The 288358-nt window shown below is 40.4% G+C and overlaps 3 protein-coding genes and 1 long non-coding RNA gene across 6 annotated transcripts; 3 read left to right on the top strand and 1 right to left on the bottom strand.

Moving 5' to 3' along the window:
• Positions 1-31835: 31835 nt before the first annotated feature.
• On the top strand, positions 31836-72486 carry LOC134350139 (uncharacterized). Its single transcript, XR_010018830.1, has 3 exons — positions 31836-31954; positions 69736-69815; positions 72408-72486. It is a non-coding gene; the product is annotated as an uncharacterized LOC134350139 (long non-coding RNA).
• A 90-nt stretch (positions 72487-72576) lies between these two features.
• On the top strand, positions 72577-139472 carry LOC134351155 (uncharacterized). Its single transcript, XM_063057269.1, has 5 exons — positions 72577-72592; positions 79375-79475; positions 114878-114947; positions 134475-134552; positions 137296-139472. The coding sequence occupies exons 1-5, from the start codon at positions 72577-72579 to the stop codon at positions 137679-137681; spliced, it is 651 nt and encodes a 216-aa protein (XP_062913339.1). The 3' UTR covers positions 137682-139472.
• A 9010-nt stretch (positions 139473-148482) lies between these two features.
• pcsk2 (proprotein convertase subtilisin/kexin type 2) lies at positions 148483-230577 on the top strand. The gene is made up of 12 exons (XM_063056130.1): positions 148483-148910; positions 167187-167291; positions 182818-182931; positions 184870-184978; positions 186164-186201; positions 200961-201037; positions 206661-206749; positions 209612-209787; positions 216146-216361; positions 216569-216669; positions 219282-219509; positions 227380-230577. Exons 1-12 carry the CDS (start codon positions 148725-148727, stop codon positions 227873-227875), a joined length of 1935 nt encoding a protein of 644 aa, XP_062912200.1. The 5' UTR covers positions 148483-148724; the 3' UTR covers positions 227876-230577.
• A 1454-nt stretch (positions 230578-232031) lies between these two features.
• Positions 232032-256853, bottom strand: LOC134350138 (filensin). 3 transcript variants are annotated; one of them, XM_063055082.1, is made up of 8 exons: positions 256419-256853; positions 251802-251862; positions 247579-247674; positions 243729-243809; positions 239135-239355; positions 236429-236499; positions 233294-233428; positions 232032-233179 (listed from the first exon to the last, which is right to left on the bottom strand). In XM_063055082.1, exons 1-8 carry the CDS (start codon positions 256772-256774, stop codon positions 232533-232535), a joined length of 1668 nt encoding a protein of 555 aa, XP_062911152.1. In that variant the 5' UTR covers positions 256775-256853; the 3' UTR covers positions 232032-232532. The 3 variants fall into 3 exon arrangements, with proteins under 3 accessions (XP_062911152.1, XP_062911150.1, XP_062911153.1); XM_063055080.1 differs by having other exon boundaries at positions 232032-233428; XM_063055083.1 differs by lacking the exon at positions 233294-233428.
• Between the last annotated feature and the right edge of the window lie 31505 nt (positions 256854-288358).

Here is a 288358-nt window from a genome sequence, read left to right as displayed (position 1 = left end):
TGAAAGGTGCCAGTTAGAGGCCTGCAATATGAAGAAGAATCCCACCCATGCTGCTCATGGACTGTTTGTCCCACTCCAATAGGGAAGAGGCTATATAGCATCCAGGCCAGGACTCCCAGGCTCAAAAATATTTGCTTTCCCCTAGCAGTAAGGCTGGTCGACCCTTTCACCACTACCCCATCCCACTGTACCCCCACCACCTGTCATTTACTGTCAGAGTTACCTAATGTTCAGACACTCCAGTACCGAGTGTCACTTTATGTACATACAATCAATCTATGTATATAAGCTAACTTATGTATTTATACAGTTTTTTAAATCATGTGTTTTTTTAATTATTGTGTTCTTTTGTGCTGCATCATACCCGGAGAAGCAAGTATTTTGATCTTCTCTGCACTTGTGTACTGGAAATGACATTAAACAATCTTGAATCTTGAATGCTAATTTAAACCTTGGCCACTGAATATGTCCGTGTCCATGTGGCATCTGCCTTCTGCAGCTTGATGAGTGAGGTTTGACGTCAGTGTACGAGCAGCCTTCAGTAGGTTGAGAAGGGTGAACCCATGAAAAGCACTTGGCCCAGATGGGGTACCTGGCCAAGTCCCAAAGACCTGTGCTGATCAATCAGCTGGAGTGTTCACTGAGATCTTTACCCTCTCGCTATGGTACCCACCTGCTTCAAGCAAGCTTAAATTATATCGGTGTTCAAGAAGAGCATGGTGGCCTGCCTCAATGACTATTGCCCATTAGCACTTACATCCACAGTGATGAAGTGTTTTGAGAGGTTGGTGATGAAACATATCATCTCCTGCCTGAGAAGCAACTTAGATCTGCTCCATTTTGCCTACCATCACAACAGGTCAACAGAAGGTGCCATCTCATTGGCTCTTCACTTAGCCTTGGAGCACCTGGATAGCAATGATGCTCTTTAACAATACTATCATCCCCTCAAACCTAATCAATAATGATGCATAAATCAGGATGCTCTTTAACAATAGTATCATCCCCTCAAACCTAATCAATAAGCTCCCAAGACACTGGACTCAACACCTCCTTGTGCAGTTGGATCCTGGATTTTCTTACTTGCAGAACCCTGTTTGGATTGGGAACAACATCTCCTCCATGATCTCCATCAGCACAAGTGCACCACAAGGCTGTGTGCTTAGCCCCCTGCTCTACTCACTTTACACTTCTGACTATGTGGCTAAGCGCAGATCCAATGCCATATTCAAGTTTGCTGATGACATCACTGTCGTAGGCTGAATCAAAGGTTGGTGATGAATCAGCATGTAGAAGGAGGTTTGAAAATCTGACTGAGTAGTGTCATATTAACAACCTCTTAGTCAATATCAGCAAGACCAAGTAGCTGATTATTAACTTCAGGAGAAGGAAACCAGAGGTTCATGAGCCAGTCCTCAATGAAGGATTGGAGGTTGGAGAGGGTTAGCAACTTTAAATTCCCAGGGGTGACTATTTTGGAGGACCTGTCCTGGGCCCAGCACATAATTGCAATTATGAAGAAAGCATGGCAGAACCTTGAATTCCTTAGGAGTTTGCAGAGATCTGCCATGGCATCTAAAACTTTGACAAACTTCTATAGGTGTGTAGTGGACAGTATACTGACTGGCTGTATCACAGCCTGGTATGGAAACACCAATGCCTTTGAATGGAAAATCCTACAAAAAGTAGTGGATATAGCCCTGTCCATCATGGGAAAAGTTCTCTGAGCCATTGAGCACATCTACATTAAACACTGTTGCAGGAAGACAGCATCCAACATCAAGGACCTCCACCACCTAGGTCATGTTTGAAATTTGGCCTGTCCCCTAAAACCCTCACTAATTTTCATAGATGCGCTGTAGAAAGCTTCCTTCCAGGGTGCATCACAACCTGGTATGGAAGTTGTCCTGTCCAAGACCGGAAGAAGCTGCAGAAGATCGTGAACACAGCGCAGCACATCACACAAACCAATCTTCTGTCCTTGGACTCACTTTACACCGCATGCTGTCAGAGCAGTGCCTCCAGGATAATCAAGGACACGACCCACCCAGCCAACACACTTTTCGTCCCTCTTCCATCCGGGAGAAGGCTCAGGAGCTTGAAGACTTGTACGGCCAGATTAGGGAACAGCTTCTTTCCAACTGTGGTAAGACTGCTGAACGGATCCTGACCCGGATCTGGGCCGTACCCTCCAAATATCCGGACCTGCATCTCGGTATTTTTGCACTACCTTACTTTACATTTTTCTATTTTCTATTTATGATTTATAATTTAAATTTTTAATATTTACTATCGATTTGTAATCCAGGGAGTGGGAAGTGCAGAATCAAATATTGCTATGATGATTGTACGTTCTAGTATCAATTGTTTGGTGACAATAAAGTATAAAGTATGTTCTTGAGATTTCTTTCTTTCCTTTCTTTCCTTTCTTTCTTTCTTTCTTTCTTTCTTTCTTTCTTTCTTTCTTTCTTTCTTTCTTTCTTTCTTTCTTTCTTTCTTTCTTTCTTTCTTTCTTTCTTTCTTTCCTTTCTTTCTTTCTTTCTTTCTTTCTTTCTTTCTTTCTTTCTTTCTTTCTTTCTTTCTTTCTTTCCTTCTTTCTTTCTTTCTTTCTTTCTTTCTTTCTTTCTTTCTTTCTTTCTTTCTTTCTTTCTTTCTTTCTTTCTTTCTTTCTTTCTTTCTTTCTATTTTTCTTTCTTTCTTTCTTTCTTTCTGTATTTGCACAGTTTGTCGTCTTTTGAAAACTTCTTGAACACCCAAGATGGTGGGGTCTTGTATTGATTCTGTTATGGTTATTATTCTATGGATTTATTGAGTATGCTTGCAAGAAAATGGATCTCAGGGTTGTATATAATGACATATATGTACTTCAATAATAACATTTACTTTGAACTTTGAGAAACCCTAGTTCTGGGTGGAGGCAATATAGTTTCATGCCTGCCCTACAGTTAAGCTCCATATCAGAGAGAGCTTGTTAGAAGTGAGTTGTAGCATTATAGCAAGAAAGACATTGTAGAGTGACATAACGTCACTTGACAGCGCTCTACAGAGATTGAGAGTAGAGTGGTGAAATTCGGCCTGTTATGGACCCATTAGTTAAGATCATAACCTGGAATGCCATTATGAGCAGTAATAAAATGGAGAGAAATTTCTGCAGCCAGCTAAAACTATTATTGATAGTCATTTCTCATAAACTGAGATCTGAAAGGTATTTGCACAAAACAATAAAATAAAATATATCTGTTGTTATTAATAGCTTTTACTGAAGAAAGAAAAATTAAATATTGCTGCTATGAATAAACACAAGTCTGAAATAATATTCACACTGTTTTTCCATTTGTAGTAGCACAAGGGCAATTCAGTAATCTGGTGTGGGGCCCATTATCTTCTTAATGTTTGGGGAAAGTACTTGGGAATGTTTGATACTTCAGGGCATTAGTTGTAGGTTGGATGTGCCCAGGTTATGTTGGCTTCACCCACATAGCATACACTAAAACTGGATAAATAGTGGCTTCAACAGGAATTATTACAGTGTTTGATCTTCCTATCTGCCTGCACATGTAGCCCTCAAACATTTGGAAGCCCATCTTCTTCAACTATATGGGGCATTTGGCCTGTATATTTGAAGGTACTGTTATTCATTTATTTTCAAGATTGCTTCTGATTTTTCTCATGGACAGATTAATGTGAAAATTGTGCTTGCAGGTTCTGACCTTTTCTGAAAGAAAGTGAAATATCACATAGGAAGAAAGAAGTCACAGCTATGCATCCTAAATGGTTTGTTGCATTGATGGTGTATTTTGAAAGCTAGAATTTGGTATGAACCTGTCCAGATATTTTAGGAATGTTTATTACTAATATTGATGCAATGTAAGGGATTTCATATATGTGCACTCTGATGTAAATCTGTCTGATCTTTGCTCTTATGTACTTCTGGGAAGTCTGCCAATATGCATTGAAGAATATCCAGCAAAATTTTGAGGTTGGATTTAAGTACATTATTTTCTCGTAAATGTGTGCCTGATTAAAACATACTTGAGTTAGTGATGCTAAACTTTGGGAAATATGGATACTTTTATAATATATTAATGATTTAAAAAATTCTCCATTTCCAATTTTGCTATTGCTTTGTGCATCTTTATCTCTGTAGTGTTCTGTGGTCCAAAACAACCTCTGAGATCTCCACACTGTAATTCTGGTAACTTGCCAGGAGGAGTGCAATTCCACAATTTTCACAAAGCTCTGCATTAGCCAGAACAATGTAGCCTGCTGGATGATGATCCATCCACCATCCTAAACATTCATTCCCCCAGCACCAGTGCACAATGACTGCAGTGTTTACCATCTATAAAATCCACTACATTTACCCAACCTGTGCTGCTCTGACAGCATCTTCCAAATCCTTGACCTCCATTGGTAATATAGACAAGTTAAGTCAAAACTAATCAAGTTTATTGTCACATGCATAAGCATAGGTGTAATGAAAAATTTGCTTGTGGGTGCATGACAAGCATGTAGATTCAGACAATACAAAAAACAGGAATTATATCTAAATTTTACAGGATAATAATGAAAAAAAAGACTGCAAAACAAGACACTAGTGGGGATAAAAAAGACAATCGGAGACAAATTCATAGTACTGCAAGAGGTGGTCTACAGTGTTTGATTGCTGGGCTACGGTGATTTTAGGAAAGTAGCTGTTCCTGAAATTAGTGGTGTGGGACTTCAAAGTTCTGTACCTTCTACCTGATGGTAGCATGACTCAAGTGGTAGCGATCCTTGATGAATATCATCTTCTTGCTTAAGTGCTTCATCTAGATGCTTTCAATGCAAAAGCATTATGAACATTAGAACTTTTCTACTTTGATGTTCCTCCCAATGCAACACTAATGACCAAATATATCACCATGTAACCACTGCTTTGACAAAGTTTTAAGTGTTTAATGTAAGACTCAGTACATATAGAAAATTGTGCTACTTTGCAACAGTCAAATCTTCTAATGTACATTCAAACTTCCTCTTTCCTACCCACCTCTCCTTCACTTCTGTTCTTTTCCAATAATTTGCCACATTCCCAGCTCAATCAGTTACCTTCACTGCACAATTATGACCTTGAGTTAAATTGAATTGACCTTATTTCTTATGTCCTTCACATACGCGAGGAGTAAAAATCTTTACGTTACATCCCCGCCTGAATGTGCAATGTGCAAATTATAGTTATTTGTAATAAATAGTATGTACAGTAAGATGTACAACAGAGCAGTCAATATAGCTTAGAAATATAATTGTGTCAGTGTGAATTAATCAGTCTGATGGGCTGGCAGAAGAAGCTGTCCAGGAGCCTGTTGGTCCTGGGCACCATTTCCCGGATGGTAGCAGCTGGAACAGTTTGTGGCTGGGGTGAGTCAGGTTCCCAATGATCCTTTGTGCTTTTTTTTTACATATCTGTTGCTGTAAATGTCCTGCATAGCGGGAAGTTCACATCCACAGATGTGCTGGGCTCTCTGCACCACTCTCTGCGGAGCCCTGCGATTGAGGGAAGTACAGATTCCATACCTCGCACTCATTGCCAATAGGAATTAGATGAAAATTGTTCAAAAAATGGGTTCAATAATCTTAAAGGGTTTAGGGATGACCCGAGGTTATGAAAGGCTCAATGAAATTGTAAGATCTTTCTTTATGACGCAGTTAAAGAGGGAGAAATATAGACAGGTTAAGTGAGTGGAGCACAACATTGGTAAATTTGAGGTCATCTACTTTGGAAGGAAATATGGAAGATCAGCTTATTATTTAAATGATGAAAGATTGCAGCATGCTGTTAGGCAGGTGGATGGAAATGCTTGTGCATAAATCACAAAAGGTTGGTTTGCTGGTGCAACAGATTATCTGTCAAGAAGGCCAGTGGAATGTTGGCTTTCATTGCTAGTGGGAATGAATATAAGAACAAGGAAGTTGTAATGCAACTATATAGAGTACTGGTGAGGCTGCTCTTGGAGTACTGCATGCAATTCAGAATCAGAATCAGGTTTATTATCAACGACATGTGATGTGAAATTTGTTAACTTAGCAGCAGCAGTTCAATACAATACATAATCCAGCAGAGAGAAAAAAAATAGAAATAATAATAAAGTAACAAGTAAATCAATTATGTATATTGAATAGGTTTAGAAAAACATGCATAAACTGAAATACTGTATGTTAAAAAGAAGTGAGGTAGTGTCCAAAGATTCAATGCCCATTTAGGAATCGGGTGGCAGAGGGGAAGAAGCTGTTCCTGAATTGCTGAGTGTGTGTGTGCCTTCGGGCTTCTGTACCTCCTACCTGATGGTAACAGTGAGAAAAGGGCATGCCCTGGGTGTTGGAAGTCCTTAATAATGGACGATGCCTTTCTGAGACACCACTCCCTAGAGCTATCCTGGGTACTTTGTAGGCTAGTGCCCAAGATGGAGCTGTCTAGATTTACAACCTTCTGCAGCTTCTTTTGGTCCTGAGTAGTAGCCCCTCCATACCAGACAGTGATGCAGCCTGTCAGAATGCTCTCCACGGTACAACTATAGAAGTTTTTGAATGTATTTGTTGACATGCCAAATCTCTCCATCTCCTAACAAAGTATAGCCGCAGTCTTGCCTTCTTTATAACTGCATTGTTATGTTGGGACCAGGTTAGATCCTCAGAGATCTTGACACCCAGGAACTCGTAGCTGCTCACTCTCTCCACTTCTTATCCCTCTATGAGGATTGGTATGTATTCCTTTGCCTTACCCTTCCTGAAGTCGACAATCAGCTCTTTCGTCTTTCGTCTTACTGATGTTGAGTGCCAGGTTATTGCTGAGGCACCATTCCACTAGTTGGCATATCTCACTCCTGTACACCCTCTTGTCACCACCTGAGATTCTACAAACAATGGTGGTATCGTCAGCAAATTTATAGATGGAATTTGAGCTATGCCTAGCCACACAGTCATGGGTTTAGAGAGAGTAGAGCAGTGGACTAACCACACACCCCTGAGGTGCACCAGTGTTGATTGTCACCAATCACCAATCTGCACAGGTTGTGGTCTTCCGGTTAGGAAGTCAAGGATCCAATTGCAGAGGGAGGTACAGAGGCCCAGGGTCTGTAACTTCTCAATCAGGACTGTGGGAATGATGGTACTAAATGCTGAGCTATAGTCGATGAACAGCATCCTAATGTAGGTGTTTGTGTTGTCCAGGTGGTCTAAAGCCGTGTGAAGAGCCATTGAGATTGCATCTGCTATTGACCTATTGTGGCGATAGGCAAATTGCAGTGGGTCCAGGTCCTTGCTGAGGCAGGAATTCAGTCTAGTCATGACCAACCTCTCAAGCATTTCATCACTGTAGATGTGAGTGCCACTGGGCGATAGCCATTAAGGCAGCCCACGTTATTCTTCTTAGGCACTGGTATAGTTGTTGCCTTTTGAAACAAGTGGGAACTTCCGCCTGTAGCAGTGAGAGGTTGAAAATGTCCTTGAATACTCCCGCTAGTTGGTTGGCACAGGTTTTCAGAACCTTGCCAGGTACTCCATCGGGACCTTTTGCCTTGTGAGGGTTCACTCTCTTTAAAGACAGCCTAACATCTGCCTCTGAGACAGAGATCACAGGGTCATCAGGTGCTGCAGGGATCTTCACAGCTGTTGTTGTGTTCTCCCTTTCAAAGCGTGCATAGAAGGCATTGAGTTCATCTGGTAGTGAAGCATCACTGCCTGGCCTGCTGCGTTCACCAGCAACTTTGATGTGTGTTGCTGCCATTCATGCTATTGGGTTTCGCTTTGTAGGAAGTAATGTCTTGCAGTCCCTGCCAGAGTTGCCTTATTTCTAATCTCCTTATTTTAGAAGATATATTGGGTTTGGAAGCAGTGCAAAGGAGGTTCACCAGGTTGATTCCAGAGATGAGGAAGTTAGCCTATGAAGAGAGATTGAATCATATGAGGCTATCCTCATTGGAATTCAGAAGAATGAGAGGGGAGAAAAATATACAATTATTAAGTTGACAGATAAGATAGAAGCAGGAAAGTTGTTTCCACTGGTAACTGAAATGAGAACCATAGGACACAGCATCAAGATTTGAGGGAATAGATTTAGGACACAAAAGACAAGAAACTGTTTTTCCTAGAGAGTAGTGAATCTGTGGCATTCTCTTCCTGGGAAAATAGTAGAGGCTACCTTATTAACTATATTTAAGACACAGTTAGATAGACTCTTGCACAGCAGGGGAATTAAGGGTTACAGAGAAAAGGCAAGTAAGTGGAGCTGAGTCCATGGCCAGATCAGCCATGATTATACTGAATGGTGGATCAGGCTCGATGAGCCAGGTAGCCGACTCCTGCTCCTATTTTTTATGTTCTTAATTCCTGAAGCAAGTCTGCTGCAAAGAATGAAAAAATATATATAGTCCATTTTAGAACATCCTAAAAGGTTTTACATCCAATATTTACTTTTTTCATGTTTGATCACTGCAGTGTAGAAAACCCAGCGGCCAAATGGTGCACAGCAGGTTTCTCCTCCAGCATTATTATCAGATCACCTGCATTTATTAGTAATATTGTTTGAGAAGTAAAATTTGGGCAGGACTTTGCAGATAATAATTAACCTGGCTTTGTTCAAAATGGTGCTGTGGGATTGTTTATGTCCATTTGATAGAGATGACAGGGCTTGCTTTGATGTCACATCTAAAAGATGGCACATTTAATCGTGTAGCACTTCTTCATTGCTGTGCTATTCGGCAAAGATATTGTACATAAGTCTTTGCAGATGGGTTTGAATCTGTAACCATCTTAACAATACTGAGCAGTGCTGAAAGATGAAAAAAATTCAAATTAGTTTGGACATTTGATATACACCATGACTCAATTTTATGTTGCTGATTCAGCCACGATAAAATATTCAAACAAGTAGATGGGCTCTGACCTACAAATTTATTAATCTTGAGGGAACGTCTGACCATCTGTTAAGGTTCTGCACATCATATCAGAAGCTCATGTGGTCAGGCTGTCATTTGAGATCTGTCGCTTCAGGAATTAATAGCTTTGCTATATTTTACTGCGCTGAAAATAGGACAAAGATGCTTTCTTTGCCTTTTGTCTGACTCTGCAAGGTCAGTTGTTTTACCATGAAAATGTTTTTAACCCAGTCCTGGCCGAACTAAGTTGCTCTGTCATTTCCACTCAAGGCAGATCTTTATGAAGTGTTACCACTTTTGGGATATAGGAATTAGATGTCATGCTGAATCCTTGCAAAGTTGTAAGGAAGCAGAGGCGCGCTGTGCTTTCGTTATAATTGCACTTGAATGCTAGCAACCAACGGCAAACCATGAAGTGGATAGGCTACAGCATCAGAAGCCCACACTGGGTTCCACTCCTGTACCTAGTTAAGTGGCTACTGAGTGTCGATAACAGGACCAGATATTCGGATGTAATTCTAACACCTTCAGTCAATTGTGCCTCTGTTTCTGTAAAGAGTCTTTGAGAAGATATTTTGATTTAACCATTGTCCAGGAGAAAAAGCAGGAAATTTCCATAAATGTCACATGAACGGACAGATTTTGGTATAAATAATAAAGCAATGTACTTGCCAGCCATAACTTTTCACTTTCTCCAGACTCTCCTTGGGGTTTTTACACTGGTTTGCAGCAGCTGGCGAACTAAAATGGGGTTGGCCCTTGACTGGGATTGGAGAGTTGTGTGATCAAACCAAGTAGCAGGAAGATTCTTTAGCGTATTGGATTGAAGAATTCTTATTGTGATGCACGGAACCTAACCGGGAAGTACCAGTAAAGATATTAATTCAGTGCGAAGAAAACAAAATAAAGAGAAGGAATCTACGACTAAGGATGAGAGGTTAAATAGAAACAAACAATAAAAACACATTAATTTCAATTTTTAAAAAAGCAAAATCAAAACCAAAGATGTATTTTACATATTTTTAAACTCCAAAATAGCTAAAACCTGAAGAGCTCCGGAGGAGTGTGCTCTGTGCTCATAACATTACATTTCCACTGTCATGCAAAATGTTTGACAGTAGTGCAGACTTGTAAATTTAGTAATGAAAACTGACACTTAAATTTCAGTGACAACTTCTCTCATTTTCTGGTATGTTTAATAGGAAATACCTGAACTACTTTCTCTGCAGTCATTTCAGTGAGAGCCTCTTGTTAAGGTACTGGCGTCAAAGCTTCTGAACAAGGAAGCTAGCTTGTAAATCAACTTCTAGATTTGTTGTGCTTTCTTTTGCCTGTGACGGAAAATTGTTGTCCAATTTATTTCAAAAGAACAGTGAAAGATGGAAGACTTGCATTGTAAAATGCAACCCATTATGCTTTTTAAAGAAGATCAGATAAGTGTTAGTCCGGGACTCTGGAAAAACTCTAGTTTTATTCCTTGCATAGGCTTACCTGACTGGTCAGTGATTCACACGAATGAGCTGACTTTGTCACTATTAGGAATGTATATCTGCTCATCAATGCATCGAGCATTAATCCCAGATAAATCAGGGGTCATGACCTGGAATTTAGAAGGTTATGGTTTGATTGAAGTGTTCAACATAATTTTGGGAATGGATAAGATGGATTAATTAATAGATTTCTATTATTGGTGAGCCTAACATTGGAGGCTGTAGCGTAACAGTTAGAATCAGGGTTCTTATAGGAAAAGTTTAAATAAGCAAATGTTGTTGTAAATTTAGAACTGTCTGCTACCATTGACAGCCAGTACTAGGTTAACTGTTAATTTTATGTCTAAGATTAGTGGGTTTTCATTAATCATTGATTTCAAGGGATATTGAGAAAAGGTGAACTTTTAGAGTTTGATCTTATATTTGTAAAGCTATCATTAAATGATGTAACAAGCTGGAGGAACTAAGTGACTACTCCCGCTTCTATGTTCTACTGTCATCGCAAATTCGTCAGAACTTGATTTATAAAAAAGGTCAAAAGACAGCAGTGGCCTTTAATGGCTGAGAGGAAATATACAGATTTCCCACTGTTGTTGAAACTGGTAGAATCATCATCTGTTACATTGACGCACAAGATTTCCCATTTTTATAGCTGACATTGTTTCATCTCAGCATATGGTCTCTTTGCATCACATTGACTGTGTAGCCATGACAACTTGCTTATGTAATCATGGTGGGAGGGAATCAATCAAGGGCAATGGAATGATCCTTTCAATGTGGTTCTGATTTTAATCGAGACTAAGGGTACATTTTTGAAACTTTTTTATTTTTCTAACAAGAGATGATCATTAGTTCAGAACATAATTGTTTATCTCCAAGGTGCAGCATTTTCATTTCTGAGCCAGGAATTGGTGGCTTCAAGGCACTGTGTAGAGCTCTGAGCGTGACAGGCCAGGCTGACAATCTTTTTTTTAAAGCATATCTTTATTGCTTTTACAGAATGAAAAGAAAACATAATAGATCATCCATAGGTTTGAAAGTACAACAAAGTTAAAGAAAAGGAAAGAATAAAATACATAACAAATCAAAAGAAAAAAAACACACACCAAAAGAGCAAACACTCCGCCATTTAAAAAGAAGCAGTCAATTCAGTTTGTTACTTTCATCATCCTGAATATTGTTCTCCAGAAACTTGTAGAAAATGTCCCAAATTTCCTGAAATTTGCCGTTTGTTTTTTGTGATGTAGCTTATCTTTTCTAGAGCAAGAGAAGAAGTCATTCCTTTCAGCCATTGTGAGAGTCCACTGGTTGTTGATTTCTTCCATGAATAGGCATGCAGTGTTTGGCTTCTAAAAACAAATATTAAGCAGAGACCTTGCATTTTTGGAAGTTACAAAGTCCTTTGGATAAATATTCAGAATACATAATTTAGGATCAAGGGGCACCTTTTTTCCAATAATCTGACTAATCAAATCCAGCACCTTCTTCCAGAAACAGATTATCCGGGGGCACTCCCACATACAATGGAACAGAGACCCCTTTTGGTGGTTACATTTAATGCATGTGTCTGGAATGTTGGGGTTAAAGTGATGCAACCTGACTGGAATAATGTACTGTCTGGTTATCCATTTGTATTGTAATAATTGAGAATGAATGTTCACTGATTGAGTTTGAACTAAGGAAAAAGCTTCTGACCACTCTTTTTCTGACAGATTGTCATGCAAATCAGGTCCCCATGCTTGTAGTATATTGTTTGATGACTCTTCGCATTTACTTGCAAACAAATCATATAATACAGACAAATGTCCCCTAGCTTCAGATAATTTCAGAGTGATGTCTTCTAGGGTAGATAAAGGAGGGAGCTTCAAATTGTAACCTTGCCTGGACATAATAAAACTTCGCAACTGAAGGTATTTGAAAAAGTGTTTTGTTGGAATTCCGTTTGTGGTCTTGAGGTCTTCAAATGACATAAATGTATTGCCATTATAAAGATCAGACACCTTAGCTATGCCTCAGGTCGACCAAGTTTTAAAACCAGGGTCTGCTGTGCCAGGCCGGAAGCTATCATAACCAAAGATAGGAGTAGACTGGGATAACTGTGATGTCTCTCCCAGATATGCAAGAGCATCATGTCAAACCATTATTGTATTTTAAGGCTGACAAGCTTATGCATTTGTGCAGTTGTCCCTTTGTTAGAGGTGCTACTTTCAGCTGAAATGTAAAACCCAAGGTTATATCTTTCCTCATATTAGGTTAAAAAAAAAATCCAGTGGCAACTTTTTGAAAGATAAATGGATGTTATCACACACGTGTGCTGACAAATAATTACCCATTAAACAACTGCTTATGTCAATTATCTGGCTGTTGTTAAGTGATGGTGGGAGCTTGTTGTGTGCAGATTGGTTGCCCTGATTCCTACTTTCACTGTGATAGCAAATCAAAACTACTTTATTGGCTGTAAAGCCCTGGCATGTTGCCGAAGGTACAATGCAAATGCAGACTCTTCATTTATTGATGCATTAAAGAGGAAGTTTGATGAGAGAAAAAAAATTAGATGGATGTGTAGGTTGAGTAATATAAAGAGACTCACGTGGAACCTAAACGTGAGCATAAACCAGGTAGGCTGAATGGCCTTTATTTGTGTGGTAGATTCTGTGTAATTAACAGCAAGGTGACAGGGACAGATGGCTGGAAAATGGATATGGACATTTTTTGTTTCCACAACACAGTAACAATATTGTATTTGTATCAGGAGAATTATTCTTTTCAATTATCTGGCACTTACTGCGCTGTTCTACTGAAAGGCCTGACGATGTTCTTTGAAACCTGCTACATTAGAGTCTTTGATCTTGAATAGTGTTCCAAAAAAGAAGCTGCTGTGTTGAATGAGGGCAAATTTACATCTGTCATATTCCAAATAATTATAGCACTTTTAGCTGAAAGATGAAAGCATTACTCTAAAATGCTATGCAGCCTTATTCTATTTTGTTAAAGAAATTGCTTTGAAAAGACTGTAGTTTAGCTCAGCTTCATGCATTTAATCAAGAATGGAAAATAAGCACAGGAAAACACAAAAGATTGAAAATTTCAAAACTCCACTGGTATCACTGCCTGGAAAACAAAGTTATGTTCCAGGTTTGCTGGTTGTTATCCAGTTTTCAGGGAAGCTATGCGAAGAGTGAACTCATTCCTTTGCGTGATTATAAAGTGACCTACCCAGAAGGTGCCTCCCTTACTCCTGAATTAGAAGATTATGGGTTCAAATCCTGCTACAGTTGCTTGAGTATGAAATCCATGCAATTGGGCAAGATGAATGTGGGCTCAAGGGGAGTCGGTCAACTCTATGTCATTTTTTTGCCTCATAGGTACTGTAAATATTGACAGACCGGATGTGGAATGCCAAATGTGTTACCTTTAGAAAGGGTTTTTAGGTAAGATCCCCACCTACTCTCTTTCAAATGGGCTTAAATTATTCAATGACACTGTATGGAAAAACAGTGGCCATAAAATCTGTTCACCATATTAGTTTTAATCTCCAATCAACACAACAGTAAAAATCAACACAACAGTAAAATGTGGTCACCCACATTGTTACGTGTGGGCAATTTTGCAAATTGACTGCTGTGCTTTCTACGTTACAACACTTATACTGGACTTCAAAGAGCACTTCATTCACTGCAAAGTGTTTTAGGAGCTTTTTTGAAACTGTGAATGAATTTTCTAAATTTTTTGGAAAATCTTTCAGTTTTGAAGTATTTTGCTAATATGCTGGACCAATTGTGTCAGCACTTCACTCTTAATCTAGATGTAAATGCAATATTGGAACATGGATCTCACAACTGGACTCCATGTGATTATTCTTTGCATTTTCGATAAGACCTCAAAGGATTCTTCTTTCAGGTTCCGTATGTGTCACAGCAGCAGTTGGGCAAGATGAATGTGGGCTCAAGGGGAGTCGGTCAACTCTATGTCATTTTTTTGCCTCATAGGTACTGTAAATATTGACAGACCTGATGTGGAATCATAACCCAAAACATTGACGATTCCTTTCCATCTGCAGATGCTGCCTGACACACTGAGTTCCTCCAGCAGTTTTCTTTTTACAAAATCCCAGATTGCAGTACCTTCATTTTCTTACGTTTTCTATGTGTTGATAGTGTTTATTTGCAGTGCTTTCTGAGGGAGAGTGCTTCAGGGGAAAGTGACCATTTCCAATGCAATCAGTAACAGTCAACCAGTCCACTGCAATCTCCCATTGCTCTAAGCTTCCTGTATCATCCTCAGAGCATGTCTTTCACTTGTTGCTTTGTAACAAATCCAGTTAATGCTTTCACTAGTTGTTGTGGTTGATAGTCTGTATTTTTTCTAAATGTTTGTCATCTAGGGGAGCTCCAGATGGAAATACTATCTCCTCACTGTCAATCACACAGGTACACTGCAAGAATGTGTGCTGAGCCCACTGCTCTACTCTTTCCCATGAATGTGTGGCAAGGTACATTTCAAACACCATTTATATATTTGCCGATGACACAAGTGTTGGCATAGTCTCAGATGGTGATGATGAGGCATATAGGAGTGAGATAGATCAGTTGGTTGAGAAATGTGATTAGTGAGTCCTAGGGACTGATTGTGGCCTTCAAGAATAGGAAGTCTGGAGAACATACCATTTCTTGTCGAGGGGCCAATAGTGGAAGGGGTGAGCAGCTTCAAGTTCATGGGTGTCAACATCTGTGAAGATCTATCCTGAGCCTAACATGTTGATGCAATCTTAAAGCAGGCTCACCAGAAACTATTTCTCATTAAGAGTTTGAGAAGATTTGGTATGTCACCAAAGACTTTAACAAATTTCTACAGGTGTACCATGCAGAGCATTTTATCTGGTTGTATCACTGTCCAGTATGGAGACATCCATGCACGGGATCAAAAAAAGCTGAGGAGGATTGTAAACTTAGCCAACTCCATTTTGGGCATGAGCGTCTTCACCATTGAGGACATTTTCAATAGGTGATGTCTCAAGAAAGTAGTATTCATCATTAAGGACCCTTACTATCCTGGACATGCCCTTGTCTCATTGCTACCTTCAGGGAGGAGGTACAAGAGTCTGAGAACATACACTCAACATTTTGGGAAAAGCTCCTTCTCCTCTGCCATCATATTTCTGAATGGTCCATGAAGCCATGAATGCTACCTCAATTTTTGCTCTTTTTGTACAATGTATTTATTGTTTTTCTTTCTTATTCTAACTTACATAAATTCTTTATGCATTGCTTTGTACTGATGCCACAAAAAAACAAATTTCACAACATAGTTCAGTGATAAAGATGTAATTCTGATTCTGCTTCTGCTTTTGATTCAAAGCAAGACCAATCAGTGCTTCTGGAATGATGATGAATCCTTGAAGAGGACATCCCAATGATATGTTGGGTGGTAGATTATTTGGCTATTGTTAATTACTCACTCTGAAAGTAGGTAGAGCAAGAATTGGAAGGATTTGCTTAATATATAACAAAAGAATAAATTACAGGAAAATAAATTGGGGAAATGAGCAGATGGAAGTCCTTTGATAGCTAACAGAAAAGCCAAAGTGAAGATCAGAACTGCCTTAAAAAAAAAAGCATTACTTGCACACAAATCCTAACAGAGCTGTTACTTTGGTGCCAAATTTTTTTTTTTGAAGTCCGGAGGAGCATCACTAGTACAAGATAACTCACAAAATGGGAGATTATTTTATAGCAGAATAACCACCTATTTCTGGATCTTTCAGATCTATGGGCTTTGTAGTTTTTACTGGGGAAAAATATCTACATGCATAATATGGTGTACCCTAATTTAAGTTCATTTTGCTTTATATTTAACTCTCCTATGTACATCACTGGGGACAACTTGTTGGTGACATACTGAAAAGTGAGCTTCTGAATGGAATGTTGTTCAAGCACTTTCAACAGTAGCAGGTATGCTGTTGGGTGTAGTGATAGATACAGGTGGTTTAATACAGTGGAGATAAACTACTTATTTATTTGTTTTATGGAAAAGCCTGCAAAAAGTAGTGGATATGGCCCTGTCATTCATGGGTAAAGTCTTCCCCACCACTGAACACATTTATATGGAGTGCTGTCAGGGGAAAACAGCATCCATCTTTGTGGAGCCCCATCATCTAGGCCATGCTGTCTTCTCATTCTTGCCATCAGGAAGAAGAGCCTCAGGACCCACCACTACCAGGTTCAGGAACAGTTATTACTCCTCAACCATCAGGCTCTTAAACCAAAGGGGGTAACTTCATTCAACTTCACTTGCCCCAGTACTGAACTGTTCTCACAACCTAAGGACTCAATTTCAAGGACCCTTAATCTCATGTTCTTGATATTTATTGCTTATTTATTTATTTATTTATTATTATTATTATCATTATTATTTCTTAGATTTTCTTTCTTTTTGTATTTGCACGGTTTGTTGTCTTTTGCACATTGGTTGTGTGTCCATCTTGTGTGTGGTCTTTCATTGATTTTATTGTGTTTCTTTGTACTTATTGTGAATGCCCACAAAAATGAATATCAAGGTCATATATGGTGACATATATGTAATTTGATAATAAATTTACTTTGAACTTGTTTCACTTTTTCCACTGTTTTCCACCTTGATCTAAGGTAAAGCTTTGCCAACTCTCTCCACTCAATGGATGTTTCCTTAGAGTGGCCTGAGCAGATTCTGTAGAGAATTTTTAACTATGCTTAATATGAATAAAGTAATTAAGAAAAGAATTGTGCATGGAATTTATTATTTGGTTCAGTCCATTAATGCTAATGCTGAAGACTGTCACCATTAAACATTAATGGAAACATTAGAAGGATCTGAGAGAAATTTCATTAGCCTTTGGTGCTTTGGTGCTAATGGAGGGTGTTGAATAACAATGCAGCCTGTTGGTTTTAACAGGGCATTCTTTAGAAGTGTAAAATATTGTTAACCTTTATCATAAATCAAGGTTTGACTGTGCTCTTACTTTCAGATTCCCATGCTGTATAACAGAAGGTCAATGTGCAGTGCTATGGAGTGAAGAGATGCAGATTTGAGGTGTTGGACATTCTCCCTTGATTGACTATCCTTGGAATGGGACCTCAGAATCTGTATCAAGTTTAATATCACTGGCACAGGTCGTAAAATTTGCTGTTTTGTGGCAGCAGTACAGTGCAATAATTAATAAAAAGTAATAAGTTGCAATAAATCTACACAACTATATATACATATATAAATTAAATAAGTAATACGAAAAGGGATCAAAAATAGTGAGGTGGTATACATGAGTTTATTGTTCATTCAGAAATCTGATAGCGGAGGGGAAGAAATTGTTCCTGAAATGTTCAGTGTGTATCTTCAGGTTCCTGTACTTCCTCAATAATGGTAGCAATGAGACAAGGGCTTGTCCTGGGCTATGGGGGAGTCCTTAATGATGGATGCCGCCTTTTTGAAGCATCGCTGGTGGCTGCGGGATAACTGTTCCTGAACCTTGTGGTGTGAGTCCTGAGTCTCCTGTACCACCTTCCTGATGGCAGCAGCGAGAAGAGAGTATGTCCTAGGTCGTGGGGGTCTTTGGTGATGGATGCTGCTTTCCTGTGACAGCACTTGGTGTAGATGTGCACAATGGTGAGAGGGTTTCACCCATGATTAACTGGGCCATATCCACTACTTTTTGTAGAATTTTCCACTCAAGGGTGTTGGTGTTTCCATATCAGGCTATAAAGCAGCCAGTTAATACACTCTCCACCACACAAACTTTGTCAAAGTTTTAGATGTCATGCTGAATCTTCGCAAATTTCTAAGGAAGTAAAGATGCTGTCGTACTTTCTTTGTAGTTCACTTACATGCTGAGCCCAGGACAGATCATTGTAAAATGATAGCACCAGGGGATTTAAAGTTACTGACCCTCTCCACCTCTGATCCCCTGATGAGGACTGGCTCATGGAACTCCAGTTTCCTTCTCCTGAAGTCAATAATCATCTCCTTGGCCTTGCTGACATTGAGTGAAAGGTTGTTGCTGTGGCACCACTCAGACAGATTTTCTATCTCCCTCCTGTATGCTGATTCATCGCCCTCTTTGACATAGCCCACAACAGTAGTGTTGTCATCAAACTTAAATATGGTATTTCAGCTGTGATTAGCTACAGTCATAAGTGTAAAGTGAGAAGAGCAAGGAGCTGAGCACACAATCTTGTAGTGCACCGGCGTTGATGGAGGTTGCGGAGGTGATGTTGCAAATCCAAATCGACTACGGTCTGCAAGTGAGGTACTGAGGCCGAGGTCTTGAAGTTTGTTGATTAGTTTTGAAGGGACGATACATACATCAGGATGCTATTTATTAACTGTAGTCAATAGTAACATCCTGATGTGTTTATCTTTGCTTGCCAGATGTCCAGAGAAGAGCCAATGAAATGGCATCTGCTGTGGGCCTGTTGTGCCAGTAGGTAAATTGGAGCAGATCCAAGTCACTTCTCAGTCAGGAGTCAACTTAGACAGGAGCTGATATGTTTCATCTTCAATCTCTCAAAATACTTCATCTCGGTGGATGTAAGTGCTACTGGATAATAGTCGTTAAATTGAATAAAATTAAATTAAATTAAATTGGTATAATTGAAGCCTGCTTGAAGCAGGGTTGGTACCTTAGACTGCAATGCGAAGGGTTAAAGATCTCAGTGAACATTCCAGCCAGTTGATCAGCGGAATTCTTTAGTACTCAGTCAGATGCCCCATCTGGGCTGGATGCTTTCCTTAAAAGCTCTCACATCGTCATCAGAGACTGAAATCAGAGGGTCATCAGGGACTGTGGGAGTTTGTGATGGTCCCTCCATGTTTTTACTGTCAAAGTGAGCACAGAAGGCATTGAGCTCACATTGGAAGTGATGGCCTGTTATCACCGGTGGTGGTTGATTTCACTTTGTAAGGGGTGATAGCTTTCGAGCAGCCTTCATTGAATCAAGTTTAGTCCGGAGTTGCCTCTTTGCCTGTAAATTGGCTTTCTGGAGGTCATAACTGAACCTCCCACTACTTTCTTGGTTGCTAGACTTGAATACCTTTGATCTGGCCCTCAGCCGATTATGGATTTCATGGTTCATCCAGGGCGTCTGGTTGGGGAAGACTCTGAATGACTTTGTGGGGACACACTCATCTGTGACTATTTTTATAAAGTTTGTGACAAGCGTGGTGTATTCATTCAGATTCACAGACAAGTCCTTGAACATGGCCCAGTCCACCAATTCAAAAGCAATCCTGTAGCACTGTTCTGCCTTTTGCAGCTAAATCTTTGTTTTCTGAATTTCTGGAGCCTTTCCCTCTACCTGTATGCAAGTAGGAAAAGGACAGTCAGGGGTTCAGATTTCTCGAAAAGTGGTCTGGACGTGAAAAGGTATGTATTCCTTATCTTAGTTAACAGTGTGTTGGGACCTTTGGTGCTACAAGTTATATGCTGATGGTAACTGGCCAGGGATTTCTTCAAACAAGCCTAACTGAAATCCCACAGTATCATATGAAATGCTTCGAGATGGACTGTTTCCTTTTTGGTGATGATATCATGCAGTATCTCAAACACCACATTATAGTGGTATATAAACTATGGGCTGATAAATAGAATGATCTGCATTTGATCATTAGGTGTTCAAGGTCAGGGAAACACAAATTTGACAGAACTGACACCTTGGAGCACCACAGAGAAGAGTTTATCATGAAACACCCACCTCCACCTCTTGCCTTTTCTGAATCAGCAATTTGGTTCATCCTGTGTATCAAGAAGTCTTCGGGTCAGATTGCAGTCTCTAGCATACTCTGAGTAGGCCATGTCTCAGTAAAATACAGAACTCAGCAGTTCCTTATTTACCTGCAGTACTGCACCCTTGCCCTTAGGTCCTCAATTTTGTCTACTGAATCTTTCAGAAAATTGTTAAATATGTAACTCATTAAATCGGTTCAATAGTACGTTGCTAAAAGGCAAATCACATGCTGAAGATTGCAGTGAGCGTAATCCTTTCTTTTTAAATCTTTTTATTAAATTAGTACACAAAGTGTAAAACATATAGCAACCAATACATTGTTAGGATATAAATACAGTGAGCATAATTCAAAAGTGGTATATTTAGAAGTTTTGTACATAGCCCACGGACCATCGCTGTGGTTCACTGGTGCCACCTTGCGGGTGATGGGATGTTCTCAGTGGAGTAAGTGTAGTGAGGTTAAGTTACAGAATTTGTACAGCCACTCCATATTCTAATGCTCAAATTAAGACTGAAGTACTTACAGAGGTTGCAGTTTTAATTTTTTGGGCTCAGCATGCTCGCCATAATTAAAGAACAATTATGCCAGAATATATGCCGCTTTACCTGCCACCTACAGTAAGTTATCTTGGACATTTGCTGCATTTGAATGAAAAATGGGGATGTTAAATAATGTAATTTCTCTGCATCACCAGGAAATTAATGGATTGAATTTATTGCCACTGAGATTGATATTCCCTAATTAGATTCATTATCATGTGAAACCAAGATCTAGTGTATTTTTATTCTAAAATACAAGAAATGCAGACGAACACGGAGATACTGAAAAAAGAATTCGATCTGTGGAAAAAAATATTGCCTTCTCAAAGCTGATATCTAAATCTGATGAGATTTTGAGGAGCCAAAGATATGGTATGCTTTTGTGTGGGTTGTGAGTTCACTGACCACAAAATGGATCTGGTACATGTTGAACAAAGTGTTAGAGCCTGATCCAGCAAATTACAAGGTTCTATAGTACAGATCTGAAACAGCTTGTTGTTTGCCATTAGGCTGGTTCTAACAAGCATGACAACAACTCATGCTTTAATAACAACATTAGAACTCTGAGCACAAACATAGAAAGTCATTTTTATTGACTGAAATGAGCAACAGGTGCAAGCTTATAAAGTGTAAAAAAATGATAAGTTTACCCTAGAAAGGTGTGTGGTTTTAAAGGCCACTGCCTTATTCTGAAGCAGGTTGTTTTCATTTGTTTACACCTCATAATTAGTTAGAGGTGTAAAGTGATTATCACTGATATTTAACCTATGTCGATAAACGTATTGCATGTCCATGTGCAATGGCCCCTATTTTCATCTGCTAATGTGGCTTGAAATTTAGGGCAATGAAAGTTCCCGATTTCAGTGCTTGCCAAAGTGGATCTATTTAGATTAACCCCACCACCCAGCACTGAATCTATTGCCTTTTAGGTTATGAATCTTAAAGTGCTTTTCTAGGCATTTTTTAAATGAGTTTCTGCAACATTTGATGTCCTTGATAACCAGCAGTGTCTTTTGATTGTAAAAAGACAAAAGGATGAACAATTTTATCTTTGTTTGAACTCAGAGAGGCTGCTGCGTCTGAACGTGCCGCCATATTATCATCGTCAGTGGCAACATGAGTACCAATCTGCCCCAATAGTCATATATGTAGTCAGCAGTATTACCAATGATTAGGATTGGCCTTTATTCTCCTTTGGAGACATTAATTTTTCTGAAATCAGAGGTGAAAACCTACTAAAGCAAACGTGAGACACTTGAGGGCTCCTGCAGTACTCACCTGATTATCTTCATCACCTAACCTCTTTTTTAATGCAGGCATTTAAAATATCGATTGATTGCCTACTGTAAAGTGAAATGTCAGTGGAATGGAATACAATGACACCAATTACAGATGAAGGCTCAAAATCTGTATCTTGTTCTATTCCAGTGACTGACACTTCTGTAGAAAAGCATCCTGGACATCCCACTGGGACACAGTATGAGAGTGAGGAGCCCTGCCATGCCTCTAGTTACCTGAATAATAATTAAAAACACAGCACCACAGCTGAACACTTTCTTACCACCAGGGTGATTTGCTCATTTGTTTAATTAAATGGATATTATGATCTTAATTTCAAGTGTTATTATTTAAAATCCAAATAGTTTTAATTGTTCTCTTTTCCCAATTTCCTAAATCAACCCACAGCCCTAACTTTGAAAGTTGAAATATAGAAACTGATTCTCACCAATCAGCTTCCTGCTGACCTCTGATGTTGTGCTTTATTTTGTTTCAAATCCCCCCGGCACAAACACGGGTTCCCATTGATCTGCTTCATTTTACTGCACTCAGGTAGGTTCAGGCTTTACTTATGTTATTCACTGCCTTCATTTGCCCTCACAGGCCAGCCACCACTGCTGCATGTGGGTTGGATAAATATGATGACATGCCAAAATAAATTAAAAATACGATAACTGGTGTAAGACGTTCAGGCAGTATTTCAATTGCTTTGCTAATGCCAGTTCCTACATCTAGCCTGACCTGGTCTCATTTGAATAAATATTCAGAGTACTGGGATCAGTGGCATGATTCATACCCTTTTTACTCGAGCTGTTTATGGATTTACATACAACGAATTACAGCACAGAAGAAGGCCACTTGACTCAATATTCCTACTAATGTTTATTCTCACACAATACTCTTTCCATATCTTCATCTACCCTTTCAGTATAATCCCTAAAAGAGACCCAAGGGTAATAGGGCAAATGCATTTGGCATCAAAGATCAGATTAACCATGATGTCACTGAATGAACAGAAAGCTTTGAAGAGGATTATGGCCTATGTCTTTTCTTGTGTGTCGTGCCATCTTCTTTCATCAAATAATGTACTATTTTTGACCTTCTGTGTATCATTCATGAAGTTTTAAGTATTTCTCAGCATCTCACCTGACTGCAATGTGGTCATCATGCCAGTATTTCCTGATTGTTGTGTGGCATATTGTAAGACAATTTCTTGACCTACCCACAAGCCTGTGGAATGACTATCCTCCCTCTTGGGAACCAACATCCTTTGATTTGGAAAAGCATGATGCTTCGTTTTGTTACCATAAAATAGTGCCAATAGTGCACTACGTCTTTTGCATTATCCTCCTAACATTGCCCTCAAGTTTTTTTTCTCTTGAGATTATCTATCTTCCTTTCAATGGTTTGAATCACCTACTAGTATGGTGATTCATACTAGTAGCAAATCATACCAGAGAAACATTTGATAGTCTTATAGCAGCAGGATAGAATCTGTCCTTGAGCCTGCTTTTAGGCTTTTGTATCATCTGCCCAATGAGCAATGGCAGAAGAAGGAATGTTCAGGGTGAGTGAGTTCTTTAATTATTCTGGCTGATTAATTGAGACAGCAAGAAGTATAGACAGAGTCCATGGATGGTAGGTTGGTTTCAGTGATGTGCTGAGCTGTGCTCACGACTCTCTGCAGTTCCCAGCAATCATGGGCAGAGCAGTTGTCATACCAAGCTGTTATGCATTCAGTTGGAAGGCTTTCTATGATGTATCAATAAAAATTAATAAGAGTCAAAGGGAACATGCTGAATTTCGTTAGCCTCCTGAGGAAGCAGAGGCTTTGGTGAGTTTCTTGGCTTTGGATCTATGAGGCTGGACCAGGACAACTATTGGCAATCTTCACTCCTAGGAACCTTTGTTTACTTTTCAAGCTCAGCACTGTTGATGTAGAGAGGAGCATATGCAACACCCTTCTTCCTGAAGACTGTGAGCAGCTCTTTTGTTTATTCTGACATTGAAGGATTGTTTTTTGTCATAATACCATATTATCTCTCTATCTCTTTCCTGTACTCCGACTCATCATTATTTGGAATACTGCTCACTATGGTGGCATCATCTGCAAACTTGTATCTGCAGTTTGAGGAGAATCTGGCCATACAATCATGAATATATTGGGAGTAAGGACAGACCTAAGGATGCAATGTTCAGAATAATCATGGGAGAGATGTTGCTGCCTGTCCTTACTGATTGCGGTTAGTTGGTCGCAAATTTGAGGATCCATTTGTAGAGGAAGTAGTTAACTCCTAGGTCATGGAATTTGGAGATGAGTTTGCTTGGATTATAGCATTGAATGTGGAGCTTTAATCAATAAGTAGGAGTCTGTCATCCAGGTGTTCCAGAGATGAGAGCAGGACCAAAGAGGTGACGTCTGCCATAGACTGATTTTGACAGCAGGCGAACTTCAGCGGGTTGAGGTTATCTGGAAGGCTGGACTTAATGTATGCCATGACCAACTCCTCGAAGAACTTACATGTAATGATTAACCTCTTAACGCAAGTGGTAACCACAGATTGAAGAAGGGAGAGGTTAAAATGTCTGCAAGTACCCCCAGCAACTGATATGTACAGAATCTAAGGACACAGCCAGGGATATCATTGAGACCAGAAGCAGTTTGTGTGTTCACCCTCCAGAAGACTGATCTTACATCCACAATGGGGACAATGGGTTCAGGTGCATTGGAGGATAGTTGCCTTGAGGATAGTGACAGACCAATCCCTTCTGTTCAGTCTGTGTATATAATGTATTAGGCTCACGGGAAAGGGAAGTGCTATTGTAATTATGTTGCCCATTATAACATCTAAGTCCCTCATCAACTGACGGCTGGTCTGGGACTCTATTTCAGAATGATACTGTCACTTAGTATCTTATAGATTTACAAAGGTTGTAATTCGATTTCATGTGAAGATCAGGGTAACTTGATTTGAATGCTGCAGTTCAAGACTTCAGCAGGGAATGGCTCTCCCACTTCATCCATGGTTTCTGGTTTGGGAACACCCAGATTTTCCTTTTTGTTACACAGTCCCCAACACACCAAACCATGGGCTGCATCCTACAAGAGTATTTTTGAAATTTACTTCTTGTCAGATTTTGAAATGGTGAGTAGGCAGTGCCATTTATCATACTGTACAAATAATCCGTGGAAAGTTGCTCCTGATTTCTCATTAGAATGATAAATGCACTTACTGAAGATGGAAAATGCTTAATGTACCTTTGAATGATGGTTGTGAGCTCTCCTTTACTTTGCATGGGGGAGGCCAGCTGATGCCTCCTTCAGTCTCCTTCATTTACATGAATAACACAGCTCTAGCCATATTACGTGAGCAAAATAAAAACCGACCTTGATTTTATGAGCCCACATGCAATTATTTTCACCCAGATTATGACTCAAGGAAAATAGACTTAGAGATCAGGAAAAGTTTTTAGCACCTTTTACATCCTCTAGAATCACAAAAGTTTTAAAAACAAACTAATTTAGTAGCTTTGAAGGATAGTTCCTTATGTTGAATTGGTAAAAAGGCCACCGATTTGCATGCAGAGAGAAACAAGATGAATGACCAATAATTTAATGAAATATAAATGAAGTGACAAAAATGAGGACATTTTAGATCACTCGATCTGACAAGCTAATACGGTTCTGCAAAGTATTTCTGGTATTCCTGTTTTTTTTAATTTAGTTTTTCCACTATCTGCAATATTTTGCCTTTGAATTGCTACAAATGATGATGGTTAAAGAATAAATCTTGGCAAATGAGAACGAGAAAACAGGCCTCACACATAACAAAACAAATCACATCCTCCAAAAGTGACCTACTGTATAACCTCCCACCAACATTAACGGTCCTCAAGGAGACACTAGAAAATGTATTCAGAAAGCCAATCAGCTTTATCACCCATCTCAGCATCGAGAAGAGAGGAAACAGTTATCCTCAACCAGGACTGCCTAAGCAGAAGTCAGCAGGAATGTCAGGGATTCTTAATATTATGACATAGGATATGTTTTTGGCCACTTCAGAGGCAACTATGCTTCAGTTTAACAACTCATCTGTGAGTGGAGTTGCCAACTTTCTCACTCCCAAATAAGGGACAAAAGTAGCAGTTAAATACGGGACACTTGTGTTTACCCCGAGAAAGACTACCATGACCATGAAACCTTGCGCGGGCACCTGTGTGCGCATACGTGACGTGCGCATGCATGTACGTGCCGATTTTTTTTCTACAAATCAGTTTTGGTTTAATCTTCCTGATTCTGATACACTGTACATACATTATTTCTACTTTATATAGGCTGTGTACTTATCATATCATTCCTGCTTTTACTATATGTTAGTGTTATTTTCGGTTTTATGTGTTATTGGTATGATTTGGTAGGTTATTTTTTGGGTCTGGGAATGCTCAGAAATTTTTCCCATTTAAATTAATGGTAATTGCTTCTGCGCTTTACGCCATTTTGGCTTATGAACGGTTTCATAGGAATGCTGTACCTTAGCGGGGGAAATATAAGACAAGGGTGGCCCCGTATGGGACAAACCAATTTAGCCCAATATACGGGATGTCCCGGCTAATACGGGACAGTTGGCAACCCTGTCTGTGAGGCTCCACATTTGACTGGTTAGCATTTTCTTGGCTTTATACTGAGTTGATTAACTCTCTGTAGTACACTTGAACCCATGATCTTTAAATTTAAATTCATTGTTTCTAAGCAGCAAACTATCAAATCATCTGGTGAACAAAGGATCAACTTAAAGAAAGGTAAAATGCTGTTTGAAACAGCTGACGCAGAACAAAGCTGCTTACTTGATTGGCACATCTTCCAACACTCCGAACATCAACTATTGACTGGGTGTACAATCCACAAATTACCATGTATCTAAGATATTCCTGCAGCACTTCCCAAATTTCTAATTTTCCCAAGAAGGACAAAGGAATAACACCAACAGCATGATTGTCTCCAAATCATACATCTGGAAATACAAGATTAATGAAGTTGTTGATAGTACCTTAGGTGAAAGGTATGATATCTTGGTGAAATGGCTGAGAAGTGGCAGATGCAGTTTAACCTCAATATGTGTGAGGTGTTGTTTTGGAATTACTAAAAAGACTAGCGTATACCAAATAGAGGGCCTACAGAGTATCAACGAGCAGAGGAACCTTGGTGTACAGGTATAAAGAACCTTGAAGGTGGATAATATTATGGTCAAGAAGGCATATGGAATGGTGGTGTATTTTGAATTCAATAATGGAGTTTATACTGCAACTTTATAAAATATTGGTTCGACTAAAGCTAGGTTTCTGTATGCAGTTCTCGTTGCCATATTAGATAAAGAATGTGATAACACTTCAGAGGGTACAGAGGAAATTCCCCAGATCATTGCAGGAGATGGGATGTTTCAGTGATGAAAAGAGACTGGAGAACTTCTAAGCTTGGGCCTCTGTCCCTCCCTCTGCAACTCTAATCCTCAGCTTCCATATCAGGAGACCACAGTCAATATAGATCAGAAATAACATCTCCTTGCGGGCTCACTTCAAGAATGTGTGTTTAGTCCACTACTCTCTGCACTCTCATGACTGTGGTTAAACACAGCTCAAACACCATTAATAAGTGCACAGATAAAACCACTGTAAAATCTCAGATGACAACAAGGTGGTACACAGGAGTGAGATAGATTAAGTGGTGTTGCAACAGCAACCTCACTGTCAGTGTCAGCAAGACCATGGAATTAACTATGGACTTCAGGAAAGGGGAGGCAGTAGAACGTGCGCCAGTGCTCATTGGGGGTCATCGGTGGCAAGGATGAACAGCTTTAAGTTCCAGGCTGTTCTTGTAGAAACATTCCAAATGTTAAAAGGCCTGAACAGATTAAATATGGCAGAGTTATTTCCTATGTTAGGGAAGTCTAGGACAAGAGATCATGACTTCAGGATTGAAAGATGTCCACTTGGTACAGAGGTGCGGAGAAATTACTTTAGTCAGAGGGTGGTAAATCTGTGGAATTTGTTGCCACGAGTGGCTGTGGAGGCCAAGTCATCAGGTGTATCTAGGGCAAAGATGGATAGGTTCTTGATTAGCCAGGACATCAAAGGGTATGGGGAGAAGGCAGGGGAATGGGGATGACTGGAAGAATTGGATCGGCCCATGATTGAATGACGGAGCAGACTTAATGGGCCAAATGACTTACTTCTACTCCGATATCTTGTGGTCTTATGGTAATTAAAACCTACAAAAACTACAAATTTATAGAGGGAAGTGTTTCAGAAGCTGATTGCAATTTGGAACTTCATCAAACAGACTGATCCTTGTTCCATGAGTCTGTCTGCATTAGGTCTGTCTTCATCACTGGCTTCATATCAAGTGCACTGTAATTCCAAGATACATTGAACTGCCTAAACTACTTTCTCATTAGGGGCCAACCTCTTCCCAATCAACAGTGCTAACTGATTATATCAGTGTGTTTTAATGAATTCTGGAGGCAAAGTATGATGCACTGATAATTGTCTAGTCCCAATGCATTAAGATTTTAGACCAAGATTTAATTTCAAAGCAATCTTCTGTTATAATATTAAGAACAATTGAATACAGTACTCTTCAACTATAAATCAAAAAAATAAGCAGAACTACTTGTGACAGGGAAATTACTGTCACGAAGTGGAATAAAGCCTGTTGTATAACAGTGAATGAACAACACTGTGTTGGAGGATTTATTGATTTCAGACCGATACCTTCGTATTTACAATATAGCAAAGGTAAACCAATAATTATCAAATGGATTATTGCAAAGAATATAATAATGTGTATTTAGTTTCCTAAATATCAGTACAGTTATAAACTGAAAAATATACTAACATGTGCTTAGTGGCCACTTTATTAAACACCTGCTTATTAATGCAAATATCTAATCAACTAATCATATGGCAGCACCTGAATGCATAAAAGTATGGAGGCATGGTCAAGATGTTCAGTTGTTGTTAAGACCAAACATCAGAATGGGGGAAGAAATTAGGTATTAATATTGAAGTAGTAAAATGGATTCAACAGTGGCTGGATGGGAGTTGCCAGAGAGTAGTGGTGGATAACTGTTTGTCGGATTGGAGGCCGGTGACTAGTGGTGTGCCTCAGGGATCTGTACTGGGTCCAAAGTTGTTTGTCATATACATTAATGATCTGGATGATGGGGTGGTAAATTGGATTAGTAAGTATGCAGATGATACTAAGATAGGTGGCGTTGTGAATAATGAAGTAGGTTTTCAAAGCTAGCAGTGATTTAGGCCAGTTAGAAGAGTGGGCTGAAAGATGGCAGATGGAGTTTAATGCTGATAAATGTGAGGTGCTACATTTTGGTAGGACTAATCAAAATTGGACATACATGGTAAATGGTAGGGCACTGAAGAATGCAGTAGAACAGAGGGATCTAGGAATAATGGTGCATAGTTCCCTGAAGGTGGAATCTCACATGGATAGGGTGGTGAAGAAAGCTTTTGGTATGTTGGCCTTTATAAATCAGAGCATTGAGTATAGGAGTTGGGATGTAATGTTAAAATTGTACAAGGCATTGGCAAGGCCAAATTTGGAGTATTGTGTGTAGTTCTGGTCACCGAATTATAGAAACATGGAAACATAGAAACATTGAAAATAGGTGCAGGAGTAGGCCATTTGGCCCTTTGAGCCTGCACCGCCATTTATTATGATCATGGCTGATCATCCAACTCAGAACCCCGCCCCAGCCTTCCCTCCATACCCCCTGATCCCCGTAGCCACAAGGGCCATATCTAACTCCCTCTTGAATATAGCCAATGAACTGGTCTCAACTGTTTCCTGTGGCAGAGAATTCCACAGATTCACCACTCTCTGTGTGAAGAAGTTTTTCCTAATCTCAGTCCTAAAAGGCTTCCCCTTTATCCTCAAACTGTGACCCCTTGTTCTGGACTTCCCCAACATCGGGAACAATCTTCCTGCATCTAGCCTGTCCAATCCCTTTAGGATTTTATACGTTTCAATCAGATCCCCCCTCGATCTTCTAAATTCCAACGAGTACAAGCCCAGTTCATCCAGTCTTTCTTCATATGAAAGTCCTGCCATCCCAGGAATCAATCTGGTGAACCTTCTTTGTACTCCCTCTATGGCAAGGATGTCTTTCCTCAGATTAGGGGACCAAAACTGCACACAATACTCCAGGTGTGGTCTCACCAAGGCCTTGTACAACTGCAGTAGTACCTCCCTGCTCCTGTACTCGAATCCTCTCGCTATAAATGCCAGCATACTATTCGCCTTTTTCACCGCCTGCTGTACTTGCATGCCCACTTTCAATGACTGGTGTATAATGACACCCAGGTCTCGTTGCACCTCCCCTTTTCCTAATCGGCCACCATTCTGATAATAATCTGTTTTCCTATTTTTGCCCCCAAAGTGGATAACTTCACATTTATCCACCTTAAATTGCATCTGCCATGAATTTGCCCACTCACCCAACCTATCCAAGTCACTCTGCATCCTCTTAACATCCTCCTCACAGCTAACACTGCCACCCAGCTTCGTGTCATCTGCAAACTTGGAGATGCTGCATTTAATTCCCTCATCCAAGTCATTAATATATATTGTAAACAACTGGGGTCCCAGCACTGAGCCTTGCGGTACCCCACTAGTCACCGCCTGCCATTCTGAAAAGGTCCTGTTTATTCCCACTCTTTGCTTCCTGTCTGCTAACCAATTCTCCATCCACATCAATACCTTACCCCCAAAACCGTGTAGGAAAGATGTCAACAAAATAGAGAGAGTACAGAGAAGATTTACTAGAATGTTACCTGGATTACAGCACTTAAGTTACAGAGAAAGGTTGAACAAGTTGGGTCTTTATTCTTTGGAGCTTAGAAGGTTGAGGGGAGTCTTAATAGAGGTGTTGAAAATTATGAGAGGGATAGATAGAGTTGACGTGGATAGACTTTTTCCATTGAGAGTAGGGAAGATTCAAACAAGAGGACATGAGTTGAGAGTTAGGGGGCAAAAGTTTGGGGGTAACATGAGGGGGATCTTCTTTACTCAGAGAGTGGTAGCTGTGTGGTACGAGCTTCCAGCAGAAGTGGTAGAGGCAGGTTCAATATTGTCATTTAAAGTTAAATTGGATAGCTATATTGTCAGGAAAGGAATGGAGGCTTGTGGGCTGAGTGCAGGTTGGTGGGACTAGGAGAGAGTAAGCGTTTGGCACGGACTAGATGGGCCGAGATGGCCTGTTTCCGTGCTGTAATTGTTATATGGTTATATGGAAATGTGATCAAAATGACTTTGACTATGGAATGATTGTTAGTGCTAGACGGGCTAGTTTGAGTGTCTCAGAAACTACTGATCTCCTGGGATTTTCACACCCAACAGTCTCTACAGTTTACAGGGAAAGCTGTGAGAAACAAAAAAAATATCCAGTGAATGGCATTTCTGTGGGTGAAAAAGCCTTGTCAATGAGAGAGGTCAGAGGGTAATGGCCAATCTGGTTCAGACTGACAGGAAGGTGACAGTACCTCAAATAACCGTATGTTACAATTGTGGTGTGCAGAAGAGCACCTTTTAACACACAAGTCAAACCTTGAAGTGCATAGGTTACAGTAGTAGAAGGCCGCTGAGTTTAAATGCTCATTTTTAATATTTAATTTAATATATAGATTAAACATGTTAAAATAGCTCTCATTTTATTACAGAAAAGTCTTGATGGATTTTGGAATTCCAAGAGAAAACAACAGTGTTAACAGCATCAATTTCAGAAGAAGAAACATGAGCCCTCGACTACTAAGTAGTCAGGGAAAGCTGCTCAATAGCACCTGCCAGCCAAGCGTCCAAGATTTATCTGCTGTCATGAACTCTGGAAGGAGCAATGATCACTGCAGGACAACCGTACCAAAACAGAAACCGATTGGAAACACACCTCGTCAGAGGGAAATATGTGAGGTAAGCATTTAATAATGATAACTGTATCACTCAATAATAAACATACTGTTTTGGTTACTGTTGCGGGGGGATGACCTCCCAGGGGAATGCCATAGAGACCAGGTTAATGGCACTGAGCAAGCGTCCATTGCAGCATGGAAAGAGGGAGAAGAGGGCAATGGTAGTGATAGGGGACTTGATAGTCAGAGGAATTGACAGGAGATTCTGTGGACGTGAACAGGCCACCCAGGGTGGTATGTTGGCTCCCAGGTTCCAGGGTCAGACACATCTCAGATCACATCCACAACATTTTGGAGCGGGAGGGGGAGCAGCCAGATGTCCTGGTACACATTGGTACCAATGACACAGGAAGGAAAAGCAAAGAGGCTCTGAAGAGAGAATTTAGAGAGCTAGGGAGAAAGTTGAGAAGAAGGACCTCCAGGGTAGTAATTTCTGGATTGCTATCTGTGCCACATGCCTGTGAGGGTAGAAAAAGGATGATTTGGCAGATGAAAGTGTGGATGAGAAGCTGGTGCAGGGGGCAGAGCTTCAGGTTTTTGGATCATTGGGATCTCTTCTGGTGGAGGTATGACCTATACAAAAGGGACGGGTTGCACCTCAACCCAAGGGGGACCAATATTCTCACAGGCAGGCTCATTAGAGCTGTTGAAAAGGGTTTAACCTAATTTGACAGGGGGAAGGGAACTGGAGGGAAGGGAATCAGGATAGGACGGATGGTTAAGAAAGCAAAGACAGCATACAATCAGACTGTCAGGAAGGGCAGGAAGAGGACAGGAGAAAATTGCAGCCAGCGGAGTGAGTATAGTCATAGTCATAGTCATAGTCATAGTCATACTTTATTGATCTTGGGGGAAATTAGTTTTCTTTACAGTTGCACCATAAATAATAAATAGTAATAAAACCATAAATAGTTAAATAGTAATATGTAAATTATTTATGCAGGAAATAAGTCCAGGACCAGCCTATTGGCTCAGGGTGTCTGACCCTCCAAGACAGGAGTTGTAAAGTTTGATGGCCGCAGGCAGGAATGACTTCCTATGACGCTGTGTGATGCATCTCGGTGGAATGAGTCTCTGGCTGAATGTACTCCTGTGCCCAACCAGTACATTATGTAGTGGATGGGAGACGTTGTCCAAGATGGCATGCAACTTGGACAGCATCCTCTTTTCAGACACCACCGTCAGAGAGTCCAGTTCCATCCCCACAACATCACTGGCCATACGAATGAGTTTGTTGATTCTGTTGGTGTGTGCTACCCTCAGCCTGTTGCCCCAGCACACAACAGCAAACATGATGGCACTGGCCACCACAGACTTGTAGAACATCCTCAGCATCGTCCGGCAGATGTTAAAGGACCTCAGTCTCCTCAGGAAATAGAGATGGCTCTGACCCTTCTTGTAGACAGCCTCAGTGTTCTTTGACCAGTCCAGTTTATTGTCAATTCGTATCCCCAGGTATTTGTAATCCTCCACCATGTCCACACAGACCCCCTGGATGGAAACAGGGGTCACCGGTACCTTCGCTCTCCTCAGGTCTACCACCAGCTCCTTAGTCTTTTTCACATTAAGCTGCAGATAATTCTGCTCACACCATGTGACAAAATTTCCTACCGTAGCCCTGTACTCAGCCTCATCTCCCTTGCTGATGCATCCAACTATGGCAGAGTCATCCGAAAACTTCTGAAGATGATAAGACTCTGTGCAGTAGTTGAAGTCTGAGGTGTAAATGGTGAGGAGAAAGGGAGACAAGACAGTCCCCTGTGGAGCCCCAGTGCTGCTGATCACTCTGTCGGACACATAGTGTTGCAAGCACACGTACTGTGGTCTGCCAGTCAGGTAATCAAGAATCCATGATACCAGGGAAGCATCCACCTGCATTGCTGTCAGCTTCTCCCCCAGCAGAGCAGGGCGGATGGTGTTGAACGCACTGGAGAAGTCAAAAAACATGACCCTCACAGTGCTCGCTGGCTTGGCCAGGTAGGCGTAGACATGGTTCAGTAGGTAGACGATGGCATCCTCAACTTCTAGTTGGGACTGGTAGACGAACTGGAGGGGATCTAAGTGTGGCCTGACCATAGGCCGGAGCAGCTCCAGGACAAGTCTCTCCAGGGTCTTCATGATGTGGGAGGTTAATGCCACCGGTCTGTAGACATTGAGGCCGCTGGGGCGCGGCATCTTCGGCACAGGGACGAGGCAGGACGTCTTCCACAGCACAGGAACCCTCCGGAACCTCAGGCTCAGGTTGAATACATGGCGAAGTACTCCACATAGCTGAGGGGCACAGGCTTTGAGCACCCTGGTACTGACACCATCCGGTCCTGCAGCCTTGCTTGGGTTGAGACGTTTCAGCTGTCTTCTCACCTGTTCAGCTGTGAAGCCCACTATGATGGTTTCGTGTGGGGAAGTGGTATAGTCATGAGAGCAGGGTGAGGGACTGTGAGGAGGGGTAGGAGGGGAGAGTGGAATATGTGTTGGTTGGGGGCCGACAACAGATGACTCATGGGATGGGCAGGGGCTACAATGTCAAATCTGTTAAAGAACAGATTAAGTTCGTTGGCCCTGTCCACACTGCCTTCAGCTCCTCTGTTACTAGTTTGCCGGAACCCAGTGATGGTCCTCATCCCCCTCCAGACCTCTCTCATACTGTTCTGCTGGAGTTTCCACTCAAGCTTCCTCCTGTACCTGTCTTTAGCCTCCCTGATCCTGGCTTTCAGGTCCTTCTGTATTGCCCTCAGCTCCTCCCTATTTCCATCTCTAAACACCCTCTTTTTAGCATTCAGGATAGCCTTAATGTCCTTTGTTACCCATCGCTTGTTATTTGAATAACAAAGGACAGTTCTTATCGGAACATTGCAGTCCACACAGAAGTTGATGTAATCAGTGATGCACTCTGTGAGCCCATCAATATCCTCTTCATGTGGCTCACAGAGTGCCTGCCAGTCTGTCACCTCAAAACAAGCCTCCTCTGACCATTTTCTCACTGTCCTCGAGGTTGCAGGTTTACTCTTCACCAGAGGCACATAGCAGGGTTTTAGATGCACCAGGTTGTGAGCTGACCTTCCCAGTGGGGGGAGGGGAGAGGAGCTGTATGCATCCTTAACATTAGCGTCCAGAGTCCTCTCCCCCCTGGTTGTACAGCTCACATACTGCGTGAAGTTGGGCAGTGTTCTAGCCATGGTAACATGGTTGAAGTCACCCAGGATGGTAATGAGGGCACTCGGGTGCTGGGTTTGTAATCTGGCTATGATGGTGTAAATGATGTTACACGCCGACGTCGGGTTGGCAGAGGGAGGGATGTACACAACAACCACAATATCAGTGCATTAGGGATGCAGAATCAGAAAGGGTAGCAAGTACAGTATTCAAAGTGTTATATCTCAATGCACACAGTATAAGAAATAAGGTGGATGATGTTGGTACACTTTTACAGATTGTCAGGTATGATGTTGTGGCCAACACTGATTCATGGCTGAAGGATGTTTGTAGTTGGGAGCTGAATATCCAAGGTTACATATTGTATCAGAGGGATAGAAAGATAGGCAGATGGGGATGACGTGACTCTGTTGGTAAAGAATGGCATCAAATCATTAGAAAGATATGACATAGGATCAGAAGATGTTGAATCCTTGTGGGTTGAGTTAAAAAAATGCAGATTTTTAACTACAGATTACAACAGGAAATAGAAAAGACGTGTCAAAGGGTAATGTTATGATAGTCATGGGAGATCTTAACATGCAGGCAGATTGGGAAAATCAAGTTGGCAATGGATCTTGAGAGTGAATTTGTTGATTGCCTATGAGATAGTTTTTTTAGAGCAGTTTGTCATTGAATCTAGTAGGGGATCAGCTATACTGGATTGGGTGTTATAAGGCGATTAGGGAGCTTAAGGTAAAGGAACCTTTAGGAGGCAATGATCACAATATGATTAGATTCAGCTTGAAATTTAATAGGGAGAAAGTAATGTCTGACATCGCAGTATTTCAGTAGAGTAAAGAAAATTACAGTGGTATGAGAGAGGAGTTGGCTAAAGTAAGTTGGAAGGAAATGCTGGTAGGGATGACAGCAGAGCAGCAATGGCTCGAATTTGTGGGAAAAATGAGGAAAGTGCATGATAGACGTATTCCAAAATCAAAGAAATACTCAAATGGCAAAATATTATAACTGTGATTGACAAGGGAAGACAAAGCTAATGTAAAATAGAGCGTACAATAAAACAAAAATTAGCAGGAAGATAGAGGATTGGAAAACTTTTAAAACCAAGAGAATCATTGGGATGGAAAAGATGAAATATGAAAGCAAGCTGGCATGGTGGACTGAAAAAGCTTTTTCAAATTTATTTTAAAAAAAAGAGAGCTGGCAGTGGATATAGGACCGCTAGAAAATGAGGCCGTGGCAATAATAACGGGAGACACGGAGATGTCAGATGAACTAACTGAGTATTTTGCATCTGCCTTCACTGTGGAAGACACCTGCAATGTGCCAGGTGTTGAAGGGTGTAAGGGAAGAGAAGTGAGTGCAGTTACTATTATAAGGGAGAAGGTGCTCAAAAAGCTGAAAGACCTAAAGGTACATAAATCACCCAGACCAGATGAACTGCACCCTATAGATCTGAAGGTGGTAGCAGTAGAAATTGTGGAGGCATTAGTAATGATCTTTCAAAATCATTGGACTCTGGCATGGTGCCAGAGGACTGGAAAGTTGCAAATGCCACTCCATTCTTTAAGAAAGGAGGAAGGCATCAGAAAGGAACTTATAGACCAGATAGCCTGATCTCAGTGGGTGGGAAGATGTTAGAGTCAATTGTTAAGGATGAGGTGACAGAGTACTTGGTGACACAGGACAAGATAGGACAGAGTCAGCATGGTTTCCTTAAGGGATAATCTTGCCTGATGAACCTGTTGGAATTCTTTGAGGAGACTACAAGTAGGATAGATAAAGGGGATGCAGTGGATGTTGTACATTTCGATTTTCAGAAGCCCTTTGACAAGGTGCCACACATGAGGCTGCTAACCAAGCTAAGGTCCATTTTATTACAGGAAAGTTACTAACATGGTTAGAGCATTGGCTGATTCGTAGGAGGCGGCAAGTGGGAATAAAAGGATCCTTTTCTGGTTGGCTGCCAGTGACTAGTGGTGTTCCGCAGGGGTCAGTGTTGGGACCACTTCTTTTTATGCTGTATGTCAATGATTTAGATGATGGAAGCGATGTCTTTGTTGCCAAGTTTGCAAGTGATAAGAAGATTGTTGGAGAGGCAAGTAGTGTTGAGGAAATGGGAAGGCCCCAGAAGGACGGATTAGCAGATGGGCATGAAGGTGGCAAATGAAATAGAATGTTGGAAAATGCATGGTCATGCACTTTGGTAGTAGAAATAAATGTGTAGACTATTTTCTAAATGGGGAGAAAATCAAAAAAATCTCAGATGCAAAGGGACTATGAAGTCTTTATGCAGAACACCCTAAAAGTTAACTTGCAGTTTGAGTCAGTAGTAAGGAAGGGAAATGCAATGTTAGCCTTTATGTCAAGAGGTCCAGAATATAAGAGCAAGGGCATGATGCTGAGGCTTTAAAAGGCACTGGTGAGGTCTCACCTTGAGTATTGTGAACAGCTTTGTGTTCCCTATCTAGGAAAAGATGGGCTGGCATTAGAGAGGGTTCAGAGGAGGTTCACAAGGATGATTCTGGGAATGAAAGGGTTATCATATGAAGAATATTTGTTGGTTTTGGGCCTGTACTCTCTGGAATTTAGAAGGATGAGGGTGGATCTTATTGAAACCTTTTGAATATTGAAAGGCCTAGACTGGGTAGATGTGAAAAGATGTTTCTCATGATGGGGTGTCTAGGACAAGAGGGCACAACCTCAGGATGGAGGGGCGTCCATTTAAAACAGAGATGTGGAGAATTTTTTTTAGCCCGAGGGTGGTGAATTTGTGGAATTTGTTACCACATGCAGCTGTGGAGTCCAGGTTGTTGGGCAGAGATTGATAGGTTCTTGATTGGCCACAGCATCAAAGGTTACGGGGAGAAGGCTGGGGAGTGGGAGTGAGAAAGGGAAAAAAGGATCTGCCATTAGTGAATGACAGAGAGACTCGATGGGTTAAAAAGCCTAATTCTGCTCTTATGTTTTATGGTCTTATAATAATCATTTAGCAACTGCAGTCTAGGTGAAATAATATTTTGAATACATTATCATTAAAAAAAATTCTTTTAGAGTTATATCTCCAGGCAGTGACACAAGCTAGTTACATCAGTTCATTGTACCGTGCCTCCAAAGTTCACTCTATTGACTTCAATAGAATGAACTTTGGAGGCAGAGTGAAATTCTGGAGTAACTATGAAGGCAGTTTATAACAGGACAAAGGTAAATTTCTAAGCAATTCTCTTTTACAACAACTTAAGGACTTGCTGATTTTATTATGCATTTATTTATTGAGATAGAGTACAGAATAGACTGTTCTGGCCCTTTGAGCTGCGCTGTCCAGTGACACCTGATTTAACTGTAGCCTAATCATGGTGCAATTTACAATGACCTATTAACCTACTAACAGGCATGTCTTTGGACTGCAGGAGGAAACTAGAACACCCAGAAAATAAATACCATGCATTCATGGGGAGGACATGCATTTGACATAAGAATTGAACTTTGTACTCTGACACCTCAAGCTGTAAAAGCATCGCATTAACCGCAATGTTACTGTGATGCCCATTTATTTGAAGTTTTTTCAGTATTTTCAGGAATAATTTTTGTTAGGGAAATCAAAGATGAGCGGACATGGCCTAAAATGAAGACAAACCATTTAAGGGAGTTTCCATATTGGCAGGATGTTAGCTGTTTGGAATTTCAAATAATAATAATGCCTTTATTTATAGAGCACTGTTAACAGAGATGATGTTATTCAAAGTGCTTTACAATGGGATAAAAGTACAAATGTGAAAATAAAATAAAAATAAGCATGAGAATAGATAAGAAAAGAAGTTAGTTAAATAAACAGGTTTTGAGTTGCCATTTAAATGTGTCAAATGAGTCTGCATCCCCTATAGTTTTAGGTATTAAATTCCATAGTTTAGTTCAGACATGGTCCTGTAGTCCACAACAGCCAAGCTGGAATATGTTGTGGAATTGACAGTACCATGGGAAGATGGTGTCGAAGAAGCTTATGAGGGAAAAGACTAAGTACTCTGAACTGGCAACTGAAGCTGCCCAGAATGGCTGGAAGACCAGGATTTTCCCTGTAGAAGTGGGATGCAAGGGATTCGTTGCTACATCTACGACCAGCTTATTGAAGAAGATGGGGGTGAGGGGTCACTCCCTCCAACAAGCAATCAAGTCCTTGTCAAATGCAGCAGAAGAAAGCAGCAATTGGATTTGGATTAAAAGGAAAGACAACAACTGGGCTGCAAGATGAAGACAGGAAGGTATGGAACTGAGGGGGGTGTATCTGGGACGCCAGGTAGCACCATTGAGCCCTCTGGGGGTGTCGTGGGCTTATCATCGAAACGTCAAAGAAAGAGGGTGCCCACCTGATGACCCCGATGACGTACCACTCCAAGCCCACTGCCAACATCGAGAGTGCCGATTTACCATAGGGACTGAAACATCAAGTCCTAGTAGCTCTTCCACAGTGTGGTTCAAAAGAGCTGACCTGCCAGTTATCTTTGAGGGCGATTGTTTAAGTTTAAGAGATCAACAGAAGAAAACTCGATGGCTCAAGCCGGATTATAAAACGCAAATGATTCTGTGATGTACTCCAGTTCCAGACCATTAAGAGCTTTAAAAACAAGTAAAGGAACTTTAAAATCAATTCTAAAAGATACAGGAAGCTAATGCAGAGTAGTTAGCCCAGCAGTGATGTGCTCCCTCATCCTGGTTTTGGTTAGAAGTCTAGCAGTGGCAATCTGAATGAGTTGAAGTTTGTCAATAGATTGCGTTGGAAGGCCATTAAAAAGTGCATTGTAGTAATCTAGTGTATTCGATATAAAGGCATGAATTAGTTTTTCAGTACCATAACAGAAATGAATGTACCTTTGTAATATTTCTTAAGTGTAGAAATGCTGCTTTGGCCACTTTCTTTCTATAGGATTTAAAATTTAAATCTGAATGAAGGAAAACACCCAGGGCTAGTTATTTCTGATTTTCCCAAGATTAACTCTTTTTGGCATTGGGACTAACCAGAATATTTCAGTTTTATCTTCATTTAGTTTCAGGAAGTTATTACTCATCTGTTTGTTTGTTACAGCTACACCAGAAGTCAGAGAAGGTATGGTGCTATCATTATTAGGCTCAACCAAGAAATGCAATTGGGTATAAATTGCATAACTGTGGATATCAAATTTATGTTTTCTAATGATGTTTCCTAAGGGGAGTATGTATAAAGAGTAGAGTAGGGGACCAAGATAGCTTCGCTGAGTAACAGCAAAACGTACATCGTATCTCTTAGAAAATTGGCCTCCAAGCCAGACAAAAAAAAAATTCTCTCTACGATATAAAGGGCACTACCAGAGAGGCCAGCCTAGTTCTCAAGGTGATCTGGGAGAATGTTTAATTAGTTTTGTCGAAGGCAACGCTTACATCTAGAAGAATTAGAACTGAGACTCTGTTGCCATTATTCCTCAGCCTAAGGCTACTGGACCACTGACAATTTTGGCAAAGGCCATCTCTGTGCTGTGGTTTCTCTAAATCCTGAATGAAACTTTTCTGGAATATTGTTCTCATTCAAAAATTTGTTCAATTGGTTGAAAATGACTTTCTCAACAACCTTGCCCACGAGGGGAAGATTTGATATAGGCCTGTAGTTAGCTAGTACCTCACTATCAAGGTTTGGCTTTTTAAGTAGGAATTTGACAACCACAGTTTTAAAGGCATCTGGAAAAATTCCTGTTACAAAGGATGTGTTAATAATTTTCCTCACAGAATTAAAAACACTATGAAAAGCGTACTTAAAATTGTGATAAGGACAGGGTCATGACAACAAGTAGACAATCTTATAGATTTCTGAATCTGAAATACTTGTTAATTTTGACATGGTTGCCATCTTTTTAAGATTGGCTGTAGAGATTACCATTACCTGTAGCTATACTCTCCCTCATGGAAGTAATTTTATCGATAAAAAATTTTTCAAATTCCACACATTTTGTGGCAGATGCTTGACTGAGGACATAGGTTGGGGCAAGGTTCAACAGTTGGTTTATAGAACAATATTCTTCAATTGCCGCTACTCTCTGTAATAATCTTGGAAAAATGAGGTCTTCTTGCAGAGCATATTTTCAGACTTTCATATGAAGAAAGACTGGATGAACTGGGCTTGTACTCGTTGGAATTTAGAAGATTGAGGGGGGATCTGATTGAAACGTATAAGATCCTAAAGGGATTGGACAGACTAGATGCAGGAAGATTGTTCCCGATGTTGGGGAAGTCCAGAACGAGGGGTCACAGTTTGAGGATAGAGGGGAAGCCTTTTAGGACCAAGATTAGGAAAAACTTCTTCACACAGAGAGTGGTGAATCTGTGGAATTCTCTGCCACAGGAAACTGTTGAGGCCAGTTCAGTGGCTATGTTTAAGAGGGAGTTAGATATGGCCCTTGTGGCTACGGGGGTCAGGGGGTATGGAGGGAAGGCTGAGGCGGGGTTCTGAGTTGGATGATCAGCCATGATCATAATAAATGGCGGTGCAGGCTCGAAGGGCCGAATGGCCTACTCCTGCACCTATTTTCTATGTTTCTATGTTTCTATATAACAGTGTTAAAGGAGCCTAGTTTTCCCTTGAAAATATTACGGTGGACTTCTAGTTGAGTTTTCATTTATTTTCCCTCAGCTACACTGCATGATTGTTTGTAGGGTTGTTTGCTGAGCTGTAGATTAGGTTGCAAACGTTTTGTCACCGATCGAGGTGACATCATCAGTGTGCAGTTGAGTGTTGCTGGCTGCTAGTCCACAACAACCAGATAGCTGAGTGATCTCTGCTGGCCTGTATCCCTGGTTATTGGTCGTTGTGAGCATTGGTTCCTCCAGTGTCCACTGCTCACCCTTTGGCCCTAATCTAACAGATGCTTAGGTTTGTAAATTGTGTCCAGAATCACTCAATTATCCATTTGGCCGGGACCTCAGTGGAGTCTAGTGGCCAGCGTGACAGCCAATCAATCAGAACAATGAGTCAGATCAATATAATTGTGAGCACTGGGCAGAAACAACACTCATTTGTGCACTGATGAATTCTCCTCGCCTGGTGACGAAACATTTGCAACTTAACCTGCAGACTCAATGACCAACCCTACAAACAATCAGCCAACCTGAGCTACCAATTTTCTCTTTCATTTCACTCCGCTGATCTCCTGAGTTTGTGGACAGAATTGTTTAACCATGATGTTTTACAAAGTGATTTCATTTTAACCGCAAGTGGAGCCGCTGTGTTTGCTACGTTCGTCAAGTTATTGCTGAAAGAATCAACCATTTCATTTACTGAGCTGTTTAAGTCACATAGGTCACATGACATTTGATTCTTGTTCGATTTTTATTTTCAAAATTTCAGATTAGAAGAGTCCTATTAGGCAAAGAAATTAGGGATGTGTTTGAACATCCAGTTTTACTTTCACAACTTGACCATTGTCATCTATGCCTTCCTCTTCAAGGGCCTAAGCACTAGAATTTGTCATGAGCCCTGTGGTTTGCCACAGATTGTTGAGCTTCTACAGTTTTTGAGCATCCATACTTACTAGTCAATATCTTAACTAGAGTTGATAAGCCTTTGTGTTTTTGGTTTAACCTTAACAAGTTAATGGTGGCTGGCACATGTTTCCTGCATTCTATGATTATTTAAAGAGGACTCTCATTCAGTGTCTTACGGGGGGGGGGGGTGTCATTGTGTCGGAGAGAATGAATTGTCTTGTGGTGTCACTCAGTCACTCCTCTGAGGCTCTGTTGGTATTCTGATGTAGAACCTCTTGTTTCTGTCTGATCCTGGGGATCCTGCCCTGCCGTTCCTCCATACCTTGATCCAGTCCTTCATGAGTGTACCATGACAGAATTTCCTTTCCTCCTTTTTACCCATGTCTCTTCCTTTAAGATATTCTTTGAATCGAACTGTTAAGCATGCTTAATGTATTTCTTTAGAGGCTGAGTGTACCATTTTGTTTGATAGCTTGTGTGGGCTGCACGGTTGTGCAATTTGAAGAGCAGCTGCCTCATACCCCCAATAACCTGGGTTCAGTCCAGAGCTCTGATGCTGTTTGCATGGCATTAAAACATGCCCCGTGTGATCAAGTTAGTTTCCTTTGAAGCTCCATTTATTTCCTGCAGCCCAAAGATACACAGGTTGGTAGGTTAACTGACTACTGTAAGTTGCATCTACTCATGTAGGTGTGCTAGAATCTGGGAGAGTTGATGGGAAATTATGAATATTTTTGGATAGTCTCCCTGGAATATTCTACTGTGTTAAAGGAAGTACAGTGTATAAACATTAAGTAATGCTTGTTGGGAGTTTTTAGCCTTTTTCCATGGAAATCCAGAGCAAATGTGTACAGTAGATATATAACCTTTGCATTGCAAAGAGATAAAAATAATGTACTAGATATTTTAGACAATCACAAAGAGCAACATGAACAATTACATTCTAATTAATTCTGTTAGAGAAAGTAAAGTTCCATACAACTATCTGCTGTTCCTCACAAGAAGTCATGGCAGAACCAATAGTAGAATAGCATCTAGAAACCCCGTTTCCAGAAAAGTTGGGATATTTTCCAAAATGCAATAAAAACAAAAATCTGTTAATTCACGTGAACCTTTATTTAACTGACAAAAGTACAAAGAAAAGATTTTCAATAGTTTTACTGAACAACTTAGTTGTATTTTGTAAATATACATAAATTTAGAATTTGATGGCTGCAACACACTGAACAAAAGTTGGGACAAGAGTTAAAATAAGATTGAAAAGTGCACAGAATATTCAAGTAACACCAGATTGGAAGACTCCATATTAATTAGGCTATTTGTAGCAGATGAGGTATCATGACTGGGCATAAAAGTAGCGTCCATCAAAGGCTCAGTCTTTGCAAGCAAGAATGGGTTGTGGCTCACCCCTTTGTGCCAAAATTTGTGAGGGAATTGTCAGTCAGTTCAAAAGGAACATTTCTCAACGCAAGATTGTGGAGAATTTAGGTCTTTCAACATCTACAGTACATAATATTGTGAAAAGATTCAGAGAATTCAGAGACATCTCAGTGCGTAAAGGGCAAGGTCGGAAACCACTGTTGAATGCGCGTCATCTTCGACCCCTCAGGTGGCACTGCCTAAGAAACCGTCATGCTACTGTGACAATTATAGCCACCTGGGCTTGGGAGTACTTGGGAAAACCATTGTCACTCAACACAGTCCGTCGCTGCATCCAGAAATGCAACTTGAAACTGTATTACACAAGGAGGAAGCCATACATCAACTCTATGCAGAAACGCTGGTGAGTTCTCTGGGCCCGAGCTCATCTCAGATGGATCGAAAGACTGTGGAACCGTGTGCTGTGGTCAGGTGAGTCCACATTTCAGCTAGTTTTCGGAAAAAACGGGCGTTGAGTTGTCCGTGCCAAAGATGAAAACGACCATCCAGATTATTATCAGCGAAAGGTGCAAAAGCCAGCATCTGTAATGGTATGGGGATGCATCATTCCCCTCGGCATGGGTGAGTTGCATGTATGTGAAGGTACCATTGACTCTGAGGTGTATATTAGGATTTTAGAGAGACATATGTTGCCATCAAGGCGACGTCTCTTCCCGGGACGTCCATGCTTATTTCAGCAGGACAATGCCAGACCACATTCTGCACGGGCTACAACAGCGTGGCTTTGTAGACACAGAGTGCGTGTGCTTGACTGGCCTGCTGCCAGTCCGGATCTATCTCCTATTGAAAATGTATGGTGCATCATGTAGAGGAGAATCAGACAACGGAGACCACAGACTGTTGAACAGCTGAAGTCTTACATCAAGCAAGAATGGACAAAATTTCCAATTGCAAATCTACTACAATTAATATCCTCAGTTTCAAAACGATTAAAAAGTGTTACTAAAAGGAAAGGTGATGTAACACAATGGTAAACATGCCTCTGTCCCAACTTTTGTTGAGTGCGTTGCAGCCATCAAATTTTAAATTTGTGTATGTTTACAAAATACAATTAAGTTGGTCACTAAAACTATTGAAAATCTTTTCTTTGTACTTTTGTCAGTTAAATAAAGGTTCACGTGAATTAACATATCACAGATTTTTGTTTTTATTGCATTTTGGAAAATATCCCAACTTTTCTGGAAATGGGGTTTGTAAGTTTGAATGTGGTGGGTTCAAGACTCATTTGTGAATCTATTACTGCCCTAACTTGTTGCAGGAAATCTCACCAATGCTTTGTCTTTCTCAGAGGTTAGTTCATTGCTGAATTCTCTGCCCTTGAGAGTGGTGGGGCCCAGATCATTAGATATAATTAATGTGGAGATAGATATATATTTGACAGATTGAGGAACTGAGTGTTATGGGGAAATGATGTAGAAAAGGATGTCAGGCCAATATAGATCAACCATGATTAAACTGGTGGCAGGGTAAGCAAGGAGATCTAGTGGCCAACTCCTGCTCTTTTTTTCTTGTGTTCCTTTGTGTTCTTTTCCAATAGCTTCTCACATTCTCCCAAGCACAGAATGTTTCTGGCTTACACTTCAATGTATTCCTTCAGGGATGAAATGCTAAACCAAGGCCATGTCTATCCCTGGTTTATAAAAGCATAAAAAATTCCAACAGTTCACCACTCTCGAATTAAAGATATTTCTCCTCATTTCAGCCACAATTGGTGTATGCGTTGTTCTGAAACAGTGCTCACTAGTCCAAGACTCCTCTGCCTGAGAGAAGATTTTTTCACTTAGCCTGTCACATACCCTAAGAATTTTGTAAGTTTTGATAAGATCTCTTATTCTTCTAAACTTTCCAATATTCAGCAAACTTTTCATCCTGGATCCAGTATGTGAATCTTAGCTGTGTTTCCATTATGGCAAGTAGAAGCTTTCTGAGGTGAGGAGATGAAAACTAGGTACAATCCAGGTACAATCTTAGCAATAAGATTTTGTTATTCCTTCATTCAAATCTTCCCATAAAAAGGCTGACAAACCATGTACCCATTTAATCCCTTGCTGTACCTGCATGTTGGCTTTCAGAACTTGTATAAAACCTCATCTAAAACCCTTTGAACATCAACACTATCCACGCTCTCACTATTTACAAAATATTCCTCTTTTCTGTTGCGTGGACTTGTGTAAACACCTTCATTTTTTCACACTTTATTCCATCTGTCATATACTTAATCGTTCACTCTGTTCACTTACATCCCCTTGAAGTCCTCTTAACTCCTCCCCCAGATTCACAATTTTAGTGAGTTAAATTTCTTCCTCTTACTCTCTTCCTTTTTTAAATGGTTGGGGACTGGGAGAATGGTGGTCACAGTTGTCATCTTTTAATCCACAGAAGCAGTTCCAGAATCTGTGGAATTCTGCATGTTAACCAGAACATCCATTTTCAACTCATTGTGTCCCCAATATTTGTCAGCTTTGAATCTCACCATGTTCCCTCACATTTTTTTTTGCCAATACTTAGTCTTTTCAGATCTCTATCCTTGATATACTATTGATTCTCTAATATATCTGACTGTTCTTATCGAAGGTCAAATGTCATTTTTTCAACCAAGAGCTCTGCACCCTGAGCATTGATGTTCATCTTTTGTTTTCATGTGCTTCTTGATTTGTGACTTAACGAGTCCAAAGGAACATGGTCTCGAATAATTACTGAAACTCTTCAATCTTATGGTAAGACTTCCAAATATTTTTCTAAACCTGGGTATGCTTCATAGCTGTATGGTCCTCTGTGGAATTAAGACCCTTAGCATCTCATTTCCCTGTCGTCAATACCGATATTGCAGAGTGTCATTTTTTAATTCAAGCACCTTAATTATCTTTTGTCCAATTCATTTCTAAGCTAATTTCCTTTCACATGATATCCTTAGAATAAGACATTCAGCCAGTTCATATGTGACGTGGCTTACAATATGAGTCTATCCATGTTGGTCTGTGAGTGATGACTAAGCCAACTTGAGACCCTGTCTCGCGGACCACCCAGCCTTTTCAATTGTTTCCAACATTTATTTAAAACAGATTTATATCAAATGAATTCATTAAAACTATGAATATTATAGAAAAATACTTCATCCATGTTAACTGTACTATTCAAATGAATGAGGCTGTGCTAGACGCACCCACCATGGCTAGTGTGTAGTGAAGGAGCCTGTCATTAAGTATGTCTGATTTCAAAGGTCATGTCTACCTTCAATCACTCCTGGAATCAGTGATAAACCGAAGAGTGGAGTGTCAGCATCTACGGTAAGATCTAACGGTTAAACAGCAGTGAATGTAGTGTAGGTCTTTGGTCTCCTATACTTCCTCCCTCATATTCATCATGAGAAAAGGTTATGTCCCTGATTGTGAGGACCCTTAGAGATGGATCTTACTTTTTTTTTGAAGCACTGCCTTTTGAAGATTTCCTCTGTGCTGGGGAGGATTATGTGCATGCTGGCTGAGTCTTTCGATCAGCTGCACATTGGAGTCTCCATACCAGGTGGTGATGCACCCAGTCAGAAGGCTTTCCACAATACGTCTGTATAAAATTTTGGTGACATACCAAATCCCCTCAAATTCTTAATCAAGTATAGCCACTGGCATACTATCTTCAAAGTGTTGGGCCAGAATAGATCCTCGCCAGGAACGAAGTTTCTCACCCTTTCCACTACTAATCCTTCAATGAAGACTGGTATGTGTTCTCCCAACTCCCCGTTCCTGAAGTCCAGAATCAATTTCTTGGCCTGGCTGACATAGAGTGTAAAGTTGATGTTGCAGTAAACCAGCAAGTCTATCTCACTCATGTACACCTCCTCATCGCCATCTGAGATTCTGCTAACAACAGTAGAGAATGAGATATTTTTACTCGTCTGCAATGACTGAAATAGAATTCTGGATCTCCTCCTTCAACCAGTCACATTGCTGTCTCTTTGCTTGGATGGGTGGAGTCATTTCTAAAGCACCTTTTGTGTTTACTCAGCGCAGTTGAATAAGCCTCAGTATATCTGTACTCTGTGATTACCTGAGACTTGCTCAATGGTGTCAGATTGTAGGACTGAACAAGGAAACCTGGATCACAGAGTCATAAAGCTCTTAAACAGGCCCTTTCGCCCCTTACCATCTCCACATCACTCATCCCTACACATTCCATTTTCCAGGATTTAGTCTGTAGCTCTCCATGCCTTGGTGATTTAAAATCTCATCCAGATACTTATTAAATGTTGTAGAAGCACCAGCCTATTCTGGCAACGCATTCTAGATTGTGAAAAAAATTCTTCTTCAGATTTCCTCTAAACCCCTTACCCCTTACCTTAAATCTATGCCGTCTTGTTTTTGTAAGGCGGTGACCAGAACATCACGTGGTACTTCAACTTTGACTTAAACCGTATTTTATAAAGCTGTACCATATCATCCCTGTTCTAATATTCTATGCTGTGGGTAATGAAGTCAAGTATCACTTACACCACCATCAGGATCTTGGGATGAGTATGCCAAGATCCCTCTATTCATTAACATGAATCCCATCGTCGTCAGGATTAGGTTTTGTTTGTCATTGCTCTGCCCATCTTGTGAACTGATCAGCATTGATTGAATCCTAAGACTACCCTGCTCACTATCGACAACAGTAATTGTTGTGATATTTACAAACTTATTAATTGTACATCCTACAGTCACGTTTATGGTTAACGTACACAGTGGTAGGAAGGATCCGAGCACCAACTACTGTTACATCAGTATTCCAGTCATGAAAGCATCGGCTTCTGCCTTCTGTCATCAAGATAATTTTGGATTCAATGTGCCAAATTGGCCCAGATTGAACAGCAATTTCCTAAATAGGACCTTGTTAAAGGTCTCACTGAAGTTAATATAGACTATATCAATAACACTGCTCTCATTGATATAGACAATTATCTCTTTGTAAAATTCAATCTAAGTAGATGCTTTGAGTCTACTTTTGCCAAGTCCTGTCTTCTGAAATTGACATCACAGTTCAGGGCCTTAATTTCCAGCAGATTGTTATTCTTTTCCATAATTTACATTTTGGTCAGTATCTCCAAAATGTTCTTCACTACAACTGTTTGCCCTTTACATTCCCTGAGATTAGGTACAGAACAGCCTTGTGTCTTGAACCCTCTACATACTGACTCAAAAAGATATTCTGGATCAGCTTAAGATTCTGCACCCTCTATATCTTTCACACTAAGGGGATCACTATTGATAACAGGATGGTTGAAAGCCCTACAACTATAATCCTATCATTCATACCGCTCAGTGATTTACATACATAGCTGACTCTCTGTTACGAAGCACACTCTCAGCAAATTGATCCCATTTTTGTTTCTGAGGAGCCTTTAAGATATCTTCCCTCAATAATGCTGAGGTGAACTGCTTAATATTACAATACCACAGCTTTGTTTTCATCTTCCTGACCCTCTTTCAAACATGCTTCCTCCATATTCTTCCATCTACTAATCCTGGCCCTGTGTGCTCTGTTAAAGTAAAAGGACATTGAAGAGAAGCAACATTTTGGCATGTTGTACATTTAAGATGGCACAGGCAGCTCTCTTTTCAATTGCTGAAGCAATGGTTTAGTGGGTGGTAATCTAATTTAGAAGGTTGTGGGTCCACGACCAATGCTGGAGGCTGGTGCAAACAGTTTATTGTAATACCAAGGAAGTGCTGTACTGTTGGAGATGAGGCACTAAACTTAACCCAGGTGGTTGTAAATTTACCATTTTCAGTGCAGAGAATATGATATATAGTTGGTGTGTGGCCTGTGTTTATCCCTCAGCATCTGCCCATGAATAGGTTGCTCTTTGTAGGAGCTTGATGTGCAATAATTAACTATCTCAATAGTGACAACAGTTGAGAAGTATTTGATTGAATGTAAAACACTTTAGAACGTTTGCACTTATTGCACATCCTGAAGCACTTTGAGAAGATGGTGATCTTTGCCTTCTTGAAGCACTGTGATCCTTCTGGTGAAGGTTGTCTCACAATACTGTTGAGTATGGAATTTTTATTCATCAATGGCAAAAGACTGATGTATTATGTATGACTATTAGGAACATTTTTAGGTGGTAACATTGTTGCCTTACCTTTACAACAGGCAGATGAGCTGTTGAAGAAGGTTCAATGAATTGCTACTGTAATTTTGTAGAAAGGATATTATGCAGCCTCAGGCCATGGTGGAAGCAAATGTTTAATGTGCTGAATGATACCATATTCAGGCAGACAGCATTTCTGATTTGGCATCGATCACGTTAGATTCATCCAGGTGGGTGAGGAGCATTCCATCGCAGTCCTGCTGTACCTTTTTTAATGGTGAGAATATACAGGGGAGTCAGAAGGTGAGTCATTTGTCACAGAACACCCAGCCTCCAAACTGCTCTTGTAGTGACAGTGTCCAGCTGGAAGATCTGGTTATCTCTTCGAGCACTGGTGACCCTCACTCTGTTTGGACTGGAGGCACTCAGTGATCGTATCATTACTGAGGGGCAAACTTGGGCACTTTCTTGTTGGTGATGATCATTGTTTGGGGCTTGTGTGGTATGAATAAGATGTCCAAAAGTGCACACAGTTCTCTGGTTATGATGTAGCTGACATTTTGTATAAATATTATGGAAGGATTTACTTCTGAATATAAACATAGAAAACATAGAAAACCTACAGCACAATACAGGCCCTTTGGTCCACTATGCTGTGCCGAACATGTACTTATTTTAGAAATTACGCAGGGTTACCCATAGCCCTCTATTTTTCCAAGCTTCATGTACCTATCCAGGAGTCCCTTAAAAGACCCTATCATATCCGCCTCCACCACCATCGCTGGCAGCCCATTCCATGCCCTCACCACCCTCTGTGTAAAAAAAACTTGCCCCTGACATCGCCTCTGTATCTACTTCCAAGCAGCTTAAAACTGTGATCTCTCATGTTAGCCATTTCAGCCCTGGGAAAATGCCTCTGACGATCCACATGATCAATGCCTCTCATCATCTTATATACCTCTATCAGGTCACCTGTCATCCTCCATTACTCCAAGGAGAAAAGGCTAAGTTCACTCACCCTATTCTCATAGGGCATTTCCCCAATTAAGGCAACATCCTTGTAAATCTCCTCTGCACCCTTTCTATAGTTTCCACATCCTTCCTGTAGTGAGGTGACCAGAATTGAGGACAGTACTCCAAGTGGGGTATGACCGGGGTCCTATAAAACTGTAACATTACCTCTTGGCTCTTAATCTCAATCCCACGATTGATAAAGGCCAATCTGTATGCCTTCTTAACCACAGAGTCAACCTGCACAGCAGCTTTGAGTGTCCTATGGACTTGAACCCCAAGATCCCTCTGATCCTCCACACTGCCAAGAGTCTTACCATCAATACTATATTCTGCCATGATATTTGACCTACCAAAATGAACCATCTCAGACTTATCTGGATTGAACGCCATCTGCCACTTCTCAGCCTAGTTTTGCATCCTAACAATGTCCTGCTGTAACCTCTGACTGCCCTCCACACTATTCACAACACCCCCAACCTTTGTGTCATCAGCAAATTCACTAACCCATCCCTCCACTTCCTCATCCAGGTCATTTATCAAAGTCATGAAGAGTAGGGGTCCCAGAACAGATCCCTGAGACACACCACTGGCGACCGACCTCCATGCAGAATATGACCCATCTACAACCACTCTGCCTTCTGTGGGAAAGCCAATTCTAGATCCACAAAGCAAGGTCCCCATGGATCCCAACCTTCTTACTTTCTCAATAAGCCTTGCATGGAGTGCCTTATCAAATGACCTTCTACTGCTCTACCTTCATCAATTTGTTTAGTCACATCTTCAAAAAATTCAATAAGGTTCATAAGGCACGGCCTGCCTTTGACAAAGCCATGCTGACTATTCCTAATCATATTATGCCTCTCCAAATGTTCATAAATCCTGCCTGTCAGGACCTTCTCCGTCAAGAAGCCAGCGGTAAGAGGCTAAGGATTTCCAGTGAGAAGACATTTTATTTCTCGGAGTAGGAGAGAGGCCAGACTGCGCAGGCGCGTGACGTTAGCCAGTTGAGCACGAACAGTTTAAAAAGAAAATCGCCATATCCAGCGGGCTGCGGAGTGAGAGGGTGCAGAGTGAAAGGGCTTTGGCTGAACGGGCTTCGGCGGAGACGGGAAGAGGCTTCCTGCGACCGTTGATCTCATAGTAACGGAGTAAGTTACAGTTTTTTGGTATTTAGTACAAACAGTAGCATTAGAGGTATGCATCTAGGATTAGTGTTGTGCTTGGAGTGCCAGATGTGGGGACCCTGGGAGACTCCCAGCCTCCCCAAGGATTACATCTGCACCAGGTGCACTGAGATGAGGCTCCTGAAGGACTGTGTTAAGGAGCTGGAGATGGAAATTGATGACCTTCGGCTAATTAGGGAAAGTGAGGAGGTGATAGATACTACCTATAGAGAGGTAGTGGATAGTACTCCTGTGACATCCCCCTCAGAAATCGATATATCGTTTTGGATACTGTTGAAGAGGCAGACCTGACAGAGGAGGACCACAGTGAACGAGACTCTGGCATTCTGCCCAGTGCCAAAATCAAGAGAGCAAGAAGAAACGCGGTAGTTATAGGGGATTCCATCGTAAGGGGGACGGACAAGAGATTCTGCGAGCCGGACAAGGATACCCAGATGGGGTGTTGCTTCCCTGGTGCCAAGGTATGGGATGTCTCAGATCGAGTCCAGAGTATTCTGAGGAAAGAGGGCGAGCAGCCAGAAGTCTTGGTACATGTTGGTACCAATGACACAGACAGAAAAAGAGAGGAGGTCGTGAAGAAAGATTACTGGGAGCTAGGAAGAAAATTGAAAAGCCGGACCTCCAGAGTAATAATATCAGGATTGCTGCCTGAGCTGCACGCTAATGATGGTAAGAACAGCAGAATTAAGCAGATGAAAGTGTGGCTAAGTAACTGGTGCAGGGGGCAGGGCTTCAAATTCTTGAATCATTAGGATCTATTTTGGCGAAGATAAGACTTATACAAAAAAGATGGATTACACCTGAACTCAAAAGGTACTAGTATCCTGGTGGGATTGTTTAATATAGTTGTTAGGGAGGGTTTAAACTAAGTTGGCAAGGGGAAGGAAACCAAGGTGTTAGGATCGAGGAAGAGGAAAATAGAAATAAGTCAAAAATGCTGTGCAGCAAAGATGGCAAGAAGCACAGGCCGGTGAATATACAGGATAATTTACTGCAAAATAGAAATATAGCAAAATCGGCAACAAATACCGATCTAAATGTACTGTACTTAAATGCACGCAGCATTAGAAATAAAGTGGATGACCATGCTGCACAGCTGCAGGTTAAAAGATATGACATTGTGGCCATCACCGAGTCATGGCTAAATGATGGATGTGATTGGGAGCTGAATATCCAAGGATACACAGTGTATAGGAAAGATAGGAAGGTAGGTAAAGGGGGTGGCGTGGCCCTGATGGTAAGTAACGATGTCAAATCAATAGAAAGAAGGGACATAGGATCAGAAGAGGTAGAATCCTTATGGGTAGAATTAAGAAATGGCAAGGGTATAAATATACTAATAGCAGTTATATACAGGCCTCCAAACAGCAGCTGGGATGTGGACTACAAGTTGCAGCTGGAAATAGAAAAAGCGTGTCAGAAGGAAAATGTCAAGATAATTATGGGGGATTTTAATATGAAAGTGGATTGGGAAAGTCAGGAAGGTAATGGATCTCAGGAGAGGGAGTTTGTAGGATGCCTCCAGGAGCAGCTTGTCCAGAAGCCCACCAGTTTTGGATTGGGTGCTGTGTAACAAACCTGAGGCGATTAGGGAGCTGGAGGTAAAGGAACCCCTTGGAAGTAGTGATCATAATATGATTGAGTTCAGTTTCAAATTTGAAAAGGAGAAGCTGGTATCAGGTGTATCGATATTTCAGTGGAACAGGGGAGATTACAGTGGTATGAGAGAGGAACTGGCCCAAGTTGATTGGAAAAATAAGCTAAATGGAGGGATGGCAGAGCAGAATTGGATGAAATTCCTACAAGAAATAAGGAAAATGCAGGAAAAATATATTCCAAGAAAAAAGAAAATCATGAATGGAAAAATGGCACAAATGTGGCTAACGAGAGAGGTTAAGGCAAAATAAAAGCAAAAGAAACGGCGTACAAGGAAGCAAAAATTAGTGGGAAAAATGAGGACTGGAAGACTTTTAAAAACTTACAGAAGGAAACTAAGAAAGTCATTAGGAAAGAAAAGATGAATTATGAAAGGAAGTTGGCGATTAACATAAAAAAAGGATACTAAGAGTTTTTTTAAATATATGAAGAGTAAAAGAGTGACAAGGGTAGATACAGAACCGATTGAAAATGATGCTGGAGAAATTATAATGGATAACAAAGAGATGGCAGAGGAACTGAATGAGTATTTTTCATCAGTCTTCACAGTGGAAGACATGAGCAATATACCTGATAGCCAGAGGTATCAGGGAATAGAATTGGGTACAGTCAAGATTACTGGAGAGAAAGTGCTTGGGAAACTAAGTGGATTAAGAATAGATAAGTCTCCCGGTCCGGATGAGGTGCACCCAATGGTTCTGAAGGAGGTGGCTTTGGAGATTGTGGAAGCAATCAATTGACTCTGGCATGGTTCCGGAGGACTGGATGGTCGCAAATGTAGTTCCGTTATTTAAGAAAGGAAGGAGGCAGCAAAAAGAAAATTACAGACCTATTAGTCTGACATCGGTAGTTGGAAAGATATTGGAGTCAGTCCTCAAGGGCGAGGTTATGAAATACCTCAAGGTGCATGACAAGATAGGCCAAAGCCAGCATGGTTTCCTGAAGGGAGGATCCTGCCTTACCAACCTATTGGAATTTTTTGAGGTAATCTCGAATAAGATTGACAAAGGAGAGGCTGTGGATGTTATGTATTTGGATTTTCAAAAGGCTTTCAATAAGGTGCCGCATATGAGGCTGCTTAATAAGTTGAGAGCCCATGGAATTATAGAAAAGATATTGAAATGGGTGGAGCATTGGCTGATAGGCAGAAAGCAAAGGGTGGGAATAAAGGGATCCTATTCTGATTATTTGCTGGTTACTAGTGGTGTTCCGCAGAGGTCGGTGTTGGGGCCGCTTTTTACGATGTATATCGATGATTTGGATTATGGATTAAATGGTTTTGTGGCTAAGTTTGCGGATGACACCAAGATAGGTGGAGGAGCAGGAAATGTTGAAGAAACGGAAAGATTGCAGAGAGACTTAGTCAGTTTAGGAGAGTGGGCAAAGAAATGGCAGATGAGATACAACGTTGACAAATGTACGGTTGTACATTTCGGAAGAAGAAATAGTCGGGCAGATTATTATTTAGATGGGGAGAAAATTCAAAAATCGGAAATGCAAAGGGACTTGGGGGTCCTCGTGCAGGATACCCTAAAGGTTAACCACCAAGTTGGATCGGCGGTAAGGAAAGCGAATGCTATGTTGGCATTCATTTCAAGAGGAATAGTGGATAAGAGTAAGGAGGTGTTGATGAGGCTTTATGGGGCATTAGTGAGACCTCATTTGGAATACTGTGTGCAGTTTTGGGCCCCCTATCTTAGAAAGGATGTAATGATGTTGGAGAGAGTTCAGAGAAGATTTACGAGGATGATTCCTGAAATGCAGGGGCTAACATATGAGGAGATTTTGTCAGCTCTTGGGTTGTATTCATTAGAGTATAGAAGAATGAGAGGGGATCTCATAGAAACATTTCGAATGTTGAAAGGGTTGGACAGAGTAGATGTGGAAAGGTTGTTTCCCGTGGTGGGTGAGTCCAGGACAAGAGGCCATAGTCTTAGAATTAGAGGGTACCCAGTTAAAACAGAGATTAGGAGAAATTTTTTTAGCCAGAGGGTCGTGGATTTGTGGAATTCATTGCCACATACAGCTGTGGAGGCCGGATCATTGAGGGTGTTTAAGGAGGAGATTGACAGGTATCTAATTAGTCAGGGTATCAAGGGATATGGGGAAAAAGCCGGAAATTGGAACTAGATGGGTGAATAGTTTAGCTCATGGGGGAGCTGCGGAGCAGACTCGATGGGCCGAATGGCCTACTTCTGCTCCTTTGTCTTGTGTGTGATCAACTTACTAACCACCGATGTATGACTCACTAATCTATAATTTCCTGGGCTTTCTTGAATAAGGGAACAACATCTGCAACCCACCAATCCTCCGGAACCTCTCCCGTTCCCATTTATGATGCAAAGATCATTGCCAGAGGCTCAGCAATCTCCTCCCTTGCTTCCCACAGTAGCTTGGGGCATATCTCGTCCGGTCCCAGTGACTTATCCAACTTGATGCTTTCCAAAAGCTCCAGTACATCCTCTTTTATAATGTCTATATGCTCAAGCTTTTCAGTCCACTGTAAGTCATCCCCAAAATCGCCAAGGTCCTTTTCCGTAGTGAATACTGAAGCATAGTATTCATTAAGTACCTCTGCTATCTCCTCTGGTTCCGTATACACTTTTCCACTGTCACACTTGATTGGCCCTATTCTCTCACATCTTATCCTCTTGCTTTTCACATACTTGTAGAATGCCTTGGGGTTTTCCTTAATCCTGCTAGCCAAGGCCTTCTCATGGCTTCTTCTGGCTCTCCTAATTTCTTTCTTTAGCTTCTTCCCGCTAGCCCTGTAATTTTCTAGATCTCTATCATTAGCTAGTTTTTTGAACCTTTCATAAGCTTTTCTTTTCTTCTTGACTAGATTTTCAGCAGCCTTTGTACACCATGGTTCCTGTACTCTACCATCCTTTCCCTGTCTGATTGGAATGTTCCTTTGCAGAACATCACACAAATATCCCCTGAACATTTGCCGCAATTCTACCGTATATTTCCCTGAGAACATCTGTTTCCAATTTATACTTCCAAGTTCCTGCCTGATAGTTTCATATTTCCCCTTAATCCAGTTAAACACCTTCCTAACTTGTCTGTTCTTATCCCTCTCCAATGCTATGGTAAGGGAGATAGAATTGTGATCACTATCTCCAAAATGCTCTCTCACTGATAGACTTGATACCTGATCAGGTTCATTTCCCAATGCCAGTTGAAGTACAGCCTCTCCTCTTGTGGGCTTATCTAGATATTGTGTCAGGAAACCTTCCTGAACACACCTAACAAACTCCACTCCATCTAAACCCCTTGCTCCAGGAAGATGCCAATTAATATTTGGGAAATTAAAATCTCCACCACCACAAATCTGTTGTTATTACACCTTTCCAGAATCCGTCTCCCTATCTGCTCATCGGTGTCACTGTTACTATTGGGAGGTCTAAAAAAAAACACCCAGTAGAGTTATTGACCCCTTCCTGTTCCTAACTTCCACCCACAGAAACTCAGTAGACAATCCCTTCATGACCTCCTCCTTTTCTACAGCTGTGACACTATCTCTGATCAGCAGTGCCACTCCCCCACCTCTTTTGCCTCCCTCCCTGTCCTTTCTAAAACATCAAAAGCCTGGTACTTTAAGTAACCATTCCTGCCCTGAGCTATCCAAGTCTCTGTAATGGCCACAACATCATAGCTCCAAGTACTGATCCACGCTCTAAGCTCATCCGCTTTGTTCATGATGCTTCTTGCATTAAAATAGACACATCTCAAACCATCAGTCTGAACATGTCCCTTCTCTATCACCTGCCTATTCTCCATCTCACACTGTCTCCAAGATTTCTCTATTTGTGAGCCAACCCACCCCTTCCTTCGCCTCTTCAGTTCAGTTCCCACCCCCCAGCAAACGGGAACCTTCTGAGTGCAAGAGGTTTAGAAGTTGGTGTAGAATTTGTTAGGTGCATCCATGCGGATTTCTTAAATTAATATGTAGATAGTCGAACAGGAAGACAGGCCATACTGCACCTGGTATTCAGTAATAAGCCTGGTCCAGTGTGACCAACCTTTCAGTGGGTGAACAGTTAGGGAACAGTGACCACCATTCCTTACGTTTTCAGATAGCTATAAATAAGGATAAGTATAGGCCTTGTGGGAGAGCATTAAGTTAGAGCAGGGCAAATTATGAGATGATTAGGCAGGAACTGGTTACAACACACACAAAATGCTGGAGGAACTCAGCAGTTCAGGCAGCATCTATGGAAATGTTTAAACAGTTGACATTTCAGGTCAAGACCCTTCTTCAGGACTGGAAAGGAAGGGTGAAGATGCCGGAATAAAAATGTGGTGGGGGGGTGGGAGGGAAGGAGAACAAGCTAGAATTTGATAGGTGAAGCCAGGTTGTTGGTGGAGGGGGGATGAAGTAAGTAGCTGGGAGGTAATAGGTGGAAAAGGCAAAGGGTTGGAGAAGATGGAATCTGATAGGGGAGGTGAGTGGATCATGGAAGAAAAGTAAGAAGGCGGAGCACCAGTTGAGGATAGGCAATTGAGGAGAAGAGGTAAGAGGCCAGAGTAGGAATAGAAGAAGAGGGAAGGGGAGGGAAAAATTATTAGAAGGAGAGACCACTGTTCATGCCATCAGGTTGGACGCTACCGTGATGGAATACGAGGTGTTGCTCCTCCAACCTGAGAGTGGCCTCATCATGGGCAAGTGCACATTTGAAATGTGGAGGGTGTTTAAAGACCAACTGCACAGAGTACAGGATAGGCATGTTCCAGAAACAAGGGCAAGGATGGCAAGGTAAGAGAACCTTACCTCTTTCGAGAGGTGATGAATTCATTCAAGAAGATACATATGTAAAGCTTAGGAAGCTAGAATCAAACAGAGTCATTGAGGATTATAAAGAAGCCAGAAAAGAACCCAAGGAGGGGCTTAAGAAAGTCAGACTGGGCTATGAAAAATCCTTGGCAAGTAGGATTCAAGAGAGTTGTAAGACATTGAATACATGCATGAAGAGAAAAAATGATAACGAGGGAGAAGGTAGGACCACTCAAGGATAAAGGGGGTTGGATGTGGAGGATGTGAGTGAGATCCTTAATGACTATTTTACATCAATATTTATCAATAAGAATGACATGGAGATCCGTACTGAGCATATTGATATGCTAGGGCACCAAGGTCAAGGAGTAGATGGTGTTGGATCTCCAAAAGAGCATTAAGGTGGATAAATCCCCAGGGCCTGATGGAATATCCCAGGTTATTGAGAAGAGCAAGAGAAGAGATTGTTGGGGATTTGATCAATATCTTCATGTACTCTCTAGCCACAGGCAAGATCCCGGAGGACTGGTGAGTAGCTAATGTTGCTACATTATTCAAGAAGGGAAACAGGGATAATCTTAGAAGCTATAGACAGTGAGTCTCATTTCAGTGGTAGGGAAGTTACTGGAGAGAATTCTTAGGGATGGGATCTATGAGCAGTTGGGAAACCATGGCCTAATTAGGGAGAGCCAGCATGGCTTTGTGTGGGACAATTTGTGTCTCACTATCTTGATTGAGTTTTTTGACAAGGGTGATTAATGAAGGTAGAGCTGTAGATGTTTACATGGATTTTAGTGAAGTGTTTGACAAGGTCCCCAGTGGGAGACTCATCCAGAAGATTAAGATGCTTGGGATCCATGGGGGAATTGGCTGTTTGCATTCAGAACTGGCTTGCCCAAAGAAGGCAAAGGGTAGTTGTTGAAGGGACTTATTCTAACTGGAGGTCTGTGATTCAGGGGTCTGTACTGGGAACTCTACTGTTTGTGATGTCTATAAACGCCTGGATAAAAATGTAGACAGGTGGGTTAGTAAGTTTGCAGATGTTATGAAGATTGGTGGTGTTGCAAATAGTGTAGAAATCTGGCGAAGAATACAACAGGATATAGGTCAGTAACAGATACGAGTGGAAAAATGGCACATGGAGTTTAACCCAGCCAAATGTGATATGTTGTACTTTGGTAAATCAAATGCAAAGAGGCAGTCACTGTTACGGGCAAGCTTCTTTACTGTGTTGATGAGCAGATGGATCTTGGGGTCCAAGTTCATGGCTCCCTGAAGGTGGCTGCACAGGTTGATAGGGTGGTCAAGCAGGCATGCTCGCCTTTATTAGTCGAGGCATTGCATTCATAATTCAGGAAGTTATGTTGCAGCTTTACAAAACTCTAGTTCGGCTGCATCTGAAGCATTGCATGTATTTCTAGATGTACCATGGTATCTCCAGCATTTATGTCTTTGCTCACAGGAGACAAGTTAACCACATGCATGGACAGAAATGACTGCACAGCAACCACTGGTCCTGATACTGCTATGAAAATAATTGTTCCACATTGATTTTACTGTTCATTGTAGAACTGTTAGAATGGATAAGAACTAATAAGATCAATAAGAACATTTTATTTTGCATTAGTGGTATGATGTGCACTTTCAAATCGATTCTTTGCATAAAAGCTATTTTCACCAGCCATTTCTGATTGTGGAAGTCAAGCAGTTATAAAAATTGGTAATTAACTTTTACATCTACTTGTGGCTAGAAGTAAAATCCTCTCCTATTCTAATTCTTTCCAATCTCATTCTTTTTATGGATACAGCGTTCTAAAATCAGTTTGCTCGTACTGACACGGCACACCAAGTATTGCCAAATTGCTGTCACATCACATAAATGGATCTGAAACCCAGTAAACTCATTTTAGACAGCTGTGTGCATAAAAATGACAGAAATAGAAAGAGGAATATTAAAGTGTCGCAGAAAATCAGAAGATCTGATAATTATTTTTTTTAAGTAACTAGATTTGACATTCTGGAGGATTGCTGTGACACCTTCACACTAAGTAAGCCCTGGCTCATAGATGAGTATTTTTTACAGAAGCCTCCTCATTCACCTGTCCCAAAATGTCATGGTGGCATTTTAAATGATTTTAAATTGTTGTAAATGGAGACTAGATTGTACTTGATTTGAAAAGTGGGTATCTCCCAGGGTTAAAATGAAACCCATGGTAAAGAAGTAAAGATGTTCATACGTAAATGTTAAATTGAAGAGTAAGCCACAGAAGGTAATTCCACAGGATGTAACATGCAATGCAAATGAAATATAACATAAAATAGACAGAGTAACACACACAAAATGCTGGAGGTACTCAGCAGATCAGGCAGCATCTGTGGAGAGCAATAAACAGTTAACATTTTGGGCCAAGATGCTTCATCAAAAGAAGGAGGAAGAAGCCAGAATAAGAAGGCGGGGGGAAGGGATGGTGTGCAAGGTGATAGTTGATTGATGAAGCAGGTGGCGGGGAAGGGAAGAGGGTGGGGAACAGGGAATGAAATGAGAAGCAGGGAGGTGATAGATAGAAAAGGTAAAGGGTTGAAGAGGAAGGAATCTGATAGGAAGAGGAGAGTGGACCACTGGAGAAAGGGAAGGAGAAAGGGAACCAGAGGGAAGGTGATATGAAGGTGATGAGAAGAGAAGGGGTAATAGGGGAACCAGAATGGGAAATAGAAAAAAGAGAGAAGGAAGAGTGGGCAGAAACATCTGAAAGTTAGAGAAATTGATCTTCATGCCATTAGGTTGGGGATAACTTAGACAGAATATGTGGTGTTGCTCCTTCAACCTGAGAATCGATCTCAGACCTCATGGTCATACATTGCAGGATTCTCTGATATAATATGTATGTGTATAAAATTCTCAGAACGTAGAGTGCCTTCAGTGTACACACAATTATTGCCTCCCTTGTAAAGTATAATTTTCAATAAGTAATTATTATTCAGGGTGTTCCACCCATAGTAAAGCAGCTTGAGGAGTATGCCTGAGCTTGCGGCTGAACTGTAATCTGCTGGGGGATGGATTCCTAGATTGCTGTGATACCCTCAGAACCCCTTGTAACTGTGCACTTCAGAGCCCTAAATGGAAATAAGAGTTTCTAGTCGAGCTATCGCACAATAAGTGGCTTCTATCTGTGCTGCATTGGAGGCTGAATCTTAGCAAGTTGAGGCATGATTGGTTTTACAAGGGTTGACGTGGAGCTAGCCACCACTTCCATGCCAGGGAGGATGGGCTCCTCCTCTCAAGGAAGCAGGACTGTTTCCTGTAGTCACAGATATCGCATGCAACTTTTCAGATGGGCTAGAATTTGCACCAGATGGTTTCTCACCTGCCTATCACAGACATCCCACCCTGCAAAAGCTCATTTCAGGGAGGTAGCACCATCAATTTGTGGGAGACTCCCAGATCTTCCGGGAGAGGTGGGATTTCTGCAGTAGAGTAGCTCCTTAGCAGCTAGCCAGCTAGTTTAAATAACGTTAGCTATGCTAATAAATGAATGGCACCTGTTAAACTCCCCTCAACATGTCTTTTACAGTCTTAAACCACCTTGGGCAATAGAAAAGTCACTGTTGCAAATAGTGCAGCGTGCAACACTGTCATTATTTTGACCCCTATTAGGCAGGGGTACACTTTAGTGTAGTCTGGGGTGACGTATGTTTTATATTTTCTTTTTTTTTGGAACACTCTGCCATGGCGCTCTCTCTCTCTCTCTCTCTCTCTCTCTCTCTCTCTCTCCCTCTCTGCACGCTCGCTCTCTCTCGCACTCTCTCTCGTGCGCTCTCTCGCTCTCTCTCATGCTCTCCCTTGCTCTCTCTCTATCTCACTCTCGCTCTTGCTCGGTCTCAAAAAAATTGATTTCCGGGATATTGTATATAATTTGCGGGCATCAGGGAGCCACTATCAACATGCGGGAGACTCCCGGAACTTCTGGGAGAGGTGGGATGTCTGCTATCCCTAGTGGCCCTCGTCCTTCCCTTTCTCCTATGATATGCTCTCCATTCCTATCAGATTCCTTTCTCTCCAGCCCTTTGCCTTTCCCACCTGCCTGGTTTCACCTGTCATCTACTAGCTGACGCCTCCCACACCATCTTTTTTTATTCTGGCATTTTCACCTTCACATTCCAGCCCTGAAGAAGGGTCTCGGCCCAAAGCGCTGACTGTTCTTTTCTATGGATGTTGCCTGCTCTGTTGAGTTCCTCCAGTATTTTGTGTGTCCTGCTTTGGATTTTCAGCATCTTTTGAATTTCCTGTGTTTATTTTTACAAGCAGTCTTGCTCTGACAGAGCAAGGGAGAGTTGTTATTAATTGTGTTCTCTCCATGTGTCACATATTTGCTAAAGTTACATAGTGGAGGTATAGGTATAGTGTGAGAAATGCCTATAAATATTCGACTGTTACCTCACGCATCCAACCATGCCAGCTTCCGGGGTTTAGACCCACTAACTCCTTTAAGTAAAGATAGCTGGCATGGTCCCTTTAAAGATTCAGGACCATCCCTCTAATTGGCAATCATGTTTTGGGTATCAAGAATTGAGTATTTAAATAGCACCTGAACTGAGGTTCGGTGCTCTTGAACTAGGTTAAGGCTGGGGCATTGTGCATTAAACAAAACATTGAAAATGATAGGAAAACACCAGACAGGATTGTGTGAGGAATGTCAGGAAGAGGAGTCAGTAGAACATGTAGTTTTGTGTTGCAGGAAGTATGGGATACAGAGAGAGATGATGAGAAATAAATTAAGGGAGTTGGGGATGCAGGAATTCACATTAAAAGGGTTGCTGGGCATGGGTGAGAGAGCACAAGTCCGGGTATTTTTAGCGTTTTTAAGGGGTACAGGGGTTTTTTATAGAATATGATGAATAAACAGGAATAGGATACTAGGATGGTCAAAGATGGGAGGGTGAAGTGTGGGTTGGTGTGTGTGTGTGTGTGTGTGTGTGTGTGCGCGCGTGCGTGCGCGCGCGATTGGGTGAAGGGATTTAGAAGGTACGTCTAGTGCACATTCCAGAGCAGAGGGTGGCAGTAATGCACCATTAAGCTGGATGCCAACCACCGTAAAACAAGATACAGAGAGAGAGAGAGAGGTTCGGTGCTCAATCATAAGCCCTACTGGTGATTTCATCCAGTGTTTGTTTTGTGCTCAGTTCTCGATCCAATTTGGTACCATGTCTTGATCCTTGCTTCAGATATCCAAGCAATTGGATCCAAACCATCCTTGTCAAGGATTCTCGTCACGTCACCAAAGTCGAGTGTGTCAGTGCAGATGAGGTGTCTATATTACACAGCTGGAATAGACATATACAGTCATTAAATATTTTGCGGCAGATCCTCAGGGTTCATTGTGTGCATTGACCTCTTTGTAAACTTATTCCTGGCGCCTCCATTTTTTCTTCAAGATTTCCTGGCTCATCAAAATATGCACATTGTTTCTTGTTTGTCCACATTTTGCATCTGAACTTTGTGTTCAGCGACAGTGAATTATAATGTTGTCTAAACTATTGTGAATACTCTTCAGGCTTGACAACAAATTCCAGAAGTAGTTAGGTTCAGTGGTTCCAGTAATTCCCTCCCACTCCTTTTGCCTATACCTATTTCACTCTGCCCCCTCCACCAACTGCCTATCACCTCCCTCATGGTTCTGCCTCCTTCTACTACCCATTGTGTTTTCCCCTATTCCTTCTTCACCTTTCCTGCCTATCACCTCCCTGCTTCCCCTCCCCCACCCCTTTATCTTTCCCCTTACTGGTTTTTCACCTGGAACCTACCAGCCTTCTCCTTCCCACCCTCCCCCCGCACCTTCTTTATAGGGCCATAGGGCCTCTGCCCCTTCCCTCTTCAGTCCTGACGAAGGATTCTGGCCCGAAACGTTGACTGATCATTTCCACGGATGCTGCCCGACCTGCTGAGTTCCTCCAGCGTGTTGTGAGTGTTGCTTTGTCCCCAGCATCTGCAGAGTATTTTATGTTTTGGGTTCAGTGGTCACCAGCTCCTGAATACAGATTGGTTACATATCAGATCTTCTTAAGCTACATATCCTTGCCATGTGCTGATACCTTAAAATGTAATAAGCATTCAGATCTTTGAGATAGATGCATAACACTACAAGTGTTATGTTATGGGGGTGCCGTGGTAACATCGCAGTTAGTGCGACACCATTACAGTTCAGGGTGTTGGTGTTCAGAGTTCAAGTCCAGTGTCCTCTGTAAGCAAATTTGCATGTTCCATCCCAGGTTAATGTGGGCTTCCTCCAGGTGCTCCGATTTCCTCCCACAATCCAAAGACACACCAGTCAGTAGGTTAATTGGTCTTTGTAAATTGTCCTGAGATTAAATTGGGTTTGAATCAGTGGGTTGCTGGGCATATACACCGGAAAAGCCTATTCCACACTCTATCTCTAAGCAAATAAATACATAACAGCCAAACAAGCTTTTACAGCACATCTTCATGTCTTATTGAATTTTGAACTCTGTGTTTCTCAGAGATAGAAAGCTACATTTGAGCTTGTTCAAAATAATAAACCTAACTACCGTAGATTCTGCAAATCAATTATCAACTGTATCATTGGCCAAAACTAGCATCCAGAAACCTTGCAAAAGTCAACAGTAGTGTGTATAATTAAAATTTAGGCCTTTATGAACACTTAATTTATCAAGTAACCATAACAGAACAGGGAGAGTTTTAGATGCTGCTATTGCAAAGAAAGCTTAACACTAAGAAATATTAGACCAATGCCTTGGAACACAGCTTTAAGTTTTAAGGAGTTATTTGAAGAGGACAGAGTGGCAGAGAGTTTTAAATGCAGAATTCTAGAGTTAAGGTGTAGGCAACTGAAGGCAGAGATGACAAGAATGATTAAATCTGGGGATAATTAAGGGAGCATGTTAGAGGAACTAAGAGATCTCAGAAAATTGTGAGCTAGAGAAGGGCACTGATGATTCTTCCATGATTGAGCTAGTCATGTGTTTTATTGTAGTCACAGATGAATCAATAGATGGTAGATATGCATCCAATAAACAGATGTAATTGTTTTACTGCCATCATAAGGTTCCAAAGTAGATTGTAAAGTTGTCTCTTTGAATGTATAAAAAGCAATCTATCTGAATTATTACTAGCAACATACACAAAATGCTGGAGGATCTCAGCAATTCAGGCATCATTCATGGAAATGAATAAACAATCACTGTTTCGGGCTGAGACCCTCCTCAGAACTGGAAAGGAAGGGGGAAAATGACAGAATAATAAGGTGGGGGAAGGGGAAGGAGGCTTGCTGAAAGGTGATAGGTGAAGCCAGGTGGATAGGAAAGGTGACAGGCTGGAGAGGAAGGAATCTGATAGGAGAGGGGACCATAGGAGAAAGGGAAGGATTGGGGGACCCTGAGGAGGTGATAGGCAAGTGAAGAGAGGTAAGAGACCAATGTGGGAAACAGAAGAGGGGAGGGGGAAGAGAATTGTTTTTTTGCTGGAAGGAGAAACCGATATTCATGCCATTAGGTTGGAGGCTACCAAGATGGAATAAAGGTGTTGCTCCTCCACCCTGAGGGTGGCTTCATCTTGACACGAGAGGAGGCCATGGAACAACATGTCTGAACAGGAATGGGAATTGGAATTTAAATGTTTGTCACCTGTAAGTTCTGCTTTTGGTCTATTAACTTACGATGGGTCTCACCAATGTAGAGAAAGCTGCATCAGGAGCACTGGACCAATAGACAGCCTCAGCAGATTCACAGGTGAAGTGTTGGCTCACCTGGATGGACTGTTTGGAGCCTTGAATAGAGGGGAGGCAGGTGTACCACCTCGCCCACCTGCAGGAATAAGTACCAAGAGCGGATTAGTGGGGCGGGATGAATGCAAAAGGGGGTATTACAGGATTGTGTCAGCATTTAACTATTTCCCTGCAGTGCACATCCTGAAATACAGCAAGCCAGTTTCATCACTCACTCATCATTAGACCGGAAGACAGAAATAATATAGCTCTTTTTAATCCTAGTAGTTACAGTGAGTACAGTATGTGTTGTTGACATAAAACACTGAAAAATAACTGAAAATATTAGTACATATCGTCTTAGTTGTGAAACTGTAAAAGGTAAAACAGAGAGCAACATTAACAACAAAACAAAGTAACTAGCATCAGAGGGGCAAAGACCTGGATTTCTTTTCTCCTGCTGTTTACCCCATACAAACTCAGTCTTATTATTTTTAAGAACCTGCACATTAAACTCACCACAATACAAAAAGAAAAAATGTTAATGCCACACGAATTAATTCCTCAACCCAGAAAGGAATAATTTAAATTTATTGTTTATTTCCTTTCCTGTAAGTGGTAAGTTCCTGGTCCAGACTTTAATGTCTCTTTCTATCTTAAAACACTGCACAAATCCTAACTCATTGACTGATCTTTTGATCATCTATTACTGGATCTACAAATATGGGTAGATGGCAAACTTTGCTTAGTTAAGGCCTTGTGAAGAATCTTGAGAGCTGTTGCAATGGTAAAAACACCTAGTAAATGGTGGTTGTTGTTAGTGTTAAGCTACCAAGCTAATGTCCATGAAAATTTCAGTCAAAAGGTCCATTTTTCATGACGAAGTTTGAAAGGAATCAAAATCAGAATCATGTTTGATATCGCAAACATGAGGAATTCTGCAGGTGCTGGAAATTCAAGCAACACAACTCAAAGTTGCTGGTGAACGCAGCAGGAGTCCTGACGAAGGGTCTCGGCCCGAAACGTCAACTGTACCTCTTCCTAGAGATACTGCCTGGTCTGCTGCGTTCACCAGCAACTTTGAGTTGTGTTGCTCATGTTTAATATCACTGGCATATATCATGAAACTTGTTGTTTTGCGGCAGCAGGACATTGCAATACGTAATAATAAAAACTATAAATTACAATAAGAAATATGTATTAAAATACTTTAATATGTAGTGCAAAATGAGAGGAGAAAAAAGAAAAAAGTTGTGAGGTAGTGTAATGGGTTCATTGTTTTAGAAATCTGATGGCAGTGGGGAAGAAGCTGTTCCTAAGATGTCGAGTGTGTGTCTTCAGGCTCCTGTACAGGCCGGCGGGTGATATGTGAAACCAGCTGAGGGGGAGGGTGGGTGGTTGGGGGACAGGGGTATGAAGTGAGAAGCTGGGAGGTGATAGCTGGAAAGGGTAAAGGGCTGAAGAAGGATGCGTCTAATAGGAAAGGAGAGTGGACCATGGGTTAAAGAGAAGAAGCTTATCACCTAATTCCCCTTCTCACCCACCTACCCACCTTCCTCCTCACCTGGTTTCACCTATCACCTGCTAGTTGGTATTACTTACCCTCCCCTCACCAATGTTCCCTCTAGGTGTGCACATGTACGCATGCGCACATCTTTGCTTCTAGTGAATTTAGACTGCGTAAAAAAGGTTGTCATCCTCGTTGGCATGTTAGGTATATTCAATGATCAGACACAATCACATCTCCTTTTCCAGTTACTGATGCAGATGGAGTTGACTATGTGGAGTTTGTGATGATTTGTCTACAAATTTTAGAACTGTCTTATTTATACTGTTTTTGTTGAAGAAGTTATTCAGTGCACACATATAGTTGTCGCTGGGCAAAAAATTGCACAGCACAAGAATTTTGCGCACACTGATCATTTCAAAATTAGAGGGGACACTGGCCCTCACCTTCTTATTCAGGCTACTTCCCCTTCCTTTCCAGCCCTGATGAAGGGTCTCGGCATGAAACATCGACTGTTTATTTAAACCATAGATGCTACTGACATGCTGAGTTCCTCCAGCATTTGTGTGTGTTGCTCTGGATCTCAAACACCTGCAGAATCTCTTGTATTTAAGTTTGAACAGACAATATACTGATGTAATCATTCTTTGGGTAATAGTTACAGGATTGCAACAGAAGAAAGAGGAAATGCCATTGGATAATGTAATAGGGTAATAATTCATACAGTTTTTTCATATAAAATTATAAGGATAATTCATTTTTTTATAAATTACATTTGTGCTTCAAATTGAATTGTGTTGAGCTCAGTAGACAATTGAATAAGTAAGATTTCTGTAAGAATTAGCATAGGAATGTATTTGTCTTTGGTAGCACATTTGGTAACTGTCAGTTGGTAAAGGATGACGTGATCTACAGTGTGTTCACTGTCAATAGCTTAATGAGCTATGGGGTTCCAAGGGTGACCATGACGAGTAAAAGATCCATTCAGTTTTATTTTACAGATGAGATGTCACTGACTGAGCTCCACATTTTTCCCTGAACCTGATATACCTTGATAGTTTGACAAGCAGTTAGTGAAACTGGATGCTCAGTGTGAATTAGTAGAGAATAGTCAGTCATCAAGTGATATTAGCCATCACAGTCTCAGAGTTGGACAAGAACTGTACAAGATCAAAGCAGGAAATGCAGGAGCTACTCAGTAGGTCTGGCCACAACTATAGAGAGAAAAATGATGAAAGGTAATCAACTTGAATCATTAGCCCTGTTTCAAATACTGGATTGGCTCTTGAGCATCTTGAACATTTTCTTTTAAATTTGAGATTTCTAGCACCTGCAGTCTTTTGCTTTTCAAGTACCAGATGAAGATAAGTTCTTTATTTTCCATTCCAGGATCATTATCTTCTGCCTGGTGTGGATTGTGCCCTTAAAGCTTCCTTAGAAATAGGGTAGATGTGAGCAAAAGTAATTATCCTAATAGCTGTACATTTACATGGCATTAATATAAAAACACCTTTCCTGATTCACTTGATTAAGTATTCACAGCACAGCAGGAGCGGTATAGCCTGGTATCTGTGTGCTGATGATCACTACAAAGGTAAACCCTCTCTCTCAGTGTACCTGGAAGAATGAACACTGATTTTCACTAAAGTGTACTCTGGCCTCCTGACACGCAGGGGTCTCATCAATATTAATGCTGCTGCTTTTCCTTTTCATAGCAAAGTCTGTTTGCATTACAGAGTGTGAAACCTTCCCAATCTGGGAGAAGGAGTCCCACCAGACAACTAAGAAACATTAAAGCTCAGCATCTGGCAATGAAGTAAGAATAAAGTTTTGTTAAAACCAAATGATATTTTACTGCATGACTTACGCAGCTGTTAACTCACGGGATTTCAATGTGTTCTTTTTTCATTATTCCATATATATTGAATGGTGGTTCTGCATGCTCTGTTCCTGGGGAAAAAAATTCAGTCACTATCAAAGCAACTCTGCTCAATACTGATGTAAAAGAATCCTTCAAAGATCCAGCAATCCCTGCAGGGTGGATTTTTCCTTCCCAGCTATAAATTGCTGTTGAATGTCACAATGGGAAATCTTTGGTATCCAACAACTGTGATGTCATCAAGCAAACCTAGCTGCCAATTGCTTCGAAGAATCCTCATGGGCAGCAAGGCAGAAAATAAAAATCATAATTATTAATTACTTTTTAAACATTTTTGTAAGGACCGTGATTATGACTGCAAACTGAAACTCAAATATAGTCATATAGCACTACAGCAAATAAACAGGTCCTTCGGCGAATTTAGTCCAAACCAAACTGTTACTCTGTCTTGTTCCATCAACTCATACCGGGACCATAGCCCTCCCTACGCCTCCCTACCCCACCCATCCATATACTTATCCAAACGTCCCTCATGTTGCAGTCGAACCCACATCCACCACTTCCAGTGGCAGCTCATTCCACACTTGGACCACCCTATGAATGAAAAGTTCCCTCTCAGGTTCCCCGTAAATATTTCACTTTTGATCCTTAACCTATGATCCCTAGATCTAGTCTCACCCAAACTCAGTGGAAAAAACCTGCTTGCATTTTCCCTATCTGTAACACTCATTGTTTTTTATACCACTATCAAATCTCTCCTTAGTCTCCTGTGCTTCAGGGGGGAAAGGTCCTACCTTATGCAATCTTTCCTGATAACTCAGGTCCTCAAGTCGCTGCAATATCCTTGTAAGTATGTGCTTGTACTTCAGTATCCAGCTGAACCTTCACCTGACATTGGGTCATGTCTTTCAAGTACTATCTCACATTTATTATGTCTCAATGAATGTGGCCTTTATCCTTTCTTAAATATACTGTAGGTATAGGTTAACAATCTCAGTCCTCTGACTGTGCATCCTTTCTAATCAATTATTAAATATAGGTAGTACAGACTTTGCTAACACTTACCTATTTTGGGTTTTATCCTCAGATTTTAGTTAATTCAATCAATATATCCTACCTTTTATTTCAGATGTATTTAATTACACAACATCAGTATCACATTCACAGAATGTAGAACAGTCTAGTACAGGAATGGACCTCTGGCTTTGGATGTTTGTGCCAACCATAATGTCATTCTAAGCTGATACCATTCCTCCTTCTTCTACTTTGTCTGGTCTTGGGGATCAAAGACAACTTATTTCCAATCCAGTTTTGTGGGTTTTCAGGTGGCTGATAAGGTCAATGTGAGAGGCATTATAGGGAGGGTAGCTGGGGGATGCAGGAAGTGACTGATGGGACAGGTGGATGGGCGATTTATGCAGTAGTTTACCTTTCCTACTGACTCCTCAACACCATCCCAGATTCTCCTTCTCCACCTTGAGATGTCATTGGCAGATAATTCGTGGGAGCTATTCATTTAGAGCACTTGATTTGGGAGTTTGGTGTCAGCATGTGAACATCATTCCCTACTAAGCCAACTGAGTAGAACTGTGGCAGTACTTTGGATGTTAGTCTGGGGGAAGATGCTGGCATTAGTCTTCTAGTCCTTCCAGTGGATTTATAGGATTTTGAAGAGACAGCATTAGTCAAAGTCAAAGGAAAGTTGAGTTTATTGTCCTATACACAAGTACGTGTATGCACAAGTCCAATAAAAATCTTACTTCCAGTAGCATCATAGGCACTTGGTATGATATAAGCATCATTCACAAGAAACATAAATATATACAACTTTTTACAAGTAGAAACATTCATAACAAAAAAAAGTAGTCCATGTTATTGCAAAATGGCCAAAGTGTTCACAGTGTTGCTAAATAGTAGTTATGGAGGTTTGGCCAGTTGGTTCAAGAATCAAATGGTTGAAGGGAGGTGGCTGTTTTTGAATCTGGTGATGTGGGATGTCAGGCTTCTGTAACTCTTGTTCAATAGTAGCTGCAAAAAAAAAAGTGTTATTTAGCTTATGCTTTGAGGTACTTCTGTGAATTGTACAGGTATGAGAAGCAGAAGGCAGTGATTACTGCTATTGTGTACACCATGAGTTTTGTGCAAAGTCTGAGATATTGACTTCAAGTATCCTTACCCTCATTCAAATGATGGCAATGATGACTTTGCAAAGAAGTAGTCCATTTCCCAGTGTCAGAGCATAGTGTGATTCGGTCAGGCAGGTCGGTAGAAGATACTTAATCTGTGGCAGTTAAATATAAAACACATTATTTCATATGCTTCAGTGAATGGATTGGTGATCACTTTGAGCTTGGACTCTTCGCCTTAAAAAAGTAAGCCTTTGCTGGAAACAAGTGAGGTACCAGATGATGGAGGTCATCAAATTTCGTCACTTTTTAGAATTGCAAATTCACTTTCTCCATGACATCCATTTGTTAGCAAAGATGTTTGTCTAATTGCGTCCCTAATGTTAATGCATTTCCAAATCAGTAGGTGTCTTCAGAGCTCTCCAGTGTTTACAAGGATGGAGCGGAGTAGCAGAACTGCAAAGACCTGCTCACTGCACACCACAGAGGACAAAATACTTCTACCTACATCATATATCAGTGGGAGTGCTTTGATTCTTCCTCAGATGTCTGTTTCTCTGGGAAGAGTCCACATGGCAGGCCAGTGGGGTAAGTTCTTCCATATGCTGTGATCTTAAAATTCAAAGTAATGATGTACTAGACAATGATTTTAAGCTAACTGTTTAATAACATATACACCTATGCTTCATATTCATGCAGTTTCTTTGCCATTGCTAAACCTCATTTCAAATTTCCTCAAAGTTTGTAAATTGCTTGGATTTTTGAGATTTTCTGTTTGGATGAGGAGAGGGAGCCTCAATTAGAAGAGGAAATCAATAGGGAAGGAGTACCTAGTATTTGTTAAGAAAAGCATGTGCAATCCCACTCCTAATACAGGGTGCTTTAGTGGAAAAGGATAAACTGCTGATCACATTGGAGAGCCTGGGCTGTATGACTCTCATTTCCTACCGTGCAGGTGGAAATGAGTGTTTAGTGGTTGCATTGAATGAATGAATGATGACTGAAAGATCACAAGTTTCTGTGGTGAAGACACATCCACCTTCTGGTGGCAGTTAAATCTCAATGTACTCGGAAAGGGTGGGGCAAAGAAGAATAATGTATGTGATCCTTGTAGCAGGACAGGCATAGGGCAATAGATTTTTGGAATCATTCTGTTTTCTGTAAGTTTGTTATGATAATTGTGCATTGTTTCAATTGCAGATCAGCTTACAGGCAGATGAACACACAAGTGTTAAGCATAACAATTTGCCCTTTTGGAGTGGATACATAGATCTTCAAGGAGATACAGTTAGAGGTAGGGGTTGGGTTGGTGAGGCCATTAATGGATTGCAAATGAGGATGTAACTTTACAGTAATGTTGCTTTACAAGGAATTAGTGCAAACTTACAAGTACAGAATGGGATCCCCATGAATTCTTTAAACTGGTTTCGTCATTTAGTTGCATCTCTCATACCTGTTTATTATTCTGAGCTGCCTGTGCGAATATCAGGGCAATTTCCCTATAATATAAATATTCTAATACATTCTTTACTATTTTGAGGCCATCCTCATGAAACTACTCAATGTTCCTTTTGGAAGTCAGATCAACTTGACCACAAGGTAATCTCTGTGGAGAAACATACAGGTGGAGTGCCACATATAGGCAAAGCATTCAATGTTGTATCAGTCATCACCTTTTTAAATGGAGAATAATCTATTCTGATTACAAAGGACTATAAAGGAAACAGCTACAATTAAAAATGATTTTACGGGGAGATGAAGGGACTTCTGAAATGTCACGAAAAACAGGGCAGCTGGTGATGCATGACTACTGAATTATAAAGGTCAAGGATGAATTTGGCCTTTTGCTTGTGTTTCATTTCATGCCTTTCAACGAGTATATAGATTTTGGTAAATTTAACTCAGCTGGAGTGTAATATGTAAATTGGCATCAGTGGTGATCATGAGCTTTATAAGACAGAAATTGTTGTAGCTCGATGCATTAAATCCTGGTGACGTAGATTTTGGGAAGGAAGAGGCAGAGTGAAGAACGTAGTAACCTGCCTTAATGACTATTGTCAAGTAGCACTTATATCCACTGTGGTAAAGTGCTTTGAGAAGTTGGGTGATAAAACATTAACTCCTGCCTGAGAAGCAGCTTGAATCTGTTCCAATTTGCCTACCTTCGCAGCAAGTCTACAGCAGATGCCATTTCATTGCTTCTTTATTCAATCTGGAACATCTGGACAATGAACATACGTATATCAGGATGCTCTTCATTGACTACAGCTTGGCATTCAATACTATCACACCTCAAACTAATCAACAACCTTTAAGACCTAGGCCTCAATACTTCCTTGTGCAACTGACTCTCAGTTTCTTCACTTTTAGACCCAGTTAATTGTACTGACAACAACATCTCCTCTACAATCTCCATCAGCTCAGGTACACTAGAAAGCTGTATGTTTAGTCTCCTCCTCTATTCAGTGTATACAAATGATGATGAGATTAAGCACAGCTTCAATGCCATGTTTCAGTTTGCTGATGACATGACTGCCATTGACCAAATCAAAGGTGGTGACAAATCAGCATAGAGGAGGAAGACTGAAAATCTGGCAGAGTGGTGCCATAACAATGAACTCTCACTCAATGTCATCAAGACCAAGGAGCTGATTACTGACTTCAGGAAGAGGAAATTGGAGGTCTGTGAGCCAGTCCTCATCAGGGGTTTGGAGATGGAGAGGGTCAACAACTTTAAATTCCCCAATGTTGTCATATCAGAGGATCTGTCCGGGGTCCTGCACGTAACTTTCATTAGGAAGAAAGCACAGCAGTGACTCTACTTTCTCACTGCCTCTACTGCCTCACAGAAGTTTGTGAAGATTGGGTATGTCAGCTAAAACTTTGACAACCTTCTGTAGATTTGCTGTGGAGAGTACTCTATATTGACTGGTTGCATCATGGCCTGGTATGGAAAAACCAATGCCCTTGAGTGGAAAAGCCAACAAAAAGTAGTGGATACAGCCCAGTTCATCGTGAGTAAAGCCCTCCCCATCATTGAGCACACCTACATGGAGTGCTGTCACAGTAAAACAGCATCCGTTATCAAGGACCCCCGCCATCCAGGTCATGCTCTCTTCTTGCTGCTGCCATTGGGAAGGTGGTACAGGAGCTTCAGAACCCACACCACTAAATTCAGGAACCGTTGTTACCTCACAATCATCAGGCTCTTGAACCAGAGGGGACTATTTCACTCAGTTTCACTCAACCCCATCACTGAACTGTTCCCACACCTGTCTACTCACTGTTAAGGAGTCTACAACTCACTCAATGCTTTTCTCTCTTGTTTTGGATTTGCACAATTTGTCTTCTTCAACACATTGGTTGTTTGTCCATCTTGTATTTACTGTGAATGCCCGCAAGAAAATGAATCTCAGGGTTGTAGGTGGTGACATATGTATTTTGGTAATATATTTACTTTGAACTTTCAACGTATTTCCCCATGTAGGAAACATTTAAGGCATGCTGTTCAAAATGTTGATAGGCACAGTATAATGGGGCATATCTTCTTGCCCACCTACCGAACCTAGCACCAAGTTTACAGTGGTGCGATAAAGAAGACAACTCATCTGAGCAGCTCCAATGGAAATCTTCAAATGTTCCTGTTTAAGACAATCCACAGGCACAGCCATAGGCAATACAGTGAGCAGCAGTCTCCGGTCTCAAGTGCTGTTCCCCTTTAAGACAGCAGAAGAGAGGATACCACGCTGGATTAGAAGTTCACTTGAGGAGAAGAGGGTTCTGACTTCCACCACCATCTATTCAGCTGGCAAACATAGTCTTTGGAAAATAAAATTGAAGACCTCAAAGCAAGATAGCTATACTAGAGGGAGATCAGGGACTGTTGTGTTTTTTAACTTCACCAAATCTTGGCTATACCCAGCCATTCTAGACACAGCAATGTAGCTTGCTGGCTTCACAATTCACTGCCACAATAGGAATGCTAAGTCTTTCAAAGGCAGAGGAGGAGGAGGTCCTCGTGGTGCACAAATGTGGTGGTTCTGTCCCAGTCTTGCTCACCCAACCTGGAACATTTGGTGATCAAGTGACGTCCATTTTATCTGCTGCGGGAGTTTTCAGTCATCATTATTGTAGCGGTCTACATCCCACCTCAGGCCCATGTCAAACAGGCCCTCTGGACGAACTAAGTGACATAATCAGCAGGAAAGAAGCAGTGCATCCTAATGTCTTCCCCATCATTTTGGGGAATTTTAACCAGGACAGCTTGAAAAAGTCTCTAAATAATTATCACAAACATATCACTTGTGGAACCAGAGGAGCCAACACACTGAATCACTGTTATACTATGGCCAAGAACGCTTAATGTGCCATTCCACACCCACACTTTGGAAAGTCTGATCACCTGCTGTGCTTCTACCTCTTGAATATAGGCAGAGACTGAAGACTGCAGCACCAGTGGTGAGGACCAAGAAGGTGTGGGCAAGGGGGACAGAAGAGTGCTTATAGGACTGCTTTGAGTCGGTGGACTGGACAGTATTCAGGGATTCATCTTCAAGTCTGAATGAATATGCCACAGTTGTCACAGACTTCATTTAAATCTGTGTGGATGAGTGTCTGCCTGCAAGAATATACCATGCATACCTGAATCAAAAGCTGTTGATGAACCAGGAGATCTGTAGTTTGCTGGGGGCCAGATCTGTGGCATTCAAGTCTGGTGATCCAGAACAATATAAGAAGGCCAGGTGCTATCTACGGAGGGCTATCTCAAGAGCAAAAAGACAATTCCAATTGAAGTTAGAGGTAGAATTGGATGCATGTCAACTCTGGCTGATGGCAGGCCATTGTTTCCTATAAAGTGAAACCTAGCATCATGAATTGCAGTGACTATATTTCATTAGAGAGTGTGAAGAGATTTGTATGTCACCAAAGACACTCACAAATTTCTATAGATGTACCATGGTGAGCACTCTAACTGGTTGTATCACTGATATGGAGGAGGCACTACACTGGAGTGAAATAAGCTGTGGAAAGTTGTAAACTCAGTCAGCTCCATCATGGACATTAGCCTCCCAGCATCCAGAACAACCTTAAGGAGTGATGCCTGTAAGTGATGGCATCCATCATTAGGGTCCCCTATCTCCTGGGACATGCCCTCTTCTCATTACTGCCATCAGGAAGAAGGTACATGAGCCTGAAGGCACAAATTCAACATTTCAGGGGTGGCTTCTTCTACTTTGCCATTCGATTTATGAATGGACATTGAACCCATGCATATGACTTCCTTTTTCCCTTTTTACACGTTATTTAATTTAACATCTTTATATATGTATTTACTGTAATTTACAACTTTTATTATTAAGTATTGCAATGTATTGCTCAATAACAATAAATTTTGGTGATATTAAACCTGATTCTGACCTTGGTATTTCTACATGTCTCAGTTTCCAGCAGTGGCAGTAGCAGAAAAATCTCCTATGGCATTGTCCCCTTGCCAACTATAAGCCAGCTGCTACTGTGTATTGCTCTCCTTTGGACTCATGGTCTCTTGCCATGTGTCTGACTTCTTCAAAATCCTTCTGACAATCCATGCAGAAGACATCAGTCACTCTTAGTTATCTTCTTAAAAGGTCAGTCTGATTAAGCAAGATGACTTTCCTGTAACAAATGCATCTTATCAGCTTCCATTTGGTCATGCCTTTCTTTCCTTCAGTTTCCTTCTAATAATTTTCTCTCTACCAAGGTTAAACTGATTGGCCTGTAATTGCAGTCTACCCCTTCCTTTTTAGAAATGATAGCACAATAACAGCCTCTAGGTAATATGTCTACAGCAAGATTTTGAAAATGATGATAGAACCCTCTGCTATATTTGAGTTGCCAGTATTGTTATTCTTTTCGGCAAATGCAAGGACTCAAATTGTGCGTGGCATATTTCTGCAAATACTAAATGGAAAACTATATCAGGGAATCTTGGTGGGATTGACTGAGCAGAGAATCTTGGCCAGGATACCATGACAACTCAGTGCACTTCTTCCAATTGCGATGTTACTGAACAAGGCAGCCAGAGCTCTGATTAAATCTGAAAGGTAATTCTTCCTTTCCTGCCACAGTGAAGTGTCACCCTAAATTAATGTACAATTTTAAATGCAGTTTGCATTTACAGTGCGCTCCTGTTACTGAAGAAACATTTAACAATACAGTGTAACACTGTTAGATACGTGGTTATGACCAAAGAAAAAATGGAGTTGCTTAGCACTTTAGTGCAAGGGTGTTTATTAGGTGCATCAAAAATTGAACTTACTAAAATTAGTGAAAAGAAAACTGCCAATATTCATGAAAAGATATCTACAAGAGAACACAATAATAGCTCCATATTATTCTTGTCTAGTGTGAACACCTGGCAGCCCTGATCTCTCGCTCTCTCTCATACTGAGGGTGATGAGCTCCTTTTATTTGGCACTTGGACATACCATCTTTAATTACCAACTCAATTAAAACATGATGTACCCCACAATGTAGTTATAATCATCCTACAAAACAAACAGAAGTATCTAGATTAAATATAGTAATCAAACAACATATACACATTTACATATCCTCATTACTAAAGAAATGGAATATTCTGCTGTGTATGGCGGGGAAGGCACCATAAAGCCAACCCGAGTGCGTCAGCTCGGTTTAGGGTCCATTTTGATAATATACCGGGGAAAGACATTGAAGTACATACACACAGACATACACAAAATGCTGGAGGAACTCAGCAGGTTAGACAACATCTATGGAGGGAAATAAGCAGGTTGCATTTCAGGTCAGGCCCAAAATGTTGACTGTTTATTCCCCTCCATAGATGCTGCCTAATCTGCTGAGTTCCTCCAGCATTTTGTGTGTGTTGCTCAAGATTTCCAGCATCTGCAGTTCTCTTGTGTCTATAACAATAAAGGGTCTTGAGATTACTTTCCAATTTTGAAAGTCTCTAATTAAAAAAATGAATAGATTAATGAAATTCAAATCTCCAGAAATATTACCTGACTTGACCAATACTAATTTCTGTAGAGTGTGAACTAATTTATATTTATGAACATAGAAGATTACAGAACAGTATAGGGTCTTCACCTCATGATGTTGTGCTGATCTTTTAACTGACTTCACCTCAGGAGAAGCCAGGGCCCTGGATTAACATTTCATTCAAAAGATGCCACACTTGACAATGTAGGGTTCGATTAGAATTGCTCTGAGAGTGTCAGCGCATCTCTAGTGGGATTTGATCCCGTAATCTTCTGATTCAGAGCTGATAATAAGATTTAAAATTAAGTTTTAATAATGTCTTACTAGTTTGATGATTCTAACTTAACTTTGTTTCAAATTTCTTTCAGGGTATAAGATGCCGAAGCTCAACACAACTTTGGGAAAGGATCTAAGTTCAAATTCTTTGGAACTAAAACAGAGGATAGATGGCAATGACACCAGTAAACTGGTAGGAAATATACAGTCATATAACAAGCTCTACGAGGAGAATAATCATTATTTTTAGAGATACTGATCAGTACCTGAAGAGAATTTAATTTAACCAAAGCTAAACTGTATACTTCAAATTTTTAAGCTTTATATCTTTGGGCAATAGCTTTGTTACTAATTTCATACAGCAGTTTTGAGGATAAGGTTTATAATAGGTTGAAGAATCCAAACCCCACTTTATATAAAAATGTTCAGGTTGTGGTACAGACAACATTTATTACCCACCCTTAATTACCCTTGAAGAATTGGTGACGTCCTTTTATATTGAACTGTTGTAGTCCTACTGGCTAGTATACTCTTCTGGTCCTAATGGGTAAAGAATTTCATATATAGACCCAGCAATGATGAAGATTGCCAATGTATTTCCAAGTCAGGATAGTGTGTGACTCGGACAGAGTATTGTGGATTGGTATGTTCCCGTATGGATGATGCCTTTTCCTAGGTGATAGAGGTTACAGGATTGGGAGTGTTGTTGGAGTGCCCTGAGTGAACAAATGCAAAGCCTTGTCTTGATGGTAAACATTGTGATTGCTGTGTTCCAACAGCTGGAGCAATGCATGTTTAGGCACCATTTAAGTCAACTGCTTTGTCCTTTGAGCTTCTTGAGTATTAGCTGCAGTTATCCAAGCAAGAAGAAAGTAGTCCCATCGGACTCCTAACTTGTGCCTTATGCTTGTTGCCAGGTGATGTTGACCAGCTTTCTCCCCATACAGCAATACCACCATTCTGGTGCATCTTCACTGCATGCCCTCTTCAACAGTATATTCTTTCTTTGGTTATGAATCCAAAGCTTCATGCATTTTCCCAAGTGCAGTCTTACTCAAGACCCCACATAATTATAGCAAGGTACCCTTCCTCCTGTACTTGAATCCTCTTGCTATGAAAACCAAAGTAACATTTACTACCTTAACTGTTTGCTGCACCTGTATATTTACTTTCATTGACACTGGACAAGGACATCCAAGTCCATTTATAAAGCAATGCTTCTCAAACTAACACCGCTAAAATAATATGTTGCCTTTCTTGTTTTTTATTGAAAGTGGAAAACATCACATTTACCCACATTGCACTGCATCTGCCATGTTTTTGCCCACTTGCTCAATGTCTCTCAATCACTTCTGATGCTTCCAACTCACAATTCGAAATTTCACTTGGACTGGTGTCTTCAGCAACTTTGAATTATTACACTTATCCATGTAAGCGGAACAAGTGCTACACATGCCCTTACACTTCCTCCCTTACCACCATTCAGGGCCCCAAACAGTCCTTCCAGGTGAGGCATCACTTCACCTGTGAGTCGACTGGGGTGATATACTGCGTCCGGTGCTCCCGATGTGGCCTTTTATATATTGGTGAGACCCGACGCAGACTGGGAGACCGCTTTGCTGAACATCTACGCTCTGTCCGCCAGAGAAAGCAGGATCTCCCAGTGGCTACACATTTTAATTCCACATCCCATTCCCATTCTGACATGTCTATCCACGGCCTCCTCTACTGTAAAGATGAAGCCACACTCAGGTTGGAGGAACAACACCTTATATTCCGTCTGGGTAGCCTCCAACCTGATGGCATGAACATCGACTTCTCTAACTTCCGCTAAGGCCCCACCTCCCCCTTGTACCCCATCTGTTACTCATTTTTATGCACACATTCTTTCTCTCACTCTCCTTTTTCTCCCTCTGTCCCTCTGAATATACCTCTTGCCCATCCTCTGGGTCACCCTCCCCCCCCCCTTGTCTTTCTTCCCGGACCTCCTGTCCCATGATCCTCTCGTATCCCCTTTTGCCTATCACCTGTCCAGCTCTCGGCTCTATCCCTCCCCCTCCTGTCTTCTCCTATCATTTTGCATCTCCCCCTCCCCCTCCAGCTTTCAAATCCCTTACTCACTCTTCCTTCAGTTAGTCCTGACGAAGGGTCTCGGCCTAAAACGTCGACTGCGCCCCTTCCTATAGATGCTGCCTGGCCTGCTGCGTTCACCAGCAACTTTGATGTATGTTGCTTGAATTATTACATTTGGGTCATTCATCTAAACCATTGTAGTATATTATAAACAGTTGTGACTTATATACTGATCTCTGCAGTACACTAAACAGTACTTCCTGCCTCTGTGAGAAAGATTTATTTATTCCCAAATATTCCTTATTTGTCAACCAATATTCAATCCATGCCAATATATTCAACATCATGAGAAATATGAAATTACCTCATTTACTGTATGCCTTAAATTTACACAATGTGCTTTTACTGGGGGGCTGATTTCACATACATGTGATATTTCCTCAGATACCCTTTTTACACAAAAGGTCTGTAAACTTTTGGAGACACTGTTACCACCATTAATTTGTAAAGCTAACTTCTCTGAGTACATAAACCTTTTAACATTAATAGATCAGTTATTGATATGCTAAATGTTTATATCCATCTGGTCTGCAAGTTTCCTTGAACTTAGTCAGTGTTGTCTGTTTTGAAACAAGCCAAATTAAATAACTCATTACCTTATACTGCACTTCTTGAGCAATAAAACATGATGCTGTGAGCCAACAAGTTTGTGGCTCTATATGAAGCTTGTTTGCAAAGCTGCTCGATAGGTACTGCTTTGTTTTAACTTCAAGCTGATTACTGCTTGTAATTTACATTTTAAAATTGAAGTCTGGCTCCTATTTATGACTAGAAGCTAAACAATGTTAATTGGAAGTTTATTTAAAACTGTTTAATTTTGACAAGTGGCATCTATTGTGTTTAGAATGCAAGCTTGGCAAACAACCAGGAGGCCTATTGGTCCAGGAAGTGAATATCCATCACATCCCCCTCTTCTCTAACCCAGTTTCTTCTGTGGATATCAGCATTGAGATCACGATTCCTGCCAGGCTATCACTCCTCCAATCTTTCCAGTGGAATACCAGTGTTGGAAAGGCTCCCCTCATTCTAATGCCTAAAGAACTCACTGAATACTCCCGAATGTTGTTTTTTTTTATGATTTTCTGTTTAATATATTCAGTTCCTCGATCTTGGCTGCTCACATTTACCAAGCCTGAAAGGAATGGCACCATTTTAATTTTCCATAGACACCGCGACAACAACGTATCAATGTTCATTTTATAAGTCCTTATTAGTCCATCTTTAAAATCCTCTTCACAAACAGTTCTTGCTTTTTCCTTGATGCAAGTTTGAATCACTGTCTCTGTCGCCATTAGTTCATCATGTCAGCTGGCAATTATTTCAATAAGCTGAAGTTAGTTAATTTTTTTCACAAGAATGTTCCCATTGCTTTCGATGCGGTGCACGACTTTACTCAGGTTTTCTGAAAAAGAGTCTTTTAAACAAATTACTGATTGTGTATTGCTGTCTTCTTTTGCCCAAGGATTAAGTAACCTCACATTTTAGTTATAGAAAATTATATCCATCAGTTGCATGATTTCAGAGTATAATAATATAAATAAAAGGTGAAACGTTTAGAAAAGAAAGAAAGAGTATAGTTCTTCAGTTGAGAATTCTGTCTATACCTTGAACTCTAGGCTCCCAGTAAAAGATGTCAGAACATTGGGATTGGTAATGGCCCTCCTATGGGAGTGAACACCCATAGGTATGCTGTAACCTAACATTCTGTTACCAACCATACCATCTGCATAAGTTTCTTCCTATTTAGTGATTCTGAATGCTGTATATAATTGTTCAGGTTTTCACGTTTTACTTTTAAGGATTGGGCCTAACTGAGAAGAACTGACACGTCTTCCCAGGAAACTTTAACAGAGCAAGGTCTCCATCAGACCGTGGGATTTTATCATCCAAATATACAATTTGTACTAGTAACAATAAGTATAACACGAATAGCAGTATTGATATGCCTAATGGTCCTACTTATTGCATTGTAGGAGTACCACATATGCAATATATTCTTATACACAAATAGTTCTAACATGTCAATATAACGCTTTGTAGACCTCAGAGACCGTAGGATTACATTGCCATTTCCAACAGAAATTGCAACAGAACAGGTAAAAAGGTTTATCAGGAGAATAGCATTCCTCAGGGGTAGCCATCTTTCTTCTCCTGGTGAGCCTTTTGCCATTGTATAACATAACACATAAAATATAGTCAGATAGATGGTTTTAAAGTCAGAGGGGTACACCGTGATAGCATAATGCCATCATCAGCAGTGAACAACATATTTACAAACTACATTATGTAAAATCTTAAAAACAATATACTTTATATATATATAAAGTTACCCATGTTAAAAAGTAAATATGTAATACCCAAATAGCTAAGTGAAAATTAATGTTTGTTGGCTCATCTTTAATTGGGATTGTGTTATTTGTGTTTATTAGATCAATTATTTAAGACAGACACATCCCAGCCCTCCTCAAAATGAGGCGAGAAACATTCATACCTGTATGTGTCATTAGTGATCAGGACGAGGAAAAGTGGAGGAGCAGGGTTGACATCATCAAGGTGGTCCCTACTCTTCACGCTTCCAGGGTTAATGGTGAACCAGAGGAATATGTAAAGAGGCAAGTATAAGGGAAGGGGTAGCAAAGCAGCCATACGAGAGATAACCCATGGTAGTGCAGGTCAAATATGTGAGTTAATAGACAATAGACAATAGGTGCAGGAGTAGGCCATTCGGCCCTTCGAGCCAGCACCGCCGTTCACTGTGATCATGGCTGATCATCCACAATCAGTATCCAGTTCCTGCCTTATCCCCATAACCTTTGATTCCGCTATCTTTAAGAGCTCTATCCACCTCTTTCTTGAAAGCATCCAGAGACTTGGCCTCCACAGCCTTCTGGGGCAGAGCATTCCATACATCCACCACTCTCTGGGTGAAAAAGTTTTTCCTCAACTCCGTTCTAAATGGCCTACCCCTTATTCTTAAACTATGGCCTCTGGTTCTAGACTCACCCATCAGTGGGAACGTGCTTCCTGCCTACAACGTGTCCAATCCCTTAAAAATCTTATATGTTTCAATAAGATCCCCTCTCAGCCTTCTAAATTCCAGAGTATACAAGCCCAGTCGCTCCAATCTTTCGACATATGATAGTCCCAACAACCCGGGAATTAACCTTGTGAACCTACGCTGCACTCCCTCAATAGTAAGAATGTCCTTCCTCAAATTTGGAGACCAAAACTGCACACAGTACTCCAGGTGTGGTCTCACCAGGGCCCTGTACAGCTGCAGAAGGACCTCTTTGCTCTTATACTCAATTCCCCTTGTTATGAAGGCCAGCATGCCATTAGCTTTCTTCACTGCCTGCTGTACCTGCATGCTTACTTTCAGTGACTGATGTACAAGAACACCTAGATCTCGTTGTACTTCCCCTTTTCCTAACGACTCCATTTAGATAATAATCTGCCTTCCTGTTCTTACCACCAAAGTGGATAACCTCACATTTATCCATATTAAACTGCATCTGCCGTGCATCTGCCCACTCACCCAGCCCATCCAAGTCACCCTGCATTCTCATAACATCCTTCTCACATTTCACACTGCCACCCAGCTTTGTGTCATCAGCAAATTTGCTAATGTTACTTTTAATTCCCTCATCTAAATCATTAATATATATTGTAAACAGCTGTGGTCCCAGCACTGAACCCTACGGTACCCCGCTGGTCACCGCCTGCCATTCCGAGAGGGACCCATTAATAGCAAATCTTTGTTTTCTGTCAGCCAGCCAATTTTCAATCCATGTCAGTACTCTGCCCCCAGTACCATGTGCCCTAATTTTGCCCACTAATCTCCTATGTGGGACTTTATCAAAGGCTTCCTGAAAGTCCAGGTACACTACATCCACTGGCTCTCCCTTGTCCATCTTCATAGTTACATCCTCAAAAAATTCCAGAAGATTAGTCAAGCACGATTTCCCCTTCGTAAATCCATGCTGACTCGGACCGATCCTGTTACTGCTATCCAGATGTGTCGTAATTTCATCTTTTATAATTGACTCCAGCATCTTTCCCACCACCGACGTCAGGTTAACCGGTCTATAATTCCCTGTTTTCTCTCTTCCTCCCTTCTTGAAGAGAGGGACAACATTAGCCACCCTCCAATCCACAGGAACTGATCCTGTATCTATAGAACATTGGAAAATGATTACCAATGTGTCCACGATTTCTAAAGCCACCTCCTTAAGTACCCTGGGATGCAGATCATCGGATCCCAGGGACTTAGCAGCCTTCAGACCCAACAGTCTATCCAACACCATTTCCTGCCTAATATAAATTTCCTTCAGTTCGTCCATTACCCTAGGTCCTTTGGCCACTATTATATCTGGGAGATTGTTTGTGTCTTCCCTAGTGAAGACAGATCCAAAGTACCTGTTCAACTCATCTGCCATTTCCTTGTTCCCCATGATAAATTCACCCGTTTCTGTCTTCAAGGGTCTAATTTTGGTCTTAACTATTTTTTTCCTTTTCACATACCTAAAGAAGCATTTACTATCCTCCTTTATATTCTTGGCTAGTTTACATTCGTACCTCATTTTTTCTCTGCGTATTGCCTTTTTAGTTACCTTCTGTTGCTCTTTAAGTTTCCCAATCCTCCGGCTTCCCACTCATCTTTGCTATGTTATACTTCTTCTCTTTTATTTTTATACTGTCTATTACTTCCCTTGTCAGCCATGGCCTCCCTTTACTCCCCTTAGGATCTTTCTGCCTCTTTGGAACGAACTGATCCTGCACCTTCCGCATTATTCCCAGAAACACTTGCCGTTGCTGTTCCACTGTCATCCCTGCTAGGGTATTGTTCCATTGAACTTTGGCCAGCTCCTCCCTCACAGCACCATAGTTCCCTTTGTTCAACTGTAATACTGACACTTCTGAGTTTCCCTTCTCCTTCTCAAATTGTAGATTAAAACTTATCATATTATGGTCACTACCTCCTAATGGCTCCTTTACCTTGAGGTCCCTGATCAAATCCGGTTCATTGCACAACACTCAATCTAGAATTGTGTTCTCTCTGGTAGGCTCCTGTACAAGCTGTTCTAAGAATCCATCTTGGAGGGACTCCACAAACTCCCTTTCTTGGGGTCCAGTGCCAACCTGATTCCTCCAGTCTACCTGCATGTTGCAATCCCCCATAACAACTGCAGCATTACCTTTGCGACATGCCAATTTTAACTCTTGATTCAGTTTACACCCTACATCCAGAATACTGTTTGGGGGCCTGTAGATAACTCCCATTAGGGTCTTTCTACCCTTAGAATTTCTCAGTTCTATCCATACTGACTCTACGTCTCCTGATTCTATGTCCCCCCTCGCAAGGGACTGAATATCATTCCTCACCAACAGAGCCACCCGACCCACTCTGCCCATCAGTCTGTCCTTTCGATAGGACGTATACCCTTGAATATTCATTTGCCAGGCCCTGTCCACTTGAAGCCATGTCTCTGTTATTCCCACAACATCACACTTACCAATTTCCAACTGTGCCTCAAGCTCGTCCACTTTATTTCTGATACTCCGTGCATTCATATACAATACTTTTAATTCATTACTCCCCTCACCTCCCATTATCAATTCCTGTTTCACTTGGCCATGTATACGATTCCTTCTTGAGCTTTCTGCTCTGTTGATTCTGCTGTCTGTCTTAACTTTTCTTATTCTCACTTCCCCTTTATCTCCATCCTTATGTTTCCAGTTCGTCCCCTCCCCCCCACTACTTAGTTTAAACACACCCGTGTTGCAGAGGCAAACCTGCCTGCCAGAATGCTGGTGCCCCGTTTATTAAGGTGCAACCCGTCCCTTTTGTACAATTCATCCTTACCCCGAAACATACCCCAGTGGTCCAAGAATGTAAATCCTTGCTTCCTGCACCGGTTCCTTAGCCACACATTCAGATCCATTATCTCCCTGTTCATGACCACTCCAGCATGAGGAACTGGAAGCAAACCGAAGATAACCACCCTGGAAGTCCTGCTTTTCAGCCTTCTTCCGAGTTCTCTGATGTCACGCTGTAGAATGTCTTTCCTCTTCTTCCCCATGTCATTTGTGCCGAATGCACCACCACTTCCGGATGTTCACCTTCACTCTTGAGGATTCCCTGCAATCGGTCCGTGACATCCTGGATCCCGGCACCAGGGAGGCAACACACCATCCTTAAATCTAATAAAGTCTTCGGAGTAGAGGCCACTATACAAAAAGCAAAAGTCACCAGACTTACATCCTCGCAGGCTTCAGTGTCTCAACAAAAAGAGCACTAAAAAATCAGTAATTTCAATGGCTAGGGGAATTGTCCATTGGAAAACTGCAAAAAAAAATCTGCTAATCCACCCGGAAACTATTCGCTGCTGCGGGAGCTAAATTAGCAACAGCTGGAAATGCCTTAGCTATTTTTTCAACTAGCGCGTTAAGCCAGTCAGGGGCTTAGTATGATTCTGCAAACTTGTGTCAGTTCAGTTAGTCTTGAAATAGATATAGAAATATTACTTAAATTTGACTGAGTTCCTTCTAAAGTAAGACACAAAATGCTGGAGGGACTCAGCAGGTCAGGCAGCATCTATGAAAATAAATAAACGATGACCATTTTGGCTGCGCCCCTTCATCAGGACTGGAAAGGAAGGGGGAGATGTTGGAATAAAAAGGTGGGGGGAGGGGAAGGAGGACAAGCTCAAGGGTGATAGGTGAAGCTAGGTGGGTGGGAAAGGTAAAGAGCTGGAGAAAAAGGAATTTGACAGGAGAGGAGAGAGTGGTCCATGGGAGAAAGGGCAGGAGGAGGAGAAGGGGTAAGAGAACAAAGTCGAGCATAGAAGAAGTGTCAGGGAGAACTACTGGAAGGAGAAATCACCGTTCATGCCATCAGGTTGAAGGCTACCTAGAGAGAATATCAGATGTTGCTCCTCCACCCTGAGTGTGTTCACATTTGACCAAGACGAACGAGTAATTTAGTGACATTTAGATTAGAAACAACATTGCTCGCAGATCTCCTTAATTTAATATTCTTTGAGTCATTAGGTTTTAGGGGTATTCAAGCCAGATGAGACAATGTATGTAATAAATTCGACTTTGTCTGAGAGAAGCAAATTCTGTGGATGAGAACAAGATTCCCGGATAGTATGTTGTCTTCCAGGTGCCAGCGTCTGGGATATTTTGGATTGAGTCCTCAACCAGAGTCGTGGTCCAAATGACATGGGTAGGATGAGTGATGAGGTTCTGCAGAGGAAGTTAGGTGGTATTTAAAAGGCAGGGCCTCCAGTGTTGTGATCTCAGGATTGTTACCCATGCCATGTGCAAGTAAGGCCAGAGCTAGGAAGATCGTACAGTTTAACATGTAGCTAAGGAGTTGGTGTAGGAGGGAGGGCATTAAGATCTTTGGATCATTGGGCTCTCTTCCAGGGAAGGTGAGACTTGTAGAGAAGGGATGGTTTGCACCTGAACTGGAGGGGGACTAATACCCTATCAGGAAGGTTTGCTAATGGTGCACAGTGGGGTTTAAACGAGAGTTACGGGGGATGGGAACCAGAGCGCCAGAACAGATAGTGGAGAGGTCGTGGAGGCAGATGTTGGTAGGGCATCAGAAAAAGTTAGGAATCAAAAAGTTAACTAAGCCGTGTATATTTCAATGCGAGAAGTATCGTAGGAAAGGCGGATAAGAGTGCTGAAGATGAGGTGGCTAGTTTACAAACAGAGACAATGTGTAATGAGAAGAGGCTGTTGATAGTGCAAAATTGCAGTCAACAGGATGAGCTGCACCATAAAAGGCGGAAAAAATCAAAAAGGATGAATACAGGGCTGAAGGTGTTATATTTGAATGCACACAGTGTACAGAATAAGGTAGATGAAGTTGCAGCACAGTTGCAGATTGGCAGGTATGATATTTTAAGCATTACCAAATCATGGCTGAAAGAAGTTTATATCTGGGAGCTTAACATCCAAGGGCACACATTGTACCAAAAGGGCAGGCAGGACGATAGAGGGGATGCCGTTACGAATCATTAGAAAGAAGTAACATTGGGTTGAAAGGTGTTGAATCATTGTGGATAGTGCTAAGGAACTGCAAGGGTAAAAAGACCCTGATGGGAGTTATATACAGACCCCCCCAAACAGCAGTAAGGATGTGACCTACAAATTACAACAGGAGATAGAAAACGCATGCCAAAAGGACAATGTTACAATAGTCATGGGGGCTTCAATATGTGGGTAGATTGGGAAAATCAGGTTGATGCTGGATTCCAGGAGGGGGAATTTCTAGAGTGCCTATAAGATGGGTTTTTTTTGAGCACCTCATTGTTGAGCCCGTTGTGGTGGATGTGGAGAGGATGTTTCCTATGGAGGGGGAGTCTAAGACTCAGAATAGAGGGGCTTCGTTTTAGAATGGAGATGAGGAGGAATTTCTTTAGTCAGAGAGTCGTAAATCTGTGGAATTCTTTGCCACAGGCAGCGGTGCAGGCTAAGTCTTTATGTATATTTAAGGCAGAGGTTGACAAATTCTTGATTGATCAGGGTATGAAGGAATAGGGGGCAAAGACAGGAGATTGGGGCTGAGAGGAAAATGATTAGCCATGATGAAATGGTGGAGCAGACTCAATGGGCCAAATGACCTAATTCTGTTCCTGTATTTTATGGTCTTATGGTCTAGAGGGTAAGTAAGGCAGCACTAAACATTTGACTAAGTGGTAAAAGCCATTTAGTGATAGTTAGATTAGAAATAATATTGTTTGCAGATCCCCTTGATCTAATATTCTCTGAGTCATTAGATTTCAGGGGTTTTCGAGCCAGATGAGTCAATTTCCATAGTAGATGTGACTTTGTCTGTGAAAAAGCAAATGATAAGTAAGGCAGCACTGAACAACATGAATATAAGTGCAAATATTAAAAGTAAAATACAGAAAAAGCAGCATTTCCTTCCGGAGTTTGAGTCTGTCTTACTCTGAAAACAACAATACCTTCTGGATGTATTATCTGTTGGATGGAAGTGACCAACAACTCTGATAGAGGCAGATGCCAAGTTTTTTAAGCTCACCAGTGGGAGGTGGTGCTTTCGCACTGCTGGCCCACCACCTCGAGGGAGTCTTGATCATAAGTGGGCCAAAACTCCTGAAGACAGGTGGCAGATCAACTGATGATCCCACTGGTGATAGCACAGGACAGTTAACATCTTAGTCCACGTGTATTTTGTAACTCTGCCTAGGCAATGTACCTATGAGATCTTCCTCAAGTGAACAGGAATTTTCCCATTCAGTGACAATGGACAAGGACATTGCTTTTCAGACCCAAACATATGTTTCATCTTTCCAATTTATCTTGCCCCTCTTCCTGTCGGTGTGTAGGGATTCCCTGGTGGAGCCATGCACCAGACTAATATAAGGGTTCCACTCATTCTGGGGGAGTAAATCCTGCTGGGGCAGGTTTGATATTATCTATAGAGATAGTTTTACTTAACAGTCTTGTTTCTCCTTCTGGTTTTAATTACCCCAGTGCTATCATTGATGATCTGGGTAATGGGACAACATGGTTTCCATCCTGGACAGAAACTCATCTCAGAAGGTATTAGTAATGATATTTCAAGAATCAATGTCAAGCCTTGCATGAGTACCTTATCAAATGCCTTGCTGAAATCCACATGCACTACATCTACAGCTCTACCTTCATCAATATGTTTAGTCAATGTTTTCAGGGCAGTAAACTCAAACCTTACCTTCATCATCAGCTTCATATTTATACCATGTTGAAAAATCTTTGGAATTTGGTTTAGTAGTACCTGGAAGAATTCTTAAAACATCATCTTGCTGATTTTTTATTTGTTGCTTAGTTTCTACCAAAACTCTGTCCTTCCTTACCGTTCATCTCGACAGCTTGTTTTACTTGTTTATTACTTGGTTTATTTCCATAGCTGTGTCAGAGGCCTGCAGCGTGCCCCGGGATGTGTAACACTTGTACTAATGGTCTAGTTAATAATAATTCATAAACATCTTACACATGGACAGATGAGGAAGCAGCTTACCACTGTTGTGACTGTGAACAAAGCCACCAGAGAGACACTGTAGCTGATGTTATAGAAGTAATTATTCATCACAACAAGCAGGTATTCTTATGGAGACACTCTCCATAGAGGCTCACAAACCCAAAAGTACATCACATTTTTATACCCCTAAGATCAAAGGTAACAGTGAGCAATTCAATACAATTTCAGTCATTACAATGACATTGTTCACTCCAATGTTTTGGGTTGTCAGTACTTCCTTTGAATTACATGTCGACGGTAGGAGATATCTCTGAATGTTCAAACACCATTGTCACAAATTAATTCAAATAAATAGTGTTAAAGCTTTTGAAGACAGAGCGCCAGACACTCAAAATCAATGTTGTCAGGGCTGTCTCTGAGTACACAAAAATTATTGATTGCCTATACCTGTGACCATTCTTGATATGCTAAGTGGCAACATCTCTCTGGGCTGCCAGCTTGAACTCAGGTTCCTGTGAAGCAGATAACTTAGTCATGTTGCCAGGTTTGATGCAGGCCAATTAACAGAACCTCATTGTCTTAACATTTAGCTGATGCATATGCAAACATTTTATAGTCAATATTTTTCAAACCATATCTCTTAGTCTGTGGGCCGGCCTGTTTATTTGCTTCTAACTTCAATTTTCTGCTTGTAATTCACAATTCAAATTGCGAACTGAACACTGGTTCTTGTTTGAATTAATATCTTCTATATTCACATAACTCCAGAATACTCCATAACATACCCTCTTCTTGGCCTCTGCACAGAAACCTGTCCTAGGAAGGCCAAACATTAAGAATGAGTTAATTAAGTAAGGCAGCAAAATGCCCTTCACTTCAGATCATTTTCCCAATTACTAACCGATCATACATTTACATCTACACTATCATCCCTTACTGCCTATCTAAATGACCAAGCAGAGGTGGCAGTAAAAGTTTCCAGAAATTTGGTCACATCCTTTCTTGATACTTCTGTCTTCTCAATGTTAACTAGTCTGTAAAATACAGTTTGTCGTTCATATGTTTGTTACCTCCTTCCCTGCTGCCCATTGTGGTTTACATATCTATCTCGTCCCTTCGTTCTCTGATAGCTAAAACTCAACAGTGGCTCTCAGTAGTTTCTCTGTTTGTAGGGGCACAGCAAGGTAACTTTGGTTCAAAGGCAACAATTCGCACTTCACACTATGACAAAAGGTTGCCAGAATAATCTCAAGTTTCAAGAATAACAAGTCTCTCAGTCCCTTTGGTCCCCGTGCAGGAGGGTTTGGGGTGGTCTCTATTTGAATGGCTGAAAGGACCTCATCCTTGTAACACCCCTTCCTGGATTGTCCCTTTGATTGCTGGCCCTACCACTGAAAGAACCCAGCTTATTTGTGTTCCAGGCTTGGGTGACTGCATTCAAATACAGTGTGCAATTTCTTCTCTCTCTCAGTCCCCCTTACCATCAAGGTTGTGGAACTTGTTGTCTCTGCCATAACTTGGATCTCTTCCCATCTACTTTCTCAATATCTTTCTATCCTGCTCTATATAACTAGTTATCTACCTTCCAGGACCAGCCTTCATTACAAAAGTAGTTACCTTTATAGTTTAACACACTGTGCATGGCTCTTTGACACATTCTCCTCTGTGTTCTGCATTTGTGTTCACATTCCTTTACATCTGCAGGTCCTTTTCCAACAGGAGTGATGAGATATGAAGCAGCAGACTGGTGTACATCACTTAGATTCTTTTTAATGACACTATTATCTGTTCTAGGACCCCTACTCTTTGTGATTTTTATAAATGACCTGGATGAGGAAGTTGAGGGATGGCTTAGTAAATTTGCTGATGACGCAGAGGTTGTGGGTGTTGTGGATAGTGTCGAGGGCTGTCAGAGGTTACAGCGGGACATTGACAGGATGCAAAACTGGGCTGAGAAGTGGCAGATAGAGCTCAACCCAGATAAGTGTGAAGTAGTTCATTTTGGGAGGTCAAATATGATGACAGAGTATAGCATTAATGGCAAGACTCTTGGCAGTGTGGAGGATCAGAGGGTTCTTGGGGTCCGAGTCCATAGGACACTCAAAGCTGCTACACAGGTTGACTCTGTGGTTAGGAAGGCATACGGTGCATTGGCCTTCATCAATCATGGCATTGAGTTTAGGAGCCGAGAGGTAATGTTACAACTATATAGGACCCTGGTCAGACCCCACTTGGAGTATTGTGTTCAATTCTGGTCGACTCACTATAAGAAGGATATGGAAACCATAGAAAGGGTGCAGAGGAGATTTACAGGGATGTTGCCTGGATTGGAGAGCATGCCTTATGAAAATAGGTTGAGTGAACTCGGCCCTTTCTCCTTGGAGCGATGGAAGATGAGAGGCAACCTGACAGAGGTGTATAAGATGATGAGAGGCATTGATCGTGTGGATAGTCAGCGGCTTTTTCCCAGGTCTGAAATGGCCAGCACAAAACGGCATAGTTTGAAAGTGCTTGGAAGTAGGTACAGAGGAGATATCAGGGGTAAGTATTTTACGCAGAGAGTGGTGAGTGCTTGGACTGGGCTGCCGGTGGCGGTGGTGGAGGCGGAAATGATAGGGTCTTTTAAGAGACTCCTGGATGGCTACATGGAGCTTCGAAAAGTGGAGGGCTACGGGTAAGCCTAGGTAGTTCTAAGGTAAGGAGATGTTCGGCACAGCTTTGTGGGCCAAAGGGCCTGTATTGTGCTGTAGATTTTCTATGTTTCTATTACTGGGTAGACTTGATCCCTTGTTCTGTCTGTAAGGGTGACAGGAAGGTGAGTATTACTGTTTAACCCGAGTCCATTGTTTCCACTGGCTGCCTTGCCGGGTCTGCACACAGGCACAGGTGTCATTTGTCCGGAGCACCACCTGTGGTCCTATCCACCTGGGAGTGACCCCTACCTTTTCAGGCAGCTCCCTTACCAGGACTTGGTCACCCAGCTGTGGAAGGACTATCTTCTCTCCTTCCGGCTCTCTCCGATCAGTAATATGTTGCTGTAGTTTTGCACTGTCCCTCAATGTGTTAACGTGCTTACAATGGCCCTTCACATCTCCATATAATCTCTTCAAATCAGCTTGAGAAGTTTCTTCCTCCATACTTGCAATTTCTGTCATTTCAGATCCTTCCCTTGCTCTTTTTACCCCATGATCTGAACACACTCCCTTTCTGCTTCCTACTCTCCCTTTTTGTGGAGTGTCTTTACTTTAGTTGCTGCTGCCTCTGCACACAACTGCATTGCTTTTAGCAATCCTTGACTGTTTGCCCCCTACCCTTGGGACTTCCTGACATGTTTCATGCACATCGTCCCGTCTCCTGTCCATGCTTGGGGTTACTGTCTCTCTGTGGGCCATGTTGTCTGCTCTGTGTGTCATACATTTTTGCTGTCCCATGTTATCTCCCTTCTCCTGAGTCTATGATAGCACTTGCATTACTTAGTGTGTCTATCCCAGATACAGTGCCCTGATTGTTTGTCCACACCCAGAGACCAGAGCTCTACACGAAGCTGTACTCCTTCAACCTTAGGTACCTGTGGCTCACTTCTCTCTGCCCCCATTGTTTCATCCCTGCATTGGTAATATAAATCACTTCTCCAGTTGTGGGCAAGGATAGATCAGTTATTGTTACTGGAGACCCTGTGCCAGCCCATTAATAAACCTCCTGTATACATGTGGGTGACCATTACTGGCAATGGAGTCTACCACTAGCTGGTTGTCTGACATGGATGCTGTCTTCACTAGCTGTGTAATCTAGTCAGCAGTCAAAATGGACAGAGAGGGTGCTGCTGACATTTCTGCCTCTGTTGGTGAATGATTTTCACCTTCGTCCCTTTATAGGCCACAACTCTAATGTGGGCCCAATAGGTCACAGTTGTAACAAATCACCTCCTTTGCCCTTCTATTCTGACATTTCCTTGCTCAGTGCCCTGGTTGCTGGCAGACAAAGCAAGTTCTCTGTGTCTTCGTAGCAGCTACATCCACTACAGCCTTTTTAAGATATCTCTTCCCTCTCCTCTGGTCTTATTTCTCTCACCCATGATACTGTCGTGCGGTAGGTCAATCCCACAGCTATCCCCAAATCTAAAACTTCCTAGTGGGCTGAACTCAGGCCTTCCATCAGCATTTTCATAAAGATTGGATCATCCCTCCCTGGACTGTCCGACCCTGATTACTCCTCATATGCTCGATACTTATCTTCTGCATAGTCCATGGCAGGCTTATCAACTCTCTGAGTTACTGACATTATCATTCTCCAGTTATTGTCACCTCCCCCCCAGTCACTGCCTCACTACCCCCTTAAAGTTTCTGGCTTTCCCACTGGTTTCCCATGTACCATCCAGCACTCCCTGGGCCATACTGTCCCAGATATTGTTCAAGCTTACTCAAGATTTCTGAATTCCTACAAGCAACTTTAAATGAGGGCAGCTCTGACAAAATGCTCTGCTTCTCAGAGGACAGTGGCTTGGGAATGGTGGTAATCAGGGTCTAGAGCTGGCTGGGATCATCAGAATACTTGACTTGTCATTTTCTGACCTCAACAGGTGCCATCCCAGTGGACGTACCTGTTTATAACCTCTCCCTCAAATATTTCCATACTGCTGCTGAACTTGTGATTATAATGTATTCCATTGCATTATAAAATCTGTTACACCAAAGTTTCAAACTTATTCCTAAATGCACAAAAACACTCACAATCATACCATTCTACAGTATTCTGAATGAGTATGCCCGCATCCCTCTGGCATCCCAAATAGTCAGTAAGCACCTTTTGCAACACACACACACACACACACACACACTCTCTACACTACACTACAATTTTATATCTAGCAGTTCAGCTCTCCATCGTGTTTTTTGATATGTCATGATTCCATGGTCATTGACCTGAACAGATCTGAGGTGGGTCCTATCCCTAAAAAACACTCATCCACTTAGACTGCTTAAGTCACTGGCCACACAGTGGATCATGAATGTATCCCGGACGAGCCCCTAACTGTTGTGACTGTGATCGAAGTCACCAGAGAGACACTGAGGCCGATGATGTAGAAATTGTTCATCACAACAAGCAGACATTCTCATGGAGACACAAATGATCTAAAAGCTTCTGAAAACAGAGAGCAAGGCACTCAAAATTAATGTTGTTGGGACTATCTCTGATTACACAAATATCCCGGGTCCACAAAAAATTTATTGATTGCCTATACCTGTGTCTATGTTTGATAAGCTAAATGATAACGTCAGTCTGGTCTGCCAGCTTGAAGTCAAGTCACAATGTTGCAAATAACTTGGCAATTATTAATTGATTATTTGCATTACTCTTGACTCTGCCTCTTAATGACATCATATATCAAGTGCTTCCAACTGTAAATAGAATTCACTAATAAGTCAGATTACCTAAAACAATGCATGAGTTTTGATACTACTGTTCTATTTTGATTGCATAGTATGTTGACTATCCACAGTAGCATTCCTGCTTAATTGAATGAAACTCTCAATATTTAATACATCATTATAAAATGATGTCATTTTATTACATTTTATAGAAAGATATTATAGCTTAGTATTCTTTTCTTTATTGTGCTTCTATCTACAAAATCTGGAGCCTGTCCACAAACCATAGAATTAAAAACTCAAAAGGAGACCTATTAGCCCATTGTATCTATTTTCATCTACAGCTCTGTTTTTTTTCCCCAAAAATGTTTCCAATTCCGTTTTGAAAGTTATTATTGAGTCTGTCCATCACTTTTTCAGGCTGCATGTTCCACATCATAACAAATCATGTTTAAAGAAAAAATTTTCCTCAGTTTCACACTGATTCGCCTCTTAATCTGTCATCAAACTAGCTTTCCCTCACTTAGTCACAAAATATTCAAAAGCTTACATATCTGCTTCTATTTTTAAACACACTATAAAAACCCATTATAATTCTCAAATCCTCTGGCAGTATCTCGCTCCTCATCTATGCTTTAATAAAAACAATTCCAGATTCTCCGGTCTGTTCATATATCTGAAACCCTGCGTCATTGGTATGGGTTGTGCATTTTTGTTATTCTCTTGTATTACACAGTTTTCTCCATAGAAATTCTGGTGTTAGCACACTTATAGTCAAACGCATCTCAGTGGATGTGTCACATTTCCATTACACTCTCCCATCGTTGCTGGCAATGTGGCTTTCTTGGCACTCGGTTGTGCTGCAAAGGATGTGCTCCAATTTTCCATTACAGTTATAAGTTGTATCACTTATTTGGAATTAAATGAAACAGAATACTCTTTATAAATAGGGATAGAAAGTATAACTTTAAAGTGCAGCCTGCGGACCCACACTCAGCATTCTAATAACAGCTTCTTCCCCTCCACTATCTAATCTCCAGATGGTTCATGAACACAACCTCATTATTCATCTTTGCATTATTTACTTATTTTTTTTCTAAGTTATGACGATGTTTATGTTTTGCACCGTACTGCTGCCACAAAACAACAAATCTCAGGACATACGTCGGTGACAATGAAGCTGATTCTGATTCTGAATTATCCCTGGATTTCCAGTCCTCTTCACCTGGAAGTCTTAACTCCTGGTTTGCAGCAGTGTGGGAGCTTGCGTAGTGGTACTACTTTGTGCATATGCTGTCTGTTTTTAATAAATTAGTTAGCCCAGTGTGCTGTGTGCTTCCAGCAGCTTCAGTCCCAAAAATAGGCTGATAACAAGATTAAAGGTCATTGGAAAATCAATCTCCACATTTCTCTTGAGAGATAGATGCCCACATTAACCATCCTATTTATTGCCCTAGATATGAATCAAAAATCTAAATTCTTGATTGTGTAATGAAACAGGGCCCCGGTCAGATGGATTAAAGGTAGTAGAGCAAAAGTCGCATTGGGGATAGCAGGAGAAAGAAGGGACAGAAGAATGCAAAGGGCAGAAGATCACAGTGACAAATGAGTCAGAAGTCAGAAGTAAGTCAGCAGAATGCAGCTAGGGTTAAAAACGTGGCACAGAAGAATGTAGCGGGTCAAAGGAATGCAGTGTGGCAGAAGAATTTAGTAAGGCACTAGAATGCAAGTGGGAGGGGTGGTGGGATGTCAACTGTATTCTCCAAATTGTGTTGAGGAGAATAAGATTGACTTGGGTCGGCGAAGATCGTAATGGTTCTGAAGACTGAAATGTGGTCAAATGCTGAAGGTGGTCAGAAGGATAAGTGATATTTTAGCCCAATAGCTCTTCAGTTAAAATTCAATTAAATTTAATGTAGCTTGTTAACTGGGGGAGGGGCTTAGCATTCTAACGCCATTCCCTAAAATATTGCTGGTCTATCAGTGGCGCCAAGCCTCCATTCAGTTTTCATTATTGAGATTATTTTGTTGAAACATATTAAACCTCACAGTTGCTGATACTGATTTCCATTTATTACTTTTTCACCTATTCCCCAGTCTTTTCTCTTTGCATCAAACTATGATTGTCTTAAAAATATTCCTACTTAGGATTTATCACTAAATTTATCACTGTATCCAAAGCAATACTCACAAAATGCTGGAGCAGGCCAGTAGGCAGCTTCCTTCAGCAATTCCTCTGTGTTGCTCAAGATTTCCAGCACCTGTACAACATCTTGTGACGCTTTCTACAGATTACTGATGAAGCTGTGGGCAGCTATATCCAGAATTAAATCCCGTGAGACCCCATGAACTCTGTTCAGTTGTTCAAGGTTGCCTTGAACTCGTTATCTCCTTTGTTTGCCATCTAATTTTTAATTCCAGTTCGTACAGTCTCCTTAATTCCATTCCACTTAATCATCTCTTCAATTCTTCCCTATGGTACATGAGAAGAAACTTTACAAAACTCTATACATAGCATGTCCCCTATAATTCCTGCACTTTCCCAAGAAAACAGTTAAATACAAATTTCACACCAACAACCACTAAGAACTAAAAAAGATATTTAAAAAGTTTTTTCAGATACATTAAGTGTAAAAGAGAGGCAAGAGTGGATATTGGACCACTGGAAAATGATGCTGGAGAGGTAGTAATGGGGGACAATGAAAGGGCAGATAAATATTTTGCATCAGTCTTCACTGAAGAAGACACTAGCAGTATGGTGGAATTTCCAGATGTCAGAGGTCATGAAGTGTGTGAAGTTAAAATAATTCGAGAGAAAGTCTTGGGAAACTGAAAAGCCTGAAGGTAGATAAGTCACCTGGAAAAGATGGTGCACTCCCCAGAATTCTGAAAGAGGTGGCTGAAGAGATCATGGGGGCATTAGTAATGATCTTTGAAGAATCACTAGATTCTGCTGTATTCCCAAAGACTGGAAAATTGCAAATGTCATTCCACTCTTCAAGAAGGGAGAGAAGTAGAAGAAAGAAAATTATAGGCCAGTTAGTCTGACCTCAGTGGCTGGAAAGATGTTGGAGTTGATTATTAGGAAAGAAGTTTCAGAGTACATGGATGCACTTGATAAAATAGGCTGTAGTCAACATGGTTTCCTCAAGGGAAAATCTTGTCTGACAAATCTGTTGGAATTCTTTGAAGAAATAGCAAGGAGGAAAGACAAAGGAGAATCAGTTGATGTTGTGTACTTGAATTTTCAGAAGGCCTTTGACAAGGTGCCATACAAGGCTGCTTAACAAGCTATGAACCCATGGTATTACAGGAAAGATCCTAGCATGGATAAAACAGTGGCTGATTGATAAGAGGCAAAGAGTGGGAATAAAGGAAGCCTTCTCTGGCCGCTTGCCAGTGATTAGTGGTGTTCCATAGGGGTCTGTGCTGGGACCAATTCTTTTTACATTATACGTCAATGATTTGGCTGATGGAATTGATTGATGGCTTTGTTGCAAAGTTTGCACACACTATGAAGACAGGTGGAGGAGCAGGAAGTTTTGAGGAAGTAGAGAGGCTACAGAAGGACTTAGACAGATTAGGAGAACGGGCAAAGAAATGGCAGATGGGATACAGTGTTGGGAAGTGTATGGTCATGTACTTTGGTAGAAGAAATTACTATTTTCTAAATGAAGGGAAAATACAAAAAAGCTGAAGTTAAAAGGTACTTGGGAGTCCTTGTGCAGGATTCCCTAAAAGTTAATTTGCAGGTTAAATCTCGAGTGAGGAAGGCAAATGCAGTGTTAGCATTAATTTCAAGAGGATTGGAATATAAGAGCAAGGATGATAATGTTGAGACTTTTTAAAGCACTGGTGAGGCCTCACTTGGAATACTGTGAGCAGTTTTGGGCCCCTTATCTGAGAAAGGATGTGTTGAAACTGGAGTAGGTTCAAAGGAGGTTCATGAAAATGACTCCAGGATTGAATAGCTTATCATATGAAGAGGGTCTGATGGCTCTGGGCTATATTCACTGGAATTCAGAAGAATGAGGGGTGATTTCATTGAAACCTATAGAACAGTGAAAGGCCTTAATAGAGTGGATGTGGAGAGGATGGTTCCTATGGTGGGAGTGTCTAAGACCAGAGGACACAACTTCAGAATAGAGGGTCATCCATTTAGAATGGAGATGAGGAGGAATGTCTTTAACCAGAGAGTGGTGAATCTGTGGAATTCTTTGTCATGGGCAGCTGTGGAGACCAGATCTTTATGTATAGTTAAGGCAGAGGTTGATAGATTCTTGATTGATCAGTGCATGAAGGGATATGTGGAGAAGGCAGGAGATTGGGGCTGAGAGGGAAATAGAATCAGCCATGATGAAATGGCAGAGCAGACTCAGTGGGCCAAATGGCCTAATTCTGCTCCTATATTTATGGTCTTATATATAAATGGCCTCCCCTTTATTTGCCTATTAACATTTGAAGTATCTTAAAGACTGTAAATCCTAAAGATTACAAGAGGCAAGTCTTGACTTACTTCCAGCTAACTTTGCCAATATCTCTTGGATTCTACAAGAGTGGCCAAATGTAGAAGTCTCTTTTGCAGTTTTCTTGTCATGACTTTTCTGGATCTTGTGGTAATTCAGCATGAATTAAAGTCTGTGATGTTTTTAGTATCGTAGATCTTAATATCACTGGAATGTATTTACATAAAACAGCTTACGTTTTCTTAAAAAAGACTTTTTAAACTGCTGTTGTTCAAGAGAAATTGCCCAAGATATTTGAAGAGCAAAGGAAAGTTGGGGGATGAGCTATCAAGGACAGAGGGTGTGCAGGATGAGTTTTGGAGAATGAGAGTATTGGTGAAGATCTTGAAAGGGACAGGAACAATGCCAAGGAGAGCTACGACTTACAGTGTCACCTGGCATGAGATTCAGGAAGGAGAACAAAAGACTGAGACATCTGGTGAGGCTTTCATGACCTCTAAGTTCTATAGTCAGTGAAGTGCTGTAGAAGTCATTGTTATAATTACAGGAAGAGACATCAAGGCATTTTTCTTCAGACCACGGTTGTCAGTGTGAAATCTGTGCAACTGCTTTAATTGTTCCCTTGGGTTGATGTGACCCACAGCCGCATAGAAATTACTGTCAGTTAACAAATGTGAATAAATGATCATTGCTACCTGAAGAATTCATCCTTATTAACCTGTGCACTTGTTTTTCTGAAGAAATTATTGCTTTTAAAAATAATGCTTGTAATTGAAGGGCACCAGCAGGGTAGGCTTATGTATTGTGATGAATAAAATCTCCCAGGTTGTGATATACAGTAGAGAGCTGAGATCACACAAGTCAGAGAATGCTGCAGCACACATTCAGCTCATCATGCCTATGTTGTTTCTTTGTCTAGTTTTTCTTTCCACTGTGCTTTCCCCAGAACCCCAATAAAAATACTCCTTTAAAATTTACCTTTGAATCTACTTCTGTTGTCCCTTAAGAAAGTGTGTACCAAATTGCATCCTGGCGTATAAAACAAAATTTCTTACTTACCTTTTGGTTCTTTGTTCCGTTATGCTATTTCTGTGTCTCTTGTTATCAACATTTCTGCCACAGCAAACAGTTCCTTCCACAGTTGATGCCAGATCAATTTTCTGGAGCCGTATTATGGATTCACTTTGAAAATACTGTCAGTAATGTCACTGATTAATTCCTAAAACATCCCCCTGAGAGCTTAACTACTCAATAACAATTCGTTGTTACACAGGTCAGAAAATGTGCAAGGGCACAAGCAGTGTTGAGATCTTTGTCATGCAGACAGGTGTTCCAGAGCAAGAATTAGCATTCATTCATGCTAAACTTTCCTTTTGATATTTGATAGCCAAGTTAAGCAGCTGAAATTAGCACAATATGATTGTTACCATAAAGTTTAAATTTGCTAATTTCTAGCAGATATAGAACTTTGAACTACTTCCTGCTGTGTTATAAGTGTGAAGAATATGTCAAATACTGCTAGTTTTAAGGTTATGTATGATTTATCTTACTATTTCCGAAAATGAGAGCATCCTAAACTCTGCTACTAATTCCCTAACTCACTATCCCTATCTTTGTGCTCTCTAACCTACATTGGCTTCCTCTTAACTTCAACCTTGATTTAAAACGTTCAGTCTTCCAGTTCTACAATTCTCGAATAGAACTGCCGTTCCTCAATTCTGGCCTCCTAATTAGCATCAAACTTAATTATTCCAGCAATGCAATTGTGTATCCAGGTACCAGTGCTGGAGCTCAAGAATTCCTTGGTTAACCTCCCTATGTTTTTCCTCAACCATCCACCATCAGGCTTTTGAACCAAAGGGGATAACTTCATTCAATTTCACTCACCCCATCATTGAGCTGTTCTCTTGACCTATGGACTCACTTTCATTCTTCATCTCATGTTTTTGATTTTTATTTCTAATTTCTTCTACTACTTTTTATCGTTAATATTATTATATTTACCATAGTTTGGTTTCTTTTGCTCATTGGTTGGGGTGGTCTTTCATTGATTCTATTGTGTTTCTTGTATTTACTGGGAATGCCTGCAAGAAAATGTACTTCAGGCTTGTGTATGGTGATATATGTGTATTTTGATAATAAACTTACTTTGAGCTTTGAATCTCCTTACAAGCTGCTTCTTTCAGTCAGACTGTTGGTCAAATGTATGTCCCGTTCATTTGCTAATGCTACTATGAAGTGATTTCAATGTTTTACAATGTTTAATATGATATATAAGTTTAAGCTATTTTTGCATTGTTGAAAAATTTTGTGGTGTTAAGTTATATATTGATACATAACTGTAGATGAATATGAAAGTAAACATTATTCAAGTACAACTGGCCTGGAATTTCTCAGGGGACAGGTCAAAGTGACAGTGCATGGATGGCCCATGCCAATGCTCCTTTCTTGACACCAATATTCTCTTGCATATGAAGCTCAAAACACTATACAATGCACCAGAAGAAGGTAGGGAGCATTAGACCTGAAGGTATGTGGGTGGTGGTGTTGGGGAGGCTGGTATTTAGGGGTATCAGGGGAAAAGGCAACACTGAGGGCAGGTTCAGCATTGAGAGAAGAGAGAATTGTACAAAGAGATTCCAGAAGAAAGGACATCAAATGATTGATTGGTATTGAAAGATTGGTATTGAATGTAAAGTATTGAACTCACTATCAATTGGTGTAGAATGACAGACATATGAAAGGCTGTGGAATTGGATGTGTGTCAGGCATTTGATCATGGGCTGTGACCGCATAAGACCATAAGACATAGGAGCAGAATTAGGCCATTCAGCCCTTCAAGTCTTCTCCGCCTTTCCATCATGGTTGATCCTGGATCCCATTCAACCCCATATACCTGCCCTCTCACCATATTCCTTGATGTCCCAACCAACCAGGAATCTATCAACTTCTGCTTTAAATATACCCACGGACTTGGCCTCAACTGCAGTCTGTGAGAGAGCATTCCACAGATTCACCACTCTTTGGCTAAAAAAATTCCTCCTCACTTTTGTTCTAAAAGTCGCCCCTCAATTTTGAGGCAGTGCCCTCTAGTTCTGGATACACCCACCAGAGGAAACATCCTCTCCACATCCACCTTATCCAGTCCTTTCAACATTTGGTAGGTTTCAATGAGATCCCCACATATTCTTCTAAATTCCAGTGATTACAGGCCCAAAGCTGCCAAATGCTCCTCGTATGTTAACCCATTCATTCCCGGATCTTTGAATTTTCTCCCCATTTAGATAATAGTCTGCACTATTGTTCCTTTTACCAAAATATATTACAGTCATAGTCATACTTTATTGATCCCGGGGGAAATTGGTTTTTGTTACAGTTGCACCATAAATAATAGATAGTAATAAAACCATAAATAGTTAAATAGTAGTATGTAAATTATGCCAGGAAATAAGTCCAGGACCAGCCTATTGGCTCAGGGTGTCTGACCCTCCAAGGGAGGAGTTGTAAAGTTTGATGGCCACAGGCAGGACTGACTTCCTATGATGCTCTGTGTTGCATCTCGGTGGAATGAGTCTCTGGCTGAATGTACTCCTGTGCCTGACCAGTACATTATGTAGTGGATGGGAGACATTGTCCAAGATGGCATGCAACTTGGACAGCATCCTCTTTTCAGACACCACCGTCAGGGAGACCGGTTCCATCCCCACAACATCAATGGCGTTACGAATGAGTTTGTTGCTTCTGTTAGTGTCTGCTACCCTCAGCCTGCTGCCCCAGCACACAACAGCAAACATGATAGCACTGGCCATCACAGACTCTTAGAACATCCTTAGCATCGTCCGGCATATGTTAAAGGACCTCAGTCTCCTCAGGAAATAGAGACGGCTCTGACCCTTCTTGTAGACCGCCTCAGTGTTCTTTGACCAGTCCAGTTTATTGTCAATTCGTATCCCCAGGTATTTGTAATCCTCCACCATGTCCACACTGATCCCCTGGATGGAAACAGGGGTCACTGGTACCTTTGCCAATCATACATTTGCCAACACTGTATTCCATCTGCCACTTTTTGCTCATTCTTTCAATTTGTCTAAGTCCTGCTGCAATCGCATTGCTTCCTCAGCACTACCTACCCCCCCACCTATCTGCATATTATCCGCAGACTTTGCCACAAAGCCAGCAATTCCATTATCCAAATCATTGACAAACAATGTGAAAAGTAACAGTCCCAATAGTGACCCCTGAGGAACACCACTCGTCACTGGCAGCCAACCAGAGAAGGCCCCCTTTATTCCCACTTGCTGTCTCCTGCCTGTCAGCCATTCCCTCATCCATGCCAGTATCTTTCCTGTAGCACCAGTGGATTTTAACTTGTTAAGCATAAACACTGAATGATAGAGGTTGGGGTTACAGAAACCCCCTGCCAGAAAATCAGTACCTTCTACACTCCAGCAACAGACCATTTGCGCATCGTCCCTATTAATGGACACCAAAAGGGCCCTCACCTTTTGAGTTATGGCTTGCTTCATTGTGAACATCTGCTACCATGTGAATTCTTCAAAGGTTCAAGTGATTTTTTTTGTGCAAAGGATATTGAGGCATGGGTTAGGTACATGGTTGATGTCCCTGCACGTGTCCAGATATCTCCTTCCATATACATAATGTAATCACAGAGGATCTACATCAGATTCATCTCAGTGGTTGGACAGATGATGAAGTCAATTATTAAGGATGAGGTTATAAAATAGTGATACAAGGCAAGATAGGACCAAGACAGAGGCAATGGCAGGCCGAGCACCACCAAATGCAGTGAGCTCTTTCTCCTTGCGTGTGTTTTTTTCTTAAAAACAGTAGCCAGTGCACAGTTGCGGGAAGCATCAGAGGCATCAGCGGCAGCGGAAGGCAAGTGGAGCACCACCAAATGTGGTAAATTCTTTCTCCTTGCCTGGGTTTTATTCTTATTTTTTAAACCATAAAAGGGAGATAGGGTCCAGCGGAGCGGTCTTCGTCAAAGTTGGGACCAGAGTCAGAGTGGGAACAGACGCTTTGACTCGAGGCTTCTATGAGAAGAGGCTGAGGCCAAAGAAACAGGTAAGAAGGGTAGAATTTTCCTTTTGTTATTGCTGATTTGGTCTTGGTTGCCCATAGTACAGTGTAGGCAGGATGGCAGATATGAATACTCCTCCAGTAGGATGTGGGAATTCATGGAACCTGATGGTCTCCCTGATGACTACACCCACAGGAAGTGCAGCCAACTCCAGCTCATGAAAGACCACATTAAGGAGCTGGAGCTGGAGTTGGATGAACTAAGGATCATCTGGGAGGCAGAGCAATTGACAAACAAGACTTTTGAGCAGGTGGTTACACCCAAAGTGCAGAATTCAGGGAGTAGATAGGTGAACACCGAGAGAGGTAAAGGGAGAAAGAAGTCAGTGCAGGGTCCCCCTGAGGCCATTCCCCTTAGCAACAAGTATACCCCTTTGGATACTGATGAGAGGGATGACCGATCAGAGCCAGGCAGTAGCAGTCAGACCATTAGCACTGTGATCAGCTCTGAGCCTCAGAAGCGTAGTGTGAAGTCAGGTGGAGCAATAGTCACAGAGGATGCGATAGTTAGGGGGATAGAGAGGAGATTCTGTTGCAGCAAAAGAGACGGCACGATAGTTAGTGTGTTGCCTCCCAGGTGCTAAAGCCCAGGGTGTCTCTGAGCAGTTGCAGAATATTCTCGAAGGGGAGGGTGAGCAGCCAGAGGTCATGGTACATATTGGTACCGATGACATAGGCAGGAGAGGGGAAGTAAGTTTAGGGTGTTAGGAAGGAGGCTGAAGAACAGGACCTTCAGGGTGGTAATCTCTGGATTACTCCCAGTGTAACAAGCCAGGGAAGGTCAGAACAGGAAGATAGTGCAGTCGGATGAGTGGCTGAGGAGATGGTGCAGGGGGCAGGGCTTCAGGTTCTTGGATCACTGGAACATTTTCTGGGGTAGGAGTGACCTGTACAAGCTTGTGCCTGAACTGGAGGGGAACCAATATCCTGGGAGGGAGGTTTGCTAGTGCTATTGGGGAGTGGGAACCAAAGTGAAGAGGCAGAGGATAGGGTATTTGGTGCTCAAGTAGAGACAGCTTGTAGGGTGTTTGTGAGGAAGGATAGGCAGATGATAGAGCAAAGATGCACTCAGTCAGATGGTTTGAGATGTGTCTATTTTTAAACCAAGGAGTATCATAAACAAGGCGGATGAACTTAGAGTGTGGATCAATATGTTGTGGGCATTACAGAGACTTGGATGTCTCGGGCAGGAATGGCTGCTGAGCGTGCCGGACTTTATATATTTCAAAAAGGAAAGGGAGACAAAAGAGGTGGGAGCAAGGCTGCAGAAAAGGAGGAAGTCATAGAAAGATTGTTTACTGAGTCAGTGTGGGTGGAAGTCAGAAACTGAAAGGGGGCAAAAACTCTACTGGGTGTTATTTATAGACCCCATCCCAATAGATAGAGACATTGACGAGCAGATAGGGAGGCAGATTCTGGAACGGTGCAATAATAATAGGGTTGTTACGATGGGTGATTTTAACTTTCCTAATATTGACCTGCATCTCTTTCCAGCAAGTGGCTTAGATGGGGTGGTGTTTGTTAGGTATGTTCAGGAAGGTTTCCTGGTGTAAGTTGTAGATAAGCCAAGTAGAGGAGAGGCTGTACTTGATCTGGTATTGGGAAATGAACCTGGTCAGGTATCAGAACTCTCAGTGGGAGAGCATTTTAGTAATGATCACAACCCTATCTCCTTTACCATAGCGCTGGAGAGGAATAGGAGCAGACAATGTGGGAAAACATTTAATTGGGGTGAGGAGAAGTATGATGCTATTAGGCAGAAACTTGGGGGCATAAATTGGGAACAGATGTTCTCAGGGAAATGCTAGTAGGAATGTGGGAAATGTTCAAGGAACATTTGCATGGTGTTCTGCATATGTATATTGAGGCAGGGAAAGGATGGTAGGATTAAAAGGACTATGGTGTACAAAGTATGTAGTAAATTTAGTTAAGAAAAATAAACTTACGAAAGGTTGAAGAAACTAGGTACTGTTAGAGATGGTTGCCAGGAAGGAGCTTAAGAATGGAATTAGAAGAGCCAGAAGGGGCCATGAGAAAACCTTGGTGAGCAGGATTAAGGAAAACCCCAAAGCACTCTACAAGTGTATAAAGATCAAGAGGATGAGCCATGTGAGAATAGGACCTATCAGGTGTGATAGTGGAAATGTGTGCATGGAGCCAGAGGAGGCAGCAGAGGTACTTAATGAATACTTTGCTTCAGTATTCACCAGAGGAAAGGACTTTGGAAATTATGGGGTTGACTTACAGTGGACTGAAACACCTGAGCATATAGACGTTAAGGAATAGGATGTACTGGAGCTTTTGAAAAGCATAAAGTTAGATAAGTCACTGAGTCTGGACGAGATGTGCCTCAGACTACTGTGGGAAGCGAGGGAGGAGATTGCTGAGCCTCTGGCAATTATCTTTGCATCATCAATAGGGATGGGAGAATTACCAGAGAAGTGGAGGGTTGCAAATGTTGTTCCCTTGTTCAAGAAATGGAGTAGAGAGAATTCATCGGTGCTGGGAGATATGGAAGAAGACCCTGGGCAAAGTCCACACGCCCCTCGGGAGGAGATGGAAGGGCATTAAGAGCTCGGACTAGCCTGTATGTGCAATCTAACGGGCACGGGCAAGTTAACGTCCTAGGTGTGAAGTTTTCTGGGGTTTTTTTATTGGAAAGTCATTTGCTACACTTCTGTATTTAGTTAACTAAGTGCCAATTTGTCTCTGAGTTTTGCGGTCAGAGTTTTAAGGTAATGGCTCAGTTAACTTGTTAGTACAAGAATAACATGGTAAGGTGATATAAATCCGCCTAGATTTATACTTTTTATCTTTTACTTTCTAAGGTGATATTCAGTATACCCAAATATCATACTTCATCAGGAATGAAGCTGAAAGACAGCAGTTTGTTATGATTCTAAATAACTTTAGTTGTACATGTTCATTTTGGGTTATGTCTCCAGTAGATTTGTTTTCGTTCCTGGGCGCTAGGTAAAACGTCACGGGCGCCATCACTAAGCGGCGGTTTATTAAAGCAACAGTTCCTCGCAAGAGAGCTAATGGGGTCTTGATTATGTGGTATATTATATTTGAGACGGAAATGGTTTTAATTATATAGGGTAACGGGTTTGTCCAGGTTTGTTTTTCTTGTCTCTTTGATATGATTGTCTATGAGAACTGCTTTGCCTTTCTAATATGTTGGTGCTAGAGGGGGGCAGTTATTGTTCAGTGTCTGACATTGCTAAGTGACACTCACAGATGTTACAAAGTAAAGGGTTGAATGTAAGGGGTGATGGGAGGGGGTTGGGAAGAGGGTAAGTCAGGGCACCACCACCAACTTACAACAACAGATTCAGGGGAAAATGAGCAACACAGATAAATTAGACAATCTTACTATTGTATAAAATAGGAATGCTTTTTCTGTGTATGCACTACTATTCAGTTCGTTGGTGGAGGGGAGAGGGATGGGGGAGAAAGGGGTGGAGAGGGGATGGTGATGAAGGTTGGGGGGTGGTTGTGATAAACAGTCAAAATGTAATTGGCAACTGGTTGTATTGAATGTAATTTGTTGGTGTTGCAATAAAAAATTAGTAATTAAAAAAAAAAGAAATGGAGTAGATACAACCCGGGAAATTATAGACCAGTGTGTGATACTTCAGTCATGGGTAAGTTGTTGGAGAAGATCCTGAGAGGCAGGATTTATGAGCATTTGGAGAGACATCATCTAATTAGGGATAGTCAGCATGGCTTTGTCAAGGGCAAGTAGTGCCCTTACAAGCCTGATTGAATTCTTTCAAGATGTAACAAAACACATTGATGAAGGTAGAACAATGGATGTAGTCTAAATGGATTTCAGTAAGGCATTTGATAAGGTTTCCCATGCAAGGCTCCTTCAGAAAGTAAGGAGGCATGGGATCCAAGGAGACCTTGCTTTTTGGATCCAGAATTGGTTTGCCCACAGAAGGCAAAGGATGGCTGTAAATGGTTCGTATTCTGCACGGTGACCAGTCGTGTTCCATAGTGATCTGTTCTGGGACCCCACTTCTTTGTGATTTTTATAAATGACCTGGATGAAAAAGTACAAGTGTGGGCTAGTAAGTTTGCTGACGACAAAAATGTTGGGGGTGTTGTGGATAGTCTGGAGGGTTGTTGGAGGTTACAGCAGGACATCAATAGGTGCAAAACTGGGCTAAGAAGTGGCAGATGGACCCAGATAAGTGTGTGGTTCACTTTGGTATAAGATGATGAGAGGCGTTGATTGTGTGGATAGCCAGAGGCTTTTCCCCAAGGATGAAATGGTTAACATAAGGGGGCATTGTTTGAAGGTGCTTGGATGTAGGTACAGAGGGGATGTTTGACGTAGTTTTTCACACAGATGGTGGTGGATGCGTGGAATGCACTGCCAGTGATGGTGGTAGAGGCCGATGCAATAGGATATTTTAAGAGAGTCTTAGATAGGTATGTAGAGCTTAGAAAAATAGAGAGCTATGCGGTAGCAAAATTCTAGGCAGTTTCTAGAGTAGGCACAACATTGTGGGCCGAAGGGCCTGTAATGTGCTGTAGATTTCTATGTTCTAAAGTAAGCATGGTTCCTTAAGGGATATTCTTGCCTGACAAACCAGTTGGAATTCTTTGAGGAGACTTACAAGTAGGATATATAAAGGAGATGCAGTGGATGTTGTATATCTGGACTTTCAGAAGGCCTTTTGGCAAGATACCACACATGAGGCTGCTTACCAGGTTAAGAGCCCATGACATTACAGGAATGTTATAACATGGTTAGAACATCGACTGATTGGTTGGAGGTAGTGAGTGGGAATAAAAGGATGCTTTTCTGATTGGCTGCCAGTGACTAGTGGTGTTCCGCAGGGGTCGGTATTGGGACCTCTTCTTGTTTATTCTGTATATCAATGATCTAGATGATGGAATAGATGGCTTTGTTGTCAAGTTTGCAGACGACACAAAGATTGCTGAAGGGACAGGTAGTGTTGATGAAACAGAAAGGCTGTAGAAGGACTTAGACAGATTACGAGAAAGGGCCAGAAAGTGGCAAACGAAATACAATGTTAAAAATTGTATGGTAATGTACTTTGGTAGAAGAAATAAACGCGCAGACTATTTTTTAAATAGGGAGAAAATCCAAAAATCTCAGATGCAGAGGGAGTTGGGAATCCTTGTGCAGAACACCCTAAAGTAGCCTTTCTCAACCTTTTTGCCCTGGAGGAACCCTTGAAATAATTTTCAGGTCTCAGGGAACCCCTCAATAAAATTTATTACATCTACAGCTCACAGTACATTAGCGTGATCAAGTAAGTTGTAGATATAATAATCCACAAATAATTTTCCCTGCTCTTGAGGAGAGGATGAATTTTTAGCCAACCTTTCTTAAAAAAACAAGTAGTTAAGCTTAGCTTACCTTTCTTGAAATTAATCTTTCTTACCCTTTCAAAGATTTTAAAAACTCATAAGGCAAACATAATAAATTTCTGTTTAACAACTGGCTTACAAATGCTACAACATGACATTTATTGGTGAAGCCTGTTGACTCATCAACCTGGAAAGAGAAGCTCTTCAGCATCATGTGACATGTCATCAATCCGAGGACTTATCATGCTGTTTGAGAGTGAAACCTTTTAAATCTCTCGTACTTTATCTGTCCTAGCATTTTGCCCGCTATAATTTAACATGCTGGCATTATTAGGTTCTTACCAACTGTATGACTTTTCCTTTTCTGGGTAATAAGTTCTGCTACTAAATAACTAGCTTCCCGAGTCTTTTTATTGACTGTGACTTTATTACCAAAAGCTTTAGAAACATAGAAAACATACAGCACAATATAGGCCCTTCGGCCCACAAAGCTGTACCGAACATGTCCCTACCTTAGAACTACCTAGGCTTTACCCATAGCCCTCTATTCTTCTAAGCTCCATGTAGCCATCCAGGAGTTTTTTAAAAGACTCTATCGTTTCCGCCTCCACCACCACTGCCGGCAGCCCATTCCAAGCACTCACCACTCTCTGCATAAAAAAAAAGCTTACCCCTGACATCTCCTCTGTACCTACTTCCAAGCACCTTAAAACTATGCTCTCTTGTGCTAGCAATTTCAACCCTGGGGAAAAGCCTCTGACTATCCACACAATTAATGCCTCTCATTATCTTGTACACCTCTATCAAGTCACCTCTCATTCTCCGTCGCTCCAAGGAGTAAAGGCCCAGTTCACGCAACCTATTCTCATAAGGCATGCTTCCCATCCAAGCAACATCCTTATAAATCTCCTCTGCATCGTTTCTGTGGTTTCCACGTCCTTCCTATAGTGAGGTGGCCAGAACTGAGTACAGTATTCTGTTATTCTGTTTGTTTTGAGGTTCCAATAGCTCTTTTAAATGATCAGCACTTTTACGTGTCATACGGCTATGATTTGTAGTTAGGTTTCTTTTCAATTTTACTGGAACTATTGCTGCATTTATAAGTTTGCCATAGACTGGGTACAATGGATTAGGGCAATTTGGATCAACAGTCCATGTAAAACTCATTGATAAGAAGCTTTCATTGTAAAGACGCACTTTTTTGGGGTCCATTGTTGCACTAGTGTAGCGAAATGACTTAGGAGATTGTATTTCTTCATCATTAACGGCATAATAAATAACTAAACAAGAAAATCTGAAAAAAATATGGAAACTTCACAATACAATTCACTTCTAACCTACATAATCCACCTTTTGCAACGTTTACAGCAACAGTAAAGTGGCAGGCCAGCAGCTGTAGTGCATAAAAACTCTTCTTTTGAATGAAAATTTCCCTCCAATTTCTACCACACTGGTAGTTTGTTCGCTCCTGTAAGTCAGTTGGCAGTGCATAAGGGTAAGCTGGTGGGAGCTAATTCAGGAGGGAGAGGCTGACATCATAGCCCAAGTTGGGTGATTCCATTCAATGCTTGGAAAATGCACTCCACGCTCCTCAACAGCCTACATCCTCCCCTCCATGCAATACAGTGCTCACCAATTATCAACTGCCTTTCCTATCTCGCGTCAAAAACTGAGAATAAACACAGTCCTACTGCGCACTGCCATACTGGGCTGAGATTGCCAACGGGGCTGATCAGTCACTGCCCACCACTGTGAGTGCGAGCATCGCGTAATGTGCAAAGTTCTAAAAACTATGTTTTTTTTATTACAATCTCTTGCGGAACCTCTAGCAACCTCTTACAGAAACCCAGTTGAGAAACCCTGCCTGAAAGATTAACTTGCAGGATGAGTCAGTGGTGAGAAAAGCGAATGCAATGTTAGCATTCGTTTCAAGAGGTCAAGAATATAAGGGCAGGGATGTGGTGCTGAGGCTTTATAAGGCACTGGTGAGGCCTCACCTTGAGCATTGTGAACAGTTTGAGGCTCCTTATCTGGGAAAATATGTGCTGCCATTGGAGAGGGTTCAGAGGAGGTTCACAAGGATGATTCCAGGAATGAGAGGGTTATTATATGAGGAATGTTTGATGGCTCTGGATCTGTGCACGCTGGAATTTAGAAGGATGGAGGCGGGGGGAAGATCTCATTGAAACCTTTTGAATGTTGCAAGGCCTAGACAGAAGTGATGTGGAAAGGATGTTTCTCATGCTGGGGGAGTTTAGGACAAGAGAACACAGCCTCAGGATAGAGGGGCATCCATTTCAAACAGAGATGTGGAAAAATCTCTTTGGCCAGAAAGAGATGAATTTGTGGAATTTGTTACCACAGACAGCTGTGGAGGCCAGGTCGTTGGGTGTATTTACGGTAGAGCTTGATAGGTTCTTGATTGGATACGGCATCACAAAGGTTATGGGGAGAAGGCCAGGGAGTGGGGCTGACGAGGAGAAAAAAGGATCAGCCATGATTGAATGGTGGAGCAGACTCGATGGGCCAAATAGCCTAATTCTACCCCTATGTCATATGGCCTTATGGATTTGTGAATTTGGATGATTTCTACACTACAGATGTGACTACACTTAATGTCATATCCTGTACGCAATTGTAAAGGAGAACAAAATAATTGTTACTCCAGATCTGATGCAGCCAAACAAAAACACAAAAGATAAGGAACACAATAATAACAGAGAAACATAATAAATATAAATACATAAGATGGCTTCTCTACAGTACATAGATTGATTGTATGTCCATAAAGTGACGCTGGACACAGGACTTCACATACCATAGCAATGAACCTTAACCTCTTGACCAGCATTCAATTTGTTAAAATGTAGAACATAATGAAAAGAAACCTTTGTTGGAACTAAATCTCTGCCCAAGATTTGGCCATTGGTTGTACTCCCTTGTGTGCATTCTGCTCATCAGGTAATTAAATGTCAGACTTAAATTAAACTGTAGGCTGATAATAAGGCATGGATTTACTGTAGATGAGTTTCCCACAAGTGTCACACCAAAAGTTGTTCATGTTGTAAATGTATTTTTTCATTTGGATATGAGTGTCTGCATAACAATAATTAATGAAATCAAACCAATACGTCAAATGAAAATCAAGCATTTTCTTCTGTCTTGATGTTTATAGGTTACCTTAGCAACCTCTGTGAATGGCAATCGTGTGACAAATGGATTGGCAAGGCTGGATGAAACCAAAAGTAAGGCATATTTGTAACATTTTTTTTGGTTTATATTGCATTTTGAGAAATCGCAGATATTTTTGTTAATCATAGTCACTAATGTAGGTAATATCAGTGAAAATTAAATAAAAATGAAAATGCTGGAAATTCTTAGACCTGCATCACTTCATCATTTGTGCAGCAGAGATTGTGTCTCACGAATCTGATATGAGATAACTAAGAAAGTTGATTATGACAAAGCAGTAGAAATGTTTTACACAAAATTTAGTAAAGCTTTTGACATTGTAGGACGGTCCAGAAGATATAAGCTGCAAAGGATCTGAGTCATATTGGCAAACTGGACCAGACTGGATCCAAGATTGGCTTGGAATAAGAGGAAAAGGTTATTGGTGGATGGCTACTTCTACCTAGCCCTGATGAGTTGTCTTGTCCTGAAACATTGACTATTCATACCCCTCTATAGATGCTGCCAGAGCTGCTGACTTCCTCCAACATTTTGTGTGTGTTGCTCAGGATTTCCGGTATTTGCAGAATTTCTGATATCACAGGTATTTTTGTGACTGAGAGTCTAACAAATAGTGTATTGCAAGAATCTGTGCTTGAACTATTGTTGTTTTAAAAATATATGTGAGTGTAAGAGGTTTGTAGATAACATGAAAATTGGTGGATTCATAGATATTGAAGGAGGTTGGCTAAGAATGCAGTGAGACATACAGTGGATCATCTGTAAAATTAATAGAGATGGAGCAGAACTTAATCCTAGAAAAATAAAGTAATGCACTTTGGGAAAGTACTTTCTGGGAGATGATACAGAACAAAATGGCAGAGACCTTATAAGCATTGTTGTACAGAGAGACCTTAGGGTGCAAGTACATAGCTCCCTGAAAGTGTGATACAAGTGAATAGACTGGTGAAAAAGGCATTTGCTGTACTTGCTTCATAGATTTAGCCATTGAATACAAGAAGGGGGATGTAATGTTGCAGCTGTACAAAACATTGGTTAGATTACACACAGAAAATATGTATAATTCTGATTGTCACATGCCAGGAAGGACATGACAGCAATAAAGAGAGCGCAGAAAATATTCACCAAGATGTTGCCTAGAGTGGAATTTTGCAGTTACAAGGACTTCCTGTAAGATGGCAGTGCACTCAGAAGCAGCAGCGTCTCAGGGGCCAACTAAACATGTTTTAGTTTTTTTTAAACGTCTTTTTTACGTCGCAAGACAATGCCAGACTTTGAGAGCTTTGGGTGCTGCAGGTCTACCCCAGCTGCTCATCGGTAGAGGAGCTAGAAGAGCTGGAGGACTTGGTGTGGACTGTGTTGCTACCTGCTACAGGAGGCACCAGAGTTAGTGTGTGAAGACGGCAGGTGATTGCCTTGGACATTTCTCTTGTGATTGCAAGACTCTGATGGACATTGATAATGTAAGATGCTGCAGGCCCATTCCCCTCATTTGTTGGAACAACAGATGGCAGGGGAGCTGCATGGCCTTGGTTGTAGCAAAGATTAGGCCTCAAGCTGTGGGCTTGCCTGCTGCTGAAGTCCAGCAGAGGAGACACTGGAGGTGGTGAGCGCACTCATTTGGAACTGGCCTCCCCCATCGCTGCTGCATTGTTCCATCAGTGGAATGTCAAGCTGGATTCTGTGCGTGTGTTTTTCTGCAGACTGCTGGGAACTGTGTCATCAGTTTGCAGGACATGTCACTCAGGGCCTTTGGCCCTGTTTTTTTGTATGACTGTACATTTGCTTGTTATCTTGAATGTGCTGCATTGTGCTGTGTATGTTTTGCACCTTGGCCGCAGAGGTATGCTGTTTAGTTCGGCTGTATTTATGTATGGTTGAATGATAAACTTGAACTTGAGAAACAGAAATTGGACAGACTGTATTTGTTCCTATTGGAACATTGGAGGTTGAGGGATAGCCTTATAGGGGCCTTATAGAATTATAATGAGCATAGGTAGATTCTGAATCTTTGTTCCAAGACAGGGGAGTCTAAAACAGAGGAAATAGGTTTAAAGTGAGAGGGAAAGAATTTAAGGGGGATGTGAGAAGTAAGTTTTTCCACACAGGTTATGGTAAATATCTGAAACAAGGTGCCACAATAAGTGGTTGAAGCAAATACAATTGCAATACTTGAAAAGCATGTGGTCAGGTCCTTGGATAGGAAGTGTATAAATGGAAGCAGGCTTACAGATCGAAGGGATTATCGATGAAGATATCACCTTTTGAATCAGAATCAGGATTATTGTCATTGACATACATCATGAAATTTGTTTTTTGGCAGCAGTACAGTAGAAGACAAAAAATTACTAGAAGTTACACTAATAAATAAATAAAAAGGAAATAACGAGGTAGTGTTCGCGGATTCATGAGCTATTCAGAAATCTGATAGCGGGGGGAAGAAGCTTTTCAGTGTGATTTTCAGGCTCTGTATCTGTACTTTGATGGCAGAAAGAGGAGAGGGCCTGTCCCAGGTGGTGAGTGTGGTGATAAGCTGAATTATTGAACCTGTCCTCCAGAATTTAGGAGAGGTGATGTCACTAAAACTCGGAAGATTCTCTGTTACATTCATAAACTGAACATGACAGCAAGTGATGTGGTGAAGAGTCATGAACTGGTACTGCCCCATATTGAACATATTATTTCTGGACCAGAAGCCAGAGATTTTCTCCAGAGGCATGTATTTGAAGTTGATCATGACAGCTGAGGAATTTAAATTCCTGTAAGTAGAGATAATCACGAAAATGCCAGGGCATTGTAAAAACCAAGTTCACTGATGCTCTTCCGAGAAGGAAGCCTACTATTTTTATCCAGTCTAGCCACAGTGATTGACTTTTAATTGTCTTCTCCTAAGGATGGACAATAAATACTGATATGTCTGATGAAGTTCACATCTTTGAAAGAATAAACAAAGAACTTTTGAGTAAATTGGTAAATTAGCTTTGAATGACATTTAAGGAGTGGAGACGGCAAACATGAACGTAGATGTGACAAGTTCTCAGCCAACTTTCACCTGAAAAGTAATAAAAGTGAAGGAATTTAGTATCTGCAATTAAAATTTCAAAGATTACTGGATAAATTACTATAGTTTAAAATTTGGTTTCAATGAACAAAATTAGAACAGCACATGTGCTATCTTGCAGAATATTGGGGGATTCTGTTGGTAGAGTAAGTGAAAGCAAAAATGGTATGATCCATGCAGATAATTTTTATGTTTGCATTTCAGATAAAGTGAATCTTTTTATAAAATAATCCTTCCTTTTACTGTGACATTGACAGGTGGTGACGGTTACCTGATACGTCTGCCTTACAGCAATTGTAAAGTTTATTTCTGTGTATGTGCTCCAAGTATTTTATATGCCCATGGGACTGTGTTGGTAGAATTCCTCAATGAACTGAGTGGTACTTAGGTGTAAATAGATGAATTCCTCTTTTATATATTCAAAAGTCAATCCCAAAGAATGAAAGTATTTACTGATCCTTTCCCGATCTAGCTGAGCCATTCAATTTGCCCACTCTGTAATAGTAAAAACACATTTTTAAGGTTCTATTAATATTATTAAGAATACTTATTGCTAGGATCATGCAGCTTTGCTCCAATTTATTTGCAGGATTGAATTATTGTATACTCACATTATTACACTTTAACATTCATCCAGAGCTGCACTCACTTTCATTATTAGGCAGCTGACATTCACATAATTAGTAGGAAATAAAATGCAGGAGCCATCAGTTATTATCTCTGTCTAGCCGGCTTTCTTTTGACAAATAGGCTGAAAGACGTTTTTCCAGTAGTTAGAAACCTCAACAACAAGAATAACGAGTATGTCTTTCCTTATTCTGTCTCAATCATAGTATTACTGATTTCCTTACTGCCGTACTATATCATGACCTAAAATGTCAGCAAAACTTTGGACCACTCCAGACTGTCTTCAATACTTGCATGCACTTACACTAAGTCAAAAAATGCACTTCATTTGCATCAATGAGCAAAAAAACCTGTAATTTCATAACGTAATCAAACCTTGCTTGAAACACAAGGCAAAAATTTCTATATTTGGTGCCCCTGTAATTTACCCCAAAGCATATAAAAAGTAAGGAACTTTAATTGCAAGCTATTTTGGGCATAAATTGAGATTTTATGGGTACCTGCACTATTTTGGCATGACAGTGTAAACTGGACTTACTGATGAAATTAATCACCATTGCAAATTTCTTGCAATTGTGTTCATTTGTCAGACTTTAATGCATTCTAAAATTTAATCAGAAAGATATTTGTGTGTATATTATAGGAAACTGACTACACTAATCAAACTGGTAAATGTTTTTGCATAGTCTTTCTGGTAATTTTCAGAGATTTAAAATTAGCTTTCTCATTTGTAGTGAATGAGACATCATGTTATAAATGTTGATTTTTTTGTTCACTCTTAACTAAGAGATTCTTATTTAATGCAAAGAAAATGTGAGGCATATTCTAAAATACTGGATCCAGTTGTACTAGACGTTGAAGACCTGTGATCATGTAAATAAATTTGAACAGAAACTTGAATCATTTGCAGAGCCAGTGCAAATCCTGTTTGCCATTTAGAGCAAAACTGAAAGTTTGTCCATTGATCTATAAATAACTGTTAAGTTTTGCTCCTGCGCAACACTTGCTTTGTCTTGCGAGGCACCTCTTGGCAGAGGCAGACAGTAATGATCATAATCACCTTCAAAGCACCAGAGTAGCCTTTGCTCCAGTGAACGTCAACCAATTTTGCATTAGCTCATTTTTCACAGTCTCAGGGCATTCCAACATACTTTACATGTGTTAGACATATACATGTTATTGTTACACAAAACATCGTAATCACTTTATACAGAGCAAGATTCCATACACAACAAAATGATAGTTACTAAATAATACATCTGTATAGTGTCAATTGAAGGATAAATATTGGCAAGATACTGCAGGTAACATATGTTTTTCTTCAGAAATATGTTATCGAATCTTTTACATCTGCCTGAGTATAGATGTGACCTCAATTTCATGTCCCATTTGACAAAGGTCCTCTGAGAACACATAACCAGTGATCCAAGAAGTCCAGGTACGACCTATGGAAGGCTATCATGAGAGCAAACAAGCAATTCCGGTGAAATTAGTGACAAAATCGTGTGCAAGCCATTACTTCCTTCAAGGCAAAATCTAACATCATCAATGATTGTGATGCTTCACTCACCAATGAGCTGAATGCCTTTTATGCCCACTTTAAAAGGGAGTAAAACTATACCTGTGCAAATCCGTGCAGCATCTGGCTACCCTGCAATATCAGTTTCAGAGGCTGACATCAGAACATCTTTCAAGAGGGTGAACCTTTGCAAGGATTCAGTCCCCATTGGTGTACCTGGCTGGACATTGAAAACCTGTGCCAACCAACTGGCTGGAGTCTTCAGGGATATAGAAACATAGAAAATAGGTGCAGGAGTAGGCCATTCGGCCCTTCGAGCCTGCACTGCCATTCAGTATGATCATGGCTGATCATCCAACTCAGAACCTGTATCAGCCTTCCCTCCATACCCCCTGATCCCTTTAGCCACAAGGGCCATATCTAACTCCCTCTTAAATATAGACAATGAACTGGCCTCAACTGTTTCCTGTGGCAGAGAATTCCACAGATTCACCATTCTCTGTGTGAAGAAGTTTTTCCTAATCTCGGTCCTAAAAGGCTTCCCCTTTGTCCTCAAACTGTGACCCCTCGTTCTGGACTTCCCCAACATCGGGAACAATCTTCCTGCATCTAGCCTGTCCAATCCCTTTCGGATTTTATACGTTTCAATAAGATCCCCCCTCAATCTTCTAAATTCCAATGAGTATAAGCCTAGTTCATCCAGTCTTTCATCATATGAAAGTCCTGCCATCCCAGGAATCAATCTGGTGAACCTTCTTTGTACTCCCTCTATGGCAAGGATGTCTTTCCTCAGATTAGGGGACCAAAACTGCAGACAATACTCCAGGTGTGGTCTCACCAAGGCCTTGTACAACTGCAGTAGTACCTCCTTGCTCCTGTACTCGAATCCTCTTGCTATGAATGCCAGCATACCATTCGCCTTTTTCACCGCCTGCTGTACCTGCATGCCCACTTTCAATGACTGGTGTATAATGACACCCAGGTCTCGTTGCACCTCTCCTTTTCCTAATCGGCCACCATTCAGATAATAATCTGTTTTCCTGTTTTTGCCACCAAAGTGGATAACTTCACATTTATCCCCATTAAATTGCATCTGCCATGAATTTGCCCACTCACTTAACCTATCTAAGTCACCCTGCATCCTCTTAGCATCCTCCTCACAGCTAACACTGCCGCCCAGCTTCATGTCATCCGCAGACTTGGAGATGCTGCATTTAATTCCCTCATCCAAGTCATTAATATATATTGTAAACAACTGCGGTCCCAGCACTGAGCCTTGCGGTACCCCACTAGTCACTGCCTGCCATTCTGAAAAGGTCCCGTTTATTCCCACTCTTTGCTTCCTGTCTGCCAACCAATTCTCTATCCACATCAATACCTTACCCCCAATACCGTGTGCTTTAAGTTTGCACACTAACCTCCTGTGTGGGACCTTGTCAAAAGCCTTTTGAAAATCCAAATATACCACATCCACTGGTTCTCCCCTATCCACTCTACTAGTTACATCCTCAAAAAATTCTATGAGATTCGTCAGACATGATTTTCCTTTCACAAATCCATGCTGACTTTGTCTGATGATTTCACCGCTTTCCAAATGTGCTCTAGCAGTTTTCCCGCCACCGATGTTAGGCTAACCGGTCTACAATTCCCCGGTTTCTCTACCCTTCCTTTTTTAAAACGTGGGATTACATTAGCCACCCTCCAATCCTCAGGAACTAGTCCAGAATCTACAGAGTTTTGAAAAATTATAACTAATGCATCCACTATTTCTTGGGCTACTTCCTTAAGCACTCTGGGATGCAGACCATCTGGCCCTGGGGATTTATCTGCCTTTAATCCCTTCAATTTACCTAACACCACTTCCCTACTAACATGTATTTCCCTCAGTTCCTCCATCTCACTGGACCCTCTGTCCCCTACTATTTCCGGAAGATTATTTACCAAACCAAAGAACCAAAGTAATTATTCAATTGGTCTGCCATGTCCTTGCTCCCCATAATCAATTCACCTGTTTCTGTCTGTAGGGGACCTACATTTGCCTTAACCAATCTTTTTCTTTTCACCTATCTATAAAAGCTTTTACAGTCAGTTTTTATGTTCCCTGCCAGTTTTCTCTCATAATCTTTGTTCCCCTTCCTAATTAAGCCCTTTGTCCTCCTCTGCTGAACTCTGAATTTCTCCCAGTCCTCAGGTAAGCCACTTTTTCTGGCTAATTTCCCTTGTCAGCCACGGGTGCACTACCTTCCTTGATGTATTCTTTTGCCAAACTGGGATGAACAATTGTTGTAGTTCATCCATGCGATCTTTAAATACTTGCCATTGCATATCCACCATCAACCCTTTAAGTGTCATTTGCCAGTCTATCTTAGCTAATTCACGTCTCATGCCTTCAAAGTTACCCTTCTTTAAGTTCAGAACCTTTGTTTCTGAATTAACTATGTCACTCTCCATCTTAGTGAAGAATTCCATAATATTATGGTCACTCTTACTCAAGGGGCCTCTCACGACAAGATTGCTAATTAACCCTTCCTCATTGCTCAATACCCAGTCTAGAATAGCCTGCTCTCTATTTGGTTCCTCGACATATTAGTTCAAAAAACCATCCCGCATACATTCCAAGAAATCCTCTTCCTCAGCACCCTTACCAATTTGGTTCACCCAATCTATATGTAGATTGAAGTCACCCATCTTCAACTTCTTGCTGCTGCAGCTGAAGGATCCCTCTAACTTCAAAAGGGCACCAATCATTCTGGTCCCCAAGAATAGCAGAGAGGCCTATCTGAACAACTATCATCCAGTAGCACACACATCTGCAGTGATGAAGTGTTTTGAGAGGTTAGTCATGGTTAGAATTAACTCTTGAACTTCAGGAAGAGCAAACTGGGAGGACACACTGCAGATCTCATCAAGGGGTCAGCAGTGGAAAGGATGAGCAACTTCAACTCCCTGGGTGTCAACATATCTGAAGATCTATCCCAGGCCCAATATATTGTTGCAATTATGAAGAAGGCACACCAGTGACTAAATTTTGTTTTAGAAGTTTATGTTGTGTTGGTCTGTCATCAAAGACTCTAGGCAAATTTCTACAGATGTACTGTGAAGAGCATTCTCATTGGTTGCCTCACCGTCTAGTATGGAGGAGGCACTGCAGAGGATCAGAAAAAGCTGCAGAGGTTTGTAGTCTCAGCCAGCTCCATCACGGGCATGAGCCTCCCCACCACAGAGAACATCATCAAAAAATGGTGCATCAAGAAGGCAGCATCCATCATGAAGGACCTGGACATGACTTCCTCTCATTATTCCCATCAGAGAGGAGGTATAGGAGCCTGAAAGCACACACTGAACATTTTAGGAACAGCTTCTTCCACTATTCTATCAGACTTCTGAACATTAACCCTATCTGGTGATTTTGCTCTCTTTTTGCACTATGTATTTATTATATTTTTCTTGTTTTAACTTATAGCTATTTTTATGCATTGCATGGCTGCCACAAAACAACAAATTTTACAACATATATTAGTGATAATAAACCTGATTCTGATCACTCCAGTTGTGCTGCACTAGATATGCAGGTGTGTAAAATGGGGTTAACAACCTCCAATATGCTGACTCTGGGTACGAATGTACAACCAATAGTTGATACCTTTAAAAAGTAAACAGAAGGAAGAATAATGCTTCATTTAGTACAGTGTACAGTTCACAATTATTTATTTCATTTATAATCTGTATTCACTAAATAGTATCATGCTAATTTCCTCTCTGCTCCATTACAATAGATGCTTGATTATACAAATGTAAGTTCTTACAGACCCAGTTAATACCATGGCTTATCATTGTCAGGAGCCACATTGCTTTTGTCTTACTGACTGTTAATTATTATTTCAGAAATACTTCAGTAGAAGCAGTGCAAAATAAGTAAACTATCTTATAGAGGCATTAGCAAAGAGAACATCTTCGGTTGGTAATTTGGCTGTAATGATACTTCTATATTATTTCCTGCATAGAACACACAAGTAATTAAAGTCAATCAAAGATATTCAGGTGTTCGAATTGATAAAGGCACTTAATTAAACATGAGGGTGAGAGAAAAGGCATCTCTATCCCGGCGGGGAATTCACCAAACTGCACTTTGTCTAAATGACCCGGCTCTTGGCTCCAGATGTCCAAGTTCGATCCTGAACTTGGATAGTGTCAATGCAGAGTTTGCACATTCTCCATGTGAATGCTTCAGTTTCCTGGATTTTCCAGTTTTAGACCAATATCCCAAAGATGTGCCTTAATTAGCCACTGTAAATTACCCATGTATGATAATACATAGAGGAAAGGGGAAATGGTCAGACCAGTGGGGAGAGAGTAATTTACAGGAATATAGGGAGTGAAAGGAGCAAGAGAATAGGACCAATGATTTTGCACCACTTGGAGCTGGCATGAACTCAGTGGACTGAATGTCCTCCTTTTGTGTTATTAGAAGTTTGTGTATTTAATATTTCAGTATTGTTTGAGTAATGTTGAATATATATTGTTTGATTAAACATTCTTGTTCATTTAAATAATTCATTACAGATTATATGTAATAGTACGTGAATGCCATACATCACCATGTCACCACATCATATGTATGCAACTCGCTTAAAGTAAAAACAAAGTTAGACTCGCATTCCCTGCTCTTGTGTTTTTCTATCAATCTGTTCTTGTGTTTTGAAGTTACGCAATGAAACAGTGGTGACAAGGATGTTTTAAACAAGCCTGAAACAACTATCTACCTGTTGAAGGGCAGAGAGCTGTTCAATTTTTTTAGAAGTGCAGCACGCTTTCTTTGCAAGAGAGAAATGGTCAATTTTTTTAAAAAAACAGAAAACAGAAGAGTTCATGGGTTCATAAACAGTGAATGCCAAGTGATAATAATCATAAAGAAATTTCAGCATACATGGCTGAATTGAAAAGATTGTCTGAGCATTGTCAGTTCAGTAATGGGCTTAATCATGTTTTGAGAGATTGTTTAGTTTGTGGAATCTTACAAGAAAGCATTTGAAAACGGCTATTAGATGAAGCATAACTCACGGTTAAAAGAGCAGTTGAAGTTGCAGTATCAATGGAAACAGCATACAGAGACATAATTAAGTTGCAGTCAGGAATGAAATTGAGGGTGAACAAAATTACAATGTCTAAGCACAATCTGGCCTGGCCAAACAAATTGTGTTACTACTGTGACTGTGACGGGGTCTCACATACACTAGGCCAATGCAGGATTAAAGGCAGTTCATGGATATGATGTGTAGAGGTGATGTCTAAGATTTTCCTGAGTGGGGCTTGTTGCCTGCGATTGTACCTGCATTTTCCATTCCCCAGAACTGATGTTTTCCAATTCTGCTGGGCCATTGCCGCTGGCCTAGATGGATGTGGAGCTGTGCAGCGAGTTGGTGAGTGGCAATGGGGTCTTAATCAATGGCATGGGTAGAGTAGAGGAAGTGCTGCTTATGAAACTCCATTAGATCTGTTTAACAGATGGCATAGCCCCACCCCCAGCCTTGTCATGCATCAAAGGTTTTTTCAATGCAAGTAATGAAAAAACCATTAAAAATGAAATGAACAATTATGATGCTTTCAAATAAAATATCAGCTAAGTACACTTCAATTAAGTTAAGTTAATTCAAGACATTAAACTAAACCCACATAAACAAAAAAAAAATTCCCTTTCAAGTGAATGTGTCATACAGCCTGAACTAAGATCATGTGCCTCACATGCCTTTGCATGGCTGCTGACCTCCACTGCCAAACAGTCGAAGTTCAAAGTAAACTTATTATCTTCGAAATGTGGGAGGAAACACCCAATGTGTCAAAAAAGAATGAGTCACGCAAACAATAAAAAAAGTAACCAGATATTACATCGGACATGAACCACAGAAATCCAAAAGTAAGAATGCAGAAGGGGACCAACCAATCTTACCGTGTTGGTCTTATGCACAATTACTTTTCCAGTGGCTAACAATAGATATACTTAGGTTTGATTCGGCACTAACTTGGTCCAGTGTTGTTAAATTAAGATATAGATTAATGTCACTCAATCAAATCGGAATAACCTTTTGAGCACAATCACATAAATAAAGATGTAAATTAACCTATTAGTGGTGAGCAATGCCAGTGACCCAGGTTTAATTCTACCACTGTCTGTAAGGAGTTTATATGTTCTCTGCCTATGACTGTGTTGGTTTCCTCCTGGTGCTCTGGTTTCCTCACACATTTCAATGATGTGCGGGTTCATAAATTAATTGACCACATGGGTATAATTGAGTAGTACGTGCTTGCTGGGCCAGAATCTCTCCCTGATTTTGTCTGCTCTAAAAGTAGAGTGTAATTCTTGGTCAGCCAGCCTGACCAATCCTGTTGACGGAAACCAATGTTCAGTTTGAAATTTAGTCTTCGGTGTAGTGCTGCCAGTGGTGAACAGGTGTTTGCTGTGTCTCCTATGTTGAGGCTGGCTCAGTATCAAGTGACCTAGAAAGCAATCAAGAACATGCATTTATGCACCCAAGGCAGTTGACTCAGATTTAAGAATAACAAAACAGCAACTTTTCCCATCAGGTCTTTCGAAGAGCCATCCAATTGATCCTGCTTTTGGTGAAGGGCAAATTCACACAGAATAGCATAATTTCAAAGAGCACAATATTACTTCAGTCTATTACTATTGAAGATGCAGTCATTCAAATAGGATGATAAACTGCCATCTTGTTTGTTTTCTCACATACATGAAAATGGTACCATGGCACTTTTTTGAAAGAAAGTAGCATATTATCTGTGAAGTCTCACATATATCCTGAATAATGAATAATTGCTCATTGTGAGAGTTTGCTGTCTGCAAAATGGCTGATACACTTCCTACAGTACACCTGGTACCACAGGTCAGAAATAGTTCATTGGCAATTTGAAGTGTGAAGGATCCCACATAGATAAAACAAAAAAAAAATAATTCATTATAGGATTAGGCAGTCTTGCTTTGAGATTTTACTAATTGAAAGGACATTGTTGTAGCATATCCAAAGAGCTTACTTTAAGGGATACAGGGAGTTGTACTCAGTGGTATGTATATTTTTCTAGTTTATTAGATACAGTAATATATGTTGCTGCATTTTTTGGAAGTAAGTCACTGCATTAATAACTTATTGGGGAGTTAAGTGATCATTGATAAATTTCAGGTATTCATTCTGTTGTTGCTTGGTTCTCACCAGTTTCCTAACAACTAAGTAAAGGTTACGTTTGTTTATTCTCATAGGATTCCACTGTTGTGTTAGTATTAGAATTGAATATATGTATAGATTCAATGTCAGAGCACTGAATTTAAAAAACAAAGCCAGGAACAATACTTTCAGCTAGAATTCTATGCAATTTGGTGTTCTGTAGGCGGAGGTAGTTCAGTAACTGGATTCTGTAGTTGTTCAGCTGAATCTGACTTTGTGCAATTGATTTGTTTGCAAATTGATTAATAATGCGGTACATCTTGCCTATGCCTTACGGAATTCAACAAGTAAGTATCTGATTATTTGGGCATAAGATCAATGGCTATTTTACTGCTAGACTCCGGAACAGATAGAAGTGGGGATTCTGGGAGTACAAATAGTCAAGAGTCAATTGATCTCTCTTGCCTCTTACCTCTACCAATCTTATTTCCTTCTTGCCACTTCCCCATAATTATCTGCACCTCAATAGGTTTCAAGAGGTACACTTAATGTCAGAGGAATGTATACAATATACATCTTGACATTCTTTTTCTTCACAAACATCCACAAAAACAGAGGAGTGCCCCAAAGAATGAATGACAGTTAATTTTTAGAACCCCGGAGCCCTCCAGCTCCCCCCTCCCATGCATAAGCAGCAGCAAGGCAATGACCCTCCTCTTCCCCCACCAGCAAAAAGTATTGGCACCCTCCAACAAACACTCAGTCTCTCTCTTTTTCTCTCTCTCCCTAATAAGGGAAAAAGAGTTGTCCCTGTTTCCTTTGAGCAGATAAGCAGTATGTTCGGAGGATCCTACTTTAAATGAGCATGTCTCTTCATGGTTAGAAGATGCCACAGATCTTTCATCATGGCCTTCTTTATACTGGGTTATGGCACAGTAGGAGCTGAATGCCCTAACCCTGTACCAATTGTATTAAAAGCATTCAAGTTTAGTGCAAAACTTAATGTGTCACCAGATGGAAGGGAGAGAAGGAGGGTGATGAGAAAGGAAGGGAATGGGGGTGTATTAGAGGAGAAGGGAGTAAGAAAGAGTACCGTAGCAACAGCTTAGAATGCATTTTCGAAATACCAACCTCCATATCCAACTCCTGCAAGCACAGCCATAGAATGGCTACTCTTTCTGTCTCTACATAGCAAATTCCAGACAGGTACAAAGGACTCCTGTCTTCTACTCTCTTCCTATTACTGATCTAGAAGCCGCCCTCCACACTGTGTGCAGATAGCCTTGCTTATTACTAGGATCTTTGCATGCATCTGCTGTAACATGTAATCCTTGGAACCAGCAATAGTGGAAGATTATTGATAGGGCTGTTTCTGGCTTCTGTCTTTTATCGGCCTGAAATTCTTTCTGCTTGGGTGAATTTTGAGGATAAACAACAACATCTATTTGAGAAACTAAAGTGAAAATTTGTTAAACAGATGGAGTAATGTTAATTGGGAACATTGTGATAGTTAGAAATATTTATAAAGCTCCTTTTCAGTTGAACAGAGAGTATTGGCAGCTGCAATATTTCCTAGCTGTTTATCTGGCAATAGACTTCACACAGGTCTCAAATCATTCAATTTCTAATCATTCTTGAACACTCACCCTGAAATAAAGGGTAAGCACCTGTCTTATTAACATTTTAAGTGCACTTTCTGAGAGAAACAGCTGGAGACTATTGCCATTTAATTTACTGTGATATGTATTCAGATGAGTCACCACTGCAACAATAGTACCACCGGGAGTGCACCTGCAAGCCCAGGTTTCACCGACAGTGACTGGTTGAAGCCCAAACACAAAGAAAGGTCATTGTGAATTATACACGGATACTGTGTCATCTCTTGAATAGCTATAACATTGACTTGAAACACTAATCAGAAATGTGTACATTATTTAAAAGATGCAGCTGTCAACTAAATCCAGGGATTTTACAAGCTTCAATTATTAAAACTATGTACTATTTATGGATTGATCCACTTCCCACCATGGCTCACAGCTAGGAAGCAACCTGCAGAAATACAGGGGAGGTGGAGAGCCACGTACCTCTCTTTTATATTTCATGCCTCATCATTTGTGCAGTTCAATTAAGATCAAAAAATATGAAAGCTACTAAATGGCTTAATCAATTATTTTTAATTCCCTTTATTGACAAGATTGTTTTTGTAGGCTTACTGATCTCTGCTGGTCTGTTTGCATCCCCAGTGCCCTGGCTTTATTTCATATTTAATTGCAGTATCGCCAGTAGTCTTCACTTGGCTTATCGGAAACATCATTATTTAACATTGGGACTATTTCCTAAAGCATCAGCCTTAGAAGAATAAATCCCATATCTTGGAGATGACCTTGAAATTCATTTTGGGCTGTCAAAGGAGAACAATTTTAGCCAAAGAATTGAAAAATGATTGCAAAGTCTGATATCTCCCCAGGCATCTCCCCTGTGCTGACCAACTGGCTGGTGTATATCTTCAGCTTCTCGTTCCAGCAATGTGTGGTACCCACCTGCTTCAATCAGGCTTCAGTCATAACAGTGCCCAAGAGAAGTGTAGCATTCACATCCACAATGATGAAGTGATTTGAGAGGCTAGTGTTGAAGCATGTCAGCTCCTGTCTGTCAACTTGGATACCGAAGCAACAGGTTTACAGCAGATGCCATCTCATTGGCTCTTCACACAACCCTGGAACATCTGGACAGCAAAGGTACATACATCAGGATACTCTTTATCAATTACAGCTCAGCATTTCATACCATCACCCCCTCAAAACTAATCAGTAAACTTCAAGGCCTGGGCCACAATACCCCTTGTGCAGTTGGATCCTGGATTTCTTCACTTGAAGATCCCAGTCAGTTTAGATTGGCAAAAACATCTCTTCCACAATCTCTGTCAGCACAGGAGCACACAGGGATGTGTGCTTAGACCCTGCTCTACTCGCTTTACACCCATGACTGTGGCTAAGTACAGCTCCAATATCATATACAAGTTTGCTGATGACACCACGGTTGTGGGCTATATCAAAGGCAGTCTGAAAATTTGACTGAGTGGTGTAATAAGAACAACCTCTCAGTCAATAAGACCAAGGAACTGATTGTAGACTTCAGGAGAGGGAAACCAGAGGTCCATGAGCTAGTAATTATTGGAGGATCAGCGTTGGAGATCATCAATAACTTTAAAATCCTGGTGTTACTATCTCAGAAGACTTGTCCTGAACCCATCATTTAAATATAATTGCAAAGAAAGCACGACCGCACCTTTACTTCCTCAGGAGTCTGCAGAGATTAGGCATGACATCAAAAACATTAGAAATGGTGGAAAGTGTGCTGTTGGGCTGCACTATGGCCTGGTAGGGGACCACCAATGCCTTTGAGTTTGTTGTCCATTGATTCTGTTTACAATTACTGTTCTATAGATTTGCGAAATATGCCCAAAGGAAAAGAATCTCAGGGTTGTATGTGGTGACATGTATGTACTCTAATCATAAATTTTACTTTGAACTTTGAACTTTGCTTGAAGGACTTCCCTACAGCATCCATAGAGAAATGAGAAGCAAAATAGCACAGTCATAGAGACTGTTAGCTAGGGGAAAGTGAAGAGTTTTGTCTGTGTGGAGGTTCTAGAGTACAAAGTTGAAGGAGGCAACATTGAAGGAGCAATTCAGTGTGTATGAAACTTTCTCCTGCTCATTAATTAGAATTACTTTCATACTATGCCTGCAATACACACATAGACCCACCTGTTGTGTAGAATGTTTTATATGTATGTACTCTTTTTAATGTGAATCCTTTCACTGACAGTACTAAGTCCATCAATAAGGCTCATCTAGGAGTTCTGTCTGTTACCCATTTCAAACTTTCTATTTATGTTCAATGTTCAATTTCCTAGACCGGATTGGTTTCAGGAGAAAGATTTTTTTTGTTACATGTATTTTCTTATTGCAGGCCACCAAGTTAAATAGTAACTTATGGCTTAAAAAAACATTTTTTTTTCAGGTCCATCAAGACCTGCAGACATTAACACGTCCTAAGGATCTAACTGTGGACATTTGTTCTGACCCTATATTATTAGCCATGCAGTTACATTCATCTAAGGAGATATTTTCTTGGATCACGCATAGACCCATCAACATGGGAGATGACCAGAATACTTTGCAGCCTCCAACAGAAGTCCCCTCCCTACAGTATTCCTTGCAGGAAGGCTTTCCTTTCACTGAAATAGAGATTATAACAATATGTGAAAATTCATACACATCAGCATAAAGGTTATTAAAGCTGTGGAGTTGTGGGAAGGTTGTATTAAGGAAAATGGAGTCCGCTGAAGGACTTGGATAGATTCGGTCAACGATCAAAGGAATGGCGGATGGGTTACAGTGCAGGGAAGTGAATGATCTTGCAATTTGGTAGAAGCTGTAGATTATTTTGCAAACGTTGAGCAAATTTGGAAATCAGAGGTGCAAAGGGACGTGGGAGTCTTAATGCTGTATTCCATAAAGGTTAACTTGCATGTCAGAATCAGAATCAGAATCAGGTTTATTATCACTGGCATGTGTTGTGAAATTTTTTAACTTAGCAACAGCAGTTCAATGCAATACATAATATACAAGAAGAAAAAACTAATAATAAATAAGTAAATCAATTACAGTATATGTATTTTGAATAGATTAAAAATCATGCAAAAACAGAAATAGTATATATTAAGAAAGTGCGGTAGTGTTCATGGGTTCAAAGTCCATTTGGGAATTGGATGGCAGAGGGGAATTCGCTGTTCCTGAATTGCTGAGTGTGTGCCTTCGGGCCTTTGTACCTCCTACCTGATGGTAACAGTGAGAAAAGGGGTACTTGTCAACTTTTGGTTCCTTCAGCTTACCTAGAACTTCACTAGTAGTGATATTACCTGTATTAAGTTTCTTCCATTCGTTGGCCCTCTTAATTTCTACTCTTATGGCATGGTTTTGATATCTTCTATAAGACTCTTAATGTTAAATATTTGTTCAAAGTCTCTGCAATTTTTTTTCTTTTTCTTTATTAAATCTTAGTATCATCCTCTGGTGGGGACCAATAATCACTATATCTACTTTCTTCCTTCTCAAATAATTACAGGAATATTTAATATTTGTTTTTTTATAGATTTTGTCTATTTACTTTAGATTTTTTCCATTTTTATTTGTTTCACCTTTGCTATTTTCTAGTCTTCTTGTCTACCATCGATGTTTAAATGAAATCGACTAGAGAAAGGAGCAAAGGCAATATGAAGTTCATCCATGGATTCAGTGTGCTGAAAGATCGGTCATGATCTAAATTAATGAAGAGCAGTTATAAGATGCAAAATAGCCAAGTCCTGCTTTTGCTTATATTCTATTCTGTAGCATTCACATTGCATCTCTTCTCTTTCCATTTAGTACAACTCTTGACTGCTTTAATTAGCCATGAATTGATTATCTTTACCAGAATATTTATTCTCAATCAAAAATAAATTTGTTAAGAATTATAATCCACTGCATTTCCTTATATGTTCAGCTCTGCTTATCTGTTGTTTTACCTTTCAGCCAGCACTGCCTTGTTATCTTTTATAATGTTATTACATCAGCTTAAAATTTTAGTTTCAAACAAAGATTTGTCCCTCTCATATGGAAGGTGAAATTTTGTTATGTTATGATCACTGTTCACCATAAGATCCTTCATTAAAGCATCATTTTTTTAAAATCCATTTTATTCCACAAAACCTGATGTAACATAATTTCCTGGCTGGTTACTAAATATATTCTTTTAAGAAAGTGTCCCAAATACTGTAAACTCGAGATTACTATTACCAGATTTGAATTTTTAATCTATATTTTGGTTGAAACTGCCTGTGATTACTGTGGTACAAAATGTTTTGGAATTACAATTTCTTTCCTGTGGATATTATAGTATTTTTTGTCTCTGTAACCTTGAAATAGTTGCTAACATTAAAACAATAAATCCACCTGAAGGTTATTGACCATTTCATTAATGTAGTTATACAGACAATTTTTCAAGTTATTCACCTTGACAGATAATAGTGTTGAAATTAGAATGTGGGTTTCCACAGTCAGTCAGTCAGAGTCGTTCATTTCACTAGGACTCAGACAGACTTGCACCCTCCTCCTCTCCCTACCACCACAACCCCCTTCCTTTCCACACTGACTCCTGAGTGTGCCCCAGCTCAGAGTTCACATAACTAGTGGAACTAGTTTGTTGCTGAAAGTTCAGGTCAAGATTACGGTGATCACTTTGCACAAAGTCAATAAAGGGAAAGGCACAACAACTAAATATTAGAATGCCAGCTCAAGATCTAGCTCAGTTGTTTATGGGAGGTCAAACCATCTTGGATTGGAGCTAGTGGTCAAGTTAGATTTCCATGGGTACATGAATTGGGCAGCTATGTTCCAACAGGGTTAGTAATGAACTCCAAATTCCAAAGTGGAGGAATTACGAACCTTCATAAGGCTTGATAATAAATATAAACAGTTCTCATTACTACTACAAAGTAAGCTAATTTATCAAAAAATGTTTCCTCATTGAACTTTGCGGGTCCTTTATTCATTCATTGAACAGCCCTATTGAATATTCTTAAGTTAAGGTGTTGGTTTTGGTGAAATATTATTTTCCAAGGCCAGTATTATAGTTTACTTGAGGTATGGTGCTCAGAATTGCCTGCAGTACCCTTCAGATTTAAACTAGTTGTGTTGCAATTCTAACCTCATTATAGATAACCCTGAGATTTTCCACATCCTCGTTGTATACTTTTGAGTGAGAAAATGCCAATTTATTCCACATTATCAATTCTCTGGTATGTAGTTATGTCTGCAACAGAATCTGCTGAGGCCAGTCATTCGATGGAGGAACTTAGTACCCATTTGAATTTCAAACAACTCAGAAGCTCACAGACATTAATGCACTCGAATATGAATGTCAGTGGAGCCCCTCGAGGAATGATTAGAAATTACATCATTAAGAAGTAGAAATTTAAACTAAGTAATGAGTAAGTCCATTTAAAACATAGAGCATAATTGTTATTGTTCATTTTTCATTGTTTCCACAATCTTTTATTGAGTAAAAGCTAAGTGTGCCATCATACAGGGTATTCCTGTGATGGAATATAATTGCTTACCTCTTTTCATTATACTACCTTAATATCCCTTAGGACGCAACAAAGTAAACAGCTTTACTTCGGTGAAACACAATCAATCAAATCTTCAGAAGATTAGGAGTCAAAGGGAAGGTAAGTTACATTTTTCATAATTATCTCACTTAAGTTTCTAATTATTTATGTGTTTACAAAATAATGCTTGTAATATTACCTTCAATATTAACAGTTTTTAAATGTCTTTGAAAGTCAGAGATACTTAAAATATGCTTTAAAAAGTCCACAGTTGTCAAAGCTTTCAGGACAATTTTGGGGCAGGACTTCCTCTCTATGCCACTAGAGGGCCTGCTGCCACCCAGACCACTGGTTTTAACTCACTCAATTTGCATTCCCTGTAATTAGCATTCCAATAACATTTTAAAATCCAGTATTCAAAAATAAATGTATTTTTCAATTGTTTCTGTCTCATCAGTTTGAACTGCAAATTAAATTTCATGCCAGCTGTACATTAAAGCGGGCAAAGTAAATGAACACTAAGTTAACAACCCTATAGTTCCCTTACCTCGCACTGCTTGTTTCAACCTCCAACCCAAGATCCACAAACCTGACTGTCTGGGTAGGCCCATTGTTGCTGCCTTACTGAACTTGTGTCTGCATACCTCAACACCATTTTATCCCCTTTGTTTCAATCCCTCCTGACCTACATCCGCCATACTTTGCATGCTCTCACTCTCCTGAACAATTTTCAATTACCTGGCCCTCATTTTCACCATGGATGTTTAATCCCTATACATTTCTATTCTCCATCAAGAAGGCTTTAAAGCCCTCTGCTTCTTTCTTGATAACAGACCCAACCAGTTCCCCTCCAACACCACCCTTCTCCATCTAGCGGAACTGGTTGTCAACCTCATCACTTTCTCCAAGCCTGAGGTTTAGCATAGATCCCAACTATGCCCGCCTTTTCACTGGCTACATGGAACAGTCCATGTTCCAAGCCTTCCCTGGTAATGCTCCCCAACTCTTTCTGTGTTGCATTGATGACTGCATTGGTGCTGCTTCATGCACCCATGCTGAGGTTGTCAATTTCATCAACTTCGCCTCCAACTTCCACCCTGCCCTAAAATTCACTTGGTCCATTTCTGACACCTCTCTCCCCTTTCTCAATCTGTCTCCATTTCTGGAGACAAACTGTCCTCTCTTATTTTTTTGTAAACCTACTGATTCCCACAGCTTTCTTTACTATACTTCTTCCCACCCTATCTCCTGTAAAAATGCCATTCCCTTTTCTCGGTTTCTTGGCCTCTATTCCCAGGCTGAAGCTTTCCTCTCTGGGACATCAGAGAAGTCCTACTTCTTCAAAGAACAAATTTCCCTTCCTCCACCATTGATGCTGCCCTCTCCTGTATCTTCTCCATTTCCTGGATATCCGTGCTCACCTCATCTTCCCACCACGTTAACAGTGGTAAGAGTTTCTTGTCCTCATCTGACAGCGATGAGCTTCCACATCCAACACATCATTCTCCGCAAATTCTGTCACCTTCAGTCACCATTAACACCAAGTACATCTTAACCTCCCCGCCCATCACTCCCTGCTTTCTGCAGGAAATGCTCCCTCCATGACTGTCTTGTCCATTCATCCCTCCCCACTAAACTCCATCCCGGCACTTATGCCTGCAAGCAGCAGATGTCCTGAAGAAGGGTCTCGGCCCAAAACGCCGACTGTACCTCTTCCAATAGATGCTGCCTGGCCTGCTGCGTTCCACCAGCATTTTGTGTGATGTGCAACACCTGCCCATTCACCTCCTCCAAAAAGTCCTTCCAGGTGAGACAACACTTCTCTTGTGAATTTTCTGAGATCCTCTACTTTATCCAGTGCCCTGATGCAGCCTCCTGTGCATTGGTGAGATCTATTGTAGACTAGAGGATTGCTTTGTCAAGCACCTCCTCTCCACCTGCAAAAAGCAGGATTTCCCGGTAGCCAACCATTTTGTTTCCTATCCCCATTCCTGTTCAGTCCATGGTCTCTTCTTCTGTCACACTGAGGCTGCTCTCAGGTTGAAGGATCAACATCTCATATTCCGTCTAATTAGCCCCAAAATTATGGCATGAACATCAATTTCTCTCATCCGCTAATAATTCATCTATCAACTTCTAGCTTGTCCTTCTCCTTTCCCATCTTCTTATCTGGCATCTTCCCTGTCTCTTTCCAGTCCTGATGAAGGGTTTCAGCCTGAAATGTTAACTGTTTATTCATTTCCATAGAGGCTAATCTGATGAGTTCCTCAATCTCTTGTGTTTACAATAAGTTAATTGTCATGCAAAGTGAAATTTAATGGACTGACTGACCTTATTAATCTCAATAAATATTTGGAACTTGTGAACAGAACATAGTAATAAATCATATATTTTGTCTTACCCTTGCAACTGACTAAAGATCCATATAGAGGAAATGCCTGCCTCTGGACCCCGAAAATCACAAAAGCCTCAGACAATTTTTTGTCTCATTGTCTGCTTTACCATGTTGGACCCAAAATGAAAATGATGCTATCTTCCCAGCTGTACTTTTTGAGAATGCATGGCAAAGACAGGACAATATGCAACATAAGACATAGGAGCAGAATTAGCCATTTGGCCTCACGAGTCTGCTCTGCCTTTCAATCATGGCTGATCCTTTATTCCCCACCTCCTTAGCCCTACTTCCTGACCTTCTCTCCGTAACCTTTGATGCCGTGTCCAATCATCAAACACATTGACATTTTCCTCCTGTTTCTGAGTCCAGTTATCCACAAGGTATCATAGAATTAACACTGAAATCTATTTAAAACTTCTGCTGTATTAACTGTAAGACAATTAATGCAACATTTATGTGTCCTGTCAGGCCAATCTTCGCATTCATTAAACGTATGTTCTATCTTCAACTCTGGGACAAGGACTTTACCCCATTCAGAGAGAAATGGACTATTTACAGACAGGATGAAAGGTGAACAGCCTGATTCGTATGAAAGCAATATTCCAGGAAGTTTTAAAGTAGACAACTCAGGACCCTTGGAAGTAGAAGTGCATGACCTGACAAAGTTGGAGGCTTCAGAAACACCCAATACTGATGATGAAAAAGATGATGAAGAATCAGTAGCAACAGACAGCACTGTGCATCTCACAAAGCAAATTGAGGTGATCATTAACTTGAAACCAAAGGCGGAGGAGAATATCGAGTGTAGCATTGAGAAAGACCAGCAAATAAATTCAGATGAAACTCTTGTGTGAGCACATGAAATTTATAGATTTTTTTGTTATAAATGTTGAACTATGATTCACTAACTCAGAATCAGAATCATGTTTATTATCATCAGCATGTGTCGTGAACTTTGCTAAACTTATTTCCTGCTTGGTATTCTCATCAAGAAATGTAAAACCATTTTGATCAATATTTGACATATAAGTATGTTTTTAGTTCGAGGTATGAATACACATCATGGTGATACCAAAGTAAATAACTTTTGGCCAAAATGTAGATCTCGGTGCCAACTGCTGAAAACTAATGACTAATAACGTCTGTTTGATTATGTTATTGTGCCGATAAAGGGAAGAAACCAATGATAACAAGTAATTGATCATTGGTAATGAATATGTTATTGTCACATATACCAAGATACAATGTAAAACTTTGCTTTGCATGTCACCCATACAAATCATTCCAAAACGTAAATACAGTGAAGTTGTACAAACGGATTAGCAATAACAGAATGCAATTAGAGCAACATTGTGGTGCAGGTAAGAAAATAAGATGTATGGCCCATGATATGGTCAATTGAGGAATCAAGAGTTCATCTTTATCATACTTGAGGTCAGATCAAGGTTCTTATGACAGCAGATTAGATAGAAGCTGTCCTCAATCCACGTTGTGAGTGATTTCATTCTTCTGCCTGGTGGAAGAGGGGAGAATAACCAGGATGTGAGGGGTCATTGATTTTGTTTGTGTTCCTGAGGCAGCAGGAAATGCAGACAGAGTCAATGGAGGGGAGGTTGGTTTTCATGATGTACTGAGCTGTGTCCGCAGCTCTCCACAATTCCTTGCTATTTTTGACAAAGCAGTTGTCGTACATAACTTTATCTGGTTAGGATACATTCTATCATATATTGATAAAAATTGGGGACATGCTGAACTTCTGAGGAAGTAGGGGTAGTCTGTGCTTTCTGGCCATAGATTCTATGTTGGTAAGTCTTTGATTTTTCTCCTAATACACACTAAATAATTATAATTCTGAACAGAATAACTTTTTGTCTAATGAAAAGCACCAATTTTCATTTACGTAACATTCTTGACATAGTAAATTGTCCCTTAGTGCTTCATAGATTATCAGATAGAATTTGACACCAAATCATATAATATATTTCAATACTTGACCAAAGAGTTGTCAAAAAGATTAAGCAGAATCCCAGAGTAGTTGGAGAAGTTTAGAATACAAATTCCATAATTTAGTTAATTCAAAATGCACTATTAATGAAATGTGCACGAGAGGTCAGAAACAGAACAACAAAGATTGCTAGTAGGAACATAAATATTGAGGACATTACAATGACAGACCTGGAGAGGGATATGGATGAATTTGAAAGCATATATGGGAGTTCTAAAACTGAGCATCCGTCAGGTCAAGTACTGGTATAGACATGACCACAGAGATAACAGGAGCCTTTGTACTTGTTTGGATGGGAGCAACAGGGTTAGTTTTGTGCTTATGTTTATGGAGATCAAGGAATGGTTAGAGGGGCAACTGCAAACTGTATATTTAATAAGATTGCACGTCAATTGATAAAACTGTTTATTCAAGAATTCTTTTTTAGTTTTTTTCAAAGTATTTCATATATTTTTACACTATTGTCTTAAAGAATTTGTATCAGGAAAGTTATTATGAATGTTAGTAGGTGTATTTTTAATCATCTTTCTTCTGTATCTGTTACACTTGGTTGCCAAACCCACACTTAGAGGCGTACACTAAGTTTAAAGGTGTCCTATTTTTGGAAAAAACAGATTGTTTGGTAAATGGTTCATGTTAAGTCAACTCCAGTCTTTTTATTAAGATGACTGTGACCATTTAATCTCTGAGAATATAAACACATGTTTTGTAATTTTGTAACAGTATAATTACTATTTTATCATTTCAGGTTTTCACCTTTCTCCATAGCAGGTGAGGTAATTTTGTGTGGACCAGTTGTTTATGGTCTTTAATCTGATTTGATGTTTTGCCAAGGTCTCAATTAGTCATAAAAGCTTTTTTTTAATTCAATTTTTATCAGAAATCCATTTTCATGGTCGGATTATCAATAGAAAACCAATATTTTTTTTCTAATGTACATATCAGTTTGAATTAATTATGTTCTTTTTTTAGCATTATCTCCCTGCTCTGTTCATTAAAAAAACATTACTCAGTGCAGAGGAACAGGAGTAATAACCGGTAGTGTCTCATGTTGGTCCTTGTTCTACAAGCATATTGCAAGGAGGAAAATACATGTTCTCGAGAAACTATCAGAAACATGAAAGGCAAAGTGTTGTTGTTTCTTTATTATTTATTGTAGATCAGTTAAAAATGAACACTTGTCAAAACTAATTACACCAACTGAATATGATAAATTTTGAGGCAAATAACTTGGATTTTGGGAAGGCTTTCTCAAAAATATGTTACTTACTTTATTAAGTAAAACTAATTTCACATTTTGCAAATATATTTATACACGGAGGGCCACTGTCTTAATAATGTATGTTGCAATAATGATGTAAATAGCTCAGATTATTTCCCAGGTTAACACTAAGGCAACAGTCTGAACAGAGATATGGGCTGTATAATTAGGGAAGGAATTAGCGAGTTAGAAAATAGCCCTTAGTGTATATAATTTGTTGGCTGAGTAAGACTGAATGGACTGTGGTCAACTGTTCTGTGCATTTATGACTTTAAATGCAAACCTAAGAAGGCAAGACTCAAATCTGGAAGTTGATTATATGATTTCTCTGCAACATCACTGACTCTGAATCTGGATCTCAGGAACTAACTCATTGTGACAAGTAGTTAAATTACGAGATTTGAAAATGTCACTGAATCCGGTCATGCAATCATTGGTAGCATTTCTTTGATGACGGTAAAATTTAAGATTAATGAAGATTTTTAAAGGTTTATTCTAACACTTGAATTGCTATAATGAAACTGCAGAAAAATAAAGTTGATGAAAATGCATTTTAAATACCATGTCATCAAAAAGAGTTAAAACAATCTCGTTAAAAAGTGAGACAGTTAATGTCATATAAATTTTTATGCACATGTGCTGCACTATAAATTATTTACATCACAAATGTGACAATTCAAATTTCTCTCAAAAAGATCAAATTTCAATTGCCTATTTTCAGTCGATTATGACTTCTTTTGCTTTACAAAACGTTACCTTTTAACTATAGTTCATCCAAAATTAGTGCTAACAATAAATAAATGCAAAATTCTTTGTCACTTAATTGTGGGATTTATTTTCAAACTGCATAACAACTGTGATTGCAGCTAAATTATAGATGCCAAATTATAATTTATATTTATTAAAATGCTCCATTCTAGAACAAATTCACCTAAATTTCCATAAAGAATAGTAATAATACTTGCTGCTTTTAATGGAAAAGTAACTAATAAATTTAGTGAATCAGACAATTTTTTTGAGGACTTTGAACTACTGGTTTAACTGAAACTTTCTGTTAGTTGCTTTCATAACACATAACATGAAGACCCAAAAAAAAACAGATGCTACATTCCCCTTGAATTTGGTGCTGAATTCTGTCTTGAAAATGAGCAATTGTACTGAAATCAAATTCTATATGTTTTAACATTGATTAGTTTTCTCTTTATTAATTTAACAGTAAATTTGCTATATGTTTACCATGCTTGTGACACTAGCTCAGTGTAATACATTTAGAATTATTAACAAATGGGTGCCATTGTAGCATAGCGGTTAGGGCAACGCTATTACTGTAGTGTATTCAATATTTCAGTAATATTGTAAATATATTGTTTGATTAAGCATTCTTTGTTTATATCATGCTTTGTGGGTCTTATGCACATGTCATTATGCCACCTCATCATATCTGTGCACCTTGCTAAAGAAAAGGACCTAAGTAATCTACCATTTGCAGCTCCGGTCTTTCTGACAGATAGTTCCTGGAGATACAAAACTTAACACTGGAATGAAAATCCTTTCGCCATTTGCATGCCACATTCCCTGCAATGGAGACAACTGAAAGTGAAATAAGAAGTGATGCCATAGTACTGAAAGATCAATACTCTCCTACCAGGATCGAGGATATCTTTTCAAATGTTTCTGGAGGGAAACAATTTAGCAAAGTGGATTTAGCAGAGGCCTACCTAGAGATGGAGATGGAAGAAGACTCCATTGTGTTTCTCATCATAAACACTCACAAAAAGCTTTATCACTGTAATAGGCTTACGTATGGAGGATTATCTGCACCTGCACTGTAGCAGAAAATTATGGACCGGGTGGTGCAAGGCTGCCCAGGCACTCAGTGTTACCTGGATGACATCATTGTTATCGGTAAGGATGACAAAATCTCAAGACAGTGTTAAGAATAGAAGATTATGGGCTCAAAGCATGACACAACAAGTGTGAATTCTTTAAACCAAGCATCAATAACTGTGGGCACGTCATTGATTCACAAGTATTACACAAGTGTCCTGAGAAAATTCAAGCAGTGGTGGATACCTCACCTTAGGATATAGGTGCAGTCACATGTTATGAGTGATGGAAGTGAACATTCCATAACCTTTGCATCATGTGTCCTTACCACTGCAGAGAAAAATTACGCACAGATTGACAGGGAGGCCTTGAGTCTGCTTTGGGTTGTAAAATGTTTCAACCTGTATTTGTATGGGAGAGAGTTTACCCTCAGTACTGATTATCAACCACTACAGTCCACTTTCAATCTACAGGAGGGAGTTCCACTAACAGCAGCAGCACGAATGCAGAGATGGGCTCTGTTTCTTGGAGGACACAATGACATGATCAAAATCAAGAGGAGCACTAATCATGGAAATGCTGATGGATTTTCCAGTTTACCCTTTGAAAAGGAAATACCAGAAAAACTTACAAAAGGTAACACCTGAAAAACTTACAAAAGAGGACACTCCTTTTGACATATTCTCCATAATGCAAATTGAAAGTCTCCCTATTATAACAGAGAAGAAGCAAAGGGAAAGTAGAAAGGACCCCGCACTGTCTTAGATCTACATGGCAACCCAAAAAGGCTGGAATGTGCAGCGGAACTTGTATTTTCCCCATTTTTACCTGTGCCAAAATGAAATTGCTGAATGCCAGTCATCTCGGCTTGGTCAAAATGAAAGCATTGGCTCAAAGCTTTGTCTGGTGGCCTGGTATAGATCAGCAGACTCAGTATATAAGATGACTAGAGAGCAATACCTTAAATATTTGGGTTGAAATGCATTCTATATTGAGTTGGAATTTATGGAACGGAAGGGCCTGTTACACGCTGTTTCTCTAAATAAAATAAAATAAATTCTATTAACTATCCAGTATGTTTAGTTTCTCACAGAGTATTGGTGATTTTTTTTCATGGAACTTGTAGTAATTAGGGAGGTAAACCAAAGCATCATACTTGATACACGATTAGAAACCTGTAGTAACAGTGCAACTGATAACTGACCTCTTCAGTCAATCAGCTTAAGGATTCGTTATTGCCCCCACCAACCCTAATCCCTCCTCATCTCCCATTCTTTATTTGAAATAAAATAAGACCAGGACCATGTGGTAGCACTCTTGCCTCTAGATCAGAAGGTTGTTATTTTTCAAGACCAAAAGAAGGTCAATTTGACATTCTGATGTGTTGCTCAGAGTGTTGTTCGAGATCATAGCTCTTAGATTATGCAATAAATCAAAAAGCCAAAGTCAAGGGTGAATATTTGATATTGCAATGTCGGGAGCTCAGCAGCTAATCTGTGCATAGCAAGCCTTCCACGTAAAGCCAAGTGGAGCAAATAATTTACTTTGCTCGTTTCAGTTGAAGAATTAACTTTGACAATTACAAAGTGGAGAAAACCGTGTTCCTCTCTGGTGACTCAAGCAGATACATTTCCAAGAGCAGAACTCTCCCCAGCTTTAATAATATAATTTTCAATTTTACAACTACCATTGGAAGGTTTATATTCATGTCAGGAAACTTGTCCTGTAACTTACATTCAGTGACCACTTTATGAGGTACAGGAATGGAACCTGGTGTGGTCTTCTGTTGCTGCAGCCCACACAAGATTCAACATGTTGTGCATTCAGAGATGTTCTTCTGCACACCACTGTTGTAACATGTGGTTATCTGTGTTACTGTCACAATCCTGTCAGCTTGTCAGTCTGCCCATTCTCCTCTGACCTATCTCTTTAAAAGGCATTTTCACCCACAGAACTGCCACTCACTAGATGTGTTTTGTTTTTCACATCATCCTCTGTAAACTCTAGAGGCTGTTGTGCACAAAAACCCCAGGGGATTAGCATTTTCTGAGATACTCAAACCATCCCATCTGGCACTAACAACCATTCCACAGTCAAAGTCACTTCAATCACATTCTTCCTCATTCTGATGTTTGGTCCGAATAACAACTGAACCCTTTGACCATGTCTGCATGCTTTTATGCATTGGGTTGCTGCCAGATGTTTGGCTGATTAGATATTTACATTAATGAGCAGGTGTACCCTATTAAGTGGTCAGTTACTGTAACTAAGCTACCGTATTCTCCTCAAAATGCATAATTCAACAAAAAGAGGCACAAGACAAACTACAGATGGTGATAATCTGAAGCAATACATAAAATGCTGGAAAAAGTCAGTTGGTCACACAGTCTTTATCAATATTTCAGGTTGAGACCCTCATTGGAACTGGAAAGAAAGCGGGGAGAAAGCCACTATGAAGGGGTAAGGAGTAGAGGTGGAGTCAGAGTATGGAGTGATAGTTCATCCTGGTGAGAATAGAATGATAGGCAGGTCAGGGAGGGGGAGTATGAGAAATGTGTAAGAAGCTGAGTGGTGATAGGTGGAAGTGTCAAAGGGCTGAAAAAGGTGGAATTTGATAGGAGAGGGCAGAGGCCTAATAAATAAAGGTGAGGAGGGGAACCAGGGGGAGGAATGTGTGGATGTTGGGCAAATCAAGAAGATAGGGGAGAGGAAAGAGGAGTGATAGTGCCAGTGGTAAAAGGGAAAACAAAGGGGGGGGGCAGAGTAGTGGTTACTGGAAGTTAGAGAAAGTTTGGAGACTAGCAAGGTGGTATATGAGGTGCCATCCCTCTAGTCTGCTTCTGGCCTCAAAGTGACATTAGAAGAGGCAATGGATAGACATGTTGTTGTGGGAACACTATTGTAGTTGCCCTTTCTACTGTGAATGTCTGCAAGAAAATGAATCTCAAGGAGGTGTATGGTGGCATATACTACATACTTTGATAATAAATTTACTTTGAATTTTGAACCATGAATGGCTGGCCTTCAGGTGATCCTAGCTGTTATGGTGTCCGATGCAACAATTCTTTATCATGTCAAGGTTGTAATTGTATTTTTAAATTTAAAGTGCCCAGACATATTCTGTCGTCCTGTATTCCAACCTGAAATTTAAAAAATCAGTGACTCCAGTGGTAAGTAATGTTACCAGATCTTCTGTCACCCTGCCCAAGAGCAAATAAAATATTTATCATTACATTATATGTTAAAATAGAGTTGCTAATAAAATTGAACCTCTACAAAAATATAAAAGGATTGAAAATTAGTAGTGAAAATTCTCAATAGGTCCATTTTCAATTTGGACTTCCTATTAGATATTACTTTTGATGCAAAACCCAAACTCTTCATTTACATTATCAGTTTAACACCAGTGAAGTTAAGAAACAATAAAATAATTAGCGCACCCACAAATACTTTGAAAGAAATCAAGTGTAAACATGGAGATGTCAGAAAACTGCATGTCCGCTTGGAAAAAATAAGAGCCATTCTAGGTTTTCCAATTTTACCCACACATTGTGACACCATGCATATCACATTCAAAAAAATTCTGCCCACTGAGAATTTTAGTTTTGATAAGTGGCAAATTTTGCAACTTTGTATAAATATGACCATTAATTGGGCATTTTGCCATAACATTTTGGCAGATGATTGGAAATCAGGGAGGAGGGACATAAAGGCACACATTTTGTCATTTCTCCTGAGTAGCTTCTACTGCTGTTTGTGCTGGTATGAAGTGAGCATCCTTAGTTGCTGAATTAATGCCATAAAGTGATCTGTAGAACTGCACTCAGTGGAAGATGAGCTGCAGCTGGAGGACAAAACCATCCAGCCAGTCAATTTGAGAAAGCATATTTGGGCCAGGCTGACTGACTGAGGAATGTTTATACACTGTAACTGAGATCTAAGTTCGAGATTTGTGGACTATTAATAGTTTGGTTGATTTAAGAGTAGTTTAAGTGCTAGCATCCATAAGACACAATCTTGTTAAAGTTATTTTATTGAAGTTATTAGAGCCCTTCTGTTATAGTCTTTCACTGAGGTGGATACTTGGATATTTGGATCATAGTCGGTCTTGATGGATGCTATGATTAGGTCACATGTTTTCAGTTTGGATATTGGCATTCATAGAAACATAGAAAACCTACAGCACAATACAGGCCCTTCGGCCCGCAAAGCTGTGCCAAACATGTCCTTACCTTAGAAATTACCTAGGCTTACCCATAGCCCTCTATTTTTCTGAGCTCCATGTACCTATCCAGGAGTCTCTTAAAAGACACTATTGTATCCGCCTCCACCACTGTCCCTGGCAGCCCATTGCAAGCACTCACCACTCTCTGCATAAAAAACTTAACCCCTGACATCACTGTACCTACTTCCAAGTACCTTAAAACTGTGCCCTCTTGTGCTAGCCATTTCAGCCTTGGGTAAAAGCCTCTGACTATCAATGCCTCTTAACATCTTATACACCTCTATCAGGTCACCTCTCATCCTCCGTCGCTCCAAGGAGAAAAAGCCAAGTTCACTCAACCTATTCTCATAAGGCATTCTCCCCAATCCAGGCAACATCCTTGAAAATCTCCGCTGCGCCCTTTCTATGGCTTCCACATCCATGAGGCAACCAGAACTCAGTACAGTACTCCAAGTGGGAGGGCCCTATATAGCTGCAACATTACCTCTCGGCTGCTAAACTCAATCCCACGACTGATGAAGGCCAGTGACACGACATGAAGGCCAGTGACATGACTGATGAAGGCCAATGACACGGTCAATGAAGGCCAATCACACGATCGACGAAGGCCAATAACACGGTTGATGAAGGTCAATGACACGGTTGATGAAGGCCAATGACACGACTGATGAAGGTCAATCACATGGCTGATGAAGGCCAATACACCGTATGCCATTTGGGTGTCTGTAGATCTGCATTCTACTCCTTGAATTTTGATGATGCCTTCAGTCCATAAATTCATTGTTAGATTAGATTTGTTAGCTTGATGAAATTTGGTTTTCAGGTTATTCTCATCAAATCAACCTCAGTATTTTCTGTTAGAAAATTCAAGAGATTCCTACTTGATTTCTGGTTGATCCAGCTCTGTGCTTCCTGTTGATTAGGAATTGTGTGGTTGGCTGTAAAACATAGACTGAGCAGAATTTCCTTTTTGAAGTCATTGACTCTTTTGAAGTTGAACTTGCTGCAGTGACATTTGTGTGTTGATCTGACTGCTCGGGATGTCAGATTAATGAAGATGATGGAGGTGATGCAGCAGTGTTAGCTTCCACAGTGGTATGAGTAAAGCAGGCAGCTTTGCATTTCCTTTCTAGGATGATCATGTAGTCTAACAAATATCAATGGCTTGATCTTGGAACTTATACTTTTGTCTCTGGTGAAACAAGGTGTTGGGTATGACAGGATCTTGCTCACCAGGAGGGGTACTTGCTTGGGTTTACTTCTTACCACCAACTGTGCTTTTTCAAATGTTTATAATCTTCCCCATCCAATATTTCACTTTACCTCCAACAAGCTCCTCACTGGAATAGAGTTATCTACCGAACACACAGGGAACTGTTCAACCTTCACCATGCCCACTTCAGAATCAAGATGACTTGAGCATTTAAGATCCATGATCATAGTGGAATGCTTCATATACCTTGTACTCAACTCTCCATGAGGATGTACACCTTCAGTGCTGCAAGCACACCTTCAGCCACCTGCTGAGGAGTGTGACTGGGGGCGAAAGCTGAAAGCTCAGTACCAGGTGGACAATGCCATCAAGTGACAACCAACATCACACCCCTTTCTGCTTCGGAAATGCCTTACAACAGGCACCTCATAGCTCAGGAGAGGTAACACTGACACAGCCTACACTGGTTCTTTCAAATTCACTGGCAAAATGGGCAAACCAGTATCAGAATGCTCTCAGGGGCTCTAATACTCAGAAGCAAGGTTCTAATCAAGCTCAGACCGCTCCTGCGGATAGGCAGTGTCATCTGCAGTCCCAGCACCAAGCTCCCATTCTGGCACTCAACACCTCGAGCTCTCTGACGGCAAGATGCTAACTGGAGAACAGAAAGCAAACTTCTTCAGGAGGCTTCTACAGCGTTTCATCATCAAATGTCATCAATCCCCACTCAAGCTGGCAGGCACGGCCGTCCACCTGTGACAGAGACTGCAGATTCCCCAAAATACTCTGCCGTCACCTCAGAAGCCACAGACCTGTAGGAAGGGCAGACCGCCCTCCATCCCAGCAACCCGATAAAACGAGAAGTTTGCAGTTCGGATACACCCTTTCCTCACTCCACAATGGGCTGCAAGGGGCTTCGAGCCATTATGATGCCCAGTAATATGTAACATGATCTTTTTGGACAACTATTTTACCGTGTTGTGGAACGATATAAACCATGCATGTTTTTCCCTCCCTGAAATGCGTTCATGACCTTATCTCCCTGTAGTCCCACCTCCCCCTCGCTTTGAGTTGCTGGGTAATATTCTGAATGTTTAATCGCTTTGACGCGGCTGCGACGTGATCCAGTGAGAAAGCTCGGCGATTTCTTCATGAATTATAGATCAACCGGTAAAAATGCGGGCTCCTTTTAACCACCACACACAGAAGGGTTAGGCTGTCTCCTGAACTACATAGCTCCGTACTCCGCCCGGATACACGGACAAGCGAATTCAATAAAGTGCAGTGAGTGGCTTGGCTAACGTTTGTGTTTCATTCCTTGCTTCCTTCGTTGCCCTAACAGCCCAGTGCTTTTTACACGGAAGAGATGCAGCGGGAGTATGCCAAGTATGGGGTCACGTTTGTCCTTATTTTGCTCACTGCGATTATATTTGCAACATCGGCGATCCACCCGAAGCTTTACACCAACCACTTCTTGGTTGAGTTGCACCGAGGCGGAGACGATATAGCCCGGCGAGTTGCTGCAGATACCGGCTTCACTGCTGTGAGAAAGGTAGGATCAGAGCTCTACTGTCAATAAAAAGCACAACGTGCGTCTTGTTAGATGTAGCTGTGCCCCTGGCTCATTTATCCGAAGATATTTTGTCTGCTCGTTCTATTTTAAACCCGAACGAAACCGTTAATCGTTTTGTTAATTAGGAGAGAAGTACAGGAATTATTTCCGACCCGAACTCGATCCCACCCTGCTTGAGGTGCTCGGGCAGAGCCGGTGGTGCCAAAGTCGCAGCCTTTCGGTCAATTCTTACTCTGAAGGGAACCCGATATTGGCGGCTGAAGAAAGTTTTATATCATAGCTTCCCAAACGGCTTCTCGATGACCGGCTCGGCATTTCAAGGCGAACTGCAGAAGAGCTCACGCATTGATTATCACTCAACATGAGAGAACCCCATCAATATTCCCTAGGTGTCAGGCTTTCAGTGTCTCGATAAGAGCACACCCCCACACCCCCATCCAAAAAAAAATCACTCGGCGCTGAGGCGCTGACTTACACTGGCGTTCCTTGCTCATTAATTTACCAGCAAACTGTCAGTGGTTAAATATCCTTCCAGGTTTACTAACCGATGCTGCGATAGTCCTTTACTCTGAGTCCCCATCAGATGTAATGTGAAATGCGCTCACCCATTTATCACGGCCCATGTATGATTTTGTGAAATGAGCCCAGATTTACGTACGCGAGAGAATAGGAACACTCGGAGCATCTGTATAAAATGAACCATATGAGTCGAGATCTTGTGGCAGATTTTCAAACCAGCTGATACGGTTCATGGCCGGGGGTTGCTTCGATCAGTGCTACAGCAGCAAGGACCACCTCCGCCCACTCCACCACCCCCAGCCCATCTCCAAGCAGCTGCTCTTTCTTTGATGTTATGAAACAGCAATGTGACATAAACGTTTAAGTATGAGAAATAATTCACAATGCAGGGCAGTTAAATATTTTAGCGGGCGGACTACCGCAAAGCCGACGCCGCAGTGTGACTCCGCTGACACAGATATTCGCCAGGGTCGTACCGAATTGAGCACCCGTCTTTTTTTTAGCCGAAAAGCCGATTGCCGTTGGCGTGTTATGCTCACTGCCAATACAGCTCCGACAATGTATCCAGCGTCAACATACTCTAGCAAGGGCGACAGAATCCGTGTTGGAGGAAGGGGGTGTGTTGTATCCAACTCTCAAGCGAAGGGTTGTGTTGGGAAATAGACTCTTTCAGAGTCTTGATCTGGCAGTGCATTTGGTCTCATTTTGCATTCTCCATGGTGCTGAATCTGTAATTCCTGGTTTTCTACAGCCCCTAGCAGATGAAACTTGCATTCTGTACAGAGTGTACATATTGCCACTGCTGATAAAAACATGCCATTTGTCAGCAAAAGGTTAACTTTGCAGGATGTCCATCTCACTCTCTTTTGCCATTGATTTTCTGTCTTCCTCGTCTTGGCATTCCAGTCTGAGCAGAAGAGTTGCCTGTAAGTAAAGACACGGTGGGACGTGACCAGTTTCAAAGTCAGTCTCCTCGACCTGGGGCTTGCAATGCGAGTGAATATTATGGGGTGGTGGTGGTAGATTTACATCTAGCCCCAGTTTCTGATGGGAAATGTAACACTGCACTGTCTATAATCACCTCACTGCCCTATTGGTGCAGATTTCTTCATCATGTATTCTGTCCTTACCGGCATTTGATAAAGTTACAGTGACCATCAGAGTCTACTCCCGCTTTGTAAACTTCAGCCGCATTTGAATTCTTCTCGACTTCTGTGCCTAAGTTTGCTTTTCAATAACACTTCAAAATAAAAGTTCTATTCATGTTTTTAAGTGACATGTTCTCAATGTTATTGAAACATTAACTTTTGTCTTTTGTGCACACTTTAAGGCTTCCCTACATTTGTGTTCTTTTGGGAGTGGTATTTAACCCAACAGCTTATGAGAACTACTCAAGGGCAGGGTATCTCTGTGTGAACTCAAAGCTCGACGGTCTGACAACACCTTTTGCCATTTGTGCCTGTTGTAGTAGGAGGGTACCTTTTCACACAGCCGGATACTAGGAACAGTTAAAATCACGGAGGAAGAAAGGCATCTCAGGGGCTGAAATTTATTTTAGCGCTGAACAGCGTTTTTCCTTTTAATGCCATCAATGCATCCCCCTTTCATTCGTTTCAGTGAAATAAGGAGAGAGCAACCGCTTCTATACTGGATACTGTAGTGTAGGGTCAAGGATAGGTGACTGTCCTATGTATATGGTAGGGGGAAAAGGTAAGAATGTGAAATTCTATGCCATAAGGAATAATCAATGCATGTGGCATACATTAATTTATGGCTATATTAGATAAGAACATATGAATGAAAGGAAGGTGATGTTGTAACAGTGGGAGAAGGGTCCTATAGAAACACAATACTAACACAAACCTGTTGGTCTGAACGTCCTACGTTTGTCCTGCGGATTATATGCAATTCTGGTTTTTTTTTACTTAAGATCACGTGAATTGCCATTCTTTATTTTGTTCTATATGTTGATTGGAATTGAATAGTTCTTGAAAGAATTCTATAATCAATCAAATATCAGAACATACCATGTGCATTTAAAAATTGTAATTCCAAATCAAAATCAATAAAAAGTTTTTTTCTATTTCTCGGAAGTCCTTAGATTTTTTCACTTTAAGTGGAGAAACAGGAAGTGGTATATCCCGTGATTATGTACAGTATCCCATAAAATCTGTCTCAAATATTTTGAGATCCAAGTTACATTTCTGAGTTGTATTTTTGTTAGTGATCATCGTGAGTCTCGATGCAATACTACAGTTTATACTCAGCGATATTTCAGCATGCAATAACATTTCTGTTCATTTTTATTTGCGTTTCTTTGTGGTTTAATTGTTGAATTAACGCAGCCTTCGGTGAATCAATGCTTAGCTGTTGATTTAATTAGCAAATGAAGCATGAAATGGACTTTGCATCGGATATTATTTATTTCATTGTATGGTAGCACAAATTCTCAAACGGGTTGGAGTCGGCAAGTATGGCACATAATGGTAAAGTGCTGACTATTGTCTACTAACCTCACCCAAAGTCACTTTCTGATAAAACTATCTTGGTTTGTGGGCCACAAATTATTGAATATAAGACAAAATAATTATCTTTTAAATTTTTGTTAAAAATAGAATAATAAAACAATATTACTATAGTAGGTGTAAAATGAAATATTTAAGACATGGGAGACAATTAATCCTCTGTAGTCTCTACCAGCTCTCAAAGCAATCCCATCAATTCCATTCCTCTATTTGTTATAATCTATAGTCTCTCACATGCCCATCAATTGACCCATAATTCTACCACCTACATCGGGGATAATTTACAATGGCCAATTAACTCGTCAGCAAGCTTAACTTCGGAATGTGGGCGGAATCTGGAGTGTCTACGGATAGTCATGCAATTAGACTAAGAACGTGAGAACCCAAAATAGCTGGCACCCATAATTACAGTTGAACCTGGGCTGCTGAATCTGTGCAGCTGCAACACTAACTGTCCAGCCACTGAGCCACAGCTAAGTATCAAGATGTGAAAATACCTACTTAGGTAACCCAATATAATGAACAAACCAAAGTGCTACTTATAAATGGAATTGCATTATTCTTGCTTAGCTCTATGCAAATCAATGCTTTCTATTTTCTTAATGAAAAAATTCTATTTTCATAGAATCCCAACATTTCTATACTATGATGATCAAGTCTAAACTCACTCCAATCTACTGTGATATACAGTATCTAGATTATGCAATGAGATTTAATGCTCAGTAACTACATCAAGAGCAGCCAGGCTCTGACTAAAAAAAGCTCCCAGATGGCGGAACTGTTTCATGTGATCATTTTATTTAGAATTTATTTATTTATTTTGAAATGCAACACGGAACAGTCCCACGAGCTGCACCACCCAGCAACACACCTGTTTAGTATTAGCGTAATCACAGGACAATTTACAATGACTGATTAGTCTCCTAACCTGTAGGTCTGTAGTCTGTTGGAGGAAATGAGAGCACCCAGAGGAAACCCACATGTTCACAGGGAAAATATACAATCTCCTTATAGATGGAGCAGGAATTGAACTCCAAACTCCAGAACACCCGGAGCTGTAATAGCACCATGCTAACTACCACACTACTGTGAATTTTGGAAGGTGTAAGTCGAGAACACCCTTCTAAAAGGTTCAAAGTTCATTTATTTTCAAAGAATGTATGCAGTATTCAACTTGAGATTCCTCTTCCCACAGACAGCTATGAAACAAGAAAACAATGGAACTGTTCAAAGAAAGACATCAACAACCACCCCCCCCCCACCTCCACCACCAACACATTAAACAAAACAAATTGTGTAAACCGGCAAAAAAAAGTGAAAAACACTGAATGTAAATACCAACCCACAAAAGTCATCGAAAGAGTTCAGGCATAAAGTACATGAAATAATTTAGCTAGCAGAGAAATCTATTTAAGTATTTGAATAAACATTTCTAGTCAGAAATATGTAATATGATAATGTTGCAACTTTTTGTAATAAAATTAATGCTTTGCATATTATTTAGATATATTTTACACATTTATTAAAAACCAGCATGAACAGGCATGTATGTTTTATGTGTTACTTTGTGGATTTCAAAATTTGATTACAATTTTTAAAAAAGCAGGTTTATGATGAAAAATAATCTTTTAAGGGAGAATTATATATAGCCAACTTGTATTGACATGGCTTTTGTACTTCAAAAAGACTAACTGGATTGCAATTTATTCTTTACTGCTTTATCTTTGTTCAGTGGAATATAAAAATATATCATAAATATGGCATGTTCCAGCAGAGTAGCTAAACCACTATGTTTTAAAAAGCTATCAGCAGCTATTTTTGAATTGAAGCTTCTTGATCCACAAAAAAAAAGATCAGGATCTAAATGTTTTGTTTTACTTTAATTTTTTTCTCCTAACACCACTGTGACTGACTGTATGGTTCATTTCTGTCGGTCATTCCTGTTTTCAAATGTATTCCACAATTGCTGGCTTATAGTTATTAGCCATTTTATTGACCTTGTCTTATTCGCAGAAATGATGTTCTGTTCTGCATGCGTACAATGTTAGAGGTATGAAAACTGCCCCACAGACGCACAATATTCAGCAATGCTGGAATTATTTATCTGGCCAGACAGTGTCCGCTTAGACAACAAACAAGCTAATGAACCAGAATATGCTGCTGTAATAATGGGAGGTAGTCAGTCTTTGCAGTTATTTTGTGTACTATTGAAAATAACACACTCTTTCATGTATATAAAAAAAACTGGAAGGTGCTGTCACTGGTGGCTTGCTCCTTCATGGGCTACAGTGCAAAGGACTTTTCAGATATAATGACCATGGAGTCAGTGATTTAACAATCAATATCCTGCTTTTTCTCTGCCGTAAAAATCATAGAATACAATTAAACTGGAGATTGGATCTTAACTATGTTCCAAGTCATAATTACTGTTCAACATCCTCTCTGGCCCTGAAAATGTAATTTAAACAATTCCTGTATTTTAATTGCCAATATGGTGTTTGTGAAATTCTTCAATTGGATTGGCTTAGTGAGCCCATTTAATGACCACAGACAGATACCAGTAGATTCAATGTGATGCCAGAACGTGAGGAATTAATGCTCAGGAGACTGCTGAATCTCTGTGGGCAGCAGTTTTCAAAGTTTGCTTATGACCTCGAAATCAAAGCCCTTACTTCATGTTGGGTCATTAGTGACACACAGCACACCAACCGAATCTTCTGAATTGCTATGTAAGAGTTGTAAACAAAACATATAATTGTTGCTGATTATATATTCAATATTGTACAATTAAAAAGCAGACCATGATATCAGCATTTGGAGCAAAAGAAACTGCAGATATTGGATTTCCAAAATTAAACACAGAAAATGTTGGGAGAATTTCAGCAGGATAGTTAGCATCCAAATATAATCAATGTTTCAGGATAGTGAGATAGAACAGAGAAAAGCAAGTTGTGCATGTTAAATGATTTTATCCCCTCCCATCGTCTTGTTACTGAATTGCTTATAGATGCTTCTGAAAGGCAACCTGAAAAAATGTATCAGATCATGCAGACAAAAAGTCAAGATGGTGCTGGAGATACATGGTGATGTTTTGCGGACAGCTCACAGACTTTCTACATATACTTCTGAAGTACTATCATTGCAATCTGCAGCCTGTCATTTCCCTTTAAGAAACCTGTTTAGAACCATCTAAACAAAGTAGTGATTTTGTACTCTATATTATTTATTTATTCATTATTTGCTTTTTCTTTTTGTGTACTTACAACTCGTTTGGTTGTCTATTATGTCCTGTGCTTCCGATGCAGCCCCCTCTACACTGGTGAGACTCAATGCATGTAGATGGAGGAAAATGTTGATGAGCTAAAAGCAGAATTTCCCTGTGGCCAACCATTTTAATTCCCATCTCTATTCACGTTTCGACATGAGGAGGCCACTCTCAAGGTGGAGGAATAAAACATCGTATTCCATCTAGGGAGTCTCCAAACTGTTGGCTTGAACATGGATTTTTCCTTCCTGTAATTTTTTTCCCTCCCCTTTCCCTCTTCTTCTATTCGCCTCTCTGGCCTCTTACCTCTTTTTCTCACCTGTCTATCAGTTCCCCCTGGTCCCCTCCTTCATCCCTTTCTCCCATGGTCCATTCTCCTCTTCCATTAGATTCCTTTTTCTCCAGCCCTTTACCTTTCTTACCCTCCAGGCTTCACCTATCACCTTGCAGCTAGTCCTCCTCCCCCCCACCAACTTTTTTATTTTGGTGTCTTCCCCCTTCTTTTCCAGTCTTGTAGAAAGCTTTCAGCCTGAATCATTAACTATTTAATCATTTCCATAGATGCTGCCTGACCTACTGAGTTCCCCCAGCTTGTTTTTGTGTTTAGTTAATCATACAGTAGACTTTTTTGTGTTTCTTTGCATTTACTGTGAATGCCCACAAAAAGAATCTCAGGGTAGTATATTGTGGTATATACTTTGAACGCAAAGCAAATATGCAAATATTTTAAAGATTTTTCAATTCATTTTAGTTACTTACAATGTCAAGTTTAGACATAATCTACATGGGATCAGGATTAAGCCACTCGTCCTCTCATGAGAGTTATGGCACTCAGTTGAATCAAACTGTAATTCACCAGCTTTGCCTTATTATCACTTAATCATTAAAAGAAAATCCATCGTTGTCTTTAATATTTCAACTTGTCCAGCACATCCAATCTTTTGGGCAAGATTTACATTACAATTTGTGCAAAATTGTGTTTTCTGTTTTTAATCCAAAATGATCTAAATCTCACTTTAAGATTTTGCTGCTCTTTTCAGGATTCCCTCACCAATGAAAAAAAATTATTTCCCTACATCAGTATTGGCAAATTACTCCATCATTGTAATAACTCAGTTAGATCACTGAGGCCTTCCGAAGCCAAGGAACACAGCTATACAATATTACACTTTAGGTCCTACAACCGTACAGATAAATTTCTGCAGTTCCCTTCCAAGATCAGAATATTTTTCCCGGGATTTGATATTCAACACCGAATATAAATTCTTCAAATGGGCTTGAGTCAAAGCTCTGTAAAACTTGATGCATAAGACCATAAGGCATAGGAGCAAAATTAGGCCATCTGGCTCATTGAGTCTGCTCCACCATTCAATCATGGTTGATCCTTTTTTTTCCCTCTTCCTCAACCCCAGTTCCTGGCCTTCTCCCCGTACCCTTTGATGCCGTGTCCAATCAAGAACCCATCAATCTCTGCCTTAAATACACCCAACAACCTGACCTCCACAGCTGCATGTGGCACAAATTCCACAAATTCCCCACCCTTTGGCTAAAGAATCAGTTTCTTACTTTGGAATTCTAAATCCCTGAAGATGAAAATCTCATTAGCTAGTTTCAAGATTATTTTTCATACAATGTACTTGTTTCTTAATGTTCTGTTTTTTTGGTGACAGTTTGTTCTTTCTACCTACATTTCAAAACTTTCCTTGTCTTAGCACTTGCCCATATGAACTCCATCTGCTGTAATGTTGTCACTCTCTAACACATCTACCTTCCTTTAAATGTTCTCAATCCTATCATAGAAATGGAAAATGCTGGAAATCCGCAGCAGGGCAGGTAGTATCTGTGGAAACAGTTAACATTTTGGGTCCAAGAGCTTTCATCTGAAGAGAGAAAACAAGTTGATTGTAGCTGTAGGAAGAGGCACCAGAGGATGGATAGATATTTAATAATCCTCTCAATGACTTTGTCTCAGATTAAAGATTTCAAGAACCTGCCCACATTTGATGATAAGTTGTCAGGTCCTTCATTATCAGGCATCTTAAATAGAGGATTCATATTTGCAGTTGTTGAATCAAGAAAGTATAATGCCTGAACCCAGAAATTTTTAAAACTGCCAATTAAATCACTTGCATTTTCCTCACACATTTTCTTTACTAACCATCCAATGATAACTATCAGTTCCTGGAAATTTTTCTAACTAAATCCTATTAGTTTTCACAATTATATTTTTATTTTAAACCCTTCACTTAACATTTTACATTTTCTTGCAGTATTAGTATATTGTCTGTTTCTCCATTGCAATAGTGGAAAAACAGTACATTTTAACAGTAACACACATAAAAGTTGCTATGTGTTTTTATGTGTGTTGCTTGAAATTCCAGCTTCTGCAGATTTCCTGGTGTTTACCTTTTAACAGTGTTCTTTTTTAACCACCCACTCTGGATTCCTCTCTAATGGTCTTCAGTCTCTCTACCACTCTTTTTCCTATTTAATAATTTCTTCTGATATTTCTGATTGCTGTTATTTTATTTTGGATCCACTTTTTGTACCACCGGATTTTGTGTATTTTATAAGTGTTTATGCCCTATTTTTTGCCTTTGTGTAAACCACTTTTTTCTTGATCTTTACCATCTCATCTTTCATTTGTTGGCCAGGATTAGCATAACTTGTCATGGTCCGGATCGGGGTCCCTTTAAATTTAGCTTGTTTATGTTACGATCCGGACCATTGATTCCCTGTTTTCCCATGTCCCTCGACTTTGGTGATTAGGGCAATTAACACTCGGCTGAACTGGTAGTTCATAGTCTCCGGCTTTCAGCCGTTCGGTGCGGGAGTGTTTGCAAAGTCACCAAGGTACGGCATGCCGATGTTATCTGGCCGGAGGAAGCCTAGTCTCCGCCCGAAACGAGTGCCGGTAATTCACCTTTCCTCACCGGAGCAACCTTGTCAAGTTACCTAGCCAAAGTGAGCCTGCAAAGTTTCCTTACCAAGGTGGGTCCGTCAGTTAACCCACCGGAGGGAATCAAGAACTGCTGTCTACTGTTCCGGGGCCGAGTTGAGAGCTTGCCACTACCTGGAGGTTCCAAGTCAAGTCCTGGCTCCAGGGGCATTCAAGTACCATGTCAAGTCCTGGCTCCGGGCGGCATTCAAGTATCATGTCAAGTTCTGGCCCTGGTGGCATTCAAGTACCATGTCAAGTCCTGGTCCTGGTGGCATTCAAGTACCATGTCAAGTCCTGGTTCCGGGTGGCGTTCAAGTACCATGTCAAGTCCTGGCCCTGGTGGCATTCAAGTACCATGTCAAGTCCTGGTCCTGGCAGCGTTCAAGTACCATGTCAAGTCCAGGCCCTGGCGGCGTTCAAGTAACATGTCAAGTCCTGGCTCCGGGCGGCGTTCAAGTACCATGTCAAGTCCTGGCCCTGGTGGCATTCAAGTACCATGTCAAGTCCTGGTCCTGGCAGCGTTCAAGTACCATGTCAAGTCCAGGCCCTGGCGGCGTTCAAGTACCATGTCAAGTCCTGGCCCTGGTGGCATTCAAGTACCATGTCAAGTCCTGGCTCCGGGCGGCGTTCAAGTACCATGTCAAGTCCTGGCCCTGGCAGTCTGTGATTCCTGATTGTCTGAATCCCTTCTCTGCCCCTCTCACCTCTAGCCCTCGTCTGCAGCCCCCACCTGCACTTCGGTCTAGTTCCATCACCGGAGCTAGATAGGTACTGTCTGGTGTTCATTTGTGTTGGTCTTGCCTCGTTTTGTCCTCGCCTCCGTGGGGTAAGTCTGGCCGTCTTGCCGTTGCTCCATGGGGAGTCGTGTCTTGTCTTGTCTTGTCCTCGCCTCCGTGAGGTAAGTCTGGCCGTCTTGCTGTTGCCCTACGGGGGTCATGTCTTGTCGTGACTTGTCCTCGCCTCCGTGGGGTAGGTCAGGCCATCTTGCCGTTGCCCCGCGGGGGGTCATGTTCTGTCTTGTCTTGTCCTCGCCTCCGTGGGGTAAGTCAGGCCGTCTTGCCTTTGCTCCATGGAGGGTCATGAGTCCCAGCTCTCTGTTCTGTGTGCGAGTCCCGGGCCTATGTCCTGTACCCAAGGAGGGGTCCCGACTCTGTGTTCTGTGTATGTGTCCATAGTTCCATGTACCTGCTCTCCCTAGACCAATGCTCTGTGTTTCCATGTTCCTCCTCTCCCTAGCCCATGTCACGTCCATGCCTAGTTCTGGGGTCCAAGCCCGAGGCAAGACCCAGGTACTGGATCCTTGCCCAGTCTCGGGCTCGGAGTCCATACCCTAGCCTCTTCATGTCTCCTCTAGTTCTGGGAGCCGATTCCGAGTCCAAGCCCAGACCCCTGGTCCCAGCATAGTCGTAGTCCTGAGTCCTTTTCCTGTTCGCTACTCCTGCTCCTGCCTAGCTCTCCTGATATCAAACAATAAACTAAATTTAATTAACCTCACAAGATGTGTCTTGCATTTGGGTTCACCCTTGCTCCCAATTTCCCCACCGATGTGACATAACTACTTCAAGGTTATGTGCTGGTTTGCCATTATACTAAATAAATCTTAGAATATATACTTCTATTATATTGTTTGTTTATTAATAATTCTGTTCCCTGTAGTTCTGTCAATTGTATCCCTTCAGTTTATTTTACTTAGATTTAGATGTTTTATTCAAAACTATTATTAGATTTAAGCATCAAGTTAATGGAAGTATGATTCTTATTAGTAAGACCTAATCAATACTGGCTGATTGTTTATTTAAAGGAATGGAGGTGAAAAGGATGGGAAAGCAGAAGGGATGAATTGGTTATGGTTAGAATTGGTTTTGTAAGGTCAGAAGAGATTCCCCTGTTCCTTGTAACTCTACTAAATGCTAAAATGATCAGTCACAAGTTACAAGAAACAGTTCATGTGATCAATCAATAAAGAACTGATAGGAAGGGATGAATGGCCTGTTTAATATTGTAATTTATGAATGATCTCATGTAACATGGAAGGATTTTCAAACATTAGGATTAGCTGGACCGCTAGTGTTATAAGAAATTACTTGTTTTATCTACTAGCTAGACATCCACAACTTTTGGGAATCACATATATTAGAGTTTTAAAGCAATTTATTTTGAAAATGCTCACAGTTTTTCAACTCTTAATTTAGCAATTTTAATCACTAATGTGAAGTTTCCTGAAGTTCTGATGCACGTATTCTTGATGACAATGAACATCTCTATTTCGAGGATCAAAATGTAGTCAAATACTTTCAATGCTTTCCAATAGCCTAATTTAAAATACAAGTGATCTTGTAAAAATGTTATATATGACATAGACAGCACACGATGTACTCAGTGATATGTCTTAGACTGAGAATCTATGGCACTAATTTACATGATTTATATATTTAGAAATTATTTGGTGTGAATTACTTGATATCTGAAATTTTAAATTTGATTAAATGGCAATCTTGGACAATCAAGCACCATTAGTTTTTTTCTCAACTCCTAGGAATGCCTTGCTGCATCATGCTTTTTATCCACTTTTCTATGCTATAACAGGAACTGGCATTTAATTTACTAAATTGAGAAATGTATTCTAGAAACTAGTTGTGAAAAATCAATGACATACATATCAATAAGATGACTCAGAATTGTAAAATAACTTATGAATGCAAAAATGCTGTGAAGGTATTTAAGATTATTGAGTTTTATTGAGGTTTTGTAAATCTATCACATACCTTCATTGCCTAGTGTGAATGATGCAACAATAGATAACATCAGTTAAAATCTAGGGAATACTTCAAAGCACCAAGCAGCCCCAAATCTACTTCATTATATGTGATCATAAACCAGGAACAGGTTAGGGCACTGCAGAAAATTGGGTTCAAGTAGCAAATGGCCAAGATCATTGGCACTTGGTTTCCCAGTCACTGCACATTGCAATCTTAGGAAAGGAACTGAGCCCACTTACAGTGAGATGAGCATTTATGCCTTAACTCATAATCTAGTTTATCAACTGAGCACTGTAATCAGGCAAAATCTACAGTTAACACTGGCTGAATTTAATCACTCAGCAAAATCTTGGATTTGTGCAAGTTAAGAGTACATACTGAATACTAGAAATACTGCTGCAATAACTCCAGGCCCTAATTCTTCAAGCTGGCACCCAACTTCAATCTATTAGGCTTTGGAAATGAGGATTGGAATGATAAAGTGTAATTTTTTTTGCCACACGAAAGACATACTTATGTATGATTCATATGCCCATCAAGCTGTAGTCCATCTTGAGTTTTGGCAAGTTCTGCATCTTGATGCTGCCTAATTTGAGCATTGTCTTCATGAAATTCTACACTAATGTTGAGACTTGCACCAGCTAAACTTCTGCCTAATTAAGTTACATCACGGAATGCAAGCCTTGGAAGTTTGGTAGTGAGCTCTGGGGTAATGTTCTTAGAAATTGAGAAGCGCTGCGAGAAGTATCTGTGAGCAAATGGACTTCTCACATAATCATGTGTCACTGCAGTTCAACAGTGCCACAGGTATAATATACCTTTATAGACTGATGCTGTGTGCTTTGCTCTGTGGAGGGAACAGGTTGAGTCAGATAGTGTTGTTAATGAAATGCAAGAGGGAGTCCAGTATCAACTGCACTTTTCAGAGGCTCAGAAACTACAGCAGTGTACCTAATGAGCATGTTGCCTGAGTTTGTCGGTTGGCATCAATCTTAATTCTTGCCTCTATTATCTCTATATATGTCTCCCAATTCTTTCCCAGCCAACCTTCATTTGCCATGTCTGCATAAATTTCAGCTCATTCACTACCTTACTGTTCTGCTTCATAGACTGAAACTTGCTGTTCATTTCTAATCTCTGTGCACGCTGACCACCGAAGGCATATTTAGAGGGATGAGTTAGGTTGTGACAATTGATAGATTTTAATAGTTTCATCCGTGTTTCCAAATCAAAGTTCAGAAGTTCAAAGTACATTTATTCTCGAAGTATGTAGACATTATACAACCTTGAAATGAGTCTCTCTATAGGCAGCCACAAAACAAAGAAACCCCAAAAAAATACCCCATATATATGGAAAAAATAAAGACTGTTGAACACCAATGTGCAGAGAATAAAAACCACATCATATAGAAACATAGAAAACCTACAGCACAATACAGGTACTTCAGCACACAAAGCTGCGCCGAACATGTCCTTACCTTAGAAATTACCTAGGGTTACCCATAGCCCTCTATTTTCCTGAGATCCATGTACCTGTCCAGGAGCCTCTTAAAAGACCCTATCATATCCGCCTCCACCACCATCGCCGGCAGCCCATTCCACGCACTCTTAATCACAGAGTCAACCTGTGAAGCAGCCTTGAGTGTCCTACAGACTTGGATCCCAAGATGCCTCTGATCCTCCACACTGCCAAGAGTCTTACCATTAATACTACATTCTGCCATCATATTTGACCTACCAAAATGAGCCACTTCACACTTATCTGGGTTGAACTCCATCTGCCACTTCTCAGCCCAGTTTTGCATCCTATCAATGTCCCACTGTAACCTCTGACAGCCCTCCACACTATCCACAACACCCCCAACCTTTGCATCATCAGCAAATTTACTAACCCATCCCTCCACTTCCTTATCTAGGTCATTATAAATATCACAAAGAGAAAGGGTCCCAGAACAGATCCCTAAGGCACACCACTGGTGACTGACCTTGATACAGAATATGACCTGTCTACAACCACTCTTTGCCTTCTGTGGGCAAGCCAGTTCTGGATCCACAAAGCAATGTCCCCTTGGATCCCATGTCTCCTTACTTTCTCAGTAAGTCTTGCATGGATTACCTTGTCAAATGCCTTGCTGAAATCCATGTACACTACATCTACTGCTCTTCCTTCATCAATGTGTTTAGTCACATCCTCAAAAAAATCAAGCAGGCTTGTAAGACATGACCTGCCTTTGACAAAGCAATGCTGACTATTTCTAATCATATTATGCCTCTCCAAATGTTGATAAATCCTGCCTCTCAGGATCTTCTCCATCAACTTACCGACCACTGAAGTAAGACCCACTGAAGTAAAGAATAAAATAATCCATAAAAAAGATGGTTGAACACCCAATGTGCAATGAAAAAGAATCATCATGCAAACAGTAACCAGAAGCAAATAGTGTTTCTGAACTGAAGTCTTTTAATAGACTTCAATGAATAAAGAAGAAAATTAAACAGGGAAGGAGAATTTTGCATTTCTAATCCCCTTTAGGACACAGCAAAGTACAGCCAGTTAGGAACCAGTGAAGGGAACATATCTCCTGTAGGTTTTATGGCCAAACGTGTACATTCGGTAGATTATTCCCATCGTGACTGGATAAAGTGATCTGACTGAGGGATGAATATTGGTCACAACACAACAATGAGAGAGCCAACAGATCCTCAGGTTAAAGCCTATGCCTGTGGGATTTCACTGATTGTGGATGCTCGGGTGCATTTGACACCCACTAAAAGCCACAACTTCACGTTTACTGATGCTGGTGATAAAAATCTAAGCCCTTGAAGATCTTAGGATCAAGTGACATTTGTGGAGGCCACTGGTCAAGTTAACAGTTTGGGTCAAGACCCTAGATAGAGGAAGAGAAAAGATAGCCAAGGTATAGCTGTATGATGGAGTGGGATTGAGACTTGTAGATGACAGGTAGAACCAGATAGGGAGGGGATGATGGACAGATGGAACAATATGGTGAGTTTGCGTGTAGGAAGAAAACACTGGAGAGCAAAATTCAGTGTTCATGCCATTGGGCTGTAAGCTACCCAAGCAAAATTTGAGATGTTTGCTGCCGTTAAATGGTCTGTGGATTGTCTGAATCTAGTTCTCTATCCTAGATTTTGCTATGAAGCTCTCTTCCAACCCAATGGCAACACCAAACAAAAGTATCTTCCTCCTTAAGGCTTCAAACCAAAATCAAGGTTGTTTTTTTTCCATACTGGAAATCTTCTTGAAGACCTATATTCAAAGTTTCATGATTTTCTGTACCATTGAACTAATTTCAAGGAATTTACACTGCAGTCCTAAAGCCTTATTTTTCTATAGATGCTGAAAATTTCAAGTCAGGGCTGGTGGTGCTTTTGTCTTCACTGCAACTCATTTCTAAATCATTATTCTTAAGAGACATGTAATCAGATGCTTTGAGGATATTGGAGAACTGATGGTATGGAGGCTCCAATGCACAGTATTAAAAGGGTGTAGCCCCAACCAGCTCCATCACGGCCACAAGTCTCCCCACCATGGAGGATGTCTTCAAAAGCCTGTGCCTCGAGAAGGCAGCATCCATCAATCTGGGACATGCCGTCTCCTCATTATTACTATCAGCGAGGAGCTACAGAAGCCTGAAGATGCATACTCAACATTGCTGGAACAGCTTCTCCCCTCTGCCATCAGATTTCAAAATGGAAAAATGAACCGCGAATACTACCTCACTAATTTCTCCTTTGCATTACTTTATTTTTTTATTGTAACTTATTGCAGTGTTTTATGTCTTGCAGCCACCAGTTTCACAAACACATGTCAGTAATAATAAACCTGATTCTGATACATTGCATGTTAATACAGGTTAGCAATGGTTTCTGAACAAGCAGCTGCTGGTGTCAGAGAGCCTCTAGAATTCAACCCCGACCTCTCAAGTACGTGGACTCAACTCTCCAGATCCCTATTTTAAGAATGATTGCCACATAGAAGCGGCAAGGTGCATTGCAGAGGAGCTGGCATAAAGACTGCAATGGAGCCCATGGTAACAGTACTTGAGAAGCATTGGGCACAATGTGGTGGGAATTGGAAGAAGCCGTAGCTGTATGATCTTGTCTACTCCTCTCTCCTCTCTCTACTGGCAATTGGAAGACCATTGCAAAGGCATCATAGTGGTGTACCACATCCTTGGGAAGGCAAAGTATATCCAGAGTTGTCAAAATTGTTCTTCTAGCCAAAGGCAAGTCCTTAATGCAACAAAAAAGCAGGGGCAAGGACAGGATGAAGCACCTGGGCTTGACGCAGTATGACCAACTATCATTTCTTATGAAGAATGAGCTTGTAGAACCACATTCTGAAGTGAGGTTTGGACTTCAGTGCCTGCATCTGATGTTTGAAAGTTATTTTGCAGTGGAGCTCAAAGCCCCTTAATGAACTATTGTTTCTTAAGTAGCTCAAATATAGCCTGAGGGAGTGGTATGTTCTGTAATATGTCTTTCAAATGCTGTTTCTTTCCAGTTCCTGTGTTCCTCTGCCATAATGTTAAATGGGAATGCACAGACTCTCATGGCAGGAGGCTAAGAAATTAACCTCTAGTACTTAATTGGCTGAAAGGCCATTTGTTGAATCCTTTCTCAGCAGTTACAGCTGATTTCCTCCACAAGAGCTGGTCTTTCAAATAAAATATTAGGACAGCCTAAGTACATGAACAAAATCTTGGTTTGCTAAGTCATGCAGGCAACTTTCTGGAAGGCAGATCACAGTATGTAGCTGACTCCTGCTCCAAGTTTTAACTCTTTACACCGCAGTTAAATCATGTTTTTATCTCAAATGATGCACAGATTTCACCAACTGTATGAAGGACTGGATTAGAAGAAACTTGATCATCCATTGTTAGATTATGGAATGCATTAGCAAAATAGGGTGGATCTATGTTAAACTGATTTCAGCAATGAAACTTCTGGCCAATTATTTAATGAACAATGTAAAAGGGTTTGAGAAGAAAATAGCAAAGTAGGATTGGTTTAGAGAAACAATAGAGAAGTAGAATGAATAAAATCAATCTCGTACATGAGGGAGAAAGTGACTGTGGTGATATCAGAACAGGCTGAATCATGCGGTGTCTCCCTCCATTGTAAAAATGTATGTTTCTGCTAGCAATGGGAAAAATGAAATTTCACTCAATTGACTGAAATGAGTCAACTAAAGGGAATAAATAATTCTCTTCTTATATTAATCAAACCACTAACTTGAAATAAGTTATGACACCAAATCAATACTTGGTATGGGAGAGAATAAGTGATTTGTTGAAACATCACAGAGATTGAAAATTACTGAGACCCTGGTTTATATGAGTACACCAGCAAGTGTAGGGAAATCTTGGTTAGCCAAAAGGTCATCAGTCTAACACTGAGTGAGATAAGTATTAATATGATAACAGAAAAGGAAATCAACCTAAAGGTGAAACAGAAACAACTTGACATTATTTTAGTAGATGCCAGGCTATTTAATTTTCAACAAAACTAGCTGAATCTGTGAAATAGCATTTCACATGGAAGGAAGCGAAAAATCATTAAAAGATAAAATCTATTCTTGTTTTATTTTAAAAATTGCACAGTAAACTGTTCTATGTTTTAAGTTCTGGTGTTTTATTGCTTTAACCATTTCATGGCATTGAAATGGTTAAAGCATGGTGTGTTGGGGATAGAACAGATACTTGCTATGTTAATACAATAGAAGGATTTACAGATCAGATTTAAGTCTGAAAGGTTACCTTGAAAAATTTGTATAGAACCTAATCCAAAATTATCTAGTCACCAATTATGATGCACATTTTTTTATATTATTTAAATATACAAGGTCAATTGTTCAAAAGATTAATTGTTCTTTAGGTTTAGAATGATAAAATTAGGATAGAAATTGCAAGAAATGTGATGCAAAGAAGTGCAAGTCTATAAATTGCTCATCGGACAGAGGGTCTAACTATTCTGCATCATGTAAATAGATCTACTGGATATTCTTTATTGCCATATGTGATACATAATAGGAATTGTGGAAATATATTGGTATTTTCTGGGCATTACTGCGTTTTTTGTACACTGACTCCATGACTGCTAATGGACAAATTATTTAAAGTGAAAATAAGAATATATGGAGGTTTATTTGCCATGAAAATACACAATTAATGGTACAGGATATTCACTGTAATACAACAGACTATTTTTTATTTAACGCAGCTTCCATTTGCTGAAGGACTCTATCATTTCACTCATAGTGGCATCCCTAAGGCCAGAAAAAGACGCAGTCTTCATCACAAGTATTATCTGGAAAGAGACACAAGGGTAAGCTAATATTTTTCCATCTTTTAGCAACTTTCCCTTTGGCAATATACTCAATTAATCAGCAGGAATTTTTTAAAAAAGCTGTGTTTGAAATCTCTCACTGATGCAAAAATTCAGAAAGGAAAATATGTGACTTGTGAAACACCCTGGTAAGCTGAAGTGTCTTATTCTTTAATTGCATTCAGATTTAAATCAAATGAAATTTACAAATATAGTTACATTGTATTTATGGCTTAATTGGGTCACATCGTTGCAATGACAAACGTGGAGCTAAGGAAGTGACATTTTGTTACGTCTTTACAGAATCTCTGTGCAATAGAGATTGACTTTTCCGCAAAAGGCCGTAAGAGTGTGACTTGAATTTAGAGAAGATATTCATCTGGCTAGGATTATACCATATCTAAGCTGATAAAACTAATTGTTCACATGCAGTATGTTGAATTTGTGCAGAAGAGATAGTAGCAAATTGAAGAAACACATAAATTGATCTGAGTAGGTGTGATGTATCACTAGAAATCTACCATTTGCATCATCTGTGATGTAGGTTGTCATATTGAAAGTTATTCATTTGCACTGGCTCACACGTTACCAGGTGCTCTGGCTATATTGAATAACATGCTGCAGACACTGGAAATCCGAAGTAAAATCGGAGAATGCTGAAAATGACCATGTAATATATGGATCTATTTCTTTCAGAGCAAAGACACTCTTCCCCTTAGCACAACGTATCGGTCTGTTGTCTGTGCATGCACTATTGTCTATGCATGTGCGTTGTTCTCTATTTCTCTCTCTCGTTGCAATGTGAGTACACCACTTACGGCCATCTACCGCGTGCATGCTTTTATTTAATTGGAATGTAGTTGTGCAAAGACACAACAATCGGTGACGAGTGCACACCTGAATGTCAGAGAATATCACGAACTGCACCAATAGTTATGTGGATGAAACAGCAAGAGTTAAACAGCATGAGAAAGCCATTACGGACACTAACAAAGGAACATGAGAGTAACAGTGAAAGATGTGCTGAATTGAAAGGAAAGTAACCTGCTGATGGCTTCAGTCGGGAAAGTTGACAAATTCGATAGCACTATTAAAGACTGGAAGTCGGATATTGAACAGGTGGAACTGTATTGTAACATAAACGACGTGGAGGAGCAAAAGGAAGTCCCTACACTTCTTAGCTTAATGGCCCAAGAATGTACAGTCTCTTATGCAACTTAGTAATCCTTGCAAAGCAAGCAAGCAAGCAAGAAATTCGATGCCATTGTTACAATTTTCCAAAATCGCTTGACCATTGCAATATCATTAGAGACTGCAGCAAAGGATGCAGCAGAACTCCAGAAAAGGAGGTTAGAAAATGAAATGCACAAAATGTCTCTGAATGGTGCAAAAAGCCAAAGATATTATCGATGTGGCAAATCCTCCCATAATGCAAATGACTGTTGGTTCAAAGAAAAAGTTTGCTGAAAGTGTCACAGACAAGGTCACAGAGAGAGAGTGTGCAAGGCAGACAAAAAGCATAACTGAGGGAAAAGTCTTGAACTCAAAAATAAGCAAATGCTTAAAGTTATCGAATGTAAAATAAAATCAGAAAATCAGACAACATAGAGGCTGACAAAGGAGAACTGTCATGCCTAGAACTACATAGTATAACTGAAACAGATCACAAAATCATCTGGATCACAGTAGATGTGTCTGGTGTAATACTGAAAATGGAGCTGGATACAGGGTCACTTTTGTCCATAATTCCAGAGGCTGACTACAACAGACTGTTTTCCAAGATAGCATTAGAGAAGACCTCAGTGATGCTAAAGACTTACACAGGTGAAAAAGTGTCTCCCAAAGGCAAACTGAAAGTAAATGTGACGTATGGAAGCCAAACACAACATTTGGAGATTTATGTATTGAAAAGTGGAGAGCCAGCACTTTTCGGATGTGAATGGTTGAGAAAAATCCAACTAGACTGGCACTCAATCAAAGCTCTGTGTGTGACTTCAACAGGCAACAGCACCTCAAATGGTAGCACTAACCAGAGACTGGCGGAGCTGTTTAATGCTAATGAGAGGTATTTGAGAAGGGGATTGGTAAACTCAAAGGCATGAAGGCCGAATTGAACTGGATGAAACAGCAACACCTAGATTCCATAAAGTGCACCCAGTGACTTACACACTAAATCCTGAAGTGGAAGCTGAACTGCAGAGCTTGGAGGCATCTGGAATTCTCTCCAAGGTTGAGTGGAGTGATTGGGCCATGCCCATTGTCCTGGTGATCAAGAAGGGGAAGGCTGGAGCCATTCGCATTTGTGGGGATTTCAAAGTGAACATCAACCCAGTGCTGCGTACTGTACAGTATCCCCTGCAAGGAATAGAAGACATTTTTGCATCTTTGGCAGGCAGGAAGAGGTTTTTAAAGATTGACTTGTCACAAGCCAATCTGCAAATGGAGATTGAGGAGTCAAGTAGGAAATTCCTCACAGTCAACACTTACAGGGGACTGTTCCTGTATAGTCGTCTTGTCCTTGATGACGCATCAGCTCCAGCAATTTAGCAAAGAGCAACGGACCAAGTGCTCCAAGATATCTCAGGAACACAATGTTACCTTGATGACAGGACTGTGGCTGGCAAACATGATGAAGAGCACCTCCAGAACCTTGGTAAAGTACTTACCAAGCTGAGTGAGTATGATCTACACGCAATGAGAGAGAGATGTGAGTTTTTCAAGAGTGAAATCACATATTGCGGACATGTCATTGACAGGCATGGGTTACACAGGTGACAAGAGAAGATTGAAGCAGTGCTACAGGCACCAAACTGGAAAATGTATCACAACTCAGGTCATACATGAGCCTTGTAAACTGCTACCACCAGTTCCCCCCACACATTGCTACAGTGCTGCACCCATTGAACGCACCGTTACAGACTGGAGCAAAAAGGGAATGGTCAGAAAGATGTGAAAAAGCATTCAAGGAAACAAAGAAACTAATGACATCCGATGAACTGCTTACCCATTATGACCCATCCCTGCCCATCAGACTGGTGTGCAATGCCTTATGGTATTGGAACCATTTTGTCACACCTTACGAAAGATATATCTGAACACCTGATTGCAATTGCTTCAGGTTTACCGATGAGCGCAGAAAACAACTATGCACAGGTCAACCCAGGGGCCCTTAGTCTAGCATGGGGAATAAAGAAGTTCCATAAGTTTACACTGGTGACAGATCACCAGCCCCTTGTGTCCATTTTCAATGCCAGGAAGGGAACTCCAGTGATGACTGCTACCCTGTTACAACACTGGGCACTATTCGGAGAAGCCCACTTTAGAGTTCAAGGGTACCAAACGACACAGCAACGCTAATGGCTTGTCATGTCTTCCACTATTGGCAACTGAAGTAGAAAGGTCTTCATTCTGTGACTCAGCAGTATTGTTTCACTCTACATTGGTGGACCAGTTGCCGGTAACAAATTCTGAAATACAACAGGAAACAAGGAATGACCCAACTTTGTCAAAAGTCTATGAAATCGCGATGCAAGGATGGCCAGCTCATGGTAATCTTATGTTTCCAGAGCTCTGAGCAAGACCAGACCAACTGTCAGTATGTCAAAGAATGCTGATGTGTGGACCTCGTGTTGCAGTTCCCTCTAAACTGCACACCAGAGTGCCGGAAAATCTGCTTGAAGGACACCTGGGTACCGTCAAGATGAAGAGTCTCACCCGGAGCTATGTGTGGTGGCCGGGAATAGATAGACAGATTGAAGACTTGGCCAAAAGCTGTTTGGGATGCCAAAAAGTTCAAAATGCACCCACAGGCACCGTTACACCTGTGGAAGTGGCCATCACCACTGCGGCAAAGACTTTTCCTGAGCCGCTTATGGACTCGGTGTTTCTGATTGCTGTGGATGCTCATTCAAAGTGGCTGGAGGTTATACCAGTGAAGTCAACTATGTCAATAAAGACTGTCTCCACCCTGAGAACTATCTTCACCAGAAATGGCTTACCCAAACAAATTGTCAGTGATAACGACCACAATACATGTCTGAACAATTCCAACTGTCCATGAAGAAAAGTGGCATCAGACGTTTCAAGTAAGTTCTTCACCATCCAGCAACAAATGGGTTAGCTGAAGTGTTTATCCAAACCTTCAAGACGTACATTAAGGTGATGGACAAGGAGGACATTTCTCTACAGCACAAGATGGACAACTTCCATAACACTTACGCACTCTTGATCTTTTCAATGATTTCAGGTTCCCTGGCCCTCATCATCTTACTTTTACTATTTTTGTCCAATCCCTGTACATCTCTATCCTCCACCAGGAAGGTCTCAAAGTCCTGTGTTTCTTTCTGGACTCCAGACTTAACCAGTTCTCCTCCATCACCACTCTCCTCCACCTAGTGGAGCTTGTCCTCACTTTCAACAATTTCTCCTTTGGTTCCTTCCACTTCCTTCAAACAAAAGGTGTAGCCATGGACACTCACATAAGTCCCAGCTATGTATGTCTGTTTGTTGGCTACGTGGAACAGTCTATGTTCCAAGCCTACACTGGTGATCGTCCCGCACTTTTCCTACATTACATCGATGACTGCATTGGTGCTGCTTTCTGCATCCATACTGAACTTGTTGACTTCATCCATTTTGCCTCCAACTTTCACCCTGCCCTCAAATTTACCTGGTCCATTTCTGAAACCTCCCTCCCCTTTCTCAATCTCACTGTCTCTATCTCTGGACACAGCTTATCTACTGATGTCTATTATAAACCCACAGATTCTCTCAGCCACCTGGACAATACCTCTTTCCACCCTGTTACTTGTAAAAACGCATCCAGCACATAATTCTCTGAAACTTCTGCCACCTCCAACTAGATCCCACCACCAAGCACATCTTTCCCTCCCCCCCCCATTTTCTGCTTTCTGCAGGGTTCGCGCCCTACACGACTCCCTTGTCCATTCGTCTCTCCCCACTGATCTCCCTCCTGGCACTTATCCTTGCAAGTGGAACAAGTGCTACAACTGACTCTACACCTCCTCACTCACTACCATTCAGGACCCCAAACAATCCTTCTAGGTGAGGCGACGCTTTACCTGTGAGTCTTTTGGGGTCACCTACTGTGTTCAGTGCTCCCGGTGTGGCTTCTTATTATATCGGTGAGGCCCGGCGTAGATTGGGAGATCGCTTCGCTGAGCATCTACGCTCCGTCTGCCAGAAAAAGTGGGATCTCCCTGTAGCAACCCATTTTAATTCCACTTCCCATTCCCATTCTGATATGTCTGTCCGTGGCTTCCTCCACTGTTGTGATGAGGCCACACGCAGGTTGGAGGAACAACACCTTATATTTTGTCTGGGTAGCCTCCAACCTGATGGCATGAACATCGATTTCTCAAACTTCCAGTAATGCCCCCCACCCCCCCTTCACCATTTCCCATCCCTTTTTCCCTCTTTCGCCTTATCTCCTTACCTGCCCATCGCCTCCCTCTGGTGCTCCTCCCTTTCTTCTGTTTCTTTTCCCAGTCAACTTCCCAGCTCTTTACTTCATCCCTCACCCTTCAGGTTTCACCTATCATGTTGCGTTTCTCTCTCCCCTCCCCCCACCTTTTAAATCTACTCCTCAGATTTTTTTCTCCAGTCCTGCCGAAGGGTGTCAGCCCAAAATGTCAACTGTTCTCTTTTCCATAGATGCTACCTGCCCTGCTGAGTTCCTCCAGCAATTTCTGTGTGTTGATTGGATTTCCAGAATCTGCAGATTTTCTCTTGTTCGTGATTGGACAATTTCCTTTTTGTGTATTGGAACTCTGTTCATGCGATGACAAATCAAACACCTGCAATGCCGTTCATGAGCAGGAATCGGAGATCTCGCATAGACCTCCTGAAACCAGATCTATGGAGGGAAATGCAGAAAAAACAGTTCAGCCGGTTGCCAAGTGAAGCAGCAAGGAGCTTTGTGATTGGACAGGAATTCCTAGCGCGTGACTACCGAGAAGACAAATTGACACCTGGTACAATAGCTAAAAGAACTGGACCATTGATAAACACAGTGGATGTTGGAGGTCAGACATGGAGTCATCATGTGGACCAGATACTGGATGCTCAAACAAAGAACACACCTGAGTCAATTGCATCCAACAAGACAGCTACATTACAGTCACCTGACTTACCTCTCAGTGATGATGTCACTGACAACAATGTGACACCTGAAACTGACAATGTTGTCTTAGACAAGACACCTACCACACCTGATGCCATTCCACAGGTCCAGAGGCGCTTTCCTGAAAGAAACGAAGCGTCACCCAGAAGACTGAATCTTTAGAACTGCGAAGTTAATGATAGACTATTATTGTGGAAGCATGTTTATTTGGAATATGGGCTTAGGAAAGGGAAATTGATTGTTTTGTACATATACAGTTTTATGTTGCATTAATCTAAAGGGGGAGGAAGTGTAATAGGGTCTACTTCTTTTAGAGCAATGACCCCCACCCCCCCTTAGCACTATGTATTTTTCTGTTTTTTCTCTCTCTCCCCCACTCACTATCAATCTCTCTCTCTCTATCTCTCGATCTCTACATATCTCTCTATCCCTCTCTCTATCTCTATATATATCTCTCTCTCTTCCCCCCCACAACATGGCTACACCAGTTAGGCATATTCTGCGTGCGTGCTTTTATATAACTGATATGTAGTTGTGCATAGACACAACAGTCAAAATGACCACAATCTGTGCAGATCGGAAATAACATCTCCACCTCGCTGACAATCAACACTGGCTCATCTCAGGGATGTATGCTTAGCCCACTGCTCTACTCTCTCTACATCCATGACTGTGTGGCTAGGCAGAATTCAAATGTGATCAATAAATTTGCTGATGATACAACTATTGTTGGCAGAATTTCAAATGGTGACGAGAGAGTGTACAGGAGTGAGATATTTCAGCTGGTTGAGTGGTGTCACAACAACAACTTTGCACTCAGTAAGAAAGATCAAAGAACTGATTGTGAACTTCAGAAAGGGTAAGATGAGGGAACACACACTAATCCTCATAGGAGGATCAGAAGTGGATAGAGTGAGCAATTTCAAGTTCCTAGATGTCAGTATCTCTGAGGATTTAACCTGGACCCAACATATCAGTGCAGCTACAAAGAAGACACAACAGCAGCTATATTTCATTAGGAGCACGAGGAGATTTGGTATGTTGCCAAAGACAATAACAAATTTCCACAGATGTACCATGGAGAACATTTTAACTGGCTGCGGTGATTGCGGGAGTGGGGGGGGGGAATTGCTACTGCGCAAGATCGAAATAACTGCAGAGAGTTGTAACTTTAAGTCAGCTCCATCATGGGGATTAGTCTCCATAGTATCCAGGATATCTTCAAGGAGCAATGCCTCAGAAAGGAGGCACCTATCATTAAGGACCCCCACCACCAAGGTCATGCCTTGTTCTCACTGCTACCATCAGGAAGGGGGTACAGGAAGCTGAAAGGCACACACTCAGTGATTCAGGAACAGCTTCTTCCCCTCCGCCATCCGGTTTCTGTATGGACATTGAACCCATGAACAATCCCTCACTACTTTTTAAATTTTATTTTTGCACCACTCACTTAATTGAACTAGTACATATTTACCATAATTCACAATTTTTTCTGTTGTTATGTATTGCATTGTACTGCTGCCAAAAAGACAACAAATTTCATGACATATGCTTGTGTTATTAAACCTGATTCTGATTCTGGAATGTGCAGCAGGTAAGTTAACATCTGAAGCACCAGAGAATTCTTCAATATAAAGCATTAAATCACTTTCAAGGTATAGCAACAGATCTTTCAGTCCCTTGGTTCCACACTCCTCCTGAAGCTGTAGATTATGACCTTATTGCTTTCAATGACTTAATTTTACTTGCAGTATTTCTCTATGGACATAAATGAAATTGCACGGATGTTAGTAAATTTCAGGCTTGGTTTAGATATTCTTATGTCCCTTGATCCTGTGAGTATTCGAGGAGACAGGCTGAAGCATTTACTGAGATGAAGCTAGACATAAATTGTTAAAGTTGCTGTGTTTTTCAGACAGAATTAGATTGTATAAAAGAACAGATTACATCAAATCTTGACTTAATTCTATACTCAGAAGCAAAAAATAAATTAAAGAAGTCACCATTCAGACCCAATTGCCAACCAGCCATAACCTTTTCTGCTGAGAAGGCTGATTTTGTTTCCTCAGCTGTGGGCTTAAGTGAAATGATTTTTGCTTAAATCAGATTGCTCCCAGATCTCAGGAATAGGAGGACAATATTTAGCTTCGCTAAGCATGTTCTTCCACTTAAATGGATCGCTGCTCATTCATTTGGTATCTCGGGGCACATCCCAGTTGTACGCTTTGCTTGCTAAATTCTGCTGTCCTAATTTTAAATAATTTATTGTGCTAGCATCTACTGTTTATTGCAAGAGAAGAGTTGCAAGAGGAACTGTTTCCTGACCTCATTTGAATGGCCTTTCTCTGTGTTCCTTTGCTACTTTCTCTCTGAATTTTTCCCCTATAGAGTGATTCAGTGGTACACACAACAATGGCTCACGCAAGTGATTTGTACTGGTTTCTCTGATGCCTTGGAGGAGCAATATTTCTCTATGCACAGCTTGGAAATAGCAATTGCAGGTCTTGTGTGGAGTTACAGCAGTCCAAAGCCATAGGTGATATCTGACCTTGCCTCTATCACCACCCCCCATGGCTTGTTTGGGCTGATATAGGGATGGGCATTATGTGCCTCGGAGGGACAGTTGCACATTGTGCCCTGAGAGGTGGGTGTCTAAGGCAGGGATGATAAAGATTGGTACACTATAAAATAAAAGAAGTTTATGTTAAACGTGAATGTCCTTAGGATCATACTGAAGTGAAATTTTCATTTCTGGGCCTTCTGAGTAGTGGGGTCATGTTAGTGATTGGCAATTTAAGTAATAAAAGATCACCCATTGAATAACCCCTTTATTCATCGCCTTGGCTGGTTATGGATTCTTTGTGTTTGTGTGCAGATTTTCATAGAAATTCTAGGTAGCAATGAACTCTTTCCCATCCTCCAATGTTCTTAATGTGTTTGTCTTTTAAAAGAGAACATATCCAATTATTCTAATGTTTGAATGATGGGAATCTGTATTTAAAAGATAGTTTCCGGATTGTAAATAAGGTTATTTGTCTTATCTAATGTTCATCATTTTCCAATTCTTCTTCTATTTTCCAATTTTCCTGAAGCCACTGACTTCTTGATAGGAACCAAGGAGATATACAGTTCAGTATTTCCATAGTGATTTGGGATATATGTTTGAATCTTCATAACGGAAGTCAGCTATTTCCGGTAACAACCTCACCTTCTCCTAACTTCCAGACATGCTCACTCACTCACTCATTTCCTTACTTCCCTACTTTTAGCATCCATTGTTTAATAAAATTGGGAATTCCAGTAATTTTCATTCCCTGAGAAGACGTGTTGTCACCTCCCTATTGACTGATTATTTGCATTACATAAATGAATGAAGAAAGAATCATTGGAACATACAATTTTGTTGTGCAGACTTGAATTCTGTTCTGCAAAGCTGCAAGCTTGCTAGAAGGAAAATATTTTCCACTAAATCTGTACACCAGCTCTGGAAATTTATTTACCGTTATAAAAGCTTTTGTTAGAATACTTCAGTTTACACAAAAGCAAAAACCAAAATGATTCAGTCTCTTCATAGTAAAGTGGCTGAAGCAAAACTATAAACCCGTGGACTGCAAATGAATTATATTGGATTGGTAAATAAGTAAGTGGGAACAATACAATACAGACTTCGAATTTCGAATGTAGTGTGGCTCATGCAAGTTAAATTTCCTTGTTTTGCAGTAGTCAATAAACTTGAAAGCTTACTTCATTGAAGTAGAAAATTAACAATATGATCATGACGCAACATTAAGGATACCTTTTCTACATCACTAGGCAGCATGGAAAAATCCATTCTAAAATATTTGATGTGTTTTCGTATCACAACCAAATAGTTTCTGATAAATTGGTGCTCCTGATAAAAATGAAAATTGGATGCCAATTCTTTTAATATAAAAAAAGAAAATACTGGAAATTTGTCAGTGAGCTATCTTCAACCTAAAACATTAATTATATTTGTCTTCCCTCTGATGTTGTCTGACCCACTGACTGTTTTTAGCATTTTCTGTTTTTATCTTAGATTTACGGCATTTTGTAGTTTGTTTTTTGATTTGTCAATTCTTTCAGTTCCATCCAGTGCCTAAAGAGAACTGACACCAGGGATCCATTAATCTTTGCTGACAAAAGGACATGATGAGATAGCGTCAACAAAAGCTGCATGCAAGTATATAGTGACCCCTCTACACACAGGTATTCTTTTATGACACAGGCAGGTTGTCGCATCCCTCTTCACATTACCACTCTTGCTCAACCGGCCTTCCTAAAGCAACCTGCCCACTGCAGACAGACATGGGAGCATTCACTTTCCTCATTCCTCCACATTGAAGCAAAGTGAGCAGATGAGTCCTGGATTCCTGCAATGATTCTCTGAAAACTGTATTAAAGCAAGAGTAGGAAAAGATAATCAGGAAAGTGCAGAGAAACTTTAGGGATATGGTAACATGAAGAGATTGGACAAGATTGGGCAAGACATGGTAAGTGAACAAAATGCAGAAAATTGTGAGATCATCCACCTTGGTATGAAAGATAGAAAGCTGGAATATTTTTTTAAATAGCAACAGTTTAAGAAATGTTGATGTTTAGAGAAATGTGGATATCCTTGAACACACCAATAACTGGGAATTAACATATAGGTTCAGCTAGTAATAATGAACGCTAATTTTATGTTGGTCTTTACAGTTTATTATCACTGACATGTGCTGTGAAATCTGTTGTTTTGTGGCAGCAATACTACTGTGCAATGCATAAAAAATTAGTATAAGTTACAATCAAACATATATTAAAAATAAATAAGTAAAGATAGTAACATAGAAAACCTACAGCACAATACAGGCCCTTTGGCCCACAAACCTGTGCCGAACATGTCCTTACCTTAGAAATTACCTAGGCTTACCCATAGCCCTCTATTTTTCTAAGCTCCATGTACCTGTCCAGCAGTCTCTTAAAAGACCCTATCGTATCCGCCTCCACTACCGTCACCGGCAGCCCGTCCCACGCACTCACCACTCTCTGAGTAAAAATCTTACCCCTGACATCTCCTCTGTACCTACTTCCAAGCGCCTTAGAACTATGCCCTCTCGTGCCAGCCATTTCAGCCCTGGGAAAAAGCCTCTGACTATCCACACAATCAATGCCTCTCGTTATCTTATACACCGCTATCAGGTCACCTCTCATCCTCCATTGCTCCAAGGAAAAAAGTACCAGTTCACTCAACCTATTCTCATAAGGCATGCTCCCCAAACCAGGCAACATCCATGTAAACCTCTTCTGCACATTTTCTATGGTTTCCACATCCTTCCTGTGGTGAGGCGACCAGAACTGAGCACAGTACTCCAACAGGGATCTGACCAGGGTCCTATATAGCTGCAACATTATATCTCGGCTCCTAAACTCAATCCCATGATTGATGAAGGCCAACGCACCGTATGCTTTCTTAACCACAGAGTCAACCTGCGTAGCAGCTTTGAGTGCCCTATGGACTCAGACCCCAAGATCCCTCTGATCATCCACACTGCCAAGAGTCATACCATTAATACTATATTCTGCCATCATATTTGACCTTCCAAAATGAACCACCTCACACTTGTCTGGGTTGAACTCCATCTGCCACTTCTCAGCCCAGTTTTGCATCGTATCAATGTCCTGCTGTCACCTCTGACAGCCCTCCACACTATTTACAACACCCCCAACCTTTGTGTCATCAGCAAATTTAGTAACCTATCCCTCCACTTCTTCATTCAGGTCACTTATAAAAATCACAAAGAGTAGGGGTCCCAGAACTGATCCCTGAGGCACACCACTGGTCACCGACCTCCACGCAGAATATGACCCATCTACAAACACACTTTGCCTTCCATGAGCAAGCCAGTTTTGGATCCACAAAGCAATGTCCCCTTGGATCCCATGCCTCCTTACTTTCTCAATAAGCCTTGCATGGGGTACTTTATCAAATGCCTTGCTGAAATCCATATACACTACATCTACTGCTCTACCTTCATCAACGTGTTTAATCACATCCTCAAAAAATTCAATTAGGCTCGCTCATAAGGCACGACCTGCCTTTGATAAAGCCATGCTGACTATTCCTAATCATATTATACCTCTCCAAATGTTCATAAATCCTGCCTCTCAGGATCTTCTCCATCAACTTACCGACCACTGAAGTAAGACTCACAGGTCTATAATTTCCTGGACTATCTCTACTCCCTTTCTTGAATAATGGAACAACATCTGCAACTCTCCACTCCTCTAGAACCTCTCCCGTCCCCATTGATGATGCAAAGATCATCGCCAGATGCTCAGCAATCTCCTCCCTCGATCGCCAGATGCTCAGCAAGCTCCTCAGTAGCCTGGGATACATCTCGTCAGGTCCCGGTGACTTATCCAACTTGATGCTTTCCAAAAGCTCCAGCATCCTCTTTCTTAATATCTACATGCTCAAGCTTTTCAGTCCACTGTAAGTCATTCCTACAATCGCCAAGGTCCTTTTCCATAGTGAATACTGAAGCAAAGTACTCACGAAGTACCTCTGTTATGTCCTCCAGTTCCATACACACTTTTCCGCTGTCACACTTGATTGGTCCTATTCTCTCACGTCTTATCCTCTTGCTCTTCACATACTTGTAGGATGCTTTGGCATTTTCCTTAGTCCTGTCTACCAAGACCTTTTTATGGCCCCTCCTGGCTCTCCTAATTACTTTCTTAAGCTCCCTCCTGCTAACCTTATAATCTTCTAGATTCATATCATTACCTATGTTTTTGAACCTTTTGTAAGCTCTTCTTTTCTTCTTGACTAGATTTTCAACAGCCTTTGTACACCACGGTTCCTGTACCCTACCATCCTTTCCCTGTGTCATTGGAACGTATCTATGTAGAACTCCACATAAATATCCCCTAAACATTTGCCATATGTCTTCCATACATTTCCTTGAGAACATCTGTTCCCAATTTATGCTTCCATGTTCCTGCCTGATAGCCCCATATTTCCCCTTACTCCAATTAAATGCTTTCCTAACTTGTCTGTTCCTATCTCTCTCCAATGCTATGGTAAAGGAGATAGAATTGTGATCACTATCTCCAAAATGCTCTCCCACTGAGAGAACTGACACTTGATCAGCTTCAGTTCCCAATACCAGATCGAGTATATCCTCTCCTCTTGTAGGCTTATCTACGTATTGTGTCAAGAAACTTTCTTGAGCGCACCTAACAAACTCCACCCCATCTAAACCCCTCACTCTAGGGACATGGCAATTGATATTTGGGAAATTAAAATCTCCCACCATGACAACCCTGTTATTATTATACCTTTCCAGAATCTGTCTCCTTATCTGCTCCTCAATGTCCCTGTTGCTGTTGGGTGGTTTATAAAAAACACCCAGTCGAGTTATTGACCCCTTCCTGTTCCTAACTTCCACCCACAGAGACTTCGTAGACAATCCCTCCATGACTTCCTCCTTTTCTGCAGATGTGACACTATCTCTGATCAGCAGTGCCCCTCTTTGCCTCCCTCTCTGTCCTTTCTAAAACATCTAAAGCGTGGCGCTCTAAGTAACCATTCCTGCCCCTGAGCCATCCAAGTCTCTGTAATAGCCACAACATCATAGCTCCAAGTACTGATCCATGCTCTAACCTCATCCACTTTGTTCATAATACTTCTTACATTAAAATAGACACATCTCAAAAAGTAGTGCAAAAAGATAACAAAAAGTGATGTTGTTCTCATGGATTCATAGTCTGTTCAGAGATCTGATTGTGGAGGGGAAAAAGCGGCTTCTCAATAGTTGAGTGTATGTTTTCAGGCTCCTGTACCTCCTCCCTGCAATGAGAAGAGGACATATCCCGGTTGGTAAGAGTCAGTAATGATGGATGCTGCTTTTTTGAGGCGTTGCCTATTGAGGATGTCCTCGATGGTGGGAAGTTAGTGTCCATGATGGAGGTAGCACAAGGAAATCTGCAGATGCTGGCATCTGACGAAAGGTCTTGGCCCAAAACGTCGACTGTGCTTCTTCCTATGGATGCTGTCTGACCATGATGGAACTAGCTAGGTTTACAACACTCTACAATGTTGTCTGATCCTGTGCAGTGGCCCATCCCATACCAGATGGTGATGAAGCCAGTAAGAATGCTCTCTACAGTACATCCGTGGAAATTTGCCACGGATTGGGATTAATTCTATTAACCTGGTGCAGCTGGTGGAATAAAACAACATTCCTCTTACTGCTTCAGTAAAACATCACGGCCAATTAAAACTGATGTTTTCATTTTGCTCTTGTCTGTGAATCAGTTTAACTTTGTAGGGAGAAACTGTGTGTAGTGGCAGAAGGGTCAGTATCCTGAAGTAGAAGCAGAAGAGATGAAGTAAAAGGAATTTGCCAGACAATTAGTGGCCATGTTTGTTAACACACTGCCTTACTGTATGGTGCAAACAGATTCAATAATAGCTTTCAAAACAGAAATGGATAAGTGTTTGAATGACAGAAATTTTTACTGGAATTTGAGGAGAATGTGCAGAAGTGGGATTATTTTTACAAGGTGCTGCCACAGTGACAATGGTGTTCTGCCAAAGCATAACTAATTTTGATAATAATTGTTTTTCTGAGCATCTAGCAGGTTTCTTTGTTAATCAAACTTTGCATCTCATCTCACTCATAATATTGAATTGGTGCCTTTAATAATTATACAATATTAAAATAAAACAATTTGCATTTAGAGTGTTTTTAATGTAGAGAGGCATCCCAAGGCACTCCTAAAGATTATATTTGAAGAGAAAATTCATAATGTGAGCTGAACCTGTTTCTGGCTGAGGTAGAAGTGACTTAATGAAAAATGAGAAAGTATTTGATTAATATGGTTCGCTGGACTAATGGAGGTAAGGGAGGGTTTGGTGGAAAGGAATTTCCAAAAATTCTAATCCATCTCCCCCACTCATTCCTACCCATTCATTCTCCCACTTCCACACCCCACTACACACACATATACACACATCAAACCAGTATAGGTTTTTATTTATGTTTTTATCTGCGTGTATTTTCAATTCTGCCAGAAAATTGAGTGGTTTTTAGGTGAAATGACAAAAGCACATATTATCACATAAAAATGCTGTGAAAAAGCTGAATGGACCACAGACTATTTTTCCTCTCTAATGTTGTTGATACATATGATAAGTGCTCAGAATATCTGTTTAATTATGTTGAGAGTGTATCATGAAACATTTTTTCCCTGAATCCTGCTAGATTTTGTACTTGTGCAATAAAAGTTATCAGTTAGAACATTTTAATTGACATTTCTGTGAGCCTTTTGCCCATACTAAAATATATAGATTTGCTCATGTATGTTGTTTACTTGCAGGTAAAACATGCCATACAGCAAGAAGGCTTTAACAGAAAGAAGCGAGGATATCGTAGCATCCATGAAATTGGTATCACGATGAATGATCCTTTGTTTTCAAAACAATGGTATCTTGTAAGCAACATTTGACTTTCATACATTTGGTGTTAGTGTGCAAACACTGGAGGGAGTGTATGTAATTACAGCTAATATAGATGATACTGGAACAAAAATATTCTATAGCTGTAAAGGATTAAAAGGGTGCGTTCCCTTCCTCTTGATAAATAAATGCTGACATGTGAGCTAATGGAGGCCTTCAAAATGATGAAAGCTTTTGACAAACAGAACAGGAACAATTATTTCAAAATGGGAATGATCAAACTATGGCCACTGATATATGAAAATACCAAAAAGTCAGATAGAGATTTCAGAGGAAATATTTATTACCCAGAAAATGATTAGATTGTGGGATTCACCTCCACAGGCAGTAGGTGAGGCAAATAAGATGGATGCTTTTTAAGCACAGGGGAGAAGGGAAGAATGAGTTATGCTGGTAAGAGGAAAGATGGAGTGAAGCATATATGGAGCTTAAATATTAGATTCATTTTAGTTATCAAAACTGAAATGAAGCTTATGTATTCAGTGGAATGATATGTTATTTTAGCAAAGGTATTAAAATACTAAAGCTGCTGACTATTGACATTGACCAAGGAATTATTTTATTATGTGTAGCTCTGTCTTGCAATGCTTGGGGAAATGTGCTCTTTCTTCGCTGATCTTTTGCATTTAATAAAATTGGTCATGTTTTCCTGGCATCAAGACCCTCAGTTCCAAAAAATCCTTCCCTAAATCTCTGCAAAAACATCTTTCTTTGCTTATTTAAGATGCACTTTTCTAGTTGGTCATGGCATCCCAATATCACTCTATGTGCCTTGATGTCAAACTTTGTTTTACAATGCTCTTTGTGACATTTCTATGATTTTGCCCTGTTAAAGATGACATATAAATACAGGTTGCTGTTGTTGTTATGGCAACCCAAGTGGATGGGGAGGTGCCAATACTTCACCTTGTCTTCATTGCTGAAAGCTTTCTGAACATGAAAAATGCTATGTCACTCCAAGGTTACTAAACATTTTCTCATTAGGCTATAAAATCATTATCGTGATGATATCATTAATTGATAACAAAGGGGAAAACTTAAAATTTTTTATCCTTCATTGCATTGTGGTTGATTATGTGTGGGCATTCAAGAAACATAGTAATGATGACATCATTCAGCCTCTTCTTACTGATCTGTCATTGAGTTGACCTGTTCACATGTGTTTGGTGATATTTCCCTAGGCTCACAAAAATCAACTGATGTACTGTAATTTTATAATTTTCAATTGATGGATGTTCTTTCTGGAGAAAAAAATCCTGTGACTTGGGAGGGGGTGGTGGTGGGGGAGGCAGCTGATGGGAAAATGGGCAAGATAATGACAGAACCAAGAGAGATTTGGCTGTAAGCTCCTTGCACTTTCTACTGGTACTGATATTTTCCCAGGCCACCCCCATGTCTTCTTAGAAGAAAACCTTGTTTCTTATGCATTTGTAAATTTCTTCACCTGAATTGTTGAAAGTAATACTGATTTGAAATTCCTGAAATTGTACCATACTATTATATCTTTCTTGACATTAAGTAGGTAAACATGAAAAAGTATGTTGGTAACTTAATTTCTGTGGGGGAATAAAGTGATCATCCTAACTGAAGGAATTCTTGCTTCAAATGCAAATTGCTGCTCGAAACCCTCAGCAGGTCAGGCAGCATATGTGGACAGAGAAACAGAGTTAATGTTTTAGTCAACACAAGTGATAAAAGAGAAAGAAGAAATAAAATGCTGGTTAGGTTAGTTTGAAGAGATTTTACCAGCTGCATTTTTTTAGTTGTGGGGTGAAGGCAACAAGTAATTTCTGATTATCCAGACCTTCACATGCATAACTTATGCTGGTTGAGTAGGTTTGAAGTCAGTATACAATGTCTAAAAATGTCTGGTGTCAATAATAAAACATGCTCAATTGTTTTTCTTGAATTAGGTCAACACTGGCCAAATAGATGGAACTCCTGGGTTAGACCTTAATGTAGCTGAGGCTTGGAAAATGGGTTATACTGGGAAAGGAGTAACCATAGCAATCATGGATGATGGTAAGAACTGAGAATCTTTCTTGACAGTATGCACTTACAAGTATATCCATGTGTTTTTTTCATCTTTTCCTATATGATGCATTTTTGTGGAGGAAATTTAACATTTTTGCATTTTTGTCCTGTTGCCAGCTAATCAAACATTAATTGTATGCTGGCTTAAAGTTATGCCTAAACCCACTTCCTACTGAAGTGAACATGAGGAAATCTGCAGATGCTGGAATTTCAAGCAAGACACAAAATAAAGTGCCCCCTCCCACTTTCAAATCTCTTACTCGCTCTTCTTTCAGTTAGTCCTGACGAAGGGTCTCGGCCCGAAATGTCGACTGTACCTCTTCCTAGAGATGCTGCCTGGCCTGCTGTGTTCTACTGAAGTGATTATAAAAGCAGTTTTCTCTGCTCGAAGCTGTTGCTGCAACTAAACAAATGTGCTGTATTTACCGTGGCATTTCCAATACTGCTTCACAGTGCTTAGCAGAGTCTCAGGATCAGAATCAGGTCTATTAAGTCAGGTAATCAGGTTTGTCAAGTAGGGTGCTGTGCACAACCCTGATTTGATGGGGACGGATGTGAGAGCACAGAGGAACATCTGGTGAAACTCCTGAAATGCCTGCTTCGCTGCTGCTGCTGCTGTGTGGTCCGGAATCTCCGGAGGAGAAGGCCCCGAGTCCTCAGCTTTGTTTGTCGCTTGGCGGCCGGGGCGGGATCGAAGCGCTCAGCAGAGGATGGTGCTCGGAGAGGCTGTATCGGAGGGGCTGGTCAGAGGCTCGAAGTTTTCCGACGGACTCAGAGTTGGCTGCGGTCGGATGCTTCCAATGCATCGGCAAGTTGTCGGCGCCTGGAGGTTCATGGCAGGGAGAGTTTCTCCCTTCTGCCGTCTGCGTGAGATGATGAGTCGATTGGGACTTTGAGACTTTTTTTTACCGTGCCCATGGTCTGCTCTTTATCAAATTATGGTATTGCTTTGCACTGTTGTAACTATATGTTATAATAATGTGGTTTTGTCAGTTTTAGACTTGGTTTGTCCTGTTTTTTTTGTGATATCATTCTGGAGGAACATTATATCATTTTTTAATGCATACATTTCTAGATGACAATAAACGAGGACTGAGTGTCCTCGTAATCTAATAATCTAAGATGGACTCAGTTTTCAAGTGTTTGTTTAATCTGTTTATTGTTTTAATGCAGGGATTGACTACTTACACCCAGATCTTGCAGAAAACTATGTAAGTATGCATTAGGTTTCTCTTTTGGGTTTATAATTTATTTTGTCAAGAAATGTAGATGCACAGATAAATGTCACAATTAATATGAGGTGAAGCATGATTGATTGTACTCAGCCAGGAAGAAAATACTTCGGAAATAGTAGCTTGGCAGGATTCCCAAAGTTTCATTGATATACAGTATGTTTTAAAGAAGGAATAATTTATAACTAGAAGACACTCCATCTGTTGTTAATAAAGATGTGCTTATTTTTACTAAGCAGACTCAGATTGGAGACCTCTGTTGCTAAAATGTCGTAGTGGTTAAATTCTTACTCACTTGCATGACCATCCAGATTGACGATTAGAATTGCATCAACTTGCATTGAAATGGAAAGCTAGATAAGCACACGAGGAAGAATGAAATAGAAGTTTCTGGTAATAAGTTAGATGAATGGAGCAGTATGGAGCTTAAAATAACTTTGATCAACTGGTCTGAATTGCCTGCTTCTGTGCTGTTGACTCTTAGTAATGATAACTATAGTGTTGTAGCCCTGCTGCTGTTTTCAGTCAAAGCTTATGGAGTGTGAGATGGCTGTTACAACTCTATTTAAACGCTCCGATTGTCTGAGAAAATGCATTGATTTGTTAACTCTTACATGTTATGTCTAGCAAGGATCCAGAACACTAAAATTATGGAATTTTTAGAATTCAAGTGTAAACTGTAGCTTCCTGGCCTTGTTTAAAGCTTATATTTCTTGATGTGGCTGGTGAAGCTGGCTTTTAATTGAACTAATTTTGTCCATGTCAGTCATGACATTCTCCATGACTGGGCCTGTGGGACATTAAATCCACTTACCATTCTTGATCGTTCCCGGTGTTCAATACCAAGGAGCATCCTATCCCCTTTCCTTCGTCAGGATTGTTAAAAAATCTCCAGACCATGAGAATTATTCTTTACAATAACCTATTGGAGTCGACTGCTGAGATTGCTTATATATGCAAGCTTTTCACTGCATTCAATAGTAAAGTTGTTTCAAATATAAGATCAGGAGAATGGCATTCAATACTTGTGGCAGTTCATTTTGGTGAAACTGCATCTGCTTTGGCTCCGTGACGCTTCCCTTACAAAAATCTGAACTGGAAAATATTAAATTGACCTCCAGCTTGAACAATTTCTTTCAATGCAGGAATCCCTTCCAGTACTTACTGAAATTACAGAGGGCAGAAAGCACAGAAATAGGCCACTTGGCTCAATTAGTCTGTGCTGACAGTTATGCCACACAAACGCTCCACCCATCAGCATGAACTGAATGGCTTGTAAACTTGTGGAATTAGCTTGGTTGCAGCTACTGGAAGTGTTTGTTAAAGAAATGTTCATAAGCAAGCATTCAAACTTAAATACAAGTTTAAGTTTATTGTCATTTAACTAAAAATGTACGCACAGCTAGATGAAGCATCATTCCTCTGAGTTGTTATCATGGTTTTGTTTAAGTTCCATAAACAGTATTTTAGAATGGCTGTTTGCCAGCATTAATAACTCACAGTTTTTGAATTGAATTGACTTTATTACTTACATCCTTCATCTACATGAGGAGTAAAAATCTTTACGCTACACCTCTGACTAAATGTGCAATTTATAGTAATTTGTAATAAATAGTATGTAAACAGGACAGTAACAAGATGGTTAAATATGAACAGTCAATATAACATAGAAATACAGCTGTGTCAGCATGAATTAAGCAGTCTGATGGCCTGGTGGAAGAACCTGTCCTGGAGCCTGTTGGATCCTGGCTTTTATACTGCGGTACTATTTCCTGGATGGTAGCACCTGGAACAGTTTGTGGTTGGGATGACTCGGGTCCCCTTTGGGCCCTTTTTACACACCTGTGTTTGTAAATGTCCTGAATAGTGGGACGTTCACACCTACAGATGTGCTGGGCTGTCCGCACCACTCTCTGCAGAGTCCTGCGATTGAGGGAAGTAGTTCCCATACCAGGCAATGATGTAGCCAGTCAGGATGCTCTCAGTTGTGCCCCTGTAGAAAGCTCTTATGATCTGGGGGCCCAAACCAAACTTCTTCAACCACCTGAGGTGAAAGAGGTGCTATTGTGCCGAGGAGCTTAAAGCTGTTCACCCTCTCAACCCCAGATCCCCAGTGGAATAAATAAGCTTTATACATTTATGGTTTCAACCGACAGGAAGCTTACAGTAACTCAAATAACTACATGTTGCAATCGTGGTGTGCAGAAAAGCATCTTTGAATGCTCAACACATCGAATCTCGAAGTAGCGGGGGGTTTACAGCAGCAGATGACCATGTAAATACAGCTGGTGCGCAGTTAATCAGGTATAGGGGATCCCTAATAAAGTGGCCGTGGAATGTAAATGCCATGAAAATCAGTTGTTTGAGCCAACAGCACAATGCAAGATAGGGTTACGTATCAGTTAACACAAACTTAAATTGCATGCAGTAACTTATACATAATTTGCAAGACTGCTAAATAAACAACAAAGTAAGCATAACAACACCAGTGCATGACTGAGCGAGACAGAAAAAGAAATGGAGTCTGAGGTAGTGTTAGGGTTTTACAGGTCAGTCCAAGAACCTGATGGCAGTGGTTAAGAGCCTATTCTTGCACCTTGAGATTTGAGTCTTTGGGCTCCTGTACCTTCTGCCTGGTGGCAGTGTTGAGAAGGGGAGATGCCCGGATGGTGGGGTTCCCTGATAGTAGATGCTACCTTCCTAAGACATCACCTCTTGTAGATATCCTTGATGGTGGGGGTGTTGTACCATAATGGAACTGGTTGAGTCCAACACTCCCGGGAGCTTATTGCAATTGTAATATGTCAGGTGATCACAAAATCAAAATGACTAGTATCAGCCTTGAAATACTGCACATCAGAATACTGCTTCCTGTGTGTACACTGTTACTGCTGCTGCTGTACTTAAGGAGGCGCTAGTATCTATTGGCACAAAGACTGCAATTTAATTTATATTTCATGATGAATAATGACAGGCAGTTTTGTATTGTTGGAGCCCCTGAATTATTATAACCAGCAGACATTTTCAAAAATAACATACAAGCAAAATGCGACTCTGCATTAGTAGTCACAATGAGCAAAATTCTAAATGACTACCCAGATATTTTGATTGCATTATCCAGCAAAAACAATCTGATGCCATTTGATTTTGAAATAGTTTCTCCCAAAATAGCTTTGAGAAAAAATTTGCTTGCAACATGGAGTTTCTTCTGAAAGAATATCAGATTAACTTCTGAGTATGAAGCATCGTTTCTACTGAGAGACACACTGAGACATATAGCCCTAGGCTTATCAGAAGCGAACGTTGATGAGGATTTTTTTTTCAAAGATATTTTGCACTCTCAATTCCATCTTAAGCAGAAAGCTGTTGTTCCTTTGATAGAACAATATTACATTTGTTTCATAAAGTACTATTTTGGCCTTTCCTATATCTTAGAGAAATTTAAGTTAAATGAAAATATTAACAGCTTGTGCATTAAACAAAACTGTTTAATATAATCTCTTGTCCTCAGGAATAATGCAACTGGTTTTCTGGGACTTGTCCCCGTGGAATTTTAGAATATTGGTTAGGTGGGAACAAATGTTCAGAAAACAATATAAGTGATTTCCTTCTTGAGCCAGAAGGAAATTAATGTCTGATCACATAGAAGCATTGTTGATTAATTTTCTGGTTGGATTATTTGTTTCATATCAGATGCATTGCTGGTAATAAGAAAACACTAGTGCCTCAAAGTCAAGAGATGATAGGTGGAAGACCTGTATAACATCAAAGCTAACCTTGCACTGCAGTACACAGGGAGTGCTGCAATGTCATAGGTGGGCTGTTAAAACCAATAATGTGATTGTGTTGCCAGGTAGATGTAAATGTTCCAATACTATTTTAAAGCTAGCAGGGGTTAGGTTTAGTGATCTGGGCATTATGCATTTCTTAATCTATGCTGGTAAAATAGATTTATCAAAATTTTTTCATATTACAATTGCATTTTGAATAGTTTCCTGTACCCAGCAGGGGGACAGGCCATTATTAGATCTTGTATTAGGTAATAAGTCAGAGTTAATGAGTAGTATCAGTGGGTAGTCCTCCAGTGGTCATGATAGTCTAATATCAAAGGAAATGCTGAAGACTGTACCTAGAGTCTTAAATGCAAACTGAACTAATTAAATTTGCAAGTAAAGTGGATCGGAAAATTAGCTTGAAACAATGTTGATTCTAGAGCTATGGTCATTTAAAGTTAAAGGTAAACAATAACAATCATTTAAATATTACATCATAATTTCATAATTCTCAATGAATACTGTATATATTGTACCAAAAAAACTTATATATATACATAAGTCAGGACAAAGGGTCTCGGCTTGAAACGTCAACTGTACCTCTTCCTAGAGATGCTGCCTGACCTGCTGCATTCACCAGCAACTTTGATGTAGAAACATAGAAACATAGAAAATAGGTGCAGGAGTAGGCCATTTGGCCCTTCAAGCCTGCACCGCCATTCAGTATGATCATGGCTGATCATCCAACTCAGAACCCTGTACCAGCCTTCCCTCCATACCCGCTTATCCCTTTAGCCACAAGGGCCATATCTAACTCCCTCTTAAATATAGCCAATGAACTGGCCTCAATTGTTTCCTGTGGCAGAGAATTCCACAGATTCACCACTCTCTGTGTGAAGAAGTTTTTCCTAATCTCGGTCCTAAAAGGCTTCCCCTTTATCCTCAGACTGTGACCCCTCGTTCTGGACTTCCCCAACATCGGGAACAATCTTCCTGCATCTAGCCTGTCCAATCCCTTTAGGATTTTATACGTTTCAATCAGATCCCCCCTCAATCTTCTAAATTCCAACGAGTACAAGCCTAGTTCATCCAGTCTTTCTTCATATGAAAGTCCTGCCATCCCAGGAATCAATCTGGTGAACCTTCTTTGTACTCCCTCTATGGCAAGGATGCCTTTCCTCAGATTAGGGGACCAAAACTGCACACAATACTCCAGGTGTGGTCTCACCAAGGCCTTGTACAACTGCAGTAGTACCTCCCTGCTCCTGTACTCGAATCCTCTTGCTATGAAAGCCAGCATACCATTCGCCTTTTTCACCGCCTGCTGTACCTGCATGCCCGCAGGTTAGTGATGCGGTGGCTGCTCTTAACAGAAGGACTGAGTTTGATCGGCCGCTCTGACAGAGGGACATTTCAAAATTCTAAGATTTATGTGTTTGTTGGGCTGTATTTTATCTTGCTCTCCGTCAGTTTTCTTTCTTGTTGCTGATTGGTGGATTGGGGTCTATGTGGGCGATCTCTTGGTTTCTGTGTGTGTGAGAGAGGGGGTGGGGGGTTTGATACTATCGTGGCTGTTCTTTTTTGTGAAGGTGGGGTTGAGGTTTTGGATGATCTAGCTGCTGTTTCTGGGTAGGTGACCTTTTAGGTTCTTTTTTGCAAGGGAAGGGGTTGGGGGCTTTATGTTATTATGGCTGTTTTTTTTTGTGAGGGAAGGGGTTGGGGTTTTGGATAATCTGGCTGCCGTTTCTGGGTAGGCGACTTTTTAGGTTTTTTTGCTTTCAATGCCTCCTATGGTTTTTCTGTATTTCATGGCTATCTGGAGAAGACGAATATCTGAGTTGTATTGTACATGCATATTTTGACAATAAAATGAACCTTTGAACCTGTTACAACACCCATGATCATTCCTTCTTATTATGTCACAGAAGGAGGATATTCAGCCCATCGTGCCCATACTGGACCTTTGGGGTTGCAGGATGTATCAGTCTCTTTTTATTTTTAAGAAAGGCATGTTGCAGATGTATAAAACTTTAGAGGTGAGGCTGGTTTCAGTGATGTGCTGAGCCATGTCCACAACTCTCTGTAGTTCCTTGTGATCACAGATTTACGGTCAGAAGACGATTTGTGTAGAACACTGTGATGTGGTTAGCACACACCACTGTACAGTACCAGCAACCCAGGTTTAATTCCCGCTGCCCTCTGTAAGGAGTTTGTATATTCTCCATGTGACTGCATGGGTTTCCTCCGGGTGCTCCGGTTTCCTCCCGCAGTCCGGTTGGTAGGTTAATTGGTCATTGTAAATTGTCCTGTGATTAGGCTAGCGTTAAATCGGGAGATTGCTGGACCGCTCAAAGGGCCAGAAGGGTCTATTCTGCACTATATCTCAATAAATAAATAAACACAAAACATTACAACACTGTTAATTACAGCACAGGACAGGCTTTTTCGCTCACCATGTTGTGTCAACATTTAAAAAAAATTTTTTGTTTTGCCCATCCGTTAGTCTCGTGAGACCATGGATTTGCGCCTTGGAAGGTTTCCAGGGCGCAGGCCTGGGCAAGGTTGTATGGAAGACCGGCAGTTGCCCATGCTGCAAGTCTCCATGTGTGTTGCTTATATATATATATCCTACAGTACATTGTTTGGTCACCCCAACAAGGACAAAATGTTGAAAAGGAGAAGGACAATTAGGACCACCTTCAAAAAAAGTAAATATATCTGAATAGGTGAATGAGGAGTCATTTCCCTACAGTCTGCTGCAGGGAAACTCTTAGCCTCAAGGTCCTCATTGTCCACTTCATCGCATGTTCAAAGATCTGCTCTCCAATTCTCTCTCTAGGTATTTGCCCCTTAGAGCTACCTGGATGTAACTTGTTGGATAGATAAGGTGCAATCATAAAATTAGTTTAACTTGACTTTCAAAAGTTATTTGTTGTATTGTGTTTCTGAAGGATAAAGGCGAGTGGGATTGGAGTTAAAACCATGGCTAACAATGATTAATGGACAGAGAGAAAGAATAAATTAATTATATTTAGGTTGCTGTGATGCTTGCATCAGTGTGCCACACACATCAGTGTTAGAGCTTCTGCTATATTAATGATTGATGAAGATATTCATTATAATATATCAAGATCTGCTGATGTTGCAATGATAGGAATTAAATGAGCAAGGTAGAAGATTATATTTAGCAGGAAAGGAATGGGTAGATGTAGTATAACATGGGGAAGTATGAAACAAATCATTTTGATAGAAACTGAGGGAAAATTGAATATTTTATATGGTGGGGGTTTACTGGTACTCAGAAGGACCTGGATATCTTAGTTCATGAAATATAGAAAGTTAACCTTCAGTGATAGCAAAGAATAAAGAAGGCACGTGTTAGGTTTGTTTTTAATGCAAGTTTGAGAACAAAAGTAAGGAAGGAATACAGCATTTCTTCATGGCTTTAGCAAGACCACGACTGTAATACCACACTTAGTTGCACCCTCCACATCGATGGCAAGATATACTTGCCTTGAAAAAAGTACACAAATTCTCTAGATTGATTCCTAAGATTAAGGTTTCTCCTCAGGTAGAAGCATGGAAGTTCTGTTACAGTAAATTATTTTACATTGACCGTGTACTAGTACAATTATTTCCTAATTCTCATGACCTTGCTTCATTGACAATATAAACACATACCTTGTGAAACTAACAACAAGGAGAAGTGAGCGGATTTCTATTTTATTATCTTGACATGAATCAGATTGAAGTACAAGGCAAAGTGATAATTTGTACATGTTTTAGAGTTTCACTTTATAAATTGACAAAGTGTTAGGAAAATAAGGGCAGGTTGCACCAGGGATTGTTAAATGCATTCAGTGATTTTCCTACTAATTTGATCAGGGAGCTAAAACTCCTCCAGGCTCTGGTGGTGCAGCAGAAATAGCAGATTCATATGTTGCTCTTGTCACATTAAAATTCATATTACCCTGGACACAAAGCTGTTGTTGAAGAGAATTCTTAATCTGCTAACAGCTGAATCATATTGAATAAACCCAGGGGGACTGGCTGAGGAAGAGGGATAGAGCAATAGATTTTTTTGCATTTGACACTTGAACTTCTTCTGTTCAAGCAGTAAGTGAAGAGATAAAACGGATCCACCCAATGTCAGATGCTAAAAGTAAACTGATCTGCTGCATCTCATGATCACAGACAGACAAAGGAAATTCACTGCAGCTTCATTCCATGCAAAGAGACAGCTCCATTTCTTCAGCTTTGTAAAATTCATGGACTTGGAACATCTATCTGGCTTCACTCCCTAATATTTATTCTCTTGCATCCCCTGTCAAATGAAAACAAACTATCTGAAAAAATGCAGCTGAGCCAGCAACAATGATATTTTGGGCTGTGCTTCCACTAAATTCTGTGCTACAAATACATGCTTTTCACATGGCACCCCTAATGGCCCATTTATTAATTATAAATTTTCCTCCCAGGTTCTGGATTCCTCCCATAGGGCAATTGTTTCTCTATATCTCCCCTGCTGAATCTCAACCTCATTCAGGCACCTCAATTACCCTGAAATCTTCTGAAATCCAGCTAGAAAACAATTCTCATAATTTAAGCTTTAAAACCATGATCACATTCCGGTAACGTTTATTGGCCAGGCACCATGACCAATTTTGTTTTCTTGAGGTGAGATACCCCCAGTAAAATTTAGGAAGCTTCCTGACATTTGAATTCCAGCATCTTTAGATAATAACCATCAGTTCATTAGTCTATTCAAAAATTTTTCTTTTAACCAGTACATCTACATTGGGGCAGTTTATGTGATTAGACACCTATATCACTCCACATCTCCAAGGTTCCTAGTGTATCCACATTAAGTACACATTCTGGTTTGACATTCATAGAAATATCATGCAAGAACACAGTCTTTTCCTACTCATCATTGTACTAAAGACAGTCCAGTAAGAATAAAATGAAGAAAGACACATAAACTCAGTGGCCACTTTATTAAATACACCTGCTTGTTAATGCAAGTATTTCATGTGGCAGCAACTCATTGCATAAAAGTATGCAGACATGGCAAGAGGTTTAGTTGTTGCTCAGACTGAACATCAGAATTTGAAAGAAATGTGATCCAGGTGACTGACTGTGGAATGATTGTTGACACCAGACACGTAGTCTGAGTATTTCAGAAACTGCTGAATCTTCTGGGATTTTCATGCACAGCAGTCTATAGAGTTTACAGAGAATGGTGCAATAAACAAAAAAAAAACACCCAGTCAGCTGCAGCTGTGTGGGTGAAAATGCCTAGTTAATTACGTAAGTCAGAGGAGAATGGCCAGACTGGTTCAAGCGGACAGGAAGTGAACAATAACTAACTCAAACAATCTCGTTACAACAGTGGTGTGCAGAAGAGCATCTCTGAATGCACAACACATCAAACTTTGAAGTGGATGGGCTTTTGCTGCAGAAGACCACCAACATATACTCACTGACCACATTATTAGGTACAGGAGGTAGCTAATAAAGAGGCCACTGAGTGTATTTACAGAATACATTTTGCTACTTTGAAAAATTCCCAAGTGCTCTGTAGCCAATTGATTACTTTATTCCTGATAAAAAGGGGAGATGGGTGGGAGGATCAGGGAACCAGGCAGCACAGGATATCCAGATTTTCTTGGTGGGGTTCAAAGATGTACTTTTTCTCTGCCACAAAGAAATTAAATAGGCCACTGTTTCAGCCCCAGTATTTAACTGACCTCAAGGGACAACTTAGAAAATGAACTATTTTTCTCAAGCAGCACTACCATTTAGAGGCTTAGGAAATCCATGGTGGACAGCATTATGATACCAGCATGAAGCTTTCCAAACAGCTGAAACATCTCTGTGATGCTTAAAAGCTGGTGGCCTGCTATCACATAATTTAGACTGATGTACATTCACTTAATGTGCTTCATTATTCCAATAGTCAGAATGTTTTAGAGATGGTTAATTTAAAATTTCAGTTTGTTTATTCATCCAAGAATATCGTTTTTGCAATTTGTTAATGAGCCCTGGATGAGCCAAGAGATTCTGCTGAGGGCTAGATTTATGGTGTTCAGGACTGGTAATACGGGAATATAATAGAGGTCTGAATATGACCTCTGGAAAGCCATCTTACATGCAAAGTGGCAACTCCAGTCAAAACCTTAATCGCAGAATGATGCTTGACAGCTGTAGCTTGATGTCCGCAAGTTCCTAGAAAGCAAAACCAAGCAACATAAATGACAAACAAGAGAAAATCGTCAGATTCTGGAAATCCAAGCAACGCGCACAAGACCTTGGAGGAACTCAGCAGGCCAGGCAGCATCTATGGAAAAGAGTTTAGTCGATGTTTCGGGTCAAGACCATTTCATCAAGGTTTCAATCCCTGGTGAGCTCAATGCCTTTTGTGCTTGTTTGGACTAAAAGAACATGTAAGCACCTTTATGAACATCCAGAACTCCTGACGACCCTGTGATTTCAGTCTCCGAGGCTGACACGAGAGTACTCTTTGAGAGGCTGAATCTGTGGAAAGCATCTGGCCCAGATGAGTAATTTTCTGAGTTCTGAAGACCTGTGCTAATCAACTGGCTGGAGTGTCTAGGGATAACTTCAACCTCTCACTTCAGCGGTTTGAGGTACCTTCCTTCTCAAACAGACTTCAATCATGCCACTGTCCAAGAAGGCCGTGGTAACCTTCCTCAATGACCATCGTCCAATAGCACTTACGTTCATTGTGATGAACTGCTTTGAGAGACTGGTCATGATGCATATCAACTCCTGGCTGAGGAATGACCTGCATCCACTCCAATTTACCTACCGTCACAACGGGTAGACAGCAGATGCCATTTCAATGATCCTCACTTAGCGCTGGAACACTAGGACAATGAAGATGCATTCATCAGGATGCTCATCACTGACTACAGCTCGGCATTCAACACAATAATCCTCTCAAAACTAATCTGGTAGAATGATGCCACAACAACAACCTTTCACTCAATATCATAGAAACAGTGAAACCTACAGCAAAATACAGGCCCTTCAGCCCACAAAGCTGTGCTGAACATGTCCTTACCTTAGAACTACCTGGGCTTACACATAGCCTTCTGTTTTTCGAAACTCCATGTATCTATCCAGGAGCCTCTTAAAAGACTATATTGTTTCCGCCTCCACCGCCGCTGCCAGCAGCCTTTTCCATGCACTCACCACTCTCTGCATAAAAAAAAGCTTACCCCTGGCATCTCCTCTGTACCTGCTTCCAAGCACCTTAAAACTATGCCCTCTCGTACTAGCCATTTCAGCCCTGGGAAAAAGCCTCTGACTATCCACACGATCAATGCCTCTCATTATCTTGTACACTTCTATCAGGTCATCTCTCATCCTCCGTCGCTCAAAGGAGAAAAGGCCAAATTCACTCAATCTATTCTCATAAGTCATGCTCCCCAATCCAGGCAACATCCTTGTAAATCTCCACTGCACCCTTTCTATGGTTTCCACATCCTTCTTGTAGTGAGGCGACCAGAACTGAGCACAGTACTCCAAGTGGGGTCTGACCAGGGTGCTATATAGCTGCAACATTACCTCTTGGCTCTTAATCCCATGATTGATGAAGGCCAATGCATCGTATGCCCTGTATTCAGCAAAACTAAAGACTACAGGAGGAAGAAGTCAGAGGTCCAGGAGCCAGTTCTCATTGGAGGATTGGTAGTGGAAATTCCTTGGCATCAACATATCAAGGGGCCTGTCCTTGGACTAGCATGTAAGTGCCATCACAAAGAAGACATGGCAGCACCTTTACATTCTTTGAGGTTTGAGTAGATTTGGCATATCATCTAAAATTTTGACAAACTTCTGACAAACAACCTGACTGGTTGTATCGCAGCCTGGTATGGAAGCACCTGTGACCAGGAACAGAAAAGTCTACGGAAATTGGTGGCTACATCACAGGCAAAGCCCTCCCCACCAGTGAGCATATTCATGAGGAGCGCTGCCACAAAAAATTAGCAGCCATCATCAACGACCCCCCAGCACCCAGGCCACCCTCTCATCCCCCTATTTCCAACATTCGGAAGGAGGTACAGGAGCCTTAGGTCCCACACCACCAGGATGAGGAACAATTATTGCCCTACAATCATCAGGCTCCTAAGCTAGCAGGGATAATTTCATTCAGCTCAGCTCTGAACTGATTCCATGATGTACAGATTCCCTTTCCAGGAATCTACAACTCATATTCTGAGTATTATTTATTTTGTTTTTATTTGCACTATTTGTCTTCTTTGACATATTGGCTGTTTGTCAGTCTTTATGTATAATTTATCATAAATTCCATTGTATTTCTTTATTTCCCTGTAAATATTTGCAAGAAAAAGAAGACAGTATATGGTGACATATAAGAACTTCGATAATAAATTTACTTTGACTTTGAGTTTGTTTTGCAGAACTTTGGATTGTCAATCAGCATTTATTTGCACAATGAACTAAAAGTTCAGCATGTTATACATTATAATTAAGATTTAGTGGCAGTCATGATGCTATGAAGTGTATATGTTCAACCAAGCTATGCATATGAATGATTTAACTTTTATATCAGTAATGAATTACTTTGTGCAAGGCTGTGAAGTGAACATTCTTGTGACTCACTATTAATGCAAAATGTGTGTTTTAAAATGTTCTCTGAAGAGTTTCTTTTCTCAAGAGATTCAAATGCATTCTTTGGCCAGATCCCATTTTTAAACAATTCCTTTTAAAAGCCAGCTGATAAAAGATTATTTGTGTTATTCATGGGCTTTCTGTTGAGATTGATATTATGACTTCAACATGTATGCTACGGAAACATCAAAAATTGAGTTATTCGTGACCCCTTTGACTGAAGAGAGAATAATTAATTAATCCACCTTTGTTGTGGAAATGTTTATATGAATATAGTATTTACTAAAATATATCTAATTTCTGCATACTTTACAGTTGTTAAAAGGTAAAATTAATGAAAGATGAAAATATTACAGACTATCAACACTATTTACCCACACTTTAATTTCATTTTATGGTTGTTCTGCAACTGTAAAACACAAATTACATAAAAACTATTTCTGTTTCTTCTTGAGCTTATTACTGAAGTTGAAGACTGCAAGTGCTGAAAATCTAAAATGAAAATAGAAAATATTACTTTGAAATCTATATATTTGAATAAACTTAGGGTTATCCGCCCCAATATGGTTAAGTGCCAAATTTTCTTCAGTAACTATTTCTGTGAAGCTTATGGATGATTTACAATATTAAAATTGCTATATATTTTTTCATTATTGTTGGAAAATCGTTTTTTGATGAAAATACCCAGGAAGTCAGAAAGCACTAAAGGAAAGAGAACTCAAATGAAGTCATTGGCTTACCAGATTCGTATCTCAGTTGCTGGATATATTGGATGGGGGTGTCCAGGGACTCACTTCGTGAGGTCTACATGGAGCTAAGGCCTTGTGTGACTTGATCTGGACAAGCTGGTGAGCCAGAACAAGTGCTGCCCTTGGAAAAGCTTTGAAATCTGTGATACTTGGCCACACCTATCAGTTTTGCAGGCTGCCAAAGTTGTCAAAGACTTGTATGCTCTTAATGTGCTTGAATAAGCTCTGTTGCAAATTAAAATTAAAAATTCTTTAAAAATAACTTGCTTTAACATTTTAAATAATTAAAGCTATTAAAGAAAACAAATAGCCTAAAATCATTTAACTTACTTTGTTCCAAACATCCTATTTCCATTTAAGAGAGTGAGCTTGTAGATAAAACCACCAGACACAGGGTTGGTGGACAGATTCTTTATCTTGAATCAGGGACTCTAACAAATTCACATCTACAGTTGGACTCCATTTGGAGTGCAGCAGTGGAAGTCAGATGGAAAATTGCCAGAGAGCAAGATTGAGAATTCCAGATTCACTTAGGGCTTCTCAACCAGCTGGCCGTTAATGAAGGTTTCAAAAGGAACTTCAGCCCAGTGATTCAAGTCCATGGCCTGACATCCAAACATTAACTTTAAAAGAGTAAAGCTTTGCCTTCGGTCACTTGTGTTAAATGTGCATGTAAAGAAGTGGATTTTATTGTACTCCTGAAATCCTCCTACTGTACAATATAAATTGCACTCGCCAAATCCCGACGAGAGCAGTTTTGACAAGGGGAGGGTCCAGCAGTGCACTAAGTGGAGATTGACATTGGGTCGGCACACCCAAAACAAGGAAAGCTGGATGGAGAGAGAGAGCAGAAAACAAAAAAATAAATGGGCACGCAAAGCGCACGCACGTAACACTGCCTCTCTATCTCTCTTTGCCTTTAAGATGCTCCTTAAAACCTGGTTACTTGAATGAGGATTCAGTTTCCAGCTCTAATACCTCCTGATATTGACTCGAATTTGGGATAATTTCACTACTGTAAAGTGATTAAATCCTGCTGTTTCCACCTATGTACATCTTCCAGCAATAATGTTGCTCTTCATTTGCTCAAAGGCAATTACCTTAAATTGACATTGAAGTTGACTGTTTAGTAGCAAAGGATAATGAACATTATTACAAGATAAAATGAAATTAATTTTACTTCTACAGTAGTGAACCTAAGATCAGACTGACTGTCCTTTTCCTTCATTCATTGGCTTTCTCAACAGTACAGTAAAGATTAAATACCTGACAATGGTTTTTCCAACAGAATCTAGCAGCTGTTTCAAATTCCATTTTGTTTTTCTATACTCATTTTCTTTCTGGAAGACTGTAACGTCTGCTGAATCAAAATGTACTTTTGTCTCTGCAAATTAAATTTATTGTAATCCTATGCAAATTTATTTCCTATCTGTGGTGGTGGGGGGGGGGGGGCACTTACGCAAAGACCTTTTACCAGCCTGACTTAAAAAGGTCAAATTAGCTAAATATTTAAAGTATTTCATCCTTTTAAGTTTACATTGCTTCTCTTTTACAGAATGCAGATGCTAGCTATGACTTCAGCAGCAATGATCCCTATCCATACCCTCGCTATACAAAGGATTGGTTTAACAGGTAATGTAAAGACAACCTGCTCATTCCTGCTGATGCCAGGAAACCATTAATGCATCATTGTACGATGGAGATTATACTTTATTACTGAACATGATAGAAAGCTCAGTGGTGATCAATAACAGTGAAGAGCAGTATCTGTCTAGCTTTTGTTTATCATTGATTTTTTTAAAACACTCATTTGAACGTACTTGGTAAAATAGTTTATTATCCATTTAAGATAGCATTTCTTTGTAAGAGCGCAAGGCAATATTTTGTTCATGTTTCTTACACTCAAAATTCTTCAGTCAGTTTTGGATTAATTATCTTGTAAACCTTGTTAAATTTTCTCCCATCAATTTATAAAATAAGTGAAATCTCTTTTTACTGGGCATCTCTGAAAATGTTGCTCGTTAACCCCTCACTGACAGCCACTGCACTCTGCAGCAAGGAAACCACTTTTCTCAGGCTCTGTACAGCTTGGGTGTATACGACTTTGGTCCCGCCAAACCTGGGAGATTGGTATGTCTCGCCCACCCAAACCCCAGTTTGTGTGAATGCTGTGTGATTTACTGCTCCCTGTAATCACCCATCAGTGAGGAATAACAGAACGCACACTGCATACAATTATAGAGAAAGTACATTTATGAATGTTAACAACCAAAGTGTCATTAAAGAAATGAAAGAAAAAAACAAAAAGTGCCCATTGTAATTAAACAGTCAAATGTGCACATAAGTTGGAGTTCATCTTGAAGTAACTCATGTGCTGGACCCTCAGTCTGTGTGAAGGCATCCAAATGTCACTGGAAATCCATCTCAAACAAATGGGCTCTCCCATAGGAGTATTGGTCCTTCCTCCTTGAAGCCATTCATCTGCACAAAGCACCTTACGCAACAGGGACAGCATCCTCAGCCATCTTCCCTCCTGTGTTCCCCCAGCTCCCGCCAAAAACACCTCAACCCACACCAGTGTCCATCACAAAACCCTTTGCACCCAGCGTTCTCTAGAACCTTCTCCCAATTCCACCCTCCTGATTGGATGACACACACATTCCTCAGCACCCTTTGTCTTTAATGGTAGCCAGCAGAACACACTGCTTCTGCAGAAGAACCATTACATGAAATAACATGAAATTCCAGGTGAGGTGACACTTCACCTGTGTTCCAGGTGAGGCGACACTTCACCTGTGAGTCGGCTGGGGTGATATGTCAATCTCCACTCAGCACGCTGTGGTGTCTAGTGCTCCTGATGCAGCCTTCTATATATTGGCCAGACCCGACGCAGACTGGGAGATTGTTTCGCTGAACACCTACGCTCTGTCGGCCAGAGAAAGCAGGATCTCCCAGTGGCCACACGTTTTTATTCCAGGTCCCATTCCGATTCTGATATGTCTATCCACGGCCTCCTCTACTGTAAAGATGAAGCCACACTCAGGTTAGAGGAACACCACCTTATATTCCGTCTCGGTAGCCTCCAACCTGATGGCATGAACATTGACTTCTCAAACTTACGCTAATGTTCCACCTTCATCTCATACCCCATCCGTTATTTATTTATATACATACATTCTTTTTCTCTCTCTCCTTTTTCTCCCTCTGTCCCTCTCACTATGCCCCTTGCCCGTTCTCTGGGCTTCCCCCCTCCCCCTTTTCTTTCTCCCTACGCCTCCTGTCCCATGATCCTCTCATATTCCTTTTGCTAATCAACTGTCCAGCTCTTGGCTCCATCCCTCCCCCTCCTGTCTTCTCCTATCATTTCGGATCTCCTCCTCCCCCTCCCACTTTCTAATCTCTTACTAGCTCTTCTTTCATTTAGTCCTGACGAAGGGTCTCGGCCTGAAACGTCGACTATACCTCTTCCTAGAGATGCTGCCTGGCCTGCTGTGTTCACCAGCAACTTTTATGTGTGTTGCATGAAATAACCTGCAACATTAGCAGTAAAACCTTTACCAGGGCATTGCCCAAAAGGAAACAAATTGCACAGATTTAAGGCAGTAGCAACAAAGATAATGCTGACTAAACAGCAATCACAAGCCAGCAAAAATGATATTGTGTGAAGAGATTTGATACAATCAAGTAGTTTATAGATACCATTCAATATTTTTCACCAGAGTTGCAATTCTTTTTAAAACACTGTTGGAATTGAATAGTTTGTTGAGCACCTTTGTTCCATCCTCAAAAAGCAGAATTTCCTAGTGGACTAAGTTAGAGGAGCAACACCTCATATTCCATCTGGGTAGCCTCCAAACTGATGGCATGAATATTGATTTCTCCTTCTGGTAAAAATAAATCCCTTCCATTTCCCCTTTTCTGTTCCCCATTCTGATCTCTTACATCTTCTTCCCACCTGTCAATCACCTCTCCCTGGTGCTCCTCCTCCTTCCCTTCCTCCTATGGTCCACTCTCATATCCTATCATGTTCACTCTTCACCAGCTCTTTACCTTTTCTACCTGTTACAAGGATGTTGCCTGGATTGGGGAGCACGTCTTATGAAAACAGGTTGAGTGAACTCGGCCTTTTCTCCTTGGAGCAACGGAGGATGAGAGGTGACCTGATAGAAGTGTATAAGATGATGAGAAGCATTGATCATGTGGATAGGCAGAGGCTTTTTCCCAAGGCTGAAATGGCTGCCACAAGAGGGCACAGGTTTAAGGTGCTTGGGAGTAAGTACAAAGGAAATATCAAGGTAAGCTTTTTATGCAGAGAGTGGTGAGTGCGTGGAATGGGCTGCCGGCAACGGTGGTGGAGGCGGATACAATAGGGTCTTTTAAGAGACTCCTGGATAGGTATATGGAGCTTAGAAAAATAGCGGGCTATGGGTAAGCCTAGTAATTTCTAAGGTAGCGACATGTTCAGCACAACTTTGTGGGCCGAAGAGCCTGTATTGTGCTGTAGGTTTTCTATTATTCTATGTTTCTATCACCTCCCAACTTTTTATCCCACCCCTACCCACCTGTCTTCACCTATCACCTTCTAGCTTGCACTCCTTCCCCTCCCCGCACCTTCTTATTCTGGCTTCTACGTCCTTCCTTTACAGTCCTGATGAAGGGTCTTCGCCTGAAACATTGCCTATTTATTCATTTCCATTGATGCTGCCTGACCTTCTGAGTTCCTCCAGCATTCTGTATGTGCTGTTTTGAATTTCCAACATCTGTAAAATCTCTTATGTTTAGGTATGGTCAAACGTTTGAGTTTTGTTCAGACCAAACATTGGAATGGGGGCGAAATGTGATCTAAGTGACTTCCCTGTAGAATAATTGTTGATGCCGGATGGAGTGGTTTGATTATTTCAGAAACACTGATCTCCTGGGGTTTTCATGCACAACAGTCTCAAGAATTCACAGATCATTGAGTGAAAAAGAAAAAAAAATCCAGCAAGTGGCAGTTCACTGGTTGAAAACACATTGTTAATGGGAGAGGTTAGGGGAATGGTCAGGCTGATTCAAGGTGATGGTAACTCAAATAACCATGTGTTACAACAGTGGTGTGCAGAAGAGCTTCTCTGAACATACAGCGTGTTGAACCTTGAAGTGGATGGCCTACAGCAGCAGAAGACCACACCAGGTTCTATTCTTGTAGCCACTTTATTAAGTACACTGAGTGCAAGTTCACATCGTCTGTTTTCATTCTACGAATGAAAATGTAACACTTCACGTTCCTTGGTGTTACGTTTCATTTGTCCTTTGCTCTTTATTTCCTTTAAGTACTTCACAACCTTCCTCATATTTCACTGTGTTTCCACGTTTTGTACCTTCTGCACATTTAATTATTGTGCCTGTATACCCATGATCAAATTAGTAAAATATAGCTTGGCGCTGACCACTGGAAATTTCACTATATATTCCCCTCCCGTACTCTCCCCTTAAAGACACTGTAATGTGCTAACAAGCTGCCACCCACCATGTGCTGTGTTTCTCTGCTTGATTTAATCACCTAACTATTTGAACATACATGGAACTCTAATCTCTTCTCACTCCCCCAAACCCCCTTCACCATCATGGGGGCTGTACCTAGACTGTTGTTGCAACATCTCCGTCTTTGGGTCCTGGCAATCTTTGATATCAATGTACCCAGGTCAGATCCATTTCCCTTCTTTTTGAAATTGGACTTCCTTCAGTTGAGTATTTTAACCAATAAGTAGACTGTATCCTTTTCCGTAGCCATTTAATCTCTGTTTTCTAGATATTCCTCCACTAATCCTTCATTTAACCTCGCTTATCTCTCTGAACCAAATCCACCATCGCAGAGCAAGGTGCTACCATATGTACCTTAATGGGCTGTAGATACTGATCAAGAGCATTCTCCTAAGCAAATTTCACAAAATCCTCCTTTGCCCCTCATGATATTGCTATTTATGGACAGCTTAAAACCCTGATTTCTACCACTATATGGTTCCGCACATCTCAGCAACTTCTTTACAATTTTATTCTTCCATGTCCTGCAAGGAGGAGTGAACCTTCTTTTGGGGATATTGATCTGTTGACATGCAATACATCAGGGAATATATCCTTCTATCAATGAAAGACCACACCAACTGCCCATACAACCATTGTGCAAATACAAAAAAAGGAGAAATAATAATAATAATAATAATAATAATAACAATAATAAATAAGCAATAAATATCGAGAACGAGATGAAGAGTCTTTGAAAGTGAATGTATAGGTTGTGGGAATGTTTCAGTGATGGTGCAAGTGAAGTTATCCCCTTTGGTTCAAGGGCCTGATGGTTGAGGGGTAATAACTGTTCCTGAACCTGGTGATTCCTGAGGCACCTGTACCTTCTTCCTGACAGCAGCAGTGAGAAGGAAGAATGGCCTGGGTGCTGGGAGTTCCTGATGATGCATGCCATTTTCCTGAAACAATGCTGCATTTAGATGAGCCCAATGGTGGGGAGAGCTTTACCCATGATGGACTGGGCCATATACACTACTTCCTACTATCTGTACAACACTACTCAGGTGTTGTATTACTGCCTAACTGTCCAATGGTTTTATTTATAATACATGGTTGGCATATAATGGGAGAACATACAGATATGTAACATACTAGCACATATTCATTGAGCAATGTTTAGTTCATAACTGATCTATTGGTATTAATCAACAGTTTACTTACAGTGAGGGACCACTCATCTCAAACATAACCTAGCTTAAATGTTATACATCTGGGCACAATTGTTTTCTTCTTTACAATCTGATAAATTATAATGTACATTTCTTTGGTAATAATTAAGGCAGTTAGAGCTTTAATTATACTTTCTCATATTATGACCAGGGGTGGATTTGGGGATTCATAAGGCCAATGGTAACTTGCCTGTCTTCTATTTCTGGAGTTAAAATCCTGAATGAATAACAAATCCTATTTTGGGTACCAATGCTTTCAACATAATTGAGTAAAAGAGAAGCAAAAAGAGATGGACATGTGATCCACTGTTGATGAGCAATGTACTCAGGAGTGACGTCGTATTCTGAGACTGAAATTAAATTTGTTGATTCTTAACTTAAAGGAAGAGAATTGTTGATTTTTAAAAATCTGCTGAACAAAAGGTGCCAGTGCCATGTTTGTAAAGTAACTATTTTTAAAAGCAGAAAACAAACAAAGGAGGATCAATTTTGATTTGTGATTTTGGACTCTTCCTGTGCAGCCATGGGACAAGATGTGCTGGAGAAGTATCAGCTGCCGCCAATAACAATATATGTGGTGTTGGGGTGGCTTACTCCTCAAGAGTGGCAGGTATGGCATATTTTAAAAAATAGGTTGAAGTCCTGCAATAGGGATTAAATAGAGGAACAGCAGTTTTACAATCAAACTGCTGATTTTATGTCTGAACAAAATGTGACATTGAGTAATCATGAGTTACATTTTTAGCAAGGTATACTTTCCTACTGTCTGAATGTTGGTAATATTTTTATCTGAATACATTTGTGTATTCAAAAAAATTAAGCTGTTGCTATAATATTTTACAAATTTCATTTTGAATGTAGTTTTCTATGATTTAATGTTACTCTGAACTAAAATGCAAACTATTAGTATATTCAATAAAAATCTACAAAGATAGGACTCCAACTGTCCGTTCAGGCCTCCTGAGTTGCTGTGAAATTAGATTCGAGCAATTCTATGTGGATAATATGACACAATTGGAGACTTCTTTGAATGCTGGAGTCGCAGGGATAGTAATTGTTTTGTTTGTACAGTGTAATTTTGCTTTGTCTGGTTTAAAAAAAGTCCTGTCATTAATGTACCACATGGTATGCTGGAAAAAGTAACCCACTCACAGAAGTAGTACCACAGTGTATGACTTGCTCTTTATTTGCTATTTTCATTTCCTTAGTATTTTCTGCGTTATTATGTTGTATCTGCTCAGTGGGCAAATATTGCACTATGTCTAGTAGGTAATAGATAATGACTTCTAACTGGAACACAGATGGTAATCTGTGGTCATCTTTATCCCTCATTAGATACAAACTTCACTAGAAATTAAAGCCGTTATATGCAATTTCAATACATTTCTTACTTAGCACAAATTTTAACCTACATCAAAGTGCAGTACCATACTGTGAACAAGGAACTATAGAAATGTTATAAAAAGCCTAAAGGACATTAGTGAATGATATGGGGATTAAAGGTGACAGCAGTCGCACTAATGAGGTTGAATCTCTACTCTCGATCAGGAACAAAAACAAATATATAGACTGCAATCTCCATATTGCATGAAAAATAAATGAAAATTATAAAACCGTATGATTCCCAAAATATCTGTCTTTGTTCCTGGCACAAAATAGTAGTCTTGAATTATAAATCATACAACCACCCTTGTCATCACAATGCATGCTGCATGGAAGACTGACCTTCTGCTGCAAATACATCAAACAGAATTGGGATGTTTCATCTTCTGCATTTCGTTTGTTGTCTCTGTTATGTCACATAATATCAGTGGGAATATTTTTAATCATTGATTGTCTGTATAAAATTATGAGGCTAAACTAATAGCTCGCTCCGTTGTTGGTGTTAAAGATTGTTCATGTGGGTTAGTTAGCCCTAAAAGTTATTTAGCTCCCAGTTAGGAGATTTTCAAGTCAGAGATGTCTAATGGTGTGATACAGTTGCTGGGACAGAGAATTGCAACAGTTAAGCTACTGCCAATACTATTTAATCTCAGAACTAAATAATATTGAATTTATTCACTAATGATAAAATTGCTATCGAGTGGAAAACAATGGCAAATAATGTAATACACAATTCACCTTAATCAGGCAACAAAACAGGATTAATCAAGTTCTGATGCTGAATGACCAATTTTTATCCCTATCATTTTGTTTTATTTCAGCTTTCCTGCATATGCAGTTTTATTTTTCACTTTTCAAACACCAATCAATTTTCCTTCTAAGCATACAGTTTATCTGGTGTTCTATATAAACTGTGTACGTCACTCTATTTAGGAATACTGAATGTGGATAATGGATACAGGAGTAAGATAAATATTTCCTTAATCCATCATTCATTGAAATCGTTAACTTTGACCTCAGAAAGTTCTCATCTACAAGCTACTGTAATGCCGAATTCAAATTTGCCATCTGCCCATTGAAGCAAGTATTCTTGACCTGAAGCATCATGTCTGTTTCTCTCTCAATATGTTGCCTGAGTGTTTGCAACATTGCTTTTGCTTCAAGTTTCTCCTCATCTCTGTTGTATGTGATTGACAGTGTATTCTATAACAATGAGCCAAAATCAGCAGTTACTCCTGAAAATCTGCGCGTTTTCAGTATTGGAAGATAGAGCTTTCTGTCCCAGCAGAATCAGTTCTTGTGATAGGGCATGCCCCCTCCCCCCACTACCAGACATCCAGACAGTATTATCATAAATTACAGGAGTGTGACTAATCACCCAACTGTCTGCTGTGCTTTCTTGGGTTTACAACTAAGGAGAGGAGATGAGAACCATTAGAAACTCAATCAACTTGATTACCAACCTGGCAGAAATTGGTACTGGTGTCCTCTGCCACCTCCACATGATTGGGGTTTAAAAATTATTATTTTGCTCTGTTAAGCAGGATAAAGTTCATGAAATGTGTCATCAAAATTTTCACAAACAAATTATTAAAGGGAAGAGATTAAAGAGTGACCTTGTAAAGTACATCCACAGTTTTCTGCAGTGCAACTGGCTGTTTGATGTTATTGAAAGCCAGGAACCAATGGGCTGAAATACCTGGTCAAAGCTTTCAAGTTTGGATCTGTCCTCTCAAGGTCAGCTCCACAAAGGCTTGCTTATCAGCTGGACTCAGCTGTTTATCAGGAGATTGCACCAGGGAAATGGGATACTCCCACATGTGACCAGTCAGCTTGTTGCCTTTGGAAGATTCAGCTCTGAGACCTTGATTAAATCTCCCAACTATTTGCAATGCCTGCTTCTTAATTTCTTGTGATTTGTGTAAAGTTAAATCAATTAAATCTGAATTGGAAACTTTTATTTTTACATTCTTCAAAAAAAATGCCTATTCAGGTCAAATAAATTGCTGTATTTCTGTTAAAGCCATTGCTTATGCATTGAGAAATGGATTTGAAACTGTCTTTCACATTGCCATTTAAAATCTTAAAGGCATTCGTATGCTGGACCAACCGTTCATGACGGACATTATAGAAGCTTCTTCTATCAGCCACGTGCCTCAAGTTATAGACATCTATAGTGCTAGTTGGGGACCAACTGATGATGGCAAAACTGTGGATGGACCTCGTGAGCTGACTTTGCAAGCTATGGCTGATGGTGTTAATAAGGTAAGACGTGGGGTTAGGGGATTTCATTGCTGAGGTCTATCTGAACTTATACAAACACAAATATGCTGATTGCCACTGTAGATAGGAGGTGCTGAAAGGCCCACGGGAATAAATTTTGGGAGCAATATAAAATGTTCAGCTACGACAATGTATTTAATGCTATTAATGAAGTTCTGGGTGGATAATTTGATTATTATAATGTTGCCATGTGGCAGAAATATGTTAAGATAATATTGTTTCACCCTTCCCTGTTTTCCAGTAAAGTGATCTGAACCAAAACCTAAAAGGTTATGTTGAGACAGGTGGGAAAAGTAAGATTTAAAGGCAATTGCATTCTCCCAAAGCTTTATTTTATAAGAGTCATGGTTTGTTTTAATCTGCAGAATTACTACATCTGGTTATATATCACAGAAATTCTTGATCACCAGGGCTCCACAGGGGACTGTCTTGTCTCCCTTTCTCTTCACCATTTACACCTCGGACTTCAACTACTGCACAGAGTCTTGTCATCTTCAGAAGTTTTCTGATGACTCTGCCATAGTTGGATGCATCAGCAAGGGAGATGAGGTTGAGTACAGAGCTACGGTAGGCAACTTTGTCACATGGTGTGAGCAGAATTATCTGCAGCTTAATGTGAAAAAGACTAAGGAGCTGGTGGTAGACCTGAGGAGAGCTAAGGTACCGGTGACCCCTGTTTCCATCCAGGGGGTCAGTGTGGACATGGTGGAGGATTACAAGTACCTGGGGATACGAATTGACAATAAACTGGACTGGTCAAAGAACACTGAGGCTGTCTACAAGAAGGGTCAGAGCCGTCTCTATTTCCTGAGGAGACTGAAGTCCTTTAACATCTACCGGATGATGCTGAGGATGTTCTATGAGTCTGTGGTGGCCAGTGCTATCATGTTTGCTGTTGTGTGCTGGGGCAGCAGGCTGAGGGTAGCAGACACCAACAGAATCAACAAATTCATTCGTAAGGCCATTGATGTTGTGGGGATGGAACTGGACTCTCTGACGGTGGTGTCTGAAAAGAGGATGCTGTCCAAGTTGCATGCCATCTTGGACAATGTCTCCCATCCACTACATAATGTACTGGTTGGGCACAGGAGTACATTCAGCCAGAGACTCATTCCACCGAGATGCAACACAGAGAGTCATAGGAAGTCATTCCTGCCTGTGGCCATCAAACTTTACAACTCCTCCCTTGGAGGGTCAGACACCCTGAGCCAATAAGCTGGTCCTGGACTTATTTCCTGGCATAATTTACATATTACTATTTAACTATTTATGGTTTTATTACTATTTATTATTTATGGTGCAACTGTAACGAAAACCATTTCCCCCGGGATCAATAAAGTATGACTATGACTAATATATTTTAGTGCAAATGACTGTGTAGAAATGGAAATTGTGCCCTAAGTGAGGTACTATAATAACGCTACAAGAGTGTTTGACTTGCCTTAGAGTGCTGCAGACAAGTATGTACTTGTCTTCCGCCACGCAATCCCTGACCCATCCCGACAGGCCAATCTGATGCCTAGAGTAAAGGAGTGTTGTCGTAGAATGGTTGCTTCAGTAGTTTTTATGTAGCTCATAGTACTAGAAGGTGTCTGGGCAGCCTGCAGTACTTTGTAAGTAATTCTAATGCTGGTCTCCTGATATCAACAGCATAATAATTCAAATAAAAACACGTACCCAGTTGTCCAGGTACAGTATTCCCTAACATTCATGCTGTGCAGCCTTGTGGTCCTATTTGTGTTAAATCATCTGTGTGGGAGGTGGGGATGGTGGTGTGTTGAGGCTACTATTAAATAACTACAAATACTAGCTGTGCTTGCAGCCTTTGTTCACATCCAATAAATGAAAGGAATGGAATGGATTTAGCTGGTGAGGTACAAGCGAACAATATTTTAGTATTTATTTAACTTCTCAAATGCATAAAATGCTTTGATACCTATTGAATAAGAAAGTATTATGCCTTGCATTCAGGGGGCATTTTGTAGGATGTATGTGCAAATAATACTTTTTTGAATTTACAAGTTATGGTTCATCATCTCTGCCAAATGAATCTGGACAAGTGCAGGTTTAAGTGCAGTTGTCCGTGAGTTGCTGCGATGAGTGTGAAAGCATTATGTTGAATGTGTTATGTTATCATCGCAAACCAGATTTGGAGAATTAATTGTTTATGTGGTGAGTCAAGATGCTGCCCTTTTTCCTGTGGCTCCTGGGCTAAAAGCCAGAGGAGACAGATGGTTTGAACATTTTGTGTTTCTGCTATTGATGTTGATGCCAAGGGAGTTGAGCTATCTGATCAGTTCATAGGGGTTTTGCAAGACTAAGACCCTTTTCTTTGTATGTACAAATGGAGGCAAATCAATCAATTTTTGGAGCAAGCAAGATAGTATTTAGTTGAAATGTTGATTTAGAGAGATTTTGTCATATTCCCACTGTAGGCAACTTCATACTGTTGGCTCCACAACTAAGCACATACACTATGAACAGGATTACTATTATCAATAATGTGAAACTAAACTTCCTCATAACTTAATCTTCAATCAGCATCTTATAATTATCAGAGTTCACTGCCTTTACTCACTGCTTTTGTGATATCTATTTCATGGAGATATTGACTTCCACCGTGCCCACGTTTCACCAGCATCGTCTGAGTCAAACTTTTGTTGCTCTGAACCTAAATTCCTCAATGACCCAGGGGTTGTGTTCCTTGTGCTTGTTCTGGGTTTGAGTCTCCTGCACACAGCCCAAAAGAGTGTGAGGTGGTGACTAGTTATGTAATTTGCAGGTATCTCTTGCAGCAGTTTATTTAAATATAAAAATAAAGCAACTGCCTCTCATTGGACAGAAATTTGCCCAACATTGTACATGGACACAACCTTTAGACATCAATCTCTATTTGAGAATCCATACTGAGGGAAACACTTGCTTTTTCTCAACCTGCTTTCACTCTTATTTCTTCAAAGAATTTGACCAAACATGCTCTCCCTTTTTGAACTTCATGCTAATTAATTATTATTTCCATATATCTTTCCAAACATTCAGTATTTCAATCTTCATTTTAAGCCCAAAAGCAAATCAAAAGTTGATGACTGATCAAACTTATACCCAGTTCTACCTGTGTTCAGAGTTTGTCTGGTATAACTTGCCTTTCCATGGACTTTATTATCAGACTCCTTTGTATTTTCTTTGGTATACTGGGGATTTGTAAATATTATGCATTGATGCCAGCTTTTATTTTGCATCTTAAATTTGAGCATCCTTTTGACTTCTAGTAGTGTGTTGTGTCAACTGTTCCATGCTCAGCTCTGGTTACATATTTCATATTTTCTTACCAAATAGAAGGAGTCCAATCAGCCAATAGATTTTATTCTCACTCTCATAGAAATCCCAGTTCTCTAATTCTTCCTCTGTAATATACTCTGTCACACATGCTCATTAACAGCCAACGACCCCTACCCTCCCTTTGCATTCTCCATCTACCTGCTTATTCTGTGGGTAATTGGCAGTAGAGAATTGACTTTAACAGTCAGCATTTGTATCTTTGAGATATGAGAGGAAACTGGAGCACCTGGAATCCATGTGGTCTCAAGGAAAAACATTACAAAATCCACAGAGGGAACACCAGAGGTCAGAATTGAACCAGGGTCCCAGAGCTGAGAACTCATCTGCCAGCCGTACTCTACAAGGTGGCTTCATCCACTCATTCACTATTAGCTGTGTTTCTTCAACTACTAGCCACCCTGAGCTTCACTACCTTCTTCCTACTAGAATGCACATTTTCTCCTCGAGTATCGAGACCTGAAACAAGCATTTGGCCTATGTCATTCATACTAGGGCCTGCATTTTACTCGGTCCTTACTGTGCTTGATTTACTCAGCTTCCTTTGCCTTTTCACCTAATCTTATCACAATAATTTTAAATAGCTTTCCTTCTTTATATTTCTGTCATTTTAATCTGGTCTTTTTATAATTTGGTTTACTGGCCCATAACCAATTTCATTTTTATTAAAGCTATTCTACTCTGACCTGTAGAGATTTAAATATGTTTCTTTGAAGGTAGACATTAAATATGTTTAATTTTAGGAAGCCCCATATGCTCTTGCACGGTTGTATGCTCAGTGACCTGCCAAATGTTTGCAAAACAGTCAGTGCAGAAAACACAGGAACTTATGAGAAACACACGTGGGCATGAAAGAATTTCTGGCAAATTGTTGGTAAATCTGCTATCATTAATCTGCAATTTTTTCAACATACTGCCATTATTGAATTCTGTTTTTTAACAATATTTTAAAGATGTTATCATTATTTTTTTTGTTCAGATAATCCCTGGCTAATGATCTTTGTGGCCATTTTCTCTGGCATTGGCATCTTCTTGTCATTTTCATATTTTTCATCCTCAGTGCAAGAGGATAACAAGGGAGAGGGTAGGACCATTCAAGGATAAAGGGGGAATATTTTCTTGGATGCTGAGGATGTGCGTGAAGTCCTTAATAAGTACTTAACATCAATATTTATTGTGGAGAAAGACATGGAGGATATGTGTATTGTTATGCCAGGGCATTTTGAAGTAAAGGAGGACATTGTGCTAGGTCTTTTAAAGAGCAGTAGGGTGGATAAGTGCCCAGGAACTGATGGGATATACCCAGGTTGTTGACAGAGGCAAGAGAAGAGATTGCTGGTGCCTTTACCAATATCTTTGTGTCCTCTCTGGACAAGATTCTTAACAGTGTTGAAGAGGAGAAGGATCTTGGATCCAAGTTCATAACTCCCTGCATGTGGCTACAGTTGTTGATAGGGTAGGTAAGAGGGCATAGAGTATGTTTACCTTTAGTAGCTGAAGCACTGAGTGCAAAAGCCAGGAAGCTATGCTGCAGCTTTATAAATATAGTTAGACCACATCTGAAGCATTGCATACAGTTCTGGTCACCCCATTATAGGAAAGATATTGAGGGTTTGGAGAGGAGGTAGAAGAGGTTTACCAGGATGCTGCCTAGATTAACATAGAAACATAGAAAACCTACAGCACAATACAGGCCCTTCGGCCCACAAAGTTGTGCCGAACATGTCCCTAACTTAAAAATTACTCGGCTTACCTTTAGCCCTCTATTTTTCTGAGCTCCATGTACCTATCCAAAGGTCTCTTAAAAGACCCTATCGTATCCGCCTCCTCCACCACCATTGCCGACAGCCCATTCCACGCACTCACCACTCTCTGTGTAAAAATCTTACCCCTGACATCTCCTCTGCACTTACTCCCCAGCACCTTAAACCTGTGTCCTCTTGTGGCAACCATCTCAGCCCTGGGAAAAAGCCTCTGACTATCCACATGATCAATGCCTCTCATCATCTTATACACCCCTATCAGGTCACCTCTCATCCTCCGTTGCTCCAAGGAGAAAAGGCCGAGTTCACTCAACCTATTCTCATAAGGCATGCTCCCCAATCCAGGCAACATCCTTGTAGAGGGCATGTGCTGTAATGAGAAGCTGGACAAACCTGGGTTGTCTTCTCTGGAATGGCAGAGGTTGAGATGAGATCTGATAGAGGTTTATAAGATTATTTGAGGCATAGATAGTGGAGACAGACCGAATCTTTTTTCCCAGGGTTGAAATATCTGATGCCGGAGGGCATTCATCTCAGGTGAGAGGGGGTAATTTCAAAGAAGATGTGAGGGACAAGTTTTTTACACATAAAATGGTGGATGCCCAGAATGCATTGCCTGGGGTGGTCGTAGAGGCAGAAATTCAGAGGACCTTTTAAGAGCTGTTTAGATAGGCACATAAATGTGAGGAAAATGGAAGGATATGGACATTGTGTAGGCAGAAGAGATTAGTTTAGCTGGCCATTTGATTACTAATTGAATTGGTTCAGCACAATGTTGTGGACTGAAAGTCCTGTTCCTGTACTGTAGTTTTCTGTGTTCCATTACAATACAAGCAAAAGACAGAAAATCTAGTATAGCACTTTTTCTGCAAACTGTACATGACAGCCAATGAACTTCATTGATGAGCAGTTAACCATTCAACATCGAAATACAGCGGCCAGTTTATGCAGTGTAAGCTCCCCACCATAATGGGATAAAAGCCAGGTCAGTGTTTTTTAGTGGGGTTGATCAAGGGACAACCTCATTCCCAGGATACTGGGAAGAACACATCAGAATAGTGCCCTGGGATCTTTGGTGTCTCCCAGACAGGGCCTTGATCCAACGTCCCATCCAAAAGTAGATTTATTTCAAATAAAGGAAGAACCTGACTGTACACAGATCTCCTCCCTCCGTGGCGCTTTGCCTCTGTCTGACGAGCAAAGCAAGTCATTTAACCTGACAGCTGAATCCTTTGTCACAGGGTCGGAATGGAAAGGGAAGCATTTACGTCTGGGCTTCGGGTGACGGGGGCAGCTATGATGACTGCAATTGTGATGGCTACGCATCAAGCATGTGGACCATTTCCATCAACTCTGCCATCAATGATGGGAGGACAGCACTTTACGACGAAAGTTGCTCCTCAACCCTTGCGTCTACATTCAGCAATGGGAGGAAGAGGAACCCAGAGGCCGGCGTGGTGAGCCTTGATACTATTGTGCAACTCGGGCTTCTTTCTGTAGATAGCAGCTGTTTCTTTGTTGGATTTATTTTCAAAATGCACAACTGAGAATAATGCAGAGGCTTTTGTTGATAGCATGTATAATTGAAGACCCTTGGTATGTGAGAGATGAGCTGTTTACTTAGGTAAATGATCTAATTATTATTTTTAATTGCTTTATGAAAGGCAACGACTGATTTGTATGGGAACTGCACTCTTCGCCATTCTGGAACATCTGCCGCAGCACCAGAAGCCGCTGCTGTCTTTGCTTTGGGTTTGGAAGCTAAGTACGTAGGGATAATTATATTTATGCTGTTAAACTTACATCCTGATTAACCACTCCTCTTTTACATGACACCATATTCACTCATTTTAAAGTTCAATGAGTTTCTACAGGCTGTAGTTGTGTGTATAAAAGTGCAACTTAAAACACTTTCTGTATATAAAAATGCTTTGACTTAGGATGAGGCCATTCAGCCCATGGGACCTAGTTTCCCATTGACTTAGTTCATGGCTATACTGAATATACCATGACTACCTTTATTCAGGTTGGATACCATAAACCTTGAAATCCCCAAGCATAAGATAATTCCATGGATCTGTTTTAAATTGCTGAACTTCATAATCAATAATATTTTAATAAAACACTATTAGATAATCACTAAACTGTGCATGAAGGAGTATTTCATGACATTTCCCCATTTCCTGTGAATGGTTTTGTTCCTGATTTATTATTACGTTTCCTTGCACTGGACTCCATTATCCATAAACATAGAATGGTACGGCAGGGGAACAATCCCTTTCACCCAGCATGTCTGTGCCAACCATAATCCCTCCTGCCTACACACAGTCCTACTTCTATTTCATTTAACTGTCTAAGTGCATCTTGAATGTTGCTTCTACCACCTCCTCCAGCAGCTGTGTAGAAAAAAAACTTGCCCTGCATATCACCTTTCAACCTTCCGTCCTCACCATAAACTCAATGCTTGACACTCCCACAACAGTGATCCGAAACTCTAGAAGCTTGTACTTGGACTCCTCTTTGTGCACAACCCCAGAGGTCCTGCTTTGTAACTTTCTACCTAACTCCCTAAATTCCCTTTGTCAGCTCTCACCTCTTTCCTCCTTATATGATAGTGCCAACATGGACAATGTCTTCCGGGTGCTCACCCTCCTCTTTCAGAATGCGTTGTGCACAGGTGGGCTTTGCAGTGATAGTTTGGAGACAACAAAGTATTATGGAAGCAATCCAGCATAAAAGACAAATGACGCCTCTCAGAAAACTTGTAACGATGAGATTAGTTGGTGGTAGATGAGGGAAGGGCGTGGTGAGGGATATGTAGTAACAATTAATGACCAATACAGGTCTTTACTCAGGGTGTTCATTCAGTGGGATAATGGTATTAATATGAATCATGGAGGCACCTTGAGCTGGCTTTCAATCTGTCACCTCCGACATGATTGACAGTCAAGGCAGCTCACGATGGAAGGTAAAGGTCAGCTCAGGTCAGAGTGTGGGGTATGAGAAGCTCCGTAAATCCAGAATCAGAACACAAGGAGAGCATTCAAGCTGGACTTTATTTACTTACTTTTCTGACCTAACATCAATCATCTCAAGTGCATTACCCATCCCCACTGAACCAGACAACCCACTACTATCCAACCACGAACACCTCTGCTCACTGCCTTATTGCTCAAGTGCATTACCCATCCCCACTGAACCAGACAACCCACTACTATCCAACCACGAACACCTCTGTTCACTGCCTTACTGCTCAGTCTGGTTGCAACTGCTAGCAACCAACTCAGTGTTTCAAGTGGGGAATTGTCCACCGGTATGATAAGGCGGACTAGCTGTTAAAATCTGTCACATGTCCGAACAGACACCCTGGACAAAATAGCCACTCCAGTGATCATGCTCTACATCTGCCCCTCGAAAAAGATTTTTCTCCTACATTGTGATATCCTTTATCTTGATAAGTACAAAATTCACAAAACACATGAAAAACATAGCAAATCGTTCATTTTGAAAGTTACTTAAAATTGCATTACACCTCTCTTGGTTTCAGGCTGTTCTAAAGTACTTAACATTAAAGATTCTGTTAAAAAAAAAGGATAGACAGCATGTTCTCACAATGGCCAGATAACCTGTTTTATTGATGGTGTTTGTGGAAAAATATTGGTCAGATCTCTGGAGGATACTTCCCTGCACTGTCTACACAGGAAGGAGAAAGGGGTTCACTTGGTCATTGGAACGCAGCACTTCCAGCAACCTTTGTACTGGGTTATTAGCTTAAAGTTTTATATTCACATCTTTGAAGTGGATCATGCCTCCATGGCCTTGTGCCTTGCATGTCAAACCAGTTCAGTAACAACTCGAACTCATTTAATTTTGCAAAATATTTTTTTGGTAGGTTGAACCATGTTTTTTTCAGTTTATTTCCCATTCTTACATCACTGATTATTATTAGCTATGGCTCTATTTATGAATCATATGCAGAAAATTCTAGACTGATGCTCCAGTGAAATTCTGAAGGAGCACTGCATTCCTGGAGGTGCTGCCATTGAGTTGCAAAGTTATATATATATAATACTATAGTGCTATTTAGATGAAATGCAGAGCAGCCATTAGCCGTTTGCTAATTCCTCCCTCAGTCAAAATAGGTTATTTGATCATTAAAGCAATGCTGTTTGTGGTCTCTTGGTATACAAGTTGTTTGCCTTTTTCCTTGCCTTATAATGTGGGAACAGCTCAAAAGTTATTTGATAGTTGCTATGTGCGTGGTGGGATCCAGTGGCTTTGAAAGTCACTGTCTAAGTTCAGTTATTTCCTTCTGATGGCTGCTTCTGACAACGGCCATGTACACTGATACAATGTCCCCACTCTTCTGTCTTTCAGTCCAAATCTAACGTGGCGAGACATGCAGCACCTGACTGTGCTGACATCCAAGCGCAATCAGCTGCATGACGATGTTCATAAATGGAGAAGAAATGGCGTGGGTCTAGAGTTCAATCACCTCTTTGGTTATGGCGTTCTTGACGCTGGAGCTATGGTAAAAATGGCCAAAGACTGGAGAACAGTTCCTGAAAGGTTCCACTGTATTGGAGGATCGATTCAAGAACCTCAGTAAGTGCTGGCCTCCTTTGTTCTGTTCCAAACGTAGTCCCAGGAGACTTTAAAAACCTTTAGAAACACAGCAATAAGTTTACTCTTGTATCTTCATACCAGATTCTTTTCGTCATCAAGAAAAATAACTACTTGCTTCTCTTTACATCAATGAAACAATTACTTCCTTTCTAATCTTCTCCACAATAAATCATTATATATGCAAAAATTTGCCTGAAATCTCTCTCAGCCCCTTTTACTTTATGCTCCTTTGGTATTTGAAGTTACGCTCCTATTAACTTGGACTTACTTTACTAATCGCCAGCATAAAAATTAAAATTTCAGTAAGTTCATTATGAAATCTTTTCAAAAGAGTACAAGCACAATGTTCTTTATCTACCTTCACACCCATACTTTAGCCCCCAAGGGAGCCTCACATGACCCAGGGGTTGAATTCATCAAGTTATTGAAGTTAAAAAACTAATTGTGTAAGTAAGTTATGTTGAATTATTCTGTACTTAATTTCTCACAGTTGTGATTTCAATGTGTATCGTAGGAATGAAAATCGTGCATTGGGGCAGACAGCTGCCTACAAATTCCATTCCTTTAACACCTCTATGGTACAGTTGACCCTGACTGAAATCAACCTCACAGAATGGTAACACTCTTCTAGCAATTTTAGTGTTAAGTGACAACATGCTTGCCAAGTTCATTGCCAACAACTTTTGAGAAAGGATTCAGATATGTCCCTTATATCTTAATTTACACCTTGGCTTTGGCATGGCATTCATCATGCTGGTTTTCGATAAGTACTTTTCAAAAAAAGTACTTTTTTTCCCTCACTCTTGTACCCCTGAGCTATTTCTGACCCCTAAATATTTAATTATTTTTTAAAGAGCTCTTTGAATCTGCTTCTACCACCCTTCCACCCTGTCCTGGTCTTAATAACCCACTGTGTGAGGATATTTTTTCCTGTAAACATTCAGGAGTTTGGATCTTGGAATCTTTAACAATTCAAGAAATAGTGATATTTTAAAGCAGGCTCAAGTACACACAATGTAAACAAAAAGGCATCTGTCCAACAGGAACTTCTGGTCAAGGGGAAACTGAGCTATAGTTTCTGTCACGGTCATGGCTCAGGCTTAAGCACAATAGATTCTGCAGTTGATGGAAATCCAGAGCAGCATACACAAAATGCTGGAGGAATTCAGTAAGTCAGGCAGTAGCTATGGAAATTAATAAACAGTTGACATTTCGGTCCAAGTCCTTTTGGTCCTGATGAAGGGTCTTGACCCAAAACATGACTGTTGGTTCATTTCCATACAGACATCCCACCCTGCAAAAACTGATTTCCGGGAGGTAGCACCATCAATTTGCGGGAGATTTCCGGGAGAGGTGTCTGCAATAGAGTAGCTCCTTAGCAGCTAGCCAGCTAGTTTAAATAATGGTAGCTATGCTAATGAACGAATGACAGCTGTTAAACTCACCTCAACATGTTTTTTACAGTCTTAACCCACCATGGGCAATAGAAAAGTCACTGTTGCAAACAGTGCAGCGAGCAACACTGTCATTATTTTTGACCCCTATTAGGCAGGGGTACACTTTAATGTAGTCTAGGGTGACGTACGTTTTATATTTTCTATTTTTCCTGGAACACTCTGCCACGGAGCGCTCTCACTTGCTTGCTCTCGCACTCTCTCTCGCTTGCTTTCTCTCGCGCTCTCTCGCTTGCTCTCGCACTTGCTTGCTCTCGCGCTCTCTCTCTCTCGCTTGCTTTCTCTCGCGCTCTCTCGCTTGCTCTCGCACTCTCGCTTGCTTTCTCTCGCGCTCTCTCGCTTGCTCTCGCACTTGCTTTCTCTCGCACTCTCTCTTGCTTGCTTTCTCTCGTGCTCTCTCGCTTGCTCCCGCACTTGCTTGCTCTCGCTCTCTCTCTCTCGCTTGCTTTCTCTCGCGCTCTCTCGCTCGCACTCTCGCTTGCTTGCTCTCGCACTCTCTTTCACTTGCTTTCTCTCGCGCTCTCTTGCTTGCTCTCGCACTCTCTCTCGCTTGCTCTCGCACTTGCTTTCTCTCGCGCTCTCTCGCTTGCTCCCGCACTTGCTCTCGCGCTCTCTCTCTCTCGCTTGCTTTCTCTCGCGCTCTCTCGCTTGCTCTCGCACTTGCTTGCTCTCGCGCTCTCTCTCTCTCGCTTGCTTTCTCTCGCGCTCTCTCACTTGCTCTCGCACTTGCTTTCTCTCGCGCTCTCTCGCTTGCTCTCGCACTTGCTTTCTCTCGCACTCTCTCTTGCTTGCTTTCTCTTGCGCTCTCTCGCTTGCTCTCGCACTTGCTTTCTCTCGCGCTCTCTCGCTTGTTCTCACACTTGCTTGCTCTCGCGCTCGCTCTCTCTCGCTTGCTCTCGCACTTGCTTGCTCTCGCGCTCTCTCTCTCTCGCTTGCTTTCTCTCACGCTCTCTCGCTTGCTCTCGCACTTGCTTGCTCTCGCGCTCTCTCTCTCTCGCTTGCTTTCTCTCGCGCTCTCTCGCTTGCTCTCGCACTCTCGCTTGCTTTCTCTCGCGCTCTCTCGCTTGCTCTCGCACTTGCTTTCTCTCGCACTCTCTCTTGCTTGCTTTCTCTCGTGCTCTCTCGCTTGCTCCCGCACTTGCTTGCTCTCGCTCTCTCTCTCTCGCTTGCTTTCTCTCGCGCTCTCTCGCTCGCACTCTCGCTTGCTTGCTCTCGCACTCTCTTTCACTTGCTTTCTCTCGCGCTCTCTTGCTTGCTCTCGCACTCTCTCTCGCTTGCTCTCGCACTTGCTTTCTCTCGCACTCTCTCTCGCTTGCTTTCTCTCGCGCTCTCTCGCTTGCTCCCGCACTTGCTCTCGCGCTCTCTCTCTCTCGCTTGCTTTCTCTCGCGCTCTCTCGCTTGCTCTCGCACTTGCTTGCTCTCGCGCTCTCTCTCTCTCGCTTGCTTTCTCTCGCGCTCTCTCACTTGCTCTCGCACTTGCTTTCTCTCGCGCTCTCTCGCTTGCTCTCGCACTTGCTTTCTCTCGCACTCTCTCTTGCTTGCTTTCTCTTGCGCTCTCTCGCTTGCTCTCGCACTTGCTTTCTCTCGCGCTCTCTCGCTTGTTCTCACACTTGCTTGCTCTCGCGCTCGCTCTCTCTCGCTTGCTCTCGCACTTGCTTGCTCTCGCGCTCTCTCTCTCTCGCTTGCTTTCTCTCACGCTCTCTCGCTTGCTCTCGCACTTGCTTTCTCTCACACTCTCTTGCTTGATTTCTCTCACGCTCTCTCGCTTGCTCTCGCACTTGCTTTCTCTCACGCTCTCTCGCTTGCTCTCGCACTTGCTTTCTCTCACGCTCTCTCGCTTGCTCTCGCACTTGCTTTCTCTCGCGCTCTCTCGCTTGCTCTCGCACTTGCTTGCTCTCGCCCTCTCTCTCGCTTGCTTTCTCTCGCGCTCTCTCGCTTGCTCTCGCACTTGCTTGCTCTCGCACTCTCTCTCGCGCTCTCTCGCTTGCTCTCGCACTTGCTTTCTCTCGCGCTCTCTCTCTCTCGCTTGCTTTCTCTCGCACTCTCTCGCTTGCTCTCGCACTTGCTTGCTCTCGCGCTCTCTCTCTCGCACTTGCTTTCTCTCGCGCTCTCTCTCTCTCGCTTGCTCTCGCGCTCTCGCTTGCTTTCTCTCTCTCGCTCTCACTTGCTTTCTTTCGCTTGCTCGCTCTCAAAAAAGTTGATTTCCATGATATTGTATATAATTTGCGGGCATCAGGGAGCCACTATTCATATGTGGGAGACTCCCGGAACTTCCTGGAGGGGTGGGATGTCTGTCCATAGAAGCTACCTGACCGACTGAATTCCTCCAGCATTTTGTGTGTGTGGCTCAGAATTAATTGTTTTTAGGTTCTCAGGGATGGTTTTTGGGCAGAGAGGGGAGTTGGGGGTTAGATTTTGGTTTAGGGACAGGGATGTGGGGAAATTAGAGGCCAGACTGGAGTCTAGTACTGCACTCTGCATTTGAAGGGCAGCGGCGCAGATGCGGGACATCCATGGTCAGATGTCGGGCCAGCAGACCATTGGGAATGAGGGCTAGTGGCACCTCCTGAGTCAGTAAGATCAGAGTTCCATGTAGGCAGGAGGCATAAGGGCCAATGACTCTCTAGGTATGCGAATCAATAAGACTGGAATTTGAGGCCTAGTGTTCAGGATCCTGTCATCAGCAAGTCCAGAGTTTGTGGCCTAGTATTTGGGGTCCTTATCCAGAGTCCTTATTTGCTGTCATCTCTGGGTCCTGGGTCAATGCCAAAGAGTGAAGTCCATTGGTCGATTGTAAGTCAGCAGAAGACTGTGTCTGTGAGTCTCTGCAAGTCCATTGGGGAAGTCGAAGTCCAATGTCTACAAATCCACGAGTCTGCAGGAGGCCGAAGATGGCCTGTCCTGAGAGGGAGGACTGTGTATATGAGTGTGTGGGAAGGAGGATCCGGCCTTGTTTTGCTGTTGTTGTGTTGCTTGATGTGTTCTGTATTGTTCTGCCAAGTAGTGTGGGCATGCTGTATTGGTACCAGAATGCGTAGCAGCACTTCCAGACTACCCCATCACATCGTTAGATTGTGTTGGTTGTATGTTTTGACGTACCTGTGAGAAATAAATGAATCTGAATGATTACCTATTTAATATGTAAACAGTACATTGTGCAAAGTTTGTTGTGCATATTGCTAAGGAAGCATTTACTGTGGGCAGTCCAAGAGAAACCACTGTATCCTGAAATCTGCATAGCACCTTTCCCATATGAAGAGGTGGAGTAATCCTCTTAAGCGTGCTGCTATGTGTAATGAATGATTTTAATTTCCCCTCCCAAGCAGTTACATGAGTTACGTTTGCAGTGCTGAAACAGGGTGGTTAGTCTACAGTCAGATACCTTAATAACTGCTTAGGCCTCAAACTAGATTAGTTAAACTAAAACACAGAACAAAAGAAAAAAAATTGTAAGTGCTGGCTGGAGAAACAGATTTGTTTGGTTCTAAAACTGAACTGTCATGATGCTTTGTGTTGCACTGAAGGAGAAAGTTTCCTGTGGCTAAAGAAAAAGAATGGATGGATTGTTAGATTAACTTTAGTCACAAAGTGGTTTTTATAACGACCATTGTGACAGAGCCTCTGCAGTTATATTGTATTCACAGGTTTATTGTCGTGATGGATGTATCTTTGACTTCTAGAAGCCCAGTTAATAGTTATTTCTGTGTCTGGCAGCTTTTATGCATTTGGCAGGCTTTATCAGGTAGTCCTGAAGAAGGGTTTTGGCCTGAAACATTGACTGTTTATTCATTTCCATAGATGCTGCCTGACCTGCTGAGTTCCTCTAAGACATTGTGTGTGTTGCTTTGTCAGGTAGAAAATTGTCTTGGGTATCCAGTGCTAAATTTGGCTCAGTAGATTGTCAGCTACCTGTTATATTTCCCCTCACCTGAAGGGACCAAATGGCAGGATAGTGGAAGGTAATACTCTTGCATTTGTTTAGCACTAAGATCCAAATGCAAGTGTTTATGCTGCATGTTGGTGCCTTTGGACTTACCTGAAGGTAAGCTGCAAATTTTTCTGGATGTGATGTGACCAGGTTTCCTTGATCATGTCTTATGAGGCAGGGATTTCAGAGATACAATTTAAGGGGAAAAGGCTGATGTTCACCTAGGTCTCTCCAGAGAAATCTAAGTGGCCATTTGGTCGGAGAGGAAGAAGACTTATTCGAATCATAACAGGATGATATTTAACATGAGCTGTTTTTACCCCATCATCTCGGTGCTGCTTCTAGGTAAACTGATCCAGTTAGTTCCACTCTCCTGTTTCCCCGGAGCATTCTTGTTTTTTTTTCACCTTTCAACTATTGTACATGAAAGCCCTATAGCCATTTTGAAGTCTACTATTGAATCTTCTTCCACTGTGTTCTTTCAGTCAGCACATCCTGGATTATCATTTGCTGTGTAAAAAAAAATGTTCTCAGTCACTTTAATTCTATAATGTCTGGTTCTGACGCACTAGAAAATTCTTTATCAAACCATGGTGTTACCAATAGAGATTTCAGCATTTTATTTTGCTATATTAAAGTTGTGAAAGAGAGCAGAGAGGTGGATCGGGACAAGAGATCCTGATTCATTCAGCATCATTTCTGAATGGTGGATGGAGAAGGATCAGCCCTGGCAAAGATGTACAGAGCAGTTCCACGTTGTGAAGTGTACAAATTTCTCCATTGTAATCCTACTGCTAACTGGGTGAGATTTCAAAGATGAATTTCCCTGGCAGCTTCTTAATCAGTTTTTTATTAGTCAAAGTTCACAAAAATGTTCGTAACTCCAGGTGGTGATATGATTTTTCCCATCAAGTTTGTAATAAAATTATAACAGGCTTCATACAGATGAATGGTTTGCTTGCCAACTTCTTGTGTCCTTTCACTAAGGTTATTAGTCTCCAAGTACCACCAAGTGGGAAGTACAGAAGCTTGAAATCCTACGCCATCCAGTTCAAGAACAGCTACTTTCCTTCAACCATTCGGCTTTTGAACCTACCTGCACAACCTTGGTCATTGCCTCAGTACAGCAACACTATGACCACTCTGCGCTGTAGAACTTTGTTTTTTTCCTCCTTGTTCTAATCATGTTCTTTCTTTATAATTTTGTCCAACAATATTTAGAAACATAGAAAACCTATAGCATAATACAGGCCCTTCAGCCCACAAAGCTGTGTCGAACATGTTTTTACCTTAGAAATTACCTAGGCTTACCCGTAGCCCTCTACTTTTCTAAGCTCCATGTACCTCTCCAGGAGTCTCTTAAAAGACCCTATCGTTTCCGCCTCCACCATGTTGCCAGCAGCCCATTCCACGCACTCACCACTCTCTGTGTAAAAAAAAAACTTACCCCTGACATCTCCTCTGTACCTACTTTCAAGCACCTTAAAACTGTGCCCTCTTATGCTAGCCATTTCAGCCCTGGGAAAAAGCCTCTGACTATCCACACAATCAATGCCTCTCATCATCTTATACACCTCTATCAGGTCACCTCTCATCCTCCGTTTAATTATTGTCTTTCTTGTGAGTGTTATGTCTTTGATGCACTGTACCTGGGATGATGCTGCACGTAACTTTCTTCTGTGCCTACATGTGTATGTGCATATGACAGTGAACTTGACTTTGACTTTGTTAGCAGAGTCAGCACTCAGAAGGACTTCTGAGGAGCAACGTGAATACTTCAGCTGTACCTTCAAGTTGTACTAATGCAGGAATCCCCAAAACGGAGCCTTTGTTCTTGATAATTGTTCTATGGAAATCATAAAACCATTATCCCTGGAAGATAGGTTCAAAGCGCACAGAAATAAACTACAACCATAACCAACCAATCGGGGGGCGTCACGTGATGATGTGGGATTGAGACGTGTAAATCCAGCTCTCCCGCAACAAATCATAACCAACCAATCATATAACAGCCTTGCTATTTAGGAAAATTGTTAAGGTCTTGTTCGTGTTTCATGATGAAATACCTGACATGGTTGAACTGGCCACAAAGTCAGGTGGATGCAGGTTTGAATCCCACTTCAGAGATGTGAGTTCAAATATCAAGCTGATGCTAAGAGAGAGGTGCACTTCCAAATGAGATGGTCAGTGATGAGGTGCTGAACTGAAGTACCAACATCAGCTTCAGGTATTTTCTGGCCAACCTTTATCTTTCAATAAAACTAATTGAAGTAGCTAAGTTGGCCACTATCACATTATTATTTCAGAGATGTTCCTGTGTGCAAATGAGCAACGTTTCCTCTATTGAAATCATTTGTGCACTTTATTCACAGTGAATTGATTTAGGATGTTCCGAAGTTGGGAAAGGGTTGTGCAAGTCCCAGTCTTCTTTTCCATAATTGTGCTTTTCTTTCTTTTATTTGCCCAGGACAATCTCGTCAGAAGACAAGCTGATCCTTACAATATCAACTGATGTGTGTGAAGGGAGGGGTAATTTTGTCCGCTATCTAGAACATGTTCAAGCTGTGATAACTGTAAATGCCACTCGGCGAGGAGCCCTGAACATCAACATGACTTCGCCCATGGGCACAAAATCCATTCTGCTCAGCCAAAGGCCAAGGGATGATGACTCCAAGGTGGGTTTTGATAAGTGGCCTTTCATGACAACACACACTTGGGGAGAAGACCCCAGAGGAACTTGGGTCCTAGAAGTTGGCTTTGTTGGTGACACTGTGCAGAAAGGTGTGCTCAAAGAATGGACCCTAATGTTACATGGGACTCAAAGTGCTCCTTACATAGACCAAATAGTGAATGACTACCAATCCAAACTGGCCATGTCTAAGAAGGAGGAGTTGGAGGAAGAATTAGATGAAGCAGTGGAGAGAAGCTTGAAGAATCTGCTGAAACAAAACTATCCTCAGTAAACGCTGCATGTCGGTCTTACATCCCCAAATCGTACACCCCAGCTGCTTTGTGATTTTAAAACTACTGAAAGTAATGTTTCCTGTAGCAAAGTCATCACACCTTGTCACAATTTTAAACTCATCTGTTGTATATTGTCAGTAAATAATTAAATTTAAATGACAATTTTTTACACAGATAATGTAATTCTGCAAATTTTATGTACAGTTTGTGACACTGTAAAAGAATTTTGGTGTGCGAAATTTAAAAGTGAAATCTTGCAAGCAAAGCAGTGACAGTTTTTCTTTATATTTTTGTGGTAAATGTTTATATAAAAAGGTGTGTTTCCAATTTACAGGCAATGGTTTGAGCATATTTTTGTAGCTTACCCAAATTAATAGCAAACTTATCTTGGCTGGCAAAAGCACTTTACATTCTGAATGGATAACACTGAGTCATATACACCCACCTCCTTCATTGCCAATTCCCTATGAAATGAGTTATTTCTCTACTGTGGAATAGTTCAAAATCAGACCAATGGTACATTAATAGGTTATTATTCAATGATCAAACTTGGTGCATATTGTAATTGCGGGTACCTACTTTATTTTCTGCTCTGCTATATTAAAAAGAACATAACCCAAAGTCAAATCTTTGAAGATGAAAGCCTAGCTTTTGAATTGTATATATTTGTATATTCAGGCAAAACAGTGGTATTGAATAGTAGCAAGGAAATTCTGCACATCATTTATAATACATTATAAAATTGTGGGGAAATAAGATATCAATAAGCTTGAAAGAGTACAGAGAAAATTTGCAAGGATGTTGCTGGGTCTTGTGCAATAGGGTAGGATTAAATAGGTTAGGACTTTACTCCCCCCTCATGTCAGATGAGACTAGGTTATAGGTTTTGGTTGAAAGGTGAAATATTTAAGGGGAATTTGAGGGGGATCTTCTTCACTCAGAGAGGTGGTGTGAGTGTGGAATGAGCTGCTACTGAAAATGGTCATTTAAGAGTAGTTAGGATAGATACGTGGATGGGAGAGGGTTTGGAGGGCTATGATCCACGTGCAAGTAGATGGAACGAAAACCAGGCCAGCACAGACTAGATGAGCCAATGGCTCTACAAGTGAACAGTATGACTCTATACACTGATCCCTGTACTTTCATATCTAATGCTATTACATTGACTTTGGTGAAAAAATTACAATTCATGCATTGCACATTTCGTTGAACTAAATTCCCTTCCCTGATAAAGGGCCTAGGATGTGAATCATGAGATGTTTAACTTTACACAAGTGCTGCCTGACCTACTGTGTTTTCATTCAAATTTCCATTACCTTGTTTGAAATAGAACAATCTCACCAAGCATCTGGAAAGGGAAATGAAAAGGAAGCAAGCAATCCCAACCTCTTATTAACTGTGAAAGGACACCCAACCTCACAATTCATCACTTAAGAAAATAGATCAGCTCCCTCCACCTGCCTTTTTTCCATTGTCCTTTGTGTAGCAATCTCAGAAGTATGATCTTCAGTTAGCAGAGTTTCAACATTTGTTTGGGAAAGAATGTTCCAGGTTTCTACTACCATTTCTGTGAAGAACTGCTTCTTGAAAGCACCACAGAATAACGCAGCTCAAATCTAGTTAAATCACCCTTACTGTTCTGGACTCTCTTGAGGAGAAATGATAAGTAGAAAGAAAGAATCATTTCTTTTAAAATGCCTTAAGCATCTTAAGTAGACCATAATCTACAGCACTCATGGTCTACATTTTGCACCCTATTCTTCGTCTAAAACATGAATTCCCTCACTCTCAGCACTTCCTGGCTGCTGTGTTTTCCACCTACAAATTGCATTGCAGTGATTTATCTACATAATCTGGCACTTTTGAAGTCAGCAACCTCTATCAGCAAGAAAAACAAGGGATAGGTACACAGCCACCTACTGGCTGCCATGTCATATATAATCGTACCCTAAGAATATATCTACTTTCCTATAATATTGTCCAAATCCTGGAACTTCTGATCCAACTGAGGGAGTCCCTTTCTAGTTTTAAATGTAGAGATGATGTGTTTAACACCTGTTTCTCTATTAATGCAAGCATAAGCAGTCGGCACAGGAGGTGATTTCATAGTCCATTTAGCTTTCTATGCCATTTGGCAAGTCACAGCCGAGCTTTATCCCAAGCCCCGTTCTGCCTGAATTCCTTAATTTTCCCGAACTCTGAAAATTAGCCTTGGTTATGGTAACAACAATGCATCCACATCTTTCTGGAGAAGAGAAATATATAGAGCAACAAAATACTTGTTTGGCATACTAAATGTTGAACTCATTGTCCCATGGCTCCACGTTCTTTGGAAGACTTTGGAAGAGTTCTCAACTGATAGACTGGAGACAACATAGTGGTGTCTGAAGAGAGGATGCTGTCCAAGTTGCATGCCATCTTGGACAATGTCTCCCATCCACTACATAATGTACTGGGTGGGCACAGGAGTACATTCAGCCAGAGACTCATTCCACCGAGATGCAACATGAAGCGTCATAGAAAGTCATTCCTGCCTGTGGCCATCAAACTTTACAACTCCTCCCTTGGAGGGTCAGACACCCTGAGCCAATAGGCTGGTCCTGGACTTATTTCCTGGCATAATTTACATATTACTACTTAATTATTTATGGTTTTATTACTATTTAATTATTTATGGTGCAACTGTGATCAATAAAGTATGACTATGAATATAAAGTATGACTATAGCATATTGATACTCTGAGATACAGCTCAATTTCCATTCCTGTTACCATTATGGCACCAAGCCTTAACTAATTGCCTTCGTAAATCATCAGAAAATACTTTCTTTAGAAAGAAAGGTTAGCTTTATTTGTCACATACATATCGAAACATATAGTGAATGTGTCATTTGCAACAATGGATGTATAGGTCTAAAGATGTTCTTCACTCCTTTACTAAACCATTCTCCAGATCTTAAATGATACATTTACCAACTGCTATAAATCTTCTTTTCTCCTGAGGACCCTTCTAGAAATAGCTAATACGTTATGCCCAATATGAGAGAAAGGAAAACTGACGTTTATATAATGTTTCTCGTGGTCTCAGGAAGCTACAGATATTTCACAGTCAGTTAAGTACATATATTTGAAATGTGGATAGGTTTGTAATATCAAATGACACAATATTTAATGAATTATGTTAGAAGTGGCATTTAACAGAAAATGACGGAAACCACAGCAAGAAATGCTCAACTGTTTAGCTAGCATCTGTGAAGGGATGCTATTGATGTTGTCTGTTAAGTGCCTCCTGTAGTCTGTTTTTTATTTCATCTTTCCAGTATCTGCAGCTTTTTTTGCTTTTATATTAATGTTGGTATTAATGCAGGACTACTGAAGTTCTGACCTTTTTAAAGTTGTGAAATAAGCTTTAATAAATCTTGTAAATTCACCAGGAATTTTCCCATGAGAGCTACTGGATTGTGAAAACAATCCAAACTATTCACTTATTTCTTCAAGGAAACTAGCTATTCTTTCCAGTCTTGCATTTACAGAGTAGCTTATGCCACTAAAACAGTATTAAACCAGTGCAATTCTTTTCAAAGTGTAATTGCAGCATTAATGCAAGAAAAACAGAATCCTATTTGCAAAGCAGAATCATGCAAGTACCAATGTCATGATGAACACATAATCTGATTTTGCAATGTTAAGTATTGGATTAACATTTGTCACTGCACAAAATAGAGCCTTGCATCTTCAAAGTCCACACATCAAAGTGGAACACATTCATGGAACATAAACATGTTACGCTTAATAATTTATTGACAGCAGTTCTGTCAGTGTGGCAGTTCCTTAGTACTGCAGAGAAAGTATCAGTCTATACACACAATAAACTGGCCAGTGCGAAAAATTTTAAAAACATATAATTTTAGGTTTGCATAATTTTTGTTGTAATGTATTAGTATACAACCTTAATTTGATGCTATTTAACTAAAATAACCAGTTCACTTGAATTGCAATAAGGCACAAAACCATCAATTGTGCCACTAATTAAAATTAATAGAACTGAAAAATTGGAAGAGTGGAGCAAATGATCAACTATATAAGAGTTCTGACACCAATAGATCAGAAATATAAAAGTAATGCAAATAACTTCATCAAAACAAGTAAGCCTCAACCGGTTTGATTTATTATGTTTTGTTTTACAGAACACATTGATCACTGGCAGAAATTCATTGATAATTTCATTCAGGATATTTAAAACACATAAACCAATTAAACTTTCTAAAATGTTTCTATCATTACACTGCACACTTGACCAATTACATTAAGCCCTTTAATTGTTCTTAAGTATTCCTAGAAAAGTTCTGTTAATATAAATCCGTATTTATCTTATTAAAGTGAACTTGAATTCCTTAAGGAACTAAATGTGAATTACAACATGAAACAAGATTCTATATTGTCTCTATATTTCTTAATATTTTCTAAGAAAAATATCAAAAATCAGTCATTTTCATCAATAGCACACAAAAGTTGTTAACTGCTAATCTACCTTTTGGTGCTAGTACCAACTTAATTTTTAAGAACAATTTAAAGTTTTTTGTTATAAAATTACAGTTTTTAGCTTCGATCTGCAAATTACAATTTATAAAAACATACTTATTTTAATACAAATAATTTAAAGTTTCTTTGCTTTCCTATCCTGATTTGTCTTTTCTACTGTGGTTTCAACAATTGTGGAGGTTTCTTCATAACCTTGCAGTTTATTGTCTGTAAATGTCTCAACTGCTTCAATCACTTCTATTTTTTCATAGTATTTATACTTCGGTTCCTTTTGTTGCTTCTTATCTGATGGCAGTGGCTGTGCTGGTATGGTAATCCTGGTTTGTTCCGCACCATCTTTCTGTTCTTTGTGACTGTTATTAAATTTAGATCCCAAGTCTTCAGGGGCACTCAGATCAGGGTGTGGCTCAGATGGTCCACTGAAAGGTGCTGGCTTATTATCTGAGGGTTCTGGCATTGGTTGTGGTGAAATTGGGGCTGGTGCTGGTGGTGAAAGTGGTTGTTTTTTGGGCTCTCTGTTAGCATCTGATATTTCATCATCTTGCTTTTTTTTATCTTCATGCTTATCTTCATCTTCCTCAGTAGTGGACTCAAATCCATTTTCTCCATCACCGTCTCCATTGTCTCTTAATGGTGTAGGTGGACCTGGTTCGGGATGAACGTCCATGTCACCTAGATGGTGATCATCATCAAAAGTTACGGTAACTTGACTTCTCGCAGGAACTGAGGCACAGAAGAATGGATCCGTATAACTGGCTTCACCTGTAACCAACACACGGTGCCCTTTGGCATAAAACTCTGCTGCAGGAACTTCTGGTTTCTTGTACTTTTTCATTCTCTCTCTCACTATGTTACACAATGCATCATAAACCCTACTTATCTGTGCTCCATCTGGTACATCATCCAGGGCTACATCCCAGACTCCCTCCTTATCCTCCTTATCTTCCACATTTCCAGTTTGGACAAAGGTTTCTGAATACTCTTCCAGCACCTTTTCCTCTTCACTGGCACCTGAGACAGGATATCTTTGCTTTTAAATTATTTCCTTGAAAATGGCATTTGACTTGTGACATGTGACACAACTAAAGGCACATACATAAAGATAATATATTATTGTCCTTATAAACTGAATATTTTACTAATTATTGAATAGCTTTAATGAATCATTTTTAAAATCAAATAAGGGTAGAACTAAAAATCAAGTTACAAATAAATCTATCCTTATTTATCTAACAAGAACATCACAGCTTATATTGTACTCTGTATAAAACTTACTGAAACATTAACAGGAAGACAAGCTATCAATCAGAAGAAAGCTAGGCCATTAAAGACAAAGTTATGAGCATTCTATAGAGCATCTTAAAAGAAGAAGAAAAAGGTTGAGGGTGAGGAGTTCCATAGCCAGAGGTATTGTTCAATCAAGTCAAGTTAAAGGTGAACAAAAATGAAGGAATGAGGGCACCAGAGTTGCAGAATACAGAGAATTTTTAAACTACTTATCTGAAAGTCTGCAGTCTCTGGGGTAGTGGATGAACAGGACTTTGTACGTGTTACTATATAGGCAGCCGGGATTAGGGTGAGATCAAGTGAGTGGAGTGTAAACAAGGTGACAAATTTGAATTCATTAGAATAATCAAGTTTAGAGAGGAAAAAAGTCACAGTTGACAGTTTTAGATATTGACGATCTAGAAATAGGTGGCCCATGCATTAATTTCAAAACCAGTCAATGTCATACTGCCAGTGAAAGAAGTTTAAAAGAAAACATGATATAAAATTACTATAAATAATACCAAAGTATCAAATCTAGCTTTTACAGATACAGGTGACCTCTATGGTACGGAGGGTTTGTATTATTAGAAAACTATTCATATCACAGTTTTCCACAATGGAAGCCTGATTTCCCATTGAATCCACGTTATGAGTGGAGATGTTTTCTTAAAGGATGATTGTCACCACAACATAATAATAGTACTGAGGCTGTTGATTCATGGTAGGGTGTTGTTGGGGTGGGGTGGGGTGGGGAAGGATATTGGTACAACTTAAGAGACTGCCTTGTCAGTTTCCACAGCAAATCTCTTATGTGGCCAGTAGCTGTGTTGAAACACACAAGCGGCTGCAGATGCTGTAGTAAGGTGCACAGCTCTCCAACATCAAAACTTTGAAAAATTCCTTTGCGTGGTCCTTTAGGCTTTACAATTTGGACCTGAACAACCCGACCCTGTTCCAGACATCTTGAGGGTAAGTAATATGAAAAATGTTTGAGAAAAATACTGTTAGACAACAAAATGAACTTGTTGTACAAAAAAAAGCACATTCTCTGTGCATGCATCAAGAAACACAATATGGAAGAGATAAAAAGAGACAAAATTTGTTGGTTCTTTTGTATTTTGTGTTTATATATTTAATTTTTAGTAATAGTTTTATTATATTTTTATCAGATAAACTCCAGAAGAGTAAATATCATTACACATCTTGGATTTTTGGTTAGTAATTTGTGAATTCTCGGAAGAAGGTAATGTCGGAGATACTCAGCAGTTGGGCAGTTCCTGTGAAGAGAGAAACAGAACTAAAATTTGAGACCTATGACAAGTCATGAGCCTGAAGTTATGTTACTCTCTCCATTGATCTCACCTGACCTGCTGGGTATTTCTCCTATCTTCTGGTTTTATTTCAGTTTCCCAGTACCTTATTTTCAATTAGATGGTTCATAAGTGACCAAATGTTTTTGAGCACTTTCTACCGTTATTTGTCATGTTGCTATCCCACCTAAACCTGAACACTAACCTCTCTCAAGTTCAGCTATCATTATCCCCTAACACTCTGGCAGTTTCATTTTTTGTGCTATATTCAGAGAAGTAGCTAACAGACAATATTTGACTCCAAGCACCCAAAGAAGACATTAAGTAAAACCTCGGTCAAATAGCTAAGTATCACAAAAAGGAGGAGGTGGAGGGAAAGAAACTTGAAGACAGGGAGTGCATTCCAATATTTGAGACATGGCTGAAGACTGCACTGGGAGGACTTGGAAATTATGAGATGAAGTTTCAATTTTTTTCCCAAAGGCATTGGGGGGGGAGCGGTCAGGAAACGAAAGGACATTATAACAGCTGGAGAGGACATGATCATGGGGGGGGCGGTTTAGTTTCAAAATTTAGATCTGCAAAGACAAGGGCACTGGTTGAATAGGAATAGGTGTGGATTTAGATCCAGGTATACATAGAGAATCAGTTCTGAAGGAGAGGCCAGTGACAATTCCCTCCTCCCACTATCACTGCCTCTCACTTGCTATAAAAGAGAGCAGTCATCAACATGGTAAAGATAATTCACTTACATTTAAACCTATAACAGTACAGAATGCAAAGAACTCCATGAGCTCCTAATGTCAGGCAGAGCTGTGAGACATTTGGGACCCTGTAGTGAGATTGACTGCAGAATGACAAAATGAGTTGCAGTGCTGTATAAATATTTTTAATGGCTGTCCTTGAGATGGGGTTAGGACCTTTAGGACCTCTGTTTCCACATCTACACCTAGTCATGATGCCAATACAGTGAAGAGAAAATTTCAAATATCTGAGGTGCAAAGGGACTTGGGAGTCCTCGTGCAGGATTCCCTAAAGGGTAATTTTCAGGCTGAGTCAGTGGTGAGGAAGGCAAATGCAATCTTAGCATTCATTTTGAGAGGACTAGAATATAAAAGCAAGGATGTAATGTTGAGGCCTTACAAGGCATGGGTGAGGCCTCACTTGCAGAACTGTGAACAGTTTTGGGCCCCTTATCTAAGAAAGGATGTGCTGGCATTGGAGAGGGTTCAAAGGAGATTCCCAAAAATGATTCTGGGATTGAAAGGCTTATCATATAAAGGACATTTGATGGCTCTGGACTGTACTCACTAGAATTTAGAAGAACGCAGGGGGATCTCATTGAAACCTATTGAATGTTGAAAGGCCTCAACAGATTATTACAGAGATGTAGAGACAATGGTGGCATCTTCCTTACTAATTTTAGTCTTACCTTTGCCCTCTGGAAAATCTTGTCCAAACTTGTATTGAGAACTTGTTGTGAAAGGGCTTGTGGATTCCAATCTGAAAAATGAAAAGCATCTATTTTGTAGTTGGAAAATGGCTGATACTCCAGAAACACAACTGAGTAGCACCTCAATCTACATAATACAATCAGGTTCCAGCTTGGCTTAAGTAGGAAGTGTGGGAACTGGATTATGGGGCTCAAACTGACGTGTTTATCATGTAATTTTAAGGATCCAATCAAATTCTACTTCATTATTTACCTAACCAGTGCTCTACCAGATTGTTCATATATTCTGCTACATGAACACAAGTAGGATCTTACTCCAAAGTTGCTTCTTTAATCCTCTGTCTTGAACCCCCATAATGAAACAGGAATTCAATGGGGTGCTGCTGACAATGGCTACTAAGGACTCAACAGTAAGTATCAAAGTTTATAGTGTGTATAGCTCAAACTGCATTCATTGATACAAAAAACAAAACTGGACAGAACCCCAAACTGCATATTATGTGTAGGTTCTACCTGACTGGCAGGAAACTGGGCATAGATTAAGAAGCACAATAGGCAAACAAAAAACTCACGACAATGAAAAAAAAATGTTCCTGGAAACGTTCAAGTTGCAGAGGTTCTGTGTATATTGTAGATCCACAAAGAATGCATGGTACTTTCCATCAGTATTCAGGTGGTGATTATTATCTGTCATGTTATTATAGCAGTCTCTTGTCTCAATTGACAAAAGGATAAATTATTGCATAATTAGAATATCCAGCAGATAATTGTTTAAATTGTGCTCAGCTAGGATCAACATGTTTATGTGAAAACAGAAATGAACATTTTATGATCCACAATTTCCTACAATCCTCAAGTACACCTACATATAACATTGTACAAGCCATCAGCTCATGATGTTGTGTCAAGTTTGATCCCAACTGTGAAGACCAAGTCAGTAGCTGTATTCAAAGTTGATAGTTTCTTGATTAGTAAGGGTGTCAAAGGTTATGGGGTGAAGGCAGGAGAATGCGGTTCAGGGAGGTTATAAATCAACCATGATTGAATGGTGGAGCAGATCTGATGTGATGTATAGCCTAATTATGCTCCTATGTCATGGTCTTAACTGTCTGCTTCCCCCATATAATCCACTCCAGGTACCTACCAGGCTCTACAGAGTGAAACCTGCCCCTCACATCATTTTTAAACTTCTTCCCCAACCTTAGAATCATGTCCTCTGGTGTTTGACATTTCTGCATCAGGGAAAATATTCTGACTGTCTACTCTATCTATACCTCTCATAATTTTAACAACTTCTATCCAGGTCTTCCCTCAGGCACTCTAAGAAGAGCCACCCAAGTTTATCCAACCTTTCCTTATTGCTCATACCTTCTAATCCAGACAGCATCCTGGTAAACCTCTACTCTCCATATCCTTCCTTTATTGGGGTGACCAAAACTGCATGCAATACTCCAAGTGAAATGTGATTAAAGTTTTACACATATACAGTATGACTTTCTTACTCTTACATTCAACGCCTCTACCAATGAAGGAAAGCGTGCCATATGCCTCCTTTACCACCTTATTTACTTGTGTAGTCACTTTCTGTGAACAACGGTCCTGGACCTCAAGATCCCTCAGTACCTCAACGTTATTAAGGAGCCTTCCATCAACTGTATACTTTCTCCTTTCATTTCACCTCCTAAAGTGCAACATCTTACAGTTGCCCAGATTAAACGCCATCTTCCATTTCTCTGCCCATATCTGTAATTGATCTATATCTTACTGTATTCTTTGATAGTCCTTAATGCTATCCATAGCTTCACCAATCTCAGTGTCATCTGGATACTTGCTAATCCTCACAACATTTTCATCCAAGTCATTGATATAGAATACACAAAACTGAGTTCACAGCACTGATCCATGTGAAACACCACTGGTCACAGACATCCAGCCAGAATAACAACCTTCCACCCCTATCCTATTCTTCTTCTATGAACAAGCCAGTTTGGAATCCAAACTTGCAATTCACGCTGGATCCCATACATCTTTATCTTCTGGATCAACCCACCATGGAGTCACTGTAGGTAATGTCCGCTGCCTTTGTCACCTCCTCAAAAAACTTGATCAAATTTGTAAAGCATGTTCTGCCCTGAAGAAAATTCCCAAGCTGAATCATGCTTTTCCAAATTCACTTAAATCCTATCCCTCTGTATCCTCTCCAATAGCTTTCCTGCCACTGATGTGAGACTCACTGGCCTATAATTACCTGGATTATTCTTACTTCATGTCTTGAAAAAAGGTGCAACATTTGCTACTTTCCTGTCCTGTGCATTTCTTTCTATATTCTAGAATATATAGTAGGCAGTCAGGCTCTGGGGACTAATCCACCTTAATGCTTTTCAAAAGATCCAACACTACCTCCCCTTAATCTCATAATGTCGCATTACTGTATATTAGTAAGCTCCACTCTACCTTCATTATACTCCAAAACCTTCCCTTTGGTAAATTACAGAAAAAAATGAGGTAAAAAGATTGCTTCATATTGGGGAAAGAGCAGGGAGCGGGAATAATTAGACTGGTCTTTGACAAGGCTATAATGAAAAAGTTTTCACTTTTCTAGCTTAATCTCTCTGTGACTCTGTAACTTCAACATGCTATTTAGTGAGCATTCAAAGCAAGAACCATAATAATCCAATAACCTACTGGTAATCTTCATCAGCAATAAACTGTTTGTAGCGTTCCAGCTCATTTTCCAACGATTGTTGATACATAACAACTTGTCGACACTCATTGGCGCACATTTCCAAACTTGTCTCAGCTTCTTCTGTCTTCTTCCTCAGATCTTCAATTTGCTCATTGTATGACTGCATCTGATCCAAATAATGCCCCTCCATGCTCCTGGTTCCCTGCTCTTGCATTGCACCCTTTAAAAACATGACATGTAAATAATCATTTTTGTTAGACCATAAACCATTATTTAATCAGTGTTTGTTATTGGGGCAGGTGATAACAGTTATACCAATTGTCTTCAACTCAACGGTATCACTCTCACCCTGATCAGAAGATCCTAAAAGTTATGAATAGCCCTGTAGAAACTTGTTTCGATCTGTAACATGGGACTCAACTTCATAAAGTCTCATACTAGAGATTCAAACACATTTCTATTGAGCCTTTCATGACCTGAGGTCATCCCAATGCACTTCATCATCACGAGGGTACTTTTGAGGAGCTGCCGCTTCTGTAATGCAGCCATCCAATATAGTCTTTTTCAGAAGTCATGGTATTTAGTGTAGATCCAAGGCCCTAAATGAATTCTCAGATAGACACAAAAGTTTCAATAGCACTTTTCATAGAAATTCCTTTGGTCCCCAGTCAATATTTATCCCTTTATGAAAGTGATTATTTTGTCATTATCCAATTGCCTCAAAATACTTTCTTGCATGAGTCATCTATTGCACTTTCTCCAGCTCATCACTGAGGATCTTTCAAAAAGGCATTTAATTGAATGTAAGTGCTTTGGAAAACCCCCAAGGCCATGAAAAGCATGGCACAGATCTATATTTCTACCTGAAATAATAATAACATGATTCACAACACTGCGTAATATGCCCTTTGAGAAAAATCTGGACTGTGCTGTTGTCACTTCACAAAATCAGCTCTTTCTCACCTTTCTTAAGGGTAAAAAGTACAAGATGTTGACATAACAACAGAAATATAGAGGACATTACAGAGAACCATAAAGGCACATAATAAAGCATTCCAAACATTGACATACATCTGATCAATTCATAATAATGATCCTAAGCTATTCCTTTTCATAAATATACTCTGTTAATTCATTATCAGCTATAAATGTGAATGAAATATATTTTCTGGTATAGTAGTAACAGGGAGTGCAAAGAGTACACAAGACGCAAGTTGCTGATCTTTCTTAATAGACAAAATTACCAGATTCCTCAAGGCCTCAGGATGAAAAAGTTTGAGACTGCCTCTTGCTCCCTTTACCTCTATGAATGTATTCAGTCATGTAGAAGGTGAGGCTCCCTGCTCAACCCATTGCAAGAGAGTCATAGAACACTACAGCAAATAAACATGTCCTTTGACCCATCCAGTCCATGCCAAACTGTTATTAAGCCTAGTTCCATTCACTCACTCCTAGGCCATAGCCCTTCATACCTGTCTTGTCCAAGTACTTACTCAAACTTCCCACTCACGCCACTCCCTGAGTGAAGAAGATCCCCCTCAGGTTCCCCTTAAAAATTTCACCTTTCACCCTTATTCTATGACCACTAGTTCAAGTCGCACCCGACCTCAGTGGAAAAAGCCTGCTTGCATTAACTCTGTCTAATCCCCTCATAATTTTGTATACCACTATCAAACTCCCGTCATTCTCCAATGCTCAAGGAAATGAAGTCCTAGTGTACTCAGCCTTTCCCTAAATTCAGGTCCTCTAGTCCTGACAATATCCTTGTAAATTTTATCCACACTCTTGCAATCTTACTGATATCTTTCCTGTAGGTTGGTGAGCAGAACTACACACAGTACTACAAATTAAGCCTCGCTAACATCTTATACAACTTCAACATAACATCCCAAATCCTGTACTCAGTACATTAATTTATTAAGGCCAATGTGCCAGAAGCTCTCTTAATGACCCTACTTACCCATGACTTTCAAGCAATTATAGATCTGTGCACCCAGATGCCTCTGTTCCACTGCCCCCTTCAGTGCCCTTCTGTTTACTGTATAAGCCCTGGTTTGTCCTCCCAAAGTGCAAAACCTCACTCTTGTCTGCATTCAATTCCATTAGGCATTTTCACAGCTGGTCCAGATCACGCTGCAAGCATTGATAGGCTTCCTAGCAGTCCACTACACCCCCGATCTTGGTGCCATCTGCAAATTTGCTGATCTAATTTACCACATTATCATCCAGAATGTTGATAGAGATAACAAACACCAACAGACTCAGCACAGATGCCTGTGACAGAACAGTAATCACAGATCCTCAGTCAGAGAGGCAACCATATATTACTACTCTCTGTCTTCTACCACAAAGCCAATGTCAATTCCAATTTAATGCACACAAAATGCTGGAGGAATTCAGCAAGGCAGGCAGCATCTGTGGAAAAGAGCGAAACAGTCGACATTTTGGGCCTTCATCAGGATGACTCTAATTTTTGAAGCTCATCCTAAATGCCAAATAACTGAACCTATCTGACCAGCCTCCTTGTGAAATTTTGTCAAAAACCTTCCTAAAGTTCATGTAGACAACATCTACTGCCTTTACTTCATCAACTTTCCTGGTAACCTCCTCAAAAAACTCTGCAGTATAAGATTGGTTAGTGCCGATTACTAATAAGTGCTGTAGCATCTGCTCCTAGGAGTTCCGGCAGCCATGTGATTGCCTCAGTCTATGGGATGCGCCAATATATGTTCTTTTGAGAGCACTGGCAATGTCTCTATATATGTCTACACAGGCGGGGACACATTAAAGGCAGAATCAGAAATATGATAGAAGACCTTTCTTTAAAAATATGACATAGTGTTATGATCTGGAATGGGGTCTTGGAAATGCTGCTAGAGGCAGATTCAATAATTACTTTAATAAATGGAATTGGCTAAGGACATGAAGGGGAAAGAAATTTGGGCTTATAAAGGATGGACAAAAAATACTGGTCTTGCCGGCAATACCTGCACTCTGAATAAATGAATTTTAAAAAAACAGTGTGTTGTATTGCTCTTCAACAAACTGGTGCTAATATAATGGGCCAGATTGTCTCATGTGCTAAATCATCCAATGATGCTATACATAGATAGAATGCCTGAGAAGATAATCATCTTGTTAGTTCTTTAAAAATATGAAGGTACTGAATAAAATATGTTACGTCAGTAGGATTCATATTGACAATTTCATATACACTCATTTCCAATTAATCTCTTTTATGCTTTTCACAAGGCATGTTGCTATCATTCGACATATGGGACAGAGTTTAAATAACATGGGTTAAAACTGTATTAGAACTGACCTTTCCATGGTTATAAAATGAAATCCAAATGTCATTAATGGTAGAAATTGCACTTAATCTTTATGAATGAGAGAAGAACAATATTAAAGAGGTATTTTTCCTTCTTGTAATAAAATAAATTGGAATGGATGCCCTGACCAAACTAATATGTGTTGAAGCTTACTATATTCTGACAGACTGCCAAAAGATATTAACCAGTTATGCTGAATATACACAATCACTGCATATAGTCTGCAAGTTAATAGAGTAGAGGTTGATGCAGTTTGACATTGTATTTTTAAGAAGTGCCAATATGGTTGAGTTAATCTTTCAAGACCTATAAAAATTTTAAACACAAATATCAGAATTAATGGATATAGTGTCAAGTTACTTACTCATTTACTGGATGATACACATCCACACTGGGTGAAGTAACCAGGGAAGAATTATAAAAAAGAATTTAAACAGGAATACGTGAACAGTCTTTGGGAATAATGCACACGTCCAAAGCTTCATAGCACCATCTAGTGCATGGTCTGAAAATACAACTTTGTTGTGCAGTAACAAGAATTTGTGGTTATGATGAACCTTTAATGCAGTTAAAATCTCCAAAGGTGAAAGAGAAATTGTTGATTGATACTTCATCGTAGAGCTAATGGTTGCTGAAAATGCTCCCATGAGGCATTTTGAGATGCTTTTTGCACTTATGCAAACTGTTTTTCTTCAATATCTGACCCAATGGCAAGTCCATTCAAATTTTAAGAAACTTTGTTGCTCCGCGCAGATACTGCTGCTGCCCAGGATGGGACCCGGCTGGGTTTGAACTCAGGACCATCTGCCTTGAAGTCCAGTGCTAATGCCACTACGTCACCAGCCGGACCTTTAAGAAACTACACCTCATTAAATAGCTTATTGGCATTAAACCTAATGAAACTGTATAATTGCAGAGTTCCTTTACTCTAATTCCCAGATAGATTATATTTTGACTAACTCAGGTTTGCTGGACCTATTTTACACACTAACTTAATTTTATCCTGGCCCTGTGACTCACAGGATCAACTTCTGTAAACAAAAAGCATTAACTGATGTGCTCAGCAAGACAGGCAACATCTGTGGAGAGGGAAAAATAATTAGATTTTATAGTTCTTCCACTGCAGCTATGCACATGGTGGAGATCCCAGATCTGGCCTAAGACAATAAGGTTGACAACTGTGCTGCTTGGTTATTACTTATTCAGGACAGATACTGTTAAAAAAGGGCATTCATTTCCATTGCCTTGAAATGCTGCATACCTCAGAGGCTGGTGAATCATAACTTGTGGGGTGGTGGACTTGCTTCAGGACATTCATGTAGCTCTGAATCTCAGCTAGGTTCTGTAGAGAAGGACAGCAGAGGAAGACATCAGAAAATTAAGCAGGCTTAGCCTGAAATAGACTTAGCCCTGAAATTTTATTCCCAAAATCAGATTAGATAGTTTAAAAGGAGAGCAAGAGAATCCCTGTGGAATTTCAGTGTCCTGTTGTTTCCCAAAACAAAAAAAAGATATTTAATTATACAAAAGCTATAGAAATTAGAACAAACTTAAATACCTTCCTAATTTTCCGCATGTTTCAATTATCATGTCTATTCATCATCAAAGCCAAAGTCAAAGTAAAATTTGTTATCAAAGTATTATATGTTACCGTATATTACATTCAGATTGACCATTTCCATTCCATTCTGTCTTCTGCATGGAAATAATCAGGACAAGGACAGGAGATGTGGCTGAATTAGTTGGGGCTGATGATTATACCAGGAACATGCCTGCTCTCATTCTATCCATTGTGTTTCTATATTTCATTAAGTGTCTGTTCTCTTTTACTCATTTAATCTGCTACTTTCCATTGAAGCTATTCACATTAACCAGCTCCAGTGGCAGTGAATTTAGCATTGCAGTTACACTCTGAATGCATTTCTCTTGATTTCATGACTAAATTTGGCTTTATTACCAATCTCCCTCCCTGTGCTGTGTTTCTCTCTTAAACCCAAGGTCCCCTTCAAAGTCGAGTTTGAAATTGTCTTGAAGACATCCTGAAAATTGGCATCAGTTTTACTATTTTTCTTAGCTCATAATGAGGAGGTGTTTGTTAATGGTGAATCCTTGCTGCCCTGCTGGCATTGAACTACAGACTGGTGTTCTCAGCATCTAAGATGGAGTTTATTAAAAACATAATGAGGTAAGCACTTTGATTTAGGAGCGTGAGTTGTAGAATGTGCTGACCTCAATTCCTGAAGTCATGTACCATTGTGCTACCAATGCCTTACTTTGCAATGTGTCCAGGTCCCTCATCAATCCCTGGGCTCACAACCTACTTTGGTGCTTAAATAAACATTGCTTTTATTTTGAAATTCTCGCTATTGGCTTTAAGTGAACGAAGGATCTCACCCCATCGGTTCTCTGCAACCTCCTCCACTAGTGTAAATTGTTAAGATTTCTATCTTCTTTCATTTTTGGCTTTTTCTGCCTCCCTCGTGGTCAATTGCGCTACCGGCTGTCAAAACCAAACATCTGCAATATCTATCTACATATCTCTTTTCCCTTCTCCAAGATGATTCTTAAAATCTCCCTGTGTAACAAAACATTTTATCATTTATCCTGATATCTCCTTGCATGGCTCAATGTCAAATTTACTCCTGTGAAGTGGCTTGGAATGTTTCACATGAATTAAGCTACCACCAAAATATATTATTGTTTTTGTTGAACCAATGCTGGCTTTCTGCTGACAGTAATATCAGTAAAACATGTGGCAGAGATCCCAGGTCTGGCCTAGAACATTAAGGTTGACAACTCTGCTGCAATTGTAAGCAGCATTTATTCCATCATTTAGACACAGATTCTGTTAAAATTTGTCAGCAGTTTTGCTGAGCATTTCTCTTCCTTACAAAAGTAGCACAATGAATAGAGCTGCTGCCTCACAGATCCAGACATCCATGTTTAATCATGACCTCCTATGCTGTACTAGTTAGAATCTGTGCCTTTGCTTAGTGGCTGTTTGGGTTTTCCACTGTGCTGCTCTTTCCTTCAATATCCCACATTTATCTGCTTGGGAGGATAGTTGGTGCCTGTTAATTACCTCTAGAGTAGGCGGCGGCTGAGAAAATCAGGGGACATTACTGGCAATATGGAGAAAATAGGCTACAGTAAAATAAGGCTAGATCTGCGAGTCAGTATAAACTGTATGGGCTGAATGGCCTCTTTGAATGTCATATGACTCTTGAGGATATGCTTCCCCAGTGATATTACTTTTTTATCTGTGGCAATTTTATTGAGGTTGAGAATGAAAAATATGACACATAAATTAAACAGCCACAAGGAAATATCAGGAAAATAACAACTTCCCCTTGGAACAGAGAACATGAAGATCTGATGTAATCTGAGTTTCAAGATGATGAATGGTTTCGAAGGGGCAGATATAGTCATACAAGTCAGAAACAGGTAAAACGATCAGGTGAGTGGATCAATTACTGGAGGTCATAAATCCAAACCCCTTGGTAAATGATATGGAAGGAAGTGGAGAAGAATTTTAATTGGTTGGAAGGTTGCCATGTCGTTGTTGAAAAGGTGATTGAAGTCGATTCCATAAATAGACTAAAAAAAGTAGTTGGATAGGTATTTTTGGGAGGGAGAGCGTTTGGGAGAATGAACAAGAAGCAGAGGCCGTAGGTGTTAATTGGGCAGGAAGAGGAGGTACAGACACAATGTGCTGGATGGCCTCATTCTGTCATTTTTCATGATTCTGGATTCTATATTGTTTTAACATATTGCATCAACAGCAGTGCTTCAGAAACCTGCTGCCTACATAGAGAAATTCTGCTTACTGGTGAAAAGTACATTTCAAAAACACTCATAGCAAGTTTTTTTCTCTCATACATCTTTCAAAAACAAACCCTAAATTCAGAATCATTTGGGCTCAAAGGGAAACACAGAAAAATGAGATCATTCAATATTCTTACAGAGATTTTGATCTAGGTAACCATGGAATTGCAGATGAGGAGATTACAGAAGGAAGTCTTTTAGTGCATCAAGTCTGTGTCAATTCCACTGAAGAGCAAACCAGCCAAACCACTTCCCCATTCTTAGCCTGTATCTTGATATATTTTATCCTCCTTTAAATATATGTCAACTACACTTCTGACTTGTATCCACCATCATATCAGGCAGAGTATGCTAGTTCTTAACTGTTTAAAAATAGTTTTCCTTAAGTTTTCACTGGTTGTTTTGTCTCTCACCTTAAATCTGTGCTCTTTTATTATTGACTTTTTTGCTATTGATATCAGTTTCTTTTCATTTCCCTGAATTCTTTCTGTTATTAAAGATCTGCCCTTAGCCCTCTCTACTTTAAGGAAAGTACATCCAGTACTCCACATTATCATGTTAATTATCTTTTATTCCCTTATCATGTTCTATAAGGACAACTGGAATCCTTCTGCAAACAAGAGAAAGTCTGCAGATGCTGGAAATTCGAACAACACACACAAAATGCTGCAGGAACTCGGTAGGCCGGGCAGCATCCATGGAAAAAAGTACAGTTGATGTTTCGGGCCGAGTCTTTTCAGCAGGAAGACATAGCTGCTGCCAGGCCTGCTGAGTTCCTCCAGCATTTTGTGTCTAATCTTCCTGCAAAGCTTTGCCTTCTTTCAAAAAGTACTCTGCCAGAATTGGACAGTCCAGCTAAATGCATTAAATTCTAAATAGTACCATGTGCATATTATATTCTGTTTTCAAAATTAATTTGCCCTTGTGGAAAAGAGTACAATGTGTAGTTGTTTCTACATAACACAGATAGCATTTTGACCAAGAACAGCTTTTTATACTAGACCTTGAATCATAAATGAGAAGTTCCCATAGTTTCGTAATTCCTTTGTTAACATATTCAACAACATTATTCCTAGTTCCTTAAAGTTTTATTTTTAAGTTGAAAATTAGATTATATTTTTCTCCTCATTTTGTTCACCAAGATATTTCATCTAATGCTTCTCCATGTTGAATCTCATCTGCCTTTAATCAGAGTTAATACAATAAGCTGTTTTGATTATTGAGTATTTTGTTTACCAATACTGAGAGAAAATGTTAATTTCTAGAAGAATGATGCTTGAACATACCTTCATGTTTCTTTCTTTAGTAGAGTCAATATCTTCCTTCAGGAACTGAGTACGGACCTGGAGTTCCAGATTCTTTAGTAAAGCTTCATTTGTATCCTATGGAGAAGGCACACTTTCATGACATTTGTACAGGTTTGAAGGTTTGTGGTGATAATCACTGACCAACTAAAGCTTTTCAACCTCTATAACATGATTAGACTATCTAGATGCAGGGGGGAGGGGTGTTTCTGATGGCTGGGAAGGTCAGAACTAGAAGATATTACCTCAGTTTATGTTACATTGAACTAGAAGTTCTTCACTGAGTGGGTGGTAAACCTAGAAAATTTGCTCTTTGACAGAAAGCAGTGGAGGCTAAGTCATTGCTTATACTCAAGAAGGAGGGAAATATGTTTCTTAATGTTGATCAAGGAACATAGAGAGAAAGAAGGAACTGGGTACTGAGATGAATGATCAGCTGTAGTCAGTGGAGCAATTCTAAAGGGCAGAATTGCTTATTCATGCTCCTATTTTGTATACTTTGTAATGCCTCAGTCTGTGCTATGTTCAGATTTCTTCATAACCACACAGGGCATTGTGATCAAAGTAGATGCTTACTCTGCTAGTAGTCTTTTCCAGACTTCTAATGGACAAACCAATTATGGGGAGACAATAATCGGGGGACTATCTAAATACATTCAGTGGCCACTTTATTAGGTACACCTGTACAGCTGCTCGTTAATGCAGATATCACATCAGCCAATCATGTGGCAGCAATGCAATGCATAAAAGCATGCAGACATGGTCAAGAGTTTCAGTTGTCATTCAAGCCTATCAACAGAATGGAGAAGAAATGTGATCTAAGTGACTTTGACCACGGAATGATTGTTGGTGCCAGATGGGGTGGTTTGAGTATCTCAGAAATTGCTGATCTCCTGGGATTTTTGTGCACAGCAGTCTCCAATGTTTACAGAGAATGGTGTGAGAAACAGAAAGAAAAGCATCCAGTGAGTAGCAGTTCTGTGGGTGAAAATGCCTTGTTAATGAAAGTGGTCAGAGGAGAATGGCCAGAATGGTTCAAGCTGACAGGTAGGCAACTGTAATTTCAATAACTACACATTGCAACAGTGGTGTGCAGAAAAGCATCTCTGAACACATGTCAAACCTTGAGGTGAACGTGCTATAGCAGTAGAAGACCACAAACATACACATAGAGTATGTCTCTTAATGTCTCTCAAAGACTATGAGGAGGAAGAAGTAGCTGGTTCCTGAGGTGAACGAGCAATGAAAGTCAGTTGAGCAGCTCTGAAGTGCAGTATAACTTACTCCTGCTCCAATTCTCTGTGTCTTCATTTTGACTATGTAATGCTTCAGGCTGTATTATGTACAAGAGAAAATCTGCAGATGTGGAAATCCAAGCCACACACACAAAATGGTGGAGAAACTCAAAGGCCAGGTCTACTGAGTTCCTCCAGCATTTTGTGTGCGAGTCTGTATTAGGTTCTCATTTCCTTTTAACCACACAGAGCATCATGATCAACATATTTTCTGACTCTGTTACTGTATTAGTCTTTTCCAGACCTCTAGACGACAAGCCAATTATGAGGAGATGATGTACAGGTGGAAAAGGACTGTCTAAACATAAAAACCTGGCTTTTCAGAAGTAAAGCACTTCTGTATACAAAGACTGTCTAATGTTTAGAATTCTCTTCTGTGACTGAAAATTGATGCTGGGTCAATTGCTGATTTTAAATCAGAGACTAATAGACTTTTGTTAGAAAATCGTTAAGGGACATGCAGCACACACGGGGGTATTAGGTTAGGTCACAGAGCTGTCATGATCTCATCAATGGTCAAGGGACTGAATCAACTGCTCCCATTCTTTTTTTTTGCTGTGTTTTCTCAAATCACAGGTGTTGCATTAGTAGTGCTGTAACTAGCCACTTTAGGGATTACTTTAATATGGATCCTGATTTGCTTACATGTCAGTCTGCTCCAGGTCATAATATCCTGTCTTAGTCTTGTTCTCAGGCAAATAATACTGGCTTGCTTCAGCTTCACTTTTCGTTAGAGCTTATAACATGAACTAGCATCAAACAGAATGTAGTTCTCTTTCGCTGAAAGACTTAACATAGAACATAGAATTTAGAAATCTACAGCACATTACAGGCCCTTTGGCCCACAATGTTGTGCCGACCATGTAACCTACTCCAGAAACTGCCTCGAATTTCCCTACCACATTGTCCTCTATTTTTCTAAGCTCCATGTACCTGTCCAAGACTCTCTTTAAAGACCCTATGTATCCGCCTCTACCACCTTCGCCGGCAAGGCATTCCACACACCCACCACTCTCTGTGTGAAAAACTTACCTCTGACGTTTCCCCCGTACCTACTTCCAAGCACCGTAAAACAATGTCCCCTCATGTTAGCCGTTTCAGCCCTGGGAAAAAGCCTCAGACTATCCACATGATCAATGCCTCTCGTCATCTTATACACCTCTATCAGGTCACCTCTCATCCTCTGTTGCTCCAAGGAGAAAAGGCCAAGTTCATTCAACCTATTCTCATAAGGCATGCTCTCCAATCTAGGCAACATCCTTGTAAATCTCCTCTGCAGTCTCCCTACAGTATCCACAATATAGCATCCACTTAAGTGCAGTAATAATTCAAAGAGTGAAGGATTGTAAGAGAGTGAAGTTACAGGAAAGGTAACAAGAGGCGTAAGGTAGCTACTCAAACAAATGCTGGAGGAACTCCGAAGGTCAGGCAGCATGTATGCAGGGACATAAACAGTTGACGTTTTGGGCCAGGACCCTTCGTCAGGGTTTTCTTTAGTTCTCTCCACTGGTGTAGCCTGAATTGCTGAGTTCCTCCAGCATTTTGTTCATGTGTGTTGATCAAGATGTCCAGCCCAGGCAGAATCTCTTGCAATATTAGTTAATCAAACAGTCGGTTGTCATTGATTGAATTGATAAACAGAAGAGAATGTGCAGTGCAGGTGCAGACCCATAATATCATGGATATTGAAAACTGAAGGCAGGGAAAGCTGGAAATGTTCAGCAAATTAGGCAGCGTCTGTGGATAAAGAAACAGGATTAATACTGCAGGTTGATGACTGTACAGCAATTCTGTTAATTTTTTTTCTGTATCTGTGCTAAGCATTTCCAACACTTTCTGCTTAATTAGAGACGGAGGCTTTGTTTTACATGTCATCCACTTCTGGTACAGCATTACACCACTACTGCACATCAGCCTTGCTTTTGTGCTCAAGTGTGTGGAGTGAGTCTTGAGCCCATAGTGGTCTGATTGAGAGGCAGACGTGACTCAAAGAGCATTGATATTTTTCCTTGCTAATGGCCCAGTATTAAACCACAGAAGATGTTCAGTCATAAAGGAATCAATCAACCCCATATTAACTTCAATTGCACATCTTTGGCATTCAGTTGCAAAGACTGGTTAACTCACTTCACTCAAGGTTTCTTGTAAATCAGTAATCTTGTCTGGCAAAAAAAGGGGTATTGAAGGAAAACAAACACACGTTGAGATACTGATGAGCGATTTTCTCAATGAATGGCTAAACTGTCTCAAAGGTCACATGACCATAAGACGTGGAGGCAAAAGAAGACCATTTAGCAATGAGGCAGCTCAGACATTTAATCATGGCTGATTATTTTCTCCACTCAACCCGTCTACCTCTCCTCATAATCCTTAATCCCCGTACCAATCAAAAACTTATCAATCTTTGCCTTAAATACACCCAATGACACGCACACCCACAGCCTCTGGTTGTAATGAATTCCTCAGATTCACTGCACTCTGGTTGAAGAAATTCCTCTTCGCCTCAGCTCTAAAACCCCTTATTCTGAAGCAGTGCCTTTGGATTTCAGTCTCTCCTACCAATGGAAACATCCATTAAGGCCTCCTCTCCTCCTTGAATGTACATTCTACTCTTTGAATGGTAGCAAGCACTTTCAGTTATCTGACTGAGAACATTTTGTATCACTTGCCATCAAGTTTTGTATACTCCATTTTTAGTTGTACAAAACTTTTGATTAATTCACTTAAGATAGAATATAGCACAAAGGTTTTGGGCTGTTCTCTTATATGATGCTGTTGGTGTCAGTATCGATTCCTGGTCAACTAATGTATCAACTTCTTCCAGAGCAATCAGTCACCAGCTATATCCCAAAGCTCCTACAAAGATAGTTGTACTGAATTTCAGTGAATAGTAAAAGTGAAGGAGTTCACCTTAATTAGGTTTACAACACCATCCTGCAGCTTTTCATGATGTTCACATTCAGTCCTGTATCTGAAAGGACAAACAAATATTTGAAATACAGAAAATGTACAATGCACTCATGTTACCACTGTTATTAATAAGGCAGTCTTTATATACAAAACATAATCAGGAAAACCAGAGTAATTTAAGAATGTTCCATTTCACCTCTGTGTACAAAATCTGTTACTGTAATAAGTAGTTCATAATTCTCTTAAATTACCTCCTGCAGCAAGGGAATATTTTAAAGACCATTTTTGAGTTTGGTTTCATGCAAGAACAGAAAAGATTGTACAACAAACATATTGAAAATGGCAAATTACGCTGAATAATAGAAGTGCAAACAGCAGAAAAGATTGAACAGACTCAGTATTGCACTGCAAAACAGGAGTAGAGCTCGTAGCCCTGAAATCCTTCCCAACATTCAATAAGACTGTGGTAGATCTTTCACCTATTTTTATATCTCCATCCAAAGCTCACTCGCAATGGTTAGTAAAAATGTCATATTTCATATTTCAAAGAAATGTTTGAACATCTTGTACCATTTACAGAAATATTCCTAACTTTTGCCACATTTTATGTATGGAAGGATTTCCTTATTTGTCTTGAAAGACGTGACTGTAATTTATAAGCTGTGTTCCATTCTCAAACCATCAAGAATGATCTCCTCTATCCTCATACCATAAAGGATCAACTTATCCACAGCCCTCCAGGTTCCTGAGAGTGCAAGTGCCATTCAAGAAGGAGCTCTGAAAACTCACAGTTCCCTCACACAATCAGAATGCAGCACAAATTTCTATTAAAGCTACTTAACCATGAATCCATTCTCTCTTTTAATTTCATTGATTAAATGCCAGTTAACAGCTTTATTACCTTAATCAGCAGAATTGAGAGCGACAAACTGTCCTACAGGGAGACAAAGTTAGTCTTTAAACCATAGATTGTGACTGATAACTTGGATTTATTTCAATAGTGATTATAACCATCCCACTGTGTCTGATCCCTGCCATTAATGACAGCAGAAATATACTTCAAACTCCTGAATGTTGCCTCTTTCTGTCAAATCCCAGTGGAATAAAAGCATTCTGTAAACCTAGATAACTTTTGTTTTATTTCTCTTTTGTGCACATGAATGTCTACCCTCTGGTGTCAGTGTAAGGCTCATGGCCATAATAAGAACAGGAAATTTTTCAAACTACCTAGCTGTATTCATTGTGGAGAGAAAGAAAAAGAGCAAAGTTAATGTTTCAAGTCGATTGCCTTTTGTCAGTACTCAGAAATTTAGAAAATAGGCATTTTTATGCTGTGGGGAATGGAGAGTATTCAAGGTAGAGAGAACAAAGGGCATCTCCATGATAAGGTGAACAAGGGTCACTAAATAACGAAGAAGATAGTGATGTCAGCTGACAGAGGAAGATGAATAAAAATAGGAAAGAGAAAGTGAAAAGATGGTTTCAAATATAGGATATTTTAAATATAGTACAAAACATCCTGAGAGATATATTCCCTGTACCTTGCCCAGAAGACACACAGGTAAAACACATAAGTACCCTCTTTCTCTTCTTGCTGGAACAGGTCATGTTTCAGCACCTCACCATTTGTTGATGTTCTTCCTGCACTCATTGGCTCAGTTATTATTTGCACCGTGACGTGGTATTGGCTGAGAGGGTTATAAACTCAGCCTGCTCCATCTGCACTAGCCTCCCCACCATTGAGGACACCTTCAAAAGGTGATGCCTTGAAAAGACAGCAACCAGCATTAAGGGCCCCCACAACCCAGTGCATGCCCTCTTCTCCTTTCTACTATCAGAAAGGAGGTACTGAAGACACATAGTCCGTATTTTAGGAACAACTTCATCCCCTCCGCTATCTGATCTCCGAACAGACAATGAACCCATGAACACTACCTCAATATTTTTGCTCTCCTTTTGCACTATATAAACACACACATTATTCTGGAAAAGTCTTAGGCATATAAATCTATCTAGGGTGCCTAAAGATTTAGCACAATACTGTATTTGTCAATGTGGAGCATTGAAAGAGTTTGTAAATCTGGAGGGAGCAAAGGATGCTGGGAATGGTGAAGGGGGAGGGCTGTGGGAGGTGTGTGGGACAGGTGGCAGAGAAAGAGTGCCAGGGTGGAGGTGGCAGACGCATCCAGTCCTGAGACACAGACAAGGTCATTTGACTCCAAACAATTGGTTGATTATTTCTTACAAAATGCCTCTCTTATGCTTCCCACTCCCACCCCTCCTGCCCCTCTCCCTTCCCACTTTCAGTCCACAATAAAGACACATATCAGAATCAGTTTAATCATCACTCACTTATGTCATGAAATCTGTGTTTTTTTGCTGCAGCAGTGTGGTGCAACACGTAAAATTTATTACAGTACTGTGCAAAAGTCTTGGGCACCCTAGCTATACATGTGCCGAGGTCTTTTGCACAGTACTGTAAATATACAGACATCCCACCTCTCCCGGAAGTTCCGGGAGTCTCCCGCATATGAATAGTGGCTCCCTGATGCCTGCAAATTATGTACATTATCATAGAAATCAATTTTTTTGAGAGCGAGCAAGCACGAGAGCAAGCAAGTGAGAGCGCGAAAGCAAGCAAGCGAGAGCGGGAGAGAGAAAGCAAGTGAGAGCGCGAAAGAGCGCACGAGCGACCACGAGAGAGAGAGAGCGAGAGCGCGCCATGGCAGAGTGTTCCAAATAAAAAGAAAATATAAAACGTATGTCACCCTAGACTACATTAAAGTGTACCCCTGCCTAATAGGGGTCAAAAATAATGACAGTGTTGCTCGCTGCACTGTTTGCAACAGTGACTTTTCTATTGCCCATGGTGGGTTAAGACTGTAAAAGACATGTTGAGGCGAGTTTAACAGGTGTCATTCGTTCATTAGCATAGCTAACGTTATTTAAACTAGCTGGCTGGCTGCTAAGGAGCTACTCTATTGCAGACATCACACCTCTCCCGGAAGTCTTCCGCAAATTGATGATGCTACCTCCCTGAAATCAGTTTTTGCAGGGTGGGATATCTGAATATATAGTATATAGTTTATATAATAATTGATAGTATACTTTATGTATTGTACTGTGTTGGGCAAAACAACAAATTTCACAACGTGTCAGTGACTATAATTCTGATTCTGAAAGTACTAGTTTATAGGGGCAGAGTTAGGGCTATGGAGATCTGGGATCTCAATGAGTGGTGGACTGATAATGTCCCTCATTATCTAAACACGGTTAAATAATGCACATCATGAGGGAGAAACAAAGAAATAATCGAAGAAGGTGAATGAAAATCAAAATGATCATAGGAAATAAATAAAGTTAAAGAAACATTGAATCTGGGGAGGAAAAAACCATTTGTTGATTTAGGCTGCCATCATTAGTTAGACTAATATAATGAACCTCCTTTTGCATACTGCAGATTTTTCCTGAATTTAGATCCCTGTGATATAATTTTCACCAAGAAATAGATGAAGTATGGTGTAATCTCATCTGAAGGTGAAATGTTAAATCTGGCCTCTTAGCTGAACCTAAAATATTCCCAAGGCAGTACTTGAGAAAGATGAAGGCAATTTTCCTTGGTAAATTGAACAATATTATTCTTTCAATGAACATCAGTTAATAATGCAACAATCATTTGACTGTTACCATGTTGCTGTTTATTTCAAAGTTTGGCTGCCATGTTTTCCCTGTTATAATAGTACCTACTCTTCAAAATTAGGAATTGACTAAAAAACACCCTGACATGAAGAAATTTGCAGAAGCTGGAATTTCAAGCAACACACACAAAAAATGCTGGTGAACGCAGCAGGCCAGGCAGCATCTATAGGAAGAGGTACAGTTGATGTTTCAGGCCGAAACCCTTTGTCAGGACTAACTGAAAGAAGTTAGTCCTGACGAAGGGTCTCTGCCCGAAACGTCGACTGTACCTCTTCCTATAGATGCTGCCTGGCCTGCTGCATTCATAAAACACCCTGGATGAGTTAGAAAGATTTCTACTTTCCCTTTCCTCATGCTTTAGTATCAGACTTTCCCATTTTACTCTGGGTCTGTCCAACGCACGTTTCTTCAATTTTAAAATAACTTTATTTACAACAGTTAAAATAAAACATTTTTCTTGTCTAAAATAGATTCCAGTCCCTGCAGTGCCCATTGATCCCTGAATTCCTTCCATACACTAGTCGATACTACTTCTTCCGTCTCTGGGGTATCCTGTCAAGACATTAACCTTGGAAGAGGGGTAGGCAGTTGCTTGGGTGGATGGCTCACTGCTTGGACTTTGGCCAGGCTCAGGAGCAAAGTGATGACAGGTGTCCCAGCCAATTCACCCTCCACTGCACTGGGCATCTATGGATTGATGAGGCTGATTTACAAGAGGAACAACCTTTCAAATGCTCAGCATGGGCTACAACCTCACACATTCCAAATAAACATGATAAGTGGTCTCATCCAGACCACAGACATGCTGAACATCTATATCCTAAACAGAATACAGAAAGAAGGGTTTCTTTTCACAACATTCCCTTCAGTACGGTGATATGAAAGAATGCAGGGCAAAGTAAAGCAACAGATCCTTACTTGGTGCGATAGTCATCCAAAGCCCGCTGTGCGTCCTTCAGCTCCTGTTCTAGATGGTTAAGCTCATTGTGCAGGTCCCAGATTCTCTGCTGGTTCTGCTGAATTTGTTCAGTAAATACATCCTCGAGACCCGCAAGCTCTCTGACCTGCCGCAGACTTTCCAGTTGCTTCCCAAGTGAAGTGCTACTTTGGTTAAAGGTTCGGGTTCGATTGACGTATCTGCTAAAACGGATATTGAACTCTTCTAAGCTTTGCAAACCTGGCTTTGCAAAATCTGTCCCACTCCACATACTGAATGGGTCTGATTTTTCCTCTTTTGCCTTCTCCACATCATGTAGATCACATGCTCCAGACATACTGGGGTGCGAGGAAATGTCCACCTTCTCCACACCTGTTTGTAGGATGTTTGTATCAGAGTAGATGCGCTCTACAGCCTCTTCGCAAGAGGAGTGCATCAACAGTATTTGAAGGGCCAGCGCACTCCAACCAGAATAAATACTTTTCAAAGCAATGCAGATTTCCAGGCAATATGTGTATAGCTGTCATTGTTTTTTCTTCCAGCAGTTTTGAAATGCATTGTCCATAAATTAATCATGGATGGACAGAGCATTTCACTGCTCACAAGGTTTAATCACGTGCCTCCACAAAAAGCTTTTATTGAAAATCCCCATTGACACACATCGTCAGCTCTTGTGGTTAAAACTTGCAAGCCAAGCTAAATTATTTGTTTGTGGGAGAAGTGAGTGACACAGTACATTGTTCAGCACTTTAGAGACAGGATTTAGTAAACACTGAATGTTGTGGATGATTGAAGCATATTCAAAGCAGAGGATTGATGGATAAGAAAGAAACATTAAAGTTACATGATATGTAGAACCATAATGTCAAGGGAAGCTGATGGGAGACCTTGGGGCAAAAGTAACAATAAGCACCTCCTTGACCCCCACTTCCTAAAAGGACAATCACATTCTCCCAGTTTCTCTGACTCCATTGTTATCTGTTCTTCCTTAATTGACCTGCCATGTGGACTTCAGACATGCCAGGAGTCACACTCACATCATCTACATCAACGGAACTGTAGTGGAGCGTGTATCACGCTTCAAATTTCTTGGTGTCCACATTTCCGAGGATCTCACCTAGTCCCTGAACTCCTCCATCCTGATCAAAAAGGCGCAACAGTGCCTTTATTTCCTGCGGAGCATGAAGAAAGTTCACCTCTGTCCCAGGATACTGACAGCTGTACCATTGAGAGCATACTCACCAACTGCTGTACCATTGAGAGCATACTCACCAACTGCATCTCAGTGTGGTATGGCAATTGTCCCGTATCGGACCGTAAAGCACTCCAGCGTGTGGTGAAAACTGCCCAGCAGATTATCAGCACCTAATTGCCCACCATTGAGAACATGTATCATAAGCGCTGCCTGGGCAGGGCGAAAAGCATTATCAGGGATGCATCTCACCCTAGCCATGGACTTTTTACTCTCCTCCCACCCGGTAGGCGCTACAGGAACCTCTGTTCCTGCACCAGCAGGCACAAGAAGAGCTTCTTCCCTGAGGCTGTGATACTGCTGAACCTCTCATCACAGCGCTAAGCAGTATTGCATCCGTATTGTACTGTCTCAGTACTTTTATATTTGTGTGCTGTAGCACTTCTTTTTATTCGCAGTTATTTTGTAAATAACACTATCCTTTGCATTTCTGGTCAGATGCTAAAGGCATTTCATTGGCTTTGTATCTGTACTCGGCACAATGACAATAAAGTCGAATCTAATCTAATCTAATCTAATGGTTAATAGGGCTCTCAATCAACATCTCTGCTATCACCCACATTCCTCCCAGCTAGAGCAAGGAGAGCACTAACTTTGTTCAAACCTTTTAATGCACCATCTTTTGTTATTTCTATCTCTGAGATTTTACCACCAAACAAACCTTTCCCTCCCTCGCCTTTCAGCATTCTAAGTCGACTACTCTCTTGTTGATTCCACAATCCATCAAAATTCTCCTTTCCATCCAATCAAAGGCAATGCAACACTTGCCCTTTTACCTCTTCTGTTCCTACTTTCCAAGGACACAACATTCCTTCCAGGGTAAGTTATTATTCAGTTCCACACCTTCAAATTTAGTGTGCTCCATTCAGTTCTCACAGTGTACTCTCCTCTACATTGGGGAAACCAAATGCAGTTTGGGTGGCTGCTTTACAGAACTCTTCTGTCTGATCCGACCCCACTCTGACCTTCATCTTGCAATGTTCCGACAAAGCCTATGTAAGCCCAAAGAACAGCATCTGATCTTTGTTCTGGATGCATTGTGGCCCATGGGACACAATAATGAACTCAACAATTTTAGATAGCTATTCTTTCCCCTTTGCGTCTAAAATGGCCAGTTCTGGTGTAATGTCATCCAATTGTAACATTTATTCAGTTTTACTCTCCTTACAAACCTGCTGACTGTTTCCTGCATCCTTTTTTATTTCGGATTTCCAGCTACTTCTGTATTTGCCATCTATTGTTCCAATAATGTTTTTATTTCTCTCTTTTGAACTCATTCATCTCTCTCTACTTATGCTCCTCCAGACAGAACAGCTATGATCAGCACTATTTCTGTCCACTGGACAATCTTCTTCTACATTTTATTGTAGACATTCCCTCTGTGCTCTCCACCTCCAACCCGACTCTGCGCCTCAAACTCCTCCTTTTTCTCACTTTTTCAGTTCCGACGTAAGGTCGTCAACCTGAAACGTCACTCGTGTTGTATTTTACTGATAGTTTGTATGTGTGAGGACTTGGCCACAAACTGTGATTTTGGCTGTTTACAGTGCCGGGAGAGAGAGACATCAGAGCAGGTGTGCAGTTGGTGCTGCCCCCTGTGGTTGCTCGGCAGAAGACATATCGTGATCAACTGCAGATTACTGCAGCAATCATGGCTAGACTATTTCTTTTGCATAGTTGTACCTTACTGATGTGTCTATGTGCTTGTTATCTTGTATGTGCCATGTGTGCTTTATTCTGTGTGAGTATTGGTGCTGCGTTTTGCACCTTGGCCCAGGAGTAACATTGTCTTGTTTGGCTGTATTCATGGATATTCATGTGGTTGAATTACAATTAAATTTGAATTGAATTGAATATTTCTTTCTCTGCAATTGCTGCCTTACCTGATGCTATTTCCAGTAGTTTTAGGGGTTTATTTCAGATTTCCACCATTTTTAATTCTGTCACTTTCAAAAACTATGATTTATGATTTTATACATCACCTATAAGAGTTGCCTAATGCCGGTAATGAGGACATGGTCCTTTAATATTGATTGCACTGCAAACTTGCACTTTACCAAATGCAAAGTACTTGTAGTTCTGGTGTAGGCCAACTGCTCAAATAGGGCTAGGCCAGTTTTTAACATCCTGATGGTCCTTCTGTTTCTGCTTACTCTTAACTATACTCTTCCTGTGTGCTTTAATCTTTCATCCATAGTCACTACTTCATTGCTGACCAGTGTAATGCTGTCTAAAAGTAACTACCCTTTGTCCTTCAACTCTGGCCACTGTATCTTCCCTGATTGTTATGAGCCCTTGTTTTCTGTGGGGAGAAGTTGCCGGTAAATCCCTCTGAATGTAATATTCAGCCACGTTTAGAACCACTGCAGCTTTTTGGTGAAGATGCTTCCACAATGCTATTGGGTCATGAATTCCAAGTTTTAGACCCAGTAACAATGAAGGGACAACAATGTATTTCCCAGGTAGGCAAGCGTGTGATTTGGAGAGATGAGGTGCTCCCCTACAACTGATAAGCGTGACCTTTGAGATCTTGCAATGGTCATCTATTGTTGACAGTCAGACCTTGTAAGTTTGGGAGGTGTTGTTAGAGCAGCCTGGGCTAATAACTGTGATGCATTTTCTAAGTAACATATACTATGGTCACTGTGTACCAGTGGTGGAGAAAATAAGTATTTATTGTAGTGGAAGGGGTGGCAATCAAATGAACAGTTTCCTCATGAGTGGAGTTTCTTAAGTTCTAATAGACCAGGCAAATGTAGTTTATTCTATCACACTTCTGGCTTCTGCCCTTCAGATGGTGGAAAAACACTGGGGAGCCAAGAGGAGAGTCACTTGAAGAGGGATATCAAAACCTTTGACGCTCTCTCAAGCCTACAATATTTTTGTGGTCGAGTCACGTGATAAATCTGTAGTCAGTGGTGACCAGCTCCTCCCCTCAGCTCATCACCCTTTCCCCTCCCACCCACTGACAGGATACGGATGTGGGGAATTTGGGAAGGGCAGTGCCATTGAAAATGCAGATGGTTATCTTGGACATAGCCATTGCCTTGCACTTGTGTGGCAAAAATGTCACTTGACACAGCCCTGAATATTCTCCATTCTATTGGAGCTTACCAAACTGAGCTGTTCTGTTCTCTGAGTGGCGCCTCAGGTTGTGATGGAAACAATAAAATTTACGAAGTACCTGACGATGGTAAAACATGGGGCACAGCACTGAGGAGCTGTTGTAGTCAAGTCTTTGGGCCAAGGTGACTGGCCCCCTCATCTTTCTTTGTGTTGATATGATCCCTCCCTCTGGAGACTCTGACTGCCAGTGATTATATTTTTTAATTGCTTCATTTGTTGAAATGCTGTCTTAAAGTTATTATCATCTCACAGTCCTCTCATGGGTTGATGCTGAGCTGTTACTTGGAGCTTATTTATACTGGTAGAGCTTAAAACTGACTACTGAACAGACAATGAATTCAATGCCAATTGCCAGCACTGTTCATAACCATTTCTATTAATTTACTGATAGTTGAGAATCAGCTGACTAAGTGGTTAGATTTTTCCTGACTGCTGTGTTGATGCCAATGTTGTGGTTGTAAATAGTTGACCCAGGGCTTAGTTTATCCAGAACATATCTATGGTGCTATAGTTGGATGCTGTCTGATCCCACAAACATAGCTACACCCAGTGGATTCAGCTGTTTCCTGAATGCATTGAACTAACTGGAGAATGAACTTCCATGATGAGGGGCCTCAGGAGGAGATTCCAACTTGGTTGAAATAGTGAAGTGAGGAATCTGTTAGGTGTCAGGATTCAAGTCCATTGCTCCCTGAAAGTGTCAACACAAGTAGATAGGGCAATAAAGAAGATATGCCGCATGTGTCTTATGCTGCTATACAAAACTTCAGTTAGGCCACACTTGGAGTATTGTGGCAGTTCCGTGTGGAGGACTTTCAGGAAGGACTTTGAAAGGATGCAGAAGAGGTTTATCAAGATGCTGCCTGGATTAGAAGCTATGAGCTATAAGGAGAGGCTGGACAAACTTAGGTTGTTTCTTCTAGAATGTCAGAGTCTGAGACCTGATAGAAGTTTATAAAATTATGAGAGGCAGAGAGAGGGTATACAGTTAGAGTTTTTTTTCCCAGGGCAGAAATGTCATGTACTAGGCACTTAAGCCAGAGAGGAGGAATGTTTAAAGGAGAAAGTGGTGGGTGCCTGGACACACTGCTTGAGGAAGTAATGGAAACAGATATAACAGTGACATATAAGAGGCTATTAGATGGCCATATGAACATACGGTGATGGTGATGTTTAGTTTCATCTGGCATTGTGTTTCGAGCAGACATCATGGACCAAAGAGCCTGTTCTTGTGCCGTACTGTTCTATGTTACAGGTGGCAATGAAATCTATTCATACTGAAGCACTGCAGGGATTCTTGAATGAACATTTTAAACTATTCTGAATCTATTCTACTTAAAAGGTAGATGGTGCTGTAGGCATAAAGTTATATATATGTGAATAAGAGTATCAGGTATTCCAACCAAACTGATCAGAGACAGAGGCACCTACGCAGTGTTGATGGTCTATCTGCTTGCCACTGTCCCAGTTCAACAGTTACCTCCTTCAGTTTGTTCAGAGCCATTCCTGGTGGTCTACATTGAAATACTTCCTGCATCCCTGCTATCCACAGTACTTTCTCCAGATGGTATTCAAGATGGAGGATTCTTCAGTAATGGTGGGTGGTGGGGAATAATCAGCACATACTTTCCTTTCCTGTGCTGGGTGATCCAATGAAACTTCATAATATCCAAAGACAATGTGGAAAGCATCTAGGGTCATTCATTCCAACTATGCCAACATCTCCACAAACCTTTTCAGCTGTTTGGGCAAAAACTAGCAATGATTATGAAAGAGGAATCAGGCTGCTGCTTGACTGTACTGTAGATTGGATCCATCACTTAAACCTTATCCCTGTAAGTTTGGCGGAGGACCTCCTGGTGTAGCTGAAGATCAATACATCATAGCCATATCCAAACCCATTGCCTAATTCAATGCAGGTGGTGCACCTGGTTTCATTCTTGGATTTAATTGACAAATGTTACTACAACAGAGTAGCTTGCTCGATGATTTCACAGGGCAGCTTGAATCAGCCACATTGCTGTAGTTTTGGAGTTATTGATAATCCACATAGGGTAATGACTGCATATTTCTATCCCTGAAGAACTTTAGTAAATCAGCTGCATTTGTATAACAACTTGATGGTTTCATGATCATTAATAATTTTTGTCAGATAACTTGAATTTAGATTTCCTATTTGCCATGGTGGGTTTTGGACTCATGGCTCCAGACCAATATTCCCTCTACAGTGTGCACACGCACACATCTTTTGACACTAGTGCACAAAAGCATTTAAACTGCGCACAAAAAGTTGCCGACCTCGTTGGCATCTTAAGTATATTTCAGGATTGTACACCATCACCTTTTCTGGTTTCTGATGCGGACGGTGTTGACAACGTGGAGTTTGTGATAATTTGTCTGCAGATTTTAGAACTGGCTCATTTATACTGTTTTTATTGAAGAAATTATTCAGTGTGCACATGTTGTTGTCACTGGGCAAAAGATTGCATAGTGCAAGATTTTTGCACATGCTGGTCATTACAAATTAGAGAGAACATTGCTCTAGGACACTTAATTCTGAGATAATTGAAGCAAACAGTGTTTCAAATGCTGTGATACTGAGAAATAAGCAATGTTGTCCCATAATTAAGTGTGACAGACATTCGGTGAAGAGTGAGGTTGCATCTTAGTGAGGAACATTGACCAGTACTGTCAGCAGCAAATCAAAAAATCATATATTAAATTTTACTTTTGGGATTGGAACATTTTGTGCAATTCTGGTCAGTACAGAAATGGTGTGATTGCACTGGAGAAGATGTAGAGGAGAGCCAGCAGAATTGCTCTGGAATGGAATGCTTCAGTTATGCGGAGAGACTGCATAAGTTGGGTTTTTTGCTTTGGTATGGAAGAGGCTGTGGGGTGATTTGGGAGTTCTACTAAACTATGAGAGACATGGACAGAATTGATGGTAAGAAACTATTCAAAGTGTTTGGAAGTATAGTTGTAAGATGTTTCCCGGCCTGGTTATCATAATAATGAAAAGAGACTGCCTAGACTAAAGTTGTTTTCTTTGGAATAAAATGGAGATATATAAGGTTATGAGATGCATCTAAAGGGTAAATGGGAAGAAACTATTTCCATTAACAGAGAAATCAGTAACTGTGATGTGAGGTTCAGACCCTGCTGAACCTCTCATCACAGCGCTAAGCAGTATTGCACCCATATTGTACTGTCACAGTACTTTTATATTTGTGTGCTGTAGCACTTACTTTTTATTCGTAGTTATTTTGTAAATAACACTATTCTTTGCATTTCTGGTCGGATGCTAACTGCATTTGGTTTTGTATCTGTATTCAGCACAATGACAATAAAGTTGAATCTAATCTAATCTGAATCTAACTATGGGACATGGATTAAGGTTAATATGGCAGAAGGATGAAAGGATAGGTAAAAGTGTTTTTATTCAATGATCAGTGGGACCTGGAACACACTATATGAGGGGGAGGAAGAAAGCTTTATTGAAATTAAGTACACCTCCAGGACTATGGACAAGAGCTTGGATTAAATTATAGCCAGAGTGGACATGTTGATCAAGATGATCTTCTCCTAGAGTCAGCTCCACAGAGTTATACAGCCCAGAAGCTGACCTTTCAGCCAATTATGTCTTTCCTGATTATCAAGTTCTATCTGTACCAATCCCATTTATTAACAATGGCTGCCCTCCAGTCATCTGGCGCCACAACTGTGGCCAGCAGAGATCCAAAAATCTCTAGCAACGCACATAAAAACCTCTGCTAGGTCCCAAGAAATCATCTCCATAGTGTCCCGTAGCAGCATGGTGTACGTCTCATCGAACTCAGGGGATGTATCCACTATTAAGCCTTCCAAAACATCTCTAATTGTAACTTGTTCTAGAATTTCACCATACCCTCTCTGAATTCTCCACCTGTAATTTCCTTCTTATTGGTGAAGAGAGATGAGAAGTATTCGTTCGATAGTCAACTACCTTCCCAGGCTCCAAGCACGGACTGCCATTTAATGATCTCCACTCATCACCCTTTTGTACCTAACACATTTGTAAAATACTTCGGGGTTTTCATTAATCTTGTCCACCAGTGATAAATTGTACACCCTCTTTACTCTCCTATGTCTGTTTTCTAAGAACACAACTATACTTTTTATACTCTTGAAAGGCTTCCTGGCAAAAATATATATACAATTGTATGATTTTGATGAAATCTCTATTGCTGCTAGTCCTGTACTTTGTTTGTTTTAATTTGCAGAATATAATTGTTTGTGTTTCACTTCATTTACGCCTGGAGTGTGAACACTGCAAAGTAACTTGTATATAATTAGCATCTCATTTGTATTACATAACTATTACATACCACTGAATGGACTTTCACCAGATAGCAATCATAGCTTAATCAGGAAAAGTTTTGATTACATCAATCTAAGAGACAGTTAAAACAAAGTTGAAGTGATTATATTGCTTTTACAAATGCATATCCACTGCTATTTCTAGTGCCAACAAACTTTCAAATTCGAACAAAAATCATTCTGAAAGTAATATCCCATTGCAGGGTCCAGATGCATAATTAATCAAATCTATGGCCTTCCAAGACAGATCATTGCATGTACAAAAATAGGATTGTAAAGCTAAATTAAACATAAAGCAGACCAGTCTGACTGTACTCAATTGCATTGGACAGGAAATATCAGTGTGTTCTGGATCGTAACAAAATTAAAACCCTTCTTGATTTTGAACTTCACTATTAAATATCACTTTAACTTTTTCTGTGTTAAGAGCAAGTCTCTGCATAGAATTAAAGTTGGCCTTCTCTGGAACCACAGTGATAAATCTATTAGAGTAATTCTGGCCAATTGTTATCCTTATATTCAAAAACAGTGGTGATTTTCTTAAATCTTTGAATATAATGGCTATTAATGAATCCAAAACATGAGAAAAACAGAAAAGCTTTCTCTGTGCAACATGAGGAAATCTGCAGATGCTGGAAATTCAAGCAACACACATCAAAGTTGCTGGTGAACGCAGCAGGCCAGGCAGCATCTCTAGGAAGAGGTACAGTCGACGTTTCGGGCCGAGACCCTTCGTCAGGACTAATTGAAAGAAGAGCTAGTAAGAGATTTGAAAGTGGGAGGGGGATGGGGAGATCCGAAATGATAGGAGAAGACAGGAGGGGGAGGGATGGAGCCAAGAGCTGGACAGTTGATTGGCAAAAGGGATATGAGAGGATCATGGGACAGGAGGCCTAGGGAGAAAGAAAAGGGGGAGGGGGGAAAACAGAGGATGGGCGAAGGGTATAGTGAGAGGGACAGAGGGAGAAAAAGGAGAGAGAGAAAAAGAATGTGTGTATATAAATGGGAATAGGATGTGGAATTAAAATGTGTGGCCGCTGGGAGACTCACTGGGAGATCTCCCAATGGCCACACATTTTAATTCCACGTCCCATTCCCATTCTGATATGTCTATCCATGGCCTCCTCTACTGTAAAGATGAAGCCACTCTCAGGTTGGAGGAACAACGCCTTATATTCCGTCTGGATAGCCTCCAACCTGATGGCATGAACATTGACTTCTCAAACTTCTGCTAATGCCCCACCTCCCCCTCGTACCCCATCCGTTATTTATTTATATACACACATTCTTTTTCTCTCTCTCCTTTTTCTCCCTCTGTCTCTCTCACTATACTCCTTGCTCATCCTCTGTTTTTCCCCCCCTCCCCCTTTTCTTTCTCCCTAGGCCTCCTGTCCTATGATCCTCTCATATCCCTTTTGCCAATCAACTGTCCAGCTCTTGGCTCCATCCCTCCCCATCCTGTCTTCTCCTATCATTTCGGATCTCCCCCTCCCCCTCCCACTTTCAAATCTCTTACTAGCTCTTCTTTCAGTTAGTCCTGACGAAGGGTCTTGGCCCGAAATGTCGACTGTACCTCTTCCTAGAGATGTTGCCCTGGCCTGCTGTGTTCACCAGCAACTTTGATGTGTGTTGCTCTATGCAACATGTTAGCTTGGCCATAGGGGGTGGGCTGACAGTAGACTGTGCTAGCAATGTCACTAGCAGCACAATAGAGACAGCAAAGTTCACCTCCTTTAGATAATGACACTGCATCACACTCGCAAGGTTTTAAAGTTAAGGTCACTTCAACACCTTAGACAATAGAAGGCTGGATTTGTCTTTTTAATGTTGATAACTCAGGAATATACTGTGCAAAAAATTACACCTATTTTGAAAGCTGGTTTCTTCTTTTGAGTTTTGACTCATTCAATATTGTCAAAAACAAAACGTATCAAAATCTGTACATGCAGAAAAAAGCTTGAAGATATGATTTAATAACATGATTTGATTTAAGTTTACTTTGAAAATATTCCTTTCTCTTGGTACATTTTGAATAGCAAAGCTGAAAATGGTTTTATGTATTATATAGAAGTATCTCAGATGGTTGAAGAAGTTCAGCTTTGAGTCCCCAAATCCTAAGAACTTTCTACAGGGGCACAATTGAGAGCATCCTGACTGGCTGCATCACTGCCTGGTATGGGAACTGTACTTTCCTCAACTGCAGGACTCTGCAGAGACTGGTGCGGACAGCCCAGCACATCTATAGATGTAAACTTCCCACTGTTCAGGACATTTACAGCAACAGATGCGTAAAGAGGGCCTGAAGGATTACTGGGGACCTGGATCACCCCAACCACAAACTGTTCCACCTGTACCATTCGGGAAGTGGTACCACAGCATTAAAGCCAGGACCAACAGTCTCCGGGACAGCTTCTTCCACCAGGCCATCAGACTAATTCATTCACACTGACACAATTGTATTGCTAAGTAATATTGAATGTTCTGTCGTATATCTTACTGTACATGTACTATACTGTAAATGATCTTATTTGTTACAATTACTATAATTTTCACATTGCACATTCAGATGGAGATGTAATGTAAAGATTTTTACTCCTCACGTATGTGAAGGATGTAAGAAATAAGGTCAATTCAAGCAGAGTGTCTAGTTCACTCCTGTGAGTAGTTAGATTTTAAAGTGCTGAAAACTAATTTGAAATACAGATAGGCATTTGGTAGTAGTAGTGGTTGACAATGGGTGATTTTAGAAAACAGAACATACAACATAGTACAGGCCCTTCGGCCCACAAAGTTGTGCCAACCTTTTAACCTACTCCAAGATCAATCCAACCCTTCCCTCCTGCCTGGTCCTCTATTTTTCTTTCATCCTTCTGCCTATCTAAAAGTTTCTTAAATATCCTTAATATATCTACCTCTAGCACCATCACTAGCAGAGTGTTCCACACACTTACCACTCTTGGTACGAAAAAAAACTACCTCACATCCGCTATACTTTCCTCCAGTGACCTTAAAATTATGCCCTTTTGTATTAGGCGTTGCCTCCGTGGGAAAAAGACATTGGCTGTCCACTCTATCTATGGCTGTGTCTAAGCTTTGTTGCTGATTGCCAGGCTTCTTGCTGGAAGCTACCCAATTTGTTGAGCAGTGCAAGCCAGGTTAAAAGCATGTGCTCATAGCTGTCAAACAAAATTGATAGCCACTGAGCTGATTAAATGGCCAGATTGCACTATTGTCCGTATTATTTAGACTGGAAAAAAAGTTCCAGAATGGGGAATGAAAGGGCAATGCTCCATAAAATGTAAGGTAGCTGGGATACTTTGCATTGCTTATCTTCCAACTTTGTTATTTCCAATACTCCCCTTTCAATTTCCTTATCTTGCTGCCAGTTATTGTACCAATACTTATTCCATCTCCTCCTCTATTTGCTTACAATGCCCACTACTCACCGTTACTAACAGACCTCCTTCATCCACACCTCACATCTTCCATGGCAACCTACGAGGTCTTCAACCATAGTGGGCACATTTCTTAACTAACTCCAAGCTGCATCTCTAAGTAGCCTTTGTAATCTAGGGAAAGTGTACTAGCCATATCCAACAAGACTAAAACTTGAGGGAAATGAAGCTGGGAAAGAAGCAGTGCAGTATTTCTAACATGCACTAGATTATTTGGCACTACTGCAAAAAGTGAAGAACGTGGCTTATCATCACCAGTCTCAAAGGTAAAAGCCCACATTGGTCTTCCCAGAATGGTTGTGTCCTGTAAGTGAATGTTAAAAATGTTTCTCAATCATTGACTCAAAAAATGACCAAATGTTAAATATGACTTACATCCAGTTCAAATCACAATAAAATATGCCTTCAGTTTAAATAAACAGTAGATGGATATAGACCCTACGCACACACTGGACCATTCGTTCACAGTGAATTGGTCACCGGGGTGAAGTTCCATTAATTATGGTTATTAGCATGTCTGCAAGGTGGTTCTAAAACTTAATTTGATTTGGGGTGCCCATTTTTAAAACTTTTAATTCACTAAAATGACATGAAGTTTGGTAGTGTTGTGCACTGTGTAGAACAGAGTTTCCCAGGCTTTCTGGGTTATTTCTCCTTTGTCTCCCAGACGACATCTCCAGAAACCCCTCTCCCTTTTCAGCCATTACATACAAACTATAAAGAATTTTGATTTATGATGCACAATGAAAGTAGGAACTGCAAGTTCAAAAACAGTGACAAATAATTACAAAAAATATTCAAATCTATTTAAAACTAGGAATAAAATCATATCTTTAATTACAGTAAAAACAATTTTCATCAACTTTTTTTTACATTAGTAGTCCAACTATTCACTGCTTTTGCATCTTTCAATGAGATGGATGGGCTTGGTGCAGTGATATCAGTTTCTCATCATCAGGCTGAATATCACTCAGATCCCCACCTTAAGAAATTTGCAGTTTGTTTCATTGCTTTGAAAAACGTTGGATGACTGTATTGAAACTGTGCTCTAATAAATATGATGTCAGAAAGATAACAAAGAACACCCTGACCGTTTTTTCCACAGTGAAGAATAGCTTTCAGAGATTTCTTTCTGCAACCAAAAGTCTTGGTTTGATTTTTTGAACCTCTGCTTCAGTTCAAAATTATCTTGCAGTGAGATCAGTTCTCCCTCCATTCCTTCTGTTAATTTCACATAACAACTTTTAAGGAATGGATTTATTACCCAATCTGGAATTTGGATCGAGAGGAAATCCTGAAATCTCTCTGACGTGCCTTTATACAGTTCACCCAGGTAGGTCTAGTATACTTGAAGATCATCACCTGGTGTTCTTTCCCTTCCAACTCAGTCTCAGAAATTGGAAAAGGGGAATGATGGTAAATACTGCACTTAAATAGGGTTCACTTGGACAGAAATGTGGAGACAAGTGATACCACTTTGATAATACAATATTCGCATCATTTCCTTGCAATTAAAGACTGATTTCATTAAACTTTGCAAATAATTATGACAAATAAGCAATGCCATGCCTAATACTATTGAGTTGATTACTGAATGAAGCAATAGGTTAAACAGGATGAGCAGCCTTAAGTTGCTTGTTGGCAGAGGAGCGGGACTTGGTACGGACCATGTTGCTGCCAGAGGCATCAGAGTTAGTGTGCGAACACCATGTGCAGTCTAACAGCAAATAATTGTCTTAGTTGATTTTCTTTTGATCACAAGATCCTGGAGGACAAAGGTAATATGGAATTCAGCAAGCCCAGTTCATTGGTTTACTGGCGGGACTTACGGCAGGAAGCTGTGTAGCATTGGTTGTAGCACTGACTAGGCCTCATGCTGCAGTGTCGCCTGTTAAGGCTGCCCAGGAGAGGTGACACCAAAGGTGGTGTGGTGCAGCATCCATGCTGGCATTGGTGCTGTACTCCAGTGTTTGCTCGGTGGAAAACAAGCTGGATTGCATCTGACTGCAGACTGGTGTGGGCTTATTCTTGTGACAACATTCCTGGACTCGGACACTTGGGCTATATTATATTTTTTGTGTGACTGTATGTTTACTGCTGTCTTATATATGTGTGACTGTATAATTACTGTTATCTTGTATGTGCTATATGTGCCTTGTGTGGTGTATGACTGTCGATCAGTGTTTTGTACCTTGGCCCTGGAGGAATGCTGTTTCATTTGGCTGTATTTGGGGTAATAATGTATGGTTAAATGAAAATTAAACTTGAACTTGAATTCAAGTTCCCAGGCATTAACATCTCAGAGGATTTATCCTGGCCCAACATTTTGATGCAATCACGAATAAGGCACACCAGTGATTCTTCTTCATTTTGAGTTTAAGTAATTCTGTCACCAAAGACTCTTGCAAACATCTATGTACAGTATAGTGGGGGGGGGGCATTGTGACTGGTTGCATCACAGCCTGATATAAAAGCTCCAATGTACAAGATCACAAGAGGATGCAGAAGTTTGTACACCCAGCCTTACTAAAATCCATATACACCACATCCACTGCTCTACTATCATAAATTTGTTCTGTCCACTTCCTTGAAAAAGTCAATCAGGCTCATAAGGCACATCCTGCCCCTTACAAGGCCATGCTAAGTGTAGAGTGAGTTTTGAGTTTAGCACATATAGCAAATAACTTCAGCCACCAATCCTCAAATCTGAATATAGATTGTAAATTAAATTTAATATGCAGCTCTGAACAATAGGTTCCTAAAAGCGTTGAATCACAGACCAGACAATATTGATTAAAATTTATTTAGATGTCTGTGGTGTGGGTGCATATTAGGAGGTGTGGAGTTTGTGTGTAGTTTCAAAGAAAGCATTGTGGATGCATTGTAAATATGGAATTTTCCTTTGATGTTTGGCACATAAAATGTTGGGTAGTGCTGGCCAGTCAGGCCTTTCCAGTGACAGCACCTCAATATAATACCTGCCCTATCTTGTTTTGTTGAATAAGGAGGCTGCTTCATAACTACCAGTACTTTTCTCTGGTGACTTCATTCACACAACAACACTGACTATCCCTAATCAGACTATGCTTCTCCAAATACTCATAGGTTCTGTCTCTAAGAATTCTCTCCAACAATTTGCCCATCACCGATGTGAGACTCACTGATCTATATATTCGGCAATTGCTGGAAATCCAGAGAGACACATACAAAAGGCTAATGGAACTCAGCAAGTCATGCAGCACCTTTGGTAAGTAATAAATATTTGCTGTTTAGGGGTGAGACCCTTCATCAGGACTGGAAAGGAATGGGGAAGAAGCCAGAATGTGGGGGAGGGGAAGGTAATACAATCTAAAAGGTGATAGATGAAGCCAGCTGAGGGGGAAGGTAGATGGGTCTGGCCCTGGGGACATAATATAACTGCATGAAATATCCAGTGTGTAATATATTTCATTGTGTGACACAATTAACCATGAGAAACAGCTTCCAAGCATGCTAGCTGAACTCCATTTTTCCACGTAGTTTCCTTCTCCAACCTGGTATTTTGCATTCAGTGGTTATGATGTGGCCTTCTCTGCATCAGCGAGACCAAGCAGAAGAATGGTGATCATTTTGCAGGACAGCAGTGCTTGGCCACAACAGCTATCTTGAGTTTCTGGTTCTAGGACATTTCAATTCCCCTGTCCAGTCCTACCCCAACCTATCTGTTCTCGGCCTTATCCATGATGAGACCAAACACAAACTGAAAGAACAACATCTCATATTTCATTTGAGTACACTGTAACCCAATGGTATGAACATTGACTCATTGAACTGCAGTAACCTACGCTCCTCGTATTCCTTTCTCACTTGCGCCAGAACCCTTGGGGTCTTTCCCCCTTTGTTTGTCTTTTCCATCCCTCACTCTTCTCCCACTTAGCTCCTTTTGACTATCATTCCGTCTATCATCTGGTTCTACCTGTCACTACCAGCTGCATCCATACCTCTCCCCGCCATCTACCTACTAGCCATTTTCAAAATATTGGCATTGAATAATGACATTGAAAATATTGCATCAGTACTTTTGGATTTGGAAAAAACTGTACAAAAATGGACTGGCTAGTGGTTATTCTGTTTCAGCAATATGAGAATTACTTGCTCCATTTTAGCTAATGAATTGAATTATTGGCAGATGAATGAATTAAATGCTCTTTTGGAAGTTTTTTGACTTCTAATCCATTTGTGGTATTGACATCTGAAGAATGCAATAGTTATTTTACTCAAATGTAGCGAGCCTTGAGTGACTAAATCATAACTGTAAAGTGGCTTTCCACTCCACTTAATACAATGAAATGTTATCCTCACAACATTTTTGGAAAAGGTAAAATACTAAGTGGTTCTTGATTGATACCATCATAAAGCTCAAAGGAAATGTTCTTAATCAATGGTAAATATCCTCAAAGAATATCAGGACCACAATTAAATGGATCAATTAAGAGACCTCAACTGAAGCACCACAATGTTCTTTTTCTTTCTTTACTTGTTCATGATACAGAAGTGGGCTATTCATGCCAGCCCTGAGTTCAATTCCACTTATCTGATTTGTCCTGTAACCTGCTTCCACCAACACCACATTTATTCATCTGTCACAGAGCTTTACAATACTCTTCATCGTCGCGAGGGAAGATGGATTTAAAAAAGTCTGTTCCACTTCTCACTCTTACAATTGACCTGCACAAGGAGTCATTAGGATTCAAGACCAAAAGCTTGGCCAAAGTGATTAATTAGCGTAATAAAGAAGGAAAGATTCAGAGAAGGAACCCCTGAGTTTAAAAATGTGCAGCTGAGGTCACGGCTGCCAGTGGCAATGTGCTGATGTACCAGAGGGTTGTTGAGTTGAAGCAATGGATGAGGTAGTGAGGGGAAAGCATAGAGGCATTTAAATGGAAGAGTGAGAATTTTAAATAGCAACAGAAGGGGATGCTGGATGGGGAACGGATATGTTGGACAAAGGGAATATTTCTGATAGTGCAAGACGAAATTGACAGTTATAGGAAGATATTGCTTCTTTGCTCATGTTGTATGTTGCTAAAAGGAAGACTGAGACTTGGCCAGCAGGCCAGAATAGGCCAGAGAGATAATTGCCAGCTCTGATACAGACTGAAAGAAGAAGCGAATTTCCTAAAGTGGGGGAGCTGGAGTACTGTGCGCAGTTATGGTCAGCCTTTTACTGGAAAGACGTGATTAAACTGGAAAGAGTGCTTAAACGGTTTATGAGGATGTTGCCAGGACAAGAGGTCCTGGGTTACAGAGAGAGGTAGGCCAGGTTAGATGTTTATTCATAGGAGTGGAGGAGAATTAGGGTGAACTTACAGATTCTTATAAAATCATGAGAAGCATAGGTAAGGTAGCAGTCTTTTCGCTAGAGTCCAAAACTAGGGGGATAGACTTAAGGTGAGAGGGAAATGATTTAAAAGGGATTGAGGGACAACTTTTTTCACTCAGGTGGTGGTGAATGAGCTGTCAGGTGAAGTGGTTGAGGAAGATAGAAAAGTATCATTTAAGAAGCATTTGGACAGGTACATGCAGGAGCAGGGCTTAGAGGCATCGGGGTGAATGCAGCAAATTGGGACTAGCTGGGTGGTCAGCATGGCTAGGCATGGGCTCACTGGACCAAAGAGTCTGTGGCCGTGCTCTTTGTCTCTGTAACTCTCATTCAATATCGAGCATGGAAGGTGTTGTATGATAATTTGCACAGCACCTCAGAGCGACAGACAGATAGGCAGTGTGATGAAAAATTAAAATGGCAGGTAATCAGAGCATGTTTATGAGATTTTTAAAACTTTGATACTGTGTGACCAAGAGCCAATATCATTGGTGAGAATAGGATTGATGATTGACAGGGCATGGTGTGGGTCGAGAAATAAAGGACAGAGTTTTGGATAACCTTAACAAAGGGAAAGCAGGATATCAGTACAGTGAAATAACCTAGTGTTCAGGCTGTTTAATGGTCAAGTTGACTGCTTTGTCCTGAATTAAACTGAGCTTTTTAAATGATGCAGGAGCTATGCTGGGGAATTTTCCAGCATGCTCCTGACTAGTGATTTGTAATTGGTGCACAGGTAAGTGAGACATGGCCTCAAGATTTTGGGGAGTAGATTTAGGACAGAGCTGAGGAGGAACTGCTTTTCCCAGGGAGTGGTGAATCTGTGGAATTCTCTGCCCAATGAAGCAGTGGAAGCTACCTCATTAAATATATTTAAGACAAGGTTGGATAGAATTTTGCATTGTAGGGGAATTAAAGGTTATGGAGAAAAAGCAGGTAGGTGGAGATGAGTCCATGGCCAGATCAGCCATGATCTTATTGAATGTGGAGCAGGCTCAGCAGGCCAGATGACCTACTCCTGCTCCTATTTTTTATGTTCTTATGAGTCATTTACCCCAGGATACCCAACCTATGGACTGCTCTCAAAGATGGAGATGGCTGCTCCATTTGGAATTCTAATTGATCATGACCCCACCCACCCACCCCTAGGATGATGATGGGGGGTGGGGGTGTGCTCAGTGATGTTAATACCTATTGTTCAATTCCTATAATGCAGAAACAGGGATTTTTCAAGCTACAAAGGAAGGATATCGAATTTGTAAACCATATAATCTAGAGCAAATGTGATTCACTGCCACATTCCTAGTGTTTGAGATCCCTCTCCATGTTGGCAGCTTGAGAAATTTGTACAATAGCAGTCATTCATAAGAGTTTTTCCTACCCTGTCAAAAATAAATTTCCTGTGTGAAATTTAGAATTAGTCAAAACTAGAACAAAAAATACAGCTAGTTAAAAAGCCTTTTATACCGTAAATGATTTGTAGCGACTTCAATTGCTCCCTTAGGAAGTAGGTGTCACTTCAAATCTTGGATTGATTTGAGATATTATTAACAACAACATTTCAAAAAATAACTCATTAAATGTCAAAATTCTTCATGATGATTATTTTTATAGGGGCAGTAGTGATGCCTTCAAGCATGCAAGAAACCACAATGATATGCTCCAACTTTCAGGGTCATTATTAAATCAGCCTGCTGCAAAGGATAGCAACCAAATCCTTGCTTCAATGATCCATACTCTTTTACAGTGCTAGAGCTTCACTGTTGGGTGTGTTGAATTTTGCTGAGATGCTAAGGTGAGGGGAGTAGCCCAGATGCCCTCTATTAGTTACTCTTCAACCAATATCATCGGGTAGCAACCCTGGTCATTCTCCCATTGTTGTTTATGCCAATTGGTATGTGCAAATTGTCTGCTGAATGTCTTACACTGGCTATACTTTAAAAATATGGAATTGACCAAGAGTTGCTCTGTGTATTTATGAATGGCATTATATAAATATACCACTTTCTCTCTGCAGGCTGATTGTGCCTGGAGAACTCAAACTTGGGGTGGTATATAAGCTACAAGAGGACATGGAACCATGGGAGAGCAGGGTTTCCATAAATGCAAACACATTGAATGGCATCTTAATGGAGAGCAGGGTTATATGAAGTCCCTATGTTATTAATTAATGCGCAGGTGCTGTCCAACTACAATATCATATGCAAGTCTATTTTCATTAGTCATGATCCATTTATTGTGCAGCATTCAACAGTCCCATTATGTGAAGGCTTACACATAATAGGGGTGGCTGAGTCAGTTTGATCTAGTAGCCAGGGATAATGGATTGACTGAAGAAAATCAGGCATATTTCCCCACCAGGATTAATGAAGGGCACAACACTGGCACATTAAGCAATAGCTGTACTTTTTAGATCATGAATCCATATGTAAAAATATTTTTTTAAATAGCCATGTTGATGTAGCTTTATAATTTTTCAGTTCTATACATGTAAATAGGACTGAAATAATTGTTAAGGTAGAAATTTATTTTCTTTCTTTTTCAATCTTTTTATTAAGTTTCAAAATTAAATATAACAATAATACTAATGATGCATAGAGATCAGGATTACAATAATAACAGTTAACATGTACAAGCACAGATTCCAAGTAACAAATATAGTTTGGCCTCCCAATCTCAAGGGGAGGAAAGGGGAGCTTGAAGTAAGTGTTGAACGAACTTCCAGTAGAAGTGGTAGAGGCAGGTTCGATATTATCATTTAAAGAAAAATTGGATAGGTATATGGACAGGAAAGGAATGGAGGGTTATGGGCTGAGTGCAGGTCGGTGAGACTAGGTGAGAGTAGTGTTCGGCACAGACTAGAAGGGCAGAGATGGCCTGTTTCCGTGCTGTAATTGTTCTATGGTTATATGAGTAAGTCAATAGCATCGTAACATTTTAAGTAACCTTTGGATATTAAACACACAGCACATATTTTCCCAGTATGAACACATAAAATCATTGCAACACACCAATATCGCTGAATCAGTGGGAGCCCTGGGCTTGTTTTCCTGCAACAAGACCGTCCTATCGAAGGGTGATGGGAGACAGAGATACTCGAACGGGGTTCCTTATGTCCAGTCTATTTCGCAATTTAGTTTTCGTTGCATTCATTGCAGATACGTTGGAAATGGAAGCAACGTTTTCAGTGCTTTCATGGCTATCTCAGGATATTCAAAATTGACTTTGATCCAGAATGCCAGCAGAGATATTATGTCAAACATACTTTTCAGCCCACCGTCATTTGCAAGCTCGAGGAGTTGATCTCCTTCCCGCGCTGACATGGATGACGCGCGGGTAATGACCTCACGTGCATTCAAGCTCAACAGTGGGCGTGACAGGGACTGAGGAACGGTGCAGCTGACTCATATCGCCAAATCATATCGTTTCCTCACGGCCCGGTAGCACATGCTTTGCGGCCCGGTACCGGTCCGCGGCCCGATGGTTGGGGATCGCTGGACTAGAGTCTATCACTGGTAGTCCAAAAATTGCAGTAATAGGATGAGGTTGTAAATCAATATGCAGAACTACTGAAATAATATCAAAAATATCTTTCCAATATTTTTCTAGAAGAGGACAAGACCAGAACATATGTGTCAAGGAAGCTACCTCAGAATTATACCTGTCACAAACAGGATTTATGTGACAATAAAAACGAGCTAACTTATCCTTGGACATATGAGGCCTGTGAACCTCCTTAAACTGTATCGAGGCGTGTCCGGCAGACATTGAGGAAGTATTGACTAATGGAAGAATTTTTTCCCATTTCTCTGTAGATAAAGATATTTGAAGTTCTCTTTCCCACTCATACTTAATTTTATCAGATGCACCTAGACGTATTTTCGTAATCAGATCATAAATAAAATTGCTATTAAACCTAAATTTTTTTTCCGTAACTTCAATTTGATGTGATATCGGAAAGGTAGATAGAGTTCAAAAAGTTTCTAATCTGTAAGTATTTGAAAAAGTGTGATCTAGGCAAATTATATTTATTGGACCACTGTTCAAAAGACATAAAACAATCATCCATGAATAAATCACACAAACATGTTATTCCCTTTGTTTTCCATAAAAGAAAAGCTTGATCAATTCTAGATGGTTGAAAGAAAAAATTAGATATAATAGAACTTGACAGGATAAATTTGTTCAATCCAAAGAACTTACGAAATTGAAACCATATTCGTATTGTATGTTTAATTATTGGATTTATCATTTGTTTATTCAATTTAGTAAGTGCAAAGGGAAGTGCAGCTCCTAGAATAGAAGCCAAAGACTCCTGCACAGACTCCCACTCGAGGTTCATCCATCGTGGACATTGAGTTTCATCCAATTCTTGTATCCAAAGTGTTAAATATCGAATGTTGATTGCCCAGAGGTAAAATCTAAGATTCGGCAAAGCCAAACCGCCTTCTTTTTTCGATTTCTGTAAATATTTCTTACTTAACCTGTGATTTCTATTCTGCCATATATATGAAGAAATTTTAGAATCAATAAGATCAGAAAAAAAGGTTTAGGGATAAAAATTGATACCACCTGAAATAGATACAAAAGTTTAGGTAAAATAATTATCTTAATAGTATTAATTCGACCTATCAAAGATAAGGACAAAGGGGACTATTTAGTAAACAGTTGTTTAACATGATCAATTAAGGGTAAAAAATTAACTTTAAATAGATCCTTGTGCTTCTTAGTAATTTTAACACCCAAATAAGTAAAATAATCAGTAACTAATCTAAATGGTGATTCTCTATAAATTGGAACTTGCATATTTAATGGAAAAAGCACACTCTTATTCAGACTCAATTTATAACCAGAAAAACTATAAAACTGAGCAAATAGTGTTATTACTGCAGAGATGGATTTCTCTGGGTTAGAGATATATAGTAACAGGTCATCTACATATAGTGATACTTTATGCGTCCCATTCCCACGAATAATGCCAAATATATTAGGTGAGTCATGAATAGCAATTACCAAGGGCTCCAAGGCAATATCAAAAAGTAAAGGGCTTGTCTAGTACCTTGAAAAAGCCTAAACAACAGGGATCTCTGATTATTGGTAAATACAGCAGCCAGAGGTGTACAATATATTAATTGAATCCGGGATATAAATTTTGAGCTAAAATTAAATTTCTCAAGTACATCAAATAAATATTCCCATTCAAGTCTGTCAAATGCCTTCTTGGCGTCAAGCGAAATAATACATTCTGGAGTTTTAACTGAAGTAGTGTATACAATGTTCATTAGCTTCCTAACATTAAAATGTGAGTTACGATTTTTAATAAATCCTTAGCACAGCCAAGAGTTATTTTCATTCGCATGCATTAAATACACAGGAATGAAAAGCGTACAAATGAAAAACAATTCTGGCTGTATTCATTTACCAAATATATAGTTGTTTGTGTGAATGAAACAGTATGATAAAATGGAGGATTATCTCATGCCTCATGCCTGTCTTTAGAGGAATCTGAGCTTCACCAGTAATGGATTAGTTCTGAAGTAGCATCCATAATTTTTCTTTTTCTGCCTGGGATTTGTTCCTTTCTTTTTCTTCGTTTAAAGCAAACATATTATCTTCTGTAGGACATGCAGACTACACAGAGTTATATCCAATTAATAAAATAGAATTGACTGCTGCCATAAGATAGCACCAAACTATAAAGTCGTTGTAGTAATGGTTCACTCTCAATTATATGTGTCACCATGTAATTGATAGACAACTTGAATGCAGATAAATGTGCGGGTGGAGTTAAACACACATATGTTTGTCTTTTGTGCATTTGCTGTGTGAAACTGATTGTAGTTTCCTGACAACAATAGGAATAAGTTCGACTTGTTGAGTTGCTCTCAGCCATTTTACACAGACATGTAATGCTAAGATGTGAACACGGAGAATAGTTGAATGAAATATGAACTTTAAATTCAAGTCAGCAAAGAATATTTTAGACCTGGGCAATGAAGAAAGGCTTCTGTAGTTTTACCAAAAATTATAGTGTTCAGACCAACTGCTTGTCAATGCAACGTCTTAATGCTGCAGATATGCCCACTTCAAGTCATCACCCGAGAAGAGAAAATCCCTTAGCTTGCCCTCTTAAATGACTGACTCCACATTTTGAAACTAAGCCCCATAGTTTCAGACACCAATAGAGAGAAGTGTTGTCTCAGCATTCACCTAGTCAATCCCCCTCATAATCTTGTGTTTCAATAAGATCATCTATTATTGTATAAACTCCAGAGATCATTGCACATAGTTCCTGCATTCTCCTTCCCTATTTTCAAATCCTGTTTCAATACACAGTACTCACCTCAAGTAATCCCTGTCCTACTGAATTCTATATTTAGACCAACCCCTGAACATAGAGAACTTTCCTGGATTTCTCATTGGGTTTATTTGTAAAAATGCTGTTTTGATTTCCTGAAAGGGTAACTACAAGACTTTCTCTCTGAAATTATGTCCACAAACTCTAAAGACTGTGCTTCCCCCTCTGAAACCTTAGATTACAAGGCAAAAATTTTCACCTCTTCAAAAGAGCATTTCCCATTTTAGGAATCCCCATATTGCTCAGGCTTTTATTAATTACCATACGCTGGAATTCCCACTGAGTCTTACCTCCATTTCCTCTGCCCCTCTCCTGCTTTAAAACTTCTCCCTGAATCTGCCATATTTGACCAGATTCAAATATTGTTTTTATTCCAAATTTTAATTTATGGATTGCAAATTCAAGACTGCTGGATTGATTCTAACCCTCATTAAATTAACATTTGTTTGGAATTTCTGGCAATTTAGAAGAGATTAAAAATATTATTTAGAGATTTCAGTGTGAATCATCATTAGTTAAGTACATAGCATACAGATGGGAAGATATTTTTGACAATAAAATTCATTGCAGATTTTATTTACAATAAATTAAAAGCCCATCAGTATAGGCCATTAAGAGCCAAAGTGCAGATTATTGTCATAAATCTTAAACTTTCACTCAGTAAAAATGTTCTCTTTGTATTGCACTGAAGAACACACTGAAACTTGAAGCATTGGAATGTTTTGTGCATGTTAGCCCAAAATTTCTTTTTTTTTTCATTTTAATATCAACACAAAATTAGTAAAATAAATACATTTGTTTCAGAAAAATACTACATGATTTTTTTCAAGGAATTTCTGCAATGTAGCCACTAAAATTGTGCCTTGAAACATGCTGTTTGAGTACATTTAAAACGTTGGTTCAACTATTGTCTTTTTTTAAATAGATTAGTAAGTTTGCATAGGACACAAAAATTAGTGGAGTTGTGGGTAGTGAGGCTAAATCCAAGAAAGCATTAGCTAATGCATTTTGGGAGGTTGAATGCAAGAGAAAATATACAGCAAATGGCAGGCCCATTAGGAACACTAATATAAAGGAGGATCTTGAGTTGAAAGTCCTTGATTCACTGAAAGTGGCAACAATTTAGATGGGAGGGGGTAAGACCGTAAGACTGGAGCGTAATTGGGGCATTCAGCTTATCGAATCGTCTCCAACCTTCCATCATGGCTTGATTTATTATCTCTCTTAACCCCATTCTTCGCCCCTTTCCCCATAACCTTTGACACCCTGACTAATCAAGAACCTATCAAACTCCATTTAATATACTCACTGTACTCAGGACGAAGGGTCTTGGCCCGAAACGTCAACTGTACCTCTTCCTAGAGATGCTGCCTGGCCTGCTGCATTCACCAGCAACTTTTATGTGTGTTGCTTGAAACTCCAGCATCTGCAGATTTCCTCGCGTTTGTGTTTTTTAAAATATACCCCATGACTTGGTCTCAACGTCTGTCTGTGGCAATGATCTCCACAGTTTCACCATCCTCTGGCTAAAGATATTCCTCCTCATCTCTGTTCTAAATGGATGTCTCTATTCTGAGGCTGCACCCTCTGGTCCTAGACTCCCCCACTATAGGAAACATTAACTCCACATCCACTCTATCTAGGCCTTTCAATATTAGATAGATTTCAATGAGATTTAATGCCCCCCCCCCCGCCAATACATCTAAACACCAGTGAGTACAGGCCAGCGCCATCAAACGCTCCTCATACATTAACCACTTCATTCCCAAAATCATTCTTGTGAACCTGCTCAGGACCTTCTCCAAAGGCAGCACATCTTTTCTTAAATAAGGGGCTCAAAATTGCTCAGAATACTGCAAGTGCAATCTGGCCAATGCCTTATAAAACATTAGCATTGCATCATTGCTTTTATATCCTCGTCCTCTCAAAATGAATGTTAACTTTGCATTGTCTTTCTTATTAACCTGCAAGTTTGCCTGTAGGGAATCCTGCACAATGATTTGCACCTCTGAGTTTTGAATTTTCTTCCTATTTATAAAATGATCTACACCTTTATTCCTTCAACCAAAGTGAAGGCCCATACACTTCCTTACAATATATTCCAGCTGCCACTTCTTTGTCCATTCTCCCAATTTGTCCAAGTCCTTCTGAAGACTCCCTGCTTCCTCAACTCTACCTGCCCCTCCACTATCTTTGTATCATCTGCAAACCTGGCCGCAAAGCCATTGATTCCATCTTTCAAATCATTAACAATATAATGTGAAAAGAAGCGGTCCTAACATCAACACCTGTAGAACACCACTAGTCACCTTCAACCAGACAGAAAAGGCCCCCTTTATTCCCACACTGACTTCTATAACCCAATCTTCTATCCATGCTAGTATAATCCCTGTAATATCTTGGGCACTTGCAACCTCCTATGCAGCACCTTGTCAAAGGCCTTCTGAAAACTCAAGTGTACAACATCCACCGACTCTTCTTTGTCTGCACTGCTTCTTATTTCCTCAAAGAATTCCAACAGATTTGTCAGGCAAGATTTTCCCTTAAGGAAACCATGCCGACTTTGGGCCTGTCTTATCACGTGTTTCCATGTACCCTGAAAACACATCCTTAATAAAAGACTCCCAACCATCCACGGGCAAGCAGCTCTAAAAACTCATCTTGTAGACATTCTACAAATTCCACCTCTTGGTATCCAGCACCAACCTGGTTTTCCCAATCTACTTGCATATTGAAATTCTCCATGAACATCATAACATTGCCCTTTCTGCATGTCTTTTCTATCTCCCTTGTAATTTGTACCCCGCATCCAGGGTTCTGTTTGGAAGTATGCATATAACTCCCATCAGGGTTTTTTTTAGCTTTTGCAATTTCTTAACTCTGTAGAATAAAGATTCTACATCTTCCAATCTTATGTTTTCTCATTCTAAGGATTTGATTTCCTTTTTATTAACTGAGCCACCCCACCCCCTCTGCCTACCTGCCTATCCTTTCAATACAAGGTGTATTCTTGGATGTTAAGCTCCCAACTATGACCTTCTTTCAGCCATGTCTCAGTGATGTCCACAACATCATACCTGCCAACCTCTAACTGTGCTTCAAGATCATCTACATTATTCCATACACTACATGGATTCAAATATAACATTTTCAGCCCTGTATTCATCACCATTTTTGTTTTTGCTCTCATGTTATAGTTTAACTCATCTCACTGACTGCAATTTTGCCCTCTCGTCTGCCTGTCCTTCCTCACTGTCTCACCACATATATATCCACTGTCCTATCCTCAACCCTCCCACTCTGATTCCCATCTCCCTACAAAGCTAGTTTAAACTCTCCCCAACAGTTCTAGAAAATTTGTCCACAAGGATATTGGTTCACCTCAGGTTCAGGTGTAACCAGTCCTTTGTGTACAGGTCATAACTTTCCCAGAAGAGACACCAATGATCTACAAATCTAAAACCCTGCCCCTGCACCAATTTCTCAGCCATGCATTAATCTGCCAAATCATCCTACTCTTATCCTCACTGGGGTGTGTGGCCCAAAAAGCTAACTAGAGATTATTAACCTGGAGGTCCTGCTTTTTGGCTGTCTATCGAACTCCTCCCTTTCTCCTCAGGAACTGTGGTGCATAGAATGTTCTGACTGGTCCTGCTTGCTTCTTTTGAAGTCCCTGTTCCCCTACACAATTCAATGTCACCTTAAGAACTGTGGCGTGAAATTAGTTGGTAAAACATTCTCTTTCATACTCACACTTTTTACAATACCTTCAAGTTGGACATTTCTTACAAAAATATTTAAGTAATTTTCCTTACATATTGGAGGCTGACCTGTTAGATACTATTATGAGTATGAACCCTTCGACAAAGGGTTCTATTGGAAGAATTTATAATTTATTATTACAATGGGATAAGCGTCCTTTATTTAAGATTAAACAAGATTGGGAGAAGGAACTCAATTTGACTTTTATGGTGGAGGATTGCACGCAGATTCTGAAGCTGGTTAACTCTTCTTCGATCTGTACTAGTGTTACATGCTCAAGGAGATCTGTTTTTTTTGTGAGAATGATGTAATGGTCTTTTGGAGGTCACCTGATGTGATTTTCCCGCCGATGTGAGGTCACGTGATGACATGTGCCCCATGACTATATAAGAGTCGACCCAGGTGACGCAGTTAGGTTTTTGAGTTTGTAGATTTCCAGGTAGAACGTGTTGTGCCTCCGTTTCTGTTGCGTGTTTGTTTTTGTGACGCAGTTTCATTTTTAAAACAGAGGGTGCGTTCCCTTTTAAGATACGGTATGTTTGGACTGGGAATTTGTGGCTGGAAGTGCCAATTTGCTCAATTCCGACAGTTAAAAGGTAAGTGAAGAATTCATCGAAGTGCAGGATCGAGAGGAGTCGGCATCGTTTGGCAGTTTCATAAAGGATCGACCTTATTGAGAGTTCGTTGGGGAAGTACCTGCATCGAGATAACTCTTGCCAGAAAGAGCGAAGAGTTCATGCAAAAGGTACTCTCCCTCTCTAAAGGAATTTAAGGTCAGTCGATTTAAACTGTTTATTTTCGGCATCGTGAATCCTGTGGATAGAACCAGCAGTAAAGTTGCGTCTGTGAAGAAATCTTTCTCCAGAGAAGTCTCTCCCAATTGAACGTGTAAATCTGTTGGACTTTTGAAGTTATCGCTTCAAGAACTATATCTGACTGTATTGCTTTAAGAACTGCTTTCGCATTTAACGCTTTAAGAACCAGAGCCGAGTGGAGTTGGTAAACGGCTGCATACCTGTTAACCTCCGGTTAAAGTTTTCCTTTGTTATTTTTTCCTTATCGTTTATACGTGTTTAATAAATGTTTGGTTGTTTTTATAAAACCTGTCTCGATTAATATTCATTGTTGCCGGTTACATAACATAATTTGTGGGGGCTCATCCGGGATATGTTCCGATTTTGAGTTTAAGTGCTGGTAATTGCCATTTTGATTTGGAAAAGGGAATTATCCGCTTTTTTTTTTGGTTTGATTGGTGTGTGTGTTGTATTCGGCAACAATGGATATTGATGATTTTTTGAAGGCGCCTGACTCGGGATTTTTAGAGACTGCGAGAAAACTGTGGTATTGGAGATTGCTAAGAGTTTGGATATTAAAGGGATTACGAGAAATTCTACCAAGGCTTTCATACATAGAAAAATTGCTGAACATTATATTACTTTGGAATTGTTTGATCAGGAGGTGTTAGATAAGTTTCCATTGAGTAATCTGGAAATGCAGTTGCATCGTGAACAGTTAAATTTTGAAACATTTAAAGTGGAAATGGCCGAAAGGAAGGTTAATAAAAAAAGGGAATTTGAAGAAAGAGAAGCCCTTAAAAAAAGGGAGTTTGCAGAAAGAGAAGCTGAAAACCAGAGGAAATTCGAGCTAGAGATGCAGAAATTAAAGTTCAGGAGTCAGTCTTCTGGTTCTACGAAACAATTTATTGCTAGTCGTGAGGTTGTTTTAGCTCCTCCATTTAATGAAGCTGATGTGGATGCATATTTCCAACATTTCGAAATAGTTGCTCTGAGTTTAAAGTGGCCGAAAGACCAATGGCTAGTGATGTTACAAAGTGTAATTAAAGGCAAGGCACAACAAGTTTATACAGCTTTAAATGCTGAACAAGCACTGGATTATGATATTGCTAAGCAGAATATATTAAAGGCATATGAAATGGTTCCGGAAGTGCATAGAGAAAGATTTAGAAGTTTAAAGAAATCGGTAGAAAAAACTTATGTGGAATATGCCTATGAGAAATCTGTGTGTTTTGAGAGATGAGTTTCCTCTAAAAATGTGAATGGGGAGTATAATAAATTAAAAGAGCTGATTTTGCAGGAGGAATTTAAAAGAAGCATTCCTGTTGAAGTGAGAACATACTTAAATGAACAGGACACTGCTACATTGCAGGAGATCGCTAAATTGGCTGATGAGTATGTTTTAATTCACAAGAGTAAATTTTCTCCGGGTAAAATTTTTAAAAGGAAAGCTAGCACAGAGAGTCAAGGTAAATCAGACATTAAATTTGAAGTTAGTGAGAAAAGTAAGGATGAAGGGAGACATGAAGGAAAGACATTTTGGTATTATTTGTAATTATTGTAAGAAACCTGGACATGTAGTGGCTAATTGCTTCCAATTGAAACGGAAAGAGAAAGAAGTGGTCCCAGATGCTTGTGTGCAGCATATTGAAAAATCTGTAAAACCACAGGGTTTAGAAAATATTAATGAAGATGTGTCAGAGTCTGACCAAGTTAAGAAGGGATATGAAGCTTTTATAACAGAAAGATTTCTATCCTTGAAAGAAGGATCCAATTCAGTACTGATAAGGGTACTTAGAGATACTGGAGCTTCGCAATCACTAATATTAGATAGTATGCTAAGGTTTAGTGATGAGTCTGACATTGGTGAGGTAAATTATATAAGAGAGTAGGGAGTGCCCTTATGCCAGTACATTTACACAGAGTAAATTTAAGGTCAGGATTAGTTACAGCGGTTGTTAAAGTAGGATTACAATCCAGTTTACCTGTGAATGATGTTTCTCTTTTGTTAGGGAATGATTTAGCAGGTGGACAAGTTTTTCCTGAAGTGCATTTGACAATAAATTCAAATTCTGAGGAACCACAGAGGGATTCTAACACAGATTCTTCCTGTGTTGTAACAAGAGCTATGGCTAAAAAGACTGATGTAAAGGATGAGGTTGTTACCCATGACAGCTCAAATCAAGATTCGAATTTTGAGGATGTATCAGAAACTTTCTTACTTACCTTATTTGATCAGGATTTTGATTCGAATTTTGAGGATGTATCAGAAATTTTCTTACCTAGCTTATTTGATCAGGATTTTGGTAAGTCTGATCAGGAAGATTTATCTTTATCTCGGAAGGAAATGATAGCAGAGCAGGGTAGGGATCCTGAGATAACTAAATTAAAAGAACAAGCTCTTCCTGATAGTGAACCTGGAAAAGTACCAGTTGGATATTATTTTGAAAAGGGGGTATTAATGAGAAAATGGAAATCGCCTACAATTCCTGCTAGTGAGGAATGGGAAGTTAATCATCAGGTTGTTGTTCCTAAAATTTACCGAAATGAGATTTTGACTATGGCTCATAGTATTCCTTTGGGTGGTCATTTAGGGGTAAAGAAAACTATGAACAAAGTTTCTAAACATTTTTATTGGCCTAGTTTAAGACAAGATATGGTGACATTTTGTAGAACGTGTCATACATGTCAAATTGTTGGTAAACCTAATCAGGTTACTCCAGTGGCTCCATTGTAACCAATTCCTGTATTTGGTGAGCTGTTTTCAAAAATCATTGTAGACTGTGTAGGTCTTTTGCCAAAAACTAAAACTGAACATCAATATTTATTAACTATTATGTGCACAGCATCTAGGTTTCCAGAGGCAGTACCTCTTTGGAATATAACAGTTAAAACTGTGACAAAAGCTCTTATAAAATTCTTCACTTACTTTGGGCTGCCTAAGGAAATACAATCAGATCAAGGTAGTAATTTTATGTCCGGGTTGTTTCAGCAGATAGTTTATAAACTGGGAGCAAAGCAAATTATTTCCTCAGCCTATCATCCAGAATCACAAGGAGCCTTGGAGAGATTTCATTCTACACTAAATACTATGATTAGAACATATTTTGTGGAAAGTGAAAAGGACTGGGATGAAGGTATACATTTACTATTTTTTCCTTATGAGATTAAATCGAAGGTAAATGATGTGCATTATGTGGTAAGAAACCCAGATAGGAGAAAGACAACACAGCTGTGTCATATAAATATGATAAAACCTTATTATGAGAAAGAAGTTGCTACTATGACTGTTGTGATCGATAATGAGTCTGATCTTGATGAAAACTTACCAGAGGATTCATCTGAAACTCATTTTAAACCCAACATTATTTCAACCAGGTTGCCAAATTCAAAAGTTCTGGAAAACATTGATGAAAAATTAGCTCATTTACAGCCAGAGTAAAAAGAGCAGAT

Source organism: Mobula hypostoma, chromosome 8 (assembly GCF_963921235.1).
Source record: "Mobula hypostoma chromosome 8, sMobHyp1.1, whole genome shotgun sequence".
NCBI classification, from domain to species: domain Eukaryota; kingdom Metazoa; phylum Chordata; class Chondrichthyes; order Myliobatiformes; family Myliobatidae; genus Mobula; species Mobula hypostoma.
Note: the sequence above shows the minus strand (reverse complement) of the source record. Positions and strands in the feature narration are given on the sequence as shown.

Bases quoted from the DNA above. Each gene is read 5' to 3' on its own strand.
- LOC134351155 (XM_063057269.1), top strand. The intron at 79,476-114,877 runs GTAGGAAATATA...TGATGTTTATAG, and splicing joins GCAATGACACCAGTAAACTG to GTTACCTTAGCAACCTCTGT. The intron at 114,948-134,474 runs GTAAGGCATATT...AATATCCCTTAG, and splicing joins AAGGCTGGATGAAACCAAAA to GACGCAACAAAGTAAACAGC.
- pcsk2 (XM_063056130.1), top strand. From the start codon at position 148,725: ATGCAGCGGGAGTATGCCAAGTATGGGGTCACGTTTGTCCTTATTTTG. The intron at 167,292-182,817 runs GTAAGCTAATAT...GTTTACTTGCAG, and splicing joins ATCTGGAAAGAGACACAAGG to GTAAAACATGCCATACAGCA. The intron at 201,038-206,660 runs GTAATGTAAAGA...CTTCCTGTGCAG, and splicing joins ACAAAGGATTGGTTTAACAG to CCATGGGACAAGATGTGCTG.
- LOC134350138 (XM_063055080.1), bottom strand. From the start codon at position 256,774: ATGTCTGGAGCATGTGATCTACATGATGTGGAGAAGGCAAAAGAGGAA. The intron at 243,810-247,578 runs GTATGTTCAAGC...CCTTCTCTACAG, and splicing joins CTAAAGAAAGAAACATGAAG to AACCTAGCTGAGATTCAGAG. The intron at 233,429-236,428 runs GTAAGACTAAAA...ATCCTGTCTCAG, and splicing joins AGATTTTCCAGAGGGCAAAG to GTGCCAGTGAAGAGGAAAAG.